The sequence below is a fragment of the Neolamprologus multifasciatus genome, chromosome 17, assembly GCF_963576455.1.
Source record: "Neolamprologus multifasciatus chromosome 17, fNeoMul1.2, whole genome shotgun sequence".
NCBI lineage: Eukaryota > Metazoa > Chordata > Actinopteri > Cichliformes > Cichlidae > Neolamprologus > Neolamprologus multifasciatus.
The window spans coordinates 33,958,613-34,246,970 of NC_140455.1; the positions used below are offsets into that span (position 1 = coordinate 33,958,613).

The window sequence follows — 288,358 nt, forward strand, 5'->3', positions numbered from 1 at the left end:
CACGACCGGGCGCCTTCCTGCGACCATTGTTGGTTTTAATGTATTTTTAATTTCCCATGAAGTGACTGAAGTCCTCGGTGACCGGCACTCCATAATTGGCTGCCTGTGTGAACATCAGTCAAACTAACGAGAGCAAGAGGGAGCTCCTACTGTGGGCTGCTCCCCCCCCACACACACACACTCGCACACACATGCACAGGTATGCTCTCCTGTTTGCAACTGAAAGCAGTCTGGCTGTTGTTTTGCGTGTCTTTGTGTGTCTTTCCTTCTCTTGAAACACACACAGGGAAGGGAAAAAGTCTCATTAACTGAGCTGCTGCTGCCATTTCCTCCACACAAGCAGTGTATGTGTGTACCTCTTAGATGTGTATGTGTGTGTAGGCAACCAATATGATTACATGCTGCACATTAGCACAGCTGTTAGCCACGGCCTTCTCGCGGCACTGGCTAATGTACTAGCATGCTCATTACACACATATAACAAACAGCAGCGGCGGCTTTGATTTAAAGCATCTGCATCATTTCTGTGTTTTCATCACAGCAAAGAGCTTCATTCCAGACTCGCCGGGAGACAGATTACACACACATCGCAGACGTGCTGCTCCAAGGAGGCAGCGGAGGCACGGCGCTCCGGAATACGGAAAACCCGTCGAGTTTAATTGACCGCGGTCGGGCGTGCGATATTCAGAAAAAGCGAGTCGATTTCTCTGCTCACGTGCGCACGCTCGAGGAAGAAACAGGCACATACGTACAGCGTGATGTCATATATATAGGATTTATTTACACTTTCTATTTACAGATTTTTGTTTCAAAATCTTCTCTGTACACATTTATTTTTTAAATTCAACACCTGCTACTCCTGTCACCCACATGCTCTAGTATTATTTGATTCTTTTTTTCTGGAGACAAAACACACGAGGGAGGATTTTTCTTTTTTTTTCCTTCAGTTTGGTTTTCATAGACAGATTTTACTCTAAGAGAAATAAAAGCAGCTGGAAATGTTACTTAAGGATGCACTCCTGAAGAGGCTCCAAAGAGTGTTTGAAGTTTGCCGTGTGTGTGTGTGTGTGTGTGTGTGTGGGCCAATAGAAAAAAGGGGTTTCAACCTGATGCCGCTGAGGCGTTCATCTCCATGGAGATATGTTTGTGTGTGTGTGTGTTGAGAGTCAAACTTCAGATTGCAAATGAATTTGCTCCTGTGTTTGTTTGTTAATTTCACCTCTCTTCGCAGAAGTATGTGTAGGCAGATGACTCTTATTAAAGGGAAAACACTGCATATAGCATAACAGCAGAAACAGAGGGGGGCTCAAACCTACCTACTCTCTACCTGTGACACACACACACACACAAATATATTGACAGACACTACAGCGGCTTTCGACCCCCACATTTGTTGTTATCTTGGAGCATCGGTGTTCACCACCAACATTGCTTTTACCCCCTACAGAGTTCATATCCATATGAATGTGTGCAATAAGGCAGTTTAATGTTGTGAGAAGTCAGGTTATGGGTAATAAATGGGACAAATATTGACTGCTCGCTCACCCCTGCCCAACCTTATTGACTGCTGCTGTGGCTGTCAAGCTTTGCATTCATGATTAAAAAATGTAACACTCAAACTCAGAAGTGGCTTCAGTGGCGTCAGTTTTCTAACTTAAATAACAACGGACAGATCACATAAGCAAATATCATCTCTACTAACTATGCTAAAAAAAAAGAAAAACACACCCTAAAACATTTGGTAGTGATGATGAGTGCAACTCGTCTGCAATGTGCATCGTTGCAATAGGGGACTTGTCTCAGTTGGTTGGCAACTGGTTGCATTCTGGTTGTAAAGTGGTAGCAGACTGATTCTTATTTTTTTTATCATGTTTTTGACAGACCAAGTTGTTTTGAACATGGCAACTAACTGCAGGTGGATGCAGACTTGGCCCCTGTCTTTGAAGCAACCATTTCAAAAGCCAAGAGACTGCAGGTTCATAACACATGGTTGGGATGATTTTGGTCTGTTTGACTGACTGGCGATCCTGGAGTGGCAATTCACCCACATTTCATAAAGCTGCTAACTGCGGACGCCAAACTGTTTAAATGCTGAGTAGCACTACAGCCACAGACCATTCACTGCATGTTCTTTCAGCATGTGCAGGAATGCAAAGCTTGACAAGCCTCTTAAGGGATGGGGAGGGTTTAGGGATGGGTTATTGGTTATTTTATTATGGCATAAATGCCCAGAGTGTAATTCAACAGCTGATGCTGGTGGTTTCTGTAGTCAAAATAATATTTCCTTTGATTTTATTACTAATTAAAAATGACTTCATATTGCTTGCACAAATTTAAAACCTAAAAACAAAACAAAACAACCAAACGAAACAAAAAAAAAAATCATCTGTGGTCAAAAAACACAATCAGGGTGTTTGTCTCGTGTCTCCAGAGTCAGGCACAACTTTACAGGCATGTAAACGTAAACATATGTAGGCATTTAAAAAAATAAAACCTAAATGAAAAAGACAAATATTTAAAATGCTGACTGAAAGAATAGATCTCATACAAAAAAAGGGAGAGGACTTTTTAGACTTTTAAATTAAGTGCAGTTTTTCCTTGTCAGCGAGCATGGGAGACGAGGGGCTTGTGAAACTGGTGCAGATTGGGTAAAAAAAAACAAACCTCAAAACCCTCAACATGTGATCAAAGACTGACAGCTCTCACTGAAAAAAGGGACTGAACTTCCAAAGAAGCACAACACCCTCCCTTCCCCTCTCTCCTTCCATCTTCCCTTCACACACCTACGCCTGCCGCCTTTTTCGGCTCGGGTGACAATAATGGATCCTGGCGGAGTTGCGACAGGAGGATCCAAACGTTAACAGCTTTGTGTTATGTCATGAATGTCTGATTACCCCACCACCACCGCCGCCGCCACCTAACATCACACCAATATGGTGCTACTGACTTTGCGTAAGACATCCCAAGTGCTCTATAAGAACAGAGCAACGTGTGAACGACTAATGTAAGGCGGAGGGTTGTGTGTGCAAAAACAAGAAGCAGGTTGTATAACTTATTTATGCAAACGCTTTTTAATTAAAGGGCGTGATGAATCGTTGTCACCTGCTAAGCTTGTCAACTTCCTATTATATTCACAGAGTTCAGTAAGCACCGTGCCGACGCCTGATTACAGGGTACTTACAAACAGCATTATAGAGGCAACGGGATGGATGGTCATAAGCAAAGAAACAGCTTTGTAATTATTTATTTACTTATTTATGTATCGGTACGTTTTTAGGATAATCCCGATGATCTGCGTGCAGAGCTTCTACATAAATAAATTACGAGAGCCGAAATAGATCAAGCGTGTGTAATTGCATTTTAAAATTGCAAGACTTCCATTAAGTTGGAGCCTCCAAATAAACCCTTCTAGTTTCACGTGTTTATATGGAAATACATCTTTTAAGCTCGGGCCCCGCCTTGCTGGTGATCTCTAAACAGTCCAATCCATATTTTATATATTCTGGGCGGAAAACTTGAAAACAAAAGGTGCCCAAAACGTGTCGATTGTGCTCTTTCGGAATTTAGCTTCAACTTCAGATCTGGCCTGTCACCAACCCAGGCCAATGTGAATCTGAGTGATTCTTTATGTCTGCTAACGCCTCATTATGTGTATAACTGTGTAATAACAATGCGTGTTCTGAGGTAGTCTTACATTCACAAAGAAGGAGAAGTTGATAATAAGATGTGGCCCTTCACATGCGGCAGGTCTGAGGAGCAAAAAAAGAAAAAAAAGCACCCTAACAAGTGGGACTAGGTAGCGTTCTCCCTCCTAATGACTTCTTCTGTTCTTTGATGTTGATCTGTGTATGTGGACTCCTGTTCTGCAGCCTCCTGCCACTGTTTGCGTTACATTCAAACAACGAGACTCTGCAGTGATGGGACTGGACAATGAAGGTTTAAAGCTGGTGTGTGATTGGTTTAATGGAAGGAAGTACACATGCCTCCTCTCACTGACTGACAAAGTGTCTTGCTTCAAAAGTCTTGGAAGGGTCACGAAGAAAAGCAATCTGTGGGGAGGGGGAGGGGCAAGTAAAGTATCTAGTGCAATGCCCTTTGACATCTTTCTTTGTCTTTGCAAACTGAAAAGGAAAAAGATCACATTTTGCCTCAGGGAACAAAAAAGATCAACTATGTATTACCATGGTTATGGAAATAAGTAGCAGAAAGAGGCATTTTTCAGAGCCAGACCGCAGGCGGTGCTGAGCAACAGCTCCTGGTTTTGCATCAGGCCTTAGGTTGATCTCCCAGCTGTCAACTTGCAGTGATAAAGAACAGGACTCTGCACTGCTCAGAGCTATTTAGAGAACACAATAATCATTAAAAAAAAAAGGCTCCACATCAACATGTTAGAATGCTACACCGCACATCCTCGCAGTCATTGGTTGATTCAAAAATCTCTTAGTAGCTGAAAGGCCCACCGGCCAATAAGGGAAAAGGAGGTTAAGAAAAGGGAGCTCCTTCCTGTGTGGGAATAGAGGCCTTTGAGTTCAGTAGACCACTTTGGGGGGAGTAAAGGAGGAACACAGGGAGCCCCCTCCCCCGCCCCTTGCTTATCATCTCTTGTAGTGGTTGGGCGCATCAGCGAAGGCAAACTTCAACCTGTAGGCTTCAGCCAGCAGTACGCTCACTTCCTCGTTGCCCCAGTGCATCGTGGGAAGGTTCTGTAAGAGGATCATCAGGCCCTGATGAAAGAAACAAAGACATTATTTAGACGCAAAGATACATGACGGCAGGATCTAATCAATCTAATCAGCTTCAGAGAGAAAAAAGATTTAAAAAGTAAAACTCAAACACTGGAGAGTGAGTGTAGGGCCAAAGGAAAATATTGATGCAAGAGGAAAGGCAAAGATAAATGTGTAGCTGATCAATATTAAAAGAGGCTAGAGGAGGACACGAGGAAAGAAAAAAAGGAAATCACAATCTGTGGGCAGCAGCTGATGAATTTTTATACTGTCGGCTATTATATCCACACAAAACTAGGGATTTTCAAGCTCGGCGGCGTGGTTTCAGGTCAGAATCACGCTCGTACATTGATTCCTCTGTACCTGACAAAGAACCAATTTGGGGGGTCGAGGTGCTGTACTTATTATAAATGAGAGTGGAAGCACTACTTCTGTCTCACAGTAATGTAAGACAAAGCTGGTACATGGTTAGGCAATCAATGAGAGAGAATAAGAGAGAAAAAGAGTCTGGGCTCTTTGCTTCACTTAAGGACAGAACTTTAAAATCCATCATCTTGTAATTATATTCAGAAAATAAAACTTTCTGTATCCCAATTTGGATTTATGCCTTTTCCAGAGATGGTAGGACCTCACCGTCATCTTATAGGACCTAAATAATAATAATAATAATAATAAAATGTTTGTTGAACAATATCCATCAGTCAAAACACTGAAATAAATCAAAAATGTGGCTTTCCTGGCTTTTAAACAACAAACAGGCAGAGAGACGAACAAGAGATGCTAATAAATGACCTTGTAAGGTGGCATAGTGTGAACATGTAGCCAGCTTATCCACCAGGGCAAAGCGGCAATTGCACTTTACCAAAAAAGCCAAAAATCACATTCTCTCTCACGCACATACACAAATGCCCTCACCAAGCAGAAGTGGATTTGGCCATCTGCTGATAGCCAAATATTCATCCCGTTGGCCAGCTCAAATGTGAACGTGGTCTGCTTTGTTCTCTGGCCAACTCTCAGTCAGTTGTAAATGTGCTTGCTCCAGTTTAGCTGCTCTCTGGGTCACCTTTTCATCTAGCAGGTGAAAAGGTGACCTAGTTGTACTTCCTCTCTGGAACTCAAGCAAGACCCAGCAAAGAACTCTAGACGAGCTCTTCCTTTGGCAAAGGAAAAACAAGCAGAGCCAATACAGCTGCACCACTTCCCTCGACCTGGTACGCACTGCGTTTGATAAAAGGTCTGCCAGGATTACGAGCTTTTAATTTGTGTAAATCTGGCTAATGTCAGAAGCTGGGTGCAATGTTTTAATTAAATGCCTTGGCTTGTTGTCTGCTTTTTATATATATATTCATATTTTTTTGGGGCATTTTCAGCCTTTTCTTGAAAGTCGAATACAGCGCAGACAGGAAAGCAGGGAGGGAGAGGAATCATACACAAAATGACCTGATGTGGACTTGAATCCGGGGTCCTGTAGTGGCCTTAAGCATATAAGATTCCCTCTCCACCAGGTAACTTATACATAGATGCCTCGTGTATGGTGTCTGCTCAGTTTGTTCCCCTTAATCGGATCCAAAGGACATAGGAAACACAATGATGTGCAAAGGCCACTGATCAGATGTGATAAACATAACCACATAAAGAATGCACAGAAAAGCTGGGAAGTACAAAGCTGTACTCCCAAAATCTTTGGGGTGCATGGACTCAGGAATCAGGGACTGGCTAAAAAGGAGAAAGACCATCAAAAACGCTCAAAATCCAGCATCTGTGGAAGTATGGATCTCTGCACATGGATGTGACTTGCACATCTATGAAGGCATCATTAATGCTTGATGATAAAAACATCCTCTGGTGCAACATAGACAGGGAAGCTCATCTTAAAGAGACAAAGCCAAACCATACACCACATATTCTGGCAGCATCGCTAGAGAGAATTGCCCTGTGTGTGCATCATGAACATTTATGTCCAGAATGCTGCTGCCAGATTACTGACAAAACAGTCCTGCACTGGCTCCCCATGCATTACAGAATACACTAAATGTGAAAGTGTTCGCATTTAGAGTCTTAAACAGTCTTACATCTGCATATGTGGTCAGTCCAGTCGTTAAGTCTGACGTCACTAGCCGTGTCTGGGCCTGAACTCCGCTGCAGGTCCATATATCAAATGATCACTATGGCATTACTGAGAGTTGAAAAACTGTCTAAAGTCTTTCATCTTTAATAAAATGATCAGCGTTCTGCTCTACCAGGTGTAACAATTGAGTTTAACATCCAGGCATCCATGAAGACGGAATTTATGACATTTAACGGAGTTAGAAGTTAGCAGGAAGTTAGCTCGCTAGCTTCTATCTAAATACAATATAGCATGTCCTGACTGCGGGGTTTTGGAAACAAATTAAAACGTACAGCTCTGTTATCACTTCCAACATAAATGAAGACAGAAAACTAAACAGCAGTGACGTTTGTAGGGTTACTGAAGTTTGGCTAGCTGGTATATAATGATGTGCTACGTGACCGCTAGCGACACAGCTATGTTAGCATAATATAAACAAGCTAACTTTTTTTCCACTCGATAAAAGTTAACGTGAGTGTTCTCGGTGGTCAGGAACAAATGTAATCGCATGGCAGGATGCTGTAAAAGGACCAAACTTCAGCCAGGAGGACAACTGAGATAATCCATCCACAATACGAGGTTAGTCATTCATATACTGCTGCATGGGCTGGGCTGTAGTTACATCCTAAGGTTTTAAAAACTGAGCTTAAATAAATGATTAGCGGTAATAAAAGCCGAGGGAGGTCAAAAGTGATCACTGACAGTTTTAGGAGCTTTTTGAGATTAAATAGAAGAAAATACAAAACATTAAACATGTTAACAACACAAAAGCCATATTAAACGCAGACTACTTTAGGCCCGGAAGTAGGATTTGTCACGTCATCCTTTCCTAATCCTGATTTCAAAATGGGGATGGCGGGTCACACCTATGCTGTCATCGTGCTATGACTCTGGAATGACCTCCAAATGACCTCAGGAAAGCGTCAGCTACGACTGTCTTTAAGACGTTTTAGAAATGTGCTAATCTGAACTGTTGTTGAAGGGCAGGCTGCTGTGTTATTTTATGTAAAGACTTTAAATGTGGGTAGAGAAAATTCTAAGAACCCATTTATTTTTATTGGAAACGACTTTGGTTTCTAACATAAAACTTATTTACTTACATAAATTTAAAAATCAGAGGTCTGCTCAGTTCAATTATTGATTGTTTCTTTGTTTAGCTTTTAATTATTAACACAGTTTCCATGATCATCTTTCACTTAAATCTTTATATTAAGTCTTTCTGTTCTGCTTTTCATTTTCATTTTACCAGCTTTAAAAAAAAGTGTACAGGTACACCAAACCCAGTATAATAATTAGTGTATTTAGACGGATAATACCAAGATGCACACTTGCAGTTCTGGTTTGCACAAGGTACTAGGGGTGGGGGAAAAAATCGATACTGTGTAGTATCGTGATATTTTGTTTGCTACTAATGTATCGATACAGGGACAGCAGAAATCGATATTTTGTTACAAAAAAAGTTTTCGTGGACTGGAACATGCTCTGACTTCAGAGCATGTTGATCCTTTTTCTGAGCAAGAATCCTGACATTCCTTCACTGTCCAAAAGTGTTTAACTTTTTTTATGGCAGCAATAAACATGACAGTTTACTTATTTTAATTAAGTTTAAAACTTTTTTATTTAATGTAAAATTATATTTTGTTTTAATTTACTTTCAAATTCTTCAGTTGCTGAAGGGGCTGCATAGTTTTCATAAATTTCATAGTTCAGAATAGCTATAATTGTACCAGATGGTAAGTTGGACTAGACTGTAACAGTAACAATAAAACTGACTGAAATGAGAGAAAGACTGAGTGTGAGACTTTGTTATTAGATAAAATGAATATTGATAAAGTTTATCTTTATGTACAGAATCTGAATATCGCAAAATATTTTTAAAAATTGCAATAATATCGTATCATGTGTTAAGTATTGTGAGAATATCGTATCGTGGGATGTATGGTGATTCCCACCTCTACAAGGTACTGTAGCAGACAGGCACAGTTACACTTGCTTTTGTGTGTGTGAGTGTGACACAGATGTTATTAACTCAGTCAAAGTGGTTTAATAACAGCTGTGAGACGGAAAAAAGGGGTCCAGTATGGTGTGAGAGGGAAAGAGGAAAAAAAAATCAGGAAAGAAAGAATAAAATGTCAAGTACAATTCAGTGGAGCTTGAGCCTTTCCCCAGATTCCTGTTTTGTACATTACTGGGTAAGTAAGAAGACAGACAACAGCGACACACACTCGCACACACACATGCAAAAGTTCAATCTCACCGACTAATGCCTCTCTCTCAAAGGGGAATGAGACTGGTTAGCAGTGAGACAGAGTGACTGTGTGTGTGTGTGTGTGTCTGCATGCTACGGATCAGTGTCCCATGAGCTTTCATCATCAGGGCTGAAATCATTGCCGTGACAACAGGGTTTACAACCAATCACGCTGCTGATAATCACATCGAAGGACAAATCACGTTGGGACTGTGGTGTCTACACTCATCTGAGTCCTAAGCAGTTCGCTGCTATCCGAGAGGATGTGACCCTGTTACAAAAAGGATTCGAAGACGCTTTCAAATACCGAAACCTAATCGCGTCGCAATCGTGGTTTTAATCGATCGATGTGCTCCTGCATCTTCATGCTGATCTTTCTACGACTACCAAGAAAGTCAAACTATACAAAACTTTAAGTGGGAATATTTACAGCAAGGCACTTTGTATTAGTTTACCCTCCTACGTACTAAATTGAAGGTGTTTGGCTCCATTAATTTTTTTCCCATCCTCGCTCGGTTTTAATGAGGCGGTGAGACGACCCCGGTGACTTTTCACCAAAAATCATTTGTATTCTGAGCGAGGGAGGGGGGTGGGGGGGAGGTAAAAAAGCACACGCTTTCTTCAACTAATTAAGCTCCAAGCTGCCATCTTGGCTAGATACTTTCAAAGATCAGGCTTTCGCTTCACCCCGGTCTTCTGAATAAGTTATAGGTGAAGTCAGCTGAATACCAGTTTTGACATTCAGCTGATGTAGACATGTGTTTTTCCAGGAGACTAGCTGCTGATTACTTTATTGACTGACTTTGATGAACCTGAGGCCCTTGGAATGCGTTAAAACCTTGCCGGAGTTTCTCAAAAGGGAAAAAAAAGATAATAATAATACAAATGTTCACAGGTAAAGAGCGAGCGCTGATAAAAATGTTAACAAATTCGGCCTCTAGTGTTGTCAAACATGAAACAGGATTTTCAGTTCAGGATCAGATTTCCTCTAAAGTACTGCTCCATATCTCTAACATCAAAATCCACACGCCTGTTAATTCTACAGGGACGGGGAGGGGGTGGACCTCACTGTAATAGCTGCTCCTTTGAGAAGAGGGCATGGACGTTGACTTTGAAAGGTTGACCTACTGACTTCCCCCTTGGTTCAGAAAGACACAGTCCTCTGAAGTATTTTCACTCAGAGGGATGGAGCGGGAGACAGAAAAAAGAGCGAGCGAGCGGAAGGAAGAGTGGAAGAAAGCCTGATCAGAATTCAGCTTGCCTCTCTCTCATCTGTATTCAACAGAGCATCACTATCAGCTCTCTCCTTTCATCGCTCATGCTCTCTCTCGAGTTCACGTTCACACACACAAGTTGGAAATCCGCAAAATGTGCTCACAGCCAGCAGAGTGTTATGCCTTCTTAGGACAAATCATATAAAATAAAAGAAAAATTTAATTAATTGCTTTGACCTGGAGATGTCCTGCTCAATATCTGTCTAATAAGTTAAGCTGACTGTATGTGACCAATAACAAGCTTTTTTTTTTAATATAAACAGGGCAAAAAAGAAGAGCAAATAACTAAACATTTATTTATTTTATTTAATACCACAGCCAATTCACTGTAGCTGGACTGCAAACGTACCTATAAGCACAGTTGTTTTGGAGGTGAGACACCACGCACCTCCCCTACTGCACCTCAAAGCCCCAGGCTCTTTTACAAAAGGAAAACACTCCCTGGGGACTTGCAACACTCTTGATGTTGTAGCCAAGATTTTTCCTGGATATTATTCAGCAAAAGCACAATCTGCAATCAGCTATGACTTACTGGTGGCCTCGGTGTCGCGAGGCTACCTATTGTTATTACCCCAGTTCAACCTGGAGAAATTCCCAAAGGCTGAAGTAACAAGGTTTATTGTCACAGAGGAAGTAAATTCATGACGGCTGAAAAGGACTCAACATCTTTACAGCAGAAATGAAGCGGGGAGAAAATCTGTCAAGGATGAAGAGCTTTAAAAAAAAAATGTCTTGAAGATGCTGTCAGTAAAAAAAAAAAAAATTAACCACTTCCAAGAGCCTTACAGGAGAGAGTGAGGATGTAACTGACAGACAAGCTAAACAAGCGTGGGCTTTACATATTATCGTATTTCATGCTTCAGTTATGAGAGAAAATTCATGATAAGCATGAGTCGTTCCAAATCTGGGCCAATATGCTATTATTGATAATGACAGGTTTGTAAATGGCCAACTTTCTTTTGAAGTCCTCCATTACTCAAAAATATGTTTTTATTATTTTCACTTTACTTGGACGTTGGACCTTCACTACGTCGAGTAATATACTGTATATGCAGACTCGGACACCAGGAGTCTGCTTAAACAATGAAGAGGAAAAGTTCACTGGGCTGCGTTGGTTTTAAAGTGTGTAGGTGTGGAATGATTCCAGGTCTAAAGGGATCCATGCTCCAAAGTAAGGAGTAAGGACCAGTTGTGGAAACTTGAAACGTCCATTGTACATAAACATGAAGTCATGTGGTTGTTTGATACTCATATACATGTACCAGTCACATTATTGGGTAATAATCAGCAGGTTTAACTGCTGGTTGACACCAATCAGCCAATCACATGGCAGTAGGGATGCAACAATACCAATTTTTTCAAACCGATATGATACCGATACTTGGATCTGAGTACTTGCCGATACAGAGTACAAAAATCGATACTTCTACCACACACACACACACACACACACACACACACAAATGCAATGAATTGGAAGACAGGTTTTATTTTATTCTCTGCCGATAAAAAATAATATCTTAATAAAAATGACCCCAAAAAAATTTCAAGTGAAAAATAAGCACTTCTGTTAAATTATTGCAGAGTCTCCACATTGTAATTTAACAAAATATCACTGAACTATTGGCACTGTCCTGAGCTTTCGGAATAATAAATAAACACTTCTGTTTGGAATAAAATAAATACAAATTAGGTTTGACAGTAAAATAAACTTTTAAATTATTGCAGAGTGTCCATATTGTAAACAAACAAACAAAATAACGAAAGTATTTGGCATTGACAAACAAACTCCTCATCTGCCCGTGGATCATCAGTCCACTGTGCCGTTAAACCGAGGACTGACATCGCACATACTGCTTGTCTTTACCTCTTCAGAAAGTTTTGGCACCATTATCTCCCTGATGTATGGGCGGTTGGGAATTTCATATCGCGGCTCGAGTATGCTGAGAAGACGGTGCAATCCTATGTTTTCCACGACCGGCATTGGCTGGTCATCCAGAGCGATAAAATGAGTCAGAGCCTCTGTTATTTTAACTGCCCGTGGATTTTCTCTTGACATTTTTCTTCGCTTTTCCAAAACCTGAGTTAAAGTTGGCTGTTCCGGTCCACACTGCTGACATTTTGTTTAGCCTAGCTACAGCAGCCTCCAGTTTCTCTTTTTTATCTGGAGCTGCCAGTCTCACTCGCCTAACCCTGTGCCTGTTTAGCGCGGGATGTCCCCCTAGTGGCCAATCTAAAAAACTACAACAGAAATGACAAGCCACCCTCTGATTAATGAAATAAGTTAGTATCTGTTCATGGTATCGGTTAACTTTTACGAGTATGAGTACACACACATTTTACAGTATCGGCCCCGATACCCGATACCAGTATCAGTATCGGTGCATCCCTACATGGCAGCAACTCATGCATGCATTTAGGCAAATAGACATTGATCAAGCAACCTGTTGAACTTCAGAGTGGGGAAGAAATGTGATTTAAGTGATTCTGAATGTGGAGTGGTTGTTGATACCAGACAGGCTGGTCTGAGTGGTTCAAAAGCTGTAGATATACTGGGATTTCCCCACACAACCACCTCTATAGTCTACAGAGAATGAGCTGACAAAAGAGACCATATCCAGTGAGAAGGTCTGCCTTACTGATGCCAAAGGCAAAATCAAAAGTCAAAATAATCACTTGTTGCATCCAAAGTATGAAGAAGAGCATCTACAAACACCACGTGTATCAAAAGACCACGCTGGACTCCACTCCTATTGGTTAAGAACATCAAACTAAGACTACAATTTGCACCGGCTCAACAGAAGATTGGAACAATGTTACCTGATCAACCAATTCTTGACTTCTGCTGTGACATTTGGAGGGTAGGCTCAGAACAACTAAAAGCACGGATCCATCCGGCCGTTTGTAATCGGTTCATGCTGGTGGGGGTTCAGTAATGGGGGGATATTTTATTGGCACATGGACACATGTTAATATGGACCAAGGAATGTTTCCCGCACCTTGTTTAATCTGTGCAGTGAAGAAAGTAGTTCTGCAGGCTAAAGGTTGTCCAGCCTGGTACTAGCAAGATCCAGCTAAGAAAATGTGCAATAAATGCAAATTCTTATCAAGGGCCTACTGATGTTAACAAAAAAGGTTTGTCAGTTTTCAGTGATGTTCATGATATAAAGCTTGTTTTTGATTGATTGATTGATTGATTGGTAATTTATTTCAACATGTGAACAATATACAAGTACATTTAGAAAAGAAAATGAGAGAGAAAAAAAAGTACTATACAAATTACATATAAAATAAAAAGAAGTTCTGATTAATTTACATGTTGAAAGGGAGTGGGAAGAAGTAAACACTTATTTAATCCCACCCCTTTGCCATAAATTATCAGTTAATATTTAGTCAGCTTCCTTACTGATATAATTTGTAATAAAAATAGTGAACAGATTTCTGATATACTATATACTATAATATCACATCATGTTTTTTTTTTTAAATAGAGACATTCACTTAATTTAAATATTTTAATTTTCTTTATAGTTCGAGAAGATCATATTTTTATAACTCTTTTTGAACAGTTTTATGTTTGAACATTGCTTTAATTCCATATTCAGACTGTTCCATAGTTTCACTCCATGAACAGAAACACAAAAGCCTTTTCTTGTAGTACGTACCTTCATTGTTTTGAAGTTACAAAAACCCCTTAAATTATAACTTCCTTCTTTCAAAAAAAAACATACTCTGAATATTACCTGGCAGTTCTTTATTTTTTGCTTTGAATAGAATTTGTGCTGTTTGGAATTTTACTAGATCGTCAATTTTCAATATTTCAGACTATAAAAATAGTGAGTTTGTATGTTCCCTGTAACCTGCATTGTGGATGATTCGAATTGCTTTTTTTTGAAGAGTAAAAAGTGAATGTAATGTGGTTTTATAGTTATTGCCCCAGACCTCTGCACAATAGCTTAAGTATGGTGAAACCAGTGAACAGTAGAGAATATGAAGTGATGTTCTGTCGAATACCTGTTTTGCCTTGTTTAGTATTGCAATGCTTTGTGATACTTTGGAATGAATATATCTTACGTGAGCTCTCCAGTTACGTTTTTCATCTATTATTACCCCCAGAAATTTTAAAGCTCTAAAACAATTCAAAATCCCTACAATGGCTAAAGACTCGTAGAAAACATCTTCGTCACACATTTTGACCTCCACAGAGATGAGGAAGTAGCATGAATGAAATTAACCATGTGCTACAGCATTTTTCTAAACAATCATGGGCACTAATGGTTATGCTAGAGGAGGACCAACCGCCGTCTAATCAAGTGCTGCTTTGAGCATTATAGCCAATAGACCATACACGCTACATACACATAAGTGCGCTCACGCGTGCTCAGCCAAACAAGCATACACCCATAGTGACTGAGGAGCTTCATTAAGAGCATATTTCTGCATGGTAACCATCTGCTGGCTATCACTTGTGTTGAGCTAATGACTCTAATACTGTTTAATTGCATACATCTCGCTGTCAGGGGGGAATACTGCACTCCCTCCACTCTACACAGGTGGTAACACTCCACACTGAGAGGCCACCAGTGTTAGTGTGAAGGAGTGAGTCTTTGCTGGAATCCATGAAATGCAGCATTCATGCTTTAAGTATATAAAAGAAAAATACATATCGATGAATGTGTATTTGTTACAGTCCGTGTAAAAAGGAATCAGCAAATGATAAACTAAATATATAAAATTTTACATTTTAGTTCGTTTACTTTGGCAAAGCTAATTTTCTCAACACTGCTTAACCTCTTAACAGAGGGCAGTAATGACAGTTTAAGCCCTTAGTTTTTGGGTAGAGTAAAATGGTTTAGAAACCATTTGATTATAGGATGTCCTCACAAATGTAGCCAAACAAACATTTGTGTGTATGTGTAGGTAGATATGCTGTTAATGTCGCTAGCGCTATGTGTGGGTGCATGTGGTTGTTCAGGCATGAATACCCATTTATCCCACAATACTAACAAAGACATTGATTCACCATTACAGTATACTGTATGCTACAAAAAAGGCAATTAGCTCTCCATCTCCTACGCTTGGCAAGGCTTAAAGTGGTTAATGGCTATTGATACTGAGGGGAAAGCAGCTTGTCAATAGAGCCGTGCTAAGGCTCTTTCTTTAAAAAGAGAATGGGATAACATAATGGTTGAACAGACAGCCAAGGCCACTGTCAAGTAAATTGTACTAGCTATGTGTATAGTCATTGTTTTGACCTGGATCTGACTGTGGGGAGATGAGTCCATCCATCCATCTAATTGAGTCCATCACAATCCTTATTCTCATCTAAAGAGCTGCACGTGTTTGATTTTAAGTCTTCTACCTTGAAAGGCACGAGCTGCCGACTCAGCCAATCTTCAACAACCTGCAAAGCTGGGCAGACAATCGTGAACACGAGCACCTAAATTATGTATACATGTGAGTCACATATGATTATTAGTTAAAAGAGCTGAGGCCTCAAACAGAGAGAAATATTATACTAGACACTATTTATCAGTGGTAGTTACACACATACATACATACTGACAAACATGCAATTAAATCACTTCCTGTGAACCAAATAGTCCATTTACAGGCAGAAGATGAGATGGTGGTAAATGAAGTGGATGCAATGGCTTCCCAAACTTGCAATCCTTTCTGTGTCAACTACAGTTGCCAGCAGCAAGCGGCTAAAGCGTGGAGAAATTAATGGAGGAGAGATGACAGGTGTGGTACGCACATACACATATCAATAGATGCGCATTTGAGGCTAAAAGCACCAATTTTTGGCTGTAACTGCTGTGTTTCTGTGACATGTATCAATCCACCTCCAACCAACACATCTACATGAACGTTACGGAGAAAGTGCAGTTGCACACACATCCTGTCACCTACATGCACAAACACTCCAGGTTGCTGTTGGTGGTAATGGTGTTTTGCAGCACCCTGAGGTGTAATAGGCCTAGGCAGTGCTCTGTCGGGGCCATTAGCTTGCTGTAGTTCATATAATTACACAAAATGGGCACTCTGGCAAACAGTGGGTACTAATGTAGGAGTGGGGCACCGTAGCATGCACAGGTAAGAGCCGACACAGGATGGCACAGCCAAGCTGCATGTAGCAGGATGTGATGTTGTCTCTATGGGTAATTTGGCCGTTTTGTTGCCATATTAAATGAACAAAGTAAATGTTGATGGGAGTTTTTTTTATGCACTGTCACCACTGATCAGCACAATGCCATAATTATCAAACAGGTGTATTTACTATTTATAGACTGGTGATCTGTTAAGACTGGTTCCTGAGCAAGAATGGCTAGGCTAACTGTTAACATGCACCAAAATCAATTCGCAAAAAAGACAAAAACCTGAAAGCTTGATCCTTCACAACATTCTCAGGTTCTATTTGATGTCAGTGCAGCAGAGCTCTTTAACTCAAACAGCTCTGAACAATAGGTAGGTGGGGCTTCCGTCATAATCAAACCTACTGTTTGCAAGGTGCAGCCAATCAGAAGAAAGCTGGCTTAAAGGAGGGGTGGTGGTGGGATTTTAATTTTGACCTGTTAATCACATCAGTCTTCTTTTTCATTAAGCAGAATGAAAATATAGACCTAGATAAGAGTGTAACAGATCCCCTTTAAACGGTCTATCTCAGGGGTCGGCAACCCTAGGCACGCGTGGCAGCTGATGGCACGACCATAGCTGGACTGGCCATCGGGCATACCGGGCATTTGCTCGGTGGGCTGATGATTCTTTTTTTTTTTTTTTTTTTTTGTAACGGTATAAACAATGGAAGGTGGTGGATTGGCCAGATGCTGGCCGGTGTGTAAAAATAAGTCAGTTGTTTGGTGGTGGCTATGGCGGAGCTTACACAGTTTCAGTAACATTAGCAAGTGGTGGAGGCCAGCAGGTGGATGAGGGAAAGGGGAGGCAAGAGGAGATACCCGAGGCGGCCGCCGGTCCGAGTGTCAGGTGAACTGAACTTCAGGTAAGAAGCTATGACCTGCACTCTATCTGGGTCAGATATAAACCAAGTTTAGGTGGAGTTTATTTTCGTTCCACTGACTTTTTGCAGTCAGTTACAATAACTCGTACTGCGTACTAGCTAGCATGACGGAGTTTCTATACAGCTGGGTGGGTGCTATGATGTTACTGATAGTGAACTTTATTTTATTCATAAGGTTAGTTAGTAGAGTTGCCAACCATCCTGTACAAACGGAATCGTCTCGTATTCAGAGAAAATATCACACGTTTCGTATTGAGGTGAAAAGGAACACAGTTTGTTCCGAACTTCAGCTACAATGAAAAAGACACAAAGCTGGAGTTAATTTGTCATTACGCTGCAGCTGCTGCTTCTTCTCTCATTCTCTCCCCCTCCCTCTCCTGTTGCTACTTCAATCATGAAACTGATCAATGATCAGCTGATCGTCTCACTTGTTTGTTTATCGCCCACTTTGCACCAGAAAGACGAAACCAGCTGATGTTGCGCTAAACAACAGCAGCACGTTTAAGCTTGATCAGCTGTTGTTAGAATTTATTTAATATTAATTTCTAGTATCAGCTGATGTTTGCTGGAGCCACAGCTGTAAAAGCTGCTGGTCATGATATCGGTTTGGTTATCTGGTGAGAGGGAAACATGAAGATGAAACCAGGAGATGTCCTTACTGAATCATCAGAGCTGAACAGGTGATGGAGAAACAGGTTTACCTTTTAGGTGACATGAATGAGTTGAAGGGAAGTTATGAACTGTTTCTGAGAAACAAATAACACCAGGATCCTTTTCTAAGTAGCTGCCAGCTGGTAACTGTGCAGGGGCGGGTCTAGGAAAGTTTTGCCAGGGGGGCCAGGTAGGGCATTAACAGGGAGAGGGGGGCACAAAGAAATACTTTCTTATTCTCATTTAAAATGTCTCACTTTTAATAAATAATTATCTGAAGCTTACAACCAAAGTTTTTATCTGATGTAAAATGTATAGAAATCATACATATACCAACAAGACAGTGTAATCAGTGTCACATTGCAGAGGCCTTGTTGACAGTATTTGGCTCTACATATCTGTGTGAGCAGATTTTCTCTCACACGAGTGTCCTCAGGTAGCCGTCTGAATGCTGGACACTCGGAGACCTGTGTCTCTGAGTGGGAGACCAGAGATCACATTAACATGTGTGTCTCTGTATTAACAAACATGCCATATTGGCTTAGTTTATTTTTCTTATCATTGTTGTGAGGAGACCATAAATAGCATTTGTATTTTCTGTTGTACAGTTCATTTGCTGTTATGGATAACAAGTGTCTGTTTTTTTGTTTCAAAATAGCTGATAACTATTCGCTGATAGCTGCCAACATCTGCGAACAAATATAATTCTATAAAGTGGTTCTATATAGTGTGTAACTGTTCATATAGAGCGTTACTAAATTTATTGCTAATGCAATCATATAGCACATTGACTTCTGAGGAAATTTTAGATGGCACTCATCATCAGAAAGGTTACCTACCCCTGGTCTATCTTAACCCTTTAAAGCCGGTCGGAGCGGGCACGCTCCGTTTTGCGTAACTATTTTTAAATCGCGGTAGAACTGCAACCACGTAAGCTAGCGCAATAATTTCTTTTGCATATGAAACCGGAGGAGTTGTACTTACATCTTATGCCATCAGCTTGATCTAGGTCACAGTTTCCTTCCACATATAGCTTTGCAAAAACTGCATAAAAATCACTTGCAGCAACAAAAACATAATATTCCAAAAACACGCTTTGCTGATCCGAGCAGCTGTTCGTAACACCGGAAGTGACGTCATTTTGCAGAAATGTAGTTTTTTTCCTTTTTTTTACCATCAGGGCCTTATGAGCCTAAAGTTGTGTTTTTAAAGGTTATGTTTGACTTTATGACTTTCTGTGTCGTTTCTGGGATGCTTAGAACTCATATTGTACTGCTGGAAATAGTTTATTTTGATGCATATGCTGCTTTTTTTTGCAAATTTGCATTATAATATTTATTTTCGTTTTTCCTGCAGTATATAAAAATTGGTGTATTTCAAAAAAAAAACTATGAAGACACTTAAAATAAATTTCCTGTGGTGGGAAACTATTTTGTGCAACTTTTTTGTATTTACAGTTTTGAGGGATAAACCTCAAAACTAAACAAAACAAAATATATGTTAAAAAAACAAAAACGATTTCAATTTTTTTTGTAGTTTTCTGCAATTTATGTAATTACTATACACTTAATGCATACATATTATTAAAATTTGGGCTATAATGGTTGTATTGATGTATATAAACTTGAAATGCTCCCAAAAATGGCACTACAGCATGTAAAAATATAATATAAGCTCTGGCGGACTTGGTTCTATGGTAGGTCTTAAAGGGTTAACAAACGTAAGAAATCTGCTTTGCTCAGTTATGCGCTTCTGGAGTCACAAAAGCCCAAAAAAATCTTTTGAAGAGGTTAAATATGCCAAGCTAATTCAACAATTACTAATATATCTGCTGAGCAGTAGATCAAAACTAAACCGAAAACAAAATAAACAAGCTCATAAAAGGTCTTTTTTAATGCATTATAAATAAAATACATACATTTATATCTCGAGGAGACAGTGGATCTGGCCAGCACCTTTGGTGATTTAAATACTGCGGGGGAGTGAATGGGATTAAAGAATGAGAAAATGGCAGACTGCTTGAAAGCTTTCAGTACACATGGAACTACAAGTGTGGGTGTTCTCATTTATCATTTGGATACTCCAACCTCACAATAAAGACCTGTTTTAATGGCTTTGATAAGTACAATAAAAAAGCGTGTATGGATACTCTGTTATGGGAAAAATGCCTTTGCTTTCCACAGTTAAGTTATAGGGAGCTAGCTTTGCATCCATTTGGTATCAGTCAATGCCAACCCAATGACAAGTTCATAACCTTTGGAACAATCCCGCCAGAAGCAATTTAAGCGGTGAAACAGTCGTCTCTCCTTTTGTGCATTGAAGCATTTACAGTGATATTTCCCCTCGATTTTCAGCGAGTGCAATATCAAAGTACATAAGCACTCAATATTTAACCATTTGGCCCTGCTCCATATCAACAATTATCAACTAAATTCTAGCAAAACTGTTTCGTTGTCACACTTTCAAACATGAAATGCATGAAACCATATCGCATATATGAGCCCAATATGTAACACGTGGATGCCCCGTGAACTCTACTACAATAAATCAAACAAAAGCAAAAATGGAGACTAAACAGTTTATCTCAAACCATCACCAAGTTCAGAAAGGTTAATGCCCTCCTAATCACGAGTTCGAGATCTATGATAAAAACCACAGAGCAGAAGTGCGTTGGTGATTGCTTTGACTGCATAGAAGGGTATTTGAATTTAAAACTCAATATTTATGTCTCAGTTCATGACCCAGAGCGTTCCTCAAAAACTCTTTTCTTCTCTCTTAAAAATCTATTTCTCCCTCTCCTGCTGCACTCTGTTTATTCCTCACGAGCAGGTCGATATAGCTGTTTATTTGGCATTTTTGTATCTTAACTGAGTTGAGAAGGGGGCATGCAGTTAGCTTACAGGCTGACAGAGCAACTCCTGTTTTTTATTATCTCAGGGAAAAAAGGGAAAAAGCTGTAAACTTCCCATTACTATTGTGCTCACTTGGGATGATGTATTTGCATTTGTGAACACGTCTTTCGCGCAAATACACACTTCCTTACTTCAAGTCTACTCAATACCATGCCGTGATTGATGACTGACTTTCCAAGCAGCTTCGGTCATCAAAATCGTACCGCAAATTAATTCACAGTACAAGCCGGCACGAGTTAGCCTGAAAGCAAACTTTGGCTGTCGATGATGGAAAGCGTGTAGGCGTAAGAAAAGCCATAAGAAAAGGATGTCACGGAGTAAACGGGAGGATGGGGTGGAGGGTTACACAATTACTTCCACCATATAAGCTCTGAGTTTTCCGGTCCTTTATTCCTCTCCTCTTGTTTTGGCACGAATAGATTCACATGCCAAATTGGACGCAGCACTTAATCAGCAAGGTGATTATTAAAAGCTGTTTACCGGAGGTGGCCTTGTCTCACTTTTGACACTATTGACTACAGTGTCATCAATCAGAGCAGCTACGAACCCCTGTGAGCGTTTGCTGACGCAAACCAAGTTTGGGAAGAAAGTTCAGAGAGAAAATGAGAAGGTCTTTGTTGTGATAAATGGGTGAAAAGTATGGAATTAATGATCAGAGGTGGGACCGGCTTCTGTACGCGAAATTGCAAGGTGTTGATCTTGACAGCGACTTGCTCGTGTACACATATGCAAGCAAAGACAAAAAAAGAAAAGTTAATCAGGACAACAAACTTTAAGCTTGAGAAAAGGGCAAGAAAAACAACGTTTTACCACATGGCACCTTATTTTCTTTCTAGTAGAGGACTCGTTGGATCACACTGTTCACAACATACTGCAGCGTTTATGTTGACAGGATAAAACATCTAGAGTGACCAGATGTCCTGATTAAATCATCAGAGCTCCAATTTGTCCTGGCGTCTCGACAGGGACACACTCTGTTCTGATAATTAGACTGAATGGATTTTTTGAGTTTTCTTCTTGCAAAGGAGACCTCTGTGAGTTGTGTCACAGAGTAAAATAATTGCATTATTATTTAGAAATGGGTGGTGCAGATAAGCACTCTAAATAGGGAAAATGCTTGTTTCTCTTCTCTTTTATAAAGACCAGCGGCAGGGTAAGCTTTTTGTCCTGACAACAGTCTATTTACATATATTCTATATTACAACACAAGAGTGGTGCACTTGCCCGTTTTTGCAATGCATTTATGTTATATTGGAATTTTTGCTTTCTGCTCATAGTCCAGGAAAAAAACCAAAAAGGATCTTATACAAGGTTTTGCTCCTTGCGCCCTGTGACAGTGATTGAAATAGCGCTGACATTTCCAGAACACTCTGGTTCCTTTGGAGTACCCCTTCTTTCCGTTATTGTCGAGGCTGGCTAACCCAAGGCGTTCTCCACACGTAACTGATCTGAGGACAGCAGCTGACATTTACAAAGGTCCACAGTTTTTTCACACACCATTAATTAAAGTGAGAACAAATCTTTTTCTCCCTCTTTGGCTCTTCCACCTCTCACTTCCGTCACGACCGATCACCTCGGTGCCTTGTTGAAAAAACTGTAATCGTTTACACAGAACTAAAAGCTTTGTACTCACACAAAACGCTTGGCCTCACATTAACAATCACAAGGATCGAGCATCCTCGGGATAGAGACTATTCAGCAGTCCTTACTAATACAAATCTCAAGGTAACAATATTAGATGGCCATGGTCAGTTTAGTTGCATACACTGTATAGAATGATGCCCTGATGCATGATTAACAGAAGTTGTTGAAAACACATAGAGCTGGAGATTGACGCTTTGCATGCACTGATCATAAATATGAATGTCACTGCCATCTTGAGCTTACAATAAAGTCTTTGAACTGTTATTTTAGGTGAAAGCATTGCACAACATACATCTTTAAGAAAAAAGAAACAAGGTGAGAAATGTACATACACCCTGTGAGATGATTAATTCTGCAGTGCTGAAAGTTACAAAATGTCTTTAACTTGTCAAGGCCAAGGGCAGTAAATTTTCTGTTAGTAATCATGACTGAGTATAGCCTGTAGCTTCTCTGCGTGCCACTGCAAACCTTTTTTGTAATGCCATATATGGATGTGCCATTCTGTAGTAGCTGGATTACCTGTGCTACCTGAATGGGCTGCAGGGACAGTCTCATCCTACCAGTAGTGAAAAGTAGAACAGGGCGATATGGCCAAAAAAATATATCACGATATATATTTGAAAATTTCAATTAAATGTAATAAACTCTGTTTTCATGGATGCCTGGATGTTAAACTTCATAGTTACATCCGGTAAAGCAGCAATGCTGATCGTTTTATTAAGGATGAAAGAATTCAGACGGCTTTTAACTCTCAGTGATGCTGCAGTGATCGTTTAACTTTGGGACCTGAAGGGACGGGGTTTAGGTCCCTGATTACACCCAGATTAACGAGCACCTTAGTCCGACAAATACGGCAATAACGAAGGCCTGCTTGCATGTTCTACAAAAAAATGTGCTTTTCTGTGTATCTGACGGACAAACACCACACAAGTGATATTGCACCATTTTTAAAAACCAGTTCTGGTTCATCCGTTTCACTCAACAATCCGCTTTACCCCCTTCTCATTCTCCGTTGCCTTTTTCGGCTTTTTCGGCCATGTGCGTACGAAAACTAAGGGACTGCGCATGCGCGTTTTACCCATATTCTATCGCGATATTTCATTTTCTTATCGTTGCCTAACATTGTACCGGTATTACTGTGAACGGTATAATATGGCCCCAGCCCCAGTGAAAAGGACACAAACTAAAGACCAAACTAGAGGAAAATCAGGCAAGAGCGAGAAAGCAGAAGGGAGCGAGTGATAGTGTGTGGCCGTTATCCACAAACCCATTCCTTTTTTGGGGGGGGGTTGCCTTTCCAGTGTACCTGCTGTCACTTTTATTTGCATCAAAGCAGGTGAACTGGATTCACAATGGTTTATGGTTCGTAACTGGACAGACAAATATCCCTAAAGTTGAACATACTTTGTGTTATATTGTGGTAATCAAGTGTTGGCTTAATTTTACAGAGGAGATAAAGCTTGGTTAATCCTGACTATGTGAAAAAAGGTGGGGGTGGGGGGTGGACTGGGAAAAAAAAGGTAAAGCTTCAGATGTTTAAACACAATTTCCAGAGGTATGTGGGAAATCAAGTCCAAGAACGCTGTATTAAACTGTTAAGCATGTCATCTTTCTCTAGTACTTGTTTTCTACCAGGGAAGGCGTAACATTGTAACATTGTAACATTGTAACATTGTAACATTGTTTGTAACAGTAAAGTTGGCAGACAATCTCAAAATTCTTTAGCATAATCTCCAATCATCAGTTGAAACTTGGACACAAGGAAGCACAATGTTAACAAAGTTTTGACCTCAAATCCATCAAAAAATATATTTAACAGTTAAAAGTCAGTTTTGCATCAGAAAGCAACCATTTTAACTAAAAAACTAATTGGAAGCAAGACCATAATATTCATGTTCATCACCAGAACATGTAAACATTTGACTGCAGGTGTACATTATGCAGTAGAAACAAAAACAGGAGTACATCATCAGTGAATATGAGTTGGTATTAAAATCCAAACAAGAAGCAGCATCAAACTGAATTTATGGCTAGTGGTCATTGCTCATTTTGAAAACATCACAAACAAAGCACGGTTATATGGTTCTTACATGTGAATCTTAAGGGACTTATGAATACTAGTCAAACTCGCAGGCCATAGTCAAGTCTTAGAAACCAAAGAGGAGACGCTTTTATTGTCACTTAGGAGTTCTGCAGTGGCAATGTTAGCGTCTGCAGGCATTACAGACTAATGGGAATGTGCTGACTGTGCTGGCCTTTCCTATAAACAGCAGTGCAAACACATACCTGCATTATATCCCCCTGCTTGCCCATTACTGTGCGTACAGTATGTGGCTGTGTGCTTCAAAGTGGTCGCATGCTAGTAGACTCACAAATGTGTGAATGAAATAGTATTGTGTGACAGAGAACAGCTTTTGTGCTTGTTTATGTTGTCATGTCTATGGACGTGTGACTCTGAGTGACAGAGGGAAAAAGAGTCCATGGAAATGTGGTGCACCGACTTATCCATGCAGCCCAGGCCGGCAGTTTGCGGTAGTGTGCTAGCTGAGGTGGAACGGTGAAAGGCAGATTGCTTAGGGAGTGCCATACTCCTGCTTTTCATTTTGCAGCTTAACCAATCCAATCCCACAACCAAGAGAGGAGATTCACAGCTACTCTCCCTACTATGTTTGATAACAATGCATGAATTATCCTTTTAAATTACTTTCTGCATGCGTTTTTTAATTAAAACTATTAAAGTGAATCAGTCATTCGCGGTCCCTCTGAGGACCCTGAGAATGTAACTCGCCAGCAGTTTGTCATACGCCGCTGCTCCTCACATTCTACGTTTAACATTAAAGTCAATTAGCTCACGTTTTTTTCCACAGCTAGTGACTACACTGCAGTGACTGGGCAGAATTAGAGAACTCGGTATATCACCAGAATAAACAGAAGAACGAGGTTGAGGCTTTTCGAGTATTCAATCTAGAACAAAAACGTTATCCATAGATTTTCAAGAGCATATCGTTTTCCACCTGAACAAAGCTCAAATCAATCAAAACAATTTAGAACTGTGAGCTGAACAAGCTGTTAATGTTGTACTGTTCTAACTAGCTGCTACAAGTGAACTTTCCCTCCAGGCCTGGGGAAATTGGAGAAGCAATTCAGTGTAATAATGAGCAGATTGATTGAAACTGGTTGGAAACCTTTATTATACCACTGCAAGCGTGTGTTACGTGTTTACATGCATGTTGTAGCAGATGATATAAGGAGGAGACGTCTCCCTTAAAGAATGTTAAATAGGAATGGAAAAGAGTTGAGTAATGCCAGAGATGCTGATCTGAGGCAAACAACATCCCCACTGGGACAAGCATGAAATAAACATGTTGTTGCACTGAGATGTGCTTATTAGAAGTTCTCAAAAGTTTGGTGACAGAGATATGTAAAGATGTGGATTTATTGTTTTCATTGGTTTAATGAATCTCTAACTGGAATTGCTGTGGTGCCATGAGCCAGAGATGTCAATTGGAAGAAGGGTATTAAGCCAGCACTCCTCGCAGACATGGAAAGAAACTCTGAAGACGACAGGCTTTATTTAAAAAACTTTTTAAGAATTTAATTGAGTTACATTTTACAAATTTTACAAATGAAAACCTCTTTGCCCCATTTTTGCTCAAGCTGAACAATAATTTGGGCTTTTAGGCAGCAGCAAACGTGTAACACTGCAAAAGGGGCTGCGCCGCATTCGAATCACAAGATAAAAAGGAAAACGTCTTTGTGAAAAAGAATACAGAACAATTTTGTCTCCAATATCTGGTTTTCATAATTGCTGAAAGCCAAAAATGAAACGGAAAACAAAATTTGATTAATCGCGCAGCACTACTAGAATCCTTCTACTATTTATGTTGTAAAAGATAAAGTTCAATGAAGCGAGAGAAAAAGGCGATAGCAAGAAAAAGAATAAATGCCAGAGAGATAAATGGCAAAAGAATGAAAGCCAGAATGAAATAAAGAGACCAGGAAAAAGAGAAATATAAAGCTGAGACTCAAAGAAATAAAAAGTGGCAAAAAAACCCCAGAGAAGTTAGGAATTAGTAAGAGAAAGAAAAGACTAATCGAGATTGTGAGAAAGATTGAAAGAGAAGGAAAAGCAGGCTTGAGAGGAGAGGGATGATGTGAGGGTTGCTGGATAAAGCATGTGGAGATAAGGTCTGTTCAACAGGCCCTTAAGAACCTGGCAGGTCCACGTTTAAACTCTAAGGCTCAGCGGATCAGAGGCAGAAATCTCTTGGAATTAAACCCCTAAAGCTGATAGAAGAAGAAATCTTTACTTTTCTTTCCACGCAGACACTAATCTGTATCAAAAAACTTGGTAAATTGAATTAGCAAATGAGAGAAAACAAACCATTTCCCCCCCCTTAAGGCAATATGCCTGTCAAAGGCAAACAAAAGTAAAGGTTTGTATATTTTCATGTAATACTTTCTGTAATTTTAACTCAAATCCACAATTTCAATATATTCGTGATATATAAATATATATATAAATAAATATGCATCCAGTCCGTAACATAAACAAACTGCTACACACAGAGGACATCTGTGTTCCATTACGTACAGACAACAACTTCCCGTGAAGACATAAACAAATAGATGATGAGAGCTCATTTGTTGTGCACCGGGTGGGGGAAAATGTCAGGATGACATTTGGCTGTAGCTATTTATGAGTATGTGTGTTGTTTCTCGTGTGTATCTGTGGGTGACTGAGTACCTACTGTGGCTATAAAATCAAAATATTTCAAGGAAAAGGAGGAAAATATAATCTAAAATATAGTTCAATCAATGTGGGATGTGCTGGACAAACAAGACAGATCTGTGGAGATCAACCCATTAATAACTTAGAGGATGTCATGCTAACAATCCCCTAATGACACAAAAGGTTAGCAAGGACTTTGTGTGTGGATAGTCTCAAACTGCAGAAACCCATTTAAAAAAATAAAATAAAAAAATTGAACCACCTTAAGTTCTGTCTGAATTGGACTCCAACAAGAAGTACCAGTTTATTTAAGCTCGATATGAAGAATACTAAAGGACAGACGAGTCAGTCAGTGTCTCATCTTCAGACTTTGATAGCCTCCAGTGTCTCGCTGAGTGGATGAACCATCTTTAATCAACTGGCCTCCACCTAAAACACACATTTTTCAGAACTGTAACCAATTCATGCGACTTTTGAAGACTTCTTCACATTTATTACCTGATGAAACAAGAGGCACAGAAAAGATGGTGTGAGGTCATGACCGTCAAATATCAAGAACACAAGTAAAGCCATTTGATTGCTGCTTGTATTCATTTCACTCTTTTCATTCTATATAACCGACTGAGGGGCTCTGAAGTCAAACGGACCTGTGTAGGACCTCTGAAGTACTACGAGTCACTTCTTTTAACAAATAAAAACTATGTTATTAGCTGATCAGCTGATATCCACTCAGTACCGAGCTGTGCTACATCAGTCATCCAATGAGATTAACCATAACTCAGAAATACGAGTAAAAATATACCTCTTTAACATAGGTAACGCAGTTTACATATCTTCCAACCATAAGGCAGCTGTGCTTTCAGTGTTTTTGCAAACCAGATACTGCAGTCCTTTTGTTTATTGGCTCCATTCTGAAATGTGGTTATTGCCTCAAGCCTCAAGTGCCTGCAAGCTGCAAACCAAAGCAGGCTCGGCTTTAATTAATCATCCGTAAGACTGGTCTAAATAAAACTGTCTCAGGAACAACAAGAGGAAAGTGTGCAACACGTATTTATGGTCTCGGTGCAAAAACTTTTCTCTCCTCCGTGGCACTAAAGTTGCATCTGTTCTTACTCTCCCATTAAGATTCTCTCGTTCCTCAAAACCTCACATTTCCTGTCATTTTCATGAGAACAAACTGTTTACCGCTGCATCGGCCGCATGCAAAACAGTCAGAAAGTCACACTTTAAACTCGGAAGTGTAAGTATGTGTCCTTGTGTATTGTGCACAATACAAAATCAAATCAAATACACACACATGCACTTAAAGCACATTTAAGACAAAAAGTTATAATGTAAACACTGTGCAAGCTTAAAAGAGTGTGTATTTTTGAGCTTCACATAGTGGTTAGAAGAGGAACTCACACCTAGCGACGGCACTTATGCAGGCACAAGCATTACAAAGTGTCCATCTGTCCAATCCTAACACTTGTGTTTAGCAAAGCAGATCTGCTCAGCTGTCTGGACAGTCAAAACATCTTGTGAGCATCTTATATCCTCCATGTCAATGTTATCTCAAGTATCACGTAAGATTACTTCTCAGTCTCATCCTCCTCCTTATGATGTTTTTTATATTTCTGACTTGTGAACACACAAGTGAGAAGACTCAAAGGACTACAAGATATCAACAATAAACAAGAGAGAAAGGTCAGAGATAAGATAAGGAAGGAGCAGAGAAAGTAGAGGGAAATGTTAAAAAGAAGAAAAATAGAGAACAGAGCACTGAGAAAAACCCAAACGGATAAGTTAGAAGAATACAACAAGACAGAATCAGAGAGAGCTGCCAAAGAGCAGAGATGAGGTTTATATGTGACGATGCTAGAATGTGTTGCTACCGTTAAGAAGGCGAGTCCCCCCAGTGAGCTGGCAACCAAAGTCACCTTCTGGCAGCTGTCTACTGTCATCTACTAATGCACTCACAACGACTTTTGAACCTCGCAGTTAATGACCAGGGAGGTAATGGAGAGGGATGTAGGCCATGAACAACTCCGCAGTCTGGCAGACTGTTTTAATATTGCTTTCGCACAACCGACAGATTCATCTGCATAGAGTAAATCACCACCAGCATCACCAACTGGACAGAAAAACCAGCACCGTGTGTAACTTCCTGCGTACATCTGTAGCGTTCGGACAGCCCACACAGGTTTGAACCTCTCAAGTATCATGACTTATAAATGTGAAGTGGAAATTCAACACACTGAGCAAGTTCTGCCTCGAAAACTATGGAACAACAATTATCTTGGGAAGTACTCAATCCATCTAGGACGTGCTGCGTGTGAAGAGTCTCCTGTTAGTTACTTCAAAAGGTTTATTCAATAACACTTCAGTCGACGCAGTTAAGGTTCTGCAGTTTTGCCGTCTACTGACCAAAATCTGAAGTATTTTGGTGCTCAGAGTGCAAATCGCTCTCTCTGCAGCCGAAAGGGTTTCGATTTTTCTGCCATCATTACTACACAGTTGCTGCAGAATTATTCCAAGCCTAAACTAATCCCCTGCTGGGACAAAGCAGCTGGGAATTTTATTTTTTAAGATCTTTTTTTTTATTCCTCCATATAGACACAAGCTACAACAATTACCCTAGTTAATTCACCGATCTGTGCAGAAGTCTTGAGCCACCCATCACTTTTTTAAATATTTTGCTTCCAGGGAGTCTGAATTTATTATTACTTTTTAAAAAGTGCTCCAGGTGTTCTGGCTACTTTTCCCCCTCATTTTCAGACCAGTCCTTGTATCTGACCATTTTGATTTTATTGTTTTTGTTTTATTGAACTTGGTTAACACTAACCTATGAATCATTCAAACACATATAATAGTAAATTTAGCAAAAAACCTGTTTTAAAATGTGTCTTTAGGTGCTTTGTAACAAGCAGCCTGTCTAACAAAGCCATAATTTGTTTCAGTTTCTGTTAACACAGTCTAACAGGAATGATTGCACTGGCAAGGTGACTCCCAAAACACTTGAGGCACCTCAACATGGTGTGCAGTGTGTGGATAAAAAAAATCTGAGGAAAGTGGACAAGTGGAAGATTAAAGAAGAAGTCCAATCCATCCATTTTTAACCGCTCCGTGGTAACAGCAGCCTAAGCATATAAACCAAGACCTCCCTCACTCTAGCCACCTCCTTGAGCTCACCCAGGAGAACACCAAGGAGTTTCCCATCAAGCCGAGAGATATAATCTCTCTGGTATGTCCTGGTCTCTTCCCAGTAGGACATTCCCAGAACATCTTGCCCAGGATGTGCCCAGAAGATGTTGAAACTACCTCAACCAGCTCCTTCCGATGTGGAGGAATAGCAAATCTACTTTGAGTGATTGGGGGTGCCGTTCAGGTGCATCCGCCTCCCCGGCAGCAGACCACGCCCCACCACAGCTGTGCAGTCAAAAACAGGCTCACTGCAGTCACTAAGGGTGAACAGTATTACATTCTCACTAAATGAGATTGAGATATATATATATATACATATATATATATATATATATATATATATATATATATATATATATATATATATAAAATCTCTGTTCACATGTTTCTGGATTTCTTTTTTGTAAGACTAAGACTGAACTTTATTTTTCCATGTTTGGCAATATTCACATTCTGTTTAACTTGATGCATTTTTGAAGAAGTGGTGCAGACTAATGAAGCAGTCTAGTTACAAAAGTTACAAATAGTTGTTTGAAATGAAAGTTGTTTGTTTAAATTTTTTTTTTTACCAAAGGCATTATTGTGAATGAGTTTATTATCTAAATAAAGGTAATGATGTAAAAAGCCTGAGAACCACTGCTTTAGAGAAAGCTCTTTCACACTTCTCGTATCTGCAATTTTGTCTTTTCGCTCACTATTGACCAGAAAATGAACAGCTTTGCTTTAATACTCAATTCTCTTGTCACCATGACAAACTGGTCCAGTGTCTACATCACTGGACTCGCCGCAATTCATCTGTCAATCTCCCACTGCCCTCTCCAAGCTCCCAAGACATTTGGGGCAGTAACTTGTCCATGACCTGCAGTGGGAACTCCCAACTTTTCCAGTTATGGACCATGACCTATTGCCATTCGCTCTTCTGAGACTGTTCAGTCTTTTAAATCTCGTTTAAAGACCCATCTTTTTACTCTGGCTTTGAGGTAAGATAGTTTGATTATCACTTGGTTGGTTTCTATGTTTGTCTCGTCGTGCGTTGTATTTGTCTTATTTTATTTTATTTTTATTTTTTTTTAATTTGTGAAGCACTTTGATCAAAACTGTTGTTTTTAAATGTGCTATATAAATAAATTTTGATTGATTGATTGATTGATGGTGTCAAACTTGGAGGATTGCTCCAGGGCAAGCTCGAGCCCACCATCTGATAAAGCCAACAGAACCACATCATCTGCAAAAAGCAACTTCTGAGCCACCAAAGGCTCAGAAAGCAAAAGAAGTAGCAGCTAAAATGGATCGAATCACACGATGAACAGTATCTGAAATTCACATCGTTATATTTCCACATATGCTTGCACATGTTTTCATAAATATCCATTTCTACTGTTCCAAGGCAAGCAAAAGAAATTTGCACAGTGCTGTATATGCACTACTCTGGACGGTCTGTGATTTAAAAACATAGGGTTTCTCATAGAAACCCAATTTTACATTCACCTCCAACCCTTATAACCCCAAAGTATGGCATTTATCTGTGTCCGTTACCTGAAAATCCCTCTCCTCCAGGATCTCTTTCCTCCACCTCACCAGGAAGGCCGCACACACATACAGGTGAAAATGGGAGAAGCCCTCTGGTTCAGCCTGGTGAGCGAGATAAAAAAAAAAAAACACATATGATGTTGATTTAGCACAAGTTTAACATTTCGCAGCATGAAAACAAACAACACCTCCATCTCAGATATGTTATATTGTTCAAACGGAAGCTCAAGAGTGCGAGCAAAGCATCTCGGAGCAGCTCAAACACTCCAGTCTTTCATCACAATTTCATTTTAGGGAAGATTTGGAAGCAGTTTTGCATGATGTATTTAGCCACGCATACGAAAAAGGAGACAGACGGGAAAAAAATAGAAAAAAATGGGAGAATATAAAACATTTTTTTCCTGTCAAAATCCAGAAATTTACATTTGCAGGGCGACAAAGAAAGATACAAATCCCCTTTTCCTCTGCACAGCTTTTTATTTCAGCTGCTCGTTATGTATGGTGGCTTACTTTTTATAACTCTGCAATGAGCAGAGGGAATTAAAAAGGGAGTAAGACAAAGGATAAGATGTTCCCTGTTCTATTCATTTTTCTCCGGAGCACCATCACAGAGAGGATAATTACCAAGGCCTTTTGAATGCAAGTGACTTAGAGTATACGGTCCCTTAAAGAAGGAACACAATATTCAAAGTACATCCTGGTATGAGGACTTTCCTGGAGGCATTTTGACAAGTTAGGTTACAACATGTGTTATTTTAGGGTACAGCGAGGTTTAACTGGACACCTAAAATTTTGCTGTTCCAAACAAATGTGCCGGTATTAAAGACAGCCAGACTGAGTCTCAAATAAAGCTCGGGGCAAGGCTTATTTGTGACAACAGCTGGGGAAGAAATAAAAATTCCTGTATAAATAGCTTGGAGTGACAACCAAACATTTGCATGAATCTGGAAGTCAAAAATCAACCAAAGGCAGGAAGACAGGAGCTGTGTAAGAGGACCCAGCTTCAGTCTGACGGCAAGAAAAGGCAACCAAAAGTGCAGAGAAAAGAGAGAGATGTAAACAGTATAGGAGTGACTGAGTGAGCGAGAGGCAGTCTGTATGCAAGTGCAGCAGGGCTATGTAACCTTATCTCCCCTGGACAGACACTTTTAATCATATTTTGTAGCAGAAAAAAAGCATTACTTTTTTTCCTGCTCTTGAGATTGACAGCAATACGTGAAATTTTTCTCTACATTTTTTTTTTTTGTAACTTGTCAGAAATTCAGGAAAAGAAAATCTCCTAGAGGACACTTGCAAAGCCCTTCCTGTTTTCCTGTTTCAATTCAACTTCTCGGAACTGAAACAGAGATCAAAACTGGACATTTTGCTACCAAGTGACCACTACATAAACAGGATAACAAACTGACACGTTTATTGACAAGCATGATTAACCAACAGTGTTGGGGAGTAACGGAATACATGTACCGCCGTTACGTATTTAAAATACAAAATATGAGTAACTGTATTCCGTTACAGTTACCGTTTAAAAAGGTGGTATTTAGAATACAGTTACTTTGTTGAAATAAATGGATTACACGGCGGTACTTCCCTGTTTCATATTGTCGCGGGTCAGGACTGTTTGGGTTTTGTTTGACAGCTACGTTCTGTCGTTCCAGGTGGCAGCGTTGCGGTTGCCATGGTTACAGGGTGACACGCTCTCTCTCTGCGTGTTTCCTGGGTGAGAGAGGCCTTTTTGTTGTTGTTGTGCTAAGCTAATAGGCAGAATGCTACAGGTATAGCTCTAAAGAATGTAGCATCATGGGCAGTGTAGTCCATGCTGCAGGGAGAATGGACTGCCATACACGTTATGTGTCTGGGAGCGAGGGAGGGAGAAAAAGGAAAAGTACGAGCTGTCATCGAGCAAAAACGGGAGCTGGAAGCATGTAAATATAATAATAACCACTGCAGCCAAGAAGAGTGCCTGACGAGCCCAGTTGTAAGTAAGCTATTAAGACTCGACTGTACACCGTGTTCGTGTTTTCCTCCGAAACAATAAGTTCCGTTGGAGCAGCCTTTCAACTCCTCTCTCTGTCTCTGCTAGCAAAGTTGACCCAGACAACAAAGTAAAGCTAGTTTTCGGCTACGAGCCCGACACAAAACCCACCGTATTAGCCAGTGGTCCCTTTACTACGGTTCGGAGCCGCGGACCTTCAGTAACAGTAATAAATCACAGCGATAGTACATTCACGTAGTTGTAAACAGCATGATAATATATTAAGTAATCCAAAGTATTCAGAATACGTTACTCTCATTGAGTAACGTAACGGAATACGTTACAAAATACATTTTGGGGCATGTATTCTGTAATGGAATACATTTTAAAAGTAACCTTCCCAACACTGTTAACCAATGCAATTTAAGTATGGAATTGCACCCATGAATTGCTATGTTCACTAGCAGGCTTTTCCTGGCTCAGAAATGTGGGAACATGAGTGGTCAGCGCACAGGGAAGGCAAGACTAGAACGGGAAAAACACTCCTAATAATCCCATAAATTAATGAGTATTCTGCAAGTGTGCATCTTGATGTGTCCACTTTAATAGTGCGTGGTATTAGAAAAAAAACAAAAAACAAATGGAGCACTGCAGTGCTCAAAATCATGAAACACACACACGTCCTATAATTTGATATTAAACTTTGCAGTCTCTTTGGCACAGGTGGATTAGTAAAATGCCAAAGGCTGTACATATGGCACTGTACATTCCAATAACTCGGCAATGTATCATCAGCAGTGCTTCCTCGACCGTATAACAGCGGCTATAACTCAGCAGCACACGATTTTCAGAGCCTAACTTCATTTCAAAGGCAGCAGAGGAAGTGCATTTACTGACAAACCGTCCATTATTCTCTCATACACAGTACAGAGAGTGGGTCAGAGGTCGGCGCAGTGGAGATCACCCGCCCCACAAAACAGTCAATCAGGGAGAAACACTGGTCAGTTAACTTAATGCATTTAAATAAAACAGACAGTGCCATGTTCCATATTTCGCCAGGTACTGTAATCAACTGTACGAGCTGATCTTTAATCACCATGCTCATTTACGCAGTGGATAACAGTGAGCCATAACTCTGCAGGAATTATCAGAAACTGCCTTTCCTCTGTGATAATTGAATTTCCCTCCAAGAAGGAAGGAACAAACAGATTAATAATGGATATACAGAAACAAACAGAGATTTGATGTTCGAAAAAACAGAAATTGTCTTCTTGCTCTCTCTTTCTGTCTTTTTTCTTGTTCCCCCCACAACATTGTTAGGTTTTTGCAGACAGATTGATTCTCCCCACGCCTCTGCGTACATATCCTGTCGCTCGATTTTCTTCTCGCTTTGCCTCCCACTTAGTTAAACCAGTTTTTACAATTGTGCAATTAACAGCGTCTGTGTGCACGCGCGTTTGTTTGTGTGCGTGAGAAACAATGATAAAGTGAATAATGGAGAGTGCAGGGAGTGGTGAGACAAAAAGAGGGGTGTCTGTGAACAGCGAAGCATGGCGCGATGGGAGTTGTAAACTGGCAGGTGAGTGGCTTGTTGGTCGGGCATTGCAGCCGAAGCAAACAACTGAAGCAAGCAAGCAAACATGCGAGCGCGCACACACAAAGGGACGAGTGAGTATATGAGTGGCATATGGGAGCACAATGTTTATCACTCTCCAAAGACTCACCAAGTTTTAATTTCCTTTCTTCTATGAGTTTGTTTGTGTGTGTTTGAGAGAGAGTTCATGGTTGAGGGCACCGGCGGGCCCGTGAAACACTGACTTCCGCTCTATTTCTCGCTCTGCACCCCGTCACTCCCTCTCTGTCGCCACTCCATCCTTACAATCTGTCACCTCCTTCAGTCTCGTTCAACAAATGTCTGCTACTCACTCTTCTCCCTCTTTCTCTGTAATCCCACTGTGAAGACTATTTCATAAATTAGAGAGTGATTTTTCTTGACATTTAATATAAAATTTGTCATCTATCATTTCCACGAGCAATCCAGCATTAACGTGAAATCTATTGCCTCCACCGACTGCATAGTTATTGGTGGTATATGACTCGTGTTCTTCTTCACTTTAATGCATTTAAGGCGCAGAAGTTGAAATTATTAAATGCCACTGGATCTGTAGGCCAGAATTATTCTGATGTTCCTGTGAAGTAATGCAGGCCACAGTATAAATGGCTCAATATTCAAAAAATGTGCATGTTTAATAGTTGTTTGCTATAAATACGATTTTAAAACTGTTCATAATTTGTTCTGTGCATGACTGACAGCCCTGTGAAGCATTTCTATGTAATGATTAAAACTGTTTTAAGTTCATTAGCTCTGAAAGGATCTGTGGATTCGCTGACTGACAGAAAATGAACAGTCAAGTCTGATAATTGGTTCATCATATGAGTCATTTAAATTTCAAATATTTGCTTGATGGAGCTTCTGATAGGTGAGGATTTAGTGCTTTTCTCTGCTTAACACAACTCCGGGTGAGAGGAACTGTGGTTCTTTGTCCATAGCTACAATTTACAGATGGCCCCTGAACTACACACATTAAGATAACGGGTAGGAGTGTGTGATAGTTTGGTATGGATCCAATACCAAGTAAATATAGGGCCATTACAGATACTTTTAACCTATAAAGGCAGCTTATGTGGGGGAGATCAGTGTGTCATGATTTATAAGATGAAATGTGCAAGCTAAACACATTCTAATGACCACTACATTTACTTTCCACAACAATTAGTTAACACAACAAAACAGACTTTTCATATATTATTCATGTATTCTCATGTAATGTGTGCTAAAGGCTAAAAATAAAATGGATATGACAGTCAACACAAAAACATTCAGACATTGCTCATTTCTATTTTCAAAGAATAATTTCTTTTTCAAAAATTCAGTGGGCTACATACTCAACTTAAGGGTTATAAACACAGTATTGATCGATCCACCCACCTGTAGGAACAGGCTGTTGTGAAAGCTTCTAGCCCCGCATATACATACCGTGCTTTCAAAAGAGGACAGATACAAAGATATATTCACTGTAAAAACCTCACTTCACACATTACGAACCTGTAAATTGTGACGGCCCAGGAGCCGAATTAGTTACTATGTTACACATATTCCGGTTAAATGACTGATTCAATTCAATTTTATTTATTCAGCACCAAATCACAACAGCAGTCATCTCAAGGCGCTTTATATTGTAAGGTAGACCCTACAATAATACATACAGAGAAAAAACCCAACAACCAAATGACCCCCTATGAGCAAGCACTTTGGCGACAGTGGGAAGGAAAAACTCCCTTTTAACAGGAAGAAACCTCCGGCAGAACCAGGCTCAGGGAGGGGCGGGGCCATCTGCTGCGACCGGTTGGGGTGAGAGAAAGAGTTCAGCTAAATTAAAAATAGATGTAGCCCCTTAAAGAGCTTGTGGGTTAGCCAGAGTATGTGGCAGAGCCAGGATACGTCATAATACAAGTTCCACCCATCTAAACAACTGATCTTAATTTTAATGACAAGAATTCCTGGTTCTAGTTCCAGTTGAAGCACAGACATAATAGCATCAATTTCCCATCTAAATCAGTTCTGAAGACAGAGAATACTGTCTTAGTTATTTTATATTGGTTTAGTTTTTAGTTGTATAGACTCTGGTAACTCAAATATCTGTAAATTGTATTTTGATTCCTCTCCTTTACCACCATCCGTTTATTTCATCGGCACACTGCTCTTTCTTGCTGCCCCATCCACAGCTATGTTATCTGCTGCCGCTGGTGCTCGAGGCTTACTCGTCATTATGATTTGCAAAACAAAGTTTGTCGTAGGAGTCAAGGTGACTCCGTCAAACTTGTCTCTACCTCTTCTCCTCCTCCATTGTTATGCCTGGTCCTCCACCCTCCTCGTGTCAGGGCAGCCATATTGGCTGAGACACGCGAGACTCTGACTGACAAGCGCCGCTGATCAAAGTACGGAGAAAACAGGGGGGCGAAGGACTCGGGGTGATAGGGGTATGCTGAGTGCAGTCGATTGGGAGAACAGGAGGAGTAAAAGGGAGGGGGGGTCACCAGAGACGTAAAGGGTAGGAGGCTAAGGGTGAACGGAGGAGAAAAGAGAGGGAATGAGGAATGCAGAGTGAGGAGTAGCGCAATGTCATAGCTTCTCTAAACTGCTGCGCTGGCTGTCTGACTAGTCTCATTGCTCCAAGACAAACCGGCCTGACGTGGGACAAACTCGATACTCTGACGAGTCGTCTCTAGACAAGGTGAAAAGGCGATGATGATGGAAGACGGTAATGGAGCAGATTCAAAGTGATGTAACAATTACACAGACTGAATATGATCAAGCTCCCTTCCTATCCTTTGTGTAGGAACATCGCAACATTAGTGATTGGCAAAAGTTGGCATTAACTGCTACAAGCTGTACAAGTATTCCTGTGTGGAATTGCACACTCGTAGCTGGATTTGATGTTGTGCACGATGAATTTAAACACCGAATATCAAGGCAGGGATATTTTGAATTGTAAATTAGGACGTGGGATCTCACAGAAAATAAAAAATAAAAACTGACGACAAGTGTCAACTCATGATGCAATCCTTTTAAAGAGAAATTGAGAAGGTTTTGCAGAGTTTTTCAGGGAAACGGCTTTGAATATAATTCCAGTCAAGTTCAGCGTAGTGTTTTTGTGCATGCTGCTCTAATGCGTTGCCCTGCTCTAGGCAAAATTTAAAATTACAAAGCACCAGAACTAATCAAAGGGGGAAAAGGAGGCAAAAATGATACAATCTGAATTCCCACTTTGCCATGGATTTAATTCATTTTGGAACCCTGCTGTTCCTGTTCACTCTCATTCTGTGTTTGTGAGCAGGCTGACTTTAAAAGAAAATGATTGCATTCAAAGCTAGCATGAGTGCCAATAACGCATGGTTAGGTTTTAAAGAACATAGGTGATAATGTGTGGGGAAACTATACATTGAAGTTTGTGGTAAATGCTGCCAGTGTGACACTTAAAATGCTGCTTCGATGTCAAGATGGGGTGAGGGAGAGCAAAACTTTTTTTTTTTTTTAAAAAATGAGAGAAATATTTCTCCTCATGACAGTGAGAACATGGCAGAGAGAAAACACAGTGGCCAGGGTCCTGTCTACAGAGGCCCATCTGATTGTTTGGAGTGATCGCAGGGCCAACAACGGCTATGGAGAGGACGCAGGAAGGCAGCCAAAGCGAGTAGGGACACTTCCTCAGGGATTGTCCCCCTTACTTAAGTGTCAGCTTTTATTTACATCCACAAAGAGAAAACTTTGGAAAAGTTGGTAGAAGAAATTTCAATTCTTTACTTCAGATACAACCATGTAAAAAAAGCATCGCTTTATTTGAAAAATGTCATTTGAACTAATTTGTAATTATTGTATATGAATATAAATGAATGAACATTTCAGCAGCATTTTAAGTCAATCGAGTGGGCTTTCTAACATCGTGCAGATTTAAGTTCTGCATTTGATCCATTTTCTTTCTTAGTATGAAGTAGTTAACAAATACATGATTGATAAAACTGCTAACAGCTAATTAGTTCAGCAGGTCTTATCTATCAATCAATCAAGGCTTTATTCGCCACGTGCAGGTTGCCCTGCAGTGAAATGGGACCCCGCCCCCCAACCTTACACACACAACACAGACATCACATGGGGATACAGGTCGGAGATCGGTAGTGTTACAGAAAAAAACACTGAAATATACACTACAATGGGAAAGTACAAGAGGAAAAAAAGAGACCTCTACTCATGCTGGGCTCCTGGGAGAAACAAAAAAACTCCTCTGCACAAAAAGCACATAAATGTCCACAGCACAACATTATGGAACACGTGACAAGCCACAGGGTTGGGTGGGGGGTGAGGAGTAATCCGAAGCAAACACAGCAGCCATCCTGCCCAGCACTACCATTCCAGCGCGGGCTCAGACCCGCCGTGTTCCCCAGGAGGGAACAAGCATCGAAGGCGTTTGGAAAGGGAGGGGGGATGAGTGTGTGCATATCAGTGTATATGTATGTGTGTGCGTGTCCAGAGTTCAGCTGAGACAGTGTCCTTCACCCTGCTAGGCTAAGTAAACCATCTTGTTACTAAACAAGATGGCGGCGCGTGAACAACGCGAGGCTCAGTGTCTCTCCAGAATCTGCTATTTAGCGGTTTTTTATCTACTTTTGACCGGATTATTCATCCAGAATTGCTGTGCGTTGCTGACCTACAGCAGACAAGAGCTTCTGGACATCTGGACTCATAACTCCAACAGTTTTATCGCCTATCTCCGACTCATCCCAGAGATCTCCAGAACACCGGAGGCTGCCCACTCTCCCCAGCCGGGCGGAAGTGCACGCAGACGGCGCCGAGATCGTAAACAAAGGCGAGGTAGGCGCGGAGGGCTACGGGCTAAGCTAAAGCTAACACCACACCGGCTGCCTTTACCCAGTATCTTCCTCGCCAATGTCCGTTCTCTGGCAAACAAAATGGATGAGATACGGCTCTCCATCACTAACAACAGACGAATTATGGACTCAAATGTCATGTTTTTCACCGAAACATGGTTGAACAACAGCTGCCCGGACAATGCTATCGAGTTAGCAGGACGCCACACACACCGAGCCGACAGGCTAGCAGATGACTCCGGCAAGACCAGAGGTGGAGGTTTGTGCATTTATATTAACAATGCTTGGTGCATGAACTCCACTACTACTGAGAGTCACTGCTCACCTAATGCGGAGTTTTTAATGGTCAAATGCAGACCTTATTATCTCCCCAGAGAACTCACTTCGATCATACTCACTGCAGTGTATATACCCCCCGACGCTAATGCTAGGTTGGCCATGAAAGAACTTTCTGCAGCCATTAACAAACACCAGAATAAACACCCCGAGGCTGCTTTTATTGTTGCTGGCGACTTCAACCACACCAACTTAAAGACAGTCCTCCCCAGATTCCACCAACATGTCTCCTGCCACACCAGAGGAGACAAGACTTTAGACCATGTGTATTCCAACCTGGCTGGAGCCTACAAAGCAACACCCCTCCCCCACATTGGACAATCGGACCATCTCTCCCTGTTCCTCACACCTCGGTATTCACCACTCATCCAACGTGTGAAACCTGCTGTGAGGACAATTAAAGTGTGGCCAGAGGGGACAGACGCAGTGCTCCAGGACAGATTTAAAAACACAGACTGGAATATGTTCACCCACACAGACCTGGACCAGTACGCCTCATCTGTACTGGATTACATCTCCGAAACCACAGACAGTGTCACCACCCAGAAACGGATCACCATGTACCCCAACCAGAAGCCTTGGATGAACCGGGATGTTCGTCTCCTCCTGAAGGCCCGCAACACTGCCTTTAGGTCAGGAGATGCACACGCCTACAGTACAGCCAGGGCTAATCTAAAAAACGGCATCAAAAAAGCCAAACACCACTACAAAAAGAAGGTAGAAGAACACTTCTCCAACTCCAACCCCCAACGCATGTGGCAAGGACTCCAGACCATTACAGACTACAGGACCACCAAACCCTCCCCCGCATCCTCTGATGTCTCCTTCCTCAACGAGCTCAACAACTTTTATGCTCGTTTTGAGCGAGGGAATCCAACAACCACAACCAAAACAGACATGACGCCAGACCACCAACCTCTGACTCTCTCCCCCCGGTGAGAGCGGTGCTGAGCAGGATCAATGTCCACAAGGCTGCAGGTCCTGATGGCATCCCCGGGCGTGTTCTCAGAGCGTGTTCTGGGGAGCTTGCAGGAGTGCTCACAGACATATTCAACCTGTCCTTGGCCCACGCTGTGGTACCAGCCTGCTTCAAATCCACCTCCATCGTCCCGATACCCAAAAACTCCAACCCATCTTGCCTCAATGACTACCGCCCAGTAGCACTCACCCCCATCATCACTAAGTGCTTAGAGCAGCTGGTCCTAGCACACTTCAAATCCTGTCTCCCCCCCACCCTGGACCCCCACCAATTCGCATACCGCCAGAACAGGAGCACAGAGGATGCAGTCTCCATCGCACTGCACTCTGTCCTCTCACACCTGGACAACAACAACACATACGCCAGAATGCTGTTTATAGACTTCAGTTCAGCATTCAATACAATCCACCCCTCACAACTCATCAGAAAACTGACAGACCTGGGCATCAGTTCCCTCATCTGCAAATGGTTACTGGACTTCCTGACCAACCGCCCCCAACATGTCCAGCTGGATAACCGCTGCTCATCTACAATCACAATGAACACCGGTGTACCACAAGGCTGTGTGATGAGCCCTTTCCTCTACTCCCTCTTCACCCACGACTGCAGACCTGCTGATGGTTCCAACACCATCATTAAGTTTGCAGATGACACCACGGTGATTGGCCTCATCAGTGACAACGATGAGGCCGCCTACAGGGAGGAGGTGGATCGTCTGGCTGAGTGGTGCGACAGAAACAACCTGCTGCTTAACACAGAGAAGACCAAGGAGCTCATCGTGGACTACAGGAGGAATGCTGACCCACATCCACCCATCCACATTAAGGGGACGGCTGTGGAGCGTGTGAGCAGCTTCAAGTTCCTGGGAGTCCACATCTCCGAGGATCTCATTTGGACGACCAACTGCTCCAAGCTGGTCAAGAAGGCTCACTAGCGCCTCTTCTTCTTGAGGACTCTGAGGAAGAACCACCTGTCCTCAGACATCCTGGTGAACTTCTATCGCTGTACCATCGAGAGCATCCTGACCAACTGTATAACAGTCTGGTATGGGAACTGCTCTGCCTCGGACCGGAAGGCGTTGCAGAGGGTTGTGAAAACTGCCCAGCGCATCGCCGGAGCACCACTTCCTGCCATAAAGGACATCTACAGGAAGCGGTGTCTGAAAAGGGCTGGGAAAATCATCAAAGACCCCAGTCACCCATCACATAGACTCTTCACCCTCCTGCCCTCTGGGAGGCGCTACAGGAGCCTCCGGACTAAGACCACCAGGTACCGGAACAGCTTCTTCCCCACAGCTGTCAGACTCCTGAACTCTGCCTCCTGACATCTGACCCACGTTAAACTCATGGACTGGACATACACACACCCACAACCACCTACACACACACACAATGGACAACCGTACCCTCAAACACACAATAATAACATGGACTGAACCACCATTCACAATCACTAGCACTTTATATACCTCTGTAGAAATTATCCACATATCTCACTTATCTTAACTGCACTACTGTATAGCTCTGTGTAAATAATCATTCTGTACATACGATAATTTCTAATCCTACAACTGTTTATAACTTGCATAGTTCACATTTCTGTATAACTGTATATCTCAGATTTCTGTATAGTTTTTTTATTTCATATTTATATCCTGTTCATAGCCTGTACATAGCTTGTACTCACTACAGCCTGTACATACTTATAGTTATAGAATATTCCTAACATACTTCATACCGTGTACATTATAACATACCATAATAGACCCATTTCTGTAACATACTTACATATCTATATTATTGCTAATATATATTGTAATATATCTATATCACTAAAGCACTTCTGGATGGATGCAAACTGCATTTCGTTGCCCTGTACCTGTGCATGTGCAATGACAATAAAGTTGAATTCTAATTCTAATTCTAATTCTAAACAGTCTTGCAGAAAACCCAGGTGGCCTTGCATGGAATGGGAAGGAGCAGTCTAAACACAGTCGTTATCAGGGAGTTTTTGTTCGGTTTGAACAGCCGGTTCCGCTTTCTTAATTCTCCGATAAGCCAGGGCCAAGCCAGCTGTGAACAGCAAGAACCCTGTTATTCCAAATAGGTAGATATCTTCAGCGTCCTCAATCGACAGTCCCGCCAGGCACACGATCCTCCGTGTCTGCCACCCGTCCATCGTGTATCCGGCAGGGAAAGTATCTCCAGGACACTCGGGCTCTCCCGAGCCCAGACTTCTCGTTGAGAAAAGGGTGTCAATAGCATTCAGAGACCAGTTGATCAAATCCATAATTCTCTTTTAGGTTTTAGAAACAGACTGTGAGAGAGTGAGAGAGTGTCTTAATGCAACATCACGCGCGTCATAGGTTGGAAAACACCGGTTTAAAGCTTAAAGTGGCTTATTCAGGTCACTCACAGCTGCACATTTGTATTTTCAGTTTTTACTAGAGTAGCCTTGGATGATCCACAGCTCAAAATAATCAAAAAACAAATTGCTTTACAGGGAAATGCAAAAACATGAAAATTACAATAATAATCATACAGTTTCAGCTCTTCACCTCTTCAGCTAACTTTCTTCTGATTGGCTGGCATTGACAAATGGAAGGACTGAAATGAGACAGCCATCCATTTTTTGTTTATGTTTGTCTGACATCATCTAACATGGCAATAATGTCAAAAAAAAAAAGAAAGAAGAAGAAGAAGAAACTATTTAAAAACAAACATTATGTCTGTGTGTGTAACTGATGTATTACAAAATGAATAAACTTATCAGTGGAATAAAAAAAAAGTACTAGGTCTGCAACGTTTAGCATTGTTTACTAGTTGCTGTCAATTAAATGAAATTTAATTTCCTCAAAATTATCAGAAAGTGATGTAGTACATCCATCCAAATCTCCTAGTTTATCTTTTTTTTAAAATATATTTTCTGTTGTGTTATTTATCAATCAATCACTTTAGCTCTTAAAAAAAGTAAACTTTCCATGAAATGTAGTGAAGTGAAACTATAAAGCAGCTAAAATTAAAAACTGTGCCTCACTACTTCAATAATAGTCGGCTACTTAGTTCCTTCGACCGCTAATGAATGTAAAAGCTGTATTAAAAAGGAGATCAAAGCAAAAAAATTCAACATCTGTGAAGAAGCCGACTACTCCTGTGTGCATTTGACTAATTTGGTCTGTGGTTTTAACCTTAATCTAAGCTAATGTTCTGACCTATGTTGCAGTAAATTACCACATTTATTTCCACTAGCAATCCATACAATTGGTTAGATCTTACCCAGTGGTTTTAAACAAAGGTAAACAGCTCCGTGCTTGGTAAATTCAACCATTCATATGGAAAAAGCGCCATGTTTCAGAAACCCAAAATGTCATGGTATCCCTTTAACAGCCATGCTAATGCTGCCACACTGAGCTACTTGCTAATTTCATGCTCCACGCAACAGGGATAATTTGGTCCCTGTCTGTCTGTCTGTTTGCCCGTTTTTCGGCCAAGGGAAGAGCAGTCTGTGCATGTGAGCGTGTTTCGCTCTATATCTTGTGTCCTTCTCTTGGTTTGTGCCTTTCTCCCTCTTTCAAAGATCAATAGAGACAAATGAGGGGGAAAAACAAGTCTCGGAGAGAAAAAGAGGAAAAGCAGGCTGAGGGCAAAATAGACAAAAAGAAGAAGAGAAGAGAACAAACGAGTGCTGAGAAGAGTCTGCAGACAGAGAGATGACACGAGACGCAAAGAAAGAGGAAGCGCTGTGTTGTGTTGGATCACACTACTGAACAGATGGCCACACCGCAGAGAGAAGACTACAACAGAGATATTACAACACTCAGGTTAAAATCTCCCCTGGAAGACACCCACACAGGCGCGCATACACACATATACTGAGGCTCAGTGGCAAAGGGTAAGGTCTTTCTGTTTAATATCAGCATTTGGGAGAAACCCAAACACACTAGTTTTTTTGTTATAAGTCAAGAACATGAATTAAGGAGCCTTTTTACAAAACAATCTTCTAGACATTACTAAATAATGCATGTGGTTGTGCTGTAAAGGGGTTTATACAACCACTAAACTATCAGCTGTCTGTTAGGCAAACAGGAAAAGGTCAAAACTACATGTAAAGGTAAACACACCGAAAAATAGTTTGAGGGCAAGTGTGATGAAGAAGAGCAAGAGTAAACTGGAAGATGAGAAGAGAGATGACAAGAAGAAAGGGCATAAGGGACGCGTGAAAGAAAAGCAATGCAATGAAAAAGTTTTAAAAAGGACAACAGAGACTAGCAGAGTCGAACAGATAAGAAGAGCTCTGTGCTTTGCTGTCAGCTCCTCTGAAAGTTTCATGAGTGGAAATGGCCTAATTCCCCTACCAGGTCAGGACTGGAGGTGAGGGACTGTGACCGAGCCTGCCAAGACGAGGTGGATGTGAGTTTGTGTGCTTCATCAAAAGGTAGTGTGCCTTGTGTGTCGAGGGTGCCGTCCAAACGACATTGTAAAACATCAAATATTTAGAGGATGCATTACAAGTACAATGTGTACCAGCGTTGCTGTCAAATCACGACAAAGCAACAACACTGTTTAATCATTCACTTCTCGACTTGAGGTGGACCAAACACGTGCAGTCATATAAAAAAAAGAAATATTTCATAGCACTCAACGGTAAATGGACTTATATTGCACTTTTCTACTCTCCCGGAGTACACAAAGCGCTCTATACAACATGCTAGATTCACCCATTCACCATCTTCTATGCTTTTAAGTGCTTACTGATGGATGCATCGCTGAGCAACTTGCCCAAGGATACTTGGGATGCAGATGAGAGGAAGCCCGGGATCGAACCACCAACTTTCCAATCAGCAGATGACCTGCTCTACCTCCTGAGCTACAGTGTATGCATTCCTGCGAAACACAAAGTACATTCTCATTGCTTCCATAAGAATTAATAGGGTAAGTCGAAGCCAGATACTGCTCATCAAATGAACCCATAATTAGAATTATCACTGGTGAGCACCTCTAGAAAAGCGTCTGCTAGACGCCTTAGCAATGCAGACTCGTCAATCAGACAATCAGACTTGTGGAATGATGTCCTTTGGGCAGTCAAAACCAAAGTGCAGATGACCATAATGCACAGTTCCATGATTGGCAAAAACCAAACACAGAATATCATCACAAACATTTTTGTGCTGCCACAGGACCTGGGCACCTTCTCCTCAGGGAGTTGACCATGTACACCAAAATATTCAAGAAGCCAAATGTGAGGCCATCTGTCCGACAGCTAAAGCTTGGCTGAAATGGGGTCATGCAACAGGACAATGATGCCAAGCACAGCAGCAAATCTACAACAGAATGACTGAAAAAGCAAAGAATCAAAGTGTTGCAATGGTTGAGTCGAAGTCCAGACCACAACCTGAGTGAAATGCTGTGGCAGGACTTTAAGAGAGTTGTGTACAGACAAAAGCCAGGAAAAACAACAACGAGGTGGTTCTACAAGCTATTGACTCGATGGCTCTTTGTAGTCCTCTTTTGTTTCAAGGTCAGAGGGTCACTTAAGAGTTTCTATATTTCAATCTTCTATTTCGCAAAAATTATTTGAATTTTATTACAACTTATGGTTATGCCTTCTACTTAGCATTGTTTTACACTTGTATGTTTCTATCCTGCATGTGGGTTTTGCCTTTATTTTAACACCGTTGTATAGTCTGCCACAGGTGTTGGTAGACTGCTACACACAGCTGATATTTAATTCCGATGTGTATGCCAGACCTCGATGTAGATTTCAGGTTGAACTATTATAGTGTGTTTTTGCCAACTGTCTGAGGTATAAACTAAAAATATAATTTTTGTTTTGTTTTTTAGGGGTTCTAGTTGCACTACATAATGTCTCACTAAACTTCCTGGTTTTTGTGCTTTTTTTGTTTTGTTTTTTAAACTCAAGCTATAATGAATCCTGCCTGTTCTCTATGGTTCAGTGCTGCAACAGCAGTCTAAGCAAAGTGGCCTGCACACCCTTCTCCCTAGCTGCAGGTACATCCTCCAGCTCCTTTCAGGGAAAAACAAAGGTCTCCCACCACTACAGTGAAGTGACCAAGAGCCATCCGTGTCAGACGCTCACACCATCTGAACTGACTCTGGGTTTTGGTGAAGACGACATTCCCAAACTGTCAAGTTTGAAACAAGTGACATTACCAGACCTCTGGAGCCCAGTCCTAGCCCCGGCTTTAGGCTCGATGCTCAGGTCCACAATAGCTGCCACCAACGCTCTTGAATATCAGATCAAACTTGTAGTGGTACACTATGACTGTATGTAGTGTAGGAAAAGTAATTATATGAAATACAGTTATACATCTACTTCATTGATATTTGATTAAAGGTTAAAGGGACTGCTAAAGCAACTGAGTGCTTTCATTTGGCTGTATGGCTACTAAACAAACACTGCAGATACAAGTTAACTCATAGATTTTTGTTTTCATAGAGTTTTAAATGTTATGTAAGGCTTGTGGAAGCATTGTCTTCCATTTGGTATGTGCGACAGATAATTTGTAACAAAGAATATCAAAACCTAAACTGAGGCTGCCCTGTGGTGCTAACTATCAGCGTAGTCACTATTGTGACATCACTGTGTAAACAGCATTCAGGACATGAGACATGAGTTATGACTAAATGCCAGGGCAATTTTTCTGTGGGTAGGTTTCATTTCCCCGCAAGCATAATGTTGCCTTCCACTTCTATGTGGACAACACACAAACATACCTCTTTATGAAGATAATTTTTGAGGAATTACATAAATCTTCAGGTCCCTCAAGTAATCTGAAATACTCAATTTCCAAAAACATTCTTCAGTTAAATACAAATAGTGATTGGTTTGGGTTCCCAACCAGACCAGTGAGTATAATGAGATGCTTAAGCCCAATGACATTAACCCTTCATGACAGTGCTAAGAATCAGGGATTCATTTTGGATTCAATGCTAAAATGCAACATGTTAGCTTTGTATTGAAATGCTGCTTTTTTCCATATGAGGAATACTGCCAAATTGCAGTTATTCTTTTCACCTAATGACATGATAAATGTTTCAAGAACACCTGTTACTGGATTGGATTTGGGTGTTGTCCATTTAATAATTTCCCGTCTATATTTATTTATATATTTAACTTCTACACTTCACAATCTCTTTTCTGACTTCACATGTTTTCATGACCATATGACTCCAGTTTTAACCAAGTTACACTGATTTTAAAATTCTTTTATTCACTTATAAAATCTTAAATAACACTGTCCCTAGCTATTTAACAGATCTTCTTCATTTGTATAACCCTATAAAAGCACTAAGATCTTCTAACCAGATGCTCTTAATGCAACCTAAGTCTAGGTTGAAAACCAGAGGCGACCGTGCCTTTGCTATTGTAGCTCCTAGACTGTGGAACAACCTCCCTATTGCCATTCGCTCTTCTGAGACTGTTCAGTCTTTTAAATCTCGTTTAAAGACCCATCTTTTTACTCAGGCTTTGATGTAAGATAGTTTGATTATCATTTGGTTGGTTTCTATGTTTGTCTCGTCTTGCGTTGTATTTGTCTTATTTTATTTTTACTTTATTTTTTTTAATTTGTGAAGCACTTTGATCAAAACTGTTGTTTTTAAATGTGCTATATAAATAAATTTTGATTTTGAATTTTGATTTCATGTTTTGTTGATGTTACCATTTCTATAACGATACAAAAATTTGGCTTTTGCATAGACTGCATAGGCTTTTGCAGCATTCTGGGTTCTTATTTATTGTTATGAAATTTGTTTGGTTTGATTTTGTTCTGATTCTACACACATAATGTTTGATTATTGTTAGGTCGAGGTTGTATTTTCTTTAGATTCTAGTAACTTATGTTTATGGAGGACTTATTAGTGTCCCTATTGGTTGTCTTATGGGCTATTTGCTGTTTTACTTTGGTAGTTGTGACTTGCTTTACTTTACTGTTTAGACTTTGTCACATTCCGACATGTATCCACTAATCCATATCCTTATAATGTGCATGTATAGAAATATCGCTCCCTTTCCTTTGTTAATCTGTAGCTCCACCGGTTCGCCCCTTCCTTGGATTACTTTTAGCTTATTGTTTCTCTACTACGTTACAGTTTGGACTCATTAGCTATTACTTCTATCACAATTCCTCTTTCACACATGAAACTGTGAGTGATTAAAATATATAACTAGACATTCATTGGAGAAACAACAACACAGACTTTTTTCATGGAAAGGACAAATCTGATTCACTGTGGACCTCAAATACCCTGAAGGTGTTTTAATTCAAGCACAGCACAAACATGCTTCTGCCATGTCCCTTTTGTGTGCCAGCTGCGATCTATGTTATACTCCCCAAAGTCAGAGCTCATACAGATTTTGACCATATTTGTTTACTACTAGCTATGGCTTGTTGGCAGTGAACTATGTACTTCAGCTGCAACATGCCCACGTTTAACTTTTCTGTTTTAGTTCCCTAATTATTCTGTTCTTGTACGCTTCTATTTTTACTGCAGTCGATCTGAATCTTTCTGCAGACTTTACTCCTTCACTTTCCCTTCTAAATTTGCTTTCTCTCTCCTTTCTACGTACTTTCCTTTTAAGTGAAATCGTTAGTTGATCAAGTTCATATTTTGGCTCAGTCACAAACATTAGAAGTGAATTTCATTCACTTTACTACATTCTACATTTCACACAGCAAAATACTTCAGATTTATGAAAAATGTCTGATTTAGACTCGCAAGACTTGCAGTCTGTTTTTCAGTGACGCAAACACAAATGACATGAGCTAAAGGTTATGTGACGAGAAACATCAGCATTTTCAGCAGTAACGGAAGATAAGAACAATACGTAAGGAAAAGAGAGACAGAAACTCTGAGTCGTGGTGACGCTGAGAACAGGCAGCAGGAATAACAACAGGCCAGACGCTGTGACTGCAAGACGACAGCAACAAAGATGCGTATATGTGTTTTTGTAAAGGCCTGGCACGGAGCCATCACTGGGAGAAGTTTATTTCAAACTTGGTTTTCATTCCTTTTCCCTCGACACTTCTCATGTAACCTAACAGGTATTACACTCTCTCAGGGAGTCTACGGGTATGAAGACGTTCAATTTAATTTTAAGACTTTAAAATGATATTTTAAATTAAATTCAGTATCTAAATGGCAATGGTAAAAAAAAAAAAAATGTGTTATGCCCATGTAAGTAAACTGGTACCAGTTATAATAATAGTAAAGGTCAAATGTACATATTTATTTGGGTTTAAGAACATTTTCTACATGTATTTATATAATGTAGAAAGATTATTAGACTTAAAGTGCAGTTTGCTTTTGAAACATTTCATAATTTTTCACAAGGTTGATCTTGTATCTTTCCATTTTCACAGACTAACGACTGAAGGCCGACTAGTAAAGCCTTTCTCTTCTTTAAGATCTTTGGAGTTTCCATCTGTGCACTGCAAGCCTCTTCATTTGATCCCATGCTAGGTATAAATGTTGGGAAGTCTACATTATATTAAACCTACACAGCAAATTCAAAAGTGTTAAATGTTTTGGTGTTAGTAGTCTTAGAGTCACATTCTTTTAATGTAACTGAGGTGTAAAATGATAGTAGTTAAAATCGAGTGTTAAAAATGAGTGTTTCTATTTCAAATCTGGAGGTGTTACAATGGAAACATTAACTCTTGACCTCTTTACTCTGAACTCCTACAGGGGCTATGACACTAATAGAGTAAATTCCCAGACTCCGCCCCCAGCACGGCTCCAATCGAAGCTGAAGTGAAGCCGTTTCAGAACATTTTGCTCTACATATTTGAGTTGTTTGCCATGCTTGGTAAGTCATTTTTTCAAAGATTGTTTCAATTATTATTATTAGCTTTTACTTCTGTGGCTCTTTGGAGTTGAGACAAAGCTGTGTGAAAGGCATTAGCCATGTTGCTCGCTGATAGCATAATATTCGGTTTTAGCTAGCTGAAAGGTATTGTTTGCGGGCAAATACCACAGCCTTGAAAAAAAGCTTGCATGTGAATTTTCAGTCAAACCTTTGGTCAAATACACCTAAAACAATGTCTAGAATGTGAAATGTTGGTATAATGGTGCTACTTGAAGCCTGAAAACGATCTCCCATAAAAAAAAACGAGCAAACAGCAGTAGCAGACGTCCCGAGTCCCGACTGAGTTCTACGTTAGCATTTAGATCCCTCCAGAGTTTTGTGCACACGGTTTAGGTAAAAATGAAAAAGGTTGAGGTTTTACATTTAGTTCAGTATTACCTGTTGCCTGTGTCCTTGTCTTTTGGGAAAATACTTTACACAAGTAATGGCTCAAAAAGGATTCCTTTTTTTTACTGTGCTGCAATTGATTTGTGCCATTAATTAGTGTCAACTAATTTTTATTCAATCTCCACATAGGATATGCTTGTGAAGATGGAATATGGGGGAGAGCAGAAGTGCGTTGAAGTTCCACAAAGTGATGAATGAAGGACATGCATATTGTATTGAAGAAATAAGTGATGAGAATGCTGTTATTTGCATTTACCAGCTCACCTATGTCAGACCTTTTGATAAACAAAATTCTAATGAAAGTGAGAACATGTACACTGTTACATCTTTAGAAAATGTTTTGAAATTGTGGTGCACAGTTCAGAATAAATGTTTTTCAAAAACCATTGCGTCTTTTTAGTAAATGTTTATTTCCAAAAGAAATTTCTAGAAGTTCAGAACAGTAAAATTCCCGCTTTTTAGAATTAATTAGAAGATAACTCTTACGTAGTTAAACTAAAATACTCTTTCAGAGTTAATGTATAAACTCTTAACACCAAGTGTTAAATTATCAACTCCAGAGAGATTTGGTGTTTAACACTAAATCAGAGTTAACGTACCAACTCTCCAAAAAGAGTTCAATTAACACTCTCTGGTGTGGACCCATATAGACACTTTAATAGTGTTGAAATCAAATCTGACAGTGTTAATTTGGACATGCTGGATTTGCTGTGTACATTAGCTAATGTAGGTTTAATATTTTTTTCACATATAAAAGCAGTAGTGGAATCTATAAAGAAGCAAATGTTACAACTTAAAAACCAAACAAACAAACATTGTTTTTTTTTCCTTCTTTTATATTAAATATCCAAACAGTTATATTCAATATGCTGAATCCTTAATCGCTGTATGTGGGGTCGAGGTTAACTGTTACTGGCTGCTCTCCTTCTATAGCCTTCTAAATTATACTGTGGATGCAAAAACATTACGGCTATAATATTGAGATCACACATAACTCCTGCTATATAAGATATAGTAACAATAGTCTGGTGATTGTGAAAATTTTACAAATCTTATGTAAATTTAAGCCAATTTTAGACTTTTTAAGGCCTTTCTTTAATAAATGTGCATTGTGCTAATTTACATCTGTGGATTCGAAATACATATAGATGTACATACACATATAAGGAGGTATTATGGGGGTTTTCAACCATTCCGATCAAGGTTAAAAATGTGTCTCTGACTCTACAAGCTGCCTTATAAGCTCAGTGTAAATGTCACAAAAAAAAGTCAAGATTTGTTTGAAGGAGATTAAGATTGTCTCTCACAGTCTGACATCAAGCTTTAACTGTGGCACTCATGCATAAAATAAAAATTGAGCCATAAGTTAACTCAGGTAAAACTTTTGTCTCACACATGGAGATTTCTTCGCCAGATGCTTCAGGAATGTTTATTATTCCCACTTTTAAACATTTCTATGTCACGAACAAATAACACCCCTCTGTCAAACTGAAGTGTAAACTTTTACTAGCAAGACTGTGCGGTGGGCCCGAGCAGCAAAGTAAAGCTGTACAACCAGCCCTGTATAATCAAGAACACCATGGAGAAAATCTGTAATGTTAAAAGAAGAACGTCGATATAATGGTGCATCATACTGCTCTGGCTGAGATGTAATTGATATCAAAACAGTAAGAGATTATCAAGTTTTTGAAAACTTGCAAACCAAACGCATACAAATAAAGTGAAAACAAAAAGAAAGCAGAATAACAGTAACTTTGTTGTGCGTGCGGTTGTACCTGGTAGGTGTCCCACAGTCTGATTGTGCATCGTAATGGCAACTCTCTCATCAGGAGGTTGTTCATCCAGCGAAAGGCAAACTGCAGGTACTCCACCTCGTACTGCTGCATGTGGCGGTGCACAGATTCTGACAAAATAATAAAAATAAAAAAATATATTTGAACTTTTTCCATCAGTTTTCTGTGTAAAGACAAAAGCAAAACAGCAGAGATCCTGGATGGAGCGGCAAAGAAAAAAAATACTCTAGCTATGGTAAAGGTGACAGTAACAAGTATGTAGCTAGACAGATTCCTTCAGAACTCCCTTCTCTGTTAATTACTGCTGCAGTCACTATCACACGCACAGCCTTTCCCTCATAACAGAGATGTAATTACAGAGCTATCAAAACTGTCTCAGAAAAGCTAAACCAGGATGAAAAATGGAAGTATAATTGTATTGTTAAACAACCCTCTAAAGCAATTGCAGGCCGCTGCGCCGAGGAATGAAATGCATATAAAGTAGGTCAATGGCATCCAGAGGTGAGGAGCCGAGGCATGGATGTATGTAACGTATAGGGCGTGTAGTAATTATTTCTTTGACACGACTGCTTTGAGCAGGAACTGATTAAAAATGTATTATGCTGACTTCTAACCCAAGTCAATCTGAATAACGCAAATGTCAAATGTGACCTTAACCTTGTCGAAAGACACTTTGTCCTCAAAAATGTTTCATTTCAGTGGATTTCTATAGATGGGGTTCAACTTCCTGTTGAGCTTTATACCATCAGATTGACCTCTGCATCAGTGGTGTTTATTTTACTGCAGAGATAGAAAATTACAGAAATGGTCAAAGCTTTTGAATCAGTGTTTGTGTTTTGTTTTCCCAGAGATTTAAATAGTGACTGCAGTGATGTCTAGCACAATTAGAGAGTTAACTCAGTATATTTCTATGTGCATATAGATGTGCAGATACAGTATCTGTAGGCAGGAGGCAAAACTCTTTGCTCGCGTTTCCGTCTGTAATCTGCAATTCCGCTAAGTTCCACCGACCAATCGTGTTTGAGCAGAGTTTGGCTGCATGCAGGTAAATACAGTGAAAGAGGCACCGAGTTAGCAATGATGCAAAATCATGAAAACATAGGAACCGTCTGACAACATCTCAGCTTTTTATTCCCTTTTTGGTTGCTGCCCTGAGGCCAAGGCTTTAAAAGATTTTTACTCCTGCATTAAATCCCCACAGAGCGCACGCTGTAGTGGGCAAAGTTGTGTTTTTGTGGGTTTTTTGCATTTAAACTTGTGTGCCAGTGTGTCTGAATTGCATCATCCTTGCCCCAATCAATAAACTGTGCTTACACGGTACATTGCTACCAAACGGACCTATCGTAGTAGCTGCTGCTTACGCCGTATTTCTGTGAAGGAGCACAGCAGGCGACGTACTATAAAGCAATCTCAAAGCAGCAGAAACTTCCAAGTCCGCTGTAATGAAGAAACAGACCTGTATTTTAGGTAAGCTGGATTCTAATTTCCTCCATTATTTTAACTCTTGTGGCATCACTGCTGCTCAGTTCCCATCGACAAACAGCTGAACAACAGGCACCAACTCGGAGACTCCTCGTACCCTTAAAACAGTGTTTTCTTTCTTTCTTCCTACAATTGGTTCAGCTCATGTCTCCAACCACCAAACAAAAAAACAGACCATATGTTGCATCTGGCATCTCAACACGTTCTCAATATGCAGTTGTGGTGTCAGTGTCATGGCGCCGCACGCTGGCACCGACGCTCACAGGGAAAAATGGATGAGACACGGAAACGTCTGTTTAAAAAAAAAAAAAAAAAGCTTGCCGTGCGTGAGGGAGTGACTGTGAGAATGGCTGCCTTTGTTCCTTCCTCTGCTCTTGATAAATGTTTGTTTAATGCGCCTTTACATAACAAAAGATTAAAAATACCACTCAATATTCAGCGACTCCCTGTTCCAGTCATCAAACCCATGACACTCATTCTCCTAGACACACACACTTCATAATAGAGCTGTAATTACAGAGCTGTCAGGGAATCTATGAAGGAAAAAAAACAGTTAGCAAGGAACTATCCCATCCTTTTCCCTGACACTCTGGGCTCTTAATCAGGGCTGACTGGCATGCACAAGCACACAAACACACACACACACACAAATTCATCTTTTAACCTTTAATTGGCAAAACCTTATAGACAAGATACCACATACGTTGTTGATTTCCAGCACTTGATTGGCACATGTCTTCCTCTGCTTACGTACATGTCTAACAGAAATGCACATACTCCACCACACGAGCAAAGGCGCAAAGTAAACACAAAGCTATTATTTCACACTCCTCTCTGCAGTTTAATTATCACATGCTGCTGTAAAAGCATAAACAAGGCTAGCTCATTAACGGCAAATGCATCATGGTGGCAGATCTGAGCTAGCTGCCAAACAGAAAGGGAGAGAGTGGAACAACTTTAGACAATGTTAAATTACACTAATGAACTTGCTCTGCCTAATATTAGCGGCTTCACCAAACACAAAGGGGAAGAGGTGCGCGGTGGGGGTGGGGGAGTGGTGGAAAGGAGGAGTCGTTTGTCATGAAATGATATCGTGGTGGGGTGGGACTGTAAATGATAGAGGGGAAAAAACCTCAGAAGTGAGACGCTTAAACTCGTGACTTTTTAGCCGTCTGGCTGGCACACAGCGCTCAGCATACTGGGCAGGGTTGTTAGAAGGGCTCGGGGAGGTTGAGCATGACATGTCTCATAGACACTGATTGACTGATGAGTCTTGTCTTCCCTCCAACTGCTGGTTAAAGTTTAGGACGGAGGCCACAGAGCAGGCTGGTCTGCTCTCCACGGCAGACCGTAGCCTGTGGCTGTCGGACAGTAGAAGGTCAGTAGAAGGTCAGAGGTCGTACAGTAACTAGTGAGAAGCTCCTCGGATTCTGCTGATGAGGCCAATTCTGCCTTGCTTAGTATATCCTCTCCTCCTCCCCCTTTCATTTCTTTCTTTTAGCTTCTTGCCGTCTTCATTTTTTCTAAAACAGCCGTTTTATTTTGAATTTGCTCGTCTTTTGTTTGATGCGTACCTAGCGTATTTACAGTGTAGCTTTTCATTTTTCATAACCGCGATCCTGCCGACTAGTCAGCATTTGTCACTGTCTGTACCTGCCAAGCAGCAGGGATGGATGCATGAATTTTTTATGTTTATAAGCCTTTATAAGGCTGCCAAGTACTTTGTGACAAATAAATAACTTAGCAATCTAATTAGCTGCCTCTCCAGTGAGTCTCTCATCCTGTGGATTAACTCCAACTCCACCATCTTGGACTGCAGCTGCCAAAAGTAGTCCCTGCTCCACTCTGTAGCCTCAGTGGGCTTGGCATAGCTGTACATGACCCACTCTTTACCTGCTGCAAGTTCTGGTTAGAGTATCCCTGAGCTACTGTTGCCAACTGCGGACCCAGGATAGAGAGATAGAAAGCGAGAGAGATAACTGAATCATATGAGGAACTGCCAGAATAGCAACCTGCCCAGACAGTGAGGAAAACACAAAGAGGACTGAAAGGCATCAACTGAACTTTCAAATTAAGAGCGACGGGCTTCTCACTAGTAAACTCTGCTCGGGTGGCATCATTCGCTCAAACAGATGCAAACAAAAAAGCTGGGAAAGAAAACAGTTAAGCAAATGCTGCGGACTGGGTCTGCTGTGGGGAGCAGCATTGGAGCAGGTGACACTGGCACACTTAAAGCTGCGGTGGAGAGGAGGTCACTGAAACGACTGTTATCCATCACAGATAATCCTGACCACTCTCTGGCCCACTTCCTCTAGCAGACTGATTCAGCTCTGCTGCCAGAAGGACAGATGAATATTTTTTTTAAAAATATTACTTTAACTGCTGTAACAGAATTAAAAAATGTAAAATAGTTGCCCAAATATGGCTTGAAGTATCTCATATCTTATCTCATCTTAAAATGGCATGCAGTGAAGTTGTACCTAAGTATAAAGGAGTTAAGATTTATTTACTTCCGACGCAGGCTTGGTTCCTTCTGCAGGGAGTAAACTAATTAGACGGACATGCTGTGTGTACACATCTCGACTGTTGTGTGTGTCTCTAGCTTCCCCAAATCCCACTTTATTTGTTTAACTGTTACACAGACACACTGACGCTCTCCTGCACGACGCGGCTCTATAAAATGAAAAAGTTCAATCAGCACAAAGCACAGCGAGAGCAGACTTTTATTTTCCCTTTTATTTGACATAAAAGAAAGGCCACGTAATATGAAAAAATTCCACCTTGTGCCCTCAAAAGTTGAAAACACAAGGGACCAATGAGATAGCAGATTTGCACCGTGGCGGTAAGGCTTTGGATAAGAAGGGTCTGAAACGACTGCGGTGAAGAAATCTGTGAATTGCTTGAAAAAGAAAATGTTAGAAAACTTGCAAATGATAGTATCTGGGGGTTGTGGAGGACTGTGTGGGAAGATATGAAACAAACAAGCAAACAAAAAGAAAAAAATCAGGTTAAATGGCATCACAGTTGGCCTGAACATAAGGCGTAAAAAAAAATAAATAAACGGGAGGTGGGGGCCTTTGGTTGACGACGGGGAAAACAAAAGGAAGCCAAACATACTGCTGCAGTTAAAAAAACAAAACACTTAAATCTTGGGAACATAAAATACTAAAACAAAACTACCGCACAAGAAAGCCAAATTAGCTAAAGATTTTTTTCCCCAAACATATGAGAACAGCTTTCCTCGCTTATCATTATGCAATACAGTCTCACAGTGCAGCTACCAGCCTTTCTACTAAAGTCAGGCACGCATGCTGCAAGTACATCCCCTCATTTGCATAAATAAATTCACCTTTTAGCAATTTGCATGTTGATGAACTCGCGCTAATGCACTTGCATGTAACAAATACACAGACGGAGATAAGGGAGCGATAAAGAGATCAGAAAAACATTACATGCTGACAGACTGGCTGTTCTTTTGAGGAGGAACATGTGCTAGCGTTAAGCAAGGCTAATGGGAGTTAGCGTCACTTATTAAAAGTAGGATAATTACAGAGGAGGAGCGACCGAGGGACGGGCAGGCAGAGGGAGAAATGAAGGCGTCTCGAAGTAAAAGATTACAAACGATGTCAACAGCTCTTTCAACTCCACGAATCAAAGTAAAGAAGAAATGCTTGCAGTTTGTTTTTGGTCTCCCTACTTCAAGTTCAATATGAGCTTATACTGTACTGAGTGAGAAATAAAGTGCATGGAGAACAAAAAAGATTATTTGAGTGGTTTTAATATCCATGTCTGTCCAGGTCTGTAATATACTGAATGCAGTCATGATGTTGAAATAACATTTTTGGGGATTTCTTTGGGTGAACACCAAAGATTAGCGTAGCTAAATCGACCAAATGTTGAGGACAGGCCGGGGCTTCCTGGCACAAATCCAGAACCATTTGTTCCTCTCTGGGATTAAATTTGTGTCACTGTAATTAAACACAAACCTCACAGGAATAGAGTACGCACACACACACACACACACAAAAAGTCGTTTGATCACAGTATTCTTGCCTCTCCTTCAGCGACTGCCAGTTCACTTTTTTTGGTCACTTCACCACCTTCTTCTGCTTAGAAGAGAAGGTAATTTTATTCCGACATACCGTTTACTCAGTTTGTCTTATGAAAGTCATGAAACACTGTTCTCTCTGTAACTAATTATTCTTGCCCTCACTAGTTAACTGTTTGACCTCAGATGTTTCTGAAGCCAAAGCAATTAGTTTTAAAATTAGCAAGACACACAATAAGAAAGAATGGCAGACAGTTATGTGAGAGCAAACTGACATAACCCCACGCAAAGGGAGCAGTGCAGCTGCATTTAGCATAGGCTCCTGGTGAGGAACTAGCTAATGTTAGCAGCTACTAGAGTTAGCCACATACAGCAAATTCCTCTAAATGTCAATACATGGTTTTTCAAACACTTTGAGTAGTAAAAATGTGAATTATTAACTGAAATTGTTTTTCAAATATGTCTGAAATATAGTTATGAACAATATCTAACCTCCATTGGACCCACTAAGATATTAGTTCACAGTAGCATTAATAGTGAACATTATAGTTGCAAGATCCATATCCGCTAAAACTTTCAATCATCTCCATCACTAAAATGAATCTTTTTCTTAGAGGTGTTGCTTTAAAGTTATTCTTACCTGACATTAATACAAATTATTTCATTTTAATTAACATAAGGAGAAGTGAGAGAAAAAGGATGGATGGATAGCTGTGCTCCTCTTTGTGCAAAAGATTAAAAAAGGAGGTCTGGCTGATTAAGTCGATAACAGTGCTGCATACAAATGTAGGCTTGTCTTCTTCTAATGAACTATGAAGGTTTGTTTCTTTTGTTTTAGAGAACTCTGCTTTGTGTTTCTAACCTTTTTCTAATTGCAGAAATATTCTAAAATATTTATATTAATATTTATTCAATACATGAACAACAAACTTGTTCCTTCTTGAATTGAAATGAAAAATACATTTTCCATTTTCAGATCTAATGAAATCAAAGAAACGATATTTTGTTTTAAATCTGACATGAATTACTTCAACATATTTGTGTAAGATGTTCTTCAGTTGCGTATTAACTAAGTTCCCTTTCCCTCTTCTGGAGGACAGCAAACAAACTATGTAGCAATCTGAGGCTTTTATTCTGAAAGGCAGGGACAAAAAAAGCCCTTTTTGCACATGGGAACATTTTTCTTGTAAAACAAAGGGGGGCCTAGCAAAAAAAGTTTGGGAACCACTGGGCTAGGATAAGACAAGACCCCACCCCACTATCAAAATACACACCACTCTGGATAAACCTGCATCTGATAAGCGCTGATAGGTCATTTTGGAAACGATGAGAGGCTATTGTTCCCAAAACAGATGGTATGTCAACAGCAGGGCGAAAAACAATCCCGTAACACAAGATAAAAGCTATCTGTGATCTCATTAGAGCTGGTAATGTCAACCTAGCGAGGTATAAAATTTCTCTGCCCCCACTATGATGACAGGGCACTTATGGAAAAAGATACAGTAAAGATGTCGAGTCATTTTTTTTATGTCGTCGCTGTTGTGGGGTGGTGGTGGGGTGAAGCGGACTGCGGATGAGGTGGAGGACTTTTCTTCTTTTTTTTTCCCTTCCCGTGTGTGTGTCTGTGTATTTCACTCAAACGCACACACAAACACAAGTGTAAGCACAATTTTTTTTTAAACACACGCCAACCGTCGTACGTGCATGCTCTTCAACGGACCTCTTCTGTCACAACCACACATGCAAACAGACAGGCCTGCATTTGCTCGCTAACTTTTTCTGACATTCACATTCCCGCGCACACACAAACACGTGCGCACAAACACACACTCTCCATCCATTTGGATGCAGAGGATGAGTCCTCCCCTCCCTGTGGCTGACAGAGCGGGTGACAGGGCGGTGGGACGGCACCAAGGTTAGCCGGGAACATGACCATTGTACAAAAGCCTGCTTTGATAAGCCCTTGTTTTGCACAATGTGACAAAGTGACAAAGTTTGGATGGAAAACTATTTCAAACCAGGTGACATGTGTACTGTTTGGACAAAATGGAAAAGACAATGGGACCAGAGAGGGAAAAGTAGCTTTGCTAATTAACACGGAGTTGAGAGCGTGTGTGAAATGTCACTGAGCTGCGTATGAGTACACTCGGTGTGCATACATTAACTTCCAGGCCTCAGCAGGCCTCTAGTTTGTGCTATTAGTCACTAGCACGTACGCGTTTCCAGACTGCCGAGTGGAATGAAAATTAGCGAGAGATAATTCTCATGTCATGTCATTAGAAAGTGACGATAAGCCTGGAAGAATTAAGGTGTGAAAGCAAATGTAACTGGCTGGTGTGTAATATATACAGTTCTAACACATACATTTTTTTTAAAAACAAAGAGTTTAAGTGTTAACTCGAAGTTGGGGGGTGGGCTCATTAAGGGCATGCTGAGTTATTTTTGCTTTCTCTCTTTATTCATTTTACATTTGCGGTGCCTTGCAGAGTGTCAAATCAGTCCAATTACTCCCACTTCCACCTCCTCTCTGCAACAAGCAGATATTTATATGCATACAGTAAAGTCCTACTAGGGTACTTGAAGTTAATGACTTGGTTAATGTTATTAGAGGGGGAATGCAGAAGCCAATATACTCAATAGGCTTAATATATAAAATGTACATAAATATACAAAGTTAGGATTTCCCTGGCTGGACTGGAAACGGCTTCTAGATAAGAACAATACATTTCCAAAAGCAAACAAACAAGAAAAACAGATGAAAACACATAATAAACAACATTTTCTTCATATTCTCCCTCCATTTTCCCCAAGCAGAAACTTCTGGAGCTGAACAATGAAGCCAACACTTGAATGCAAGAAACTGCAGTTCCTCCAATGGCCCCTCGAGGCTGGTTCCTAATGTTAAAAGGCTGGCCTCGAGCTTGAAAACAGGATGTTTACAAGCTTGGTACCAGAATAAAGATGGCTTACTGTGAGGTCCAGATGGTCCCATAAGTTTGTGCTTTGGTGTTGGTGAATTCAATTATCATAATGTATGTTTTGTTTTTGTTTTTTTTAATTAGCAGGTGTTTATGTCCAGTCTGTGGCTGTAACTTGCTAACTGAGATAACATCTTACCCTCACTCTGAAAAATGATCAGGTCCAGGCTATAATGCTAATGATAAGGCTTCAAAAATGTCATTGTGGCGCGCTCGATCAGTCCTTTATATGCTGACTTTTACAAAGAAAAATAGAATGATTGTGGAACACACACTCTATGTATTTTTTGTGTTTTACATGAAAATGTTAAATATAAAAAAGGTGGGTAATATAGGAAGCAATGGAAAGGAAAAGAACTTAAGAAAATCAAGACCAGGTAAGTAGAAATTAAATCGGAACAGAAGAGCAGTGAACAGAAAGTACTTTATGGATGGGTGAGTGAATGAATGGACGGATGGAAGCCAGGCAGATGACTCACCATCAATCCTGCTGACTAGCTCCTCTAGGGCCTTGACTTTTTTCTGGATGCCTGGCTGAGCAAATGTATAGTTGTCCTGAGGAATAGAAGAAAAAGCACACAGTCAAAATGGCCCAAGGCTCATAAAGCAACAGTAAAAGTACCTTTAAGTAGTTGGTCTTTAATACGTTTGTTGGTACTTATGCATTTCGCTTACTCCCCAAGAAAATGAATGCAAGAACAAAACAGCCTTCAAACACTATGTATAAATCATCACAAGGAACCGGGAAAAAGGAGTGCGAAGGTCAGACTGGCAAGTGGATAAAAGTCCTGTGAACCTGAAGTGACTAGATAACAACAAAGTACAGGGGAAAGGGAATAAAAGCACAAGATAAGGAGATCAAGCAGATATTTTATTACAGGAATATTTGTCATATTTCGCTGTAATTTGCTCGACAAGCCGTGAAATTGATCCCTCATTGAGAAAACTAATGCCGTTTGATTCACATTGATGTTTCGCAGCTATTTGGCCCGAGCATCTGTGTATCACAGCGCACAGTGAAAGGGTCTGAAATTTTCCGTTTAGTCTTTCAGAATATTTTTTTATAAAGTGCTGCAGCTTTTAGCAATTTTGAGTGTTTGCCAGAGCCTATTTCACAGCTCACACAAAGCCTAAGTCATTTTTAAACTGTAAATAAAGAAATGGGCAACCCAACTAATATTGCCATAACAAAACTTTTGCAGCTCCAACCTTGCAGGCAAAGTAAAAGGCTGATTACAAATGAGGTTCTTAGAAAGGGAGATCAGGCTTGAATGGGTCAAATTTGTTGTGCACGTACTTATCACCAAGGTCTTCATGTCATGTATTATATCCTTTAAAGATTTCCTGTGCCACATCTCAACTAAATAAATCCAGTTTTAAAATTCGATGATAGAAAAGGTGGTTTTATAAAGCTGCAAGTAAAACCAAAACTCAAGAGATCCATAAGCCTGCAAAGCTCTAAATGGACTTTCAAATATTGTCATGTGCTCAAAAAAAGGCTACATAATAAGAAGTGATTATTTTACTGTTTCCATTGACGTTCTGACTCATAACATTGATCTTATTTTATTAATTTCGGCTAATGGTCAAAAGCTATGGTGTCATAAGGAAACCCTAACCCCTTCTTTAAGTAGCTAGCTCTTAATGTGACAAAAATAACAGAGTTATTATATAAAATTTTATTCATTATATGTTCCTTTGTAGTCAATCAGCTCTAGCAAAGAACAGGCACTGAGGAGAGTTCAAGTTCATATTACATATAGGTGTAGCATAACCATGGTAGCTAGTAAAAGGTAGCTGCGCTATATAGTTTAAAAGGTGTAGCCTAATCATGCTAGCTAGCAAAAAGTAGCCTCAGTGTGCAGCTGGAGGTGTAACACAACCATGCTCGATACAATGATAAAAAGTAGCTGCATATATAGTTTTGGAAATGCAGCATAACCACGCAGGTTAATAAAAAGTAGCATTGCTATATAGTTTTAAAAATGTAACATAATCATGCTAGCTAGCAAAGGTAGCCTCACTGCGTAATGTTGCAGAGAGGCCAACTTAGGCGGAATAAATAAATAAATAAATAAATAAATCTTTTTGGGTTGTTAAATAAAGTAGGCAAGTGTTTAAAAAATAAAAATTAAAAAATACATGCTGCCTTTAAACATAAGCCATATTTGCCCGTCAAACATTCTCTTTACAAGGTGCAGCAAGTCACTAGCTGGTTGCTGATAGATTAGATGAGTGTGTGTGTGTGTATATTATGGCTTTTATTATAAAGTTGAATAAAATGACAACAGAGGGCAGTGTAAGTTGAACTTGCAGAATACAATCCATGTGTGAAACAGCACATAAGCATTTTGCGTGTGTGCGCGTGTACGTCCAAACACACACACACAAAACGAGGATTACATTTCCTTGAGGGGTCATTTCAGTGTGGTCTGAGAACAGCTGATGTGGCAAACCATCCCACAGAAAGAGAGAGGGAGAGAGAAAATGAGACGGAGAAAGGGGGATAAAGGTGGGCAAGAGAAGTCATTTAGCAATAAACAGCTTCAGTTGTCCTTCAGGCACAGCAGAACTGAGGCACTCGTGTCCTCCTGAGTCCATCAGTGGCAGGCAGAGTAAAAACTGCATTCCTTCCTCCTACAGTTTATTTTTCTCTTTATCCCTTAGTCGCCATCCTACCACCCTTTCACCACTTTATAGTCCCCGAATGCAACTTTTACTATTCTTAGCATACCACTACACAAATGTTTTTAGTCCACTGCTTTATTCCTTAGCTGTAAAAAACATTAAATATATGCTCCCATATTTCTCAAAACCCAAGCTCCCAGTTCACCAGAGCCCAACTGATATTGACACCAATATTTAGTGATTTAAAAAAATAAATTAAAAAAATCCCATTTTTTCTTTCAGATGCATAAAGAATAAACAGATTCACCTAACATTTGCTATGCATAGGGATTTATGAACCTTATGGAGTTCAAATGCAACAATGTGACATTTCATTTTTAAAAAATAATCACGTTTTATTGTCACAACAAATTGCAGATGACTTGTTTACTCTCAGTTCCTCTGTAGGACAAACTGTGTAACATCATCACCTATCTCTTAACTTTCTTAATACGCCCTTATGAATGGTGATAGAATATACTGACAAATATCCAATATTGGCCGACTTATCAGCCCCACCGACAAACCAGTCGAGCTCTATAGTTCAGTGTTTTATTTCCTATGAACATGAGTATAGTAACGCATTTTTTTCCCCCATTTGTACTCAACTATGAAACATAGTGGTGTATGCACTTTTGGTCAGAAAATCCAGTTTGCATGTTCTCTTGGCATCTGCGTGGGTTCTCTACGGGTACTCCAGCTTCCTCCTCCCACAGTCCAAAAACATGGGGTTAGGTTAATTGGCAATTCTAAATTGCACGCAGGTGTGAAAGTGAGCGTGAATGGTTGTCTGTCTGTACGTGTTAGCCCTGTGACAGACTGGTGACCTGTCCAGGCTGACTCTCACCTTCTGGGATCCACCCCCATAACTCTGAATTTAATAAGCAGAAGAAAATGGATGGATGGATGGAAAGTAAATTCATTTAGTAGTTTTGGAAACAGCTACATTAAAGCACAGCTGCCAGCAGTGTCCCTGATTATCCCTGATAATTAACTGTATTTCTCACAGTTACGATATCCCGACACTTGGTATCATCTCACCTTCCTGCTCTTCCTTCTACACTCTCTCTAAAATGTTGTCCAACGTCCTCTATTCTGCTTTTCTATTCACTATCTAAACCACCTTTCAACTTTGCTTTATTTTTTCCTCATTTACATTTGTTCATTGCCTCCATTTTCTGTCCTGAGTCTCTCCGGCTCTCTTTTTCTACCACCCCAGTGTTAATGCGGTTACGTGCTAAGCAAGTGTGAGGGCCAGTACAAGTAATTACATTTGCATTATTGAAGCTGCTGGCTTTAATCAACTCCCTGTGCCTTGTCCCCTCTCTTGCTCTCCATTTCTCCCTCTTCTTCTTTGTTTTAAAGTCCTATTGTCACACCACCAGTTCTTTTTTCCAGTGTTGTTTCAACCTCATCAGACTTCTATGTTTGAAAATTTTTTTCCTATTTCATGTGTCTGACTGGCTTTACTTTTTTGCTCATCCACACCGTCTTCACCATGTTTGTCGGTCCCAATCTTCGAATGGCAACTTTGAAAATGATTGCTTGTGCTGAACACTAAATCTGCTTGTGTTAAAGGTATGACTCATTTAAGTGCATCGGGCGCACTCAGGTATTTCTGATTGTTTCCCTTTACATTTTCATGCCCGTCTCCTTTCTTTCATTCTTTTTTTAAAAAAAAAACATTTCCAGAGGTAAATTATTTGTCATACATAAGGCACTTTTCTCTCCGGCTGAACAGACAAACCTGGGGCAACAGGCAATTTTAACTCAATTACATTTCTTCTATTTTTCTTGTGCAAATGACTTGAATATATTTCCTTTCTCATAAAACATTGAGCGAACTACATTTTTCTTCCCTCCACTTTCTATCACATACTCTTTATGTCTGTGTTTGCTAGCTTGCAGTTTTCTTGTAGCTTACTCTTGGTGTTGGAGCACTGCTGCAGTTCTGCCTGACTGCACACAATAGAATAAAAAAGGCAGCAGAAAGGATATGTGTTTTTCTTATTCTCAATATTTTAATCTTTCATAGTTTTATCAAAATTGACCTTTGAATGAGTTTTTTTTTTAAATAATGTCACATTATCAGTGACCTAAGACCCTTTCTTTAATGTATCCCTCCCTCTACTGTTTCCTTTGTTCTCATTTGTTAGTCCCTGTTTTTTCTTTTTACCTCCAAATCTTTTTTTTTGTTTTGGCTACTCGAATATGGCAAAAATAATAATTGTAATTACAATTACTTTAAATTACTATTATTACTATTACTATTATTACTATTACTATTAATTATTACACTAATCAGAACATCAGTTAAGTTCATCTGGCTCACAATCCATCACAATTCATAGAGTTTTGCAAAAAACAACCAAAAAAACCAAACACAAACACACACACACACACGACCTTGACCTGAGCACAGTTTGTATGAGGACCCATTAGGTGATCATTTTATGAGGACTAGCAACATGAACTGTGAACAGATGGAAAGACGACAGATGCCTCTGCATGGCATGAGATCGTCGGACCTTCAGCCAAATGAGCTGAAAAACAAACAAATAAGTGGAGAAAGTGGGTTCTTTTTATTGGTTTGTTGGTTGGGGTTTTTTGAGGGGGGAGGGTCATAAAACAGACAGAGGTCTTGCCTTACCCAAACTTACGAAACCTTCACTTTCAGTTTTTACTTCCTCTTGTCCAGGATTCTCATAGTGCGGCCTGGGGGAAAGTAACACTTACTAAAAAGTAAATCATAAACTGGCTTCTTAATGTGACACTTGACCTTTAAACTTGGCTGTAGAGACACAAAAAAAAAAAGACGCCTGTTCTTACATCTTAGTTCGATCTATGCTAAATGGGCGACCGTGGCTCGGGGGTTGGGACGCGCATCTGTAACCGGAAGGTCGCTGGTTCGATCCCCAGGCTCTCTGTCCTGGTCGTTGTGTCCTTGGGCAAGACATTTTACCCTACCGCCTACTGGTGTTGGCCAGAGGGGCCGATGGCGCGTTATGGCAGCCTCGCTTCTGTCAGTCTGCCCCAGGGCAGCTGTGGCTACAACTGTAGCTACCTCCACCAGTGTGTGAATGTGAGAGTGAATGAATAGTGGCATTGTTAAGCGCTTTGGGTGCCTTGAAAAGCGCTATATAAATCCAATCCATTATTATTATTATTATTATAAACAATGAATATGAGCTGTACGGGAGGAAAAAAAGCGCACCGGTTTAAAGAATGCACTAGATTGATAGCACAATGCAAAAAGTTGAATGTCATTTTGAAAACAAATGCAGCGCAATAATGGTTTCATCTCGATTGTCCCGTTTTCATAAGCGATTGACGCTGAAATCATAATTGAAAATACAATTCGATTAATCGCCCACCACTACTAGAAGTCATTTCCTCTCCCGCCTTATGTTCTCCATTTCGCCGTCTATTTTCATCACTTTGGTGGTGTTAATGAGGCTAGACTTGACTAAGTGTTCTGAATAACCTATTATGTCTCTTCTGCTTTGCTTGTTCCCTGGTGTTTCATTTTGTTCCATGCTGTTCTGCATTTTACTTTGTGACTAATTGTACTGGAGTCAGATCTATCTTTTTCTTCCCTCAAACATATCTGTGATGAGAATAAGATACTTTTTTACAATATGCTCGCATTTTCTTCTCTTTCACTTCTTCTCCTCTTTTCCTATAGCTTGTTGCCTCACCTCCTCCCAGTTTCAATCCCTCTCCAATTCTCGACTTCACTTAAATCTTTTTTTATATTTGTCCCCTTTGCTACTTTCTTTCTTTTTATTCCCATCCTTCTTCCACTCACTTCCTGTCTTTGTCAAATCCAATATGTCAGATGTTTGATCAGCTGAGGCAACACGAGGAAATCAACTCTCACCCTTTTATTATTCATGCATTCTCTTCCTCCCTCTCCATCTGTCCATTCACCACATCTGACCCGGCAACTTAGCGGAACTGCTCCGGTCTGCCCCTCATAAACGGACGGACGCGCATCACACAAACATAAAGTGTCTTGTTTTTCTCTTTCTCGGGTGTCAACAGCCTCCCGTTCTCTCTTCCTTTGTTCACTGTGTTGCTCGCTCTCAGTCAGCCGAATCAATAGCTCCCCTTCACCTCACAGTCCATTCTATTAGACTCAACAATGGCTCCATGCTGGACTAAGATTGCCTCCTTTTGTGGCACCGGATGTCTATCAGCAAGTTGGACAGAACCAACGTTGCAAAGGTGAGGAGGAGGAGGAGGAGGAAAAGAGAGAGATGACAGGTCAAGATAAAGGGTGGAAAATAATGGACACAATGTCGCAGAGAAGACTGAAGGACAAGCCAATGATCCATCATTCTGGTACCAGAACGAGAAAGGAGAGAGAGAGAGAAATGATGATTGTAGTAAGGTGGAGACCGCAGCTGTTTAAAGTTACAGGAGGACTGCGCTGATTTTATTCTGCTGATTTTTTACGCTGCCTTCATCTTGGCCTTGATTGTGAGAGCGGTAAGCTCAGACGTGTACTGGCAGTGCAACAAGGAAGGTCATCTAAAAATCTGAGGTGCAGCAGTGAAGTTCAATAAAGTTAAATTATTTTGAGAATTTCCTGCGATGGTTAATGAGCATCAAATGCTCATTAACCATATTACTGTGCTAGTCACAGAGCCACTGTGCAGCACCTGCACATCACTAAAAACACCCAAAAGACATGCCACGCTAAAAGAGCAGCTTTGATGGCTCAGAGTGTGAGTGAGACTGTCTTCAAACTGAGAGACTACGTGTTTTGAGTAACTTTTTAATGCAGGATATAAGATGGGAACTGATTCCTAAGGAGGGCTGTGATTGCATCAAGCCCTCTACGTCCACTTCAAGGTTTTTGGATTAGAGCAATGGCCCACTTATATTAATGTTTGTCACCTTAAAGTATATACATAAACATTGGCAATCAGAATTAATGACACACCCTTTCACACACTACAATAGGATACAGTCATTTGTAATGAGCCTCTCTATAAAAGTAGATGCAGAAATACTTTGTCAAAAAAAAAAAGCCTAAGTGTGCAAACGTTCACCGTTTCTGGCGTCTTAGATTTGATAGCTTCTAGCAAATCTTGCTAGCATTTGCTCATTAACACTAAAGGAGCTGTGATTAATAGCAGGGGTTTCATGTTAATGGATAACTTGTCATATATGACCAATTTTTACACAAATGAGATGGTTATGAATCCCTATAGAGAAGGATTTATTATCTGGGAAGCACAGATTTTCATACCAAGCTTTGCTGTGCCAATCCATTCAGGACTTGTTTTAGACCTGCTGCCGTTGCTGCAAGAAAAGTCATGAAAATTTCAGTAAAAACCAAATGTGAACCCAGGCTCACAGTAAAGAGGAAGTCTGGGATTCCTCCTCCCAGCATCATGGATATTTATACTAAAATGAATGGCAGTCCACCAGACAGTTTAAGATGTTTTAGACTTGACTGAGATCCATCTTTAATGTCATACTTTATGCTGGCTCTGAACATTTTCTTTGATTTTTTTATTCGTCTGAATTTAGTCTTTGATCAAATGGTTTTGGATAATTGCCAGCTGCCAATTTTAAACTTCTTGTAGAAGTTCCTTCTTTTTAGTCAATACTTAGAGTTTCAGAAGTCTGGATGTCTAATGACTAAAGGAAAATATCAATTTATACAGTTCTGAAATCAAAGTATAAAGAGATATATGGGCAGAACCCCCCACCCACCCCACCCAACAACACAGGTTATATAAAAACAACATTTCATCTTCTTTTATATTGTGTTAGTCTGAAGTACAAATCTGCTTATTCTACATCTTATAAATCTGTATCTGGTAACAGACAAAGAAATGAGAGACAATTACAAACCTTGTGAACTTAAATGACCAGCATCTACATCTGAACCTGTTTCATTCATTACCTAAAACTATTAACAGAAACCACATTTCTCACTTATGTAACTTCTAAGAAATAAGGTCATTGAAGAAAGTAGACCGTAACCTGGTCTGTCCATGTCTCTTGCACAATTCAGCTCAACATAGAAGCGAACAATAACAGCTATTGCAACAAAAAGTGTTACTTAAAATACCTGTACTTGATCCTGGTGATTTAGCTAATTGCAGACTCATTCATAGCCTTCCTTTAACACAAAAACCCACAAAAAAAGTTGTTGCAAATCACTTATGTGATCGTTTACAGATGAATGGTTTATTTAGAGAGTTTGAGTAAGGATTAAAAGTTTATTGTAGCATAGAGACAGCACTACTGAAGGTTACTAATGATCTTTTAATAGCTTCAAACAAACTGTCCTGTGCTTGTCTGGCTAGACCTCAGAGAAACATTAGATACTACTGATTGCAAAGGTTTAATACAGAAGCTATAAAACATGAGTGGGATTAAAGGATATGCACAGTGCTGTGTGTGCTATATTAGAAAGTTACGAATGGTGTTCCACAGGGCTGTGTGCTAGGACCACTTCTATTTATGTTATTTAAAAACAAACAAACAAAAAACAAACCACACTGCATACATTTCCGCTGCTATCCAGACGATACCAAGCTGCATTTATCAATAAAGCTGGTAGGCAAACATCAATAGCCTGACAGCAAGGAATATCCATATCTGATTCATCCTGTTGGTCACTTAGCACCTGTCTTTGTTTGGCATTTCTCTAAGCCTTTCTTTCCTCTATTTTTCTTTGCCCACTAACCAGCTGCAGCATATGAATGCCCCTTCATTGTTCTGCCAGAAATGTTTTCCTGTTAATCAGGAGTTCTTCTTCCACTTCCACACTTTCAAAGTTCTAAGTCATATGGTCATAAGTCATATTATTTTGGAATATAATGTGCAAAATAATATGACTGTTGCTGCAAACGATTGCTATATAATCACTTCTATTACTTCAATTGAGTCTAAAAATAGGACATTAAATAGAATGCAAACTCATTCCTTTGTTCAACAACTTTGCAAGAGTTTAATAAGTTAACACTCTTCTATATAAAAGTAAATGTCAGTTAAGTTATGTACACTGACCAGACCACATTACGACCACACAGAGGCAAAGAATAAAAACTATCTTGTAACAACTGAGCTGAAATATATTTAGCTGTAAATAAACAATTGTTGTAGAAAAGGACAGGATGCAGGGATGGTGGGCAAAAACCAGCATGTGCTGGATCAGGTCTGATCTGTGGTGGCCTGAACCCGTCACTTACAAGACCTAAAGAGTTCACAGCTAATGTCTTAGCTCCAGATACCACAGGACATGTGGCTTAGAAGTCTTGTAGATTCCAAGGTTCAGCAGGTCAGAGCTGTTTTGGCAGCACAAGAAGAACCAGCAGCATGTTAGGCAGGGGTGGTTATAAGGTTCTCGCTTATCAGTGAACTCTGACCCTGCCTCAGTGTAGGAGCTGGCTTTACATGCCCCCTAATATGATCAACACTGCTCGTCTCCCTGCTAACAAGGTTCTCATCCAGCATCCACCATCCTTATTACATAATTTTCATCCATCCACTCTTTCTGTGTCTGATTTTTCAGTTGCAGTCTGTCTCCTCACCCCTTCTCCTCAGCAGCTGTTACCACCTCCTTTTCCACTGACCCATCACATAAACAAGTTCAGCTAATTTGATACTACTTAATCTGTCAAAGAATAACAGATGAAGCAGGACAAGAACGTATAACTGAAAATTATTTAAAAAAATAAAAGCAGGTGAATGTGTTCAATCGAAGTTGTCCTCCAACAGTGGCTACATACACAGGCTCATTAAAAAAGCTTAGGAAACACACAACACACAAACATTCTGTCAAGCATCACACACACACAAACACACCAGCTGGCGGATCACTCCTTGTGTGTGTGTGTGTAGGTGTTGCACTGAGTGACAGCCCAGGTTGACGGTAGGAGACCCTTGGGGAAACCAGAACAGGACATGGCGTCTGGTTTGGTCTGGCTACCGTCTGCTACACGTCATTCCTCGGACCCCTGTTCTCACTCTGGGGAGACCCCCATCTTTACTGCGACCGTGGAAACAGATGGTTGCCTTGACAATGAACGAACACATTACGATTGGATCGTGCACCAAAGGATGAGTTGGAGGCAGCTCATGCACAGTAGTAAGCGAGGGAGCGTTTGACCGTTTAATATTTTTGTATTTCATACCATTTCATTACTCTTTATTTGGTCGTAACTTAACTGCAGAAGCATTCATGGGACCAGCGCTTGACAATATATAGTTTCCTCTGGAAATAATCAACTTCGGCATACAGTGCACGGTGTGTATATAAAATCCTGAAAGTGCTGAAAAAGCTGCCCAATATTATTCCTGCTGAGACTTTTAATAAAACTTTAATAAACTTTAATAAACCATTCACGACTCCACAAGAAGGAGAAGTTAAATTTAAAGCACCAATGCTGTGCTTGATGGGGGGGAATAAATCTACACTTCCAAAGTCTGCATCATAGCACAAAGTAGCATGTCCAAGCATGGCACTTTAACCTAAAAGGGGTCAGAGACATTTCCATGCAGGACCTCCATTTGTCAAGACAACCGCTGAAGTATTAACAAGTTCACATCCCAAGGCGAAATTAAATATCTCAAAGTTAGGTCCTGTGCTGGGAAAATACATTTAAGAGCCTGTGCTGCAAAAGGCATATCTGCAGAATTAGCATAAAAGGCAGGTTTTCATCTGCTGGCTTTAAAACTGAGAGCCCTCAGGGGTGTGCTGGCGGAATAATGGACTTTTTAAACTTTTTGACTTCATTTCCCTCGCTGGGCATGGCAGGTAAGACACAGGCTCCCTGGCTGTGCGGGGAAGCCACATACTGTGGCTGCTAGACAGCAAGAGATGCAGGTGGGAGCTATCTGTGCCGTAAAATGACAAATATTAAATTACTCAGGCTTTGACTGACCGTTTTTATTGCAACATTAATAATATATTATGGCCCAGGATTAAGAAGACATGTTTAAATCAACAATGCAATATTAGCAGAGATGACCGTTTCATTTAGATTCATGGAAACAGGAGATATGGAACAATTTTAACAAGTTAAATTAGTAAAGTTAGCCAGAGGCGCTGTCCAATTTAGAACAGTGTAAGACTAATTGGCTGCTAGAGAGAGTGGGCCAACAGGCGGGCAGTCTAACAGAGTTGTGTGTCAACTAGTGAAATGTAGCCATTTGTAGAACCTATTTTTTTTCCAAGGAATACATAAATTCATTGTAATTCTTACAGTATTGTGATAGTTCATGTATCAACTTAGAGTTTCAGGCAGGCTTAAAAACACTTGACTCGTATGACTAGAAAATCAAAAAGCAACAAATTTAGTCCTATTTGAACAATTTCTTCTAGGTAAGTAACTCAGTTAATTGTGTCATGTTTTGTTCATTATGTCAGAAAAGTGTTAGCTGTCTTTTCTTAATTGCTTTTCAGTGGAGATGAACTCAAAGAAAGATGTGAAGGATAATATCAAAAAAACTATTAGATTCTTCAGTCCATATATTTAATACCATTCTGTTTAATGCAGTATACATGAATATCACTTTATGATCAAGGTTGATCATAAATGAGAATAAAGTATAAAAATTCACAGCAGCTAAATGAGCATGAGCGCCATCCACTTGTATTTCCCGTTCCTGCTAAAGAGATGATCCCTCTTTAACTCCTGCCTCTATTAAGCTTTTCAGTGCATCTTAATATTAAAGACCATCATAGAAACTGACAACACAGCAAAGCCTAAATTGAAGGCACAACCAGAGCAAACTGAAAGAAACTAAAACCTTGACTTAACTTTATTTTAAAAGAGCAAATCATTAAAGTGCTTCTGAGAAACACTTTGTGAGAAGCAGATTTTAGTAAAGTAGCATAACAGGTTTAACACGAGAGCTCAAAATGTAACATACAGGGAGGTTATAAGCAGAGATGGGCAGTAACGCGTTACTTGTAACGCTTTACTGTAATCCGATTACTTTTTTCAAGTAACGAGTAAAGTAAGGGATTACTATTGCAAAAACGCTAATTAGATTACCGTTACTTTCCCGTAGGAACGCTGCGTTACTGTGTTACTAAAACCGTGATTTTTTTGCGAGAATGTCTCATGACAGTGACGTAAGCGAGTGCGACGTTTGTGACAACAGCTGTGTGCAGATCAACAATGGATCATATATCGAGTGGGGAGAGAGTATGAGCATGCAGCGTTTAAAGCGTGGAAGCACTGACCTTACTTTGAGTTTGATTCCATAAAAAGTGACAAAAACATTAGTGTCCGTTGTGCGTGGGAAGAAAATTTCTTTTTATAGCGAAAAAAACCCCTAAACTTCCGAGCAAGCACCGAGTAGCTACGACGTAATGGGAAACTCACAGAGAAACTCGCGGATTCTTCCACTGACCACTGCGGCACACCTGCACCAGGGTAAACCTCCGCCTGCCCCACTCCTGCTTTACAGGTGAAAATAGAGCAACAGGACCGCTAGTCTTTGACTTTATTTATTTTCTCCTGTGTTTTACTTGCATCTATTTAAAAGACTGAGTGTAAACACAAAAAATATTTTATTTTATGTGCTGGAATGTGCAGAAAATAGGTTTAAATGTTAAACTAATTTCTTCCAGTCAGAGAATGTTGCATATAATTTAATTTTTGCTTGATGCATAAAGTTAAAAGATTAAAACTAATAAAACAAGTTTTAAAAAGAGACTTTTCCATTTGATTACATTTTGTATGATGATTATGTAGAAAAAGTAGAATTGGGCTGAAAGATCTATCGCTTTATCACCTATTCAGGTTGTAAATCGTGTTTTTAAAAAGTAACTAAGTAACTAAGTGATTAATTACTTTTGAAAATAAGTAATCAGTAAAGTTACGGGATTACGTTTTTGGGGAAGTAATTAGTAATTAGTTACTGATTACTTTTTTCAAGTAACTTGACCAACACTGGTTATAAGTTTACTCATATATTAGTGGGGCAGATATATCCGCCGTTATGAGCTATTTGCCATATTGGTATGGTATTTATAACAGCTGGTGAATGAAAAGTAGAAACACCGATCAACTATGGTATGATTGATGTTGATGTTGCATAATCTGTCCACCAGATGGCAACTTCCCTACTGGCAGAAGACCAGAAACACAACCAGCTGATCAAAGCAAAGTCAGGAAAAGAGCAAATGAGGAAACAAGGACTTGTTGTGAACATAAAACAAAATATATATTTTTTTTAATTGCACTGACGCATTATCTTAGTAAGTAACAGTAACAGGATTTTTAAATCAAATATCGGTATTGGTCTAAAAAATCCGATATCAGTCGGCCCGTAGTTTAAGCTGGAAAACATAGCAGGCTTTTACATGATGTCTGTCACATTGATGTTTGCTTTTGTGAACCATCAGCTCTTATCTGTGCGATGGTATTACTTCCTTTCCTTAAATTAAAGAGTGGGCCAGCGTATCAAAACCGTAGGAGACAATAAAAGAGGCACCGGAGAAGCACGGTGGACTGTGTGCCGTTATATGGTTGAGGCAGTTGTAAATGCACACAAGTACACAAGTGCGCATCCACTTAACAGCACTTAATAGGTCACACCAAGACTGATAAATATCAATCCTCAATCATTTAACCATCAAACTGCCATTCACTGTCCAGTAGAGCAGCGTGTGTGTGGTAGTGCACACATCAAGAGCACATGCTCTTAACATGAGCAATGTTCCTTTTAAAATCCCAAGCGGTTAAAGAAGGCATCTGTCGACATTTTTATGAACTGTGAAGACTAACAAGAGCGGTCATGTTTCCTCACAAAATAAATTGTCCATCTGATTTTGTAAAACTTAAAAATTAGAATAGCCTGGATCTCTCTAACCTATCTTTCATCCCAGCATGCTCTTTAGAGGCGGGGGCTGCACTGCTGCCAATTAAAACTGCAGCTCATTAGAGAAGCCGCTTAAGTGAATTGACAGCCAAAAATACTCTGTTCACTTTTAGGTGAGAGAGAAGCGTGGTGGTGAAGCACTAAAACCAGAGCTAATGGCCAATTTACAGTTTTAAAAAAGTATTTCCACTGTACACCAGGTAATTACATAAAATAGCAAGAAAAGCACAGCAGCTGTGGTTCATGGATGGATGGAAGAAGACACATTTCTCTTCATAAAATTTCCCAACCATTTAGTGGTTTTCAAACATCCCCATTTAAAAGTTTATTCTGCATTGTTATGCAATTAAACTTTAAACACTTTGCACCAGTTGGTTCAAAACAAGTTGACACCAGTGTGGCGCAGGCTCCACACAAAACACTGGAAATATAAGGTGCTTAGAAGGCAGCTCGCAAATGTAATTGCACAGACAAACTCTGCCACCCGCCAACCCTGGACCCCCACCTTCATGGCCGCAGTTAAGGCTAATAGTGTATAGTGGATGTGAGAGGGTCTAAGACGAGGTCAGAGCAAGGATCACCAACTAATTATGGCGCGGAGGCACTCAGCCTCCGTCAGATTGTTTAGAAAGCATTAGGGGGGAAGCATGGGCTTCCCTGGTGCATTGCACATAATTAGTTTGGAGCCAAGGTCACAAACAAACACAAGCGTGGGGACAGCCATTCACATACCAACAAATACACAAAGACACACACTCTATTCTTCTCTCTTACTTCCTCTGCTCTGCAGCTCTCTGTCTTTCTCTCTCAGGGGCAACAAGGCCCAGCGTCTATTAATTTCCTGAATGAATAGCCTACCAACTGATAGTTATTTATGGTCTTTGGATTTAAATATGCTCCTTAATACGAATTACCTTTGGTATTTGATTAACACTATTTTCAATGCACAGATGTATCTATTAAACAGCATGGATAAACATCTGTTAAGATATTGCAGCCTTTTCTTTTTCTGCCTCAGAATGAGCCTCTGGAGGGTGACGGAGCAGAGCAGTAAGCATGATCGGCATGCCTAAAGGCAATGAGTCTGTGGTGTCTCATTTGACAGAAATCTATGCCTTTTCTTGTTATTTGTGATAGATCACAAACAAATTCGGCATCACAAAAGACAGTGATGTGTGATTCATAAGCTGCAGTGATAATAATAAATGACTACACAAAAAATACAAAACGAGATGTGCGAAAGAGGCAGGGTCCATAAAGTAGTCCTAAATGGGGGGGGGGGGGGAAGACTATCTTTATAACTGTATTTAAAGAGAAAACAGTTGCTAATAAATTGAGAAGTTGTGCTTTTTCTGACTTTGATGGTCAAATATCATTAATGAATCAACTGCTTTAGCCGCACAGAGGCTCAGTTTAAGTGCAGCTTTTTCAGTCGTCTGGCAGCGCACATCGTTCTGTGTACAAGTGTGATATCAGGCGGCATGTACAATAGTTTACAAATGAAACACTTCTGTTAATCTGGATGTATCCAGTTAACCTATTATCCATGTTAGTGATACTAAGGTGCGTGTTGCCACTGTAGCTACACAGAGACGCCAGAGGAGACGGCTAACAGGGCTAAGCCGCCCATAGAGCGGGACGCCTTACTCTGATACTCCAATTAAATATTAAAACCACCAGCAGACTGTGGATAGTAAAACTACATCCCCATCCCAACCTCAGGTGGTGACACAGATTAAACACTGGTGTTAAAACCACTGGTACAGCAACAAACTGGAGAAACTGTGTTTGTGTGCACTTTGTTTTGCAGGTCAAAACAGAGCAGATTAGCTGCCTTATGCACTACCTATGTAAAACGTAGTGGTTCTGATGAGAGGATAGATACTGAAGTGTCTCTTAAACAGCTGTTTGGATATTAAACACATCACGGGGTTGAAACTTTTATTCATTTGTATTCTTATTTTGCTTTCCCCTACTTTTTGCTACATGTGTGTACTGTTCCAATGCTGGGTGCTTATATATATTATATTAAACATGCCTATTAATGGCCAATGTTGAGGGCAGCATCTGTAAAGGTAATCCAATCAAGCTCAGGCTTCCGACTGCTCTAAATGCTCAGTTTCCGGCACTTTTTTCTATTCTCGAGAGTTGAAAACAAAATATGGTCATCGCCAACACACAGCTCAGAGGGGTAGCCAATCACAAGAAGGGAGAATGGCCTTTAAAGGAAATGAGCCACAGGAAGAGCTGAAAAACTGCATAAATAAGGCAAATAAATAGGGCATGAATATCCAAGATTAAAATAGGCAACTGGAAATAAGCCTAATATTGATTTCACTTTGGTGAAAATTTACTACCAAGATTCAGGGTGTTGTCCTTTACCCTTAAAACACATACAACAAAAAGCATATTGCCTGGTAAATATACTTTAACACTTACTGCAGTGGCAATTCTCCTAAGTGTTACTTTATACTACAGTCATCATTCCCACTGCTAAGACTTGGCAGATGTTTCTTTTACTTTGCCAGTAAGTAACAATTACAGCTGCCACGGCTAACAGTAACATCTGACTTTGATATCATTAGCATCTCAAAAGGAGCTAAAATGCTGCTGCTTTAAGATGAAGGGAAGTGGGCTGGCTACTTTTTTTTTGATAGCACAAATGACTTTTCAAAGAATTTAATTTTACAACACAGCAAGAAATAATAAAACATATATAATATATATTTCAAAATGGATGCAGAATTGGGGATGCTAAGCAACAATGTTGCTATTGAGGGCAAATGTACCGCCAGCCCAGGCAAGCACATTTGGAATTGACAGGTGGCTCAACCATGACCGGTGGGCAAGACGGTTTGGGAAGAAATGATGAAACAAAATGAATTTTGGTGATGTGGACTGTATGCAATTATCTGCCCTCCAGACACTCGGGCACGCTTTAGAATATGCAAGACAATCACATTTCTGAAACCCACACAGAAAGACTGTATGTAATGCTTACACAAGAAGTCCTGCCAGCTTTGCAACAGAGAGGAATACCAGCCCACCAAAACGCTGGAACATTCCACACAGTCTGTACAGCTGATTATCTCAGCTGTTATTTTATGCACGCACACAAAGCGGAAGAAAATTATGCTGAAGAAAGAGTTATGGTGTAAAACTCGCCCTATGTAGTTGAAAGATGCAATTATTTTTCAAATTAATGGTCTATAACCAAGGAAAACAGAGGAAAGGTGCCGTTAGGTGGGATTTATGGTCTGTCCAAACTGCGTGTTGGATGGTCAGATAGTGTTGCAAATCCCCGCTCCATCCACATTGCTCTAATGTCAGGTAGCTACTGGCTGAGTCGTCCATTATGTGCAACCCTCCGAAACCAAAAATTCACAAGCAACTACCACGCTGTATGGAGATTAAAAAGAAGCTGAGCATTGTCATTCTCTTTGAAGGCTGTTTTGGACTTGTTAATCAAATGTTCAACCAAAGCATAATTAGTGTTATATTTTACTGATGCCATGTCGAGCCACTCCTTCATGAGAGCTGGGCTTTCAGTTCAACTCTCAGCAGGACTATCTGGGAGTGACCAGAAGAAGTAATATAATCCAGTCCAGAAGTTACATTAATAAGAAATGAGGCAACAAAACTTTATATTATTAAAAAAAAAATGGTAAAAACAGTATATAACTGTAATGAACTACTGGCTTATTTTAATATTGTTGATCTTAATTAACATTTTTATTTATTATGTTTACTAATTGGTTAAGAATAAGCTTTTATTACTTTGAACATTGTCTGGATGGTTTCTGTGACGTTATAATACAACTTACAAAACACATCTACGAACAGCTTTTATGAGTTATAAAGTTATTTATAAAGCCACTAAAAAACAGCTAATTTTAGGCACTAAAATAATGGTTAATTAAAACAATTATGGCTTGGTTTAAAACTTACTGCTTTAAAACCATCAAAAGTCACACAGGTGTGTGACATCTTGGAATGAGGATGTTATGTTTGCTGATGTCATCAGTATATAACCCTGAGCATCTCTTGTAAGCTCTACATAACTCAAGTACAACATGCAATCAAGAATGAATTACCTTTCATTAAACAAAGTTATGATGAAAATAAACAGATGGTTTGACATTACTTTTGATTAGTGAACGTTATTAAAGATCATTTCATTGATTTGATTCATTAACACTAACTATATAAATTAACTATCAACTGATCGCTTATCAATGTAGTTGTTGGTAAAAAAGAAAAAGAAAAAGAAGACTTTTCACCACAATTTAAGCTCTTTTTGTGTGTTGACAAATTTCTGATTGCAAGATACAAAACTGTGGAAGAAGAGTGGACTTAAATGTTAAACAACAGGTTAAACAACAGGTAGCTAGCTAACAAAAGCTAGCCAGCTGACAGATATCTGATGTCTGATGTCTTGTCAAGAGATTAATATGTGAACACCCTTTCAGTTCTTCCATCTCTGCTTAGAGTGATGACTAAAGAGGATCAGTAATATGGTAAAGCATCTGTTACTGGAAGTTCATGTAGTGGCTTTAAGACCTATTATTGAAAATGTTGTGAGGCAACCTGCACAGGCTGAACACACAGCTTACCTGGATCCCGTCCAGCAGTTTGCTCATGCACCAGAAGCTGTCAGCCTCGATATTCCTCAGAGCCTCTTCCTGGAGACTGGACACGTCAAAGTTTTCCACTTCCTCCTCTGGAGAAAACAAAATGAGAACGACGACAGAGCGTAAAGAATTTGCTGCTTATGGGAAAGAGACTGACAGATAAAAAGACAGTGAGACGGGCCAAAGAAAAAGAAGGGAAGTTTAAAAAACGACAACAGGAGAAAACGGGAGAATTCAGGGGAGAGATATGGCGAGCAATGCCAGGTTCCCAGCACAGCATGGGCTCTGGCATAAGCCTGTCACCATAAACCCTGACAGGGGAACAATACAGCCATAGGTGCACGGGGAGGACTAATTCAATAGGGAGAGTAGGAGCAGGAAAGAGGTAAGTGGGTGGGTTATGAAAGTTGTAAGGAAATGAACGAAGACGATGACAAATTGGAGCAAAGGTATAAAAGGGGGGATGAAGCAGTGAAGACGGTGTGGAAGGATGTAGGAAGACACTAAAAAGAGGCCTATTAGAGCAGCCTAATGATGATCATCTTTGAACAGCGGTTCAACCTTTCCCGTGGCTTCTTTGAACATTTCAAAAACATTACAGAGTTTGTGCACAAAGGACAATTTGTGCTTTTCATGTTGCAGACAGCATGAATGTATTTAACATATTTTTTCCGGAAAAAATACCCGAAAATTATCCAATTGAAGTTTTACTAGTCAAATTCATGCCAATAACTTTGTATTTGAAAGGAGTTAGACTTTCAATCTTTTATCTTAGCTGTACGTCTATCCTAAATGTACCATTTTTAAACAGTTCAGTATTTATTGATGAATGCAGGGTTTTCACACGACCTTTGATGTAAACTCCTACTGCAGTGAGTTCAAAGGCAGCTGTGAAAAGCAAGGTGAAGGAGGTCAGGCGAGCTGAAACGCAAACAGTCTGCTCATAAGTAAAGCAGAATTATGTTTGGGGATATATATTTTTAAACACACTGCAGGGCTGAACAAAAGAAACGATTCCTAAGCTGCGAGCACGCCGAGTCCCCAGTCATCTCCAGTGGGTGACTGCAACGATGGGTGTCATCAGATGTCATTAACGGCAGTAGTGTGTGACGGACTGCAGGGGCTCTGACGGGCTTCTGACAAGCCACTGACAGCCAGTGGAGAGGAGATGGGACGAGACTGATTAACAATGATCTACAGAGAGAAAGGAATGAGCGAGAGAGGGAGACAGAGAGAGGGGGAGAGAGAGAGAAAAAGAGCAAAGGCAAAGAGAGAGAGTGTGTGTGTGCGTGTGGTCATATAACCAAAACACTGGTCTACGTATTTGTGCGAGTTCCTATTAAACACTCAAATACACATACACGCAGGTCCTGCCAGCTCTGCCTCGTATCCTTGGCAACCTCAGTGGAATGTTGTCAAGGTTGTAATGAGCATGCTCCGTCTGACAGACAGACAGACAGACGGACAGGGAGCTGGCTTTGGGCCAGGGCTACAAAGCTGCTAACAACTACGCTGCATGCGCGTGTGGGTGTGTGTGTGCTGTCTCATTTGTCTTGTCTGCTTAAAGTCAGGTAAGGATGGACAGAATGTAGAGCGAGAGGCTATGCTTCCTTCATTTCAGTGAGGTCTTTCATCCCATTACATCAGGACATGTCAACGTGTCCAGTAGCACAGAAATCTAATTTTGTTCACACGGCTACCAGATCTTTAATACCAGATATGAAAGTCGTCAGAGGCTTTTTTTTTTTCTGATTAGATGACAGTACAGTTTATTTTACCCCAATACTTATAATGCAAAAAGAAAAAGAAAAGAAAGAAAAGAGAGAGGAGACGTACTACAGCCAGAGGGCAGACATATCAGTCATTATTTGTGCAAACATACAGAGATATAATCTCATAAAATCCCATTTTTGGCAAGAGATCAAAATAAAAAAAGAAAGAAAGACAGAAAGTAAATCAGCAATGAGAAGTATAAACATATCGAGAGAGGAAGAGGTCACCCACTGAGGAAATGTTACCACTCTGAGACATCTGATGAGATGAGAACTCAACATTTTTTCTCAGCTTAAATTGAGGCCACGGCAGAAGTCAACTACAATCAACCGGACCTAAACACAGTGTATGAGCAGCTATTATAACAGAGCAAAAGTACGCAATTTTACATCTACAGCGATGCAAGAAACAATAACTTTAACACAAACTCTGTAAAGAGGGAACACTGCACAGACAGATGTTACTTACGGCTGGTTAATATGGCTAAGTGCCACTAATCCTAAAGTAAGTAATTTAAACAAATACATCAGAAACTTCACCTTTCTTGTGATATTTGGTTTTAAATTCCACAGAAAGAAAATCAGCGAACCTAAATGAACCAAACCTGATGACGGGGAGCCACAGAGGTGAGGATAATATATGCTGGTAGATCATCAGGGACCGCGGTTTGTAGACTAGTTTAATTTTATCAACGGAAATTATTCATGCATTGGCACTGCTTTTCAGCAGCAACAGATGGAACACCAACCATTAAAAAAGTTTGCCAGTCATTTAGCAACCGCTGTTTTTTTGTGTGTTTTTTTTGTCAAAGACACAAATCTATAACCAGATGACACACAACACAACACAACACAACACAACTACAACTGCTGCTTTAAACTGCAATTTCCAGCTTAATTATTCAAGACGCTGAATTCTGAAGAAGACAGACTCTTAAATTAGGTAGCAAAGCAACCGAGACAAAGGCAAACAGACGAGACAAACACCCAGCGATAAGACTAAGGTGATATATCCCCTCATATTTCCAACATCAAACCTTATGTGTCACATTTGTTATGACTCTCAGAATTCTAAGTGCAGACCTGTTATGTAAAAATTACACAACTGGGGAAAGCGTTATGCTGGTTTTGTGCAGCTGGGAGAGCACGGGGAGTGATCTCAGAACAGCAAAAATGTGCAATCTTTGTGTAAAAATGGCTGACGACGTTACAGCACAGGCATCTCCTTGGGCTGCAGCAGTTCTGAGCAGCGACGATATTAAACCTGTAGCTGAAAAGATTAATTTTGTACAGGCTCACCGGTACTTGCATGGTGCCACTGCTGATTATAACAAGTTGATGAAAGTGCCACTGCTTTAGTATTCTGAGAGTCCCTGAGTATCCCAAAGCCTCAAATCAGTCTTTGTCGTGGCTAAGGTCTATTTGTTCTGTCACAGATCCAAAAGTAGACCTCGACTCTATGAGGGGCAGCTTCAGGTAGTGTGGTGGTTGTACTGGAACTGGGCATAGTTCATCAGAATAGCAAGAACACAGAAAAGTGCAGGCGAAGAGGAAAGAGGAGCAGTGCAGCGGGAGTACACTGAGGACTCTATCACAGGGCTACACTGCCCCACATGGATGAATGCTGAACAGCAGCCAAACCTCAGGTCATTTAATCAGTTTTATTGTCAGGTAGTCCAGACAGCTCTTTTTGTTCAGTGTTGAAAAGATAAAAGAATCAAAGCTGTGAGCTAAATGTCAGATTATTTAAAAATCTGTAGCTGCCTCACTTGATCTGCCTTCACAGTAGCAGCAGTATGTTTTGCTAACACTGGAAATACAACACAGATGGGGGGGAAAAGTGAAGAGGGGGACCATTAGGCCACCTTTAACAACTAACAGACTGTAACAGTTGACCTGTCATCAAAAGACGGTTTTGCTAATCACTTTCATAGGATCCGTGCCTCAGTGGAAATTCCTTTAAGAAACTCTCTTGGTGATTATTCCGGGAGCTTTTCCTTCACACCAAGGACCAGCTGACAATACATGTCTGGGACATGATCCGTGTCTCTGAAGAAATGCTTCACAAATAAGAGCCAGGGGAATTTTTGGAAGTTCAGGCCTCAGTGAACTTCACATCAGTGACTGAGGGTTTTGGCTGCTTTAGTCCTGTGTGAGTCCTGCCTGCACAATAATCTTTTGCCAAATAGTATTCTCAAGTTCTTCAGAGGCAGAGTGTCAGCTGGTAAAAGAGCAGGTCTGACATTCACCTTGGTAGGAGATTAGAACTAGTTTGATACAGCCAAGTCAATGAAACACAGTGGCAGTGTACACAGAGAAAACTGGCATTTTGTGATCAGACTGGCAGAGCAGCACAGCGCACACAGACTGCAGACTTGGCGGCCCGGCCAAGGAGCCGGCACACAAAACTGCACACGCACAAAACAAACTTACACGACAATAAAAGTGATTACAGAGCAGTAATTGCTCTACAACTGGAGACCGTTTTGTGAGGGGATAACACAAGCCACGACGGGGAGTTATTAATCCATAAAGCTGAATTACTACCTTGATGTACAAAATAACCACCTGATGGTTTTATAATATTAAGAAATTTAAGTGAAACTGTATCCTAACGAGACTCAGTTATTGCAGGTGTTTTGTGAGGTCAGAGTAGCTTCAGTCTCAAAACACACTGACTAATGTCAATGTCAGCGATAACAGCAGAGCTTCTGGGGGAAGGCCTGGGGTGTAGGCCAGTAGATAATTGGGCCAGGATTCCCTCTGGTTATCTGACCTGCAGGTAAGCAACTACTTGTGCACCTGTCAGAAGGACTAAAATCAGACTACAAATGGAAACCAGACAGCTTCAAGTGCTAAAAAGTAATCTCTACCTACAGATTCTGAATATTCATATGGTAGAAGGTCTACCATTGCTAGCTGCGGCCCAATAAAATGCTGTTTAAGCCTTCTTTGGTAAAGTCTTCCACAGCAGGAACGTGGTTTGTCAGTCAGTTGAGAAGACAAAAGGCTGGAAGTAGGGCTGGGCGATATATCGAGTTTTTAAAAAATATCAATATATTTTCATACGAGATATAAGATGTGACAATATCCTTTATATCGATATAGTCCATGTTACGTTATAATAATACTTGTGGAGCCACAAGTTTGCCTCTCTTTCGTCCACTTTTGTCTCTGCGCAACGTTACTCGGCCTCACCTCTCTTTCACTGAACACAACTCCCCCTCCTCCCCCATAGCTTCACCTGCAGGCAGCGACAAGATGGACACGGCAAATCTCCGTTAGCGAGTTGTGGGGCTGGACGGCGTCAACGTGTTAGCGAGCTAACCGCGCTAGCGAGCTAACCTAGCGCGAGCTAACCGCGCTAGCGAGCTAACCGCGCTAACGACATGCAGCCCACAGGGGCTGCACGGCCTAAAATCCCTTCATTTTCTCAAAAGTTGACAGCGCGCCTTATGTATGAATTCTGATTGTGCTTACTGACCGCGAACCGATTTTAGGTGGTACACGGCGCTCAGCAATCTGTCAAAAAATGTTTTAGTACGACTTTGGTAAGCTACGGAGCTGCAGCGCTTGATGCATTGTCGGAGCATTACGGCTACCGTAGTCTGGAGACTCGCGGAGTGATACGTACTGTGCTTCAACGTAATATTACCGTATTGTATGTGTATAAGGGCCATAAAGAGGATTTCAAACTCAAGGCTGTCAGTCACGCAGTAGAAGTTGGGAACAGAGCAGCTGGGAAATCTTTGTTATTATGCTCAGCGTCTGTTAGTTTACATTTTGACTGCACAATTATGAGCTTTTTGTTATGGACAAAAACAACATTGTTTTCTTTTATTTATGGAGCATTATTATTTAATAAATGCTGATAATTTATTTTTGAGTAATTTCTTCATGTAAATTATGCTGTATGTAAATAAAAATGCCTGTGTGACATCTGGGACACAGTGTGACTAAGAACTCTCTTTTTGTTCTTAACTTACGGCTTTAAAACAATATCGAGATATATATCTTATATCGCCACCCAGCTAAAAAATATCGAGATATGAATTTTAGGTCATATCGCCCAGCCCTAGCTGGAAGTATTGGGGGCTAAGTAGCAAACAACAACCAAACCTTTGTAGACTCTAGTAGACAAAAGAGAAACTAATCAAAAATCCTAAATGAGCGCCCAGATATGCTGAAATATGGTCATTATTAATCCAGTGTGGGCCACTCAGGCAAAGCCTGGCTTCAACAGCACATTTTGTACCAATTCCCCTCGAGGCTTTTATGAAATGTCACATTAGCGACGCTGACAGCTGACTATCAAAACCCGATCGCTCGGTCCCAGTGAACAGCTGTGTCAAATTTCAAGGAATTCCTTAAAAAGGTGTTATGTACATAAAACACTGTCTTTTATGTGCTGACCGTTTGTTGACAGTCAACACATAAAACATAATGTGTCGGGCCCTGGCTTTCAGCGAGACAGAGACATAATGTTTGAAAGGAATGTGATACTCGAGCATAAAGACGCAGTTATGGCCGGACATGTTTTATTTAGTATTCTAAACTGAATGACACCCATCAACCCAAAGCTGGGCCGATACCCACGCACATAAATCCTCTCACACAGCCTCCTAAACTCGTGCTTCAGTTTCTTTTTTCTCTACTCTCCCTCGTTCTCTGAACCTCTCGTAGCACAGACGTTTGACACCTCTTCTGTTGCTTCCCTTCCTCTCCGAGCTGTCGCCCCGACTCGCTCTTTCACCCCCTCCCAACTCTCCACCACTACTGGCCCAACAGCCAGTTTCCTGCCAGGCCCCAGGGCTCATTTCCTGTTTGTCCTGGCGCAGGGGGCAACTTGTCCAGAGAGACCAACTGCTTGGTTGCTGCCAGCTGTGAGCACTTGGCACAGCTTGGCATGCCGAGCTGGGTTACACCTCCAGAGACTGAGTGCAGGCACCTACATACGCGAACGCGTGCACGCGCGCAAGCACACACGACGCGCTCGCTCGCGCCGGTGCTGCCATCTGCCCTCTACAACTACGGGCCACAAGGTAACGTGATGTAAGATGATAAACGAGCCAGTTTAGCCTGATGTAATCACAAAGACAGTGTGTGTGCCGAGTGAGAGAGCGGCTACGTGTCCATGTAGACAGCAATTGGCAATAAAAAACAGTCCCGTTTGACAACCTTCTGCTGGTTCAGATTAATTACAAGCAAACCTGAGTTTTGTTCGGCCAAAGAGAGATAAAACCCAATTGGCTTTAATAAGATTTCAACACCCAAAGCTTACAATATCACATAAAGTGCTGCAGTCATTATTTATCATTTACAGCACTGGTTTGAGGTTCAATCTAATGAACCTAATGGTTTACAATTTGGATGCTGAATCCAAACATGTCACAATCCACTTTTCACCCTCAGAATGACACCCCAGTGACACCAACGAAAGGCTTCGAACTAAAAAAGCCACACCTCAGCTGCAAGTTAGACTGATGATTGTTCAAAGTCCCTGCCTGTCACTGACACCCCCCCCCCTCCCAAACTGTCACTTTGGCTCTAGCAACAACAAAAAACCCCAAAAAAACAACCTGTGACTTCTTCTCTGTGGCACAATTAGTCTGATAACAATGTTGTTAACGAGAAGAGAACATTTTACAGAGGTGCGATTCATACTGCTAGATAATTAAGAAGAGTGTCACCCCGGAAAACCTGATAGTCTCACCTTAGTGTGAGCAAACGCACATACAGACACGCACAAAATCACCGGAGATAATAAAATTATGGCAGTGTGTGATGAGAGGATATGAAAACAGACAGCTGGAGGTGAAGGAAGAGTGAACAGGTCGAGGTGATATGAGCTGAGGTAAACAGAGGAGAGATTAATTGAATAAATTAAGTAATTTATTATAAAAAATTTAACAAACTATGATTTTCGGGGGGTTTAGGAGGCATAGAAACTTATCTGAAGTCAATACGAAGTCATCCACTGGCTTAATTTTTTGGGTTCTTAGAAGGTACAATATTTTTTCTTCAAAGTACACTACTAAGCTTAGTGAAAGCGCTGAACTTCAGCCTCACCAATGATAAGATGAATCTATACAATCACTTAACAATGTTCTCATCTTCCCACTATCTGCACTGTAAGCCCTGTGTCCATATATCAACCAGCAGCCCCCAAAGCTCTTGGCAAGATAATCTAAGTCCTTGACATCAAATGGAATACAGCTATTAATACCATATCTGCCTATGTGTGCACACATAATGATCCACTTTGCCGGGGGCAAGACGGTGTCTTGTATGAGGAAGCTTAAAGTGTTTAACGTTGAGCAAGCGTCACATTAACTGTTTCTACTGCCGTCTCTGTACACGCTACAAACCTACAAGCCCTGCCCAATACCAGCGCTCCGCCAGCCCTGTGGCGCATTTCTATAGCACAGATGTGTGTGAGAGTCAACAGGCGCGCAGCTGGCGACATATTCCACAGTCGTGTAACCATGGTAATGCCAGAGAGATGCAACATTGGCTGGGGTGAGGTTTGTGCTTTCCGCCACAGTGTTCTAATTCCACAATAATAGCATATGGTTGGTGGTGGTGGTGTAGGTGGAGGGGTGGTGGTAGTAACGGGGACACGCGATCAATAGCACAAATCATAGCTGAGGCGACACAATGGCTCCTGGTAGGGAACAATTCACACACTCTGCAAGCGTTGTTACGTGGCAGGAAATTTTATTAAGAAAGCAAAGAAAGGTTTGCCAAACAATACACATCAATTTGTCACTTAAATCACCCAGATTTGCTTTGTTTTAGTGAGTTCTAGCAAAATTACTGGTTGGATAATTACTGTTGTTGCTGCTTAGAGGTGTAATCAACAAATTTGCACATGAAAAGTCCAATTCAGCTTGTAAAGTCAGCTTCTATTAAAGGGAAAAATATCCTGATCATTTCCCAAGGGTGACGTTTTTTGGATTTTTTGTTTTTAATTCAGGAAGACTTTTTTGTGTCGTGTGGGTTTTTTAAAGGGGTAAGACACAGCCTAATTAAAGGCAATTTTAAGATGCACAAGACAAATTTTCACCATTTTTTTTTAATTTCTTACATGACTCGTTGAACTGCAATATTAGAATCTCTTGTACGTCATGCAGTAGTTTTCTTTTAAAAAAGGACTTAAAAAGTTGTCCTACTTTTCTCTTTGTTTGTTTATTCATATGTGCACAAAACCCATTAATAACATAAAAGGAAATGATGTCTTGTACCAGATTTAGCTATGAGGTCATTTCCATCTGCAGTTTCTGGGCAGAAAAAAAAAGGTAAAATACTGTTAAAATTGATCAGCAAAAGCACAAGATAACAGACTACAATATCAAATTGCAAACTTCTAGGATTTACAGTTGTTGCTGTTTCAGACATAAGTAAAACATAAACTGGTTAATCATATTTATGTCACACCAATCAGAAAAATTAAATGCTGCCCTTCCCTGAGCCACACTGAGCAGTAATTAGAGATGAGAATAATGCAACTAAAGCATTACTATATTTATACTTCATATTTATAATTATTATATTTATTATAAATTGCATGTACATTTTGGATTTGAACACATTTCAAAAGATGCAACAAGGGTATAATTACCACTGTGTTGCATCACCTGGCCTTTAACAACAGTCTGTAAGATTTTGGCAACTGAGGAGAGCTTCTGAAAGCAAAAGGTTTTTGCATTCTTGTTTGATAAAGGAATTTTAAACGCTCAACAGTTTGGGGCCAAATGTTATGTGCCAAATGTTTTTAATGGGTGCCGGTTTAGCACACAGACACTTTTCTTCTGAGGCATCCTGTTGCAGTAAGTGCAGAGCGTGGCTTGGCGCTGTCTTGCTTCATCTGGGTGGCAGCATATGTTGCTCCAAAAGGAGAATATATATTATTCAGCTTTAATGCTGCCTTCACAGATGTAGAATTCGCCAATACAATGTGCACTAATGCACTCTCACACCATCAGGGATGCCGGCTATGAACCTCGCACTAAAACAACCCTAATGGTCCCTTTACTCTTTAACCCATAGCCCATTTTAAGCATTTCTATTTTTTTCTTTGCATAACAGATTTTTAATCACACTGATTTTATTACAACTTTGCTATTTGTCATGCCTTTATACCCTTGTGTTTTTTATGTTTTCAATGATGTCACACCATTTTTATTTGACCAGCTATTAACATTTTTTTTTATTATTATTATTTTTACATAATGTACTTTTATAACCACTGCCCTGTATCTATAAGCAGGGTACATGTAATAAGTCATACTTTTATCCAATCCAATCCAATTTTATTTATAAAGCACTTTAAAATACCCAGCACAGGAACAAAGTGCTGTACAGAAAATAAGTTAAAACAATAGAATAACAGAAAACAGCAAAATAAATAAATAAAACACATAAAACATAAAATTAAAACAGCCCTATATTAAAACAAAAACAAGATAAAACAGCATCGAATCACCTAAAAACAACTAAAATAAAAAATAAAAATAAAAATAAAAACCAACATCTCACATGGTGTCAAAGGCCAGGGTAAAGAGGTGGGTTTTCAAGAGTGACTTAAAAACAGATAAAGAACTGGCCTGTCTGATCTCTAAAGGAAGCTCGTTCCACAATTTTGGAGCTGCTACAGCAAAAGCACGATCACCTCTAAGTTTACGCCCAGTCCTGGGTACATGCAGGAGCAGCTGATCAGCTGACCTGAGAGAGCGGGTGGGTGTATAAGGCTGTAGCAGCTCAGACAGATAAGATGGAGTGAGGCCATGGAGAGCTTTAAAAGCAAATAAAAGAATTTTAAAATGAATCCTAAAAGAAACGGGCAGCCAGTGAAGTGAAGCTAAAACAGGGGAAATGTGCTCAAACTTTCGAGTGCCAGTTAAAAGACGAGCTGCGGCATTTTGCACCCTCTGTAGATGACTAATATATGACGCGCTGACCCCAATATAAAGTGCATTACAGTAATCCAGCCGAGTGCTAACAAAGGCGTGGATCACTGTCTCAAAGTGTAAAAAAAAAAAAAAAAAAAAAGAGTCTTTAATGTAACCAACAGGTGCAGAGAAAAAAAAAAAAGAATCTCTACTTCTGCTTAATTTAGGCTGCCTGCTTTTACAAACACATGAACATTACTTGATTGGATAAAATGTCCAATCCACTCAAGGCGTAGTAAATGTGCCTGCCTAATGTGTGATTTGGGAAAGTTTCATGACATGTAATTGAAGGATCAGTCCATTAAGTCATTAGTGTGTGTAATCTGTGGCCTTAGTTTAGGGGGAAAACAGAAGAGAAACAGTCTTTCTGAGGGGCAGCAGACACAATTAAACACACAGCAACAGACACAAAGCAAAAACACCCAAAATATGTAAATGCCCTGCGCTGCATAGACAAACATCTGTGCTGATACACACAAGTAGGATTTAACTTAACACCATTTTGGGGGGGGGGTTGCCTCTGCACACTGCCACACTGGATTTTAAAACAAAATCTGTCTCGTATAATATTCACAGTGTCTTTCACTTGTATTCACATGTCTTCAGACCTCACATTGATATTTGCACTAGGATTCAACTCCAGATCTTGTGATTGGACAGTTCACTGTTGATTTTAAATCCTCTGTATTGATGAGTAAAGGAAAAAATATCCCCAATAAGCGGTGCCATTTCCAAACACTTACATCCCAATCCTTTATGTGTGCACGGGTTAGTGTGCGCATGTTAAAATGCAACTGTGTGTGCATGTTTGCCTGTATGCGTCTCCACACATGGTCATGATGCAATCGAAAACACCACGCACCACCAGCAGCAGCAGCATGGTAAGACGACTGTTTCAATTGCCTCCAATTGCATCAGGTCAAGCAGAATGCGTCTTTGCTGGTGACAGAATGATAAAACAGATTTTCTTTTCTTTGTCCCCCTATCACACAGCTGACACGAGAAATAGAGACTCGGCAAGATCTAAAGATTCTCAGCTAGGAGAACTTCAATTTATGGCTTTTTATAGTCAAGTAATTAAGTTAATCTAAAAATATTCAATAACCCCTGCGATTATTCACAGAAGATAAATCATTTTTTGACAGAACTATTTCTCTGGATCATTTAGGAGCTCTATTGCTTTTTATCTGGAGCGATGAGAGAATCTCTGATTATAAAGGGAAGTAAGATGAGGCCGGATGCAGATGAAAGCGCAGCTATTGATTTTCAGCTTTATATATCCTACTGTTGAACGACGACGATGGCCTGTCTGATCGCGCTGATCATTTCCAAACAGCAGGTCAAAACGTGTCACTCTCACAACATTTAGAAACATCAAATGTGGCTATTATAGAGCTTGACGAGTAACTCCCGGATACTCTTCATTCATTTCATCCATATTATATTTATATTTCTCGTCTCTACCTGCTGACTTTTTTGTGGAACAGACACAATTATCCCATTTTTTTCCTGTTGTAATAATATCCCTTTAGGAAATAACTCTATTAAAAAACCCATCCTCTGGTAATGAATTCAGTTTTAGGCGTGCACGTACTGTTCACAAAACAAAACAAAGAGAAAAAAAAGATCCAGGTCGTCCTTCAAACACAAATACTGAAAAAAAAACCCAAAACAAAACAACAAACAAACTGTAAGAGAAATTACTCATCATGCTAATGATATACTTACACCCCACCTCAATAAGCAAGAACCAGAGTTAAATTATCTGAAGACATCTGTAAAGCTATGCCGTTTACATTTACGCATACAGAACTTTGGCTATGCCTTGTGCTGGTCGCACGTATATTCAAACATATCTAAACAGGTGTCTGGTTGTTCAGAAGTTTATACCTGACATCCTGTAGTTTGGTTTAGACAGATTTAAAATTTTATAGAGATTTATGTGACTGGAAAACGGAACTATATCGAAACATTTTAGGCATTCCTGATTCAAGTTCCTGGACATGTGAATACTCACTTTTTAAATATATATTCTTTTTATCTTTTTAGGTCTTGACAGGGGGCTTTAGTCTGTAGTTTGTCTGCAAACACTTGCCCACTACTCTCCAGGCAGTAGTGAAACTGTGAAAAGTGTCACACCAAATGGAAACAGAGACAGTTTGTCCTTAAAATTATGTTGTTTTTGCTTTGAAGGAGAACATTTCCTATTTGCTTCGCTCTTTTCAAAGTTTTACTCCGACTTGGAGAGTGGTTGGAAAGTGTTCCCAGACTATTCAGCAACTTCCAAGTAGGCAACTGGCAACTGCAATCACAAAGAGATTTTTGCAGCTAACTTTCAGCAACTACTCACCAACAAGCTGGGGAATACAAATCTTCCCCTAGTGAGCGCACATTGCCAAGTTTTCTGACTGGTCTCTAGGCCTGATACTGGGCAAGAGAAAAGGTACACTCTGGACAGGTTGATGATCAGTGAAAATCCTACTAGTCCTCCTTAAAAAAACAACAACAACAACAACAACTCAAAAACCCTTTCTTTAGCTGACACATTGACGCACACAAATAACCACCTGGGCACTTCAATTTACGGCTTATATGAAAGTTCTGTATGACAACTTTAAGGGTATAGAAGTAGAAAATAAATGCAAAGTGGCAGCTATTGCCACAATCAAGTGTGGTCTTGTCTGCTAGACAAGACCACACTTGATTGAGAATGAAAGAGAGACATTTAATCAGACAGAGAAAGAGATAGAGCACCAAAAACAAATGGTTGATTCTATTTCTGCCAGTCCAAATGCTATTACCAAACCCTAGAAACATGGAGATTGTGCCCTAAACCAAATAGAGCAGTGAATACCAGGGCGATGCTCAGGCCAACAAAGCCACAAAGAGAGACAGCTTCAAGGAAAACTAAAGAGAAAGTCTCAAACCGCCCGAAGGAAAACAATGCTTATACCAAGTCAATAATCTCACCCAATGATTAAAGCAGAAGAAATTAGAGAAAGCAAAAGTAGATAAGGAACACAGCAGAAAAGACAGTGTTCCTCCTGGATGTCAGCAGCTGTACCCAGGCAATCACTAAGCAGCTCATTAGAGCTAATAACAGACGTTAATCAGAGGGAGACTTAGAACAGAAGACTCTGCCAACAGTGGCTAAACCACGGGGAGAAAGACGCCGATATTAGTTAACCGCCTACTGGCCAAGATCTACTCCACAGATTGCTCAATCTATAGACAGAAAAACAGGCAGATGGATGGATACAAAGACCGAGAGGAAGGAAGAGAAGGGGTAGGATGGAGAGGAGATATCACTATGCTCAGTTGCCAAGACCTTTTGTTTATAGTTACAAAAGGTACGAATCCAACGTAGCTTTGCTTAGCTGAGTGGGAAAAACAGAAATAGGAACAATTTCTGATGGTTAAAGACAGAAGTAGAACCATCCACAACTTAAGTTATATAAACAGCTCTGCACAATAGTGAAAAAGTTGGCGAACTAATGGGACAATATGGCATGTAGCTGTAGTGTTTCAGGATTTTAGGACAAATGAATGAATGAAGGCCATAATAAGCTCCGGTTATACATTTAAATCCAATTACATTAAGGAAGAAAATCAATAAGTATACAGATAAGTATCAATAGCAAAAAGCTGTGCTGGTGTCAATACCATTATTGAATAACACCAGGCCCTAATTAACAGTGTGTTAACCAAACAACAAATCATGTTCCAGTTTCAAATAAGTAAATGTGAGCCTCCCATTGCTTTAAGGGATTGAAGATGTCAAACATGAACTGCCAGCTTCCCGCGTTCGACGCTGATGCACCGTTGTTGCATTTCTCTCAGAGATGTAAAAGCACAAAAATGTACTGGTGCATCTCAAAAAACATATTTAGAAAGAGCAAAAAGTGAAACTTTTTTCCCAAAAGATGAGCTTTCATACATTCATCAATAATAAACTGAAATACTTCAAGCTTTTTTTTCCCATTTTGCCAAATACAAGTTTATGATCATCAAAAATCAATGTTGAATTAAAAAAAATCCCAAATTATTAAAATGTTTAATGTATAGTTTGAGTAAATTACTATTCGGACAATAAAAATACTGTGTATTGCCCGGGGTAATAAAGTAGATGTAACCACATACCCAGAGAAGACTGCTGACTTGACAGTTGCCTAGATGACGCCCTCCAGGAGGAGGGTAAGTCACAGAAGGTCACTGCTGAAAAGGCTGGCTGCTCACAGAGTGCTGTATGGAACCATATTAATGGAAAGTTGACTGCAGGGAAAATTGTGCAAGTAAAAAGGTGTAAAACACACAGGAATGGCCGAAGCCTTAGAAAGCTTGTCAGGCAACTTTGATCAAGACTTTCACAGAACTTCACAAGAAGTAGACTGAGGCTGGTGTCAGTCAAGAGCCACCATGCATTAGGAAAAGAGCTACAACTGTTACAGTCAAAAATATCAAGTCAATTGTGAAGCAGACACTGTCAAGGCCACCTTACTTAGGCTGTGGAGAAAAAAATTGGACTGCTGATCAGTTCTCCTATGTCCTCTTGTCAGATAAAACAAAAGTTTGTTCTTCATTTGCAAATCAAGGTCCTAGAGTCTGAAGAGTGGAGAGGGCACAGCGTGTCTTTTGTCCTTTCGTCCTCCCCTCACTCCCAACCGGTTGCGGTAGATGACCGCACCTCTCTGAGCCTGGTTCTGGAGGTTTTTTCCTGTTAAAAGGGAGTTTTTCCTTCCCACTGTCACCAAAATGCTTGCTTTTTGTTTGGTGCTACATAAATAAAATCGAATTGAAATTGAATTGAATAGAATCAAGGTCCAGTCTGTGATGACTCGGGTGCCATGTCATTTGCTAGTTTGGGTGGTCAGCTGCAGAAAAGCTTTATAGAGTTCCTTGTCCTTTACCAGGACACTGTGGGCAGCCAAAACTGCCACCAAATGGTTTGATAACTATGTCACGGTTGTGGCCGATTGGGTAGCTACGTTCATCCAATCTTAATCCCACTGAGTATTTGTAAGGTACTGTAAGGAAGAAGATGAGAAACACTTGACCGAAAAAGATGAGCTGAAGGCCACTAACAAAGCAACCTCCACAATGCTAATGGTCACCTCTGTGACACTAAAGTAGCCTCAAAAACAGTAACACGTGTATAAATAAACACACACTTCAGAAGAAAGATATTCCCGTGCTGTAAATCCTTTGTTGATTCATATTAGATACTGGATTTCCATGATTTATAAGCCACAATTATCAAAATTAAAATTAAAAAAAGACTTGAATATTTCTCTTCACGTGTAATGAATGCAGAATATACAAATAACAAAAACTTTTTAAGATGCACCTGTAAATGTGTATTTCGGACGTTTTCTTTCTAATTAAATAGGAAAAAGAAAAACAAGCAAAAACATGAACTTGTATTTAACTAGATTCTTAAAAGAAATATAAACTATTTGGTGACAGTATATTCATATTGCATCCAAAGAAGCAGCGATCCAGCATCAGCATTTGGCCCTCTAATGAAAACTAATAATTATCTAATTTGTGCAAATTCGTACTCTGACAAAACGAACTGCTGCAGCACTAAATACAAATGACTCATGGCCACACAAGCGAGTGACAAAACTGGTGACAACTGAACAAATCCTCTAAACTGGCACTTTACTTCTATGACTGCACATGTTGAGCCATTAATTATATAAACACTGTGCAGCACAGCATGTCCGGGTACACTGTGTCACGGCTAAAGCTACATCCACAAATAACAGATCAGAGAAGAGATATGAGGGAAGATGTGAAGAAGCAGAAGGACAAACACATGAATGAGATGCGAGATCAGGCTGAAAAGGCCAGAAAGGAACCGCTTAGCAAAAGCAACAGTAAATACTACCAGGACATATAACCTCCCAGCCTTGTAATTCGAAGACAACATAACATCTCAATATGACTCTGGAAAGAAGATATGCTCATTTGCAGACATAATTGCTTGTTTGATTCAGTTTAAGTTTCCTTCCAGTCAGACAAGCTCTTATATGTGCGGTGCTGTGTGGGTTTGTATTTAAGCCAGCTCACCTCGTCAGTCTGTGCTCTGTGTTTGTGTGTGGCGTTAGACGCCTGCAGGCATTTTATCACAGCTGACTGACAGTATGTTTCCATCTTCCCAGCTTTGTCCCTGAGTGCTCCACCTAGGCAGTCCATCTGCGTGCACACACACACCCTCCACAGTGGTAGGGCTGAGGCTGTATAGGGTTTCCAGCCACATATGGACAGCAGAGCTCAGTATATAATATACTTTTAATAATAACCCACTTGTTCATTAGAAGCATTTAGCTTGCGGATAATATGCTGTGCTACCCCAACCTTGAGCCAAGAGCTAAACTGCTGAATGCGGAACACTACTTTTCTTTGCTTGGTGAAAGCTGCAGTTTACTATGGCAAACCACAGAAAACACAATGCGAAATAAGGCATGTTGCAGGTTAATCTCTCGCTTTTCTCCCTTTTTATCCTTTGTGTTTATGGGAACTACGGCTGCCACGATTAGTCAACTAGTCACAATTACGTCGACTATCAAAATCGTCGACGACTAATTTAATAGTCGAGGCGTCGTTTGAAGCTTTGTAAGATCACAAAAGATGCAGGAATAAGTAGTAGTATTTAAGAGTGTAATAACAGACTGAAACAGAAGATGGCAGCACTGCATGTACAAGGATGCCAGCTGCCGTTAAACCCCGAAGAAGAAGAAGTAGCTCTGTCCCAGAATTCATAGCGCAGCCCAGCTCAGTTTCCAACAATGGCGGCAGCTAGTTAGTTTTAATATTACTCTTATTATTCTTTCTGGGTCACAAAATAAAGTTTAACATATTTTCAGGCAAGAATGTAGCTGTGTAAACCTCAAATATCTGCTCAGTTTATCAAGACACCACATATTTTCAAAAGCGCTCTGACGTTTTCGGAGACGTCTGTTACCCACTAGCTTGATAGCTAACCGGGAGCAAGGCTCACTAGAGCCCGTGAGAACACCGGACTCCCGGCAAATCGTTTTCAAACCCACCGCCGTCTTTCGCTACTCAGGTTAAAGATGATATATAAGTCACTTAGATAACTTAAAAATGTTATTGTTTGGCTTTTTTAGTATTTTATTTGTTCCTGAGTAAATCGGTTTGGCTGAGATTAAAGTTATAGTTTTTACACAGCTGAATAAACATCAAGCAGACAACTGATTATCAGAAGTGTGAGATGCTCGAGAATATACTCCGGTGTCCCGTTATATTTTAGATAGCAAGGAGTTTATTAAACTTCACCAAAACAATCTGCAAATTTCATTAAAATTTAATAAACTATCATCTTGTCTTTATTTTTAGTTAGCACATAAACACTTAAAGCTGTAAGCTAATGATAGTTATATAAGAGCACATGCTTCTGGTGCAATAAGCTGTACGTTTTACGTCCAATGGATGCATGATCTGATTAGCCGACTAATCGCAAAAATAATCGGTGACTAGTCGACTATCAAAATAATCGTTTGTGGCAGCCCTAATGGGAACTTTATTCACATCATAAAGCAATGCCAAATGTCAAAGAAAATATGTCTGACATAAAACGATCAGACTAAATATTCAGTATATAATTCAGTAATGTCCCACCGGCAGACACCAGCTGCTCTGCATAAAAAGTCATAAACAGTATATTGTGGAATAAAGCACACATTTCTCTCCATTTGCTTGACGCTTCGAGCTCGAAGTAGCTTCTCAGAATAAAGTGTGTATCTAGGGATCTGAGTAATCTTGATTTCTTCAAAAAAGCTGTTAAAAACACTCGTACACACTTCAGCAGGTCCTTTAGTATACAAGCATATTCCCCCTCCTCCTGTCCATTTACTTCTCAGTGGTCCTCTCTAAGTGATCATCATCATCTGTGCTGTGTAAATGTCTGCGCATTCTCTCTCTAACCCTTTATCTTAAGTAATTCACATTGCCATTTGGAGAAGAGCTCCAGCTTCTGTTGCAATAAAATGTATTCAAATATTAAAATATGCTCAACCAGTAACATTTTCGGTCTATCCTCACCATTCATTTCCTCAAGGGCCAATGCTCTCTAAAGTGCACCATCCTACTTCTACAAGGACAACAATGTACAAAATGGTGAAAGGGCATCTTTAAGATCAGAACTGAAACAACTTTCTTCTGCAAAACAAAACTAGAAAAAAAAACTGTAAAAGTTCTGCTTCTTTTTTTAAAATTGCATTGTAAGAGGTGATAGCTCCAAGAGCAAATTAACCAAGCACAATGTCAATTTGTCATTTGGAAAAAAAACTTCAATTAACTGTACTGGGCGATAGCTGATAAAATCTGCTTCCAGTAGCTGTCACTTCAGCAGGCAAAACTGTGGCAGTCAGCAGCTCAAAATAGGAAACCTTCTCTAACTAGTTACGTTTACACTTTCACTGAACAATTAATATTTATATCACATCCTGATGTTGGAGATCACAAACACGGACTACATCTCCCTGAGTACACTGTATATAAACTGTATATAAAAGATGGACAGTCACTATTACCCCCCCCCCCTCCCCTCCATGTTGTTATTGTTGTTTTCTACCTTGTGCTAAGTGGCTAATTGCCAATAAAACACAAGAATTTCCCTAAAAATGAGATCCAAACTTCTTTATTTGCCAGATAATTCCATTAAAAATGCTCCAACACCATAAACACAGTGAAGATCTCCAGTGCAGGTACTTAAATTTCCTCATCCTTTGTAAATCCAAGTAGCTGCACCCATTACAACTGAAAAAGGTAAAACTTCTCTAGGATCTAAACCTTTCTTATTCTAAAACAGGAAGCATTTTGAGTTCATGGCAGTTGGCTTCTTTTGAAGCTACCCTCAAGTGGTTCCTCCAAGAATTCAGCTTTAAGCTTTTACATGTTGGACCAGTCTTCTGCTTGGACACTGCACAGTTATACCATGTCATTTTCAACATGAATTGAAACTAGTCATTAAGACCCATTAATAAAGTGTTTAGAAATTATCTACTAATGAGTTTAGTAAGAGTCAATGAAAAACAAGCATAAGGCTCATATTTCATAGACTTCTATATAATCAACCCTATTTTTGGAACTAAAGGATGTGCCCGAGGGTGGCCATTAAAAAGAATGTAAACTTAAGGGTTTTAGTTTTAAAACCAAAAGGTGCATCCATTTTTTTTATATACAGTATATGGTAAATGGTAAATGGCCTGTATTTGTATAGCGCTTTTACTAGTCCCCCTAAGGACCCCAAAGCGCTTTACACACCCAGTCATCCACACATTCACACACTGGTGGAGGCAGCTACAGTTGTAGCCACAGCTGCCCTGCGGCAGACTGACAGAAGCGAGGCTGCCATATCGCGCCATCGGCCCTTCTGGCCAACACCAGTAGGCGGTAGGTGAAGTGTCTTGCCCAAGGGCACAACGACCGAGACTGTCCCAGCTGGGGCTCAAACCGGCAACCTTCCGATTACAAGGCGAACTCCCAACTCTTGAGCCACGATCGATGTATATAAAATTCCATATTCCATAAATTCCATATAAATTTGTAAATTGTTCAGTGAAAGCTGCTGTATACAAGCATACAATGAATACTCAGTACAGAGCTAATAGCTGAATTCTTTGTGAATTCCTTGCAAGTGTAAAGCACTTCCTTGCCATTTTGTGCCTGCTATGACAAGTACAGTTTCAAAGCAGAGAATGGTGATGGGGTACACCAGGCCATTCATCTCTGTTGATACAAGGAAGGACTGCCCGGCTCGGCTGCTTCCTGACAGCATGGGGGCACTTTCTCAGTCGGTGATTTTTCCCTTTATGAAAATCTTGTTTTCTTGTTCTGTTGTTCATCCCTCTCTGTCATTCTCCATGTCCTCACTCTTTCTTACTCTTAAGCCTGCCAAGACACTCAGGCTGCTGTTATTTTCTACCACTTTGCCTCTATTCTAGTTCTGCTTCCTTTTCACTCACAGTTGTCAAATCCTCACCTCCCAGAATTTTAAAACACTCTACCGTTTTCTGTCTCCACGTTGCTTTCTTGGTTTCATATTTCTTTAGAGAAAATCCATACTTAGATATTGGCAGGCAGAATACATTATGGATCCACTGGTCAATCATAGCCTCTGCTCATTAGAAGAGGACCGGTCGAGCTCCTTGCTCCTGTCATGGCCCATCCTGGCCTTAATTAGATAGCTTTTATAGTCGGCAAATGGGAGAGGTGCTACTCCAGAGCAAATGGAAACGCCAAAAGCAAAGTAATGCTTGGAGAAGGAGACACTATAGACATTCCAGATCAATTTCTTTGATTGAAAAGGGGGATCTCCTAACAGTCCAATACAAAACAACTTAAGTGTGTTTTTTCCCCTCCCACTGCATCAATAATGTAACAATTGGAACTTTTCAATTTGGATTAACGGGCAGGTGTTAATGAAAGTCGGTGACACGAAGAAAGGGAGGAGTGCTGCGAAGTTGGAGTGGTTAAGAAGTGGAGCCATAACTCCGCATTGCATCATCAAAAGGTAAATAGAGTGTATGGCAGATGAACAAGCACTGCAGTGCCAGACCAAGGCAGATGTGTGACTGGAGACACAAAAACAAAAAAACAAAAAAAATATCCAGAAAAATACAAACGAGAATGAGCTAAAATGAAAAACAAAGAGACAGTAGAACAAAAGGAAGACAAACGAACTAAACGAACATATGTGGGGGCATTGTGTGAGTGGTACAGGGTGTAACGTTGGTCTTTTTTGCTTACCTCATCCTATTACTGTAGGTTTTTGCCCAGTAGCCTACCTACACTGTGGCAGCAATCAAAGAAGACATTCCAGACAAAGACAGAAAAAGACAATGGCAATAAAATGATGTGAAAACAGGAAAGAGAACACCTCTAAAAGACTTGTTTAGAGGACAGATTATGCAGCTCGAAACAGGTCAAAGTCTTAATTACGCCCCCATCGGTGAACTGACTCACATTTGCAGATACTGGCTGTCACTCAAACTCACTCAAGGCTTTAAATGGTCGAGACGCAGACAAACACATTTGGAGTAAGGATTCAAAAATTCAATCTGATGAAGATTTCAGGGTTTTTAGAGCGAAAACTCTGTGTAAAGTAGTCCACACTGGCATTTTGCTTCAAGGTGATCAAAGTGACTTTTTCAGTGTACTCCACATTCTGTTTACAGCTTTTAGTCGTACTAATTAGGCCATCATACCATAATCAGAACTGCCAAACGACCAACACTGTGCCACTTAAACAGACGGGAGTCATAAACGGACAGAGCTTTTCGGCGTAGATTGGATAATGCAGACACATAAAAAACACATACGTTAAGCTGTTGTTACTGCAAAATCATCATCGGGAACAGTCACTGGATAAATGCAGCACTCTGCTGCACAACTGAGCCAAAGTACAAACCCAGTTGGTCAGAAAATGTAAGGAGTGCTGTGCAGAATAAATGTCTTCTACAATTATACAATGCATGTGGGACAGACATGAAACCAAATGGGTATCATTTCTGAACTTAAAATTGTATAACTGATCACCGTTGTGGTCACTGGCTTATTTTTTCTGCCCGAAAATGCTTGTTATTCGAGATTCGAACATGCTTACCAGCTGCACTGAGTCTGCGAAGTTTAAACTGAAATCTAGCAACCTGTGACACTGTTACTTAACTTATGGCAATATTTTTAAAACCTATCTTTTGAATGGAAGGGCAAGTGAAACATGAAAGATTAGTTAAAAATTTCAGCACGCTGATAGATTGCTGCAGGAAGTTATGTCTGCCCAGTGGAACATTGAGTTTACATCCCGGACTAGCCCCCAATATATTATGCTCTGAATCAAAGCCAACATTTAATACAAAATAAAACTGAAAAAGAAATAATCAAAGCAAATAAATATGACGGGCAGCATAAAAAAAGGCAGCACGGTGGCACGGTGGTTAGCACTGTTGCTGCACAGAAAGAAGGTCCTGAGTTTAATCCCACCATCAGGCCGGGGTCTTTCTGTGTGGAGTGTGCATGTTCTCCCCGTGTTTGCGTGGGTTCCCTCCGGGTACTCCGGCTTCCTCCCACCGTCATGCAGCTTGTGTGGACAAGTTAATTGATTAATCCAAATTGCCCATAGGTGTGAATGCGCGAGTGAATGTGAGCGCGAATGGTTGTCTGTCTCTTTATGTTAGCCCTGCGACAGACTGGCGACCTGTCAAGGATGTACCCCGCCTCCCGCCCTATGACAGCTGGGATAGGCTCCAGCACCCCCCGCGACCTTGAAAAGGATAAGCGGAAGCGAATGGATGTTTCTAGAGATTAGTTAACTGAAAAAGTCCACAGGAAAGAACACAAAAGCCAACATTTCTTGAAAATTAAATGTGTATTTGCTCTAATTTTAAGAAAAAGAAAGCTTTCCTTATAAGTTCATATAAATGTCAATTAATTATTTGCACATAAAATATTGTTAATAATAAATAATACAAAATAATTACAACTTAAGAGAAGGAAGTTTCTGCCTTCAGCATGAATTCATGACTTCAATTGCATGGAAAGGACGGAGAGAGAGGAAGGGGTAAAGCAGCATAAAAGAAAACAGAAGAAGAGATGGCAAAAGGAGACGACAGCCAGAGAGTGCAAGAGCACAGACAGCATGAGAGAATCTCACTTTCTACCCCTTCACAAAAGGAGCAAAATTAGGCCCACTGCATGAAAGAGCCAAACCTCTCTCTTCTTTGTCTATCCCTCTCCCTCTCTCTGCGTCAGAAAACAAGAGCACCTAACAACAACAACACAGCGCATCAACCCATCATGTAAGATGCCAGCCAGGCACGTTTGAAGGTTTGTTGGCTGTGTATGTTATTCAAGGCTCATCAGCGCATGGAGATACACAGGAACAAAGCATGGGGTTATGCTTTGAAGATCTGACAACAGTCTGAATCGCCCAAAGAGAAGAGGAGAGAGGAAAAACATGCAGAAAGAAGTAGGGATAGAGGAATAAAGAAGAAGAAAATGACAGCGAAAGAAAAGGTAGAGGAAACAAACAAAAAAACAGGTGAAAAACTTTATAAAGAACAGTGGAAAAAGTAAAAGAGAAGAGAGGCTACGTCAAAGAAAGTAGCTCATTTGCATAACAGCATTGGCACAAGCCGTAAGAAGGGATGGCAAATATGTAGATGCAGTTTCATAGTGAGTTCTTCTAAATATGTCTTATTTGTAAGATATCTCAACTGTTTTCAGCTTCAATATAGCAATAAAGCTTTATTTTAATGACGCTTATGCTTTATAGATATGTGACTTCAACATTCGTGTCATTTTGGAGGTTGTAGTAAAAGCACTAGACGCACTCCAGCACTGGAAGTTGTTATATTGTTGTTACTTTTGTTAAAAATGGTGTTTCTAGCAGATTTTAAAATGACAGTAAATTTGCTGTGTGTAGTGTTGTGTCCAAAGTAGTACACAGAAGCAATTGGGTTTTGTGGGATGTATGGATTCTAGGAAGCAGCAAGAACTGCACACATAAGGGGAAGGATTTCTCTTTGTAGGAGTCTCTCGACAAACTAGTACGTAGAGCTTATTATAAATGTAAAACAAACTAGAACACAAAAGAAAAGGAGGCAAGATGGTTTTTAAAAATTGGTCACGTTTCTCAATAAAGAAAAAAAAAAAAAAACTCTCAGCAGGTGGTTGAAGGTGGCTTGGCCTCCTTTCTTTTTTTCTTTCCTCTCCCATGTTCTGTTCACCTGATGTGTGTGCAAAACATCTGTTTTAAATTCAGAATGTTCAGCTTGAATAAAAAGAGCTGCAGAATGAGGAAGAAAGGTGACTTAAGTAATTTTGAAATACTCACACCAAACCACCTGCCACCAACAGCCATGCCGTTCAGAAACTGATTATCTAAAGGGATTTTACCAAAGAATCATCAATTGGATTTATACAGAGAATGTTCCAACAAAGAGGGCGAGCAGCAATTCTTCGGGTGAAAATCTTGTCCATGTCAGAGGACAATGGCCAGATTGCTTTAAACTGACACGAAGGCAACAGTGAGCATCTCTGCATGCACAACACAGAAGACCACACCACAAGCTGAGGATTACAGTTCATGTAGGCTCACCAGAATTTGACAACAAATGATTGGAAAAATGCTGCCTATCCTAATGATTCTTGTTTTCTCCTGCAAAATTCAGATGGTAGCGACAATATTTGATGTAAACAACATGAAAGCATGGATCAATCATGCCTTGCATTAATGGTTCAGGCTGATCGTCATATTTCATTGGCACATTTTAGATCCCTTAGTCCCATCTCTCAACGCCACAGAGCTTAGTCTAGCCTGAGTACTGAGTGACGATCGTGTGCATCCCTTTATGAACACAGTGTACCCATCATCTAATGGCTGCTGCCAAAAGGATAAAACACCATGTCAAAAAGCTCAAATGATCTCAAACTGCTTTCTTGATCATTACAATGAGTTCACTGTGCTCAAGTGGTCTCCTCAGTCACCAGATCTCAATCCAACAGAACATCTTTGGGATGTGGTGGCATAGCAGGTTTGCATCAGAGATGTGCAGCCAGCAAATCTGCAGCAACTATGTGATGCTGTCATGCCAACATGGACCCAAAATGTTTCGAGCAGGGGTGCAAGCCAGAAATGGCGAGCTTTATCTAATAAAGTGGTTGGTTGGTAAATTGCAGAAAATGAATGGGAAATGTAAAATAAAGCATCATTCCTCATAAATACTGTCAAATGCTCTAAATGTAGATGGATTTGCTTGAATTCACTCATAATTAATCTCACAAAAATCATGCTGCAACTCTAACTGATTCATTTAACATCGCCACATTCAACATAAAGAAGGTACGAGCAACGTATTTCTGCAACCCAAGGAGGAGCTCACTCAATGAAAGGAACCCTCCATGATGGTGATATCAAAGATATTATACTGTAAACTGTAAATTATGCTGTCTATAGCAGATTTCAGGTTAACCAAATACTTTAGAACACAGTAAATCTGTGACCACTACAAGGTCATATGTGGAGCTTCTCTCTCGTCCAGAGGGAGTGCATACTGCAGGATTTCCTCTCAGCAAAGGAAGTGCATTCAGGATCGGAAAATCCAAATTAAAGAGATTTTTGAGCACTCTTCTTGGGGAGAAATGTCCCCCTAACTACAGCTGAAAGGAAGCAATTTTAGTATCCACTATAGGAGCAGGGTTCAGCCTTCAGAGTAAAATCTAATCGGATATGGAAAGTTCTCTGTCTGAAGAAAAGATGGAAAACAGGAAAAAAATATCACCTCTGCAGCAACCTCCCTTGATGCATTTCATTACGCTCAGGCAAGCACCAAGCTTAATTCCACTTAGTTCGAATTTGCCTGTTTAGGCATAATCATTGCAGTCTTTTAGTGTCTCTGCTGAAACTGCAGGAAAAAAAATGTGTTTCTTAGGATGTTAACAAGGTCGCCGTACATATAAAAACATTCTCTTTTCAGAATGGTTTTTCTTTCTGAAAATATAACGCTATTAAACCTGCCTCATTATTATGTAAGATTAAAATGACAGGTAAAATTACAATATGATGGACATTTTAAGACCCTTTCCATCAAAATAACAACAAGAACGTCTGCAGTGCTGGTGGGATGTAAACTGTTGTTGTATATTATATTAGCTTCCCTGTAACATATCAGTAAGTATTGTTTTACAACTGTAGCTGCCAACACTTTCTTGCAATTTAACAATAACTTGTTAAATTGCACGGTGGTTAGCACTGTTGCCGCACAGCAAGTAGGTCCTGAGTTCAATTCCACCATCAGGCCGGGGTCTTTCTCTCCCCCGTGTTTCCTCCGGCTACTCCGGCTTCCTCCCACAGTTCAAAGACATGCAGTTTGTGGGGATAATCCAAATTGCCCATAGGTGTGAATTTGCTAGTGAATGTGAGCGCGAATGGTTGTCTGACTCTGTGTGTTAGCCCTGTGACAGACTGGCGACCTGTCCAGGGTGTACCCCGCCTCCCGCCCTATGACAGCTGGGATAGGCTCCAGCAACCCCCGCAACCCTGAAAAGGATAAGCGGAAGCGAATGGATGGATGGTTTGTTAAATTGTTAGCTACCCCTCACCCAAACCCACAGGATGGTCCTGCTGGGGTTTTTACTGTTAAAAGGGAGTTTTTCCTTCCCAATGTCTCCAAGTCCTCCAAGTCCTAATGGTTCTAATTGTCAAGGGTCAAGGATTTATCCTTGCAGGGTCTTTGCCTTACAATATAATGCGACTATATGCAACTCTGGTTATGAATTGGTGCTATATAAATAAATATATTTATATATATATAAATAAATGATTTGAGTTAAATTCACAGTGTACATACAGTGCAGTGCAATTTTCAAGTAGTTCAAACATTTAAAAAATAAATCAATAAATAAAAAATAAAACTATATCGCACTTATACCGGCAATGAAATTTCTTGCAACTGCTTCCACCCTTCTCATGTTGAGGATCTGAAGCAGTGTTTATACTGTCAGAAGAGTTAAGTGTGAAAGTAAAATAAAGCCTTCATCTACACAAATGTGGCACAACTTAAACGCTCACAGCGGGAGGGCCCTGGGAAAAACAGCGCGGTGCGCACACACACACACACACACATATACACGCCTACACGTGTCGTGCTCTCTCACACACATACTGTACTGTCTAATTCCTAAGTGTTAACCAGAATGCTTTGATAGCTGGAGCTTAAAAGCACATTCGAAACACAAGCTGTAACCAAGTGTGTGTCTGGATGAAAGCAGAAAAGAAAGAGGGATTGAAAAGAGGGGCGAGAAGAGAGCACACAGGTGCAGGAGGAGCTCTTTGGACACAGAGTTGTGAAAAGAGAAACGGCCTCAAGGGTCCCGGGGTTGATTTCCTGTGACCTGTGGTGATGAACCGGCGAGTAACCCCTGAGTCTCGCCAGCTACATAAGGTGCCACTCTGCACTGTGGAGAGTGGCACTTTCAGCACCAGGGTACCAGAAAGAGATGAGTGATCCTTACTTCAAAAGAATATCACACAAAAGATTAGGGAGTGAAAGTTAAAAGAAAAAGGGGGAGGGGGTGGGGGGTTTGCCACTCACCAATATATTCAAAGACGAAAACGACGAAGAATGGTGTGACCAGGTCGTTGATGCCTTGCACGTAGCCGCTAGCGGGATGCCGGATGGCCCAGATAAACAGGATCCGCTCAAAAATCTTAAGACATACAAACATACACAGAGAGAGTACCAATGCCATGAAAAGAGAAGAAAAAGATTCAATCCAACACTCTAATAACAACACAGTCGTAGATATTTTTAACACTATGATTGACAACATTTCAGACATTAAGCTGGTTGGAATTAGAGATTTAAATCATTAAAGCATACATGTCAGAAAGCGAGTGAGGTGTGGAAAAAAAAGCATAGGAATCATTTCAGGCGTGCTAAGCTGGTAAAGAAGAAAAGTTGGGCTCATGTCATGGGAAGCAGGTTTCAACTCTGCCACATTAGCTGATCATCTACTTGGAATACTATTTAAACCCATCTCTTGAAAAACTAAAGGTAGCCTGGGGACTTTTGATCACTTGTAGCATATTTTTTTTCCTTTTTTAAGAGGGCTTTGTTTGGTTTCTTTTACAAAAGCATAATCCAGCAGATCTACAGGTGGTCATGCACATACACTCCATATTAATTATGAATGTAGCATCCAGTTCTGAAAAGTGAATCAGACTCATAATTGTCAACCTAAATTCTTTCCAATGCCCAGCAAAGGGGGTTGGGGGGTGGGGGTGGGGGGTGACACGTTCCTGATGAGTTTATGATCTGGATCATTAGTTTCTAGTCTCATCTGATACAAAACGATGTTCATTTTGTAGCTAATGGTCCAATTTAGAAAAAGACAATAACGCGATGTCTGCTTTAAGATGCATTCAGTTCAATTCAATTTTATTTATACAGCACCAAATCACAACAACAGTCGCTTCAAGGCACTTTATATTGCAAGGTAGACCTACAATAACACATATAGAGAATATCCCATCATATGACCTCCTATGAGCAAGCACTTTGGCGACAGTGGGAAGGAAAAACTCCCTTTTAACAGGAAGAAACCTCCAGCAGAACCAGGTTCAGAGAGGGGCGGAACCCAGCAGATTACGGTCATCTGTTTTTCAGTCACATCCGCCCCTCCCTCGTTCAGGTGCACCAAAAGTCAGTCAACCTCAGCTGTCAGCTGGTCAGTTTTTGGCTAAATGATTTAATTTAATTTTATTTAGAAAGAGGGACAATATTAATTATATTAATGAACATTTTAACAAATGTAAATATGCCAGATTGTAGCCTTGGGCTAATTTCCATCTGCAGTGTTCGGCTTTAGGCCCCAGTTATTTTGTTTGCTACCTAATTAGCGAAAGGACAAAAGATGCACCTCATTAGCCAAGCTAGTTAGATAGCACTATAGTCAGCTGACACAGTCACATAGTTTAACGTAGAGCTTGAGCGATACTGAATTTTTGAGGCCGATACCAATAACAACACTTGGAGATGTCCACCTGAATCTGCTTAGATCAATTGGTTACGTTTTTGGCAATTGAAAAACAAACGTGTTGCTGACAGTGAAAACACCAACACTGCTTTGGCGGACAAACTATGTGACATCAAAACTCATAAAATGGCCATAGGGTGTTTCTACCCCCTCTTCTCTACTGCCAATGCCGATACATCTACAATTAGCAATTATATAATATCGGCCTGCCAATACATCCACAGTTAATATGAACCATTTCTTTGGCTCTCCATCATCACTGAGCAACACCTCAGTCTTTAGCTCCTCAGCTGTATTTCTTGTTCTTTAAAAAAAACTCACTTTGAACTTTGTTCTTTAATTCTGGTGCTGGTCTCCTCCCTCCTCACTTTGTCTCTGTCTCTTCTTCTTCCCCTTTGAGTCAGTCTCCTCCATCTCCTTCTCTTTCCCTTCTTTTCAACTTTTTTTTTTTTGCAAGGCAAACACTTCCATCTTTGTTATGGGTGGCAGTTTAATACTGTCAGCCCCAGTGAATTAGAAGAGGCTTGATGTTTAGCTTGGTTTTTTTCTGTTGTGCAAATGGATTTCCCTCCAAAATACGAAGACAGAAACACATTTTTCTTACACCTTGATGTACCGCACCCATCAAGCCCTTATGTTTTGGTGACCATGTCAGGTTTCTGTCACTTTCTAAATAACCTCATACCTCATTGTTTTATGGTATATAACATGGTCATGGTAATGGGTTTTTTGTTTGTGTTTTTACTGAGAAGTGTCTCCACAAAACCCTCACCTTTTTATTTAAAGTAATTCCATCATTGCTAAGACAGTGGAGGAGAATGGTAAGCTCTCCCTGGCTTTCTCCTCCACACCTCACACCACCCCTTTCCCTATCAAAGCTGCATCCATCAAACACAGGAGAGGTGCTGGTGAGAGCAAGGGGAGTGGGTAATGGGACTTTCTTTTCATGCAGCCTCAAAAGCCGACATGCATATTTCACATTGGCAACCGCTTTGAGTGAACTCATGCACACAAAAACTACCCGGTCCACACCCGTTTTACTGTGAGGACAAAGACTCTAAACTCTGTATGTTTGTCTGTGGCATCATTTGGATATGAAAGCGAGAGAAAGCGCAGCTGCAACTGAATATTTTCTTCAGGAGAAGATAACATTAACTTCATTTGGAGAAGTCCAGTTTAACTTCAGATTCTCCTAATAATAGAGGCTATTTTTTTGGGGGGGGGGGGGGGGGGGGTCACAAAATCCGCTTTTCTGTCTCCTTTGTCAAAAAACTATTGTTCAATTCCATTAGCTCCAGTCCCCCAAGACCCAGATAAGGATAATCTCTAGAGATAAAAAAGAAATTGTTACAAGAAAGGTGTCAACTCAAGAAAATGTTCATTGATGTCTTGTCCAGATTTTGGGAAAAAAGACCCGTCCTACATTCAAAATATTAGTCTATTAAATATCCTACAATAACTATACGAGTTGCTTACATCATACCTATTTGTTATGCAAAGACTAAAATTAAAAAAAGCTTGTGGTATAAGGCCCATACTGTGCTGAGTGATAAATCCTGCTCTTTTAGCCTGTAATCACAAATTGTATGCAAAACAACACATTCGGATCTTGTAATTGCTGATTATCAACATCTCCTGAAGACAATATTGTACTCCAAAACAAGAAAAACTCCAACGCTTTAGATACCACTTAGGAAATCACTGCAGAATTGCTTCAATATCCCTCTCTCCCTGAAATGGAACAGACTGTTGACTGCCTTCCATCTTGACTAAATCTCCGGAGCCCCAGAGACAAACAAGTGAATGAAATGAAGCAGAGGTGATTTTCAGGTGGCACCGCAGCAAGCATAACCATATAAAAAAAAGGGAGGGGGGCCTTGGGAGTCTGTTGCATACCAAAATATATGAGGAGCACACTGCTTGAATATTTCAGTGTGTGCTGGTGGCTTTTATTTAGCACGTAAGCGGGAAGAGCTGATGTGTGGGGATGAGAGGGAGAAAAACATGGGATGTGGGAGAGGGGAAATGGAGGTAAAGGGAAAAATACAAACATCAGATGAAGTAATAGTGCATACTGTAGATAAGATACTTGGTAGAAAACAAGCACCCAGCCTCCTTGTCTGATCTCATTTCCATGCTAAGCTCCCTGCTTACAGCCTCGACATGTATCCTGTACAAAACAGGGGCAATGGGAGGTGGCACTGCCTGGGACAACGTGCGTATGTATTCAAGTGTTTGCACATATTATAGGTCTGTGCACTCCTGAATGACAGCAACCCTCGTCATTTTCTTTCACTTACAGGTACAAGAGAAAGTTTGGAATTAACATAAGTTTTCATGTAAGTCACAGCAGTCTGACTAAACAAAATACACAATCTGATTTTTGCATTAGCAGTCACGTGCAGTGGAGGCCAGATAGGAGAAGCACCTCGTGCAACCTCTTTCAGCAGTAAACAAATGCAACAGGAGGATTTTAGAAACGCTTTTTCCTGCAGGAGTGTTTCAGTGCATCCACCTTTCTTTGGATAACCGAGCAGCCTTCTTGATTTGACCATTCCAAGACATTACCTTTCGTCTTTTCTAAGTTTAATATACTTATCTACTATGTAAAGCCTGAAAAAATTCTGAATTCATTATTCCCCTACTGACTGCAAAGCATCCAGATCTCGAGGCAGGACAGCAGACCCAAACCATGATGCTCCCTCCACCATGTTTCACTGTGTGGATAAAAGTTTTGGTATTGGTGTGAAATATTTTGACTTATTTTTGGCGTTTTGTTCTATTTTTTAACACAACATTGCACATTGTCGCATAAGATCATTGTTCTACGTCTGTCCTATAGGTATGAAGAAGTTAATTACCTCTCAAAATTTGTTTAGCTCCAGACTTCAGAATTGTGAAAAAGTGAAAATACACTCTTTGTAAGTATTCTGGCATCAGTCACCATGATAATTAAAGCAAAGGTATTTGGCTGAGGTAGAGAAAAATGAGGCATAACCATTGGGGAATTTGGGATTTTAAACGTTTTACAGACATAAGTAACCATAAGTTGCTAAAGTATATTATTGGCATGATTACTGTTTTTACTACACATATGGTGGTAAATGGTAAAAAGTTAATTAACCATATGAGTGTTGATGTTGCACGGTTTATCCACCAGAGGGCACTCTGCAATTTCCCTGTTGGCAACATCCCTGTTAAGAATGCCACAATTATAACAACCAGATGATCCCCGCACTGTCGGGTAGATCGTAAATGAGGAAATGAGAAACTACTCTTAACAAATGTTAGGAAAATCTGCTTATGTTTGTGTCTGAAAGAACAAAAATTTGGCTGAGATATCGGACTTTTAAATCAAAATATCAATCCTATCAGTTGGATTGATACAACAACAACAAAAAAGAAAACAACCTACACATGACACGATTTCTTTTCTCGTAACCTTGTATGTTATTCTGCTGATAACTGTCCCTTTATGTTCCCCAGCTATAGCAACAGCTGAATTTAGCGTGTTACCAAAATATTATGACCTCAGCAGTTTAGTCATATGAGGTGCTGAAATGCAGAAAACAGAGTTTCAAACACTTTAATACATACTAAGACTTATTTTTAACAAAACTTAAGACATTACTAGACTCTTTAATGACGTGCGGCCAACTTGACTCTTGTGAAACATCAAGTGGTCTTTTGCAAAATAAAAATAAATAAATAATAATAATAATAAACATTGTGACCCATCATTTCTTTCTTGAAGATCCGTGTTTTCCTTTGTACTACTTTTCCATGAACACATTCTTATTGGGTGGGTTTTTGTTTAAGTGAACAAAGGTTTTAGTAACTTACAGAGATTTCTGCTTGCATTTTGCTGTTACCTTTGGATCCTTATGTTTTCTTTAAATTTACAGACTTTGTTCTTGGTGTGATTCCAAGCTTTAGGACAGAGGTTCTGTTAATTTTTTCTAGTCTGCATTGTGATTGATTACTTCATGTGTTCAATGAAGATCAACCACATTTTCACCTAAATGCAGAAATCCCACTATGTTGTATGGATGTCTGAGTGTGTATGTGCGTGCTTCCTCGCACCTTTGTGCAGGTATACACACAAAGCAGCTCGGAGCCCTGGGCACCTCATTAGCTTCCACCTCATTATGGAGTTTTCTATCTGTGTTTTCACTTCTCTGCTTCTCAAGCCAGTGGTTCTACTCATGACAGGCCATCCCTGAAGCACTAGAATAATAAGATAAGCTTAACCCAATATAAATGAATGGAATCAGGTTAATGTCCATGTTAAGTTGCACTGGGATGCTGCACTGATAGTCCCTCAGACCAGTGGAGTAACTTCTTACAAGAATTTCATAGCTAAAAGACCACTAACCATACAATGAGTAGGTAGTTAAAAGTTTCAAGCCATAACCTGTCTTATAGTTTCTCACACAGCCCCGACCCTATTCTGGCTTTACACTTCATGTTTATTGAAGTGTGACATTCTGACAATCAGATTTTAAATGTCTTCATTGATATAACTATTAAATTACATGTGAAATCACTACTGTCAAGAAAAAACACTGATTTGTGGTTACGACAACTTTGTCACTTTGTGTAACTTATGTGTGTTAACACATTACTTCTGAGCCAACTAAACCATCTGCACACATTTAATACAAATTACCTAGTAAGCCAAAAATCTATTAATTAAAACTGTATTTTTTAAGGTAAAATCAGTATTGATTATTGTAGGTTCTTCGAAAGCATCTCAAGGTGACTATTGTTGTGATTTGTGGCTATATAAACATAACTCAATTCAAGTGAATTGAACTAATAGAGTAATGACAGGTTGGAAAAGTTGTTTTTTAATGAACATTACAAAAAAAAATCCAATACACAGTATATGTAGACTTAAAGTGATACTAAGTAGCTACAATCTGCATTTACCCATCAACAGAGAAACTGAGCAAACCTGATCTGAGTGAAATCAGCTGATATTAACTTTATACGTATGATAAAATATGCAAAAGCGCAGCAGCTCTGTGTGAGAAACAAATGCCTTTAAAGTATTTTTTAAGCATTTCTACTGATCACCATGAGAAAAAAAAGGTACTTATGAGTTTTCCTAGCTTTTAACCATATTGTCCAATGTGCACAACTGTGACTAATAGCTCAATGTTTCAAACATAATGCTCAAGATGTTTTGAAGAAAATGACTTCTTATATCGGCCATAACAGAGCACCCAACTGTAATAAGAAATGCTTCAGTAGAACTAACGAAGCACAACAAAAAGATATGAAACTGCCAACCATGCAGAGTGAAAGTTAAAAGGGATCTAATCCCATGCATGTAATTATTAAAATCACGTGTGTTCTTCGCTTGAGCAGCTGTGTATGTGCCCCATGCCAAATCATGCAGTGCTTAAGCAAAGGTCTTCCTGTTTTACACTCGCAGGCAGATAGAAAAACATTAAGTAAATAAATCAAGATACTGAGACTTGAGTTGAGATTTTTACTCTAACACTCAACTACTCTTAACAGTTTGTGCCCCATTTTTTCGACCTATATCGTTTTAATTATTGTGATGTTTTTCCCCTCTTTGTAAGCTATCTCACATGTTCTGTTTTTAAGGTGTCCAACATCATCAGTGCCTCTGATTCCAGGACCAAATCTGCCTAAAAGCAGAAAAGGGAAAACCCTGCTAGGTGAGGTGGTGTGTGTGCAGCTGGAGGGGTCTCACCTCTTGAACAGAAGCTTGTTGAAAGAGAGGAATAAGAGGATTAGTTCTCGGTATGTCAATGTGAATCTGCAGAGAGAAGGAGAGAAAAAAAAAAGACAAACACTGAAGCAACGGGCAGGTTAGCACAGATTTGGCCATTACAGACAGTGACAGTGACAGGAACGGAGAGCGAGAGGAACAGTTAGTGGATTGGTGTCTTTGATTGAAGTCGGACTGGGGTTTCAGTTTTCTGAAATGGATAGCAGCTGTGGTCTTGAATGCAGCACTGCATACGAGTGCCCTTGCATGCTGAGATGCCTCTATGATAATATGTGCTTGCATCAATGTGTGTGTGTGTGCGTTTATGCATGTACGAGACCACATTTACACCATTTCAGAGTGTTTACCCCGCAGACGACCGATACGACAGGCGGACAGATTCATCAGAAGGGAGCCAGGCGGATGCAGGGCGGCAGCTGGAGCCAAGCCAACTGAAATAGCCCGGTCTGTTTGTAAGAGTGCGCGGCTGGTTACGGGACTGGCCATTGGGCCTACATCCAGTCCACCTTACCTCTGTCACCTTTGGCTGCAGCACCAAAGATTCAGGACTCATCCTAGGAATGTCTATGTGGATCTGATAGCAACATGGGAGAGAATGTGTTAGACACACACGGACACACACACATAAACACAATCACACACAATATAAACGTCCTCCACATGTACTGCATTTTCAGACTTTTTCAGGCGTTTTAAAGAAATGACAAAGGACATAAAGTGGAGTTATTACACTCACACCCAATTCTATATTATATGTTGGAATGTATAGGGTAGCTTTGCATGATTACTTATAATCCTTATTTGTCTTATAGTGTACCGTGATGTAGCTCGTCAGTTCATCCACTGTTTTCAACAAGCCACTCTAGCTAGTGGCTAGTGCAGGGGTGGGCAACTCCAGGCCTCGAGGGCCGGTGTCCCTGCAGGTTTTAGATGTTTCCTTGAACCAACACAGCTGATTTAAATGGCTAAATTAGCTCCTCGACATGTCTTGAAGTTCTCCAGAGGCCTAGTAATAAACTGATCATGTGATTCGGGTGTGTTGACCCAAGGTGAGATCTAAAACCTGCAGGACACCAGCCCTCGAGGCCTGGAATTGCCCACCCCTGGGCTAGTGGCTGCCCCTCACAAACAGAAGGTTTGAGCAAAAGATGGGTGGGGCCTCAGACGCCAAATAATTTACACATCTTCTGTCTTGATAGCATACATAGTCAAAAGCAGTAATAGGAAGAACTTTGAGCATTTGACTCACAGGGATGACTTCCACATATAGTGATGTTTCTACATCGCGCGAGGACGTTTTTAGAGGTCTGGCTTGTCTCTTTGTTGGTACGTTTCCAGATTTACTTAATGTAATAAACAGATTTGCATTAAAAATATCTAATGTGGAGCGTGGCCCATCTGGATCTGAATCCAGATGGACTGGCACATGCATGCGTCCCTCTGCAACAAAGCCACACTACTAACCACAGAGCCACCAAAACTTACTACAAACCAATACTAAATCCTCCTGGATTTAATGACTCAGTTGAAACAAGGTATGGAAGGAATTCTCATCTCTTGTTTGAAGCTTTGGTCATGTTTAATATGAGCGTGCACCATTTTCATAGAATATATGACAGAAAATAAGCTAAAAGTATATCAAGGTCACTTTAAAATGGGAAGTTGTGGTATTTCCTCGTCGTGCTTCATGGTCATATTCATGGTCTCTTTGAGAATATAATAATTCTCTATGTAAGTTCCAGTAGCATTCAGCTCACTGTTTTAAAATTATATTTTGACATTTGACATTTGACATTTTGTAATTGATAAGGCCATCGTAAATGAAGGGTCGGTATTTTCATCCTCTAGTGGTCCAAATATTTTTAATGCACCAGAAATAAACCAACAAAATGCCATCTCCACACAACACTCTTCTCTGCTTGCTTGAAAAATAACAAAAAAAGACCAAAGCTAGATTTTTTTTTAGATCACTTTCTCCTGGGGAAGAATGAAACTGCTGCAGTACATCAAAAGGGTTCAAGCTGGGACATCCGTATGCACACGTACACACACACACACACACTGTGTGGGCAAGTTACAAGGAACATAAACAAAAATATAAAAGAGACAAAAGAACAACCTCGAAACAGACGGACATTCAGAATGGATGATGGACACACAAACACAAGGATGACATGTAAAAGAATTGAGTGGAGCCCTGTGTGATATCCCTTAAAATTAATGACATACTTGAACAGTAGACCCACTTTCTCTTTACAAAATAAAGACTACACAGACTTACTATATTAATAATTGCAGGCCACAGAGTAGAAACTCAGTGAAGCAAATGAACCTCCTAGTGTTCCTTCTTCTTGTGTTTTTGGCAGCGTGATTTGGATCGCCATCACGCTGCAGTATTTCTCATGTTGTCAGCCAGTATTTTGGTAAATTCACAGGCATTGATGGTCCCATCTATAAATGTCATCTCCCTTTTGCACTCAACTAGCTCCAAATCATCACACCCCTGCGCTCTCTGTGCTTCACTGTCGGGACGATGCATTCACTGTAGTGGTCCTGCTGAACCGCGCGTGAGCCAAAATTAATTTCCTCTTTGTGCTTCTTTTTTAAAGTCTACACCGTTTTGTTTTTTTTTCTTTTCTTTTTTAAGTTCTTCAAACAGGCTGACATTACGAACTGTCCTTTACACTGTCTGAGCTACCACAGAAACACTCTTTCCATGGATAAACCCTGAGCCAAATCTGAAGTACTTGCCCAAACTTAAGGTCCGAGCCCCTTCACAGCTATGTATCTAACCCACATTCGGTGCTCGAATTCTGGCCTGCCTACATGCAAATACATCTGCACAGTGACGCGGTGCCCACCTCATAACAAACCGTTGAAAACCTTTAGAAATATTTCAAAAAACAAATTAAATATGGATAATTAAATATGATGTCTTTTCCTATGCCCGATACTTTCAGTAGCTGTCTTATTTCTGCAAAGTTTACCGACTGCAGTTTATTGCAGTATTTTGCTACATTAAACACTAACAGCTGGGAAACTTGCAGATGTTTTGTTGAAGCCTTTATGTGGACCAAATTGCATGTAAGACAGACTTTTGGGATATACAACATTACCTGGGATGTTATTTTGTGGATTAAATTAAACCATGTCATTAAACTGCATATGCCTGACCCTTGGTGTGATCCCCATTTCCTGGCGTGAACCTTAGTAAAATTGAGTCTGACACTCGTGCTATACCTTTTGATTACTTCTGCAGCCGTCTCATTTCGACTCATTTATGGTTGGTCATTGATATTCCTGTATCCTTTACATGTGGGAGAATTCTCACAATAAATGCATTTCTAGCTCCTCGGGCAGTTCTTCTCCACGTGGAGCTACGATGCAGACACGTAGATTCAACATGAAGAAAGTTCTTGATCACTTCAGTTTATTTGAAGTCTTTGCTTTTTTAGCAAAACTGTGATTAACATGGGTATTTAATTTTGCTGAACTGAGTTTCTACTTTGTTTTCACTGTATTGTTTTTAAAGTCTTTGTTTTTGACTCTTCATAAGAGGAAATGATCTACTTAAAAAATGCAGTTATTTAGAGATCGCACAGTTTCAAATGATGTCAAATGAACACGTCTGTGCAGCAGAGAATATGCATTCTCATCTCAAACACTGCACTTTACACACTGTGCATATAGCACCACTTTGTTTTCTATTACATACAGTAAGCTACTTTTTATCTCATTTTATTTTACTTCTGTACTTATTTCATCCAGTCTTATTTACAGTAAGCAAAACCGCACAGGGACGTCTTCCAATCTGTTGAGTACTGTATGTAAACACACATACAACCACGTAAATATGTGTAAACAAAAAAAAAATCAAAAAAGAAAAGAAAGAAAAATACAGAAACCCAATACAAACCCACCATCCTGCGCAACATGAATGCCAAAGTAACATATGTACAAACACACATAATCAGGCACACAGCAAAAATAAACAAACAAACAAACAAACAAACTAGAAATCACTGCAGCACAAGTAGAATCTGGCAGAAAAAGGAGGCTTCAAGACAATCCAAACAATCATCAAAACAAAGTATGCCAGCTTCCTGGCACGGTGCAGAGGAGATCAATGGGAAATTGGACAGAATGTGAGAAATGTGTGTTTTTGCTATCGACAGTTCACTTTGATGTTCCTTATCGGCTCAAAATGAATGGGAAGTAGTCGAGTGTAAGAACGAGGGGATGGTGGGTGTGTGTGTGTGTGTGGTGGTGGGGGGTAAAAACAGATATTTTCAGAACCAAACAGAATACTGTTAATTTCAGTATCTCTCTGAAGCCGCTCATCTCTGGTCTGTGACACAGACACACACAGACGAACAAACAATCAGACGAGTACATGAGGGAGATGGACGAGAGAACAAAAGAACACAAGCAAGGGGGGAAAAATGCAATAAAGATCACATTTTTGCCAAATAACTAGTGGCAGTAATCCTGACTGCAGGGCCAAATTCTGTAAAAAGGCACTCTACACACACACGCAGACATATACACAAACAAACAAACGTTTACACTGTTTGTGTCCTAAATTCATGCTGAGCTAATACATTGGCAACAGGAGGATGCTCTTGTAATTGGAAAGAGGACTCTTTCTGGAGACTTTCATTCATTCTGTCCCTCGAGTTGGGGGATTCAGAAAGCTATAGGCATACGAGATGTGTGCGCTCGTGTATATGCATGTACCTGTCTGTATGTGTCTTGATGATGCTCATCATTGCGAGAGTCGTAGTATTGCTGGATGAAGCCGAAATATTCTTGCCTCTTCCTCTGTAGAACACTCTCCCTCCTCTCTGCGTTGGCTGGCAGGTAACCCTGATAGACAGAGTGAGAAACATAGAACATCACCCATTTAAATGTTGATGTAAGTCACACTGTAGACAGTTCTTCATATAGTCTTGTTTTTGGATCCGAGTCAATTCAGTAAGAGTTCAGTTTTGAAGTAAAGTTACAGCTGAAAAAAATGCTGTATTTTAATTCACTTTCTTGCAGACAGCTCAAAGAGAAGATTGATACTACTTTCATGCCTGTGTATTATTGATGAAGCTGAGGCCTGGAGCTGGTTAGCTTAGCTTGAAAAGAACCTATTTGGCTCATTTTCAACTCCAAACTTTTAACTTTGACTTGACTTGAGTGGCTTTGCATAATTCACACTTCAAGATAATCCCAATTTTTCTTATTCTGGGTTTCGGTTCAGCTACCTTTTAGAGCTGCTCTCGCTTTGAGTCATGTTCTTCTCATTGGCTGTCACTCACAAACAGTAGGTTTGAACAGCAGGTTGGCGGGCCTGTTGTACAGCAAGGATAGTCTATGCCTGAGAACATATATTACAGATATCAACTGTTTATTAACGCATAAAGATCCAGGAGTAGAAAAACAACCCATGTGACAGTACGCTTTATTAGGTACACCAGCTCAAATGCTCATTAATATCTAATAAGCTAATTACAAGTAATGCTCTTCTGCCAAAGTATGCAGAGGAAATGAAAATTTAAGCAGCAGAAGACCACACTGGATGCCACTGCTGTCAACTGACAACAGGAAACTGAAGCTACCGTCCACACGGGCTCAACAAAATTGGACAACAGAAGAGAAAAACACTGAGTGGTAAGTCGATACTCTTATTCCCAAAATATTAACAAACAGAGGATTGGCTTTAAATGTTAAGGCTGGCCAGAGCTTCACATTTGCCAGATACTCATCTAACTAATACTATGGGCGTGAATTCTACTATTAGCTCAAAATGCTAACTCATTTTGACGCTCACCATGCCTCTTGTTGGGTTAGTAGTGAGTAACCAATTCACCTGTCTTTTTCTAATACATGCAAATAGGGCTGGGCTATATCATACCGTTCACGGTAATACCGGTGTAATTTTGGGCAACGATAGGAAAAAAAACATATCGCGATAGAATATGAGTAAAACGCGCATGCACAGTGCCTTTGTTTACATACGCACATGGCGGCTACGCAGAATGAGAAGAGCGAAAGTGGATCGTTAAATGAAACGGATGAACCAGAATTGGTTAGTAAAAATGCTGCAACTTCAGTGGTGTGGTACTGGTTTAGCTTTCGTCCGTCAGATAAACAACAAAGCACTATTTTTGGTAGCGCATGCTAGCGGGCCGTCGTTATTACCATGTTGTTTGGAAAATACGGCACAATTAAAATCAATCCTTTGATTTTTCTGAAAATCGACAGTGCCCCTTATAATCCCGTGTGCCTTATGTATGAATTCTGGTTGTGTTTACTGACCTTGAAACGATGTTATGTACACGGCGCTCCAAAATCTGTCAAATGTTTTAGTGCGACTTTGCTAAGCTACAAAGCCCCACCGCGCCTCGCGGAGTGATACGTGCTGTGCTTCAACATAATATTACCGTATTGTGTGTGTATAACCTCTTTTTTAGTTTTGTGGATATTATATATGGTTATGCTGAGGATATGTCGGCCAGTTTCCACTGGAAATGCCTTTTGGTTAAACTGTCAGCAAGGAATTTGCATTTCCACTGTTACATTTTTATATAACTTTAATGCATATAAAAAACAGCTGCTTGTTTAAGTGAAAATACATTGATGGGTTTTTTTGCACTAATAAATTTGCGGAGTTGTAAAATATTTTGTCTAGTGTCATTTATATCGTCAGTTATATCGTTATTGCAAATTTTCAAATGTATATCGTGATAAATATTTTTGGTCATATCGCCCTGCTCTACATGCAAACATGCTTGTCGATTCCACATGGGATTCATTAATTGAGCATATATTCAGGGAGGCCATCTTTCCAGTGTTTAAAAACACACAATGGTTTTAGGTTTCCCATCTCAGTACTATTTGTTTCTGTTTGTACCATTTAATGAGCTTTTCTTTTAAAACTTGCTCTCAAAAAAACTTGCTTTGAGGTTTTTTTTAGCCAAGTTCAATCACAAACCAGACTCCACCACCTGGGACTACATGGTTTGTAAATGATATACTTCACTTTGCAAAGAAAACTTTCTGCTTCCTGCCCAAATGCTTTCTGCTTCTTCAGGGAGTTACCTTTAAATGGGTATTTGTGCGCGTGTGGAGGGGGGTGTTTGTCAGACGGCATATGTGAGCATGCATTTGTGAAAGACTGTATCCTGGTTATGTGGTCAGGCTTATGCAATGAGGAGAAAGTCAGCCCTAAAACGAACAAAAAAAAAATACATCTATTAAAAGTGAGAGCTGGGGCTAGGCGTTCTGAAATATTCAGAGAGTTACAATCTTCAAAACTGAACTCAAACATGACTTCAGGCCCTGAAAACTACTTCCCGTGAGAAAAAGCTGGTTCATCTAGCTGTGAAACATTCAAAGGGTCCCTTTTTATTTTAAAATGACATCTATGAATGAACCATTTTTGCCATTTTTCCTCTGAAGAGCTTTGATTATGACAACGGACAAAACGACTGCCTGTTATCAACCGCCTGTTAGATGACAACCAAGCAATCTCAGAGACTGAATAACGTCCATCCGCTGCAGGTAAAAGCCCTGTAAGAAATATAATAAATGCGCCTTCAGGTTTTATATTGTGCTTCTTTTGTTGTGTCTGCCTGTTCTTTCTGTGCCTTTGTGGGTTCATGCAAGCTATGTTAGGTTAACTGGTGACTGTTAGTGTGAATGTGAGCGTGAATGGTTGGTCTGTCTCTATATGTTAGCCCCGTGACAGACTGGTGTACTGGCTACGGGATATACTCCGCCTCTACCTCTATGGCTACGTTCACACTGCAGGTTTTAATGCTCAATTCCGATTTTTTGATCAAATCCGATTTTTTTGTCTACTCGTTCACACTACAAATAAAATGCGACAGCAAACGCGCAAACACGCATTTGCGCTTTGAGCGTTCTAGTGTGAACGCTCAAAGCGCAAATGAAAACGTCACACACAACGCGCTCTGTTTAGACCCAGAGCAACAGTATTGTTTGACTGATGGCCCTTAATATAAAGACTTCGGACTTTACGTTTCCCAATTTTTGCTTTAAGTTATTTTGTTATTTACATAATAATGTAAATAACCTAATAATTATCCTTATTGCTGTTTTAGAGGAGCGGTGCTTCAAAGGATAGTTGCAGATTTCTGTCAGAATCGGTAGATTATACAGTACAAATAAAATGTTCACGTTTCTCCAACGTTGTCTTCCCAACACTTTCAGTAACATCGACACTGGATGGCCAGGAAGCGTTCGCGATGTCTTCTCCGGCGCTGATAATTAGCGTCTGTCTTGTGTCAGTGATGTAAAAGATGGATTTAATGCGACATGACCGTTCAAACAGCAGTCGCTTTCTAAAACATCGGATATGTATCGGATTCAGTACCACATACGAAAGTAACCCAGATCGGATTTGTGCCGTTCACACTGTCATACCATGATCGGATATGGGTCGCATAGGGTCAAAAAAAATCGGATTTGATGCGCTTTCGCCTGCAGTGTGAACGTAGCCTTAGACATCCAGGCTCCAGCCGAACCTTGACCCTGAATTAGACAAACGGTCAAGAAAATGAATGAATGAATGAAATCTTGACTGTAACTCCGATGTCGTCACTGCAGTGTTGCCCACCAGTTTCTTCCATGTTCCTATCAGTCTGAATGAGTCTTTGCAAAGAGCACAACTGGAGGGGACTCAACTCAGCTGACAGCCAGAGGTGATTGTATTTTGGTTATATTCCTATAGAATAAGGAAAGCAGCTCAGTGCAGAAGTAATAATTGAATGTGAATTTCCACCTATGTAGACAACAACAGATTTATCAGAGTCAACTGTTGAATAATCAGAAACCAATCGTATCTAATTGCCAATTCGACCCCATTCCATCACAGACCCACTCAGTCTTATGGCAACATTTAAGGCAGGATTTAGAGCTGTTGTTATGCTTGACAATCTCATTTTGCAGCAAATAAATACATAAAATGACTGGCCAGGCTGTTAGTACAGTTAAAACTATAATATTTGTCACATAAATAACAAAGGCAAGGGCTTCCAGACAGCCATGCTCCTAATAATGCAGAACTTTGTTAGCGTTTAACCAAAAATCCTGCTCAGCTACAGACTGAAACTGTTCTTACAGCAGGCTGTAAACATGATTATTTCTACTGTAGAGTTGGGCACTCTAACATCAGGTCTGTGGGGGCTGAGTCTCAGTGGGCCACTAGAAGCACTCAAGTTTTCTGTGAGTGATGAGTTTGTTTCTTCGTGACCACTAAGTCAGCATATCTCACTAAAGAAGACCACGATGTGTTACTAAATGATCCTGAAAGCTAGCAAGTGGATTTTTGCCCTTATATTGTTACACCGACGCGGCTGCGGCTCAGGTGGTCGAGTGAATGGATGAATGAGTGAATTAGCGACCCACTGTAAAGCCCTTTGTGGAACAGATAAGGTTAAAAGGTTCCATACGAGTGCAGAGCACTTAGCATTTAAGTACAGACCATATGCTGCTCCCATAGGTCAGGACTAAAACTCCCTACATAAATCTTACAAAGATGTCTTTCCTGTAAATATTTCAGCAAACAGCTGCTCTCGTGCACGGATTTGTCATCACTTCCAATTAAAATGAGCATATTTGGCTGCTGATCACACACAAGTTAGAGCAACCGTGTCTTGGACTGGCTTTAGTGGAATCCCCATCAAATTAAATTCATCTACCTGCTCCAAGAGAGTCGGAAAATCAGAACAGGCGTTAAAACGCGGGTGTTCACTGTGTGTTCGTCATCAATGTGTGTCTGTCTGTGATGCTGCTGCCATTCGTTTCAGGAAGCGGGAAGCCATTTTTTGGAAATATGCAGGCAAGCAGACAGAAACCATCAATTTTGAGCAACTGTCTACAAGACAGTCAATAAGTGTAGTGACAAAAGTTTCTCTTTCATTTGTTTTCTGTTCAATCCCACAAAGACAAGGCCCCGAGAGAAGTCTGCAGAGTCTAGAGGATTGTCTGCAGCACAATAACAACTTTGCCTGCAGAAAGCTGAACACACACACCTGGCAAGCACAAACACTGAGAACAGTTAAACTTAGTTGTAAAATATATTATAGAACAGTTATATTATAATGTGAACATATATATGCGCACACACTCTTAAATCAGAAACATTCTTCTCACGTGTTTCTCATGACCTGTGACATTTTAAATTCCCTGCAGCAACATAAATCCAGTGAAGTACTGCCCTGCTTCTTACTCATCCACCCGACTGTCAATGCTCAGTCGGTGCTGCCACTCATCCAGACAGTCACATTTGTGCCAACATGACCCAACCCAGATCCCTGACAACACACACACATGGTCTCTGCCAGCATGTCCATGCGTCACATGTTGAAACTGCTCCACATGCAAACGCACACACTTGTATACACACAGATCAGTACAGGGCAGCTACAAAGCAATGGACTCAGACATTAGGTGCGTTCTGCCAAATGAGGGACAGCGTGTGTGTCTGTGTGTGTGTGTGTGTGTGTGTGTGTGTTGAAGGTTAATGGACAGCTTAGTGGAGGTCAATCACACTGCAGCTGTATTACTGCTCGATAGGAGAGCAGGACACACACATGGGAGGATTTGACAAATATAGAGGAGACCCAAACACGACCACACACGTATTGTAAAATTAAATCACAGTGACAATTACTAATTCACATGACCAGTTAAAAGATATCTGCCATCTGACCTAAATGATAAGCATCTCCGTCTCCAATTACGAAGGCACTGTGCAAAAAAGAAACAAAACAAAACACAGTGCTAACACAGCGGTCCCCAAGCCGCGGGCCACAGACCCGTACCTGTCCGTGGGTCATTTGGCACTGGGCAGCGAGTTGAGGCTCGGGTGTGATATTTATGGTTTTTAGAGTCCATCCATTCGCTTCCGCGTATCCGCTTCAGGGTCGTGGGGAGCGCTGGAGCCTATCCCAGCTGTCATAGGGCAAGAGGCAGGGTACACCCTGGACAGGCTGCCAGTCTGTCGCAGGGCTGACACATAGAGATTCACTCCCGCATTCGCACCTATGGGCAATTTAGATTAATCAATTAACCTATCCTCACAAGCTGCATGTCTTTGGACGGTGGGAGGAAGCCGGAGTACCCGGAGGGAACCCACGCAAACACGGGGAGAACATGCAAACTCCACAGCAGTGCTAACCACCGTGTCACCGTGCTGCCCTTTCAAACTTATTGTTTTTTTTTCTCCCTGGGTCTTTTCCTGTGTTATGAATAAATCTTGTATTTATCTATGAAAATATTGTTGGACATAAACTGGTCCGTGGCGCAAAAAAGGTTGAGGACCGCTGTTATAGACTGATGACAATTTTAGTTAAATTGCCATCAATATGTACGGAGAAGAGGTCCAATAAGTGCTCAGACTCAGCTGTCCATCTGCATCTTAAGGATAAAGGACACTCTTTCGAGGATGCCAATGTTCACATTTTGGACAGAGAGGACAGATGGTTTGAAAGAGGAGTGAAAGAAGCCATCTATGTCCACTGTGAGCGACCATCTTTGAACAGAGGCGGTGGTTTATGACACCAACTCTCTGCCATCTATAATCCAGTTTTGAGATCCCTTCCCAGACGCCTTAACGCCCACTCACATCCTGGGCCATCTGACCTCAGGAATTCGCATGATAAGGTGGGGCCAGGTTTCACAATGAACTCACCCGAAACTCTGGTTGATTGGGACCCACACCCAGTTCCACACCTTGGCTCAGGCGATTAGAGGATCATCAGGGGGTCCTTTTGTCCCTCTGTGGGGGGAAACTCCCACTAGGTTTATATCTGGGACTCTCCACCATTTGACCTTAGAACTGAAGAAGCTTCTCGGATGAGAGGTGAAACGTCTTCAAGTAACTTAAAGAAGTCCAGACGCTTTTCTTTGCAAGCTCCTTTGACTCCAATAAGTGCGTTTCTAGAGCCATCTGTCAAACATGGTGGATCTGTGATGGTTTGGGACTGCATTTCAGCCAGTGGTGGTGGGGATCTTATCAAAATTGACAAAATTATGAACATAGGAACATACAGAAAAAACACACAGTGGAACACCATCAGTCATGGATTGGCCTCCCCAGAGCCTGCACCTCGACACTGTTAAAGCAATGTGGGATCATGTTGACAGAGAACAGAACAAAAGGCAGAAACATCCTTTGAATCTCCTTCAAGAAGCCCGGAGAACAAGAAAGCTTGTCTGAGAGTTCCGGCTGCGTATTTCCATTTATGTCTGCAAAATTAATCACTGCACCAATTTGTAATTTCCCCAAAGTAAAGAAACAAATAAATGACCAAAGCCTTTTGCACCATCCTGTAAATGTTTTAGAGTTAGTTGAAGGAAAGGGATGCAGACAGCACAAGCAGCTCGCCTTCTTTTAGAAAGCAGAAAACTCAAGAGCACTTATGCTCGAGTCTGACAAATATTTTATTTAATTTGTGATCTACTTGTTGTTTTTTCTTGTTTGTTTGTTTGTTTTTAAAGGAGATTTTAAGAAGACAGAAGGGAGACTGACAGCGAGGCATAAATGCACGAGAGCTCTACGTGTCCTGCCAGTGGTGCAAAATGTAGCTCCTGCCTCTGTTAATCAGTGTACATAAACCTCATCTCTTCCTCTCTTCATTCTTAATGCATCAATCTACTCTTCCTCCCGTGGATCCTCCACTTCAGTAAACTCTGTCTTCCAAAAAAAAAAAAAACACCAGGGGAAATATGCTTGGGGAATCCATTTGGGGAATTTAAATGAAATTGTTGGAGGGTTTTTTACACCAAGTCTCCTCTCTAAATTGATTTCTACTTAAAATGAGCACATTATTCTAGAAGGAGACCAAAATAAACTGTCCCACTGCAGGCATGGCAGAAGTTGAACAAACAAAACTTTACTTTCGGTGTTTAAATACTTGTTTTTCTGCATGTCTACATTTTTCTATAAACACAATGTGAGTTTTTCAGTGCTTCGTGGCAACATCTGAGGAATTTGGAAACCTCCAACTGAAAAATCAGTGTAATACACTGACTCACTGCCTATCAACTACAGATATCAAACCCTTCAATCATCAGGGATTCAATATTCTACTGATCCAAAATTCTGCTGCATGATATTCATTATTAATTACCTACAAAATCCTTTCCTCACATCTCTTTATTAACCTCTGACCGATGGAAGATTTGCTGTTGGAGGACAAATGCAATTGAGTTTGTCGTGATACTACGCTACGTGAGCACCAATAGTGCATTATAGTGTAATGAGGACAAGTACTGGTGTACATTCCCTGCAAACACAAACGCAGACAGCACAGGGCAAAAAAAACCTTTGCTATATAACCGTTGAGCCACAGCCTGATGTTTTACAGGGCTTGTACTGCAGCTCCAGCAGACATGTGCTCCACTCTTTCAGTGACAGGAAGTTCTAAACAAGCAACATGGAAGGTAAGACTGATGACAGCCCAGCAGGTTCTGCAGGACTTTGACCTAAAAAAAATGGATGGCAGTATGTAGGCTGTGTCACAGTCAGCTGGCATTTAACCATTTATGCCGTGTAAACACAAATGCAAAATTTATGGGTAATATTAACATCGTCCCATAGATTTATAGCATGTTATAACATGTTATAAAGGAAATTAGTCCCCAAGAACATTGCTGCCACAGATGTGGTACTTCTGCTACTGAACCAGAACCAGAGGTTAGATCTTCGAGCCACATCCAAGCAGTTTTTGTAGACCATAAGTCCATAATGCCATTGCAAATAGGGCACATGATCGGTTTGTAACAACGCTTAGGTGGGTCACACGTGACCAAGTACCAGCCACACATATGCCAGGACACAAATGTGTCTACTAGTACCTACTCGGCTCGGTTAGCTTCAGTTTTAGCTGTTTTCCATAACATTTGAGTACCACCTTAATGTGGGTGGGGTTGTTGTAGCAACGTGGCATGAAGGTTCCTTGACATCATTTGTATGTGACACACACACACACAACACAAGAGCCAAGCCACCATGGTATGGTGTTTCATGGCATGAAAACGTCTGCACCTCATGGTTGATTTGTATGTGCATGTTTTCCTTGTTGCCAGGTTTCTCATGACTTATCCAGCAACGTCACTCCCTGACCAATCAGAAGCATGCAGTCTGTTGATGTCACATTTTTGGCTAGACTCCACTTGCTAGGAGCCCCAAGTCAAATAGGTACTAAAACTGGTACCAGGTCCTACCACCTAATGGAAAATCCTAAAAACCGAGTGGAGTTGAGTCAATTCGAGTAGGTGCTAGTGGAAAAGAGGCAAAAGATTTCCTGCATTATAGTAAGATGAGATCAGTGATGTTTAGGGCGGTTCGATATAACGATATATATCAGATGATGATATAAAAACATCTATTGTTTACGTTATTGTCTGTTTTGTCACAAAATAAACCGTTTACGGCAATATTTTTTTCATTGTTTTGATGGTCACTGTAGAATTAATTTGTTAAAGTGCTCTCTTTCTCTTATATTTAAAATAACCACACTACAGACAGACAAGCGACTGTTTTTATGCGTTGTCGTTAGCAACAACGATCGCGTGGCTCCACCGTCCGCTTGTTTATTTTCCACATGCAACTTTCTCAATAAAACTGAAGATCTTGTTGAGATTTTTCAAAATAAAATGAATTACATGAAATAGTATTCAGAGTGTTTACGGATGAGAGGCCAAAAAGAGCCATCAGCTTCGTCCATCAGTCAGAACACCTGACACCAGGTACATGACGACCAGCTGAAAACACTTCATGCAAGTCGAGATGCCCGAGATTCACAGAATTTACAGAAAATGCAACATTTTTTTGATATATATCGTTGTCGGGATGATAAATGTCTTATATCGGGATATGAAATATTGCACAGCCCTCGTGATGTTGACTTCACCCCTCAGTAGTTTTAATATTGTGATCGAATGGTGCAATCCATAACTGGAAAAGACGCAAAACGGCAGATTAGCAAATAGCACTGCGTTTTATTCATGACTAATGAGAGCACATCTTTCACAGGACATTTTTCATGTCCTGGTCATGGATCTATTAACTAAAAGCAACTCGCCCCTGTCTCGTTAGTTAATATTAGTATGGCTCTCACCTTTGAATGAGGCAGAATGGAACAAAATGTTCTAGCGAGCTGAAGTGCCCGTAAGGTTGATCGTAAGTTAGCCCCAAATGAAGAAAGGCACTGCTTTCTCCTTCTTTTAGGCACTATAATCACATGTAGTGTAGTAAAGTTTAACATAACCTCTAAATCTGTCCCCTCTCCCACTGCCTTGATATATCTCATATAACCCTTTAGCCTTATCAATATTTCCACAGCCAGTTAGTTTTCTCCTCTCCCGCCACTTCACATTTAACAGCCACACTCCATTAACAAATGTACATATTGCCACAGGCTGACATTCTTTCACAAAGCAGGAAAGCCATTTAATTTCTTTCTCCTTCAGGCTCGGACACCAAATGCTCTTTAAACAAATGAAATAAGACGGTATTATTTCTGAAACAATAGGAAGTTTAACTGGATGCCACAGGCAACCTGTGGAGCCTCTTGCAAATAGCGAAGGGAGGCAGAGGGAGCTATTCAGTGAGGCTAGAAATTGGCCCTCTCTTTTGTAGCCTGGTTTCAAGATTTTGTTTGCCTGATTCTTCATTTCCACTGCGGTTAATAACAGGGAAGACAGTTATGGACGATTTCTGTGATGTGGTGGTAAATGCAGCCCGTTGGGGGAGCATTAGCGAGCTCTGACTGCAGTGGGGAAACTTGTTTCTCGCTTTTGTCAAGTAAAGAAGAGTGCAGCTCAAGCATGCCTGCTGGAGGGGAAGAGGAAAAAAAAATCAAATAAGTTAGTGCACGCTGGTGAGCAGGAGAAGGGCACAAGGGACACCACTGGAGTGAAGTTTTATTAGGTGCCTCAGCCAAGTTTATGGAATACAGCGTGGGCTGTGAGTCTCACTGTGTGTGTGTGTGTGTGTGTACCAGACAGAGAATAGATTTTTTGAGGCTGATCCCTCCTATCTATTTCTTCATTGGATCATACCACAGGCAGGACAGAAAAAGCAGTCAAGTGTTATGACACCTCAGACGATATTAGTGCTTCTGACACTTTGCACACTTTTTTACTTTCATCCAAACCTTAGATTTAACCCTGGGACAGTTCATCCCTCAAGAGGCTGCAAGATCTGGTTTTCTACAAGACCTTGAGAGGTGAAGTAGAAATCCATTCATATGTGTAAACAGTTTGGGGGTGTTGTTTTGCTTTGAGTCTAATGTCGACATCCTTTGCTCACACCGACATCTATTTGAGCAACAAATGGAAAAACTTAAGAAATAATAAGCATGTGAAGATTAAAGGAAACTTCCTGGTGTACGATTGTTTTTTATTACAAATTCTTCCACTACTAGGTAATTGTCAATCTGATTGTTTGTTAGAACTATTGCAAATGAATATGAGTAAGTTTGCTGAGATATAACAAGCTACAACCTATGGTGCTGAAAATGATGCTAAAAACAATAAGTGCAGTTTCTTCAATGACCATTTGAGGCAGACTGATACCATAGACTAGCATGGTAAAATGCACAACAGGCACAAAACTCACATTTATGTGCTGTTAAATAAAGCAGTTCTGGCCACTGTAGTTAATTTCTCCATTTATAAAGACTATTCGGTGCTTATTTTTTGAATAAGTCACAAATTTGGATTTAGCAAGAATAATTTTGAGGGAAACAGGTTATCTGGGGTGATTTGTGACTGAAGGATAGCAGCAAAAGTGAAAACATGGTAGGAATACCTGCCACGGTTATAGGGTTTGGACACAGTGACACAGACAAAAATGGAGGCTGAGCTGATGATTTTCATTGGCGGTGAGCAGAATGGAAAGGACTAAAAAAATGAGTAGATCAGAGGGATAGCTCAGGTTACGTAGTTTGGCGACACACTAAGAGAGGCAAGGGGGAGATTGTTTTATACATGTGCAGTGGAGGGGTCTACTGGACAAAGGATGTTGAAGATGGAGCTGCCAGACAGAAGGAAAAGAGGAAAAACCTCAGAGAAGATTCATGGATGAAATGAAGGAGAGGGTTGGTGTGATAGCAGATAGGGACAGGGTGAGGTGGAGGCAGATGATCTGCTATGGAAACCCCTAAAGGGAGGAGCCAAAAGAAGAAGCCAAAGAAAGTTAGGGGTGCGCTCACTTTGACAAGTGTTGCAACACTGGAGGCTGTAACTGGCAGCAGGCTGCTTGGCCTGGCTTCTGTTCGTTTTGAGCCTCTGCTTTGGACCTCTCTATCGTGTTTCTGGAGCTGGTGCATTTTGGAGCAGTTTGATGGAATTACCAAACAAATAAAACAACACTAATTAGCACTACGTATGTGTGAGCAGCTCCACATACACTCATCTCACTTTGATTTTAAGTGGGCTGGATAAGTGAAGCTCTCCTTTCTGTCAGTGGAAAGAACTTTACCTACACACTTAATCCCTTGTGCTTATATGATAATGTAAGAAAAAGAAATGCGATTTTAACATTGCAGCGGTTTTTCCACATGACAAAGAAATGGTGCTGTGGTAAATGAAAGAAATCTTTCAGCATCTGAGCTTAAATTGTAAGAAATAAATATGTAAAATTACAGAAAAACAAAATCCTGTTAGCCCATTGTCCAGATGTTCCTGTAATTATAAAAACAGAAAGTTTCTGTTAAGGGGGACCCACTGTAAAAAACAAAGTCAACTGTGGAATAAAATTAAACTTTTTCTGTTATTTAATTGTTTATAACACAGAATTATTTTGGTGTAGAATAAACGGCCATGGGAGAGGTCTACATTAGCAAGAAAAGTTGCAAAACCTATTAAAATACAGTGATAAAATGAACGCCTTCTTTCACATCTTTCAAAGTATCCTGTGGGCTAGATTGAAGTCTTTGTCCTTGGACATCATGTTTGACAACATGAGGACTAGCAGTCAACACATTTTGCCTAACTTATAAAGGATCAACTGTTGGAGACCAGCTGGAGACACAATCTCTGGGAATATTGCATCATTAAAGACATCCAATGTAAAAACCTTGGCCAAAGCAAAATGTAGTGCATTAAACTTTATGGTTCATATTGCTGATGACTTAACACTTTCTTCATCCTTCAAAACAAAAACCAGGAGGTTACAAAAATCAATGCCAAGTCCAGAGATGTATGAGTAATCTTACTTTACTAATAACCATCTTTTATATAGAGCCCATGAGAAAAGATACTGACTGTGACCAAGTGAGAACCTGCTTTTCTTCAGTGTCACAGCAATCCAAACACAGTCATATATATTTTAGCAGGAAGAACCTGATGTAGCAATTTGGTGCCAATTTGAAAAAATGTAATTAGATTTTTCTGCTACAGCTGTCAAACCATAAGGCACTGAGTGCTGTGTAACAGGGGCGGGAGAACTTGTGGAGGAGGGATCATTTCTATAGCATCCAGCAACAGTTTCTCTTTTCCATTTAATTTCTCCAACTCTTCAACCTTTTCAGTTTTGAATCCTTCATGTTCTGTTTTTTTATAATATATTTCCTTGCCATCCACACAATCCCCACCTCTGCTAGCTCTATCTTTTTCTCCCCAGGGAAGCAGAGGTGGTGCAATCATTGTTTAAACACACCACAGGGCAGTTGTTCTTTGCACGCCCAAACTTTGCTGCAGTCTTCACTTTACATATATATATTTATACACATATACAGATTGTATGCATGCATGTTTACACTGTGCATGGAGACACAGAAAGATGCTAAATCAATAAATTAACTCTTATCTGCGGTACCTTAGTACACTAAAAGTCCTGAGATGCCCCCCTCCTCTCTTCTGTCTGACTGCCTGCATTACAGTCAGTGCTGTGCAACTTCATACAGTGTTATGAGCCTTTACTTCAGTTGAGTACCAAACAAAGCGGCCATTAATGGTTAAAGCACCCAGTTGGTAACCTCCCACTACCAAAAAAAACCCAACTCACAAACAGGCACAATCACACACATATACACGCACGCGTGCGCACACACACACCTTTAATGACATCTTTTCTGCGGCACATTAACTATTGTGCGGTAATTAATGGGAAAGTCATGGTGTTCAAAAAGCCAGTCTTCTCTCTGCAGACTAGAAGCTGTTCACCACAACAATGGCTTAATGAGTAAACACACCGTGCGTCTCATGAATAAATTATTTGTGCCTTGCAATTAATTTTCCCTATTGAAGCTTGGAGGAAAAAAAAGCAGGACTGCTACCAGTCTTCATAAATCAAAAAAAGGGAGGGGTTAGGGAGAAAGAACATGACAGGAACTTTGAGCGTGTGTGTGTGTGTGATCATCTGTAATGCGTTGATCTGTGTGTTGCATCTGTGTGTGCACACTGGCTCATATTTGATTAATCTTTTTCCTCCTCTGCTTGGTTATGAGGCTACGCATGTCTGAGTGCGTTTGTAGTATTTGTGTAAATGTGTTTTTATGTTTTACAGAAATTTGTGTTTTAAAGCTAAATATAATATTTAATATTTAATGTAATAAACGTAGACCACTTGTGTGTATAGCCAAAAAATAAATAACTTACTGAGAGAAGTTTCCATGCTATCGGTCGGACCTGTCGAGGGATTCCGGACCAGCTGAGTTTCCGCAGCTCATCTGGAAAACAAACACACAAGAGGCTCTTTTTACACACCATTGCCTGAAATATGATATACACCATCCTGGCATGTATACTACTTAATGTCTAAGGTTTAGGCATTAAAACATATTAACAGTGCATTCCAAACTGAAGTCACTGCTGGATTTTATTAAATAATTAACCTCATACAATGAGCAGTTAATAGAAAAGCTAATCTCTTCTTGTTATTTGACCCAACGTGTCATCAGGCTTGTCAACATGTTGACATTCCAACCACTGCAACTTGTTACGTTATGAGACAATGTTACCTAATGGGAAGGCTAACTTGTCAGGGTACTTTTTCATTACCAAAAATAAACACCGCTTTGCATTTAGCTTCCAATGGAAGTTTATATTTACTGCTTCAGGGGGCAGAGCAGATCATCAACTAATCAGAGGGTTGGTGGTTCGATTTCTGGCTGCTCCAACCTACTAGATACTGATACTGAACCCCAAGTTGCTCCCACTGGGTTCATCGGCATGTGAATGCTAGATAGAAAGCCCAGAGGCGTTAAAGCCCACTCACATCCTGGGCCTTCTGACCTCAGGAAATCACATGATAGGGTGGGGCTAGGTTTCACAATGAGTTCAGCTGAAACCTTGGCTGATTGGGATCTACACCCATTTTGGGCGATCGTGGCTCAAGAGTTGGCAGTTCGTCTTGTAATCGGAAGGTTGCCGGTTCGAGCCCTGGCTCCGACAGTCTCGGTCGTTGTGTCCTTGGGCAAGACACTTCACCCGTTGCCTACTGGTGGTGGTCAGAGGGCCCGGTGGCACCAGTGTCCGGCAGCCTCGCCTCTGTCAGTGCGCCCCAGGGTGGCTGTGGTTACATTGTAGCTTGCCATCACCAGTGTGTGAATGTGTGTGTGTATGGGTGGATGACTGAATGTGTAAAGTGCTTTGGGGTCCTTAGGGACTAGTAAAGCGCTACACAAATACACGCCATTTACCATTTACCATTTCACACGTGGTAAATGCTCACGTGATTAGGTAGAGGATCATTAGGGGGTCCATTGTCCCTCTTGGGGGACACTCCCATAGGGCTTAAATCTGGGACTCTGCACCATTTCATCTTAGAACTGAAGAAGCTTCTCGGATGAGAAGTGAAACAACTTCAAGCAACTTAAAGAAGTCCAGATGCTTTTCTATCAAACCGTCTTAGACTACATAGAAAACACTCAGAAGTATGAAAAGAGGCTTGTGTGAATGATATAAAGCACTTTGAGTACTCAAGTAGAGTTGAAAAGGCGCTAAATAAAAATCACTTAATTACACAGTGAGCTGAGTTTAGTGGTTCTCTTCCTCAGTGGGCCTCACCATCAGTGTGCTTAGCTTGCAGGCGTTTCTTCAAAATGTAAAGCAGAGCTCCTTAGCCACACATTTTCTATCACTCTTGCCAGAAATAATAAAACAGCATAAGCTAGCTGGCATTAACATGCACAAAGACACAGCTCTGGCCCTGGATGGGTGTGTATTCCACTAGTATACAGCTGCATGCCAAGAAGTCAGAGACAAACATTGTATAATGTCTCAAAAAAGGAACTGTGGTAATACTGTCACTCTGACAGATTGGTCATTTGAAAAAAGTAAGTAAATAAGTGATTACTGGTATTGTAAATTAAACGCCTTCGATTATTCACTACAGGAAAAAAGTACTCAGTGCTTACGTTTAATGTGTTACAACCAGCACTGGTTCCAACTCATACTCGATCATCTGTACGTGAATGGTAAGACTAAACATATCTTTGAACATGGTGTTTATTTTGATCTCAGCTACATGCCTGTGAAGCATCATGGCTCTATCTTGAATAGTTTAACTGAACTGACAAAATATTTCACAGAAAATAAGGCTTAGTGCTAAGTGTTAGCCAGGCCGGACCTTCTTTTTCCCTCTGTGACACAACCACAGTCACAGTGTGAGAGGATGTGTGAGTGTGGGAATCAGCTATGACTCGAGAGAAAGCACTTTGTCGTGTGGTATTTAGAAACCACTGTCTTCTGGCGGGCAAAGTGTCACTTTGAATTTCCCTGAACCAAAAAGAGGTCATGTTCATAAACAGAACTAAAGCTATTGTTTGGAGTGCCACTTTTGTGTTCGAGGCACAAACTTAATCCTACTCGTGCCATAAGGTCTCCACCCAGTACAATAGAAAACGTGTCATTAGTCACCTAATTCTGACCCATATCGGGCATCCTTTTGTCCTCTGATGTAACTGTCATGTCAAAAACATTCATCTAATATTTCAGTAGAATTCTTTGTAAAATATTCAATTTCCTCACAACAATGTAATACAGTGAAAAGCTTTAACACAGTTTATATTTTGGAATCTGTGCACCATAAAGAAGGTGTCTGGATGGTCTCAGATTCGTTTTGCAGCACAAAAACGAGCCCAAACAGAGAGTCACAAAGAACCGTCTTCAGCAGCAGGAAGAATTCCTGCAACAGATGGTGAGAGGCTGACAGAGCCCTGATCTCAACGTTATTGAGCCAGAAATACCAGCGAGAAACAGAAACGACTGAGACAGGCTAAGTCCACAGAATCCTCCAAGAGTTCTCCAATGCCTTTAAAAACTGTGGAGAAATGCAGGAGGCAAAGGATGCTCACAACAAACAGTGAGGTGATTTTACTGGTTACTAGACTGTAAACTAAAACTAACTATGGCATCGTTTGAAAGGGTCCTGACTGATTTAATGTTAAAGCAGTAAAAGCAGTAAAAGGTTGGTCTTAGCAGAGGAATCATAATCAGACGAAAGACAGTCTAAAAAAAAGAAATAAATCTGGCAAATATGAAAGTTCCCTGCCCCGAAGAGCTAATCACCAACTAAACCAGCAAACATGTTGGTTAATTGTGATGCTACTATTTCAGCTGTGTAGTAACAGGCTTATGCATACACTACCACATCAAAGATTAGGTAGATCTCCCTGTTTTTCTGGGCTAATGAAAGGTTCAAGTGATGGCACACGCACGGTACAAGAATCACTGTTGGAAGGAGGCTTTTGAAACCTTATTTTAAGGCAAACTTTATTTACTTGTTTGTTTTGCTTTGTTAGGGTTTGCTTTTTTAAAAATTTTAACTAGTGATTTTATGCAGTTTTCATGACCCAGTGTCTAGTGAAAACACAAAATTATAGCTTCATCCCAATTCATTTAGCAAAGGCATAACGTCTCATAAAACGGGTTCCTCTTAAGGAGGAAATTCAAGATGATGCGGACTTCCAACTCATCCAGAGCTGGGCAATAAAATAATAAAAATAATAAAAAAAGAACATTTTTGGTTGATAATAAAAAGGATTATCAACCAAAAATGTTTCTATAATATGAGACATGGTCAATATAAAGTTGACAGAACTCATTCAATCCGTGTTATGAGACACAATACAAAAGGCCAATGACAATGAGAAGCGCTAATATTTGAGAAGCTACAAACCAGCATGGTGAGCGAAAACTCAAGCAACAGTGATATCGAACACGTGACACCCCAACGGCACAACCCCAGACTCAAAACACGAGGACGTTGTTAAGGAAATCGGGAGCGTGGAGATAATCTGGCTATTTAACCTCCGCCAAACAAGCAGAGCAGAGCCCACACTGTTGCAAAAGCATGTTTCCACAAAGGCAGCTAACACCATTACAATACGAAACGCCGGTAACCACAGTTGAAAATGTCCGATTTAAGCAGCTGATTAAAGTAGCTGAGCCTCGTTACCAACTCCAAGGCCGTAAACATCCCGAGCGTAAACAGAGGGATGAACTTCTGTGTTCGGATTGCTGCTCATGAACGAGTCACACATCTGATCCATATATGAGCCTCACTGCCCACTTCATTGAGACTGCACTTCATGTCCCCTTTGTTCCTCCTGGAGCATAAGCAGACCGCAACCGAGTGTCAGTTTTGTTTATGTTCACCTTCATTTTATTTGAAAGGTTTTTTCCTTTGTATTATCGCAGGGTTTTTACCTTACGATATAAAGCACCTTAAGGCAACAATTGTGGTGATACGGCGCTATATAAATAAAAGTGAAATGGAATTTTTGAATTTGTACTGAGGATATATACAAAATCATTTCAGTGTTCCTTTTTTTTTCTATTTATGGGGACATTTCTCAACAATTGGAAACAGTTTGTTTCTATACAAAAAAGAAAAAAACAGTATAGAAGTAGTTAGGGCTGCACGATTTTGCATAAAATGAGAATCACGATTTTTTTGCTTAGAATTGAGATCACGATTCTCTCACGATTTTCTTTCCCAATATAAATATTTATTGCACTTATTAACTGCACATCAACTTCTTAACAGTTGAGACTGAACATAAAAACAATAAATAAACATAAAAACAATAAATGTCTCAAGTTTTGTGGTTGCCGCAAAATGTTGTTCTGCTTGAAATTGCGTCTCCACCGTTGCTCGACACTGCGTGTATAGAGCAGGTAGTGCAACAATAGAAAAATAGTTGCAGGACGGCACTGTGTAGCGTTTGTCTAGGGTGTTGATCATTCTCCTAAATCCCTCGTTTTGCACAGTGTTGATGGAGCCATATCTTTGGTCAGGTGATAAGTAACAGCCTCCATAATTTCTTTGTGCCTGCGGGAGTTCGACGGGTATAGGGAAGCGCTGTATAAGGTTCCCGTTATTGATGTTTGGGTGGTTGACCGGGACGGATTTTCTCCAGTCACTTTCTCGTCATCCCTAACGTGCTCTCCATTGTTTTTTCCCTGCCAATTTTAGCAGCCAGCTTCTGTATCACGTGGTATAAGGCTCCGCCCTTGTCATTTGTTGAGCAGAAAGAGTGAGCGCTTGTTTTCATGCAGATTACGTCCCGGATCAAAATGTGGTACAATCGTCGTCGTCTTTTCTTTCTTTTTTTTTTTTCTTTTTTTTTAAATCGTTGTCATTTGGAAATGAGATCACACATAAGTATGAATCGAGATCGCGATTTTCTAACGATTAATCGTGCAGCCCTAGAAGTACAGCTACTACAGCTACTTTGTTTCTTTGGAACTGACCAAAGAATTTAGTTTACCAGTTCACCTGTGTTCTTCTGTAGCTCTTGAACCTTTTCCCTAGTCAGATTTAAGATTTTACTTTAAGATATATATAAAAATGTTATTCATTTAAAATATAGCTCTACAATGTTAAACTTCTGACAGAAAATAAATAGCATTTAAACCAAGCTTAATCCTTTTCAAACCTCTAAAGTAAAAATAAACCTTTGAGCTTGAAGTAAACACTGATATCGACTAAAAGAAATATTAGTAAATATACATGACGCCACACAGCTGGACGTGCCTGAAATCCGTATGGTGGTATACTGCATTAGGGTTCGTTGATATGAAGCTCTACATGAGAGGTACGTGAGATGACTGGATGACCCTGCCAATCAGAATCACACAGTCCAGGAAACCAAAGATAAGAAATTATATGTATTTCTTCTGAGGAGTGGGTTCCAGGATGGGTTCTCGCTAACATTAACTCATCCATTATTCACAGATGGGCCTCGCTCTGCCCGTGCCCTGCAAATCTACAAGCCCCCATTAGCATTCACCAAACTGAGGGAAACATAAAAAAGGAATGGAAATCTCTTCACTTGTAATTGCACTGCCACTGTTTTACCTGCATTCTCCGAGTGAAAGAAAGAGAAAGGATTGATTTTTGAGCAAAGGAAATGCCACCACCTTAACATACTTTCTTCTGTGAGAAAAAAAAGACAAAAAAAACAAAAAACAAATGTACCTAATAAATAAGCCAAGTTCCTCCTCTGCTCCTATTCATGGAACCGGCTGGAAATTGATAAGGTCTTTGCACAGAGTGAACAGTATTGATTAGCGCTGCCAAATGACTCTGCCTTGCCTGTTCTTCAAGGCAAATGCAACGCAGAGCCAGTGACAGATAGCAGAATAGGAAATAGCAATCAGCTAAACAGCAATGGGCTAAGTCCATTGGCTAAATTGAGTGAAACGCATTAGAGCTTGTTCAGCTGATGGGAGCAGCTATTTATTCTCTTTAGTTCCTGCGCATCTTCCACTTAAAATTTCTCTCTTACCTTACCCCCAGTGACTTTAATTATATAGAAATTCAATACAGTGATCTAGTGCACAGCATGGGTCTGCTGGTTCAGAGACAGTCAGAGCGCCGTGATGTGGGAAGGTGTCGATTACCCCAAGGCAGCGTGTGCAGCAGCAGGTCGCAGTTTTAAAAAAAAAACTCCTTCAGACATCACACAGACCATAATAAACGCAAAGCAAAAGAATGGACTCCTTCCCTTTTTGCTCCACAACACTACAACAAGTTGAAGACGACACTTGGGAGGCTGCTTTTCCTTTATTGCTACAATTTTATGGTGAGGACATTTAAATCACAGCAGCACCAAAGTTGTCCAATCAAACCCAACGTGGATATCAGTGCCGTTGCATTCATTCCCATATTCTATGTGTACTATCATTCAACATACTTCTGCATGAATAGCGGTAATATGTACCTATTCAGGCACACTACTTAGCTTCTAACACAGTATAGCATCCTTTGAAAAGTTAATGCATTCATTCTTTCTAAAGAAACACCACCTCTGGTTAAAAATCAGTGAGTTGTGTCATCAGTTCTGTTGCGCTGTGATCCCAGCAAACACTTTACTGATGATATTATGAGCTCAGCTGCTAGTTTCAGGTCATAGTGAACAAAACACAAGGTTGATTCTGCAAAACGACTGTCCTGATTAAAGGCAGAGAGGGGGACATCACGTTGACATGTTTACCGTTTAAACTGCATTGTGGATTATTAATGACAATGTAGTTTGATACATAAGAATCCTGTATATTATTTCAGAGAACTAAAGAATACATTAATATGTAATTTCAGCTGCAGGACTGGTTTCAGAACTACATTCTGAAAAAGGCAAACAACAATCTAAAAAGAATAGCAGGAAGTATTAAAAACAAAATGATTCCCTGCACCCTGGTATTTTACATTAGATAGACATATTACTTTGTATTTATGGTTTTGTTTGTGTGGGTTTTATTGCATTCGTGTTTCATGTGCCTTTCAACTCATCTTAAAACTTTTTGGGGGGAGTTTGTGTAATCACGACACAAACTGGACCAGACATTACAAAAGATAAATAAATGCATTTAGAAAAGAGAGAAAAAAATACAATGCAACTGCTGGAATCTTTAAAAAAGCAGCATGATACAAATATTTGGAGATACAACCCCAAAAATTATGGGTTTTCACAAGTAAAAAGAACGGATGGAAATGAAAAAAATATCTATATCTTTAGCAAAAACATCAATTTGAGGCATTTATGTTTCCAAGCCATTCATCTTGTGCCTGACACTGTGCCAGGAAACAAACTTCTGTCCTATTCAAAAGTATTTTTTCCTCCACAGTTCGCATTCTGTTTGGGGAATAACTCATAATGCGATACTTCATGTTACTTCCAACGCATAACGCTATCCCGATGCCACAGAAGCTGCGATCGATCTGCACAGCGGCCGCTCTGTTTGCGCTCGAATCGCCCCGCTCCTGTGCTTGTCCTCGGGGAACATCCTGTTTTGCAGGCTGGAGAAGTACTCCGCATATTGATTGCCACGACTGCACGTCAGAGGGACCGGAGCATATTATTCTTATATTATTTTAACGCCTCCCCATTATAGGATGAACTTTTACATCTTTACCACTGGTGGTTGATCATATATCTGAATCTAGCACGAGGCTGCTTGCCACGGCATCTACCTTTCAGACATGCAGAGTAGAATACCTGCACTGAGGTTATGCAGAAATCATCTGCAACGGTCCTTAAGGGTGAAATAGTTATCCTATGTGTACCTCCACATTCATTATGCTCCTAACAGCCTGTCAAAAGGTATCTCTCCTCTTGCCTTGCACCCTTTGAACCTTCATTTGCACTGTCAGACAAAGAAATAGGTCCATGAATCTTGGTGATTCGAGCTTAATTAAACTATGTTATAGCTCACCTACCTGGCATTAATCTCTCCATAGGCTGCACAGAGGAGGGGAGTGAAGGGGCATGGGGCAGAAGTTGGCTAATGGTCTTTACATCCTGATTTTGCAGTGATTTTCAAAACGCCTCTGTCCTTTGTGGTCAAATATTCTGCAGGAACAGCTTGTGGGAGAAGGACTGCATTGCTTGTGTATGTAGATACGCAGCGGTGCGTCCAAAGGGCAAGGTGCAAATATTTACTTACACCATGCAGCTAGCAGAACAAGGAAAGGTGCCCTACATCCTATAGAGAAAACGACCTCTATTCCTGCAATTCACCGTCTTCCAAACATTCCCCAGCAGAGAGCCGGACGACTACAGAATCCAAATTAGTTACCCTGATGGTTCTAGACCCACAGCTTGACTGTAAGGAGGACGTATGCACCACAATGGTTCTGTACATGAAAATACAATGGACCAACCTTCCAGTATCACACATTCTAACTACTCCTGGCTTAAAAGGCTTCCTTGAGCTGAGAACTGCATGAGGAAATATATAAATCTATAATCCATCTGTAAAATCTACTCCAAGGTGACGCACTATTCTTCCACAAGAGTCTTTAAATACTGATTTATTTATTTATTTTAAATTACCATTTCCTAAATGAATGCTACACAACCATACTGCAATTCCCAAGAACTCATTGCTAAGGAATAAAACTCAATTTCCCACAGTGGGCAGAGATAGAGAGGGCAAAATGAGCATAGCTGACATACAGGCTAAATTGCAGATGTCGTTTCATTAGTGCGAGGCTAGCTCATCTCTCAAAAAACATATAACTCTCTAGGGCATCTCTTGTGCATTATGAATGAGACAGCCGAACCCAAACTCCACTGGAATAAATTAAAGGCATTTCGTGACATTTCGAAAATTAATCTGTTGTTTTTGCTCAGCGGGCACTTGTCAAAATGAAGGGCGGAGAAGTTTCTGCAACTGTCCCGGAGGTGACGAGGGACTAGCTGTCGGCGTCACTTTCACTGAACAAAGTTAGCAATGCAAACAAGACACTTTTAGCTGACAAATTTGTCACTCCTCGCTATACATCATAATATCTAGAAGAGAAAAAAAACTATAAGGACATTTCTTTTAAAGAGGTCTCTGGAGACAGACAAAATTAAAGCAAAACCTCTATTTAAAGTCAATTCACCCCACAGGCAGTTATTCCAAAGCACATATAGAGAAGTGAAAGAGGGGACCCTGTGGAGACCAATAAAACTTCTCATTATGTTATAAGGTTCTTTTGACTTAACATGATCAGCATCGTGGGTGTTTTTCATGTTGGACACAGATCTCAACGGATTATTATGGAGGGACAGACCTGACCTTGGAGGAAGCTTTATTTATTACCACCATTAAAAAAAACAAACAAAAAAACAAACACCTGTAACAACTCAAGGGCAAGTGCTGCGAGTCTGTGGCTACTGTATTCCATTATGCATGAACTTACAGGAGTTCACTTTGTCTTGGCTGGAGTTAAGCCGGGACCACAGGGGGTGATTAGGACACCATGTACCTTATGTTGAACACCCACAACAGCTCCTCTGACGGGGTGGACGCTCGGAGGGAGCGAATGCTCAGTGACTCTTAAAACATTCAAAGGGCGCAATATGTTTTATCAGGTTTATATTTCATTAAAACTTATTTAACCAGCCAAGATAACTCAAAGTGTTACACAACCAAACTCTGAGAGCAGTATCAAGGGGACATAAAGGTCACGTCAAATGAGCGCAAGGCGGAGTTTTCCGGTGCATTCACTCATGTACCGTCGCAGACGGCGGCTTCACTGAGCAGACGGGGCTGGCTGCCTTGATAAAGGCCACCTCAACTGTGCTTATTAAAGCAGGAGAGAATGTGTCTTTGTCACCTCTCTGACCCAGATTCTCTCTGGCACATACATGTGGGTCACAGGATCACTTCCTTAACATTTAGCTAGTTCAGACATTGTTAAAGACAGAGGCCTTTCTCAATAAATCCCAGGGTTTGCAGCACTGTAAAGACAAGTTAATCCTACTTCTAAATTATTAAGAAACCTGCATTAGAACAAGCCTAAAGTATTTTCCTCATGAAGTGTTTTTGAACAAGACAAAGCCACTGGCCACAGCGATTCTAAAAACAGTAAACTGAGGAATTAACTACCAGGTAAAGATGAGAAAAATAAATAATTCTATTAGAAAAAAAATCAGTATTTTTAAATCTAACATTTATTTTGTGACCTTATGACCTTCCTGTTTGAGTCCACTGGCTGCATCAGCTGAGGCAGGTGAAGCGACATTGTTTTCTCCATAAATCCAGTGTACTTTACTTTTAGTTATAGTTTCCTGAAGTTTCTGAAGACCTTCTAGATGAAGAGCTGACAGCACCTATGCACATGAAACTGAACCTTATATCCATGAAGTGTGTGAGAACAGTCTGTACTCTGACATACGGCTGTGGGCGGGGTTCACACATATCCACCTGCTCTCAGAGCAACAAGCTGGCTTGAATGTGGAGGACAATCTCACTGACAACTTGTATTTCTTCTTTTTGGAATTATGCAAACGATCTGTTTGAGTGTTTTTGGTCATTTGTTGGTTATAACAATTTATAATCGGACTCTCGTACAGCTGTAAACTTGAAACCCAGTTCTGGTTTGTTCTTCTAGCAGTGTTGTGGCTGCGTGTTTCATTGTTTTTCTCCTTCCTCTGGGTTTCTGAACTCTGAAAAGGTCTGAATCTGGTTATATTTACTACTGGTACCTCAATATCTTTTAATTATATCACATACTAATTCCAAAAAGGATATACAGATAGTCCACAGATTGAGATACTTTAGCTCAAAAAGCAAACAGTACTATCTGTTTCTGACTATATAATTTTAACAGATTTAACAACATATCACCCAGTCTGTTTTATTTTAACTAAAACCATGCTCTTTTTTTGAACAATGCCCAATCACATCAATGTGATTTATTTTTTAACACTGATTTACAGCAATTTTAGAAGGCGCAGACAAACCATATCAGCAAATACCTGCAAATAGGAACATGAGATCATAAACCACAAAGGGCTTTAACAAATGATACATTTCCTCCACTAAGGCAAAAGGCCGAGTAGAGCCCCATCAGAGGTGCTGCTTGTCTCTGTTTATCAGCAGGACTGTGCAAAACACTACCAATTTAATGAAACTTGGCAGAGAGGCAGAGCACAGGCATAGAAAGAACCCATTAGATTATGATGCTGATCCAGATCACTTTCTTAAAAACTGTGAGAGCGCAGTGCATTGGCAAAGAGCGTACTCTGCAAGTGTGCCATTCCAGTTTGTCTCTTAATTTGCAGGACTTGTTGAGCATTGCTCAACAGATAAGTTTCTCTTCTTTTGTTTTAGCTTGTTAGACCTTAAACAATTAGGAGACGAGCAGCATTCATTAACAAACAAGGTGAGACCAATGTTCAGTTTCAATATTAGATGAATTTTTGGATGTAAGCACACTAGTAATGCTCACTGAACCCTTAGGTTTTTGAATGCTAATTAAACATAATTTACCTCAATTTAAAAAGGATTTCAGCTTCTAATGAAAATGGTTGCGTAACCCAAGATGTTAAATAAGAAAACAAATCCTGAGGAAAACACTTTATTGTGTTCAGAAAGCCTAATGTAAGAAACAGCACATGTGAGAAGATGCTCTGGTCCCTCGTTTTTGTCTGGACCATTGATCGGGGACCATTCTTAATTTCGTTGTACCTGTGACAATGACAATAAAGTTTCTGATTCTGATTCTGATAATTCTGATTCTGGACTGACAACCTAAACACGGGTTTTGTTCAGGGCTAGGCGGTTGGACGGCAATTTTCTTGGATGATTTGTATTGTTTTAAATTACGTTTTTAAGTGAAACTGCTACATAATTGCAAGTTTTTCATAGACGACAACAGAGATCAAAAATGTTACCTTTCTAGGTAAGCTAGCTGCATGTTGCTAGTTTTTTCCACCAGCATTGCCACATGTTACAGGTTGTGCATCCAAATGATTTAACAGCATATGTTACCTCCATTTGCTCATTTAGATGCTGCAAGAAATCCTGGATCTGTCAGCTTCACGTACGTTTCTGGGCTTCCGAGTCTTGCTTCGTTCAAAACAAAAATAATATCAAAGCGGAATTTTTGTTGCATTTTCCACAAAGAGCGGGTTATTTGTTGGGTTATCACCTATTGGGATCTTGAGTGTGCACAAAGTATATAGTCAAGTGCCACCAATACAATCATCCAAGCATGACAAAGGACTGAAATAGTGAAACAACAGAGCTCAGAAGCTCCTCTCAGCAAGGGAGGACTCACTATAAACAACCAAGTAATGAAAAAAAAATCAAATGGAGCTCCTATGAGGAAGTGTGCACACATGTGTGATTGTAAATGTGCATGTCAGAGTGTGTACCTGCACCCCTTCCATGTCTGCCTGTCTACCTGCCTGTCAGTCAGTCTACCTGCCTGTGTGCACAGTTCTGTGAAGGCCAGGAAGAAGAATAGAAGACAGCGGGAGAGGGAAGAAGTGCTGTCAGTCAGTGTTGGATGAGCAGGGAGCTGATGGGAGCAGGAGGGAAGACGGTTGGCGGGCCGGAGCCATGCACTATTCAGGCGTCATTCAATCGGAGCGCGACCACTGGGGCAAAACACAACACACATATTCACGCACGTGAATACCACACACACACACCTGGCCAAAGAGTTGTGTTCTGCAACAGAAGCTTCCAGAAGCTTCTTCAGCAAATCCGAACTCAATCCTGCGAACACTTAGCTTTCCACATACATCAGCTTAAGATAAAGTCAACCTACAAACACCAATTTGATGAAACTTTAAGCATCAGCTCCATCTTAAAGGCACAGTATGTCATTTCTGAAGTTATTAAATAAGCAAAAATAATGTTGTACTCATAAATATAAAGTGATTAATATATAATTAGTTCTTCCAACTAACTGATGTGCTCTCATAAACGTAGACTTAATCCATTAAGAATTATGCAGGAGCGGGCTTCAATCTGCTGAAGCCACATTGTTGCACCACCATTTTGAATACACTGGCCAAGATGGACATCATCACCATTCTGCTTAATTATCTATGTGACTAGAGACAAGCCACATATGTACCACACCAAAGGCAGAGGAGAGAATCCGTAGGTGTTCGTGTGTAGTAGAGGTAAATTTCCACTCATACGCTGCATCTTCACATTCAAAATATGATGTTTTATCATCTGAGAAAGAGTCCCGTTTACGAATGAAGTGAAAACAGGAAGAAAAGACACCACGCCACTGGCATCTGGATAAAACGTCATCCTCTTCCCCCTCACCTCTTACTCACCACTTCCTGAACTAGCGTCATGCTACTGACACACGAAAATGTGAAAACGTGTTGTTTTTTTCTTGATACTGTCACAATTACTTATTGTCAGCAGATTAGACGTGCAAATCGCTGACAACTAGCCAGCTAAAAAACAACAACAGTTATAAGCTAATTTTATGCTAGCTAATGTCAGACTCCAGTTTCCTACTAAAAAAGAAAAAGAAATCACATGGCAGTGATGGCAGTGTCCGAGTGCAACAGTGCTAGAAAGTTTCGCTAACATTGCCTAACAGCGGCTAATGACAGCTAACAGTGGCTAATGACCGCTAACAGCGGCTAATGACAGCTAACAGTGGCTAATGACAGCTAACAGCGGCTAATGACAGTTAATAGCGGCTAATGACAGCTAACAGCAGAGCAGAAAAGTTCAGGATATCCTTTACACCTCACCTCAGTATTGTTGTCATTGGACAGAAGTGAGCATCACTGACTAATTGATTCCGTATCGACTCATTTAACAAAAGTTTTACAGCCTCTTCCAAAGTAAACAGAGTAAATGATGCATGGCAGTTGAGGTGATCACCCACACTCACTACAGATGAACGTTGGCAACCACTGTTTATCCTACAGTGGCCACTGTAGCTAGGGATATACACTTGAACTGGGAGGTGTAAGGAAACACAATCTAAAAATCTACTGACCTATAGTGGTGAGATTTACACGCAATAAGTACCAGTACAATTTATTTCTTAAATCTTTCCTTCATGTGTGCAGTATTAAACGTAAAGCTTATAAAGCACATTTTACAACGGTGTTTCCCAAAGTACCTGTTTTGGGAAATACCTCAGTGATAAAGTCAGTGAATGCAATATCTTCTCGAGCTTATTATTCAAGTCATCTGAAGATATTTAGTCACTGAGGTCAGAAAAACAATACAATCAGGACAGACACCTTTATCACAGAGTATATTAAAAAGTTAAGCTCTCCTCCTATAAACCTTGAATGCTGTGAGAGAGTCCTGAATGGTCTAACTCATCTAAAGGACAAAGCGATAGCGCCAGGGAGCAGACGGCTCGTAAACTAATGGGACTCTTGTAAAAAGATACTCCCTCCCTGGATTATACCTGCTCAGGAGACCTGATGGATGGCCCAGATGGCTGGGAGAGGACACGGAACACAGATGAGCATACAGGTGTGACTGTGTGTGTGAGTGTGAGTGTGTGTGTGTGTGTGAGAGAGAGAGAGAGAAGGAGAGAGAGTGTGATCTTTTGCATGAACACAGAGAATTTGTATAGTTAATTCCCCGAGGTTTGCCTTGCCTTTAACTGGTTTGGGTGAAACACTTTCAAAAATATCTGGCCTGGTGACACCTTTTCTGCAGTCGTATTAAATTGCAGGTAAGTTAGTGTTGCAGGCAACATTTCTATTGACTGAAAGAGCTGCTGTCCACAAATATTTATATATTTTAGATTATATATAAACTACCAAACTGCAATAGTTAACAGTGAATACTCCTCATTAAAGTGCTTCAAAACAAAATCTGAAACACACGCTGACCACTGCAGAGGAAGGCTTTGTTTTCTTTTGGCCTAGAGCAAAGGAGGTGAAACTGATCCTGTAAAAGGGGACCTATTATGCTGATGTCCAGCTCCACATTTTTATTCTCGAATTCTCGAGAAGCTCAGGCTGATTTACAGTACAGAATAATTCGCCTTTGGTCAGGCTGCTCAGTTTATCCTCAATCTGAAACAGGTCAGCACAGCATATGTCACTTCCTATATGAGTTGACCATTCTAAGGATATTCATATCAAGCATATATGACAGATTATAGAGCCAAGAGCAGAACAAACAGTGGGGAAACAGCTTTTGACTCACAGGGATTACTTGCATTTGCTGACCTCATTAATTAAAATTGTGTCCATGTTTAATGTCAGCCACCACCACCGGGGCTGTCAAACACAATAAGCATCGATTCTGAATCCAGAAATCCACTTTTTCCTTTACTGCAGTATAAATGATTAATTAAAAATATACTGAAAGTTTCTGCAATAGTAAAAGGTTATCAATCTGCCTTATAACTTCCTGGTTTTTATTCACTGTATATGGTTTTTGAAATTAAACCTGACACTTAATGGGAATCTTTTTTTCTCGATTTAGCCTTAAGGAAGTAAAAGAAAGCCTGCTAAGGAACGCTGTGTTATTAATCATGAATAAAATTACTACACAACTAGGCTGTGGGCAGAGCTATAATGGAGAATTGTCACGATTTTAAATGTAAGTTAGTAAACGGATTAATTTAGATACTAAATTGAAGGGCAAAGCTGATGGCTGCAGATGTGTACGTCTGCCCGGCGTGCAGATAAAGCAGAAATTTCTCAGCAGCTGGGAGAGAACTGTAAGAGCTGAGGTCTGTTCAGTCAAGCTTCCTAAAAAGAAAGAAAGGGAGGATGGAAAACTCACCTGGAAGACCACATGGTGTAACATATGAATAAACTAAGCCAGACAATCTGTGAGGATACTGACACAGGAGACAGCTGGTGGTTGGATCAACCTTATCAAGTCAGGTGTTACGCCTGGGGACATGCTAGGAGGCAGCGCGCACAAACGAATGTTCGTTCACTGACTGACACAGCATACAATTTTAAAGCAAAAAGGGGAAATAAGAAAACACAGAGTCTTAAAAATGCAGTATTTCTCACAATATCTCTCCCAGCTTTTAAATAAAAGAAATAAAAGGAAAAAGTTGCTCCTTTAAATAGATTTTATTGGCGTCTCATCAGAATGAACATGGAGTCCCCTCTCTTTGCAGGATGGCCAGTCTGAAGCTACATCATCTCTTTTTTTTTAATTGCCGAGCTCGTGACACACACCTCTGGAATCGTCACACATGATCAGTGCTTTTAGGCAAAGCTTTAAGACCGAGCTGAATTGAATTACATCGCCAATTCACACTTTGATAGCGTCTATTAACTTTGCAGACGGTCCTGATGGTAAGCCTATCATATGGTGACTGCTGTGTAACGGGATTGCAGATTGTAGCACTACAAAGTGTGCAGCGAGCAAAGCGTGGCAGAAAGTAGCAGGCCTCCAAACCACCGCTGCTGCAATGAGGCTGATGGTAGTCGGGCGCTGAAATGCTGCAAGAGTAACAAAGAGCTGCAGCACCCCCAACAGAGGGTAGAGACACACCGACAGGCAGCGAGGTAATGGAAGCAAGTGTGTTCCTGGGCACTGAGCAGCCGTTTGGTTTGGTTTGTTCCTCTTTCTTAATGTTAGATATCGGTTTGTGTGTGTTGTATGTGTTTCTGTAAGTTATTTACAGAGTTGCTGACCCACAGATCTCCGGCTCGTGCCGGAGCACGTGTGTTAAGTGACCACATATACTGACCAAATACTGAGCAAACAAAAATAAGAAAGAAAAAAAAAAGACTCAGAGAAAGAAAAAGAAATGATGAAAAGGTGGAAGTGAAAGGATAAACTGCCAAAAAAGAAAAAGAGGAGAAACGACCATTGCCATAGCAACAGCAGTATTTCTGCCATCCAGCAATAACTGCTTGATGTCAGATGCCAGCTCTTGGTCTTAAAATGTATTAAAAGAGAAAGATATGCATAAAGTCTGTAAAATTGTGGCTTATAGTCTCTCCTAGAGAGTGACTTAGAGAGACTTTACAATATTAAATACAGTCTCTAAACACATCACACATGCACAAATGTTCAACAACGCAACGTACCATATAGCGGTGCATTTGTCAAGATGTTTACCCGCATCATAAACAGCTGGATGTTTCATGGACTGTTACTAATCACCAATCAACAGCTATTAGAGCTCTGTGAGCAAAAAGTTTGATGAACTGTGGAGCCGTGGTAATGAACGAAGAACTTAAAGTTCCTGTGGCCCACGTGGCTCAAAGAGACTTGTTCCGGCGAGTCATCAGTTCTCAGAGTTTGCCGCTGCCGGAGATGCTCAGCCGGCTCCTCTACGTGCACCCACAGCAAAGCAGCTAAGGTGGAGCTAACGTGCTATTGTGGGCTAACAGGCACCTTTCACAAACAGCTGCCAGTACTACTCAGCCTTCTATTAGGCGCAGCTATGGTATGAATTTGAAAATCCTCATAGGGGGTCATATGATTGTTGGGTTTTTCTCTGTACATATTATTGTACGATCTACTGTACAATATAAAGCGCCTTGAGGCGACTGTTGTTGTGATTTGGCACTATATAAATAAAATTGAACTGAACTGAATTTTCAGAAAAGCTGACCTTTGACCTTGACCTTGAGGTCGAGATCACTGCAATTCGTTGTGGTCCGAGATTTTTAGTAGATACACCTATGGCAACTATTTCAAAATCCCACGTCACCTTGTTCTCAAGTTATCACAATTACAAAGCTAAGTGTCCAGACTGCCCCCACGCACGCTGACAAATGAATAAAAGCCGTAAAGATGGTGAAACAATTTAGCTTTTATCACAACAATAAAATGTTTATTCTAAGCACTCCGGACAGTATATTAAGCCAACATAAGTCTACATAAAGGCCAAACAAGCAATAATAACAACAGTAATAAGAGTAATAATAATGCCACCATGAAAACTGCTAGAACTTTTCCGAAGCACTGTGATAATAGTAATAGTAATAATAATGGATTGGATTTATATAGCGCTTTTCAAGGCACCCAAAGCGCTTTACAATGCCACTATTCATTCAATCTCGCATTCACACACTGGTGGAGGCAAGCTACGGTTGTAGCCACAGCTGCCCTGGGGCAGACTGACAGAAGCGAGGCTGCCATATCGCGCCATCGGCCCCTCTGGCCAACACCAGTAGGCGGTAGGGTAAAGTGTCTTGCCCAAGGACACAACGACCAGGACAGAGAGCCCGGGGATCGAACCGGCCGAACACGGTCGCCCCATAGTCATACCTCCAAGCATGAACTGAACTGCAATGCCACCTGTCAAGCAAATTAAAAATCATTTAGGCTAAGTGTTGGTCCAAACATCTAATAAATGTAATAAATAAATCTGTTAATTTGACGGTGACTAATTTTAATCATTCCCATTAAAGCTTTAATTGAAGCAGTCTGAGGTGATCCCAACAATGAATCCATCAGTGCTTATAAATAGCCATAGTAATGGTTTCTGAAGCACTTCTGAAGCATTTGTAGAAGAAACAAGATCATTTAATAAGCTGTATGGAGATGTTTCAATATTTTCTGATATAATGAATAATTTGTATCACTGGATTTTGGGCTATTCAGCACCATGGGGTCCAAGTATTTAATTTTTCAGTATTAGCTTACACTTGATTGATTAATCATGAAAATAATTAATGGTTGAATCTTATTCCATTTCTTTAAAACAAATGGAAAAAATAAGTACATTTTGGGTTCATTGAGATGCGATTTGCGTTGAATCTGAAGTACAGCTCCCCCAAAAAAAAAAAAAAAAAAAAAAACCTCTATTAACTCGCTAAATATATTTTTTCACTGTGGAAAAAATTCAGTGTTTCACTTGTAACATGGAATTTGAAACTGAAAAAGTTCTACTCTGTAGTAGACGGGGCTCATTTCTTTCCCCTTTCCCCCTCAGTTCTGTCTAAAATAGCTTCCCCCTCACTGTGCATACAGTGGGTGCTGTGTTCAGGTTCACTCAACAGACCGGCTCGCCTCAGGACATCAGGAATAATTAGCAGAGATCAACCTGACATCAATCACCCTACTCTTACAAGCGTACAGGTCATCACCTTCTACATGACCTTACATGCTAAACAGACTGCTGTCACAACCTGTCGCAAGGTTCAATGAAGAGAGAGAGACAGTTAAGAGAGAAACTGACAGCGGTGTTAAAGTTCTGAATGCAAAGGAGATCCTGAAGCAAGTTGATCAAGAAAAAGAAATAATGTACTGACAGGTGAAATATTTATATAATGCACCTAAACTATTTTTTGGCCAAATACCAGTAGTACATAACTAAGTATTAAATTGTGGGACCAATGGTGCTGGGTTGTGCACCAAGTCACACACATCTCTACGTTTGGTCTCTAGAGGCTGGCAGACCAACCATGTCCGGTGGCTTGGCCCCAAAACATGGCTGCCTCTGCAATTAATTACACCATTCAAGCGAGCAACCAGCCAATGGATCATCCCAACCCTCGTCCTTTGAGCTCAAGGACAGTCGGTCAAATTTCCCTTTCACACCAGGGGGTGTCATCCCCGCTGACACAGTCTGCTGGTATGTATGTGCGAATTGTATAAGCATTAATGCGTCCCAGGCAGCAGCAGAAATAATGGCCTGCCCTTAAAGGACAAGGAGTGGTATGTGTCTGGTCATCTTACTTTCAAATGAAAACTTCTTAAATTGTAAAAGTCTTTGAAAATAATCTAAGTAACGGCAAAAGCAAAGCATCCAACTGTGAGCACACAGTGATATTATTTACCTTTTTGTTTACAAGAGGGTTAAATTCCATCAGATGTTGGCAATTTATTTTTTTCCTTTTGTATTTTCATCTATATCCCATTCTTTGGAGCTGCAATGACCCAATTTCCCCACGGGGATCATTAAAGTTTCATCTTATCTTATCTTATCTGCCCCATCCTTCTCCCCTTCCCTATCACCTCTCAGCACCCCCTTCTCCTCCAATCCTTCACTTAATTATGTCCTGTGAATGAAGTTCATCTTTCATGCTGCCAGCAGCCGGCAGCGTGGCTCGCCCGTTCTGGGGTATCTAATCATGGTGCAGGGACTAAACTAAATTTAGACAGTCAGCATGTGATGCCTGGCAGGCCTTAATGGGGGCTGACATCTCAAGACACTCTGCTGATGTGCAAGATACACTTTTCCCGAGCCGGCCGCAACCACTGTTGACTAACACTGATGACTTGTGAACCAGTTTGTTAGAAAAGTTTTCAAGGGGTGAAGAAGTGTGCTGACGAAGGCTATTCAAGCCTAATGAAATCCTACATTTACATTTTAGGATCGTAGCTAATGCCCACTGTGTGTGTATGTGTGTGTGTACACATTAAAACAGTCTACATGTGCAAAGTTAAGCATCCGCAAAGTCATCCAAGGGACACTAATTTGCACACTTTGATTCAAACTGCAAGTAAACCAGCACCATGTATTAAGCCATTAGGTGATGAGAATGCAGATTAATGTAACAATTAAGATGTGATTGCAAACAATAATGATGGCAATAGCACAAATTAAAATTAAGTAAACTGGATAAAACACTGCTGCAAATTAAAGCCTGAATAACTACACAACAAGTATGTGTGCCCACTGTAACCATAGACTGTATATAAACGACGGTTGTAGGCACTATGATGTCACTATTTTGCATACTAATATTTTTGACCAAACTTGCAAATGACTTTTTGCTCGTTAGATTTTGAAGCCAGAAGCAAAATATTTGGATGCAAGGGTGTAGTGCTAGGTTATTAGCTAATGCTAGCTAGCTTGATGCATTGACATGATTTATGGATACATCTCACAGGATATTCGATATGTTATCATTAGTGCTAACATATTAATTAAATATACCCAAAGGCACCAGTACAACATAGAAGGGCTTAAACCTAATAATGCACATCTTAAAGCATAAATAAAATTTAAAGGGATATAAAATTAATTGAATTTATAGTTATTATAAGGAGGGATATTAGAGGGATATTTTTTGGCCACAGCATTAGGGCTGCACGATTTTGCATAAAATGAGAATCACGATTTTTTTTGCTTAGAATTGAGATCACGATTCTCTCACAATTTTCTTTTCCAGTATAAATATTTATTGCACTTATTAACTGCACATCAACTTCGTAACAGTTGAGACTGAACGTAAAAACAATAAATGTCTCACGTTTTGTGGTTGCCGCAAAATGTTGTTCTGCTTGAAATTCCGTCTCCACCGTTGCTCGACACTGCGTGTATAGAGCAGGCAGTGCAACAATAGAAAAATAGTTGCGGGACGGCACTGTGTAGCGTTTGTCTAGGGTGTTGATCATTTTCTTAAATCCCTCGTTTTGCACAGTGTTGATGGAGCCATATCTTTGGTCAGGTGATAAGTAATAGCCTCCGTAATTTCTTTGTGCCTGCGGGAGTTCGACGGGTATAGGGAAGCGCTGTATAAGGTTCCCGTTATTGATGTTTGGGTGGTTGACCGGGATGGATTTTCTCCTGTCACTTTCTCGTCATCCCTGACGTGCTCTCCGTTGTTTTTTCCCTGCTAATTTTAGCATCACACGGCACAGCTTCTGTATCACGTGGTATAAGACTCCGCCATTGTCATTTGTTGAGCAGGAAGAGTGAGCACTTGTTTTCATGCAGATTACGTCCCGGATCAAAATGCGGCACAATCGTCGCCTTTTTTTTTTTTTTTTTTTAAATCGTTGTCATTTGGAAATGAGATCGCACATAAGTATGAATTGAGATCGCGATTTTCTAACAATTAATCGTGCAGCCCTACACAGCATGTTTATTTTTGTTGTAAAATATATATGGACGTTTGTAGATATTGATTTGCTTTTGGAGCCAGGTTAGCTAAGCTGCTGCCTTTTTAGCTCCCTCAACCTGTTATTATTCAACAACTGTTTTGAAAATTACTTTCCTTATTTTCTTTCAAGCAGCTTCAAAATTCCAGTATCAGTTGGCCTGAAATTCAAATGTTTCCAAGAAAGATAATATGAATGCAGGATACAGTTTAATGTGAAACAGATCGAGAAAGCATTGATTTTGCACCAAGAGCAAAACAGTAAATCACCAAGGCACAAACAGTAGATGAGAAAAACAACAAGGAAATTACTTAAATGTGATCAGGTAAAGAAAAACCTGAAGAAAATGTTTGTCTCTAATAATACACCGTCTCAAATACACGTTGAAAGCTTTTCGGTTGCGGTAAATTAAGACCACAGTCGTCATTTGAAAATGGAAGGCACGGCATTTATCACTGTATCACAGGCACTGTATCACTTCTGCGCTGAAATACGTCTGACACAGCTTTTTGCATTTAGCATATTTAGTGTATTTAGACAGGCACATAACCAATTCTCCTCATAAGCCTTGCAGTTTGGGGTTTTGTTTTGTTTGTTTGGGTTTTTTCTTTCTCAAATTCACCACAGTGGCCTCGCTATGTTTTGTCAGCCACATTCAACAAACACATACACACAGCTTAAATACACAAAAACAACCCAAGGACATCAGGTGTACGTCTTTAATCTCAACGAGGGTCTAAAAGCAAAAGGGCTTTTAAAAGACATTCGACTTTTACAGTTCATCCTGCACCAATAATCCACACGAACTCAGCCGCTTTTAAAAGTCTCTGCTCTGACCAAAGGTAACCTCAGGTCAAACTAACGAGGAAGGAGACAAACATCTACAATTTTTGGTCATCGGTCTCAGGTTTACTGTTCAAAGGTCAATATGTGATTTTTTAGTATATACTATGTTGGTCTCTATAGGTTTTCCGTGTGATAAAACAACTGTATTGTGGGTGCTATTTTTACTACTTGTTTCTTAACAACTCACTGACTTGGATTTTGTCAAAGGTAACTGACAGACGTATATATGCTGAGACAAGCAGCTCTAAGCCTCTTTTCACAGTTCCACACTTAACTTTTTTTTGTCAAACAATGTTTATGGTCCAGTGTTTTGTTCTTCATGAAGGACTGACACACTATGTCAGAAGGACTATAAATACCTTGGAGTACTGGACTGGACTGGGCTAAAAACACCACAGCACTTTACAGGAAGGGCCAGAGTCGTCTCTATTTTTTGAGGCGACTGAGGTCCTTCAACATCTGCCAGAAAATGCTGAGGATTTTCTACGAGTCTGTTGTGGCCAGTGCGATCATCTATGCTGTTGCATGCTGGGGGAGCAGGCTGAGGGTCGCAGATGCCAACAGAGTCAATAAACTACTCCGTAAGGCCAGTAATGTTGTGGGGATGGAGCTGGACTCCCTCAAGGTGGTGTCATCCACTTAACACACTGGTTACTGCTACAACTACACGTTTCTTTTCCAGCTATTTATTAATGACTGACTTATATATATATATATATATATATATATATATATATATATATATATATATATATGTATATATTGTACTATTCTTAGTTAGCGTATTGTCTGTCTTGTTAATGTTTGTTTATAATGGAGCACTGTAACAAAAAAATAATTTCCCCCAGGGATCAATAAAGTATTCTGATTCTGATTCTGATATAACTGCAGACACCTCAGTAAAATGTGGGATTTTTCCCACCTTGCTGTGATTTAAACCATTACTATAACAACTGCAATAATTCCACAAATTCAGAAGCAATGTTCTCCAGCCAAAATCACAGATATTTCATCACATAACATGCTGCAAATTGCAGACTAGTCACTGGAGGGATTTCAGAACTCAGCATTCTGCACTCAGATAACTCGTTTGATGACTACTTCGATGTAACCTAATTACCTGAAACAAGGGAATCGATGCAACAAGCTAATGCGCACAAGTTGCCAAAAGTTAGTTACAAAGGACACAAAGTCAAATGCAAAGAGTTCACAAGGATTTCACGGCCACTGGGGTAAGCAGTGGTAGCAAACAACATCTCTTGGGTTGGATAAACAATAAAGGCCTGTCGTTTGGTTAGAACAAAGGCCTGTCATTGGCTTTTGTTGTTGGGGTATTTTTCCCCCCTTGTAATCTGCATGTCCAGATGGCTGGATGACTTTCTCCCTCGCAGCATTGTTAAAAGCACGACACAGCTGGCAGACAGAGTGGGAAGCAAAAGAGTGCAAGGAAATGAAAACGTGAAAGGCAACGCTAGAGAGACAAAGTAATAGCGAGACAAGTGAACTAAGTAACAGAACACATTGTAACACTGACAGACGGAGACTGGTGGGTGAATTTCTCTTACCCAGATCTGTGTTGGGTCCTGCCAACAACTGTTTGAACTTATCTAGGCGGGACGCTTCCCTCTCGGTCATGGCTGGAGTGCCAGATGTGTTCTGGTCAGCCATGCGAGCCACTAGAGGGATGACAGGAGGCCGATGGGGCAGAGACCGCTGTCTGTGGAGGGCTGCATGCTCACCTGCTGCATCTGGTGGAAGGAGGGAGATGAGAGAAATTAGGGCTGCATAAACACACAAACACACATCCAAAGGATTGAGACGATGCAGCTCTACATCATGCAGACAAGACGGAATATGTGATGAAGGTCTACGGCTTGCTGCTACATTAAAGAAAACATACATCCACATGTAAAAAGGGACAGATGGCTTTTATCTTCATCAAACTCCTAGAGAAAAATTTCAACTGCAAAAATTGTGTCTACTCAAAGATCACTTTTTGCAATTTAAAAATGCTCTGCCTCCAGAATGTGCAGGGCATTCGCTGCACTTTAATTTGAGCTGTGGTGAGTTGACACCGTGCCTGGCAGCAATAGGTAGCTGTACGGTGATAACAAGTTAAACAGCAGCCGAGATAACGTGAGGTTGCTGTGAACAGCAGACAAAGTTAAATTGAAGAGCGGCTTTTTCAAGCTAATTGAGTTGATATCAAATTACAGAACCATTTACTCGCACGCACTGCAGCCTGAGAACCTTCTGCCTGCTGCATCAATCGACTACATGTGAGAAAAGTCCATGCGGTCCAATCAGATGTCTACTGTGCGCTTCCTGTCCTGTCACCTCCATCTAAACTAAACTAAATATTTACAGCAACGATAACAAGGGTTGTCATGGCAACAGATTTTCATGCAGGATTAGTGTGGCCAAAAGACAAGGATAATAGTGTGACACCTCAATCTGTCATATCATCCATAACTTTCCTTTTTTCTTTTAGTAATTTCATGTTTTAATTGTAAAAACAGCAACGCAGCGCAGCGACTCTCTCAGGCCAAACTGTGAGCCCATCTGCGAGTGAAGTCAGTTTAACCGTGCAGCTAGCTTTAGCTCGAAGCACTCTGCAAGAGATGAGCAGAAAAGCCACGTGAAGAGGAGACAGAAAATATGTCATTAAACTAGAAATCAAGTCCTCGATGGTTCGTTCGTCTCCAGCTCTAATGTTTGTAACAGCAAAGCTGCATCGAGCTGCACTGGTCAGGGATTCAGTTCTAACAGAGCTGATTTACTGTGGGAAGTCAGTCTGTCAGTATGTGAGAGGAACAGCGGCAGTAACATGAAAGCAACATTAGCCTGGCCAGCAAGTCTAAACATTACAGTTATTGCCCATTGCAGACTTCAGGTTTATTTCACAGGGTTTTCCAAAAAATGTGAGCATTAACTGTTCAGAAATTACAGCCACTTTTATACATAGTGGCCATATTTTCTTAAAAGACTCAAAAAAATCCTAAAAATCCTAAGGTTTTTTTGAAAGTTTAGAACACATGGACATTGCCAAATGTTGCGTTTCCCCCCTTGAGCTGCTCTGCTAGGCTTTTACAGCAGCCACCTTCTGTTGCTGCTTTCAGTGCTGTCTCAACTGAAACGCATGCTCTATTGAGTTGAGATTAGGTCGCTAACTTTATCCCATTTCTTTGCCTTTAGAAACTCTTTGATTGCTTTTGCGGTATGCTTTGGGTCATTATCCATTTGAACTGTGAAGCGCTGTCTGATCTATCTGGCTGAAGCTGTCAGAGAGTATAGTCCTGTACACTACAATATTCATCTTGCTTATCCTATCAGCAGTCCCATTATCAATAAACACTGGTTTCCCGCTTCCAATGGCAGTCATGCATGCCTTCATCGTAACACTGCCTCAAAAGCCGCTTTTTTCCTTCTCTTCCCATCATTCTGGTGCAGGTTAATGTTTGTTTTATCTGGCTTTGAATAAGAGATGGTATCTTATTTATCTAGTCTGTCCTTCCTGTTCTTCTGTGTAACCTGGGGGTAAACTGTCTGTATTTCCATTAATGAAGGAACCTCTTAATTTGAGACTTTGACAATGATTCACCTACCTCTCTAGAGTGCTTTTGATTAAAGTTCTGCAATCTCTTCACTTCACTCCTTCGCATCAGTTTTGCTTGGACCTCACTCAAAGGTTCCAGTCAAAAGACACCAAATTCAAGTTCAACACTTTTTAGCTTTACTAATAACGGACTAACAAGGCCACAAATCTCACCTGGCCATGAAATTGCTTGTCAATCAGCTGCCCAATTAACTGTGAAAATGGGAGACTTTGTATAAAAATGGCTGTAACTCCTAAACTGGTAAACCGAAACTTCTGTTGAATTAAAGCTAAAGGTTCACCGTGGTGGTATACTGAGGCAAAATTACAAAACTTGTCTCGCTGTCTACATAGTCCAATCAGATGTACTGTGTGCTTCCTGTCCTGTCACCTTCATCTAAACCAAACAAAGGATTTTCAGTAATGATTACAAAGTCTGTCATGGCAACAGAGCTGTATACGGGATTAGCGTGAACAATAGATAAGGACAGTCATGCCCCTAATGTCGATCATACTACTAGTAAGAAAGAGCAACTTCTGGCATAAACTTCTACCACAATTCATGTGTGAGAATCACTTTATGCACATCATTTTAGAGCCCAAAGAGAGTACTTAGATATAACATTATTGTATTGTTTGTATGCAGGTGTTAACAAATGTAGTTACGGCTGGTGGCTTGTTCTGAAATGAGCTTCCAGTAAAGCGGCAGTTGTGGTTTTATAACCGTGAAGGCTCTATAATGGATAGACAAACACATTAATTCAGTATTGAGGGCCACATGTTCTACCAGATGTGCAGAAGAAACAACAGAAAGAGTCCCACAAAACCAAGCAGAGACAGCACGCAGACAAGTGTGTGAGATCAGGACCGCAATGTGAAGACGAACACTGCTCCTATCACACTGGGCAAGTTCATAAAAACATTTTTTTAAACGCCCTGTCGTCCACACTGCCAACATTTCCTAAAGCAAAACCAGAATCACACAAGCATTTGGCAGCAATTAAGAAAACTGGAATGCTGCCGATTTTAATATCCTTTTCACTTTTTACAAGAACAAATAAAAGGCTACAAATCTGTTCTCAAGTGCTTTATTTGCACTTAGAAAAATTAAAAAAGATTATTCAAGCTGGCAGCAGCTTCTCTCTAGTGGAGCCCTTTGTGTCATTTTAACAATAAGCCCTTTTTTATAGTTCATTTAATAACTTTCCTTTTAAAAGGCTGTTAAGAGCAAAGCTAAGTTGAGAAAGCTACATTTCGGGGTGCACTGATTGTGAAATTTTGCACCAACACCAGGGAAAGAAAGAAATCTTACACAGTTTTAAATTGCATTTACAAACATGCAGCCAGCATTCAACAACACCAGTATCCGTCCTTACTGAAGGAAAGCCAAAAATACATCTGTATAATGTTCAATCATCATGACTTCTGCTTTGTGCTGGCTAAACATGTAAAAGACAATATGATTTTTATCCATCCATCCATCTTCATCCGCTTTATCCGAGGCCGGGTCGCGGGGGCAGCAGCCTAAGCAAAGAGGCCCAGACCTCCCTCTCCCCAGCCACCTCCTCCAGCTTATCCGGGGGAACGCCAAGGCGTTCCCAGGCCAGCCGAGAGATATAATCTCTCCAGCGTGTCCTGGGTCTGCCCCGGGGCCTCCTCCCAGTGGGACATGCCCGGAACACCTCACCCAGGAGGCGCCCAGGAGGCATCCTTGTCAGATGCCCGAACCACCTCAGCTGGCTCCTTTCGATGTGGAGCAGCAGCGGCTCTACTCTGAGCCCCTCCCGGATGGCCGAACTTCTCACCCTATCTCTAAGGGAGAGGCCAGCCACCCTTCGGAGGAAGCTCATTTCTGCCTCTTGTGTCCGCGATCTCGTTCTTTCGGTCACTACCCACAGCTCGTGGCCATAGGGCCATATATGATTTTTAACTGAAAGAAATTAAATTAGACAAATCTTTATTAAAAATATTATGTAAGTATCAATAAAGGCTTAAAATTGATGACTATGTAAGCCACGGTAAGACATCAAATATTACATTTAAGGAAGGATTCAAAATAAATATGAGCAAGTGTACAAACGTTTATAAAGAGCACTTTTCCCAAAGATGACAGGCAGTTACAAAAGCAGAGTATGTGTTTTAGAAGACAAGCAGAACAGAAAAAAAGCCCAAAACAGAAGACAAAATAAGAGAAGACAAGAGAAGACTTGTATACCCCTGTCCCAACAGATGATGTAGCCGTACATGGAGGCCAGATAAGAGGAACTGCCTGAAGGCGAAGGTCTGTTCGTGTTATCTGTATCTAAACACAGCAACAGGCAGTGGAGCAGACAGCCAGGCAGACAGACAGATGACCTGCCAGGCAGGACAACAGTCGGCTACACGGCTCACCATGTACAGCTTCAGCATCTGCTACTGCTGCTGGTGCTGTGGTCTACAGACATACCCGGTTGCTATACAGCGCTACACAGTGTCGCGTCAGTGTTAAACATGAACACTGACGTGACCTGTGGAGCAGGCTTCGTACAGTGACGCATCTATAAAAGGGAGCCATGATGCAGAACAGTTGTTGTGTATTATGAGGTCATGGCAGGTCGCTCAGAGAAGCTGTGCAGGAGGTGGGAAGGTGTTTCTTTCAGCTCCCGTGTTCATATATAAGAGGAAAGGGACTTGAGGCGAAGGGGGGAGAAACACATGTTACTATGAAAAAAAATTGCTCTACACTGAAACATTTTTCCTTTTATCTTTGAATATTTTTATCTTACAGTGGAAAAACAGTGTTGACAGTCAGACCTCTGATTAAGTCTGACTCATTAAGTCTGCTTGTTTCCTCTATTGCCCTAAAATGTGTTAACAAACTTATTAATGAATAATGAGTTCTAATGTAAAACTAATCATCAGGTTTGCTGATTCGGAGACTTCAGTGTCAATATTATGTGTAGCTATCAGCTACATAAAATGCAGTCTTGAGATCCCTTCTCAGACACTTCCCCTATCAACCTCAGGTGACCTTGATAGGCCACACGATAGGGTGGGGCAAGTGGTTTCCCCCTTAACCCCCGGTGATCACAGGTAATGACCCACATCTGTTTTTGGGGGAGTTTTTGCACCCTGGCTCGCATGATGACTCACATGATCAACAGTGGGTCAACATTCACTTCGAAAGCGGACGACACTCACTACGGTTTTAATACCTGAAACTAAAACATTTTTGACAGATTTTTTAACCGTGTATCACATAAAATCCGTTGGAGGTCAGTAAACACAACCAGAATTCATACATAAGGCGCACCAGATTATAAGGGGCACTGTTGATTTTTCTGAAAATCAAAGGATTGATTTTAATTGTGCCTTATTTTCTGAAAAACATGGTAATAATGACGGCCTGCTTGCATGCTCTACCAAAAATAGTGCTTTGTTGTGTATCTGACGGACGAAAGCTAAACCAGTTCCACACCACTGAAGTTGCAGCATTTTTACAAACCAATTCTGGTTCATCTGTTTCATTCAACGATCCGCTTTCGCCCTTCTCTTTCTCCGTCGCCAGCATGCTTTTTCTGCCATGTGCATATGAAAACAAAGGCACTGCGCATGTGCGTTTTTTATATTCTATTGCAATATTTCATTTTCTTATCGTTGCCTAATATTATACTGGTATTATCGTGAACAGTATGATATGGCCCAGCCCTACTCACAAACTAACCCCAGAGCATGAGAGAAACTGAAGTTTTACACAAACTGAAAGCTGAGAATATTCATCAAGCACCTTTACTGCTCAGAGCAACACATTTCCAAAAATGCAACTCTTACTGTGAAGTCAAACAGACAGTATCTGGTTTGCATTGTGCTCTTCATAGTTTTACTACTGCTTAGCAAGCGGTTGGAGAGTGTTTGCAGACAAGTCAGCAACTCCCATGCAAATTACCGGCAACCGTGGCATCTGCTAGCAGCAATCACGTTTTTGGTACAGCATTGCTCTCTCTTTCTCTTTCTTACCAATTTCACCGACTGACAGCAAGCAAACCTGCGACAACTGGTCAGGGAATACTCATTTTTCCATAGCAACCAGCCTGGTGGTTGCCAACCAGGCACTAGGCCCGTGTGGCTGAGGTTTAATGTGATATTGCAGCTACTCTTTTTACCATTTGACAGTTAAAAAAATGCGTGTGTAGTGACTGAACAACATAGAAAAGAACTGTTCTCAATAATATGAAAAGAAGCAGTAATAGCTTAACTTTCCATCTCCTACTTATTCTTTTTGAATTAAATTTCAGCAATATAATTCAACTAATTTCAAGACTTTAAATTAGTGGAACTCAGGTGAATTACTGTTTTATTTATTTTCTTATTCCTGAAGTGATGTTAAATTCTACAATTTTTCACTGAATTAAATTTAAAGTAATTTTCATGCTGAGCACTACACAACACGTCTGCTCAAAGTACAACATTAGCAGTCTTAGCAGATGTTCTCACTGCAGAATGACAACATCTGCCAAGTCTCAAAGCAGCTGTGAGGCACAGTAAATAAACCCCACTAAAAATACTGGCGCCACAAACACTCCAACTTTCTGAGCTTATAAAAAGTGCATCATCACTAAAAACCTAACTATGTCGATCATTTTTAATTGTGTTTAATGGGTTTTTCGCAAAGCAACAAACCTATTTATCGCGTTGCATTAGAAGTTACAGCGGTGACATTTTCTAAGAGATGCCCTATTCACCTTTCATGTTTTGCCCTCCTCACAAACTCATTTACGGATTTAAGTGCATCTTTGCAGAAATGTCTCTTAGTGAGCACTTGGGCTTAAAAAAAGAAAAAACCACGCAGAACACTGAGTAATGGTGCTCACTAACCTTTAGGTGACCCAATTGGAGCTTCGCTGTGGGACTTCACTAGGCGGCCATCAGTGTAAGGGCTGCTCTGGGATCCAAATAATACCTCAGGGCTGGTCGCGTCTCCCTCTTCCACCCTGTCCTCCTCCTCCTCTTCTTCATTGTCCTCGTCGTCCTCTGCCACCTCCTCCTGTGTGTCGTCTTCTCTTCGATCCAGCTCTGATGTCTCATCCTGCCTCTGTTTCTCCTGTTGCTTGCTGTGATTCTCAATCACCTGTTCAGCAGAAAGAAAAACAAGGTGAAACCTTGGTAAGCTTAAGGCTGGTAACCTCCCCAGAACACATAAGGCGTACAACTCGCTTAGATGAGTAAACTAAAGTTTTTTTGCAGCGGCTACGTGCTTGAGAGAAATACAAACTGTGCAACTTTGCAAAATTTGCCCTCTTAAAGTTAAAATGCTTAATAACTCTATGAAGAAAAAAATCTTAAAATTTGTTAAAAGTTGTCCTTATCTCAGTTAATGAACACACTATTCTTTGTTAGTAAATCTCCAATATTTTAATTTCAGCAAATGCAGCAAAATCTGAAATAGTCTTTAAAAGACTCTTTGAGCGATCGTGGCTCAAAGAGTTGGCAGTTTGTCTTGTAACCGGAAGGTTGCCGGTTCGAGCCCTGGCTCAGACAGTCTCGGTTGCTGTGTCCTTCCTTGGGCAAGACGCTTCACCTGCCACCTACTGGTGATGGCCAGAGGGGCCGATGGCGCGATATGGCAGCCTAACTTCTGTCAGTCTGCCCCAGGGCAGCTGTGGCTACAACTGTAGCTGCCTCCACCAGTGTGTGAATGTGTGTGTGAATGAATAGTGGAATTGTATAGCGCTTTGAGGGCCCAGAAAAGCGCTATATAAATGCAATCCATTATTATCATCATCATTATTATTATTATTATTATTAAAAAAGCCATCAAATTGTCTGTGCTTAAGGCCACAACTTGTACCATTTCTTTCAAGGCAGGTGGCATAGTTTAGAGAGGAATCTATTTCAACAGGAAGTTTATTTTATGTCTGCAGCATGTATGTTGTATGTATGAATGTATGTCATTTTTAATGATAATTAATCATGTATTTCAAATGATATGTATGTTAAAACAATAGAAATGACGTGTTTGTGTTGTGAGCTTCCCTACCAACACCTCCAGCCTTCAAATATGAACCTATTTGCCCTTTAAAAGTTGCTACATATTATTTATGGACACAAATAAGAACATGTAAAATAGCAGAGATGAAAAACTGTGTTCAGGAATATGAATAAACGCCAGCAAATGAATACCCAGAACAAAAGAATCATTAATATTTCACAAAATACACTGAAGCTGTGTTGATTCGTGATGAGTGCTTCCTTCTACACAGACACAGGAAAATGTGCTACTGCAGTCAGTGGAAAGACATCAATCAGGCAAAACTGCTTTACAGTAGTTTACCTTATTGGCCGTTTCCATGACCACCTCGATGTTGAGGTTCTGCGCAGCCATGGCCAGCAGTTCGTCGTCGTCATCCCCGACATCCCAGGCGTCGCTCGTGATGCTCTCAAACTCCTGGAAGGTGGTCGCCTTCTTGGGCTTGCCTGGAGTGGCTGGAGGAGGCTTGTTGCCTGCTTTGATCAGACTGAAGGACAGAGAGAAAAACATCATGATGGGGAAAAAAAGAAGATAAAAGGGATGGGTGCAGAGGGTGAGAGAAGGAAAGAAAACAAGAGGAAAGAGAATGTGAGATGAATAATTAATTAAAAATGGGAATTAATAAATGAGCTACCATTTGTTGTTCACATATTGTAAAATATTTCAATTTTACACAAAAACACTCATCTTAGCTTTATTTTAGTAAAGCTAATCCCAGTACCAATCAAAAGGACAGCTTTTAGGTAAAATCAATAAGTAAATCAATATGAGCCATTCTTCAATTATTAATGACTGCTACCTTTTTATTTTACAAACCAAATAAACAGTTCTTCTTAGAGACAACATTTTGGCTGCTTTGACAGACACAACAGCTTAAAAGAGTGCTGCAGACAGCTGTGTGTCTGTCAATTCACTATGTAATTTTAACTTCAACCTTGATCCATGTTTAGACTGTCTTGTACGCACAGTATGATTTTACCGCTTTCTACTTTCTGTTTCCTGAGGTAGCTCGTGGTGTATTTTGAAGCATGTTTTGGATCAGTTTCACTTCCTTGACTGACTTCTTCATAATTGTATCCACAATCTGCAGCGATTTAGCGCAATCCCTTCGTCTCTTTCTATCCGTGTAACGCCTGCCTGTGCAACAGCATGCACACAGTCCCGAAGCGGAATAATTCCACCCCCATGCTGAACACTTTGCAAGGTGTTCTTTTCATCTAACGCTGCTCTTTATTTTACAGGTTTAAGGATTACTTCAGATCACCCTTGTGTGCAGACCCAGTTCATGAATCAACCCAGTGTGCGAATTACCACATGTACAAAAGCACACACACATGTGCACAGAGACACATTAACTGAAGTACATCATTAGCTTAAAAGTTTCTTTGAGTTACTTTATTGAGGCTGCAAGGATACAGTTTAATTTATCTCCATTTTCATCTATAACACAATTGTTTGCTATTTGCCTACAAAATCCTAACTGCACGCTGCTTGATCATGCGGCATGTCTGTCAAATGCTGATTGGCTGACAAGTGGGCTGGAACAGGGAAGTGAGCGACAGCGGTGTTTACCAGGAATGGGAAAAGCATAAAAATAACATGAAGGACCGACAGCAGCACAAGCAAGAAGTGTACAACAGACCGGTTGCACCACATTTTTGACACTGCCCTCATCTGACAACAGACGCTCTCTGCAGTCTGAAGATGCACACGGTCTGCCAAAGCACTACCACCCCCGAACTGTAATTTCCCTATTACAAAGACGGTTATTACCATAAGAAAGAACCAGGAGACGTGTACACGTTAGCCAACTTCCATCCTAACTCAAAAGAAAGGGAAAGTTTGAAAACACGCAAATTAATTTCAACCCTCTGTGGAAATCTACATGAGTAAACATTAATCAGAAGAAAGAAAAGGGTTATTACTGAAGAGGAGACTGTGTTCCCCTCTATTTGAGTCTGTGTATGAGAGAAATCCAGAGAGAAAAAGAACTCTACACTGTGTCCTGCTCAGAAGTGAGTTTACTAAAGTAAATAGCCAATGTGAGTGTAAGTGACAAACCTAAACCTCAAGTGAAATTATAAAATGAATGGACAGACACATTGCTGACTGCAAAACTCTTAAGCTGTTAAGTTTGTCAGAGGAGAGCTTTTAACTGTATTCTCATCAGCTCTGAAGTCATTACCTATGGTCTGGCATACTACACCAAACCAATTAAGTTAAAGATAAACCAGTAAATGACTGAAGTAGATGTGTTTCGCTTTGTTGGTATTCTATTAAAAAGAGAGAAAAGCTCTAGCCATTTCTTGTTTTCTACAAAGTTTTCTTTTTCTTAAAACAAACAAACAAAAACAGTGAGCTCACGCTAAAAAGAAAAATCTTTTTTTTTGCAAATTCACAGAAAATTATTGTTTTTGAAATAAAAATAGTCTGAGTTTTTGTGATTTTACTCATTTAATTCTTACAGTTGCAAGTCCACAGCCCATAGAGCTGTGCTGACAGGCGTTATTTGTTACACTAGCACTTCTTTGAATGCTACTCTGAAAGAAAGGGGCACAAGTTGTAAGTGTTTTTGAATAGTTTACAGGACACTAGTATTAACGGTCCAGTTCAGGCCACTTAAAATTAAGCTGTGCTGTACTGTATGCATCCCATGAAAGCTATCATTTTAAACAACATTATTGGTATCTGCCTAGACTTTCATAAATGCTGCACCTCTACTAATGTTAGAGACGCTGCTATACTATGCCACTATATGCTATGCTATTCTACAACACACTGGACATCTGTTCAGGCCCTTCAAGGCCCCACTTTTATTCTTTCATAATGTGAAACTTTCTTTTGTCCACACGGAACGATGTTTCTCAAATTACTTTAAAGTAATTATTGATATTAATCCAATACCAAAAAAATAAGAAGTCAATATTTCCGACACCAATATTGAGACTTTCAGCTTATAGACAGCCTACATTTTTTAATGAACACTAAATCATTGTGATTTTTATTTTCCACAATAATTAGCTAACATCAAAACAGACCTTTCAGCTTTTCATGTATTTTGAAGTTGGATTTTGTTTTAGACCTGGAATTTGAATGTGTCTTCCTTTAAAGGACTTTGGGTCAAATTCTGTTTAAAGATATATTTTTATAGTGCTTTTTAGTGCTGGTGCGATATGGAAAAAATATTTATCACGATATGAATTATTTTATATCACGATAACAATATATATCATGATATACCACCTGACCTGTGGTCATCTAGAAAGTACGCAGTCTGTAAACAGCAAGTGCCGAGGGTGCAGTCTTTGTTTTGAGTTACTGTAAAGTATGTCGCAAATCCGGGTGCACGTACAGCAGCACCAGCTTGCAAACCACGAGACGGAGTTTCTTTGCGAAAAATATCATTTTTTTTACTTTATTTTTTCTTGCATAAAGTTAAGAGCATGTATAGTGAGAAGACAACACTAATATATTTGCCACAGGCTATTTAACCCTTTAAGACCTACCATAGAACCAAGTCCGCCAGAGCTTATCTTGTAAGATGCAAGTTCAACTCCTCCGGTTTCACATGCAAAAAAAATTATTGCACTACCTTACGTGGCTCCAGTTCTACAGGGATTTAAAAATAGTTCGGTAAAACGGAGTGTGCCTGCTCCCACCGGTTGTAAAGGGTTACTTATATATTTTATGTAATAATTTCTAAAATTTGGGTTAGAAACGATAGAAGACAAATGTCATAATAGACCACATGATATATATCGTCATATCGCCCAGCACTAGTGCTTTTTGAGATATATTTTCCCCCATATCCAATAAAAAAAAATATTTTTCAAAACAGTTCAGTGGGATACATACTGAACCTTGAGGACAGAAACAAGGTATCTCAGCAGTATTGATCCAATACCAATACCAGCTTTGGTACCAATACTACTTATATTAGAATCAACCGTTTCATCACTATTGATTATACTCTATTGCAGACATGGACACGGAGAGCTGCTATGCTCCAACCACACATGAGCATGTATATTTGGAGCACTGTAATGACAACTCTCCGCGGAAAATCACAATTAACAGAGAGGCACGCAGACGTGCACACAGACCCTTGTGCCCACCATCTACTGATGAAATTTACATCACTTGGAGCCTTAGTGGACATGCAGACACAGAAAGTATAATCAAGGCTTAGAATTGCTCAACTTTGTTCAACTTGTTTACCCAGTCACAAAATGACTGGATTTTCCTGTAGAGTCACTGCCTCTGTGATCATTCCAGTTCTGCAGTTTCAAAGTGCAAAACAGAAGATTACCAGAATTATAACTGAAAGACTCAACAAATGACATTACACACATTGAAGTAACTGTAAGTAATAATAGGCTCAACCCAGCCCATGATGTCACAAATGGTCGTCAGTTGTGTACTGGAAAAACATATACGTCCACATTCTTCACTGGGATGTGGCAAAAAATACAGCAACCGTTCAGCCACACCTGAGCGTTTTGTGCCGTACAAACTGAGGTAGAAGAAAACTATCTCAGCACCAATACATTGGATAAAACAGGCTTACCTTTAAATAAGCTGAAATTAGCCGCCTTTTTAAGTGTACATAAATTATTTTCCCCACAAAAAACATTGCTGCTCACAGGATTGCGTTTTCACAAGGTCTGATAAACTGAAGGTGCAATAATGAACATTTCAAATTGGTCAAATTGCTCAAGTAGCCTACTTATAGCATTTGAGCCATTTATCAGTTTTCTCACAAGCATGCTCACAAAAACTGATAAAAAACAAACAAAATAATCTGCTTATGACATAAAGCAGAAAGTGCTGGTTACTGTGGGAGAAGGCAATGATGGTCCGTGGTGTTTGCAGGGGGGCATTAACCAAAACAAAGAAGTAAACTAGAGAAATAAATTAATCCCCACAGTAATTTTGTGTTATCACACAAACAGAGCCACACCTCCATGTAATCCTTCAGGAAGGTGCCAGACAACCAGATTTGATGTGAATGTAACCTAACAGCAGGGTTCACCCCGTCTGCCGTGTGTATCGTCCACCAAACAGACACACTGACTGACAGCTGGAGTATAGACAGAGTGAACAGAGCAGAGACAGCAAAGGCAGAATCTTTTTTCTCTTTTTATGTCAAATTAATTTTGTGCTGGCAAAATGTTTAAAAGTAGTGTGAAAAAGAGCTGAAAGACATATAGGTATTTTTTCATGATTTCATGAAGTAAACCCCCCCCCAAAGTGGTAAGCATCAATAAAACACTGGTTTCAGCATCTGATACAGATGGAACAACTGAGACAGATCATTGATTTTAAACCTTCAGCATAAGGCAAATGATTTCTGCTAGTGACAACAACACAACTCAAGCAAAAAAAAAAACAAGTATACAGTTACATCCCATTCAAAGAGAATGACCTAATATAAATGGATAATAACTTTTTTCCAAAACCAACCATTATTAACACAAAACAATAATAATTTCCCATGGTAGGGACAGTTTTTTTTCTCCACTCAACAGTTTCACTTTTTTTAATCTGAAGCAAAGTACCGGGTCGACATCAATTGGGCTTTGAAGTCTAGTTTATCACATGACACAAAAACTGACATTGGGCCAGAGAACTCCACCAAGATCACATGGTATTTATTTTTACAACAAGGAAGTCAGTTTAACTTACTTTGCATGAAGGAGCGGGTCGAAGGGTGGATGCTGTGCACCGTACACATGCTGAATGCTGAGGAAGTGAAAAAGATAGAATGGAAATGAATGAACTAATCGATCACTGGCTGGCAAGCTAGCATGTTAGCTTTAAGCTATTTAAAACAATACCAGTTTAAACTGCAGGAGTGAGACTCCATGTGACCCCAAGCGCAATAATTTGCCGTGAGACCTTGACTACTCGTGTTGTGAAATAGTTACTGTGTCATTAGTTACAACTCTGCGACGGAGTACTGATGAACTATTAGCCACTGTTAGCAGCCTAGCTCTTAGCCTAGCTAACAGTTGCAAGGGGTAAAATGCGTCTACGAGACGTTTTTACCACAGACGTTAGCCAGTGACAAGAATGGGAACTTTGACCAACCGCAAAGCCCCACCAATCAAAGTGAAAGTTGGCGTTTGAAGAGCAGCAGCGCAGCGTCAGCTGAGTGAAGCTAGCTACGCTAAGCTAACAAGCAGGAGGGAACACGTCACTCACCTGCCAGGAACCTTCGCTGCATTCCTTTTCCAGAACTGTTTTTTGTTTCCGTCGCTCGACATCTTCCCGCAGCGGTCCACTCAGTCCTAAACTCAAACACCCCGACGCTGTCGCTATCTCAAAAATGTTAAATGTCTGTTTATTTACACCAGCTCTCCTCCTCCAAAACTCAGAAAGCTGCCATGTTGATACTGCCTAATCGGCAAGTAAACGCGACTGTGATTGGCTGGGGTGACACTTCCTCACTGTAAGCCAATCACAAGTGAGATCTGGTTGTCGGTAGGAGCATTTTTTTAATTGGACGCTGACGTCATGCTCCACGGCCTTTGCTGTGTTGACAGAAACTCAGACTGTGAATCAAAGAGACCCTCCAGCATCAGGACCAGAGGGCAGGCATACAGCATCACCAACGAAAATACATGGACAGGATCATAGGACGGTTTTTTGGATATTTAGAAATGTTCATATAATATGTATACATTGTTTTTCAGGCAGAATCTTTAAATAGATCGGTTCTCATACAATTTTTGTAATATAAATCTGTAGTTTGTGTGATGCTATATATTGAATGTTGGTTCTCACTATGTATAAAATAAAGTCAGGTTTATTTTAGGCTTTTCAAACTTATTTTATGAACTTGGTGAACTGACAGGTGATTCTATTAATACAGGTTTTATGTGCTTGGGAATTTGGAAATTAAACTTGAATGATGCTTTTTTGATGCTATAATAAACTGTCCTGGAAGCCACATATCAACTAAACGTTTAATAAACTGGCTGTATAAAGTAATAGTTAATATTACAGTATTACAGCAAATGGATTATCATTGTGGAGTAGCTATGTGAATATGAGGATGACTTGACTCGGTAAACAACACGTTTGGCCTTTCTGTTCTGCTAAGTTCTAGCTCCACTCATCAGAAAAATAACCCACTATTATTGTTATGTGTACATATCTACAGCTAGTGCCAATGAAGGCAACCTGCATAAAGTTTAGTTTGTATTTGCTGTTTGTTTCTATCTATCTATCTATCTAGTGGTGAGACTTGCTTCTAGAGTGTGTTTTGTTAAAAGGCAAATGCTTTAAGTCAGAGTCAGTGTGCTCATATGTAAATGTTCTTTTGTTTTTTATTTTCACAATTCTGAGTAAAAAGTCAGAATTCTAACATTAATCAATTTTTCTCCGAAATTAGACTTTTTTTCTCGGAAGTCAGACCTTTTTATTCTCAGAATTCAGACCTGTTTTTATTTTTCCAGTGGCCCTGATCTTCCGTACACACGCTTACCCTTGTAGATACTTTGTTTGGAAATTGGTAGCCTTAAAGGTAAGAGGTCTCACTCTGCCCTGATTTTCCTTTTATTTTATTTACATTGTGAGTCTTAATCAGTGGTGGATCATTAAAATTTTACATGGGGGCAAAGGAGGGGCATGAGGTCTAGGCAGGGTGGCACATACCTCTTTAGAGAAGAATGTGAAAATCCCCTACATGTGAATGGAGTCAACAAAGTTTTCCCAAAAAGGCTCTAAATTTATTTTTTTCATATTATGGTCATATTTTTGTATTTCTATTATCTTCCTTTTATTCTCTATGTTACTTGTTAAGCACCTTGGTATACCCTTGGTTTTAAGTGTGCTTTATAAATAAAGTTTATTATTATTATTAGACCAGGTTGATTGTTATTACTGAGTGAGTCATCTTTATCATACACGATCTTCATCCTAAGTTCCCCCCTCCCTTTCCCTGACGGCTCGGGCCGACCGGCGTAACCACTGCAAACAGCGCGGACACTTGGCACGCGCGGGCGATAATAAAGTTGCAATGAGGAGCATCCAGCGGCGTAACGAGTGACACCTAGGATCGGTAATATGGAGAAACAAGTCACGTTACTGTCATCGCAGCTCTTTCAGAAGCACTGGCAGGTAGAAGTAGTTCTCGGTCGCAGTGTTTTGGCGTGGAAACCGGTTGAGAAAAGTAGAAAACCATGCTCGGGGACTTGTGACTCAGGTAAGTGTGACATCAGTGTAGGTTTCATGGGGGAAACTAAAGAAATAGACACCGGCTAAACACATCAGTATTCATTTAACATGACAAAGTGGAAAACGTGAATGTGAATGGTATTTTAGAGTGCAGCATATTTGCCTATATGTTCATCCACTATTTGCCTTCAGGACATGAAACCATTGTTATATATGCAAAAAGAAAAAAACTGCAGCAGCTGTTTGGGCTCCTGATCAGAGCAGGCACATGTTGAGAAAGGACATGAAGCTGTGGTAGTTCAGCTCCGTTCACTGACAGGTGCAGGTCACACAGGTGTGGGGGGTTTATTGTTCTTGCTGTTTTTTTAAGTCGCAGGTCGTTAGCAGCCGGTGTTTCTAATGTGCAGCCTGCAGGGTTCACTGTTATGGGTTCACTGTTATTTGACATGCCCCCTCCAGGAAGTACTTCATTCATTTATTCAGTCATGAAATGGTCCGGTGAGTTCTTTGAAAACGTTCACAGTGTCAGCTCGTTTAGAAAACACATTAAGCTTGGTCAGTATAACCTGGCGAGTTTGAGCAGGCAAGAGGAAAAGAAGAAGTCAGGATTGAGATTGAGTTCTACCCTGACTATATCCACTTTACTGTAACTCCAGGCTGTCCAAACCAGAGGTCTGCTGCTTGTTTACAAGTTTAACCCAAGCATTTTTCTATTAAGTACTGCAGTTGTAAGCAGATCTACATAACCACATACTGCTGTTTCAGCTGTATGCATGCCATAAAAAGATGGCCTTCCTCCCACAGCAACCTCACCTAAAGCTTGCGTGAATACCTTGAAGAAGACTACAGTTTGGCATTTTAAACTCAAAGACCAAATTTATTTTTATGTACAAGCTGTTGGGGTTTTTAATAAGGAGCTTTATGGGAATCGACTCGCTGTCTTGGAGTCCAAGTGGCCACTAGTAGAACTGCAGGTTTTATCACTTTCAGGATGTGTTGCTGCTTGCAATACACACATGATATGAACAGTTCAGTAAATGAGAAAACTAAAAATCTTTGTTTTCAAAACTTTGAACTGGTTTCACCATTTAAAAAAAAACAAACAAAAAAAACATTTGCTGCGTACTTGACAATTTCACACACTTCCTGACAAATAGTTGTAGTTGCAGTGATGTTTTTTGCAACCTAGAAGCGTCTGTTTCTTTTCTAGCTTACGACTGTCCGTCCATACTTCCTTGCTTTTGCCTGGATGGCTTTCTCATTGCAATTGGTTTACATGTAACTTCAGTTTTGATTACCTAACATATTTATCTTTTATGGTTTTACACCCAGCTGGTGTACTGTGGTCGAGATTAATTCACTGGATTAATGGCATGTGCATTCACTTCTCGTTGCTGTGGTTATCAAGCAGGGCTCCCAATTTTATTTTACTTTTTCCGCCCTTTCCCATCGTCGCATCAGACAACTTCCACTTAATCCGGACACTCTGATAACCTCCAGAGGCTAATGTTTGTTCATCGAGATGAGCTCCCTGGTCTGCAATTACTGTACCACGATCGAGTAGAGTGATTACAGCTGGCTCCGCACACTTTAAATTTAAACCTGCCCATTGACCTTCCTCAAAGTGGTATCAAGCGCCCTATAATAACCTGCCATAAAGACTTCCATTTATTGAGTCTATGCTCAGTGTAACTACATCAAAATCCCTCTCCCACCCCCTAGTGATCTCTGTGACAAGAGCAGGTCAGCTTTATTGTGGAGTTGGGAAGCAAGCAAGGACACTTTGCCAGTGGGTTCAACATATAACACTTCTGTGGAGTGCGATTATCACAAGTACAGCCAGTACGGTGTGGTTAATCAGTGACTTTAATGAAGTAAAGGATGGCGGCTGGGATTTTCCCCCACGTAAACAAGTGCTCAGTTTCTGTGCTATCGCCAGTGACCTAACTGTCATAAACATTCCACACTTTTCCCTATCGCACTTGTGGTTGTCTTTCACAGTAGGCATATTCCAGATGAACTCAATCAGGTCACAGTAGCAGCATTTTTCTTCATCACCGTCAATTTAGCTTTTGTAACTCCTAACTGGAACAAAGCTAGGCATTTCTGGGAATCATCATAGTCAAAAATGATTCAGCATGACTCAAGTTTGACAGATCCTCCCCAGCTTGTATATTCCATCTCCGCCCATAGAAGCTTTTCCAGAAGATGAAGTTGACACCCGAAACTATAAATTGTGTTAACATGATAATAATGATGTTACCACTTGACCTTTTATGTGAATTTGTTTAAAACGGAGCTTCCAGATGTAAACTGCACACAGACACAGACGCACACAAGCAGACAAACAAAAGCCAGTCACTGAGATGGCCTCTGAGCCTTGGAGTAAATGCTCTGTCCACATAATGGTTGAGTCACTGCTCTGATGCAATTCAGATCAGAGTAAAGTCGTGAATAAATCATGGAATATGCTTTAGAGACTGCTTCCCCTTCCCTCCAAATCACTATGCTTAGCGAGCAATACTTCCTCAGGCCCTCTAAGCCTGAATGTCTCTCCCTGCCAGAGGGGGAGGTTTAGATTTTTGCTTTCCCATATGTCAGCGCTGCATAGACACCCGGCGTGCAGGGCTTCACTTTTATCAATATTGAAAGTATCGTAAATCGGCCTAAAACAAAGTTAAGAGACAAAGCAAACCTAGGCTGATTTTTGTCCATTAGTCAGACAGGACTACAACTCGGTCGCAAAGGGTTGTGAAAAGACAGAAATAGTGATATAGTGCCTTGTCATGCAATCAGCAGAGCCCTGCACTTTTCTAGACATTGCGCAACAAAGGTGCACATTAGGACGTAAGCCTGACATGTTCAGATCAGACAGTAAACTGTGTTTAACCTGCCAGTACAAAGTCCACGTAATGCAGGGATGCACAGAGGTGAGAAAAGCTCAGGTAATAGTCTGTCTTCCATAGTCACTGGTGTCTCCGACCTGCTCCTGATCTACATAGGCAGCTTCCTCAGCTCAGCTAACCAAATTATTATTTTTTTATCCCAGTAGTGAGGTGGAGGAGTGGATGTTGTGCGCTACTTGGGAGAAACATCTTAACATTGTGCAGAATGTGGATGAAATGGCTTATGACAAGGGTACCATGTTATCATTGAGATAATGTTTACCATCGTCACAATCTGTTGGTTCAGAACATTGACGAGCAAAGTCGGTGTGTGTATATCTGTTGGTATTTGGTCAAAAGTAGAAATTTTGTACTTTAGTTATTATAGTCCATCCTGTGGGTGACATAAATGGTGATTCAAAAGTGTCTGGATTTATAAATTAAGGCTTTCAAAGCCCAACCATGCTTTTTACCCTATCCAGGGAACATCCTGGATAGATCACCAACCTGCGGCAGGGCTAACACAGAGGCCATTCACAGGAACATTCACGGTTTTTAGAATTTACAAATGAACCTAACCCTGCTAATTCCACGTCTTTGGACTGTGGGAGGAAGCCGGAGTATCCGGGGAGAACCACTGCAGATATGAGGAGAACGTGAAAAACCTACACAGAAAAGACTCCAGGCTGGACTCAATTTCAATTTTACAATAATACATATGGAGAAAAACTCAACAATCATTTGACCCCCTATGAGCAAGCACGTTGGTGACAGTGGGAAGGAAAAACTCCCTTTTAACAGGAAGAAACCTCCGGCAGAACCAGGCTCAGGGAGGGGCGGTCATCAGCTGCAACCCTTTGGGGTGAGAGAAGGAAGACGAGATAAAAGACACGCTGTGATTAATAACAAGTATGATTCAATGCAGAGAGGTCTATATGGTGAATGAGAAAGATGACTGAAGAAGAAATACTCGATGCATCATGGGAATCCCCCAGCAGCCTACACCTATTGCTGCTAAGTAAGGGAGGATTCAGGGTCACCTGATCCAGCCCTAATTCTATGCTTTAACAAAAAGGAAAGTTTTAAGCCACATCTTAAAAGTGAGATAGTGTCTGTTTCCCGAATCCAAACTGGAAGCTGGTTCCACAGAAGAGGGGCCTGAAAACTGAAACTGACTCGTACCCAGGACCTTCTTACTGTGATGCAGCTGTGCCGTCTGGGGTGCCAAACTATAAACCTGTTCAAAATCTGGTACCAATCCATCTAATAAACAATTATGGATGGATTTACACCTGTTGGTTACACTAGATAACAAGGTGAGGCGGAGACTTTTAGGTGTCAATCTTTTTGTAATATGAATGTCCATAAGTATATCATTCCACCTGGCCAAAGTGGGGGGTGCGACCTGATTAGCAGTGCCGTACGCATGTCTCCAAAAGCAGCAACCGGAGCTGCAGCGAACATAAATATTGAAATCATAGACTGTGACTTTTTAGCACCACTCTTCTCCTGTTACATCTTCCACCTTGGTTGTCCTTTCCTCTCCATCTGTTTACCTAAGCGTTGGCTTAACAAACCCATTGTGCCTGGGAGAAATCCACATGTCTTGTTTGACAGCTCACTGCCATGTGTACCCAGGCAGATCTGCGCTTTGTAATCTAAAGCTGGTGCTCAATGCACAGCCCTGTCTGTATGCTGAGAGACGGCTGCAGAGGGAGGGAGGGGGAGAGATACAGAGAAATAAACACTGCCAGAAAGCGACAGCTGGAGATTGGGTAAACTGCGCAGGTTTACACTGCATCACTGACAGCAGCAATGCAGGATCTGTCATTACAGTGATTGCTCTGTTCACCTGAGCTTTGGGTCAACAGGAGGAAAAGCTAATCACGCAGTAAAGCTGCATGATGATGTGGCACTGATAGCACCTTTGTAATATCAGCAACAGTTTTGGTAACTTTCACACGCTCAGCTAAATCTTGTCTCATCTTTTGCAAACACATGTGACTAGGAAGACTTGTAGAAACAATACAAACAGGAGGGAACACCTAAGCATTTCCTTAAGCTTGCACGGGCTTGTCCTCTAACACGCTGTCAGTGCCACACCACAGTATAAATAAAGGGACTACATAGTGAACCAATGTGTAAAGGGAGGTGTGCCGAGAACAGCAGCAGAATATGAATATGACGACAGCTCATTGTTGTCAGAGGACTGAAAGGAGGCAAGGCCACGCGCCGTATTCTCGGAGATATCATAAACACAAGCGAAGTCTCCCGTGGACGTGCACGAACGCATAGGGTTTGCCAACTCAAGATCAAAATTCAGAGGAGCCGTGTCTAAATCTGTCGTGTATTTCACAACTCGGATTGAGGGGGGCTGAGGAGAAAATGTCCGGGGTGGCGTCGCTTCAACGCCCGAGTGAAAAACAGCTGGGGTGTGACAAGGATTTCAGACGTTGCGTTGACGGTGTAGGAGACCGGTGTGTTCAGCGGAATCCAGTCGAGCAGGATGCCATCTTGCTTTAGGGAAGCAGGATGAGCTGGATGGATCACGAGCCTCACACGTGCACCTGTAGAGACGCAGCTCCTTGCTGATCGAACTGGTTTTTATCAGTTCGATCTGAATTAAAGGTGCTGCTGCTGCTAAAGTAGCTGCAAGTCTCGGGAGAAAAAGGATTATGTCGCGCCACAGGAATGCCTATTAAAGCCCAGCAGCAGTGCTTCACACTAACATTTAATACACCTCACTGTATCGCATGTGTGTCAGGCTTATTACCAGAAGTGTCTGGCCTGCTGGATGGCTTTGCAAATTGTGGAAGTGAGAGATTAGGACTGGTTTGTGCATTTCACTGTATTTCACACTTTGTGTTGTTACACACTGATCAAATCTTAAGAGTTGTTGTCCAAACTTTAGCAGGGGTTTGAATTGTCACATTTGCAGCCATGTTACTAAGAGACCACACCAAATTAAGGCAGCACGACCTTATGCTGACCTTCTTTGATCAGGGATTATAGTATTTCTTTGCAATCAGGATAAATGAGACATAATATTGAGAAACTGCACTCACCTTACTTCAGACTGTCCTGGCTGTTTAGCATCTGTTTTATAAATGGTGGGTATATTAAATGTGGACTATAAAACACTGACTTTTGTGAGCTATAATACTTTTTTTTAGGGGATTTTAAAGTTTTCTAGGCAAAATATTTTCAGTTGTAGCCTACTCCGATAAACTAAAGCAGTGTTTAGCCCATGAATTAAAATGTAATTGGGTACCTAAGTAAGTAAACATTTTTTTTCATAGTTTGGAACATTTGGAGGAAATCCCGAACTATTATTTTTGCTCCTACATCAAGGTCGGTAATTTCGAATACAAGAGGAACATAGCAGTGAGACCAGTATATGGTGACTAGTGCAGTGGAAATACAGTGGGGCAAAAAAGTATTTAGTCAGCCACCGATTGTGCAAGTTCCCCCACTTAAAATGATGACAGAGGTCAGTAATTTGCACCAGAGGTACACTTCAACTGTGAGAGACAGAATGTGAAAAAAAAATCCATGAATTCACATGGTAGGATTTGTAAAGAATTTATTTGTAAATCAGGGTGGAAAATAAGTATTTGGTCACCTCAAACAAGGAAAATCCCTGGCTCTCACAGACCTGTAACGTCTTCTGTAAGAAGCTTTTCTGTCCCCCACTCGTTACCTGTATGAATGGCACCTGTTTGACCTCATCATCTGTATAAAAGACACCTGTCCACAGCCTCAACCAGTCAGACTCCAAACTCCTCCATGGCCAAGACCAAAGAGCTTTCGAAGGACACCAGGAAAAGAATTGTAGACCTGCACCAGACTGGGAAGAGTGAATCTACAATAGGCAAGCAGCTTGGTGTGAAAAAATCAACTGTGGGAGCAATCATCAGAAAATGGAAGACATACAAGACCACTGATAATCTCCCTCGATCTGGGGCTCCACGCAAGATCTCATCCCGTGGGGTCAAAATGATCATGAGAACGGTGAGCAAAGATCCCAGAACCACACGGGGGGACCTGGTGAATGACCTGCAGAGAGCTGGGACCAAAGTAACAAAGGTCACCATCAGTAACACACTACAACGGCAGGGAATCAAATCCCGCAGTGCCAGACGTGTTCCGCTGCTGAAGCCAGTGCATGTCCAGGCCCGTCTGAAGTTTGCCAGAGAGCACATGGATGATACAGCAGAGGATTGGGAGAATGTCATGTGGTCAGATGAAACCAAAGTAGAACTTTTTGGTATAAACTTTGTTTGGAGGAAGAAGAATACTGAGTTGCATCCCAAGAACACCATACCTACTGTGAAGCATGGGGGTGGAAACATCATGCTATGGGGCTGTTTTTCTGCCAAGGGGACAGGACGACTGATCCGTGTTAAGGACAGAATGAATGGGGCCAAGTATGGTGAGATTTTGAGCCAAAACCTCCTTCCATCAGTGAGAACTTTGAAGATGAAATGAGGCTGGGTCTTCCAACATGACAATGATCCAAAACACACCGCCCGGGCAACAAAGGAGTGGCTCCGTAAGAAGCATTTGAAAGTCCTGGAGTGGCCTAGCCAGTCTCCAGACCTCAACCCCATAGAAAATCTGTGGCGGGAGTTGAAAGTCCGTGTTGCTCGGCGACAGCCCCAAAACATCACTGCTCTTGAGAAGATCTGCATGGAGGAATGGGCCAAAATACCAGCTACTGTGTGTGCAAACCTGGTAAAGACCTATAGTAAACGTTTGACCTCTGTTATTGCCAACAAAGGTTATGTTACAAAGTATTGAGTTGTATTTTTGTTATTGACCAAATACTTATTTTCCACCCTGATTTACGAATAAATTCTTTACAAATCCTACCATGTGAATTCATGGATTTTTTTTTTTTCACATTCTGTCTCTCACAGTTGAAGTGTACCTCTGGTGCAAATTACTGACCTCTGTCATCATTTTAAGTGGGGGAACTTGCACAATCGGTGGCTGACTAAATACTTTTTTGCCCCACTGTATAAGCAGAGATGTCACAGAAGGGATTTCACATTAGCTGTGTAAACCACAGACAGCCGCAAGAAGTGATAAAACAGACAGAAATGGACTGAGAGTAAAGTCCAGGCTTTATTGCACTTCCCTTCAAAAGAGGAATTGCATGTTTGATTCAGGAGCATCAGAGTGACATAAATTTTGCAAGAATATCTGTCAACTTGCTTTGGCAAGTGAAATATGAATACAAGGACGTAAGATCACTGCTGTCAAAGGGGATCTGAATGGGTTTGGTTCATTGGTTTCCCACATTTGGACCAGCACATTTTGGCAATGGAGGCACAAAGGATGCAATAGTTGAGCCGTTGGAGGCAATCACTACCAGCACAGAGAGCTGCAGTCTGTCCAAGATGGCCCATATAAAGTTAGTGGCTCTTGTATACATAGGCTGTTGCTGTATTTATGTGTTACGATCAAAAATGGCTACCGGCAAAGGAAGGTTATTTAATTTAAGAAAAACAAAAAGGCCATTTTCAGCCACTAGCCTAAATTCATGTGGCTCCTTTTGCAACTCTGTTATTCTAGAGTCCAACCTGTTTATGAGTGTGATAATATTATCAGCTTATAACTATTTTCCCACTGTAAAGGCATTTACAACAGCCAATAAGTGGAAGTTAAATAAAGAAGAGATAAGAGAAACACTCTTTAACCATGTTAATCATTTGTTGTATAGTTTGTCAGGGAGCACTTTGTTTGGGATTGTGAGGGACCAAGCAGCCAAAGCAAAGAGGACACAGGCAAAAAAGTGTCTTCAAAAAGGGTTTTCTTTATTTTAACCCTCAAAAAGTCCAAAATTAACAAACTTCAAAAACATACTTAGCAGGCTCATAAAAGAGGTCAACTAAATATAACTCTACAAAAAAGAATTTCCAGAAACTTAAACAAAACAAAGTGAGACACAACTTAACTCACAAACTGACCTAAGGGTAGCTTTTATAATGATTTGGCCAAACCATTTGAACACAATAGGGGGGAAAACAAAAACACACTAATATTAACTAAGCACAGACTGTCGCTACCCGATCCGTACCGGAAACCCGATCGGTACCCCGCATGCGCAAATCTTACGTCACTTCCTCTCTTTGCCAACATTGCGACACTCAATATATTTGAATGATACGGTTAGCGCCCAGTTAGCTCCTAGCATTTCTCAACAGCTCTGCCTCCTTTTCGACTGCCCGGGACATTTAAACAATGGATAATCCCTATACAAACAAATTCATGCTTTTCTCCTCAACAGAGAGCGTTCCCCGATTGAACAACAGCGCCGTAAAATAAGAAGAATGGCGCCTAATTACAGACTTAATAATATTGACTTAGCAATGTGTCACGTGAAGATTCAGCAGCCAGATTGTGTTTACTGACAACTGACAGTGATAGCGGACATCATCATCACTATTCCAATCAATTCTCTCCACACAGACAAGCATAAACACACTCGACTGTCACTAAATCAAATTTAACACACGTTTGTAATGACGCTAATTCAGTTTACAATAGGGTTCATTCGCTCGGTCAGCAGGTGGCAGTATCCTCGTACACTGGGGAGTAAACTGCCATTAAACGAACAGAAGAAGAAGAAACCATCCGCACATGCGCGGTACGGATCGGGTAGACCCGATTTGTACGGTCGGACTTTGCACATGCGCAGTAAGGATCGGGGAGTCCCGATCCGTAACTATCTTTTTATTTTTCGTTTTTGTCTACATTGTACTGAAATGCTTCATTATTGCAAACATTTTAAGATATACTTATTATTCTTAACATTTTAACAGATACTCTGACCCATAACTATCGTAAAACGCTACGACCGGAAGTAGACACCTTTCGCGCATGCGGGGTACCGATTGGGTTTCCGGTACGGATCGGGTAGTGACACAGACTAGCCTAACTAAACCTCGGGACTCCCCGATCCTTACTGCGCATGTGCAAAGTCGGACCGTACAAATCGGGTCTACCCGATCCGTACCGCGCATGTGCGGATGTTTTCTTCTTCTTCTATTCGTTTAATGGCAGTGTACTCCCCAGTGTACGAGGATACTGCCACCTGCTGACCGAGCGAATGAACCCTATTGTAAACTGAATTGGCGTCATTACAAACGTGTGTTAAATTTGATTTAGTGATAGTCGAGTGTGTTTATGCTTGTCTGTGAGGAGAGGATTGACTGGAATAGTGATGATGATGTCCACTATCACTGTCAATTGTCAGTAAACACTTAATCTGGCTGATGAATCTTCACGTGACACATTGCTAAATCAATATTATTAAGTCTGTAATTAGGCGCCATTCTTCTTATTTTACGGCGCTGTTGTTCAATCGGGGAAGGCTCTCTGTTGAGGAGAAAAGCATGACTTTGTTTGTATACGGATTATCCATTGTTTAAATGTCCCGGGCAGTCGAAAAGGAGGCAGAGCTGTTGAGAAATGCTAGGAGCTAACTGGGCGCTAACTGTATCATTCAAATATATTGACTGTCGCAATGTTGGCAAAGAGAGGAAGTGACGTAAGATTTGCGCATGCGGGGTACCGATCGGGTTTCCGGTACGGATCGGGTAGTGACACACCCCTGCTCCTGGTAAGCCCATGGTTGGTCCTGCTGAGCAGGCATTTTGTTCCCAGAGTCCTCAGCCACGCCTTTTGCCAGGCAAAAGACAGGAAACAGCCACCGCCCAAACCCAGGTAACTCAAAGAAAGAGAAACATAATTAATATAATAAGAAAAACCACACAATGTTACTATGTGCGCGCCTCATAATACCAGTGTTAGGTTTAACCAAATGATTAATGAAGAAAACTGCAAAGCAAACTAATAAAGTAAAAAATGGACTAATTTACCCATGTGTGGCTGATGCCATCACAGGGACGCTAAAACACAGCAACCAGCTGATCATATCAGAGGTGGGCGGAGCTTAAATAAGTAAATAATTAATTATATATAGAGCAGATGTTAGCGACGTCTTTATTATTAGTATTGCGCTTAAAAATCCCGAGTGCAGCGCTCCAATTATCACACCCTCCAGCTTGTTATGGAGCTGTGTTAGCTAGCTCACGTGCTTCGTCACTGTTGAATGCTAGCAGCAAAAATAAAAGGTGTATAGTTCTCAGAGTAACACAGCAGTGGCTGCAAGCTTAAGGAAGTCTCTGTAACTGTTTGGTCAGAAAGCGTCTTTGACACCCGGCTCTACCCCTGGGCTTGGAGAACTTGTGACTTTTCCCAACAGGAAGTAGTCTTGTCTTGACCTTTGTGAGCAAAGAGATTCTCAAAGAGGAAGCCATCATAGCCTTGTCTATAAAGTGTGTAGGACTGAAACTTGCAGCGGTTTTCATTATGGATTAAAGTACCAAAATGTCTTAATTAAACATTTTACCTGTGAAATTCGATTGACTGGACATCAGTCTTAAATCAAAAATGCTATCCTTTATGACAAATCAAATCCTGACAATAAAGACAGCAGGACCATAGAATCTGACATTCATTGACTGATTTGTTGCAGCTCATTTTGGGGCCTTTTTTCCAGGCAAGATGGCCAAATGACTTGCATGAGTAGTTGTCATATTGTACTGTTCAGAATTCCAAAAAGAAAAAGCCAAAAGGCACAATTCTGCCTTAACTTTTTCAAAGTGTGCCAAAATGAACAATAGCTTTTCTTCAGAACTGTGCTCTTGAGTTAAATGGTTGAAAGTATTTACCAAAAGAATGAAGTTTAACTGACCTCCTAAACTCCATTAAATTTACAAAAGAGCCTTTTTGTTCCATTACCAAAGGAAATTAGTATTGCTAAGACCTGTGGCTCTCAATCCTCGTCAAGTGCTGCGGAAAATCTACCTTTCAAGGTACCTGAAGGGCCACTTCATTGACTTTGCACTTCATTGCCGTGTTCTTCTTCAAATATGACACACTTAAAGAAATGACTGCACTAATCCGTGCTCTCTTTGACAAACACGCTAACAAAATCCTGCACCTGGGCGATAGTCGTGGGTGGAAAAGACACTATTTTACCCACACTTGGGCCTATTTATATAGTAATCCATCTTACTATTAAGGAAGTGGAGAGTCTAATAAAATAAGTCACGGATTTAAGTGCATAAGTGCATTCACAGTATCAAATTTGTATACATGAAGTCACAAAGTTTGGGGTGTCGTACACATTACTACATAACGAAGGGGAAAGAGAGGGACTACCAAGCACTTTTCAGCTGGTAGAGAGACGGGAGCAGTCGAGTGAGGATGATCTACCAATTGCAAGGTCAGTCGATTGATCCTGTCCTACCGGTCCATACTATGTGCAAGATACTAAATCGCAGGTTGCTCCTGATCCATCTAGAAAAAAAACCAATGCATGTGTGTGTGACTTAGTGAGACTTGTAATAGGAAGTGTTTTGAGCACTCAGCTTGAGTAGAAAAAGCGCTGTGCAAATACCTGTCCATTTACCATACGTCATCAGCCAGTTCTTGCAACTACCTAGATTTTTCTAGGCATGGGAATTAAAACCATAGCTTATGAATGCAACAGTTACACAAGCAATGTTCGTGCTTGTGTAATTGTTGTCTTCACTGCAGAAGGGTGTGGACAGAAGCATGAGAAACCTGCCTTGTCCGATTTGAAAGTGTATTAAAAGAAGTGTCTGGATTAAGAGTTTCACTTCCTGGTGGGAAAAAAAGCCTAAATAATTGGAGCGAGCATGAGAGAGACTGTAGGGTGATGGTGTTGACCAAAGTGGTTTCCATTCGGGGAATCCGGACTGAGTCACATGAAAAATCTGTTTTTGTTTTTGAACTTTTTTTCAGAGTGAATAATCGCTCTTTGGGTAAACTGATCAAATCTGTTAGAAGTCTTATAACAGAGTTCCAAGTTCAAAAAATCCACATAACATTTAGTATACAATCCTGTCTGACAACTTCAGGGATGGTGTAAAAAGTCTTCAGACTGGTCTTGCCTTTTAATAGTGTTTTCTTTCACACCACAGGTGTTAATTCATCTCACGTGGGTTGAGTGGAAACTGGTGGCAGCCGAGGCCCTGAGGATATGACTGTTTCTGGCTCAGTAGAGAAAGGCACTAACGGTGCCTGAGCCGGGGATTACACGCACACTTGGGGCAAAGCAGCGCACTGCCATTGCCAGGGTTTGAGGTTCAGAGTTAGATGGCAGGGTTGGAGGACTGCTCATTATGTTTCTCCTGATCCACATTGCATGCGAGTGTGTCTTTGAACTTGGCCTTATTCCCATGCCAGTTAAGCTGCCTGCTCCCTTGTTGGGTAAAAGAAGCCTGAGCAAATACCTAAGAGCTTATTTACAGTTGGCTAGCAAAATGCACATAGTACAAAATTATGATCATGTCGATTTCTCGGTGGAAGGAAGACTAAACCAAGTTAAAACCAAATAGAAACAGACAGAGCTCCGTCAATAGATACATCAAGTTAAGTTTGTGTATTTGATCAGGTTCTAACAGCAGAAATTCGTTAGAACTCGTGCTTCTTTGTTCCTTATTGTTTTAGCATTCTTCCTCTTTTTCTAGATGAATCTGCTTTTCTACCAATCAGCATTCAACCTGTATACACTGTGTCACGATATACTGTCTAGCTTTTAGGAGTTCAATAGAAACTCGAACAGGTCAAGACCTTTAACATGTGATCAGGGACAAACAATTCTGCCACTGGGCAGGTTTTTTAAAAAATGGGCAAAAGGTCAAGGAAACTCCAAGAGTCTCTTAACGACCATCCAAGCGTGGCAAAAGTAACTGAAAGATGTCAGTAATTAGCTTCACAAATGGTCAAAGTGATTAAATAAAAGGCTGCAGGAACATTAATATTCCCTTTCAGAGTTCTTAGGTATCCGTGTAGCAATGAAAACAAACATCTGAATGCATGTGCAGGATTTCTAGTTATTGGGCAAAAAAAAAGACCCTTTTCCCTCCAGTTCCTGAAAAGCTGAGTTTTTGCAGATAGCAGACCTCTTCGGTTTGCTGTAGCACACTGAGCCCTGTGGTATGAATAGGCAGCACACACATGGCTGACTTACCAGTGCCAAGATTCTTTTCAAGCACAAAGAAAAGTATGTCAGAGCAGAGCAGAGAGGATCTGCCTTGTATGGCCGAGGGCTTAGCATGTAGCTTAGGGACCGCACTGAGCTAAAAAGTGGAGAATTTATGTGGGGGTATGTGCTCTGTGTGTGCGAAGCGATTATTGTGTCCTTGTGTATGCATATCTGAGATGTGTGTATGTGCCAGGGTTATTAGAGCAACGTTAGAATTCGGGAATGCTAGCCATTGTTTCCAGTTTCTTCCCCAACTAGGTTCACTGGGGTGTCGGTTTTGTTTGTTTCTTGTGTTAATTTGACCAAGTGGTTCAGAGGAACACCCTGACTGTTTTGTGTGGCAACGGCTGTGAATGCTCGTGTATATGTTGTATTTTTGTTTTGTATTTTAAATAAATTTGCAAGGATTTCAGCGAACCTTTTTTCTTTCCCTTTTCCCTCTCGTTCTGGGGTATTGTGTGTAGAATTTTTAGGGTGAAAATGAATTTGATCCAATGAATCTGGAATACGGTGGCAACATGACAAAATGTGGAACAAGTAAAACACTGAATATTTTACGGATGCACTGTGAAAAGATAGTGTCATGAGTTTGGTTGTTGGGGGGTTTTGGCGGGGGGTGCCTTTGGGGGAATTGATTTGCCTACTTCTTTGAAGATATCATACGTTTAATGTTTTGTTTTGGATTTTGGATTCAGGCCTGGGAGCTTAGGATGATACGTATGTAAATGTGTAAAATACAAGATAAGATTTTCTGATTATATTTCTCAGAGTTTTAGACACAATTCAGACACAAGATTGGTGCTGAGATATAAAACAAAGTGCAAATTCAGAATTTCACAATGAATTATCTGGAACCTGTTACAGCTGTTTATCTTTGCCTTATGTTATTGTCACTCTCATCATCACCAGTCACAGAGTGTGGCCGCTGAGGTACATGGTGCTTAAACCAATGCTCTGCTGGCTCAATAACTGCAGAGTCCCAAACCACCTCCGACATTCAGATCAGCACAAAAACTGCGCTGGGACCATCATGGTATAGCAGCTCCTAAAACTGTAGCGTGTCGGTGGTGTTGCGAAATCAGTTTCACCCCGGTTCTTTTATTCGTCGAAACTTCCAGAGACGGCACCGGAACTCAGTAGTCATTTCACAAAACCTTTATTCATCTTTATTCATCTTCATTTAAGCATGCACTTCTAGAAGGGAAGACGAGGCCGATGTCCCTCTGCAAAATCTTCACCCCTTTGTTAGTTACAGCCAGCTTTATAGAGGCGACCCCATCATAAACCCCCCCTACGGTGTGCTGCAAACTCTGCGTCTGTGTCTATGTGCACGAGCACATGAGTGCCTACATGTGCGCGTTCCCGCGTGTCTATGTGAGTGCTCGTGAGTGACTGTGTACGCTTACCTGTATGTATGTGTGTGCACGTGAGTGAGTGTGTGTGACAGTTAAAACACTGTGGGTGTAGGTGACTCCCTAGAGGTCATAAATAGGGCTGGGTATCGTCACTGATTTCTGGAATCGATTCAATTCCGATTCACAAGGTCCCGAATCGATTCGATCCACGATTCGATTTAATTCGATTCGATTCGATTCACTTCGATTTGAATCTGGGAAATTTTGACAGTCAGAAATATTATAATTCAGATCAGTACATTTACATATTTTTGTATCTATAAAAAGGAAGCTGACACACGCAAGACTTTATCAAAGGTGTGAGCATCACAGCAGATGCCTTTGTCAAAGTAGCTGAAGATAAAACACAGAAAAACATGAATGCGATTTTCCTGGCCTGGGATTTTATAAAAATATTCTGCAGTACATCAAAAACGAAAGAAAACCATTAATCAACACATGAAAATTACCTCTGAAGTTACAGCAGTAAGCGTTTTGCATTTTGCATAATTTTAAAAAAGTTTAAATTTGTTCAGTATTGAATGGCAGAAATTAGGTTTTCTTTTCGGAAGTATATAAAACGGGAAAAAAAACATCGGCCGACAGCGCTGTAAACAACGGTAGTCTTGTGTGTAACAAGCAACCGAATAATGCAGAAAACAGTACAGAGAGAGAGAGAGAGAGAGAGAGAGCTGTGGTCGAAGCAAAACAGTAAAAGTAAGAGTGAATACATGACAATGTTTATGTGAAGCGTAGTTTGGATCTTCTTTTGCTGCTGGTTCGGTCAATATTGTTTGGAGAGACATCAAACTAACAGCTTCAGAATCAGTGCATTAAGGGCGTGAACACAAAGCGCTGAACCGCCGACAGATCAGAATCAGCGAGCTGTCGGCTTTCAGCCCCGACCGTGAGAAAGGCGACATCTAACTGATTCTGATCCGCGGGCTGCGCTGTGTGTTTAAGTCTTTGTGCAGAATCCGTGTTCCTGCTCTCATTTACTGTCTTAGCTGTTTGGTGGTTGTTGAAATTTTGTGAGATTTCACCAGAGATTCTGGCATTTCGGGCAAAATAAATTTATATTAAAAAATCGATTCAGGATTTTAATGAATCGATTTTACGTTATCCAAGCCAGAATCGATTTTAATCGATAAATCGATTATAAAAACCCACCCCTAGTCATAAAACCCATCTCCCTTCCAGACCACAGTTATCCAGTTACAAATGTTGAGACCTTTCACAGTTCAACTGGGGGAGGGGTCTCCTACAATCTACTACTACTAAGTTCATGACTAGGGATGGGCACCGGTATCCGGTGCCATGATGGCACCGGTTCTGACATAAACGGTAGTAACCAGACCGAAAAGCAGCGCACATTTCGGTGCTTTATTTCGGTGCTTTTTTTCCTGAGCTGTGATACACTTTCTTCTTCCTTACATTTGTATTGGCGGTTGGCAAACAACTGAAAGGTGCATTACCGCCACCAACTGGTATGGAATGATACGCTTTAGATTCTAGCCAATCATTTTACGTTCCGAGGATAGTAGGCGGGTCCAGGTACGTACGTTCTTTTAGAGCAAAGCTACAGATTAAAAATGCCCAAGGCGAAGCGGTCAAAAGTCTTGCTGTACTTCTCAGCAAAATATGCAAACTCAGCAGTCTGCAACAAGTGCTTTAAGCTGATACTGTGATACTGTCAAAGGAGGTAACACCTCAAATCTGATGAAACACCTGGCGCCGCATAGCGTTCTTTTCTAAAGCCGAGAAATGCGCCGTATTTGATAGCTTGTTGCGAGACCTCACACCGTGCACATCTACTGCTTGTGGGTTGCCTGTTATCGGACCTGGAGGTAGCAACATCCCCCAAAAACCCGAAGAGGAGAGTCCTGGCCCCTAGCCCTGCCAGTGTAGCAGAAATGGTGAGGATGATGATGCAGCAGCAGCCGTTCTTCTCTGCGTGAGTAGCTTAATGTTGTTCGTGTGTAATTTACATTGAGTAGGCTAACCACGTTATTACATTAATGCATGTAAGGTGAACTAGCAAACACCATCATAGCTACATGTGGCTGTCTTCTTGTTTGATGGCAGATACTCCCTTCACCCTGGACAAAAAGGCTAAAATGACCGAAGAAAAAGTGGAAAACAGCTAAACATAAGAGGATTTTGGACAAAGTTTGTGTTTTTTCCATTGTTTAAGCACTGCTTCCAGCCAAGAGTGATACCATATATGCCCTATAGCTGCAGAAAAGGCTAACATTGTTATCTTTTTACAAAAAAACAGCTGAACATGAGACGTTTTTGGACCAATTTTGTGTTTTCCATTCTTTAAGCACCGGTTTGAGCACCGTTTAAGCACCGGCACCGTTTCAAAAGTACCGGTTTGGCACCGGTATCGGATAAAACCTAAACGATACCCATCCCTATTCATGACACAGTCAGGCCTTTATCACATTGAGGACAGTGTCAGTGTCTCTACAATAATTCTACATTCTGTGTTAACACATTTCTAAACTCTAAAATAAGCTAAACATTCCTACAGTGGCCAATTACTTTTGTCCATATAGTGTATGTAAAAACATCCAAATTTTCTAGCACGTTCTGATCTGAATATATTGTGTTGACATTTCTGCTTATGTGAACTGAAAACTTTGAATTGAAAATTGTAAATCTAGTGGTTGATTTGTATGATACATGGACAACCAAACGAATTTTGGCATACAGACCAGAGCTCCAGTTTAACAGTTTAAAAATGGAATATAAAACTTTTAGAAATTCATTATGTATTTTAATTCAATACCAACAATCAGTTTGGCAGGAGAACTAGGTGCTATTTTTCAAATAGTTTTTTTTTCCCTGAAATAAAGCCATTACCCACATGGCCATAACTCTTCTTCCTATTTGTCAAAGTGTGAATATCGATGGCCATAAAGTTATTCATGCCTGCATGGCGTATCATCTTTATTTGAAAAAGAAATGAAATCCTATTCCCTCAGACTCCCAGGGGAGAAATAATATGTCATGCTTCCCTCCCATCCATTTCACCATATCAGCTGAATAAATTTGTAGGAGAGACTGGGATGCCTGTATGTGACGCAGTTGAACAGGTCACTTAAAACTCAATGCAAGCAATATTGTCCTTCCATAGTACAAAAGTGCACAGCTGAATTTGTTCTGTTAGTAGCCATGCTTGGGATTTGAATATTTAAATAATGAAATGGTTCAAAGGGAAATTTGTCTCGTCAGGCCTGGAAATATTTAGGCATCAAATTCCCAGCACCGGGTTCCACCTTCTTAAAATGATTTTTAAGGATTATATTGCATTGTCTGTCACATAAGTGTTCATATTAGTAAGGATGTGAGGATGGATGAATGCATTACCGACAAATCCTTTAACACCACTTTTCAACGCAGGGTTCTTTAATGTCACTTAGGAGCCCTTCAAGTCAGCTGAGCTGCCCCGTCTTGTTACTGCCAGGAGGTACCAGGTCACACCGTGCTCAGAAAATTTTGTTAAACCTCATTCTCACGCTTATGGGACACATTAACAAAGGGATGTATTTCCTTCCCAAACACTCACAACCTCTCTTGGGACATGACAGTGTTATTCCCATTCATTTTTTGCTCCTTGTGAAATGAATTGTTGGATACAGTATCCAACAGTTTTGACATTTTAGAGGGAAATCTAAGCTTGCTGATTTATTTGTTTGTTTATTTTTGCAGTGGGAAATGAAAACAACTCACTGATGTACGATTACAAGTTATCAGGCTTACATCTGAAAACATTTCTGTACTTGAAATTATTGCAGTGCTTGGAAATAAAGAGAAAAATTAGCAAGTATACAGAGTGATTTATCCAGCATGCTTATTCACTCCCGTCTGTTTTAGTCTCCACCAGTTTATAGAGAGGATAAAAGATGACTCGGGTTATTGACTCAAGCACTTTGTTCATTTCCACAGTGGAATAAGACGAGTTGAATGGCAGTATTATCAGCTAATGCTGGCAATGGATAATGAACCTGCTTTGCAAGGTGTATCCATGATGTAGCTGGAGATTGAATGGAATGCTAATGTGGTTACCAAAAATTAGTCTTCTGACAAAATGTAACTCGAACCCAGGATGCACAACCTCAAGTCTTACTGCCTGAGGTAATTTAAATGAGTGAGTAATATAAAAGTGCATTTTTCATAAATGATGCAATTTGCTATAGATACCAAATGCGCTGATGTGTTTGTTTCTCCTCTAAATTTGAGTATTTAAACATGTGAATATACAGGACATTTACATCAAACAAACTAGAATTTCTTCGAGGAGACAGAAACGGTTACATTCTTTGTTTTTAATTTTTAAAAAAATTTTTTTTTTTTTTTGCCTGTCCCGTTTGGCTCTTTTGCCATCAGCATTATTGTCTAAAGGCGAAGAAAGATGCCCAACGGATTTACTTTACCAAATTGACCATCCCGGCCTTGCCGTAATGGTCCATTTGATTCACCTTTTATTGTTTATTTTATTTTCACTTGCTGAATACGGGACAGACTTGACTGGGGGAAAGAAAGGGGAGAAAGAAAGAGGGAAAGAAAAACAGCTGAGAAGAGGGATGGGGGAGAAGGGCAAAAAACCAAAACCAACAGAATAAGCAGACAAAAAAAAAAATACATCTTTGTTTTAATTTCTGATCATCAGAGGACAGACGTGGCCCCTGTGGCATTCTCGTTGCTTGGTGGGGTCCTGTTATGGATGTTCAAATAATAATAATAATGGATTGCATTTATATAGCGCTTTTCGGGACCCCTCAAAGCGCTTTACAGTACCACTATTCATTCACTCTCACATTCATACACTGGTGAAGGCAAGCTACAGTTGTAGCCACAGCTGCCCTGGGGCAGACTGACAAGCTGAGGCTGTTGTTGTTTTGTCCATCTTTGTTTTATTTTTTTTATATATAATGAGAAACAACATGAGGCTGCATGCTTGTTGACTTCTTGTCAGTGACAAGTTGCTGAACGATGAGGTCTTCGTTTGCGACTCACATGGGGACCACGGTTTGCAGGGTGGACTTCATGCTATGTTTCAGTGCAGACTGGGATTGGCCACCTGAGGCTTGGTGAGACAGCCTCAAGAAGCCAGTAAGGGAAATGCTGCTGTTTCCAGATATTCCCAGTTAGCCATTTGGATACATCCGGCTGTTTAGCTGCTAAATGCTCTAATTTCTTAACCAGCTACTAACTTCAGTTGCTTGGTGCTGGGCAGGGAGCATACAATAGGCTTATCAGGGCTTTCTGACAAAACACCTGCACGTTACATCGGCAAACGGGGCTGATAAGAGCAACAATAAAGGGAGTGGACAATAAAACTAAAATATCGATGTGCCACATTCTCAACGGTGTAGAGGGGAATTGCAGTTGAATGATTATTCGTTGTCAGCTTGGCTCAGAGTGACCCTTTCCACAGACCACTTAGTTTCAGGATCCATTGTCCATATGAAGAAAAACAAAAGATACTGATTACTGGAGATTTATAGATTACAGCATGCATCACGAATGCTTTTGTGTATGTTTTGTGTGCTTTGGTCATTGTGGAATGGAGTGAACTAAAAGAGCCATTTCATGTCATTTCAGTTCACAGCTATTCTGTTGAGGTGTGTGAAATTGTTGCTGTCCGCAAGACCGAAGACGACGACCAAGACGCTGCACAGACTGGGAAACATCAAAAAAAGACAAAACAGCTGTATCCCTTTGCATTCACAGGTATGACATTTACAGAAGCACTTCATTATCACTAGTTTTATAAACGTTATGCAAAGCCCAAAGTAAAAAAATGTAGCATTTTTGTTTCTATCCTATGTCTCAGTCTTATTAACCCTTTAAAGCCGGTCGGAGCGGGCACGCTCCATTTTGTGTAACTATTTTTAAATCCTGGTAGCTCTGCAACCACGTAAGCTAGCGCAATAATTTTTTTTTGCATATGAAACCGGAGGAGTTGTACTTACATCTTATGCCATCAGCTTGTCCTCGGTCACAGTTTCCTTCCACATATAGTTTTGCAAAAACTGCATAAAAAGCGCTTGCAGCAACAAAAACATAATATTCCAGAAACACGCTTTGTCGATCCGATCAGCTGTTCATAACACTTCCTACGTCCATCAGCGCAAACTATCGCATGTCCGCCATGACCTGCCCGAAACCGGAAGTGACGTCCTTTTGCGGAAATGTAGTTTTTACCATCGGGGCCTTATGAGCCTAAACTGGTGTTTTTAAAAGTTATGTTTGACTTTATGACTTTCTGTGTCGTTTCTAGGATGCTTAGGACTCAAATTGCACTGCTGGAAATAGTTTATTTTGATGCATATGCTGATTTTTGCAAATTTGCACTATAATATTTATTTTCGTTTTTCCTGCAGTATATAAAAATTGTGTATTTCAAAAATAAAACTATGAAGGCACTTAAAATAAATTTCCTGTGGTGGGAAACTATTTTGTGTAACTTTTTTGTATTTACAGTTTTGAGGGATAAGCCTCTTAAATTTCTCTAACTAGAAATATATGTTAAAAAAACAAAAACGATTTTAAATTTTTTTGTAGTTTATTGCACTTTTTTGCAATTTATGTAATTACTATGCACTTAATGCATACATATTATTAAAATCTGGGCTATAATGGTTGTATTGATGTATGCCACAGCATGTAAAAATATAATATAAGCTCTGGCGAACTTGGTTCTATGGTAGGTCTTAAAGGGTTAAAGTAAAAACTAAACTGATAAAGTAGCCACTTTAACCTCTGTTGCTTCTTCCAGCAACAGAACCTGAGGCCAGTCTCTATCAATGTCGCCTTGAATTTCCTATAGTATGTTAATGCCACATTACAGTTGCACTTTGGTTAAGTGTGCCAAGAGGCTGTGTTTAGTGCCACAAGTCGCAAGTGATGTGACACTGGGAATAAGCCTGTAGACAGCTCCATAGTCAGAAAGTAATGCATTAACAAGAGAGTCCCTCACAGCTTAGCAGACTAGGTCTAAGATGGCAGCATGCCAGCGACTTTGGGGCTAATGCTTGATTTGGAGCCATTAGATTATATCCAAACAAGATCGGATTTACATTATGTATCGCAGCCAAATGTTAAAAATTACCTCACTAATGTGAGCGTTTACTGGCAATGAAGTGCGTCGAGTCTGACACGACTGCATTTCCACAGTCTGTGGAAACTTGGCTTCAAAGACGCACCCCATCACTTACATCCTGATTATGTAACATATTAAAGGATAATTTTGCACCCACTCTGAGCGTCTCTTTGCATACCCCATGGTGAGTACGAGGTACGGTTAGCGATTTGGACAGCACAACTTTCCTGAAAAGTTAACTTTTCTATCTGATGAAGAAAATGCTTAGTGTGATAATTTCACTTTGAAATGCTTAGCGAGTGAATCTGCTGTCAAAGTGCTTAGTGAGTGAATTTTGGCTTCTTAATGTAAATATTTCAGTAATGTTCCTAGCAGGATATTATGGGACTCTGTCTCTACTTTTGTGTGTGTGTGTCTGATTATGAGCACAGCCCTGTTTCATTTAGGAAACTAATTTCTTCATGCTTTCATTTCTGACATAAGCGCATATCTGAATAATCTGTGTGTTAAGGATAAAGCCCAGGTTTATTCTCAGGGCAAGCCCCCACTGTGCCAAAGCCAGGTAATATGGTAAACGACAAAAGTAGGAATTGGCAAAAATGCCTAAATAAACTATAGGTCACAAGCGATCAGGGTATTTTATGATTATGACTTTAAGCAAGGCAAAACGATGTGAAAAGAAGACATTATCAGAGGATTTGTTTAGCACATTTGGAGGCATTTGTCTGATAAGATGCTCTATGGGAATGATAAAAGCATCTTTCGTCTCTGATTTTTGTTGATAAGTGGTCTCTGGAGTGTTCTGTTTTGTTTCTTTACAGTTTCCTATGTGCGAAGGACACAACAGCACCAGTGGCGGTGTAGTGAGGTCACCTTTCACTGTGACAACCAGGCACTCTGCGAGGAGTGGGTCCAAGTTACAAATGAGCAGCTATCACTACTCAGTATGTGTCTTCTGATGTTCTGTAAAAGATATGGGTTTGTCCTTTGTACTTGATGTACTGACCCGACGCACCATAAAAGTTGTATTTTAGCCAAGTGCACGCGGTCATTAAGGTCCACTCTTACAGGAGACGGTGTATTAGAAGATTGGCACGGTGGTTAGCACTGTTGCCTCACAGCAAGAAGGTCCTGAGTTCAGTTCCACCATCAGGGGTCTTTCTGCGTGGAGTTCTTCTCCCCATGTTTGAGTGGGTTCTCTCCGGGTACTCCGGCTTCCTCACATAGTCCAAAGACATGCAGTTAGTTATGATAGGTTAACTGGAAACTCTAAATTCCCTATAGGTGTGAGTGTGAATGGTTGTCTGTCTGTAAGTGTTAGCCTCTGACTAACGATTTTTGAATTTTAATTTAGAAATAGCGCTGCCACAAATGATTATTTTGATAGCCGACTAGTCACCGATTATTTTTGCGATTAGTCGACTAATCAGATCATCATCCATTGGACGTAAAACGTACAGCTTATTGCACCAGCAGCATCTGCTCTTATATAACTATCATTAGCTTACAGCTTTAAGTGTTTAAGGTATGTGCTAACTAAAAATAAAGACAAGATGAGAGTTTATTAAATTATAATGACATTTGCAGATTGTTTCAATGGAGTTTAATCTGCTTGATGTTTATTCAGCTGTATAAAAACTATAACTTTAATCTCAGCCAAACCGATTTAATCAGGAACAAATAAAATACTGAAAAAAGCCAAACAATAAGATTTTTAAGTTATCTAAGTGACTTGTATATCATGTTTAACCTGAGTAGCGAAAGACGGCGGTGGGTTTGAAAACGATTTGCCGGGAGTCCGGTGTTTTCACGGGCTCTAGTTAGCCTTGCCCCCGGTTAGCTATCGAGCTAGTGGGTAACAGACGTCTCCGAAAACGTTGGAGCGCTTTTGAAAATATGTGGTGTTTTGATAAACTGAGCAGATATTTGAGGTTTACACAGCTACATTCTCGGCTGAAAATATGTTAAACGTTTATTTTGTGACCCAGAAAGAATAATAAGAGTAATATTAAAACTAACTAGCTGCCGCCATTGTTGACAACTGCGCTGGGCCGCGCTATGAATTCTGGGACACAGCTTCTTCTTCTTCGGGGTTTAACGGCAGCTGGCATCCTTGTACATGCAGTGCTGCCATCTTCTGTTTCAGTCCGTTATTACACTCTTAAATCCTACTACTTATTCCTGCGTCTTTTGGGATCTTACAAAGCGTCAAACGACACGTCGACTATTAAATCAGTCGTCCACGATTTTAATAGTCGACGTAATCGTGACTAGTCGACTAATCGTGGCAGCCCTATTTAGAAATATTAAATAAAAAAAATAATAATAATAATTAGGATAGCTAATGGGCAGTCCTACAATAAAAGAGAATGGCATATACAGTATATAACTAAAAACGAACATAGCAGCACATTATCCATCAACATGTTTACAAAATAATTAGCTTGCTAAATGTAATGTTTTTTGTGTACTAACAGATTACATGGTGATACAAAGTTATTCGACTATTATTCAAGCATATTGAGTTTGCATTTTATTTTTCACCTGAGTGCAAAATGCTCTCTTATGCTCTGGGTTTAATAAGCATCACATGATTAGGCTGTACAGAATTTAGTGTTTAACTAACATGCTGAAATAAGAGTGGAAGGTGGGTTTAAGCCATTTAAAATGGTCCTCTTAGTCCCATTTCACTTGGCAGGATGAATCAATTAAAGGTAATTAACCACATTCATTTTGAAGAAGTCGCTGCATCTTCAATAGTATTAGTCACACACCTTTACATCGCCCATTTACAATCCATTTATGTAATCTAATGGAACTTTTGTCTTATTGCCAAACAATATGGCACTCTATATTTCTTTGTACTCATTTAACACTTGATCCAAATCCATTCATTTTCACTTTGAGCATCCCATGTATCTTAGTTTGTTGTCCTAAATGCACTCCTCCACAACAGCCATAAACAAGCCATTTAGTATTCTCCATCGCAGCTCTTTGTAGGTTTATCACCGAATGATGTAGTGCCTCGCACTCCTCCTACAGTCAGTAGACACACCATTTATTTCTTGAGCGGCGTGTTTTGGGGACAAGTCAGGTTGACTGAGCATTTTGAGAAAGGTCTCTGGTTAATGAAAACTTCATCAAGCTTTTGTCAGCTGGACGTTTGTTTCAAAAAAAAAAAAAGAAAGGTAAACTCTACACATTTTAAAAGATGATCTCATGCCCCTCCCTCTTTTTGCAGCCAATCGACCAAAGAGCCTTCTGGTATACATCAATCCATTCGGTGGAAAGCGTCGTGGGAAACGTATTTACGAGCAGAAGGTGGCCCCAATGTTTCGCCTTGCCGGCATTGCGACCACTGTGATTGGTGAGTCCCTATCAGTAGCATTCCTCAACATTTAAATAAAAAATGAGTCTTGATGGTTGCCATATAGATCTCCACTGCCACTGTGGCCTCTCGTGGGGACTGGAGAGGCTTGCAAGGATATGATTTGGCTTATAGTGTCATTAATCATGCCACCACCTTAATGGAAGCTGTGATAGTTGATAAGCTCGGGTATCCAAACACATCTATTATTCAATAAGTGTTTGTTACAGCTACACATAGTCTGGAGTATTGATGGTCCATCAGAGGGACCGCTATTCACCTTGGGCTTCCTACAGATGCTGTAGGTTACAGGATTGTGTGTGTGTTGCTATTATATGCCTGGTAAACAGAATTACTGTTGAAATATTGTTTTTGTTTCTATAGGCTCATTTTGCTGGCTAGTATACAGTAGCTGAATTAGGTTGAGGGGTTTTTTGGGGGGTTTTTTTTTTTTGGGGGGGGGGGGGGGCAGCACACTTATGCCTCTTCTAACCATTAATCTGCTCGATAGGTTCCAGTGAATGTTTCAAAAGTGAAGTACTTTCCTTGTCTTGTATTTCAAAATGCCTGTAATAGAGTGCTTGTTCTACCAGTCAAGCCACAAAGTGCCTAGTTATTTTGTCAGTATATTCCCTTTCATTGAATGCCTACTAATGCTTGCCATTTGATTTGTTTCCATAGTTACAGAGCATGCCAATCATGCTGAAGACCACTTGAAAACAGAAGCCAATCTAGATAGATATGACGGGTAGGTACTTAAGCTAGGTAGCTCTTGCTTTTAGGCTTTGAAAACTGGTTCTTCACCGTGACATGAACTTGACACTTCTTTGTTTGCTCGTACTTTAATAAAGCTACCGAGAAACTCGGCCATAGTTTGTATTAACCTCTGTTGTATTGCAGTCTGTGTTGTGACAGATTACGGATACAAAGTTCTTTGTGTTTCTCATATTTAACAACGTGAAAATATTCTGATCATCTTAATCACTAATCTGCTTTGTCAGGACATTTCTTAAATCTCATGCGTGGTCTCTCTATGTCACAAGTAATAAATGCTTACAAAGAAAATTTATTGGTTTATAATAATAAAAAAAAGTAAGTGCTCTAAAAAGCACTCCAATGTAAGATTAAGGGTTTGTAGCCATGTTAACTCTTTGAGATATAAAGCTTAAAAACACATCAGTCTGGTGGTTTATATTGGTAGCTGTTGATGCTGTTTCTTTTGTAGAATGGGGGTTGTTATGCTGCCAGCATATCTATTGTTGTTGGGAAAGTTCAGTTTAGTTTGGTGTTATGATAAGACTTGAAATTGTAGGGGAATGTTCAAAAGGTTTGGTGCTGTTTTATCATAGCGTGACAGGAAATGATAAAAATGAAAGGTTCCTTCCTTTCGTGTTTTCAATACTGGCCCGTTTCAAGTTTATTCTAGATAACTAAAATTAAACTGAAAACTAAATATAAGTGTGAAAAATCTCCTTTTTCTTTTTGCAAAGAAAAAGGAGATTGAGACATATCCATTAATTCAAAACTCGTTTGTGGTAATGATCCATAACTCAGTTTTAATGTTCAAAGCTTGGGTCATACACTGGTAGGTAGGGTCTAAAAACTCCAACAAGCCAATCTTAAAGGTTGCTTTTAAACAGTGAGGCAGGGAACAAAGGGGAGGATGGCTGTATATATGCTAGGTGGCTAATTAGCTGGTAGGAAATGTATCTGGCTGAAATATTCACAGGAAAATGGGAACAAAGAAAGGAGGTGGAACAAGCAACATTAAAAGCAGGTGATTAATTTCAAAATAAAAGTGATTAAATGGATGTATGTGGTCACAAGATGAACATTCATCATGTGGGCACCAACCTCTTGTCTGATCTAATTTCACAGTCATGAAAGTTGAGCTTTTTTGCAAGTGCAGTAACACATTTTCTGCAATTACTGACAAATAGGGCTGCCACAAACGATTATTTTGATAGTCGACTAGTCAGATCATGCATCCATTGGACGTAAAACGTACAGCTTATTGCACCAGCAGCATCTGCTCTTATATAACTATCACTAACTTACAGCTTGAAGTGTTTAAGGTATGTGCTAACTAAAAATAAAGACAAGATGAGTTTATTAAATTTTAATGACATTTGCAGATTGTTTCGATGGAGTTTAATCTGCTTGACGTTTATTCAGCTGTGTAAAAACTATAACTTTAATCTCAGCCAAACCGATTTAATCAGAAACCAATAAAATACTAAAAAAAGCCAAACAATATCATTTTTAAGTTATCTAAGTGACTTATATCATGTTTAACCTGAGTAGTGAAAGACAGAGGTGGGTTTGAAAACGATTTGCTGGGAGTCCGGTGTTCTCAATGGCTCTAGTTAGCCTTGCCCCCGGCTAGCTATCGAGCTAGTGGGTAACAGACGTCTCCGAAAATGTCGGAGCGCTTTTGAAAATATGTGGTGTCTTGATAAACTGAGCAGATATTTGAGGTTTATACAGTTACATTCTCGCCTGAAAATATGTTAAACGTTTATTTTGTGACCCAGAAAGAATAATAAGAGTAATATTAAAACTAACTAGCTGCTGCCATTGTTGGAAACTGAGCTGGGCTGCGCTATGAATTCTGGGACAGAGCTTGTTCTTCTTCAGGGTTTAACGGCAGCTGGCATCCTTGTACATGCAGTGCTGCCATCTTCTGTTTCAGTCCGTTATTACACTCTTAAATACTACTACTTATTCCTGCCTCTTTTGTAATCTTACAACGAGTCAAACGACGCGTCAACTATTAAATTAGTCGACAACAATTTCAATAGTCGACGTAATCGTGACTAGTCGACTAATCGTGGCAGCCCTACTGACAAGCCTCAACATCTGTGACCAATGGAAGTTTTTCTCTAAGAAAAACCTGCAATTTTATTAGCAGCACTATTAATTATGAAGGGGAAATGGAGCTGCAAATCATCTGGATACAAATTTGACCCGAAGGTAACTTGTAGATGGAGAATAATAAAGGACCCATGACTAATCCCTGGGACACTCTACAGGATTAAAGGAGCACATGCTGTGTATAAAACAATACTCGTGATCCAGAGTCTATGATGATGTTAATGTAAAATGAAGTGGTCAAAAGTCACAATGAAGCAATATCACTAGGAAGTTTTACTGAAATTTCAACATTTTCTATAGTTTTTTTTAAAAATATATTTTTCTGTTTCTATATCTAATCTTGACAATAAATGAAGGTTTTCAGCTCAAACTGTACATGAAGCTGCTCAGGTCTGTGATCCAAAGGTGGAATTCAATGGCAAAATACAGTTTATCATGGAATATAAAGGGTCTCCTACTTTCCAGGTGAGTTTCCTGTTGTTTCCAGCTCCTATTCATCAGCTATTCATTCTCCCAGAGCAGGGTTAGAGTCCATTATGGTTTTACTCTGCAGCTCATATGATTTATAGATGTATAGATGAGTTGGACTTGAGAAGCTGTTATGCCTGATAGCACAGTGTGATATTCTTATTTACTGGCCTTGCACAGTTGGGCCTCCTCTTCAGTGATGTTTTTGTCAGTTCTCCAGCTGTGTAGTTATTTTCCCTCTAGCATGTGTGTGTCATTTCAAGCACATGTACATGTAACACAAGTCATTACGTGACATCCAGTCGATCTTCCCGGATGACCAGGAATCTGTGTATTAGAAGAGTCATGACACAAACTCTTACTGAATTGTTGATTTCATTTTTCTACCAAGGGTGGTGTGTGTTGGTGGAGATGGGATGTTCAGTGAAGTCCTTCACGGGCTGGTTGCCAGGACGCAAAATGACCACGGTGTTGACCAGAACCAACCGGATGCTGAATTGGTGTCATGTTCTTTACGGATAGGAATCATTCCTGCAGGTGAGCTTTGGGAATCATGGCATTATGAAAAATGCGTGGGAAATCTGCTCTATATGTATTGTACAGACAGAGTGGCATCAGTCTCTTCAGTGTCTTGTTTTTTACAAAATAAATATTTGAAATGAAATTAGACTTTTCTAGTGAAGTTTATGTAATAAAAAAAAAGTTAAACTTTAATTTAAAAAAATGCAAATATTGACAGAAGACATTTTTACTAACTCATCACAAACTTATGCTCCATTGAAGTTTGAGCTACATTTTGATAAAATAATGTCGCCTTTATTATTTAGAAATGTATTAAAATCAGTGGAGCAGCGGTTAGCACTGTCACCTCACGGCAAGAAGGCTGGGATAGAATCCACTGACTGGGGCCTCTGATACGTGACTTCTTCCCACAGTCCAAAGACATGCATGTTGGGTCAACTGGTGATTCAAACTGGTTATAGGTAGCCAACTTTTTGTACGTTTTAGTACTAGCAACCTATTCAGGATGTGTCCTGCCTCTTCCCCACCATTGCTAAGATGGGCTCGATCCACTCTGTAACCCTGGATTGAATAAGATGTTTTTAAAAAGAACGGATGGATGTCACTTTCTAGTCTGTTTTTTCTGGGGGTTTTCTTCTGTTTTTTTTGTTTTTCTTTTCGATGGAAAAACTACAAAATCCCAGGTAAACACCAACTTCTGAAGTCAAGGTCTTCTTTTTAAAACCTGCAACTTTACAATCTTTGCAGCACAAACCTTTGTAGAACATAACAACCCGAGACATCGTGATTAGCCTACACAATTTTTATTTTTTGTTCTCAAATGAAAAATCCATGTTTTTTTTTTATGTTCTGTCTACACATGACACAATCCACAGTTGAATGAACTGAGGTCACACTTGTTTTTTCTCTGCTGTCAGAAATCAATTGTGACTCTTTCATAAGGTCCTGCAGTCTCAAATAACTGAGTTACAGCAAGTTGGATGATGGATGGTTATGATTTTTTTTTTTTTTTAATAAAATTGGACTGAAGTAGTCCTACAGTTGAAAGAAAAGTCTTAAATGCATTAAAATCGCACCAGAACATGATTTAGAGTCTAATTGCGATAACTTCACACTCTCTCATCCCAGGTTTCTGAGTTACAAGCAATGATCTCTATGGCAACAGGGTAGGGGCTCCCAACAGGGGCCTGCAGAGGGTCAATCGGTCCAAGTGCCATAAATGGAAACGTGCTGAGTGACATTTTGAAATCTTTAATTTTCATGAGGATAGAGATACAGTGCAAGACCAATATGAGGCTATCCTGTGCACAGCTTGATGTTAATGACATGGGTTTTTAAAAAACTGCTGGGCACACAGTAAGTGATTTTTAGGCCAGTTACAAGCACAATTTGGACTTTTGTCATTTTACACAAGCAGATAAATTAAAATTTTAGGTGTGTAATTTCCACTTTTTTCTAAAATTTCTGGTATATATTGAATGAATGTCTGTCACTGGCTGAGATAACACAATGGTGTTGGGGCCCATGGCTACCTGGTGAAAGTATTTGTTTACATGTTTGAACCATTACTGAGTGGGTAGTTGACCCGTGGGCAGGAATTGGTTGTAAAGTCATTTGTGGAATTATCACTGAACTTTCAATCAAATGTTCTTTTTTTAACACATCTGCTGGACAGTTGTTGTTTTTTTGTTTGTTTTTGTTTCATTTTTTATGAAGAAAACATGCATCATACTTTAAAAATCACACCCATTGCTACACATACATGTTTTGCATACTGAGTATCACCTTCCTACCCACTCATCCTGCACATTTTATTGCACTACTTTTCTATCAATGTTTCTTTTTTCTTTTCTTTTTTTGCTAGCAGATGGAACTCACAAGGTCATTCAATACAAAGTCAGAGCTATAAACTGCTTTTCCTCTGGTGTGGGTGAAACTCAGCTGTACTCTGTTTCCACGCCTGAATTAATTTATTAATGTGGTCATATGTAACACCCTATATGCACAGGAAAGGTAGTCTCCTAACACCAGTGAAGATGCTGTATAGATTGCAGCGTTGAGCCGTGGCTTTCTAATACTTCCTCTAGAGTCGAACGTTAGATTTTTGGGGAGTAAACAAAAAGTTATCATAAAATCCAATAAAAGGAACAGACTTGATTGCAGTGGTGCAGGGTGACTTATACAGAAAAGCAAAGAGAGATGATGAATATCCAAAAAGAATAATAGATCTTAAACCACTAAAATATAGCGTTTCATGATTTAGTTCAGCCTCTCTTTTATTCTTTTATTTATGCTGCACACTGCATGGAAACTTTGAGCTTTCTGCATGGCTTCCTGGTTGAAGAATTAAAAAAATATTATTACTATTATACTTAAAATATTTACCATTAGCTGACAAGGATGATTGAAGAAGAAATGTATTAAAACCATTCCTTTAGTAGCGATACCGCACACCTTAGTACACATAAAACTGTAAAGTACTGAACATAACCATTGTTATACTGCAGAAAAATGTTCCTCATGACTGTTATATGGATTTTATTATTGCTGCAGGTGTGTAAGGTTAAGTTCAGCGTAATGCTTTACATACTGTTTAATGGTAGTAATGCATTATATTCTATAAAAAGTGTTTGTAGTGGCTTCCTGTGAGGACCTCATATCTCTAATAAGAATCAGAATACTTTAATAATCCCCAAGGATGTTATGTGTAATAAGTTCAGAAAAACACAACTGCTGTTAAAGTATATTGAAATAAATAAATAACAAAACAGCTAAAGAAAAAAAGGCTTGAGCATTGGGTGACATGGTTAACTGTCAGTATCTACTGAACGATTAAAAATATTAATGAAAAATTTGTTAAACAGCTGGTTACACTTAACTGTTGTTCAGTCAGCTGATTTCAGAGTTACTAAATCTAAAAGTGTACTTGAAGCCTGCAGCTGGTCAACCTGCCTATTAATAAAAAAAGTTTTCTAAATCCTCTACATCAAACATGTCAGTGGTTAATGAGAGGAAACTTGTTTGTTACTGTAATAAATGCATAGATCATAACTGATCTCAGCCCGGGGGGACCAGAGACGAGCAGTTTGTCTTGCTAGTCTCAGATAATTCTCCCATCACAGACTAGAGCAGACCTTCCCAAAGTGTGGTGCCCGCCCCCTAGGGGGGGCGCAGAGCCATTGCGGGGGGGGGGGGGGGGGGGCGCGGTATGAAATTGGGGGGGGGGGACTAAACGCTTGGACACTGCTAGCACGGGGCGCCCACACAAACGCAAAGCAGGAGATGAAGCATAGCTGAATATGTTTCCAAACCAACTACAGTGGGGCAAAAAAGTATTTAGTCAGCCACCGATTGTGCAAGTTCCCCCACTTAAAATGATGACAGAGGTCAGTAATTTGCACCAGAGGTACACTTCAACTGTGAGAGACAGAATGTGAAAAAAAAATCCATGAATTCACATGGTAGGATTTGTAAAGAATTTATTTGTAAATCAGGGTGGAAAATAAGTATTTGGTCACCTCAAACAAGGAAAATCCCTGGCTCTCACAGACCTGTAACGTCTTCTGTAAGAAGCTTTTCTGTCCCCCACTCGTTACCTGTATGAATGGCACCTGTTTGACCTCATCATCTGTATAAAAGACACCTGTCCACAGCCTCAACCAGTCAGACTCCAAACTCCGCCATGGCCAAGACCAAAGAGCTTTTGAAGGACACCAGGAAAAGAATTGTAGACCTGCACCAGACTGGGAAGAGTGAATCTACAATAGGCAAGCAGCTTGGTGTGAAAAAATCAACTGTGGGAGCAATCATCAGAAAATGGAAGACATACAAGACCACTGATAATCTCCCTCGATCTGGGGCTCCACGCAAGATCTCATCCCGTGGGGTCAAAATGATCATGAGAACGGTGAGCAAAGATCCCAGAACCACACGGGGGACCTGGTGAATGACCTGCAGAGAGCTGGGACCAAAGTAACAAAGGTCACCATCAGTAACACACTACAACGGCAGGGAATCAAATCCCGCAGTGCCAGACGTGTTCCGCTGCTGAAGCCAGTGCATGTCCAGGCCCGTCTGAAGTTTGCCAGAGAGCACATGGATGATACAGCAGAGGATTGGGAGAATGTCATGTGGTCAGATGAAACCAAAGTAGAACTTTTTGGTATAAACTCAACTCGTCGTGTTTGGAGGAAGAAGAATACTGAGTTGCATCCCAAGAACACCATACCTACTGTGAAGCATGGGGGTGGAAACATCATGCTATGGGGCTGTTTTTCTGCCAAGGGGACAGGACCACTGATCCGTGTTAAGGACAGAATGAATGGGGCCAAGTATCGTGAGATTTTGAGCCAAAACCTCCTTCCATCAGTGAGAACTTTGAAGATGAAACGAGGCTGGGTCTTCCAACATGACAATGATCCAAAACACACCGCCCGGGCGACAAAGGAGTGGCTCCGTAAGAAGCATTTGAAAGTCCTGGAGTGGCCTAGCCAGTCTCCAGACCTCAACCCCATAGAAAATCTGTGGCGGGAGTTGAAAGTCCGTGTTGCTCGGCGACAGCCCCAAAACATCACTGCTCTTGAGAAGATCTGCATGGAGGAATGGGCCAAAATACCAGCTACTGTGTGTGCAAACCTGGTAAAGACCTATAGTAAACATTTGACCTCTGTTATTGCCAACAAAGGTTATGTTACAAAGTATTGAGTTGTATTTTTGTTATTGACCAAATACTTATTTTCCACCCTGATTTACAAATAAATTCTTTACAAATCCTACCATGTGAATTCATGGATTTTTTTTTCACATTCTGTCTCTCACAGTTGAAGTGTACCTCTGGTGCAAATTACTGACCTCTGTCATCATTTTAAGTGGGGGAACTTGCACAATCGGTAGCTGACTAAATACTTTTTTGCCCCACTGTAACTACTCCTGACATTTTGGAGATGTTGGCTCTTTATACAGTAAAGTTACAGCGGGATACAAATAATATCAGGCTGATCCTGCCACGATTTGTTCCCCCTGTTCAAATCACAAACTAACAGCTGTTTATGTTTTTAAACCCATTTTGCACAGAGGCATTTTTTTGAAAAATGTATTGATAGCAATGTTGAATATTATTAAACAGGAAAAAAACAACTACACGTAAAATAATTTCATCGTGACACCTCTGCCTTTGTAAATGGAGGGACAGTAACTGTGTGTTTATATGTAAGCGTGTAAAACCTGAAGATAGTCAGATTAACAGTATTTTGTCTCTATCTGCCATTCTGCAATTCATCTCAGGTAAACAATAACGTGGCGCACAGCGTGACGTGAAAAAAGGCACATACCTTTGCGTGACGAACTCTCTATTCTTCATCCACACGTAAACGCAAAAAAGGAGTTTTAAAAAAATCTCTGTTTTCGGTGATTCCAAACGCCGTTTACGTGTGGACGAAACAGCTGCGTTTTCAAAAATACCCGTGTAGGTGTGGACGTAGCGTAAAAGAGTTAGTAGTTTATTTTATTACTACTTGTAATTTATTGCAGATTACTTGTATTTGCTTAATTGTTTACTAAATGTTTGAGGTGTGAAATAAACTGCAATGGAGCAAAATATGGGTGTGCGTGGTTGGAGGATGTTTGTGCGCGTGCGTGCGTGCGCGAACATTTTTCTTGTAAAACAAAGGGGGGCCTAGCAAAAAAAAGTTTGGTAACCACTGGACTAGAGGTTTATCCTTAATGTGCAACAGAACAACCAGAAAAAGTTGCTGGTCTCTCAGCCTGCTCAGCTCCAGCCCTTTAACACCAGGTAGTGGACACACCCATGAAATGTACATATAATACAGATTCAAGTGAAATCAGAATTAAGCAGAGTTAATCCTGCTTCCTGAGACAAAAGCCCAACAACATGGCAGTAATTTAAACAGTGGATGCAAAAGGGCAAACTTATGAGACAGAACACTGTTTGAGATGAAAGAATAGAGATTGAATTTACTTGAGTTTTAACTGATGACTATTTATAGATTTCACTGGACAAGCAGTCCTTCCCTTGCTTGCCCTGATGGGACACTGCTGCTTTATTGTTATAACTGTAGTATGAACTGATTAACTACAGTTGGGTGTCACCATCTATCTCAACTAGGGCTGCCACAATTAGTCGACTAGTCACGATTACGTCGACTATCAAAATCGTCGACGACTGATTTAATAGTCGACGCTTCGTTTGAAGCTTTGTAAGATCCCAAAAGACGCAGGAATAAGTAGTAGGATTTAAGAGTGTAATAACGGACTGAAACAGAAGATGGCAGCACTGCATGTACAAGGATGCCAGCTGCCGTTAAACCCCGAGGAAGAAGAAGAAACTGTGTCCCAGAATTCATAGCGCAGCCCAGCTCAGTTTCCAACAATGGCGGCAGCTAGTTAGTTTTAATATTACTCTTATTATTCTTTCTGGGTCACAAAATAAACGTTTAACATATTTTCAGGCGAGAATGTAGCTGTGTAAACCACATATTTTCAAAAGCGCTCCGACGTTTTTGGAGACGTCTGTTACCCACTAGCTCGATAGCTAACCGGGAGCAAGGCTCACTAGAGCCGTGAGAACACCGGACTCCCGTTTTCAAACCCACCGCCGTCTTTCGCTACTCAGGTTAAACATATATAAGTCACTTAGATAACTTAAAAATGTTATTGTTTGGCTTTTTTCAGTATTTTATTTGTTCCTGAGTAAATCGGTTTGGCTGAGATTAAAGTTATCGTTTTTACACAGCTGAATAAACGTCAAGCAGACAACTGATTATCACAGTGGTTCCCAAACTTTTTTTGCTGGGCCCCCCTTTGTTTACAAGAAAAATGTTCGCGCCCCCCCTCCCCGCACGCACGCACGCACACACACGCACGCACACGCACGCACAAATCCTCCAACCACACACACCCATATTTTGCTCCATTGCGGTTTATTTCACACCTCAAACATTTAGTAAAAAATTAAGCAAATACAAGTAATCTGCAATAAATTACAGGTAGTAAGAAAATAAACTACTAACTCTTTTTCGCTACATCCACACCTACACGGGGATTTTTGGAAACGCAGCTGTTTCGTAAACGGCGTCTCGAATCACCGAAAACGGAGATCTTTTAAAACTCCTTTTTTGTGTTTATGCGTGGACGAGGAATACAGAGTTTGTTGCGGGACGTCAAAGGTATGTGCCGTTTTTCACGTCACGCTGTGCGCCACGTTATTGTTTACATGAGATGAATTGCAGAATGGCAGATAGAGACAAAATACTGTTAATCTGACTGTCTGCAGGTTTTACACGCTTACATACACAGGCAGTTACTGTCCCTCCATTTACAAAGGCAGAGGCGTCATGGTGTGATTATTTTACGTGTAGTTGTTTTTTTCATGTGTAATAATATTCAACATTGTTATCAATAAATTTTTCAAAATGGGTTCAAAAACATAAACAGCTGTGGGATCCTGTTTGTCCCTGATTTGAACAGCCCAGCGCTGCTCCCGACACAGGGAAAACCAATTCTGCAGGGGAGACCTACCTCGGCACTTGTGCAGGTGAACCCAAAGGGAAGATTTTCTTCACCATATTTTCTAGTCTTTGGCTTAGAATGAAGTTGATTTGGAAACATATTCAGCTATGCTTCATCTCCTGCTTTGCGTTTCTGTGGCCGCCCAGTGCTAGCAGTGTCCAAGCGTTTTGTTTCCCCCCCCTCTTTCATGCCGCGCCCCCCTGCAATGGCTCTGCGCCCCCCCTAGGGGGCGGGCCCCACACTTTGGGAAGGTCTGGATTATCAGAAGTGTGAGATGCTCGAGAATATACTCCGGTGTCCTGTTATATTTTAGATAGCAAGGAACAGACGGCTGAGTTTATTAAACGTCACTGAAACAATCTGCAAATTTCATTAAAATTTAATAAACTCTCATCTTGTCTTTATTTTTAGTTAGCACATACCTTAAACACTTAAAGCTGTAAGCTAATGATAGTTATATAAGAGCAGATGCTGCTGGTGCAATAAACTGTAGTTGTATGTCCAATGGATGATGATCTGATTAGTCGACTAATCGCAAAAATAATCGGTGACTAGTCGACTATCAAAATAATCGTTTGTGGCAGCCCTAATCTCAACTGAACACTTAATTTGTTCATTTAGTTTTCTTTGCTACTGGAAACATTTTCAGGTAACACAAATTAGACAATTTTGATTAAAAAAACAAATATTTTAAATCAAAGGTCTGCTTTTTTTGGTTTGAGGCTGTTTTTAGGATACTGCCAGTGCAGCCATGAATATATTCATGTACTGAGGATTGAAACGGCTAAAATATCCTTTTTGGAGCAGCTCTTAAAAGCATCTAGCGTCCATTGTTTTCCCAGAGACAAAGATGATCTAACTGCTGAGATGATTTTACTGGCAAGACAGTTTTAGGGGAAACACAGATAAAAAATGGAGCATCTCCACTGAGGATTTGCCTTGTGACAGTTTATGCTCTCTCCTCAGAATATGCCAGCAAGCTATTGTGGTTGAGCAACTTAAGAGGAATAAAACATTGAAGATCTGAGCACTAAACATCACTGAAGATCTGTGTGCAGCAGTTATATTCATTCAAAGTCAGCTGGCTTTTACGGAGTAGCTTTAGAAGACTGAAATGGCACATGTCACCTTTTTTTATGCTCAGCAAAATAGCAGGCAGTGCAGGGCTGTCAGGAGCAATCGGAAAGTGTTTCGGATGTGATTATGAAGCTCGGAGGGGAAGAAGCAAAGGCCAGATAAGTGATATTCATAGAAAGTCAGAAAAAGCAAGAGAGGGAGCTCATCTTCATACTCATCTGTGTGTCCGCTACTGAATGACAGGCCTGATCTTCCCTGTCACGCTTCTGTGAGCCAGCTCGAAACATCACTGGTTAGATTTCACTCTCCTCTCTTTGCTCTCTTGCTCGCGCTCTCTGTCTTTCATCAGTGGCAGTAGGTCTATATTACCACTTGAGGATGATCAAAGTAGGGCAGATAGGTCTGAAATTACACCATGTGGTGCAGAAAGAGAGATACTGGCTGATTACCTCTCAAGTTGAAAGATTTAATGTCAAACTCAACATTTCTCACAAAGCGGGGATGCCTCTTATCCCTCATTTGTTGCTTGAAGAGAGCTGATGATAGTCTGGAGCCTGGAGCTATCTGATCAGTTAACTTTATGACTACGATGTCTCCTTGCTTCCGTCTAGTGAAATTATTCAACTAAATTCCCTTCACTCGGTCAAAGATTTGAGAGACGTGACCCTGCTTATGATGTGTAAGGACTGATTTAATTTATGAGAGTATGTTTTACACACACTATCAGCATCTTGGAAAACTTAAGTGCCAACAGTGTCTGCTAAGCTGCTACACAGTCTCTTCTGATTAGCTGGAAGGCGTTCACGACAGAGTACCCATCACATATCCTAAGTGTATATTGCAAGCTTTAGATTTACTGAGAGTTGAAGACAGGAAAATATCATGTATCTGCTCCACTTCCTGTCTTAAGGAGGAAGACATGGATTTAAAAGGAAAAAGGCTTTTCAGTATGTACCTGTGAATACATGGTGACAGTTACTGAGATGCAGTGTTGGTCAAGTTACTTGAAAAAAGTAATCAGTAACTAATTACTGATTACTTCCCCCAAAAAGTAATCCCGTTACTTTACTGATTACTTATTTTCAAAAGTAATTAATTACTTAGTTACTTAGTTACTTTTTAAAAACACGATTTACAACCTGAATAGGTGATAAAGCGATAGATCTTTCAGCCCAATTCTACTTTTTCTGCATAATCCATCATACAAAATGTAATCAGATGGAAAAGTCTCTTTTTAAAACTTGTTTTATTCGTTTTAATCTTTTAACTTTATGCATCAAGCAAAAATTTAATTATATGCACCATTCTCTGACTGGAAGAAATTTGTTTAATATTTAAACCTATTTTCTGCATATTCCAGCACATAAAATAATTATTTTTTTGTGTGTGTTTACACTCACTCTTTCAAAAAGTTCAAGTAAAACACAGCAGAAAATAAATAAAGTCAAAGACTCAGCGGTCCTTTTGCTCTATTTTCACCTGTAAAGCAGGAGTGGGTAGGCGGAGGTTTACCCTGGTGCAGGTGTGCGCAGCGGTCAGTGGAAGAATCCGCGAGTTTCTCTGTGAGTTTCCCATTATGTCGTAGCTACTCGGTGCTTGCTCAGAAGTTTAGGGTTTTTTTCGCTGTAAAAAGAAGTTTTCTTCCCACGCACAACGGACGCTAATGTTTTTGACACTTTTTATGGAGTCAAACTCAAAGTAAGGTCAGTACTTCCACGCTTTAAACGCTGCACGCTCATACTCTCTCCCGCACTCGATATATTATCCATTGTTGATCTGCACACAGCTGTTGTCACGAACGTCGCACTCGCTTACGTCACTGTCATGAGACATTCTTGCAAAAAAATCACGGTTTTAGTAACGCAGTAACGCAGCGTTCCTACGGTAAAGTAACAGTAATCTAATTACCGTTTTTGCAATAGTAATCCCTTACTTTACTCGTTACTTGAAAAAAGTAACACGTTACTGCCCATCTCTGCTGAGATGCATCAAACAGCCAAACCAATGCTGGCACATTAAAAAAACAAACAAAGCAGAAAGAATAAGATGTGCTTTTTTCATCATTAAATATAAGCATAATTAGCAGGAAAGGGACCGTTGACTTATTAGCTGATTGTATAAACCACTACACTCCAGAGCCACTGATTAGATGTATCCACATTTTTAAAAACCCAGACTAACAAAGAGAGGATATAACCTTCTGGTAAATTAAAGAAGTATGTCATTTTTATTTCTTTAACCGGAGCATATCTTTGTTTCCGTAACCCAACAGGGTCTACTGACTGTATCTGCTTTGCTACAGTGGGAACCAACGATCCAGTTACTTCTGCTTTACACATCGTTGTGGGTGAGTGGAAATTGCTGAAAGAATATGAAAATCTTACAAGAACCAACAGCCTTTGAAAGATTAGACTAATTTTAGTTTTATATTCATGTTATTTTTTGTGCTTTTTTGTTTGTTTGACTATCTCCACAGGTGATTCGCAGCCAATGGATGTGTGTTCAGTTCATCACAATGACGTCTTTCTCAGATACTCTGTCTCATTGCTTGGCTACGGCTTCTATGGAGATGTGCTTTCAGACAGTGAGAGGAACAGATGGCTTGGCCCTGCCAGATACGACCTGGCAGGTATGCGGGCCATCATTTTTCTAAAATCTGCCTACATCATTTAACCTTTTATTTTTAACTCTTGGCTCACTGTTCTTAATTAATTGTGAGATTGATAGCATTTGTTTTAAAAAAAGATTTAACCTGGAGTTCATCCCAGGGCTTGCTGGCTTTGTAAAGGGTCCAGACATCAGCAGCAGCATCAACAGTTTTCCTAACACCACGATTAGATGAGATGCTCTGCAGAAACCTCTACATATTATTGTTACTTTTTTCTTTTTGTCTACGCTTCAACGCTATGATGACAGATGGGAAACTAAACTAGAGCCAGCTGAGCAGAAATAAGCAATTTTCATCCACAAAAATTGAGCTCCACTTATCCAAAATAGAAATCCATAAATTTAAACTCATCTTTTTACTTTAATTTACACTTCCTGGTTACAGGTAGGCACAAAAAAATGAGGTGTGATCAAAATGTTCTCTAGTCATGTTACGTCCCGGTGTACTTGGTGCCTGTGATGTGTGCTGTGTGTCAGAATGGTCATTGATTTTCAATTTCAAGGAGTGGAAGGACTCACATGGAAGTGATTCGGGCTACCTTTGGGCTTGGAAACTGTGGACCATTCCACTGTGAACTGCTGAAAAGTGCTTAGATGTAGCTGTAGGCAGCACAAGTGGACAGAAGAAGGCTAAGATAGCATCCAAACTTGACCAAAGTTAAATCACTTATGTTTAGCCCTGTTTAAAAATAACAATAACACCTTTATTGTGTTCACGTTTAACACAGCATCCTTACAGGTGTAATGTGATCATTTGTAGGAGGAGTATATAATAAACTGTAACTATTGACACAACTCTGCATGCGGTAGCAGCAAAGACCAAACAACATCCTTTGCATATTTGCTCGCACACAGTGCCAGCATTTGATATGGTGATGCAATAAGAGACAGACGGGTGGATGAATGGGTGGACAGGTAGTTAGTATAGGTAGACAACTGAACCCACAAGGGAAATAATAGCAGGATAAAGAATAAAAGGTAGCGCAGCCTACAATAAATAAACAGCATAGTTAAAGTAAAAGTGCCACAGGAGCACTGTGAGTAGGGATGGGCACCGGTATCCGGTGCCATGATGGCACCGGTTCTGACATAAACGGTAGTAACCAGACCGAAAAGCAGCGCACATTTCGGTGCTTTATTTCGGTGCTTTTTTTCCTGAGCTGTGGTACACTTTCTTCTTCCTTACATTTGTATTGGCGGTTGGCAAACAACTGAAAGGTGCATTACCGCCACCAACTGGTATGGAATGATACGCTTTAGATTCTAGCCAATCATTTTACGTTCCGAGGATAGTAGGCGGGTCCAGGTACGTACGTTCTTTTAGAGCAAAGCTACAGATTAAAAATGCCCAAGGCGAAGCGGTCAAAAGTCTTGCTGTACTTCTCAGCAAAATATGCAAACTCATCAGTCTGCAACAAGTGCTTTAAGCTGATACTGTGATACTGTCAAAGGAGGTAACACCTCAAATCTGATGAAACACCTGGCGCCGCATAGCGTTCTTTTCTAAAGCCGAGAAATGCGCCGTATTTGATAGCTTGTTGCGAGACCTCACACCGTGCACATCTACTGCTTGTGGGTTGCCTGTTATCGGACCTGGAGGTAGCAACATCCCCCAAAAACCCGAAGAGGAGAGTCCTGGCCCCTAGCCCTGCCAGTGTAGCAGAAATGGTGAGGATGATGATGCAGCAGCAGCCGTTCTTCTCTGCGTGAGTAGCTTAATGTTGTTCGTGTGTAATTTACATTGAGTAGGCTAACCACGTTATTACATTAATGCATGTAAGGTGAACTAGCAAACACCATCATAGCTACATGTGGCTGTCTTCTTGTTTGATGGCAGATACTCCCTTCACCCTGGACAAAAAGGCTAAAATGACCGAAGAAAAAGTGGAAAACAGCTAAACATAAGAGGATTTTGGACAAAGTTTGTGTTTTTTCCATTGTTTAAGCACTGCTTCCAGCCAAGAGTGATACCATATATGCCCTATAGCTGCAGAAAAGGCTAACATTGTTATCTTTTTACAAAAAAACAGCTGAACATGAGACGTTTTTGGACCAATTTTGTGTTTTCCATTCTTTAAGCACCGGTTTGAGCACCGTTTAAGCACCGGCACCATTTCAAAAGTACCGGTTTGGCACCGGTATCGGATAAAACCTAAACGATACCCATCCCTAACTGTGAGTGCCTGATGCTGTGAGGGAGTGCAAAAACTTTACAACTACAGAAAATCAAAATGAAGTTAAAGAAGAAAGGACATTGTGCAATTAATAAATAATATGAATGCAATAAGCTAGAAAGGTTTTTTCTGCGTTCTGCGGGGTAGGGGGTTACATACTTGCCTAACAAGTGAAAGCTGGTTTGATCCCAGGGAAGAAGAACAAATCCACTTGGGGTTGTGTCATCCAGCAGAGGAATCTGGATGATTGTGTGGAAGTTTCACAAACTTGAAATTCATAAACCATGTGTGATCAACACATTCCTGTGACCTCTGAACTAGGTTTCATGTACCAACGGGGCGGGGTTTTAGTTTTCTGCAGAGCATCTCATGTTTTCCAAGCGTTGCGGCAATCTCCCTGTGGGAGACAAATCTGACAAACTGCCTACTGATGTGTGCAGATGTGTTGTGTTTTCTTTTCTTTTTTTTCTAGTAAAACCTTAAAAAAAAAGAGTTCAGGTTGAAATTAAGCACAACAAAATAAAACACGGGTACATTTGGATTCTGCACTCACACTGACTGTGTTTCCTTTCCAGGTGTGAAAACCTTTCTGAGCCACAACTACTACGAGGGCACCGTCTCTTTCCTCCCCGCCGAGGACGACGTGGGGAATCCGAGGGACAAGCTGCAGTGTCGATCCGGGTAAATAAAAAGCTTTATCGCTTTATTTTTGGGTTTTCAGGAAAGTTTCATCCTTTTCCAAAAAGTGCCATCACCGTGTAACTCGACAACTTATTGTAGCATAAAATGTGACATGACCGAGCTACAAAAGGCTTTAGACTCATAAGCCGAGCCGGGTTTCAGATGGACCGAATGCATTCCTGTCAAATGCACCATTTAGGCTTGTTAAAGTTTGAAATGTCAGCAGGGAGACTGATGTTTTAATCAAAGTCTCACTGATATTTCAGGTGCAGCATCTGTCAGCACAACCGCTCATCAAAAGACACGCACAGCGACGTGTCGGAGGAGAAGGAAAAGCCAGGCAAAGGTACGGGTTCAGGTTTATTACTAGAAATGCGCCTTAATCACACAGGAAAAAAGTGCATTTCTCATTTCTCTACCGCGTTATCTGCTTGTTTGTCTAGTTTGAAACCATTGCCAGGCTTCTGATACATGTGAAAATGAGTATTTTTACAGGCTGTAGTTTTAAGAATAGAGACGGGAGAAGAAGGGGGTAAAGGAGAGGAGACGATCCCACGCTGGCTGTCTTTTTCCTTGAAGTCGTACACATAAAACAGGGGAAGATTTGCATTTTTCTCTCTTTTTCTGCGAAAGATTAAGTACCTGAGGTGGACTGAGTGTAAATAACCGCATCATCTTCTCCCTCGCAACATTTCGCTCCTGGGTTTTCTGTTGGGTTGATTTTTTTTTTTCTTCTCCTTTTTCTTCTTCCTCTTTCTCTCCCGCAGCACGGCAAAATTCTTGATGAGATTCTTGATGAGTTATTGATGAGAAAACGTAAAGTGATTTTTAGTGACAGTGCATAGCTCCCCTGTTATGCCCCCCCTGGAGCCGCCGCCTTTTTTTCTTTTTTTTTCCCTTTTTAACCTATTGATTTACCGAATCTCCAGCAACCAGCCCTCGCGCCTACTTTGCAAGGTTACATGTTACCAGTGTTGGGGAGTAACGGAATACATGTACCGCCGTTACGTATTTAAAATACAAAATATGAGTAACTGTATTCCGTTACAGTTACCGTTTAAAAAGGTGGTATTTAGAATACAGTTACTTTGTTGAAATAAATGGATTACACGGCGGTACTGTTTGGGTTTTGTTTGACAGCTACGTTCTGTTGTTCCAGGTGGCAGCGTTACGGTTGCCATGGTTACAGGGCGACGCTCTCTCTGCGTGTTTCCTGGGTGAGAGAGGCCTTTTTGTTGTTGTTGTGCTAAGCTAATAGGCAGAATGCTACAGGTATAGCTCTAAAGAATGTAGCATCATGGGCAGTGTAGTCCGTGCTGCAGGGAGAATGGACCATACCCGTTATGTGTCTGTGAGCGAGGGAGGGAGAAAAAGCAAAAGTACGAGGAAAAGGAAAAAACGGGAGCTGGAAGCATGTAAATATAATAATAACCACTGCAGCCAAGAATAGTGCCTGACGAGCCCAGTTGTAAGTAAGCTATTAAGACTCGACTGTACACCGTGTTCGTGTTTTCCTCTGAAACAATAAGGTCTGTTGGAGCAGCCTTTCAACGCCTCTCTCTGTCTCTCGCAAGCAAAGTTGACCCAGACAACAAAGTAAAGCTAGTTTTCGGCTACGAGCCCGACACAGAACCCACCGTATCAGCCAGAGGTCCCTTTACTACGGTTCGGAGCCGCGGACCTTCAGTAACAGTAATAAATCACAGCAATAGTACATTCATGTAGTTGTAAACAGCATGATAATATATTAAGTAATCCAAAGTATTCAGAATACGTTACTCTCATTGAGTAACGTAACGGAATATGTTACAGAATACATTTTGGGGCATGTATTCTGTAATCTGTAATGGAATACATTTTAAAAGTAACCTTCCCAACACTGCATGTTCCCAGTCGGACTCTTTCTGTCTGCACAGGACCGAGGACGACAGCCACCTCCTGCTCTCCCTCTGACCATTTGCACACGTACACACACACTTTATTACCTCCACCCCTCTCAAAACCGCGACACCGCAGCAGAAGCCCTCTGGAGCCAGATGAAATACCGACTCCTGTGTTAGTGTGTGTTAGTGTGTACTCTGAGCTGCAGATGATCTGTGCGTTCTCTAATTAGTGTCAGGATGTTAAATTCAGCAGTATCTTCTCTTGGCTATCTGGCACTCAGGGCTCCTCTGGAGTGTTTGTGTTTATATTTTGTTATTTTTCGCCTGTTTTAAATATAAAAGCAAGCGCAACCTGTTTGTGTATCTGTGCGGGCCGTGGGACCAGTTTCCACTAATCAGAGCGAAATTTGGCTCTGGCAGCACTGACGGGGGGCTTATGCCTCACGCCACTGCTGCTGTTTGTTTTGTGCTTTTTTTCCTTCTTCCTGTCTTCTTCTCTGGTGAGGGAAATCTCAGACAACTGCTAAATCAATGAGGCAAGACACACTCCCTCACTGCAAATGAGCCAGCCTCTCCTGCAAAAGCAAACACTCATTTGGAAACATTCTCCAAACGCAGAGCCTACAGTCCACCGTTGGATGTCTTGTTGTTGTTGTTCTTTAACTTTTACATCACTGCTTTCCAATTAGAATACTGTTGTTTTAAAGTAGCCTCGGTGGGCTTGTTATCATTGGTTCGCGTTATCACCTCTGTAAGTTTGCTTTTGCAACGTGTGTGTGTGTGTGTGTGTGTGTGTGTGTGTCTGTGTGTGTTGGGGGGGTGGGTAATGAATCGTTTTGCTTTCCGAGATCACATAATTTTCCCTCTGAGGTGCTCGCGGAGCAGTCAGATGCTAATTTGGATGTCTGTGATCACTTTTTTCCAGCTTGCTGCAGCGACTATCACCCTGGTGACAGACACCGGCGGTCCCGTGGGTGATAGCACTGTGTCTTTGATACGCCATCGCACAAGTAAACAGCCACTAATCTCGGAGGAACAGAGTGGTGATTTGTGAAGTGCAACCATCGCGTCTGTCATTCGCGGTTTGGGAGGCCACGCGCGCCATTTAATCATAACGAGCAAACTCGCGGTTAACCCGTCAGCCTTCCACCTTTGTACGACTTCCTCTTTCTTTTGTTGACCCTTACCTCGTCGTGCTTAATTGCGTTTCGTAGCGTTGGACTCGCAGGCTTGGTAGATTGGTGTCGGCGGGGAAGTTTCTATCTTGGCTCAGTCAGCGGGGTAGCTGCACTGAGAACGGCTGCCAAGACATCTGGATCTTAATGGACCTTCATCAGCATCACTATTGCTCTGTGACAAGCTTGGAGCTTAACCCCAGGACTCATAAAGACTTAGCAAAATGCAGAAAATATTTCTAAACCCACATACCTGATGGTGCACAGATTATTCATTTCAGCTTGATAATGGACCCTTCTGGACGAGCCAAACATCAAGCTCAATGAGGGTTGTTTTTTTCATCTCTTATCTCAGTTGTACAAGTACATAGCTTGAGGTTTTCAGAATTCTCCAAAACGAAATAAAATGTGGAGTTTTTTGCAAATGTTGCAGAGCTGCATCCGAATTGCAGGTAAAGTTTCAGTGAACTTAAAATCTCTTCAGCTCAAGGTTTGCTCGTTTAAGAGTCTCAATGTCACACGGAGGAGTTTGAATATTGCAGGGACAGCAGAAGAAGTTAAGTAAAAGCACAAATGGACAAAAGCAAACGGATAACCTCACACTTTTAAAAGATTACCTTCGACCGCTTGAGGCGGGGTTGTGAAAAAGTCTTTTTTTTTTCTCATTCACCACCAGTTTTTTGCTGCTAACTCACCATTCCACTCCATCAACATGACACATTTAATTCCAAGTGGAGTGCACTTAAATAAAAGTGAGTGTGGTTATTTGGAGCATATAACACCGGCAGCTTGGAGCTCTGTAGTGTGGTTCAGCAGTGCAATGGATTACTACACATTTGGCAACCTAATATGGAATACTGGAAACCAAGTCAAGTTTTTAAAGGTTTTAAGAAGAAAGATGCTGACATTCAGCAATCAAAAGTTAGAAATGTGCAACTGAAGGAAACTCGCTGAACTCGCTGTTGACCTTGGTAGCAAAGATTCTTTTCAAACACAACAAATGTCAGCTTCCTAGTGTGTAAACCTATTTGATGTCCAGTTGCGCTTGTGTGGAAATGGAGCAGGTGTGTCAGGTGAGGAGCTGGAGAGGAGAAGTGGCCCATCTCCTGCACGCTCTACCACAGTAATTCCAGGAGTAATTCTGGAAATTTGGAATTTGGACGAATTTATGTTTAGGTGTCCAAACGTCATTGGAGAAGACTGCCATGCGTAAAGTTCACGTAACTCTGAGTATATCTCTCCGCTGCATTGATATGAAACTGAACTCTTCTGCAAAGGTGTGTTTAAAGTGAAAAGTACTATTTGGGTTGCGCGCCTCTTATGATCACAAAAGGGTAATTGTGGTTGTTTTGCATTACAGGTAATGCAAAACAACAGTAATCGCACAATTTAATAGTGTTTACATGTAAGTTTACTTTGTAAGTGCCACAGAACAATTTGCAGCTTAAGCTGTTTTGTGCCCACAGTTTTGAAATCAGACTGCACGTAACACCTAACACACTTATATATAACACATGCATCAACTGTAACCTTTGATTTCTTAACTGCACAAGTTTAAGCTGGAAAGCACCATATTTGCTGACTTCCAAGTTGGCTTGCAAACTGCAACCATAAACTGCATAGGTGCACTTCGCAGACGCACATATCTTTTAGTTAGCGCTGAGCAACAGACTGCTGAAACAGTTTAATCTTCTGTTGACACACGTGACGGTCAAAGTGGCTACACCCCAAACTAAATCCAAACCAAAATACACTGCCTTAAAGATGTTAAGAAGGGGAAAAGTGTATGTAAACAAGCTGCAAAGACGTTCTTTTTATAGCTAAAGTCGTGCACTTTAACATCAGTCTGTGTGGATTGACTCACCTTTGGAGCCAGCCTCAAGTGGCCATCAGAGGAACTGCAGCTTGTGGAGTAACATCTGTGTATGAATGACTTCACCTCATCTAGTCTGTTCTTACTTGTAAACCTAAATGTATTGATGTTGGTTTCAGATGACAGCAGTGACTGGAATGAGATCCATGGAAAGTTTATTGCCATTAACGCAGCCAACATGAGCTGCGCTTGTCCTCGAAGTCCAAAAGGCCTGTCACCCTTCGCCCACCTCGCTGACGGCAATGCAGACCTGATCCTGGTGAGGAACTGCTCCCGCCTGGACTTCTTCAAACACCTTCTTCGACACACCAACAAAGACGATCAGGTAGGCGTACGCAGCTGCGCTGTGTGCAATCAAATCTCAACGCACTTGCTATTACCTAATAGGCATGCAGCAGTTAAGATGCTTTTCCCCTAATATGCCTAAACTGTCGATAAATGTAAAGCGCGGGGCATGCTGTGTGTAATCTTACTGAATGGAAAAGCATGCAATTCGGATCCAGCAGGGATAACAGAAGGAATCTTCAGATAACAGTGAAGCAGTCCTCTGTCAATCATCGCGTTAAACACTACGCACAGCATCGAGTTCAACATGATGACTTTCCAGTCTGTGCACAGATGGATTGAGTGTGTTGAGCCTGTAATCGAGTAAGCAGAAGGAAGAGTTTGCCCACTTGCTGTGCTAGCACCTCCCTTTGCTGACTCTGCTCAATTTCTCAACTCTGGTTCACTTTAGTTCAAATGCCTGAGCCCTTATGCCTTCCCACGTATCATAAATAACCTCCACCCTAGTCCAGAGAGGCACCGGTAATCGCTGCATCAGGGATACACTGTATGGGAGAGCAGGCTCATACCAGACTAATGCCCTCACAGGATAGTACAAGTATTACCAGGGGTAGTCTAGTGATTAGTAATTATTACCTCAGGAAGGACCACAGGAAGTTTATCCCATTCAGAGGGATCTCAAGTATCTGCACCAGCTGCCTTGGTAAAAGTGTGAATTTCCAGTGTTTTTAGCCCAAGCCGGCATCCTGAGGCGATTTCTAAATGTCAGATTTTCCTTTTCAGTTGTGCCCCGATATTTAAATCACAAAGGTAAAATATTATCTCCGTGATGCGGTTTGATTTGACGATTTGATAGATTTTCAGTTTTAAAGTTGACATTATACAGCGGCACAGAAAGGCAAACATTTCGATGATGATAAAGTAAAGAAAATGGTATTCAGAGCAGAGCGCAGAGGCGGGTGCTGTTACAGTGAAATTATCAAGCAAAGGGAAAGATTTCGCTGCTCCGAGTGACACGAAGCGTGTCTCCAGTCCCAATTAAATATTTTAGCATCTAGATGACTCAGAGAAATGTGCATGCACAACATAAAATTACCAGCCTTCACTGGCAATGCTGCTGAATGTAGGCATTAAAATGACTTTGACTGCTGAGGATTTCCCCTGAATGCTATAATCCAAACGCTGAGAGTCAAAAGCAAGATATTAGCAATGGGACACAGTTTGGTTCTGTTTATCTATTACCTCCGATTTGTCTGGGTCTAATTAGCAAACGGTAGCGCGATCCTCGATTGGCCCAATTTCCCAAATGGGGAAGTCGCTCTTTGCTTCTGTTTTCAACAGCAAACAATGTAACTAATGAATATTTATTTGTCAATCAGCAACTTTTCCAAACAATCAGCAACTATCAATTATAATCAAATACCACTATTACCAAGAGTACCACAGTGTCTTAATTTAAAAAAATAATTATCATTAAAAACATTGAATATATGGTACTAATAAGATGGAGCTGGGGAATTCACAGTTTGAATGACTGTGCAACTAATGCTGCTCCGTTTTTATTCACGGATCATTAAATCACTTTTACAAAGTAAAGGTACAAAACAAACAGAATTTCCCTCCCTTTTAATGTTTGCAAATCAAGCAACTGGTTTGTTTTACATGATTACACAGAATGTTTTAAATTCTGTGTTTAATGATAACTCGAACTAAATTCGAGTGTGTTGCATACGGGCAACACACATTGAATGGCACATAAGGGAAATTTTAAAAACACAGAGACTAGGGATGCAACGATACCAATTTTTTCAAACCGATACGATACCGATACTTGGATCTGAGTACTTGCCGATACAGAGTACAAAAACCGATACTTCTACCACACACACACACACACACAAATGCAATGATTTGGAAGACAGGTTTTATTTTATTCTCTGCCGATAAAAAATAAAATCTTAATAAAAATGACCACAAAAAAAATTCAAGTGAAAAATAAGCACTTGTCTTAAATTATTGCAGAGTCTCCACATTGTAATTTAACAAAATATCACTGAACTATTGGCACTGTCCCGAGCTTCTGTTTATTTATTATATTTCATATCGCGGCTCGAGTATGCTGAGAAGACGGTGCAATCCTATGTTTTCCACGACCGGCATTGGCTGGTCATCCAGAGCGATAAAATGAGTCAGAGCCTCTGTTATTTTAACTGCCCGTGGATTTTCTCTTGACATTTTTCATCGCTTTTCCAAAACCTGAGTTAAAGTTGGCTGTTCCACACTGCTGACATTTTGTTTAGCCTAGCTACAGCAGCCTCCAGTTTCTCTTTTTTATCTGGAGCCGCCAGTCTCACTCGCCTAACCCTGTGCCTGTTTAGCACGGGATGTCCCCCTAGTGACCAATCTAAAAAACTACAACAGAAATGACAAGCCACCCTCTGATTAATGAAATAAGTTGGTATCGGTTCATGGTATCGGTTAACTTTTACGAGTATGAGGACACACACATTTTACAGTATCGGCCCCGATACCAGTATCGGTGCATCCCTAATAGAGACATTAATAACTGCTGTGTGTGTGATGGAGTTTGCACATTTTTTCTGGGGGGTTAGTTTGTTTGCCCGTCTGTTAAGGAGGTACGGGTACATACAGGTTCATATATATATACACACACACATGCTACGATCATCATAGTAAGTAGATGTTGACATAGAAGTATGTTTCAGAGATATTTTAGTAATATACATGTTCTTTTTCACCATTTCACAGCAAATGACAGTAAAACTAAATTAAAGATCCTACATGAAGCTGGAAATTATTCCTTCTAAATATTAGCATGTTAGCCCTGGCTATTTGAGCTCAATAAGCTAGCATTGCTGTTTAAAGCTTGTTTTATATTACACACTCACTTGTCACAGGAAAAGAAAAGAAGTCTCTTTAACCACCTTCCAGGAATCGCAGATGTCTGAATGTGATAATGGCAATGAAAAATGATGACATGCTGCATCTCTAGGCTGTCTTTGCCGCTTTACTTGCGGCACAGAACAGGAGACGAGTATGAGTAGGGTGATCGGGACTTTGCGTCAGAGTTCAGCTAATATCAGCATCACTGTCCAGCCAAGCAGAGAGAAACAAGGAGTGAGAAGCCACTAAGCGTATTCATGGCCTTGTCAGAAAGCCTTTTAGGCAGACCATCCAGCATGAATGCAAAGCGGCTGCAGTCATAAAGCGGGTCTGATGTGAAATAAATGGCTTTCACTCCACTTTCAGGATGAGAGAGGGTCAGAAAGAGAGGGGAGGAAGGTACAGAAAGAAAGCAAGACAAAACAGAGAGGAGTTTAGAGAGAAAGTGGCACCCTGTGAAGTTTAAGAAAATAGGTTCAGCTCTGTCCGTGCGCTTTCTGCAACACTGACGGAGATGAAAGGGGATTTTTGACAAAATAATTTCTTTTCATCTTTCTTTTTTCTTTTCCTTCACTCCTCCAGCGTTCACAGTTTTCATGCACTTGCATGTTATCTGACCCGCATCTCTCCCTTTTGCCTGTTTACATCTGTCACTGGAAAAAGAAGGAAAAAACGCCCACGTGTTGATATAAGGACGTTCCTTAAGAAGACAGTAGGAAAAATACAATGTTTACTCTACACACAAGGAGCCTGTAAACTAAATTTAAGTGTAATTTTTCAGGAAAATGGGATTCTCTGATCACTGGATGGGGCTGTGCCCCAGGTGGTAGAATAATAATAATGTGTACTTTATTGATCCCCGTGGGGAAATTCCTCTCTGCATTTAACCCATTCACTCAGTGAAGCAGTGGGCAGCCATTAAGCGTCCGGGGAGCAGGGGAACTCTACCCACTGAGCTATCCCTGCCCTGAATGGGGCACCTACCAATCAGAATGTCAGTGGTTTGATCCCCAGCTCCTCCAGTATGCATGTTGAACTAGATGGGGAACTCCAAGTTTCTCCTGATGGGTCCATCAGTTTGAGAAATCTTCAGGAAACAAGAGGTTTTGGCTTGGGGCAGTGTAGACAGAGATCAACGAGGACCTCGACAAAGTCATGGGACCCGTCTGCGTTCCCACTACCACACTTGCCCGGGTTCCTGCAGTGATGGGCACCTGCTGGGCTTTGAAAGATCACAGGGGTATTTTAGAAAAGTGAAACAGTATAAAGGGCCTTTTAATGGGTTTTTATACAGAAACGAATCCTGTTTCTCATTCGCAGGTCGTAAGATCAGTGTACAATCCACTGTTTTGTCTGCACTTGATTACGGTGATATTGTTTGTATGCATGCTTCTTATCCACCTGGAAGCCTCGATTCTGTGTGTCACAGTCCTCTCTATCATGTTTATTTACAAGGCCCTGCTGCAAAGACTGCCTGTTTGCCTCTGCTCCTTAATCAAATTTAAAGACGGTGCTTAGAATATCGGGTCACAGGACACTTTAACTTGAGCTGTGCGTGTTATTCATGCCGAACTTGAAAAAACTGGATTTAAATACTTCGCTATAATTGAGGAAAACAAAGCAGTCTCTGGAATATTTCAACGTTGTTCTTAATTTGTGATCACTCATAAAGTACAGTTTTTGATTGCAATATCAGTGAGACTGTTCAAATAAAGGATTTAATAATAATGACAATGATAATGTACAACACAACAGCGGCATTGTTTCCTGGGGTTTGTGTTGCATATGAGTGGTTTGTACATTTGCACAGCAAATGGAAATGAAGAATGACAGGGAGCGTGTGTCTTATAGTACGCATAAAGAAATGAGCAGGCGGGGAAAAAATGACAGCACAACACAAATCTAACAGTCAGTGAAGTGCAAACAGCTTCCTGTATGACTGGGGAAATATGGTGCACAAAATGAGGTCATGCAGAGGTCAGAAGATGCCTTACTGCTACAAGAGGTGTGCCTGTAAGCACAAGAACCTGACTAAACTGTCCAAAACGTGAACTAGTTGCCGTTATTTTGAGCAAACTGAGATTAAAACGACGATCATACGCATGATTGGCACATCCATAATATTATAACAGCACCTGAGCTGCAGTGGATGTGGGGAAAAGTGTGGATGTCCCACATATGCAAGGTCTCTACAACCTCTTTGAACGACCAGGCTAATGTGTCATAAGCATTTCTTTGTCTGTTTAGTGTTCTGTTAATGAATGTTGAATAAATTTTGATCACTGTAGACAGGAGTTATGAGGATTTTTTTATGATGTACTGTAACAGTGTTTAACAGTTGTTATGGTTACAGATGGTTGTGTAGTAAAACAGCTTAAGATTGTTCATGGCATTGTTTTTTAACTTCCAATATAATGTCAGTAAATCATTATGGCTATAATGTTATCATGTGTTAGGAAAAACGGGACATGTGATAGTAGATGTGCTTGCTCTGTGAAACTTTAACAACAACAACAGCAACAGTAATAACAGTAGTAGTAATAATAGTAGTAGTAATAATAGTAATAATAGTAATAATAGTAGTAGTAATAACAGTAATAATGTAGTAGTAATAACAGTAATAGTGTAGTAATAACAGTAATAGTGTAGTAATAACAGTAATAATAGTAGTAGTAATAACAGTAATAACAGTAGTAGTAATAATAGTAATAACAGTAATAATAGTAATAACAGTAATAATAGTAATAACAGTAATAATAGTAGTAGTAATAATAGTAATAACAGTAATAATAGTAGTAGTAATAACAGTAATAATAGTAGTAGTAATAACAGTAATAATAGTAGTAGTAATAGTAATACATATTATTTGAGGTCACCTTTCAAAAACCCAAAATTAATAAAAGGAGCAATAGTCATAAAATACATAAAATAAGTTAAAATTGCAAAACAGAACTTGACAACAGACAAAATCAGCACTAAAGCGAATAAGCCAGTTTGAACAGATGTGTGTGACTTAAATGCGGGAAGAGAGTTTATATTTCTTATTGCTGGAGGAAGAGATTTCCAGAGCCAAGGAGCAGAGCGACTGAAGGCTCCGTTCCCCATAATCAAGGGTTAATCATTCATTTATTGTTGTTAGACAAGCATTTATACATTATATATTGAGCTGTAGTTCAAAATTTGGTGGAGACACTTATTATGAGGAAATTCTAATTAGAAATTCTTTTCTAAAATGCTGTTTTCCATCCTCGCTGTTCAGTACGTCTTATTTCCTTGTGACTCTGAATGAAGAAACGTTGATTTAGTCGAGCACTAAAACAAAGATGAGCTCTTGTGTCGGCTCTCAAGCTGCTCACTTTGAAACCTTTTCAGGTGAGCATAACATCTGCAGCATCTGTGAGAACATCTGTTCCTTTATCCATCTTATCTGTCCGTCTTCTCCCCTTTCATCATTTCTCATATGTCTCTGCCTTTCTACCCCAGTTCGACCACCCTTTTGTAGAGGTCCACCGGGTGAGGAAGTTTCGCTTCGAGCCAGAGCGCCACATACTGGTTTCACTGGAAGACCTGAGCGAGCCTGCAACAAAGACTGGCTACAGCACTCCCCTTGGCAGCTGGAGCTGCGATGGGGAGATCCTGCCCGAGGTTGCCATTCAAGTCAGGTAAATGACAACAGAATCATGTGTGACTGCACAGACAATTGTGCGACGTACACTACGAGGCATCATAAGAGATTCAACCAAGGTCTGACTTGTAGAAATACTGCATTTGGCACCTATAATGTTGACACCCCTTCCGAGACTCAAATGATTACAAGGTGGGTCAGTAACTCTGAGGACCACCTCCAAGGGGAAAATCCCACTAGGGGTTAAATACCTGGGAATATCCGGACCAAAGAAACCTCTGTGGTAAGAGGTTAAACCCCAAAAGGAAGACTTTCGGTACAGTTACATGGTCTACTTAGATGCATATTTGCATACTCGTATAAGATCCTCTGGGTGATTTATAGAAACGCTTGGTGACTGCAGTGAACATGTGAAATTGCCTGGAATAGACTAAGGTGTTTAAAAAAATGAAAAAAGAAAAGAAATCTCTCAAACTTGGGGAAACCAACACTAGAAAAACAATAAAATGCATTTTTATTTATAAGTTGTGATGAATGTTTTGCTCATATATTAGACATTTTAATGCTTTTAAACTCTACTTTGCCTGGTAAAGAGGAGCAAACGTCGATAACTTCTTTTTACCGTCTTATGAAGCTTGTCACTAAAGATGAACTCTGTGCGGCGGAGCGGTAAAGACGGGCCTGCATCACTCGGCATAGATGACGACTGGCAAATGGTTCTGAATTGAAGCACATAATATTGTAGGAGCAGTATAATGTAAGAAGTATTGAAATACGTGCAGGGCTCATACCTATTGCATCATCATGGCTGGATATTTGTGGTAAAGACTTTCCTTTTGGGTATTAAGCTGTAATCTTGGCTTAAATTGCCCCAAATGTTCCTGAGTATTATGTCTTAAAGCGTAAGTAGAAACAGATTATGTTCTGTATGCCTGACAACTCTGTATTCACAGTGCACTGAAGTAAAACTCAGATGTACAACTTTTAGCCGCTGCTTTGATCCAAACTGAAATCGTAGGAAAAAGCCTGTGGACTTGGGTGACTGTGACTTTTCGCCTTGGTTGTTTATGGCTTTGAAACACCTATAGGTACTGGGTAGATGGCTGTGAAAAGCTGTTCAGATGTGCATGTTCCTTGATCCCAATGACTTCGGTGAATCCTGGATTTTAGCCATCAAAGATCGAGACATTCAGATCAGCCTTAGATAACTGTTTTTAGTGAGAATTGTTAAACATTAGCATGGTTACATGCCAGAACAGGTCAGCAGACTGATGACCAGAGACCTAGAAGCAAGCAAAGAATACCTTAGACTGGCATATTACAGAGTGGGCAATATACAAAAGGGTTACCTATCTAACGAGATCCTGAAATGTCCTCTAAAGAGCAGCTGCCACTGACAAAGTGATGACAGCTTAAGTGGAGTTTTAGGATGCTGAACATGGACCTTAGGTTCTAGTCACACAGGCATGGAGACCAGTTAGCAACCATCAGTCGTGAGAGTTTTCCTCAACTGTTTGCAAGTGGTTTCTGGAGTTTGCTGCAGTCACTTTAGTTAACATGGAAGATACCAAACTACTCGACAAGTAGAAAACTGGTTGGAGAATGCACATCCGATAACACCTAGTTAGCGGAGATTGCCAGGACTTACCAACTGGGCTCCAGGCTTAAGTCAGCGGCCCCCGACCTTTTTTGCGCCACAATATTTTCACGAGCTGGCCTTTAAGGAGTTGCGGATAAATACAACAAAGTAAAACCAGTACCGGTACCAAAAGAAAGAAAATGTATTCATAGCATAAGGGAAAAAACCCAGGGAAACTGAGTTAACGATAAAAACGATCAAAAATAACGAAAAACCCTGAAAACCATAAATTTCATACCTGAGCCTCAACTCTCGTGGCCCGGGACCAAACGACTCATGGACCAGTACCGGTCCATGGCCCGCTGGCCTAAGTGACCGAAGCCTTATTAGGCTGATAACATGTTCGCATGGCAATGCTAGCTTGGCTACAAGCTATCCAAACTTTTAATATCTATCAGTGACCCATCTTTACTATTTGGCTAAAAAAAAAAAGAGGATTCGAGTGGTGTGCTACATGCTAAGGAGTTATATTAGAAAACTTGAATTTGGAAAGAAAAAGCAGGAAAAAACATGTAGAGGATTTAAAGATCTAACAACAACAATGCTCTGTGTGTAGCTAAATTGTCAATATAAAAGAAGGGCTGGTGATAAAGATGTCCTCCTGTGTGGCGAGACAGAAGCGAGAGCAGCAGTGCCATTAGCACCACTAGTGTCCATTAGTTTCTGGTCAGGAGAGTCTTTCACTGTTCCCCGCTGTACAATCTTGGCAACTCAATGGAATTAGCCCCCCTCATTATTCTGGCCCTGTCCACACTTCAGCTTTCCCCACTATCAGATCTCTATACAGCCGGCGTGGCACCGCTTGACGCATCATTTATTTCATGCTCCATTGTACTTTGCCAATGATGCATGGCGCTGTAATGTTGCTAATTTAACGGCCCTCCCCATGTTAAAAGGCTACTCCCCTTTAATTAAAGCAGAAGTCCGTCCTTTTATTGCCTCTTCCTCGCCACTAATCGTTCTCAGAGTGAGCCAGCCAGAGTGCTGCTTGGATAATAAATGGTAATAGCCCGGGTGCGACGGAAGGAAAGTTGGAGGGGGGAAAAAAAAGAGTGCAATGTAGGAAGTAGATCTTTAGCAAAAGTTAAACTCAAGGCACAACTGTGATAAAGACAAATACTTACAAACAAGCTAAGATACCTTTTTATGTAATTACAACCTGAAGATGCCTCTGCTTGATTTTGTGTTTTCATTTCATGTATAAATAGAATCTAGAGATAAACCATTATATTAACTGCTGCTTACGCCTCCAAGAAAACAGCAGGTGTTCTGACATAAATATAGGTGTCATTTAGGAGAAAAAGGCACAGGTAGTAATTAAGACTGTACAACACACCGGTCATTTTACAGCTTTTCTTCTGTGCATATACTCCATCTGTTATAGGCGGCACTTTAAAGGTTTCTGCGTCTCAAACTGTCACTTTCAAGTTTGCGTGTTGAGTCCTAACACAGGGGGGCCGTTCCGTTGCTTCTGCGGCCACATGGGCAGTAAAGTCTCACAGAAAAGAACATAGTCGTTAAGTTGATGGTTTGTTATTCAGGCTAAATGGTGCATTTTGTGTGTGTCTTTATCTCTGCAGTGTCCAGTGCCAGTTGATCAGGCTGTTTGCCCGTGGTATTGAGGAACAGCAGCAGCAGTGTGTGTCGGACGACCCGTGTACCCTCAGTGCCTTGGAGCCAATCACAGACTAGTCAGTGGATTGAGAGCTGAACAGGACATTTAGCTGTTCAAAAACAACTTAGTTGAACTTGGCAAAGTTTCCTGGAAAAACGCATTCGTCATATCAGTTTAAATTCTAAATGCTGATGTCTCCTTGCCTCCTATCCTTGCAAAAAAAAAAAGGAATGAAATTTAAAGGTGTTATTTGAAAAATGCAAAGCTAAAAAGCACTTCAGCATCCCATTAAGAGGATGGAAAAGTTTCATTCATTTCATTTCATGTTTTCAAGTCCACAAGTCATTTTCCCTTTGACATTTGGGGCTTTTCAGGTACAAAATTGCCTCATAGAGCTTGAAGTAAGCAGAGATATGATGTGCCTACTGCTGCCACATTGAAACCCAAAATGTCAGGTTTTGTATTTGTACTTTTTGGAAAATTAAGATGTCCAAGCTCAAAGGATCTGAAGCAGGGGAGTCCACACACACACAGACACACGCACAAACAGATGAAACTGGACTTAACTATCCCAGAAGGTCTTTACCCTGCCATGAAGGAGAATATAAATGGGATTTCTCCCTACAAAGCATGGACAGAGAGCCAAGGAGATGCAGCTCTGTAAGAAGGATGAAGAATAATCCCTGTGAAGTACACTGATAAACTGAAAAGAGTAGAGAAAAAAGTAGCAAAAAAAACAAATCTCTCCTTTTAGGGGGAAAAGGGGAAAAAAATCATTTCATCTGTGACCCAGGTGGAAGCAGATATGAGCCAGGGGCACTAATGAAAAGGACTGAGTACTCTGCTAATACACTAACAGGACCCTGGTGACTGCTGGGTGATAAGGCAAAGTGGTTGCTAAGTGATTTGGTGTGTCTGAGCACCGCTGCGCTGCACCTGTGGCTCTGAGTTCTGCTCGTCTCTGGCTAAACTACCAACAGTTTAATCATCGCCTGGGATTAGCTAAAATTATCCATTGTTAACATCATTAGAGATAATGTATTGCTTTGCTTTGAAATTGGTCTTGTTCAGCTTTTTCCTTTTTTTTTTTTTTCTTTCTTTTTTTTTTTGTTTGAGGTCAAGCTGGTCTTGATATCTCAGGAGAACGGTCGCCAGCAAATAAGAAGAAGCTTCTATTTTTACAGTGATTATATAAAACTGTGTGTATGGTAATAATACATGAGGGTCCATGTATATGTGATTAAAGTAAAAGTGGGTTTTCTGCAGGTCCTTTGGGATTCGTGCGTGCGTGAAGATGCCAGTGATAATGATAATTTAGATTTTATTACTTAGAGGCTCATAGCTGCCATTTTACAGATGGTGTCTCACCATAGTTGAGATGCTTCAGATTGGAGTTTGTTTGTTTGTTTGTTTGTCCCCCATTTTGGATGTGTGACAATTATGGTTACAACATAGGGTCAAGTGAATAAAGCCTTAGTCACACAGACCTAGAGATCAGTTAGTGACTCAATGGAAACCACCAGTCACTAGGGAAGATATGTAATCCCTGACCAGCTGGACAAAACCTCCTTAGCAGTGCTTTGATAGGTAGAAGATTGCCTCGTTCACCGGTAATTTGCATGGATTATGCAAGTTTGCCAACTACTCTCCAAGCGGTAGTAAGGCCGTTAAAAGTATGATACGAACTGAAATTGAAGCTGTTGACCTTGTAAAGAAAATCTGCACTTAGTTGTGTTTGCTATAGCACTGAGGCACTTTTACTATGAAGGCAAATATTTTGTTTTGCATTTTTGCGAGTTTTGCTGCTTGGCTAGCAGTGAGTTAATATTTATTAAAAAAAGCTGGCATCCTCCATGAAAAGTACAGGCTTGCAACCAAAGAAAATCACAGCTAAAAAGCTCTTGGTTGCCCTCTTTACAAACCAGTTACAAACTATAGCAACTATACGCTAAACTTTTTACTTGATTGATGGTTGTATCAGGTCCAATATTTTAGACCACAGAGAAATATGTGCAGGATGTCTTGTGAGAAATTTTTATAGATGACCAAACGCACAAATGTAACTAATGCAATAACCTGTACCTTTTTTCTGTCAGACATCTTAAAACACATAAACATTTTAGCTTTTAAAAAGCTTGATTTAATGTTATTTTTCATTAACGAGCATTAATTTTGTGTATGTAATGTTCATACAGTATAATTTCAAGAAGATAATATAAAACAAAATTAAATCCCTTTTAATTTTGTGATGTAATCTAAAAAGGTAACAAGCCATGGAAGTTAAATCCAAGTTAAACTTTTTAAACCTTTATTTACATTTTTCCACCAATGCTTTTCCTGGTGTTTGGTCCAATTTCTGTGCGCTTACAATTGTATTTTGATTAACTGTCATATCCGGAGTCAAAGGTTAACGCTCGCTATCTTTTCAGATTATCAATCTGATGCTAAATGAATTAACTCGCCATCTTAGCTGCTGATGTCACGTAGAAACTTAAGCACTCTTTATGCAAAGAAAGAGTCAAGCGTCAACTTTGAAACAGACCAAAACAGACCAAAATCTTGTAAAACCATAAATGATGCTACTTTCCAACAGTTATAAAGTAGTTGTTGTGAGAACAAGCGCTCTTTCATGTTGGCTCTATGCAGCTGGCTGCTCAAGTGCACAACTAAAAACAAAGAGATGGTAACGTCACACATTACTGGCTACTTGTTGGTGAAACTATTAAATGTAGTTTTTAAAAAAAGGTTTTTGCAACTTTGTCTGGGAATTTTATTGGGATAAAACCACCACTGTGCACTTACTGGGATATGTGCTATTGTATGTTATCACATCAGGGCTTCTTTCTATTGCCTTGCGTAGCTGCCTTCTTTTCATGGGTCCAGTTAGGCGACGGCTGTTTATCAGACTATTGCACTGTGTGCATTACTGTCTGCAGGCACGGATACTGTTTTTTAGTGTATGATAAAGTATAAAGTTAATTTAATTTTGACTCTTCATACTTTAGTGCACACTGTACACAAAACAATCTGTGATGTAACTAGATGTGTTTTATATAACGAAGACCTGCAATAAAGTGGTTTTGAAATCAGATTTTTTTTTCTGGCTTGAACTCATGGTGTGTCTGATGCCAGTGGTGTTTTATTCCCTTCTTTTTCTACTTCTTAAAGACACACTCTCTCCCACGCATGCACATAAAGGTCAGCGGTCTCCTGATCTGGCTTTCTTACTCTCACTCTTTACCTGTCTCCCTGTATGAGTGGGATTTAATAGGGTGCTGTGATGTGAGTGAGATGTTTCATTAAAGAACATCAGACATCAAAGGTCTCTGCTGAGATGGAGTGGTATTTCAAGCTGTGCTCATTCTGCCCACAGACTGGATCTTGTTTCTTTTTTGACACTGAGATAGGCAAGTATGGAAATCTAAATTTGGAAAGTAATGTCAGTTAAGATTTCTCACCCTGGGTATGAGTGCAAGTCCACAAATCAACTTGTCTCAGGTAAAACAGGTTGTAGCAATAGAAAAAAATGTATTATTACTTTGATGTGCAACACCGATTACTTATTGACAGATCAAAAGTACCTCTACAGTAGTATTTCTTAACTACAAATTACTTCAGAGTCAAACAAAACACCTGAGATTTTTTTTTCTTTTCTCCACATGTAATGGATTTATCCGTATTGGGCCCTAGTTTGCTGCTTTTTAAAGCTATTCAGGCCGTGCACCGGCTGAATGTGCTACACCAAAGGTCGAAGGTGCTTGTGCCAATCAGCAGTTATTTTAATGGTGTGAAACAGCACAAAGTAAAGTAGATATTATATGGAATCTGGAGGGATATACAGTTTACTACTGTCAGTGTTGGGGAGTAACGGAATACATGTACCGCCGTTACGTATTTAAAATACAAAATATGAGTAACTGTATTCCATTACAGTTACCGTTTAAAAAGGTGGTATTTAGAATACAGTTACTTTGTTGAAATAAATGGATTACACAGCGGTACTTCCCTGTTTCATATTGTGGCGGGTCAGGACTGTTTGGGTTTGTTTGACAGCTACGTTATGTTGTTCCAGGCGGCAGCGTTACGGTTGCCATGGTTACAGCGCTACGCTCTCTCTGCGTGTTTCCTGGGTGAGAGAGGCCTTGTTGTTGTTGTTGTGCTAAGCTAATAGGCAGAATGCTACCGGTATAGCTCTAAAGAATGTAGCATCATAGGCAGTGTAGTCCGTGCTGCAGGGAGAATGGACTGCCATACACGTTATGTGTCTGTGAGCGAGGGAGGGAGAAAAAGGAAAGGTACGAGCTGTCATCGAGCAAAAACGGGAGCTGGAAGCATGTAAATATAATAACAACCACTGCAGCCAAGAAGAGTGCCTGACGAGCCCAGTTGTAAGTAAGCTATTAAGACTCGACTGTACACCGTGTTCGTGTTTTCCTCCAAAAACAATAAGTTCTGTTGGAGCAGCCTTTCAACGCCTCTCTCTGTCCCTCACAAGCAAAGTTGACCCAGACAACAAAGTAAAGCTAGTTTTCGGCTACGAGCCCAACACGAACCCGACGTGTTAGCCAGAGGTCCCTTTACTATGGTTCGGAGCCGCGGACCTTCAGTAACAGTAATAAATCACACAGCAATAGTACATTCATGTAGTTGTAAACAGCATGATAATATATTAAGTAATCCAAAGTATTCAGAATACGTTACTCTCATTGAGTAACGTAACGGAATATGTTACAGAATACATTTTGGGGCATGTATTCTGTATTCTGTAATGGGATACATTTTAAAAGTAACCTTCCCAACACTGACTACTGTGCTTGCAAAGTACTCACAACAGTTGGATAAAGAAGCCATATTGGTGTGGCAGTGGCTGAGATATGAGATGTGACCTTTAGTTCCCTATATCTGTCAAGCTTTAAAGGCACCACTTCCCATGATACAAATTGTTATTGTCTTTGGTGAAACCCTCCATGACAAGTAAACAAAGCTTTCAAATTCCATCATTGATTTTATAATGCCGACTCCAAACCCATTGACATTATCAGGGTTTTCTTCTTGTCGACCTAAAACTCACACCAGGGCACAAAAAACAACTTTTGGCTAAAGTTTTAAAGTTAAAAGTAAACATCACGCTGAGTAAACACATCTTAATGGGATAAAGCCCCTTTTAAATTAAAGCTCTGATAATCAATTAACCCCTTCTAATTTGGTGATTACCAAAATGGAGCAACATGGTAACTACTACTGTGCAAACGTTTCAAGCCACACCTCATTTCTTTATACTTTGCTTGGAAAATGGGAAATGGGTGCAGCGATTTATAGGAACATGCAAAACACTATTTAAATGTAAAAAGAGTTTTTGCAATTCTAATAAGTCTGAAAGTCAATAATTGGTAAAACGAACTTTATTCTTCAACACAGATAGCCTTAGCTGTCTTAGGCAATCTTGACATGTCTCTAAGTAGTCTTCAGGAATAGTTCTCTGGGCTTCTGGAAGGACATTCAAAGCTTCTTGTTTGGTTGTGCCCTGCCTTTTCATCTACCACACACCTTTCTCCGTTTCCCTACCTTAAAAAAATTCTTCTTGACTGCCACCCTTCAACCGGGACCATTTCAGCAGATTAAGGTCCAGATGCATCTCTCATGTCCTTTGCTGAATTTCCCCTCTTCTTATTGCTTCTTATGACTTGCAGATACTGTTCATCTGCTCTAGATATTATTTTGGGGGCCTAACACTTGTCACTTTTTCCCTCTGCTTGTCCAGTTTCCTCAAATTTTTTAAGACCACACTGCACCTGACACTGAAAAGACCCAGGCAATTGGATAATAGGAATCACATCGTTGGTGCACAGTAACCATTTTATGCCTGTCAACATGATTTGGCATTTTTCATAGATTCAAGCAAAGACAGTCAAACAAATGTGTTTTTGCGACAGGCTGCTAGTAATAAAATTGCCTAAAGATACAATTTAAAACTGGTTCTTTGCAAAGTGTAGACGCAGCACTGGTTCATTCCTTGAGTTAGCTCCCTTTTTAATCCCTGAACAAGTGGCTTACCAAAAATATTCCTCTGAAAATGGTCAACTACAAGGACTGGATCAAAAATGTGTGGAAAAAGTAGCCAATGTCCAAAGAAAACTTTCAGGAAGACTTTCAGGAAGCCTGGAGAAATATTGCTGAAGACTACTTTAAAACATGACCAGAAGGTCTTGTAAGGAAGCAAAATCTAAAGAAATGAAGGATTTATTTTTTCTTACTGTCAGTAGGTGCCATTTCTGACAGTATCTCTTCTGAAACTGCACTCAAAATGACATAAAACAAACTGTCTAACTTAGAGGAAATTCATTTGTCTGTGTTCAAGTGTTCAAACATATTAGCTTATTAACTTTTTTATACAATAAAAAAGTTACAAGTCCCTGAAGTTTTCACACTGTTATTCAAGTCCATGTAAATTTCCTGGGTTTGTGTGCAGGATTACATCCAAAACCTTGCTTTGTCACCAGGGAGCAGAAAGCCAGAGTGTAAAAGACTGCAGTGTGGTGTACTGCGGTGCAGTCTTGGCGGTACACCTTCCACATGGGAAAACTAAAAGGTCACCAGTGTTACTTGTGTTCCTTTCATCCATGAAATTTTAAAAGTTATCTCCTGCTAACACCTCTGCCAACATGTTACTTTGCCAAGCTGCTCGTCTAAGCAGGTATTGTGGAATGTGACTATCTGACAGGCTGGCTTCAAAATGACTGTACATTACTCTAATACAAGAGCTAGCATGGCACTAAGACGAGACGGATTTTCCAGCCTGTCTTTTCCGCAGTGGCAACCAAATTGTTTTCCATCCTCCCGTCTGTCTTCCCTCATTTTCTTGCTTTGCTACTTCCTCATTGATTTATTCTCTATCTGCTTGTCCGCAGCCCACCGTGAGCCACTCTCTTGTTCCCGCATCCCACCTGAGACGCAAGGTGAGACAAAACAGCCGCATAAACACCCTCTCTGCCACACAACAAATGCACACGCACATAAAAGGCAGCCTGCTCTCCTCAATTTTCAGCAGTGTCCTTACCCAAAGTGGCCCCCTAAAACACCTCCCCCAGTGCTCTCATTCACACTCTGTGCCTCTCTCACCTTCACACACATGTCCACGCCCACCCTTGCATCAACAAGTCTCCCCTTTTCTCCCTCCACACTTATAGTGGCACAAAAGGGAACAGGAAAGCACATGCTTACCTCTTTTCTTTCATCCCCTGCCTCGGGACACCTAAAAAGGATGCTTTGGGCCTACATCAAGACAATTCCCTTTAATCGAGCCCTTTTCAACCTATTTGTCCAAGTATGACAGATTTCTGCATCTTAAAACATATATAAATACTTTTTTTTGCAACCTTTGTCTTTGTTTCTTATGCACACAACAGAAACATCCAGTGTGCCAATGCAAACAGTTATGTGATCAAGGGAAGCAGAAAAGGTGACGCGGTGGCAGACAGTGCGACCTCCACTAAAGGTTCTGTCACAGTAATAAATACAGCATCAAAATCTTGATTAAAAAAAATCTTCTCACAGCAGGTCGTCTAACAAGAGACAAACAAAAGCGGAAATATTTGCTTGTGTGATAGCCTGAGGAGAATTAGGTGGGTGGTATGAAAGCGGCGTGAGTGAGAAAAAGAGTTAGAAGGACAGACGGAGCAGATACTGCAGGGGCGGTGGTCCAAAACAGCAGCAGTACCGTTCCCCACTTCTCTCTGTATTGATTGGAATGAGCTCCCTGTGAGAGATCTAGATCAATGAGGCCATAACAGTCCATCTTCTCAGTCAGGAGCCACTACCGGCCTCTTATCTCAAACTCTGTGTCTCTGACCCACACACAAACATGCACACCGACACACAACCAGGCCTTTCCTTCCACATTTCATCTCACTGATGCAGTCACCCACGTTAGAGGGTAGACCTTTAAGCTGAAGACTACATTTTATTTCATTATTTAAAACAAATCTGTTTATGCGATAAAGGACAATTTGACAATTCCAATCCAATTTGACCTTTTTTACTCTACAAAAAAGGTGGGGAAGTAACATTTCATATTCAATACTTACCAATGCTTTATGGGTCATTTAAGTCAGCGATCCCCAACCCCTGGGCCACGGAGTGGTACCGGTCCGTGAGTCGTTTGGTACTGGGCCATGAGAGTTGAGGCTTGGGTGTGAAATTTATGGTTTTCAGGGTTTTTATTGTTACTTTTTTATTGTTAACTTGGTTTCCCTGGGTCTTTTCCCGTGTGTTATTAACAGTGTTGGGAAGGTTATCTGTAATGTATTCCATTACAGATTACAGAATACATGCCCCAAAAAGTATTCTGTAACGTATTCCGTTACGTTACTCAATGAGAGTAACGTATTCTGAATACTTTGGATTACTTAATATATTATCATGCTGCTTACAACTACATGAATGTACTATTGCTGTGATTTATTACTGTTACTGAAGGTCCGCGGCTCCGAACCGTAGTAAAGGGACCTCTGGCTAATATGGTGGGTTCTGTGTCGGGCTCGTAGCCGAAAACTAGCTTTACTTTGTTGTCTGGGTCAACTTGCTTTCGAGAGACAGAGAGAGGCGTTGAAAAGCTGCTCCAACAGAACTTATTGTTTTTGGAGGAAAACACGAACACGGTGTACAGTCGAGTCTTAATAGCTTACTTACAACTGGGCTCGTCAGGCACTCTTCTTGGCTGCAGTGGTTATTATTATATTTACATGCTTCCAGCTCCCGTTTTTGCTCGATGACAGGTCGTACTTTTCCTTTTTCTCCCTCCCTCGCTCACAGACACATAACGGGTATGGCGGTCCATTCTCCCTGCAGCAGGACTACACAGCCTATGATGCTACATTCTTTAGAGCTATACCTGTAGCATTCTGCCTATTAGCTTAGCACAACAACAACAGGCGCTCTCTCACCCAGGAAACACGCAGAGAGAGAGAGTCACCCTGTAACCATGGCAACCATAACGCTGCCGCCTGGAACAACAGAATGTAGCTGTCAAACAAACCCAAACAATCCTGACCCGCGACAATATGAAACAGGGAAGTACCGCCGTGTAATCCATTTATTTCAACAAAGTAACTGTATTCTAAATACCACCTTTTTAAACGGTAACTGTAACGGAATACAGTTACTCATATTTTGTATTTTAAATACGTAACGGTGGTACATGTATTCCGTTACTCCCCAACACTGTTTATTAATAAATCTTCTTTTTTTGGGTACCGGTACTGGTTTTATTTTGTTGTATTTATCCGCGACACCTTAAAGGCCGGTCTGTGAAAATATTGTCTGACATAAACCAGTCCGTGGCGCAAAAAAGGTTGGGGGCCGCTGATTTAAGTAAAACACAGAAATTTGTGTTAAGAAATACTCTGGCAAAAGTTAAACTCCTGATTTAACTTCTTTACCCAAGTAAAAGTGTAAAAGTAAAAATTAGCCCTTTGGAGGATATTTACCAGCTAGTTTTTTTCCCCTAAGCTTACCGAACCTCATATCACGTTATTATAAAAATGTAATTATAAGATTTTTATAAAGTAATAATTATAGAGTAATATTAATACAGAAGAATACAAACTTTATTTCAACAAAGTTTTAATTTGAATGAATTCATAGAACACATAACACGTTTCCTGTATTATAAATGAGTGACTTTTTCTCCACACCTAAACAAAAAATGTGTTTAGTTGGGGGTTAAACTGGGATTTGGGAAGTGGGGGAACTTAATTCAACAAGATAAAAGCAGATATTACATAAAGTATCATGGCTCATTTCCCACCTCCAGACAGGATAACTCTGTTATAAAGCTGGAATTTATTGAATAAATCCAATCAGCTTAAATTCAATTTGATGTCTGCTTACCGTGACGTGACCATGAACACCACAGCTGCTCTGCACCAACAGAATGCATTACAGAGAGCATTTGAATTTCCAGTTTATCAAACGAGCAGTACTTCCATTCAAAGCTGATGTCTCTTCCTTCTCTCCTGACATCCTTTTCATACATTTTTCTAACAGTTACCTTGCATTCTTTTCTCTCCCTGGAAGATGCAGTGAAATCCTTGTACTTTTAGCTAATTAAAACACTGTTTGGCTGACTGCACACAGTTCGTACACTCTGCCTCTTTCATGTATTTGTGTATAGTAAGCACCAGTGACGCACAACTAGAAACTTCTTTGTGTTCCCTCCACTTAGGTTCAAATCCGTTTGATATTTGAAGGTGTGCAGGGATGTGAAATAACACTCCTGAAATGTGCTAAACCTAAAGTAAAAAGTTTGTTTTGAAAATGTAAGTAGTAGAAAATATAGATATTTGTGTTACAACCCATATGGAAAAGATATACATAAATCTTATAAAGTTTGTATCTGTCTTGTGTGAAACTTGTATGAAAAGCATACAAGAGTGAAAACAGATATAAGATCCCTTTAAAAATTATATAAATGAAACTTGTTTTGGATACTTACTAAAACAATATATGAAAGTGGCCACTTTCATGAGTAAATCATATAAGCCTTGTATGATTCACTATATGAAGTAGGCCACATCTGATGCAAGTCTTTTATAAGTTTTTTCTATTTCTTTTCCATATGGGAATTTAGAGAGTAATTGTAAAAAGCTGCCATTGGCATTAATCCACCTCCATCCTAACACTTCAGTTCATCAGGAATTAAATGCAGGTGAAGCAGATTACATAAGTGAGTGGTTATTACACAAACGTAACATCTGAAAAAAAAGAACATAGTGAGTAATGGAGTGGAAAACGTCCCGCTGATTAAACAGCTGTGACGAGCAGCCTACCATGATGACTGGACTCATTCTTTGTTTTTCTTTTTTAGATCACTAACTTCTTTTGTATCTGCAGTCAGCTTATCTTTTATTAGCTATGCAGCAAGCCATTCGTCCTCATTATGTAAATTCTGAGTAAAAGCCAACACTCAAAGTGAGAGGTCCTTGAATCATCATTATTACAGCAATTAACAAGGCCACACACCGAGCATCTTTTTAATCCTGCAAATTGTAATAATCCTCTCAAAGCAATGCCGTGATATGTAATTTACTCCACAATGCATTCCTTCTTTTAAGGAGAGGAAAAACTTTTTTTTGAGTTTTTTTAAGTGAATTGAGTTTTCATTTGAACATGATGACAGTTTCCTGTATTTTGTAGTAACTACTGCATTTACAAAGATGAAAATGATTCTGTTTCTTATTGAGGCTTTATCACAATCCTTGCTTTGTCTCTTGTCAGGCTATAATCATATAAAAAATGGATCATATTAAACATAACATGTCAAAAAAAAGAAAAAAACTGCCTCTACTACTTAACTGATAGAGAAAATTAGGCAATTGAAAACTAATGACACCCATTTCAACTGTCATTAAATAGCTGTTATCATGTTGTTATTACTCCCATAAATATCACCAGTACCCAGCTTCCTGTCTCATAAACATGTCAGTATGGCAAAATATGATGAAAGGAAGACAAACCAACAAGAAAGCTGCTCCTGAGTCTGACTCTATTGCTGCTGTCAGTATGTGACCTAACCACAGCTAATTGTTTTATAATGGAAAACATTGTCTGGGAACAGAAAAAATATTTTAAAAACTGGTAATTGCTCAAAAAGGTTAATTACGGTATTAGAAAAATAATCAGCGACAAAATCTAATTGAAATAAACATGAAAGCAAAACATATTCTAATACAGAGTTTCCTGTTAGTGCCAACAGACGGGTTGAGCACAGTGAGAATATAAAGATTCTTCCTGCCATATACAGCAGCGGTCCCCAACCCACCAGCCACAGACTGGTACCGGTCCATGAGTCATTTGTTACTGGGCCGCGAGAGTTGAGGCTCGGGTGTGAAATTTATGGGTTTTAGGGTTTTTATCTGGATTTTTTTTTAAATCGTTTTCCTTGGGTCTTTTCACGTGTCTTATTAATAAATCTTCTTTTCAAATAAGGTTGGGGACCACTTGTAGCATTCCAGCCAGACTTAATTCAGACTATGCACTCAATGATCATTACGGATGGACCATGGTGGGGTATTCCAACCCATTTATTCACAAATTACCATAGACACATCGTAAGAGCTGTAATCATGACATAAAACAAAATAAACATTCACTTGATAGATTGATTCACGTTTCCGTTATGCTAATTAATTCACAGAAAAGGCACAGGAGGTGCTAGCATCAGCCTGCTAGATCACTCATAAACTTATTAACAATCAAATAATACATTTACAAATTGTCCGAAATGTAAACAACAAGTACAACAAACAAACATACCTGTTCGCCTTCCAGCTAGATGCTAATTTAAAGATGGATGGAAAACGGTAACTTTCTCATTAACCGTTTCTATGGCAAGCAGTAGCAGTACGATCTTCCTTCCCGGAAGTTGCCCGTTCCAAATTTCAAAATAAGAGTCGAATCTATATTATAAGGTATAATTCGTTCAGGGATTTAACTGTTTAAAAAATATCAATAAGATAAATAATCTGGGTCATTTACACCACTGATATGCAGTACATTTAGCTTCGGTCCTGCTGAATAGTAGTTTGGTCATTTTCACACAATAACTGATGTTATACATGATCAGCATACAAAACTACATTTCTGGTAATAAAGGGTAAATTACTTTAAAACATTTCTAGGAGGCACAGCCAGCACCCGAACAAAGGTCCACGTGAGGCTGGCTCCAAAAGCAAGCGCCCATGTAGAAATGTCCAGCTTTATGGCATTAAAGAAAGCAGATTTACAGCTTTGTACAAAGAACAGTTTTGCCCTTTGTGGATAGGATCCCCACGCTGCAGTATAAATTCACCGACAGTTATTGTATACAGTGTAGCTGAAGTGTTTATTAAAGAGCTCTCCCTATCTGTTTGGGGTAGAACAGCAAACTCAATCTCTGTGTGGGTGCTTTGTTGTTAATGTTCCTCAGCTTGCAACAGTATTGTTAGAAATGCATGATCTAACCTACCTACCCTACCCTATCCTAAGATTCATTGCACAGTGGCAGTGGTGGATAACTTTTTCCAAAACTGGTGAAGTGAAACAGCTGAGAAACAACATTAAGTACTGGGTTTTATCTCAATTAGTTATTTAGCGGTACATTTGTTAAAATAACTAAAAAAACAAAGCCAGAATGACTGCAGGTGTCCATAAGTTGCGGTACTTCAGCATCTAGCTAGCCTTACAGAAGAAGAGCAAACATAAAGCGAGTGACTTTTTAAAATATCAGGTCATTTTAAATTCGACATTTCTATCAGCTCAACAAACATCAGCAAACACACAAATTAATGGTGTGCAGTTTGTGGCACGGTGTGTTGCTAGCTGAAAGTCCAGCTGCTGTATTTGACAGGGAGAGAAAAGAAAGAGCGCTAACTTCAGAGAGAGATGGAGAAAGGTAAGAAATACAGGAAAGGAGAGGAAGAAGAGAGGTTAGATTTAAAGGTAAGTACTGCTCAGTGGTGTTTGATAAACTGGAAATTGAAAGCTTACATGTAAGTCCTTTTTTTTTAAATCAAATATTGGGCCTGTATGTGACATTATGTTTTTTCATATTGTGAAACAAGCTGCAAGCTGAGGTAGACTCCCTTTGTTATTTAAAGGTTGCATGAAAAATCTCTGCAGGTTAGTGCAGGATAAATACGTTAGTTTGCTGTTCTGTGATGGATTTAAAGTAAAGAACCGTGTGTGACTGGTGCACAGTGGCTGTGGTTTCATGGTCACAGTAAGGTTACATCAAGCGTAGCAGAGATTCATATGAATTTTAGCTGATGATGCTGAGATCCACTGACTGGATTCCACCTTCATAAAGACAGCATAAAGAGTGTACTGTCAGTGTAGAGGATGGAAAGCTCATGAAACATCTGCTCACATCTGGTTGAATTAAGTTGTATACATCCACAAAGAGCAGCAGGTCAGCTGATCACAGCCTGTACACTAAGAAAATCTACTGAGGCTCTCAAAATAGAAATTATTGTGAGTTATGATTCATTTCCTCACACTGAGCCATTACAACCAATTTTAGCCGCTCGTTGCTGAATCCCATTTTAACTCTTGTGTTACGTGTCTGCAGGCTGTCTGTTTTTTGGTTTTTTTGGGGGGTTTTTTGTCCTGCACATTTACACATTTTCCTGTTTAGAGTTAAAATCACCCTCTACAATGTGGGCAACAGAAAATACATATATATTTTTAATTTTCCTACTTTTTCCTCAGATTCCAGCTGAGTATAATTAGAATGGAAAAAAGTTTGTAAACCCATCTACTGATATTATTTTACAGTTCAGTTAGCTTTGCACAAAAATAGCTACTTTTACCTTCTTACTTTAAGTAAATTAAAACAATTCTGGCTTTGTTTAGATAGATGCAGTTAAGAGTGACAGGAAAGCAGAGGAAGAGAGAACAGGGAAGACATGCGGCAAAGGGCTGCGCGTCAGATTTGAACCAGGTGGATGTTGGGATCTTGGAAGGACCGTATGGCTGAGAGCGGGCCTGCTCATCCCAGTGAGCTAAACTGCCGCCCCCACTTGCTTTTAAAGCATTTACTTTATATGCCGGTCAGTACTTGAATTTAATTTTCCTTGACTTTGTGAAAAATTAATACCAGAACTGGGACAAAGCTATTGCTTACACCACTACAGTTAAAGAAGACATCTTGCTAACCAAGCTTGCTAGGTTAGCTAATAATTTAGCTAACCTAGCAATTAGCTAGCATTCCAATATAGCTCTCTCTAAATATGGTAGCTTCTGGCTCCAAAAAACTAACATTAAAAGACAAAAGATTAATGTTGAGGCTTCAAAATTTAGAGTCCAAAAGCAATGGATGACTTTACTGTGGCTACATCCGTATTTTATACTGTCGGTGCAGAATATCACCTAATTTTTACTGAGGTAATGCTTCTTTCAAGTACAAGCTCAGTCTGAAAGAGATACATTTTTAAATAGACTGAATAAAAATGGTTCCCCGCACTGAACTTTTTACAGACCTAAAAGTCTCACTGAAAAATGGCATGAAGCCTCCAAGACATTTCAGGCAAAAAAAGTCGAGCTGGTCATGTACACTAACATCCCTATCTGTCCTATACTAAACACACAACCCTGCATCGCTGTCTGCTGTCTTAGCCCCTCCATCACCCAGCATCCACCTGTAGTTATATAATAAATCAATTTCACATGTGGCTTGTCTGCCAAAACTGTATCGAGAGGAATGATTCACCCGCTATGCTAACATGATGGAGCTGCTTGGGTTGTGACACGACTGATCCGCAAGTAATAAAATTCAAGTTCAGTGTTTTGTTTCCTTCTATATACAGACTGTTTTGGGCACTTTAGTTTATGCTCTGTCTGATGCTGTCTGTGCAGCATCAGTTTCAGGAAGAATCTTTTATTCTTTTGGTAACTCCAGACAATTTTGTTCCTTTCACTCACTGGAGGAGTTCACAAAATTCACAAATTTCTTTTCAAAGTAACTTGTGAAGTTGGGTTATGAACTAAAGAGTGGACAGAGTCCTTCCTGCTGAATCCACAGTGGCACTTTGGCCTCTGCCAGCGGGCTATTGCAGAGTGCTTTGTAGTGACAAGTCATTACCTCAGCTGGCACTTTGTTAGCAAACAGGGAATCTGTTGCTGGAGCAATCTACTCATTACTTGCTAATCACTTGAATAGGAGGACCTGTTTGTGCAGACACACATAAAGCAAGCTGCACAAGCACAAACACATTTAGTGAGCATGCTGGACTGGGCTTTTCTGCAAAGCACAGACGTTATTGCGTTCCTAATGGTGCCTGAAGTAATTACACCCTGTAATGTTACTCGCTGTCTAGTCCTCTCCAGCAAGCCTCAGCATGGAAGCTCAGAAGTACTATACACAATCCACCATTCTCCACTAAATGACTCCATTAGCCAGAAGGCATCTGCAGTCACTTCTTCTTGTGTGAGAATATGAGGCATGCTTCAATAAAAGCCCAACTGACTGCATACAAAGGGTAGTTGGTCATTGAGAGGAAACAAACAAATTATTAGTCATATTTGTTATTGGATGAGGATGCTGAAGACTTTATCGAGCAATACACAACCTTTCATTACATGTCCAGGACAAAGAAAAATGCATTACACTTTTATTGTGCAAATAGTTGATGAATAAGGGAGACGGTAATTGAATACGTTTGAGAAACCGCTGATGCAATCTTCAGCAATCTTTCTCTTCATTTGCAGTTTTGACCAAAAGGCACACTAATGCACTGCGTTTAGAAATAGTGGAGTCAGTATTTGAATGTAATAATTTGCACAATGTTAAACTGGTTTGTTGAATTGGCTAAATGAGTGTAATGTAGTGTTCACTTGCTGGGCCCACGTCCTCATTTAGGTTTGACAGCGTTTTAATGGCTTAAGCATGAATTGAGCTGCGGTTTGGGGAAGGCCTCGAAAGGGACTGGTGGCGGCTCCCGGGCCTGGCAGATCCCCATGCAATACATAGAAGTAAAGAAGTGAAAAGGGGAGGAAGAGTGGGGCACAAAAAACAAGAACAAACAACTTATAGAACTGGGAGATCACACATCGATAAGAAGCAGAAGGAGCGTGTTTGGAGGCGTGGTCCCGCTCCTGAAATTCAGATACTTTATCTCTAATAATATCGGACAAATAAACAGCTTGCACACTGTGATGGCCAAACCCATGGCCACACCCTAGTGTCGGTAACTCATGTGTATTTTTATTTCTCCATTTGAACACAATAACACACTTTGGTTTCCAGTAAGTTTATTGATTGGTTTAAGTATATTTGTTCTATTTGTAAGCGCACACATTTAGTTTACTTATGTATGCATACCAGTTCATTACTTTGTTTGCTTTTTGACTACCTTTGTTTCTTTTACCTGTTTCTTACCTGCCATGATCCCTGAGAGTTGCCAGACAAAAGGTGGTGGGCAGGGTTTTAAGCAGTTAAATACAAGAGGGATGATTGGTCTGCACCACCACTTTCTATGGAAGCCCGTTTCCGCCACTAAATAAAAACAAAAAAACTAGTATCCATAACTCGAAATTTTGAGTTATTTTCTCGAAATTTTGACTTATTAACCCAAATTTTCTAGAAAATTTTGAGTTAATAAATCAAAAATTTTGAGTTAATATGTCAAAATTTCGAGAAAATAACTCGAAATTTTGAGTTATGGATCCTTTTTTTTTTTTTTTTTTTAGTGGCGGAAACGGGCTTCCATAACTTCCTGTATTTTCTTTCATTAAAAAGCTTTTGTACTTAATTAAATATGCGAGTTTAGGGTTTAGTAGGTTTTGATTTTCTTCTTTGGTGTTTAGTTTATTAATAAACTAGACTGTACTGCATCGTTTTTGTGGTTTATGATTGTGTTTTGTTTAGTTACCCCTGTTGTGTCGTAGTGGTCGGATCAGCCATTATATATAACCCTGTCTGTCATTTCCTGTTTAGGTCAGTTATGTTTGTTTGGGCAGTCGTTTGGTTTGTGGTGTTCGCAGTTTTTTTCACCTGAGTTTAGTTTTGTTTCTTTGACCGCTTTTATGAGCTCAACATTTATTACTTTTGTAAATATAATTTTTTGGTTAAATAAATGAAAACCCTATTTTTCTAATAATTCCTGTGACTCCTGCTTTTTCAACTTGGTCCATCACACACACAGTGGGTCCAGTTTCACCCATTTATTTCACCACAGTGATGTCATTTTTTGTGGTATATCAGTTTATGAGTATTTAATGTCACTATGCATTACACAGTCATGTGAAAAACAGGGCAGTCCTGTTAAAAAGTAAGTGCACCTTTATTGCTTCCATAGGAATTAAGAAGGTAAGTAGTAATCAAATGCAGTTGATCGTCACCAAGTGAGACCATCTCTATAAAAGCAGGAGTTTTGGCATATTGATGCTGGAGCCTTCAGGTGGCACAATCTTTCCAGGAGTGGATGTCTCGTCAAAATACCCCAAAGTCAGACTGTGCAATGATCAGAGAAACTGTAAAAAAAATGAATAAATAGATAAAATCGACATCCTAGACTCTACAGGCCTTGGTTAGGATTTTAAATGTTAATAGAGCTATTAGAAAAAGACTGAACAACTATGGCTCTTTTAGAAGGCCTGTCAGCAGAAACCCTCTTTCCTGTAACAAAAAAACAACAACAAAAAAACATGGCAGCACAGTTTTGGTTTGCAAAGTTGCATCTGAACAACCCAAAAGATTTCCGGAACACTCTTTTATATATCAAAGTATTCTAGAGCTACAGCTAAAGTTCGGACGAAATTGGGTCAAGCAACAGAACAACAAACACAAGCATGGCAGTAAATTTGAATCGATTGAAAAAGAAACGAATCAAGACTTTGGACAATCGCAACAGTCCAAAGTCCAGGCCTCAGCCCAACTGACAAACTGTGGCAAGACCTTAACAAAGCTTTGAATGAATCCGTTGCAAACCTCATGAACTCAGGCAACGTTGTGAAGAAGAGTCCTCCACAATGAGAGACTGAATAAATCAAACAGAAAACAATTCGATGAGTTTATTGCCGCTAAAAATGGTTCACACAGAGCTTGCAAAGCTCCAATTTCTTACTGAAGTTTAAATTATTTGTTATGCTATTTGTAGGGGCTGAAGTGGCTCAGGAGGTAGAACAGGATATGTACAAACTGTACAGTCGGCAGATAGGTAGGTGAGGAGATCCCCAGCTATTTGATTTGGCAGATCTTTTTTGGGCTGGATACCCTTCTTGACAAAACCCCACAACCTCTCCTCCCTGGATGAAACCAGAGATCTTTTGCATGTAAGGCAGTGCATAAACCTTTAATAGTATGAAACTTTACTGAATGGCTGAATGAGATTCCATTTTTAAGTATGTCACTATAGCAAGAAGAAGACTACCACTGACAGATCTATGGGTTGCAAGTAAAACTAAATAACAACTTCTTGAAAATAAGCTCGGTGGTGATGCCATTTCAGATTTACAAAATGTGCACTACATTTAAAACACATTTGCTTCATTGATACATTTATGCATAAAGGGTACTCAAGAGAACACAGAGCTCACCCAAGGTCAGTGACCTATGTTGCAGTTTTAAAGAAACTGATCTGGATGCGCACCAAAATGTAATGGGTTCTTTCTTTGCCAGCTCTCCGTGTCTGCACTAAGTTGCATGAAATTCGGATGTAATCTTGCAGACAGGCAAGCAAACAAACAGATGGTCTCCTTGGAGGGTTGAATAGGCTCCTTAAAAAATTAAGGAAGGGTTTGTTTTATTAACACAAGAATGGTTAGCTCCCTCATTAGTAACTTTAAATAAATAACTAAAAATGAGTTTCCCAAACTTCGACCTTGATTGCTGTTTAGTCCGTCATGAATATTCAGTGTTGCAGAGAGTTTTTTCAAGTCTGGCACAAAGTTTTCACTTGCCTCAAGTAAACTGGAGGACTCCTGCCCCGTGACCTCTACTACCGTCTTACTTGACCTGCAAACTGGCCTTCAACATACCAGAGTTTGTATATGTTGGCTGCTCACAGCTCAGTGTAGAAAAGCTTCTTCTCTCTGGGAGTCTTGGTCTGTGTCAAGCATGAATATCGCACAATCCAATATTAATGCACCTCCATCAGTGTGACTGAAATGACTAAAGCATTGTGCCCTCCAGAAAACTCGAAGTGATACCTCCCCTCCGCAGCCTCCAATCACCCTCATGACCCAAGTCTTCAAACCCCTGCGGGGTATTTTGTTTAAGTCACTTTCTCCTCTGTCTGTGCCTCTCCTCCTTCCTCTCCACTTCGTCTTCCTTATCCATTTGATGTCTCAGACTTGTTTTCTGTTTATGACTGTGGATGATTGAGGTGCATTGCTCCGGTGTCAGCTCTGCTCCAGGGGAGAACTCAGCAGGACACGGACAAACAAAAACTATCACCTTCTAAGAGGGGTTCGACTGACATTGGATGGGATGAGTGTCTGGGTGTGTGTTTCTGTTTGTGAGTGTGTGTACAGTCCTCTCCCTCAGGGTAGACATCTTATCTGAGCGGCGTCTGGGGGGTAAAAAAAAATGGCTATATGTCAGTGCAAAGATGTGCTGTGGGTGAGAACAGCTATGAGACCCTCTGATTTACCCAGTGACAGGACCATAGGGCGTCCTAGTTTACTGTGCAACCAGACATCTCTGTCCATCTCCACGAGACATCGAAATTGTGACTTAATGGAGGGAAAGACAGCCAAAATATTGAAACATGTCATGTCTGTCTGTGACGGCGAGAGAAAGTAAGTTGTCATGACTGAGACGATATAAAGTGTGTGGAGAAAGTGGTGAAACCCAACACGGGTGACTCACAGTTCAGGCTTCATGCAGTACAGTCAAATCTGTTCCTTTGATTTCATTGCATGATAAATTGCTGGTTGAAGCATTTAGATCCAGAAAGTCCCAAATTCAAACCCAGCATCTAGAGGAAATGTTGAAAAGCTGTGGCTTAATGTAACAATCAGCTCACCGCTTTGACTGGAGTAACTAGCTCACCAAAGATGGGAGGTTACATTCTGCAGCATGAATTCGTTTAATATGGGAATAGTGCTTTCATTTCTTTTCATTCTTTTTTTTTTTTTTTTACAATATTAAGGTTATTTGACACTTTTTTTTGCTTTCAACAAATGTATTCATCATGTTTTTTAAGCTGCTGATTGGAAAACCTCAATTTGCAGAAGACAAAAGTGAACACACATGATTTGTAGTAGACCTATTGTTTGTGTACATTCAATTTGCTCAACAATTTTTTGTAGGATATGGAAAATTCATATCGCTGTATTTATCCTTGTTATATTTATAAGTGCATTAGTTAATTAGAGTGCAACCTTCTAATAGCTAGAAACAGTTTCTAGAAACTAGAAACAATTCCCTTAAACCTCAGAATCTAATGCAGGGGTAGGCAACTCCAGGCCTCGAGTGCTGGTGTCCTGCAGGTTTTAGATGCATCCTTGATCCAACACAGCTGATTCAGATGGCTAAATTACCTCCTCAACATATCTTGAAGTTCTCCAGAGGCCTGCTAATGAACTAATCATTTGATTCAGGTGTGTTGACCCAGGGTGATATCTAAAACCTGCAGGGCACCAGCCCTTGAAGCCTGGAGTTGCCCACCCCTAATCTAATGTAATGCTAGATTAAAGGTATTTTGTCTACATTTCAGCTCTCACCATGCAGTACACGGGGGGATGTCCAGGGAAGAAAAATAAATCCAACATAGAAGTGCTAAAAAGTGCAGTTCCTGGACAACTGAAGCTCGTTTTATTCTCTATAACTAATTTCTCTATATGTGGAATTGTAGATGGTGTAAATTTATTATTATTATGATTACTATTTTTCACCCCTTGGAAATTTAAGATACTTGGTCAATATCGACATAGGCAGCTGTAGTTGATAGCTGTCCGCTAAACCTCACCCCTGCCAATTTCCAGCCATTGAATTGGGCCTCTTAATCATGGGTGCGGTCAGGGGTGATTTTAGCCCATTTTGGGGGGTGCTTCAGCACCCTAAAGATTTCTTACTTTTTTTGACAATATTTGCTGTTTGTGGGACACACTAATAAAAATATAAAAAGCATACAGTACTTAATTGAGATGAAACATTTTAACAACAAAAGTATAGATAACCCCTACCCCCCCTCCCAAAATGGTTTGTTCCAGCTCGGCTCTCCCCTGCTCTGGCTCTAGCGTCGTTGCTGCCAGAGCGATAGTGGCTGAGATGCAGTGGAGCGGAGGTGTTAGTGCCTGGCTTAAAACAGGACATATTAGCTGTATTTAACCTTCAGTTACTCTTTATATAGTTAGGTAGGAGTCAGACCATGTTTCTTTTTAGCTGAAAAACATTACACCAGGTAACCTGCTGTGTTGAAAACGTGTGTTTGCTACCCTACAATCCGTCCTGCTCTGTAGTAAAATCAGCGATATTTGACGGTCCTGTTGCTCCCATTAAAATTTATATAGCCTATTTAAAATCTAAAACTTAACATTGTCCGTAGCCTGCTGTTGTTACCACTGTCCTGTTTGAAATCTAATGAGAGAAACTGGTTATTTTGTCATATGTGTATGTGCCGGTATTGAACCCAAGGTACTAACTAGCTAACTGACTGGATGCTCATTAACCTTATAACTCCTGTTGTGTGTGTGTGTGTGTACGCAGAGAGACAGCCAGGTTCATAATGGATATGAGGAAGTGTTTTCAAAAAAAGGAGCCACATTCAGTTAAAAGTGTAAGATCAAATGAGCCATCAATAAAGGATAATGTTGGATCAGTGTTTCAATATTTATATCTTTTATTAGATGTGCATGTGGTTTGGTTATTTGCCTTTTGGTTGAAAGTACACTGAGAGAGGACTTTTTTATTAGTGATCTTAATAGTTTTTTTTTTTTTTATCTAATTGAATACAATCTATTTTTGTATGATTGTCAGTCCAAAGATGGAGAGAGGAAAGAGGGGAACATGAGGAGAAAGTACAAGGTCAGGAAGAACCAGTTAAGAAAACAGGCAGGGAGTACTAACAGGCAAAACAGAAACTGTTAAACTGGCAAAGAAAAAACCCAACTAATTTTACTCGTACAATCTGGAAGTTGTGTTCTCCCTATATTAAAGCTGCTATACAGAATCTGCTAAACAAACTGGGTTGTCAGCCCTGGCACTGCATTACCATATTGAGCTTCAGTCAGAGGAAGTCACGGTTGCCAAAAACGTTTTGAAGCTCAAGAGTGAGGCTGGTGCCATTCCAGATATGTTAACATTGTACAATCTTCTGGATAATCAGCTCTTCCCCACACTGAAAACTGTTATTCGGGTTGCCCTAACAAACCCAGTTAGCAGCTGTAGCTGTGAGAGGTGTTTTAGTGTCTTGAGTCAGCTCCATACCTGGCTGAGAAGGACCATGGGTCAAAGCAGACTCCAGCACCTGGCTGTGATGTCAGTTGAGAAAGAGATGCTTGAGAAACTTGACCACCAAAATGTGATAGACAGATTTACCAACCTCAGGTTAAAAGAAAAGAAAAAAATCTGCAGAGCCATAGTAGTATCTGCAGTAAAGATCTTTTCATACATTGTACCAAAGGCCAAGGTGTCTCCATTTTTCTAATTTTTTTAATAGTATTTTGTACATTTGTACATTTCAAGGACTCTTCTATTTTTGGATTGTATTTTTATGTATCTGTATTGTATTATAAATACACATTAAAAGTGAATCTCTGTCCAGAAATGCACTCAGTTTACTTTTTACTCACTGTGAGCATCATTCATTATTCTCCCGCAGTAATTAAGGTTAGGATATGTATATATTTTTTTCAAATTCCAATCCATTCTTCTTTAGCAGCATTTAAATAACCTTTATCAGATTTGATGGTTTTGTTACAGACTTTTCAAAAAAGTGTTTTGCTTTTCTTTCACAAATGTGGGGATTAAATTGTGTTAAAATGCACAAAACAGTGATGTCATGTTTTGTGACGAGGACCCAGGCACAGAGAGACTTGATGAATTTAAGAATCTTATGATTTAATAAAGAAATTTGCAGACTTGCACAGAGATGGTAAAATTATGATGACTGATAATGGAGATGAAGACAACAAACGATGAGGACAGGGAGGAACAGGGGTTTAAATGCACCAAGGAGACAGTCAGAGGGAACTCGGGACAACTGGAGACATTTAAGGATGCAGGGACTGACAGAGACAGGGAAGAAGTCTCATCGTGACGAGTAAAGTTTATCTTGCCTGGATGGGCAGCTCTCTGGGTGCTCAGCACCCCCAAAGCTCTGATTCTAGAATCGCCCCTGTTTGCAGTGTTAGTGCTTTTGGACCATTTTAATGGAACTATCTGGAATGTAATGTGACCTGCTGTGTGGTAAAGCACACCTAAGAAGCTTGTGATTTCGTTTTTATAAGTGGAATTAAAGCTTTTTATTAGCTTGTTATTTACTACAAATGAGCAGATCTCTTCTGATGTGTGATTCACTCTTACGGATGGATGCAGCTTTTCACTTGGCCACTTTTGGCTGAAGAAACCCTTTCAAAGCGTTACATTAAATCTTTAATGCAGCGGTCCCCAACCCCCAACCCCCAGGCCAGTCGTTTGGTACCGGGCCGCGAGAGTTGAAGCTCGGGTGTGAAATCTTTGGTTTTCAGGGGTTTTATCATTTTTTAGCGTAATTTTTAAAATCATTTTTATCATTAACTCGGTTTCCCTGTGTCTTTTCCCGTGTGTTATGAGTAAATTTTTCTTTTTTTTTTGGTACCGGTACTGGTTTTACTTTGTTGTATTCATCCGCGACACCATAAAGGCTGGTCCATAAAAATTTTGTCATACATAAACCGATTCGTGACACAAAAAAGATTGGGGACCGCTGCTCTAATGTAATGCCAATTGATGTTGCCACGATGGCTATATCCTTCTTTTATATACAGTCTGTAGATGCATATTGTGTTAGCAAGTGTTTTGACCTCCAGTGTTTGTGGTTTTCAGCACATGGAAAGTGTTCTCCCCTAACTAGACCATGTAGAGTATCTTCCCTCCAAATCACAGATACAAACACGGCAGAAGCGTTTGCCACACTCGGAAGTGACGCGAAAAGCGCCTTAGCAACAGGTGATGCACTTGGATGTGCATACTAAGACAGACCCACAGAGGAAAAGCTTGCTTTCATTCCCATTTTTTGCATACTTGGAAACTGCTTTTGTGAAGAGGTTGTGCTTGGTGGGTTGTAATTTTAAAAAAAGAAAAGAAAGTCATAAATATCGATTGTCCCAGTATCACAGAAGTGTGAGGGGAGGCACATTTCAGGCACCTTAACAATTCAGCAGCTGCTTCGTTTGAAGCATGCTGACAACCTCAGTCCCATGAGTGCAATGATGGGGTGATGAGTTCGAGGCCTCCAGCAGTATTACTAGAACTTTGATTTTCTTTCTCTTTTTTTTTTTTAACAAAGGTTTCATCCCTTAACAGTATTATATTGGTTTAGTGTTAGTCTTAAAATACTCTTTATGCAGTCACTTAAGGTAGGTGTGCATGTCTGTGCATCTACAGTGGGCACTACATGCTTGTTTAACATTTCCTTCTTCTATCACCATAACTGCAGCCTGGTTTTTTGCCTTTTCCAACCCACACTCAGAAGCAGACATCCAACTTGTGCATGCGGTCTCTTATCTGTGGTTTTTACTCTCATACTGTATCCTCCCAGAGCATATTCGTCATGCAGGTGGTCATTATTTCTGAAAGCGAAATTGTGCATCTCGGAGGAGCGATGCGTGCGGGGCATCACTTTCACTCTGTAAACTGTATTCACTCCATAGTAGGTGTTTGTAAGACCAACAACAGCAACCTGCCGCCATGCAGAATGGATTTAATTTGTATTTTTCCATAAACTCAGTCATCCCACGGAGTTCTCGCAAATAGATCTTTTGAGCATTTCAGACGGTGCCGTGTCCTCTGCTTTCAAAACCCGAGCACTCTGGGGAAATTAAATCATAGCAGGTCCTTCAGTGCCCCCATCAGGATCTCTCTGGCACCTCCATCCACCTCTTTTCATCTCTTTCATCTTCAAAAATCTCATGCTTATTCAATTTGATTCTGGCTTCTCCACCACAACATCCTTTTTTCCCCCTCTTACTCTCTCCCCCGCTCGCTGTTGTTAAACTCCCAGAGTATTGCCGCCGGGCGAAGCCATTAAGAAACGGCAAACAGCTATGTCGAGTCGGCAAACACTGGTGTGCATACAGGTGGTGCAGAGCTAACAGACAGGAATCATTACACTGCTCTACTCTGATCGCTGCTATTCCTCTGGGACTGAGCGCGCTCGGCATATGTACAGATGGGAACACACACACAGACACACACACTGGTAGAGATTAAATCACATGTGGGTAACAGGTACGTGAAAATATGTCAATACATGTACAAAGGTACACACAGGAAGTGAGAATCAAATTGTTTTGTCCAAGAACAAATGAAAGAAGGATAAGAAGCCACAGTAGGGGAAAAACAAGAAGAGAGCAAGCCAAGAAGAAAGGCAAACCTAAATCTCCACTTGTTATTGTACCTGAGGCCAGAGAGTCGGCTCGCTCGGCAGGCTGGCTAATGGTGCGACATTCTCCAGCATATTTCACTGGACACATTTAAATTTGCTGCTGCTCTGACCTAGTCATAGCACATCTCTTCCTCATTTGTCCTCTACGTGTGTGTGTGTGTGTGTGTGTGTGTGTGTGTGTGCAGAAAGGATAATGACTGCATTGATCAGAGACGTCCCCAATGGGTGGTCTTGTTCCGTCAAGGCTGAGAGAAAACGAGAGGGAGAGCGAAAAGAGAAAGGGAGAGCGGGCGAGCGAGCGGGGCCAGAACGGGATGCCCTCTGTGGCAACCCGCCTCGACGCATTAGCCAATCAAATATCCATCTTGGCTGTCGCCTCCCTGCTCCACGCACACTATCAAAAAGTAATCTGCGGCGCTGTTTTTAATCGCCCGTCATGTCTCTGTTCCTTCCTTCCTACATCATTTCCTCGCTACTTCTTAAAATAATCGTCTTTATGTGCAGGATAACACAAAGAACAGCACGGGGTGAGTGCGGATGTGTCCACGCAAGGGCCCGATAGATCTCTGAAAGTATGAAAAGCATGTGATTCGGATACTCTGGCCTTGACAGGTCAACAGATCTCAACATGGTTGCCATGATAAGCAATGTTTTCCATCTGCATCAAACAGTTCATGAGGGGATATTTTCATTATGGTTCCTGAAACGATGGGTATAGGGATGCAACGATACCAATTTTTTCAAACCGATACGATACCGATACTTGGATCTGAGTACTTGCCGATACAGAGTACAAAAAACGATACTTCTACCACACACACACACACACACACACACACACACACACACAAATACAATTAATTGGAAGACAGGTTTTATTATATTCCCTTTGATAAAAAATAAAATCTTAATAAAAATGACCACAAAAAAATTTCAAGTGAAAAATAAGCACTTCTGTTAAATTATTGCAGAGTCTCCACATTGTAATTTTACAAAATATCACTGAACTATTGGCACTGTCTCGAGCTTTCAGAATAATAAATAAACACTTCTGTTTGGAATAAAATAAATACAAATTAGGTTTGCGAATAAAATAAACTTTTAAATTATTGCAGAGTGTCCATATTGTAAACAAACAAACAAAATAATAATTATTAAATAAATAATAAATAAAATAATAATTGGCTCCCTAGTGGCCAATCTAAAAAACTACAACAGAAATGACAAGCCACCCTCTGATTAATGAAATAAGTTGGTATCGGTTAACTTTTACAAGTATGAGTACACACACATTTTACAGTATCGGCCCCGATACCCGATACCAGTATCGGTATCGGTGCATCCCTAGATGGGTATTTTGGGTATTTCAGCCACTGGTATGAGCATATCTTGAAAGACCAACTAACCAACTGACCAATTAGGAACACCAAGAACAGTCACTGCTTGAAAATTCCACATCCTATCAAAAACAAATAAAAGTTTACTGTGAGCAGACAAAAAACTTTTTTGGGGGTTTCTAGAGAATTCTTGTACATCCATCCAGCCGTCATTTTCTTCATCATTTTCCTCCTCTTGTAGGGAGCTGGAGCCTATCCCGGCTGTCCTAGTTGCGTGCCTTTTAGTTTAAGGTGTGCCCTGCCTGTCATGAAGGCTTGGTTAGGTTCCATCCTGCAAAAATTCTTGTAGTGAGCTTATTTCTGCTGGGAGCGATCGTTATTCGTACTGACTTCCTTACTTGAAGGACTGTTGATGAACAGATGGACACACTTGATCAGACGATCTTCTTCACAGAGAAGAGAATAGAGTGTAAAGAAGGAGTATTATTTTATTTTTGTACGTACTTATTTTTAATAATGAAGTTGGCATGTTCTCCCTGTGCCTGGGTGGGTTTCCTCCCACAGTCCACACAAATACATACTAGGCAATTCTACATTAGTTGTAAGTGTGTAGTGGATTGAGCGGTGAAGCGGTGAACTGACTGAAAAGCTGACAGCAAACAATACTACTAACTCAAAGACACCGACCTACCTAAATAAGACAAAGGGGAAACATAAATAGTGGCTGATCAGCCCACAAAAACACATAAAGGGGTAGAACACCCAACTGAAACTAACATAACAAATTCCATTCCCCCCCATGATCCAGAGTGTTGGTATGACCCAATTTGCAGTTCTCCATATAGGCTTGCTCCGCCCCTTTTCCACCTCTTAGCTCATCAACCAAGGCACTGGAGCAGCTGCCACTGAGGTAACTCAGAAAACAAAAAGATTAAATCATACATAACACTGTAAACTAAAATGTGAGCACTTATTTTTGAATACGGTATTATGTATTGTATAAATGAATTAATTCTAAACCAAAACCAGTTCTTTATTATCCTGTAAATTAAATCCTATATCTAAAGAAAGAAAAATTCTCCAAACCTTTGCAACTGTGAAATGAATAAGCAGTTAATTAAATGAATGGATGGAGTTATAGATAATTACAGATTCTGATGTTTAATCTGAATTGTTTATTTATTACTTTTGAAATGAGTTTTTATGCCAATTGATCATTCATCACAATAAGCTTCCTATGTCATCATTTTTATTTATTCTATTGTGCACAGTATCTTATTCTTATTCTCATCATCTTATCCTATTCCAGTATTGTTGTTTTTTATTTTTGCTATGTAACTTTGCACTGTCCACTTTCTGCTATAACAAAACAAATTTCCCACGTGTGGGACTAATAAAGGTTATCTTATCAGATTTTAAGATGGGGCAATTCATCAGCTTACACTCTGAGCACCAGTGACCCAGTGCACTCATGGTGTCATAGCTTTGCTGTTCTAATAGAAGGCAACATTGGCAACTGCTCGGTCACACTAGGGCAGGGGTGTCCAACTCCAGGCCTCAAGGGCCGGTGTCCTGCAGGTTTTGGATAACATTCTGGGTCAACACACCTGAATCTAATGATTAGTTCATTACCAGCAATCTGGAAAACTTGAAGACATGTTGAGGAGGTCATTTAACCATTTAAATCAGCTGTGTTGGATCTAAACCTGCAGGACACTGGCCCTTGAGGCCTGGAGTTGGACACCCCTGTCCTAGGATAAAAATAAGACAGCAACCCCCACGCAACTAAAACACTAGTGATTGTGTTCAATTGTTTCACATTGTGGGACTGATTGCAAGTATCTGTGATCTTTCACCAAATGTGGGGGACATCCAGAAGTTTAGCATGCAACACCCTCAGCTTTGGGTGCCCACTTTTGATTGCAAAGCAACCCGTCTACAAACAACTGCAGTCCAAGTCTGACTGGCGAAGGTTTGCAAATGACTGCCATGCAAATTTATAAACATGGATTGCACAAGTCTGTTTGCGGTTATCATTTGTGACTTGTTTCTTTGCTATTGGGGATTCGACTCAGCTGGCTGCCAACTGGTTGCATTCTAGTTATATTCAAACATAAAAGCAAGGTTGCTGTCCTGAAGCAGCTGCGTCACTATTTGTAGAGAAATGTCTGAATTTGTATTTCAGATCTACGAGGTTCTTGCTGAACTTTCTTTGTATGAACAACAACAGGTTTGCGATTTTCACCAGTTTATCACAATCAACTTTTGTATTAGCACGATATAATATGCAGCTTCACCCTATTCATTCAGACTGATAGCAGACTGCTTCTTATTGCCGTATTATTGCTATCTTGACGCACCAAATTCACTTGGAAGATGGAGAACTGACTGCAAGTGGTCCCCATCTTTGATGCAACCATTTCTTATCCTGACAGTTCTCATATAAAGCTGTTTTCCCATTACTCTTCTCTACAAGCACTTAAAAATTGTTACTGATCACACACATTAATGCTGAAACAACAGAATTAAGTCCAATGAAGTTATGCTTTTAAGTAGTTTATTTAATCAAAAACGATCAATAACTCAAAAAGTCAGAAAATGGAAAAAAGAACAATATTTTCAAATTTAAATAGATTAAGTTGCATCACTTAATCTATTTAATTATTGGGCGCTTACTGATGGTTAAAGAGTATAAGACTAACAAACTATGGGCTATTTTCCCACCTCCCATTGCAGTTTACAGCAGAATTTATTCAGCAAAAACGCATTTGTTTAAAAGCACTGTGGTATTTTTTCCCACAACACATATGCATTAACTGATGTCCTCTTCTGACTTTCAGAATCAGGTTGTATACGGAGGATCTAGTCATCGCTCTTTTCATCGGGGGGAAAAAAAGGTACAACACTTTGAGGCCCGACAGCTCTGGAGTTCCATTAAGAATTCTTCTAAATTTACAGTGAGAGCAAACCGCCACAGCTTGCCGCCCACAGAAACAAGGCAATCACTCACCTCAGCCCCTCTATGCAGCCAGACAGGATTCGCGAACACACAAAGATTCAAAGAGAAATGTTCACGAATGCACACACACAGATTCACAATATATACACACTCACGCAAAACCAGCGGAGAGTGCAGATGATGGTGCACACGAGTACAGCTTCTCCAAGTCCCGCATGTCTGTGTCGATGTATGTCTATGTGTTAGGGCGTGTGTGGATAAGGATCTGTCACGGAAAAAGGTTGTGCTTGCTGCCACTGCAAACAAGAAGTGTTGAATCTAGGCCTCAAACCACCAACCAATCTGAAACATGCTCCACCTTTGAGACACTGAGGAGAAGCCTCATTGTTGCACTCAAACGAACGCCCGCCATTTCTCCCTTTCTAGCGTAAAACGCATTGGTACCTCTTCAACATTCACAGCTGCTTCTGTTGGGCTTGACATACATTCCTTTTTCTTTTTTCTTTACATTTATTTTAAAGACCTTAAAGGATTTTGCTGTTTAGTTTTGATGACATTCAGAAATATCGGATTTTCTTTGGATTCCAGTCTGTTCCCCGTGCGCTCCCCTGAAGGAGCGGGCAGGTCATTAAAAGTCAGGGCATGTGTCACGACGCCTACCGGAGCGGTAGAAGGACCCCATCTCATCATCAGCGATATGTTTCTGTACTTGTGGCTCAGAAAAGCTTCAGATAACACACAGGAAGGGAAAACAGAACCTGAAAGGCAGAAATAGATGTAAGCAGAGAGAGAGAGAGACGAAAATAAAAGAATGAAAAACGGAGATTGAGTTGCGAATGACGACCGTATCGGAATCAGATGAAACAAGTTTACGTTTCCACAATTCCATCACAAATAGACACGAGCAAGAAATGGCAAAAAAAAAAAAAAGCCAGTAAATCTCCAGCTGTCTTTCTAGAGCTTGTCTGATGTCTCCCGGGCACGTATGAATATTAAATGGCCTCTTGTAAATCAAACAATGGTGTGTTAGTGAGCACTGAAATAGAATTAGTTGGGAAAGGGCAGATAATAAATTGACTCTCTTTTCACAGCCAAAGCCACAAAAGCTTCTCCCCACGTGAAAAAGATACAGCCAGAGTACTACAGGGTAAAGTGTTGGAGAGGCCTAATGGCTTCGATTTTTTCCCCCTTTCGTCTCAGGCTTTCCATCTCCCCCCTACACACACTCGCTCTTATCAAAAGGTTTAATAATGATAGCAAGCAGAGCATTACTGCTGGTTTGATCTCATCATTTCACGCATGCACACATTCCTTCGCTCTACCGCGAAAAAAGGTTACGCACTAGAACAGATAAAGCGTATACACTCGGATGCAGGTGTCTTTGCATGCATGCACCTGGCGGAAAAAAAATGCTATAGCTGGATTGTGTGTATTTCTGGATGATTGTGGGCTGATTTTCCTCTCAGGTGCAACCTTGGATTGTGATGCAGTGAGGAGAAAGAAGAGAGAAAGCAACAGACATGAAGGGAGGAGAGAGAGAGGGAGGTAGGTGATACAGGTGAGAGAGAAAATCAACGAGCTCTCACACAGAGACAATCAATAAGCTCTCTTCTCAGTCTATTTCCTATGGGCTGGCCTCAGTAATAGCATTGTGCCAAAGCCGTGTGAGTGCAGCCTGGGAATAGGTTCAGGGTGATGTGATAGCAAAGTATGAAGGCAGCACTGCTGACTGGGACTCACACTAATTGTTACCTTTGTCATAAAAAGGGCAGAGAAATCACTGGGAGGACTGTGGTAGAGATTTATGGAGGCCTACCGGCACATGGAGATAAGGAGAGAAGTACTGTTATCCACGGCTTGGTTTTCTTTGATGTGAATGCAATATTTTTGTGTTGGGTTTATTAGATTTAGCCAGTTCATCATACACCATCAGGATTTTTAATCAATAATATGGTAAAATTTTGCTGTGTGAGACAGAGCACAGCGACAGAAGATAGAAATCGGATGCTAATGCAATGGGAGCTGTTTGTGTTAAACTTTATGAAACTATAACATTTTCTAACTTTATTATCGATCTCATTCATCTCCACTCATTCCTCGCAGGACTATCTAAATATTGATTATTTATCCCTTAGAAAGGGAAATGAAAGGTAGCCTAAATATAAAGCAATGTCTGAAGCTAGCATGAGCCAAAAACAAAGCTAGCTTCTTTTTTGCTGTGCTCAGTGTTTGAACAAGTCATTTAAAGATGTGCTATTGAATATTTTTAGAGTAGCAATACACAAAATAACGTGTATTATCATCTAATAAATGCACTGAGACTTTACAGTTACCCTCAGGTAAAACATTTAGTAGCTTTTAGCTTTTAACAGCCTGTTGTTTTAGATACAGCACAGATGAAGTCCATAGCAGGGCTAGAGTGAGTATGTGTTAGCAACCGGCAGCCTAGCTAATGGTGCGACATTAGCATGATTGTTAGCGTGACTGTTTTAAAGTTCATATGATATTTTCAGTCATAAGTTGCCTTTCACCTGGTTAATTTTAGCTCAAATACTGGATTCTTGTTTAATTGAGTGATCTAGTGACTAGCCACCCAGTTTGTTCACAGCTGCTAGCAAAGATTAAGGTCTATCTATACCCAGTGTTGCCAACTCCTCAGTAAGGAAAATCGCTATTGGTTGTCCTAAAAGTCGCTAGAAGTCGCAAAATGACGTCATCACCTAATTTGCATAATTGGTCATGCTAATGTAATTGTAACCTACGCTGCTGGAGAGAGAAATAACATCGTGGACAAGACATAAAGTGAGCAAAAAACGTCCTAAATGCATTTAGAATTTATTTAGAACTACAAATTAAATTTCTTTTAGCAATTATTGTTTTTTGTAATGTCACAATTCCAACCCTGCTCCTTTACCCGGACTTGGACCGGCAAAAGTGACCCGAAATAGGCACTCTGGTGGAGTTACTTAGTGTGTGTGTGTTTATAAGTAGTTTTAAACCTGATCCACAAAACAGCATAAGAGTAAAAGAAGAACTGACTGCGTTACAGCACCCGCTGCTTGTTGAGAGTAAAAGCGATATGCGCTTTCACGTCTTTTTTTAGCGACTTTTTTTTTTTTAGAAAAAAAGTCGCTAGGGGGTCTGAAAACTCGCTAAATATAGCGACAAAGTCGCTATTGGCTGGCTAGAAGTCACTAAATGGTGTCATTGCCTAATTTGCATAATTGGTCATGCTAATGTAATTGTAACCTAGTTGTAGGAGAGAGAAATAACATCTTGGAAGGGACGTAAAGACAGTAAAAAACACCCTAAATGCATTTAGAATATATTTAGAACTACAAATTTAATTTCTTTTAGCAATTATTAGGTTTTTTTAATGTCACAACTCCAGCCCGCCTCCTTTATTTGGGATTGGGACCTGCAAAAGTGACCCCAAAAAAGCACTTTGGCAGAGTTACTTTTGTGTGTGTGTATTTTTTAGTTTTAAACCTTGTGCTCCACAAAAAGAAGCAGTAAAAACTGACTGTGTTACAGTCAGGGCAGGAGCAGCGGCTTCACACATGTGCGATCCATTTGCAATTTGGACGCATAGGTATGAACATCTGCTCTAACACTGCTGCATAAGGACTATATCCGCACCTTGGCACGGGCGAGTTGCCCATGGCAGCACCCGCTGCCTGTTAAGAGTAAGAGCAATACGTGCTTTTACGTCAAAAAGTCGTCATAAGTCTCCAATAACACCAGCAAAGGTTTGCCAGATTAGTCGCTTTTTAGAAAAAAAAGTCGCTAAGGGGGTCTGAAAACCTGCTGAATATAGCGAGAAAGTTGCTAAGTCGGCAACACCGCATACAATTCCTCCACAGCAACCCAAGCTGTCCATTTTTGGATCGCTTAATTATGTTAAACTCATTAGATATTCAGTAAAACTATTGGTGTTAATAAATCAATGTTAGGTAGTTAATAATATTAACTTATTAGCATTTACCTTTACTTTGATATAGTATTTATTCTCCATCACTTCCCAAACAGCAGCGTTATTGACCTGTCCAGATCAAACCTGCTTCTAGGCCTTTCATCCTTGCAGCAGTATAGCGAGAGAGATTTTCTAAAACACATATGTAAGCATTACGAAAGCTGAGCTCTGGCAGGGACTTTGCAATCTACAGTAGCTATATATAGCACCGTGTGCAGTCTTTTAATCCAAAGTTTGTTCATCTTTTTTTCTTTACTTTTGAGAGTCAATATATATCCTTAGCTCTGAAACAGATTAAAATTGTTTGGCTTGAATAGAGGAAGTGTCAAGAGTTGGCCTTAATTTGCTATAGCATATTCGAAGGTAAAGTGAAGATGTTTCTGATGATGTGGTCACCTTCCAGTCATTGAGTCAAAGATTAATTCCTCTGTTAACCAACATATTATAAAGTTCAATGTGAAACTATCTTTCCAACACCGAAGGCTCGAGTGAAATTAGGTCACGCAGCAGGACGATGATCCTAAAGCCCACTAGCAAATTTATAACAGAATGGCTGAATCAAGATGTTGCAATGGCCCAGCCAGTGTTCAGACCTTAACCCGAAATGCTGATATCAATCTATGCATAAACGCATGAACGCCTGCAAGCCACAAAAAGAGTGGGAGAAAATTTCTTCTCAACAATGTGAGAGACTGATAAAGATAAACAGAAAATAATTGTTGCAAGTTATTGCAGCTAGTGGTGGCTGTACAAGCTACTGACCCACGGGATGTACTTTTTCACAGCATTGCACAGTCCTGTGAAAACTTTCTTTTTCACATGACTGTATTGCCATCCACACTAACCTAAGCCTTAATAATAAGAAGTATTTTTGTAGGCACAGAATAAAGTTTGCATGAGGACAGTACAACCTTTACAGAAAATATAAATAAGTTTTGTTCATCGCCGTTTAATTCGCCATTAAAAAGCACTGGTTTTTCCCTTTAGTTGATAATAATAAACAAATAACTGTTTTTGTAATTACTAGTGCTGTCAGCGTTAATGACGTTAATGCCATAACCGCATTAACGCGGCAAATCTCCGTTAGCGCACCTTAACTGCGCTAACGCATTGACGCCGTGCAGCCCCATGCACGGTGCGAACCGCGTTAATGCGGTTATGGCGTTAACGTCATTTTAACGAGATTAACACTGACAGCACTACTATTAGTAATGTCTAGTAAAAAGGTCTTCTTGAACAACTTTATTTTTTCAATAAAGAGATAAAAAGTATATACTTTAAGATCTACTTCATGAGAAAAGCTAACGTAGTAGTTGCTGTTAAGAACTGTGGTTCAGTGGGTCAGCAGTGTTGCTGGGCCAGCATTCTTTAAAAAGAAATCTAAATTGACAGCTTTTTAAAAATCTTTGAAACTCTATTCTCCCCTACATTATCATTTGTTAAAGCAACACCCGCACTTCAGCAGGGGAATGATGAAAATCTCATGTCATCTAATAGTTTCCATGCATCACGCACCTGCCTGTCCCTCTAAATCTCCACGAGGAGCAGGAAATAAAATCCAGTGTGACACATGGGGGATGACGAGGGTGGAATTTCCACTCTGGTGCAGGTGAACCCAATGATTCATTAAAAAGAATGAGCAAGTCAGCAGGAGCGCTACTGCAAGGAGGAATACTTGGGCAGGTGGGGAGCGTGGCGAGAGGCAGGCTGGGCGGGGCTGAAGAGGCGAAAAGAAGGAGCGAGAGCCGAGAGGAGGGCAGTAGTTTCTATCCATATGGTCGGCCAGTTGGTTGGCGAGCCAGTAGTCAGGTCTCAACGATCCCTAGCTTCACCACGCATGACCGCCAAATCATCACACACAAACACACCCTGAGTGTGCGCTCTCTGAAGCGGGAGTTGTGAGAGCTGTGGAGTCTGTATGAGTGTGTGCTGGACAGGTGCACCAGATGTCCACTTTCCACTCCTGTGGCCATTGTCACTAACATGCTCGGGTATCGTGGGAGGGGATGGAGGCCAAATGGCAGACGCAGAAACCAGCGTTCATGCGGGGGGGCGGCCGTGGAGACCGAGAGGGCGCCGTCTGCATCCTTCTGGCAAGCGATGTAGGTAAACGGCTCACATGGCAGCAGCCCATGTAATATTTCACAACATTTAAAAAGGCCAAACTAACTCAGTCACTCAGTTCATTCCAAACTTGATCTCCTGAATATATTCGAATAATAAAAATAATTATTTGGATACATTCAGCACAGGTAGAAAAAAAATTTACGTTAAGATGACGTTACAAAGAAAATAGAAATTCACTTTTACAATTTTAGGAAACACCCAGATTAATAATTTGATTTCTGTCGGGTTATCTTGTGATCTCCAATTTTTTGAATTAGACACTAGAAAACATAAGTTGTGTTATTGTTGCTAATTAGAGGATTCAAACCTGAGCTTCTGTAATAGCCTCATCCCATGTGGGTTACATGAAACTAATACTGGTGCTCCAACCAGTGTTTTGTCTCCTTTTTTTCTCATCTTTTCACATCATTTATCCATGATGATGCTGATCCAATTCAGAGCTGTGGAAGAGTTAGAGCCTATTTTCATAGGAATATGGAAAGGCAATGTATTGCCCAAAGTATTCACTCACCCATTCAAATGATTGAATTCAGGTGTTCCAATCACTTCCGTGATTGGAAAATCAGCACATAGGCATGCAGACTGCTTCTACAAACATTTGCGAAAGAATAGTTTGCTCAGTGCACCTGAAGAAGAAACAGCGGCGTGATCAAAATATTCCCAAATGTACGTGTTTGTCGTTCCTTGAGTGAGGCTTACATTGTTTTGGCAGAGCACCCAGCTGGTGTATAGGAAGTGTGGGGTAGCGCATCTGCTATCCATCTCAGCTTCAGCCTGACCTCTCTGAGGGAGGCTGACACACAAACACACATCATGGGAGGCCACCATCCCACGCAGGGCAGCCGAGTGAGCGAGCTAACAGCCCGTGACCACGCTGTAATTATGAGCCGTTTTCTAATTATGAAGCACTTCGCCGGTTCTGCTTCGACTGCTGAAACTTTTATTTTATTTTTTATGTTCTTTTATAACACACGGGATTAGCGGCAGAAACTCGGGATGGAGGAAGAGGAGAGAGGAAAACGCGGGGTGAAGGAGTTAAAGCCGTGAGAAAAGTGTTACACAGATTTAGAAGTTAGAGAAAGGAAAAGTGGGAGAAAGAAACAGGCCCTCGGTCCCTCAAGCTGTAGCCTTCTTAGCGTGGCTTTTCACTGAGAGAAGTGCCAGCAGGCTGCCTGTAAAACAGAATCATTACACCATTAACCCTCAATCAATCTTCATTTGACCATGCTGTAAGAAACCATATCAGTAGAGAAGCCGTGGACCTTCTGGAAGTTGACTGTGGAAATGGGGTGGAGCGAGGGCTACTAAACGCCCCCAGCCCGCAAGCCTGAGTCTGGGCATGGCCAAGTCTAAATGCAACCTCTCCCCCCTCTACCTTCTCTCGCTCCCCCCCTCTCCTCCTGTGGATCTGCGGTTGGCTGCTGCAATGAGAGGTGACTCGTGGCCAATTGTGATTTATGTGGTGGTGGGTTTGGCTGTGCGGGACGTGGGCCGGTGGAGGCGAAAAGATGGATCCGAGGCAGGACCGAAGGAGACAATCTGATTACAGCCTTCTACCTCCTTTCATCTTCATCTTCAACACTCGCTGGTTCACTCGCTCCTTCACCCACGTCGTGTCACTATGGTAACCCGGAGCCTTGTAAGAAGACAAGTGCGACCGTCGGGACGGAGCGGCGACCCGACGGTTAGCGCAGAGACGGACACATGTTCAGCGTGTGTAGAAATAAAAACCGATGACAGATTGATGCTGATGACAGAGGCTGGTGCAGCGAAGCATCACGTCGTCTGATCAATAAAAGGAAGAGCCAACTGTCCAAACAAATAGTTGTCTAACATGCTAAAAGCCATAAGCTGTTAACAGTGTCCTTGTTTCCTTCGATTCTGGTTTCTACACTTCAAGTCCTTTCCAGGTCTTACATTCTAGCTGACACTGACCCAGCCAGACATTTAGATTTGAATTAAAGACAAAGCTCCTGACATCTTCTGCTTTTAGTGTACACTCCATTCAGTCTTCACTGGATTGAACACATGCCATTTGGGACTCTTTTCAGCATTTTCTCACTATAAACAGATGTGTTTTGGCAGGTATGTCTTTAGAATTACCCTCCTATGGCTCTCAAACCCTTTCAGGTCTCAAGTCCCTCAAACATCATTAACGCACGTTCTAGTTTTCTTGGTCACGCATCTTATATTAATTGCAAAATTAGCATCTTTCAGTTTTTAACCCTTCAATTATGTTAATTACGCTCAGCGCTTCCATTATTACCCGACCTTCTCTGAGCTATTCACTTCAGCACTTCAGTGTTTCATATTCTTTCAGTGCTTGAACTTCAACTTCACTGAGCGCCTTTTTCAGCAGTGCAGTGTTTCAAAGTGTTCGGCTGCACAATGACAAGTTAACAGCCAGAGCCGAAATATGTTCTTTGAAAACAAAATGTAGTTTTGTAGATCATAGTCGGGTCAAGGTGAATCTTTCTGGATTCGATTCATGAATGTGACACCAACTTGATGCTGCATTATGCATGCACTGTAAGAGCAAATGTGTTTCAGAATATGTAGTAGATGTTTAAAAGAAGGGGGGATTAAAGAGTTCATTACTTCCACTTTTAGCCAGAATTGTTCATATATTAATGAGCCAGTGGACAGATCGCCTGCATGACTGATACTACAGGCACTTGTAAGAAGTGCAAATACAAATATGCAGTGCATATACAGTATTCTGGCACACGCGAGGCTAACCAGGTCCTGCTGTGTTCTGAGACTGCCATCAAGTGGCAATAAGAGGTAGTGATTGTAATTCAAATCCACTGGACAAATGATATTAGCTTAAAGGAATATATAACTTAAACATTATACTTATGTTGAAGTAGTTAATCCTGTTTTAGAGCTGCTGAGGATGAGGTGTGTAGGTGAGGAAGATGGATTTCGCTGCATAAAAAGAAGATGAATAACTCTTTCAAAAATAGCAGTGGCTCCCTATTATACATATTTACACTGGCACAGACAAATGCTTACTATCCAATAGAGACATAATGATGAAGGTAAGCAGTTCCAAGTGAGCAGCATGCTCTTCACTAAATCACAGTACAGACGTAAATATGACGGGTTGATTGTCTCATCTGGCACCCACGGGGACAAGACAAATGTTGGTCTTCTCAGGATTCGATAATTTATCACTATCACGACGAGTACAGTGTGTATTAAAGTGCTGCTGAGACGGGTGAAATTAGCTGACCATTTTGTGCAGTTTAGCCCTGACTAAGGTTTTATTTGTGACACAAAGGAACAAAAAATCTGCTCAAAAGGTGCAGAGAGAAGCAGTTTTAACATCAATAAATCATTATCCCAATAATTTAAGACGTTGCAGGAACTTTTTAAAAGGAAAGTTACTTCCTAACCAAAGCAATGAAAGAGAATGAGCAATAAGGGATCATTGATCGTAACAAACACTGTGGCAAAAAGTTCACAGGAGGAAGTGGAATCAAAACAAATTAAAACCAAAGATGATGAAAAGGTTCTGCAATGACAAACAAGAGGTGATTTTAAAGTTTAACTTGAACACCTCAATAAAGTTGTTTCAAGGCTGCACGTAGTGGAGCTCAAAAGACCTTTTAGGCTAGAGCCTGAAAACAGGAATAATGAAGATGATCACACTTGAGAATCTGAAGAGTTCAGGGCCATGCCACTACATTAAAAAAGGAAACTTTAATAATGGAGAAGAACGCAGGGGAGAGATGCTACAATAGTAGAGACGGTCGTAATCTGACTTAAAGTTTGGCAGAGAAGTAAGACTACAATGTTTTTAATAAAATGAGCACTTGTGCCTGATATGGCACTCAAATCAGACCCACTGACTAGGTATCATTATCAGTTATAAGTCACATACATTACCAGTTGGTACCATGCTGTTATCTTCCACGTCACATAAACAAGTGCGCGCAGAACCTCCTGCGCTAAAGTTAGCATGCATCAAGCATTGTGCAAAGCAATGCTTGATGCATGCTAACTTTAAATAATAAATGATATGTCTTGCACAAAAGGCAACATCCAGGCATGTTTGGCCCCAACCATAAGCTCAATACTTAGATAACCTCTGCAAACTAATGAACACAGAGTCCAACAAGCTAGTCTTTGACTTGTCACAGATCAAAGTCAAGTGTATTAAGCCACCTTGAGCAAACATTAGGTTTAAATGGTGAAGATGTACATTCCCGACAAGTAGAGTAGTTTAAACAGAGTGTTCAGGGGCAAAACTGCATGCAGACATCAAAATGCTTGATGCGTGGTTTGGTGGAAGCTTGCAGAAGTCACGTCACTCGCTCCATTCGCCTTTTCCTTTAGAGACAAACCGATGGCAGTTTGAAAGCTCTGGAAAGTTATTTTCCTCAAACTTGAAGAACTTCAGGACAAAGAGGTAATTTCCAAATGGGAACACAGTTATAAAATGATCAATACCTATTTCTTTGTTGCTGAAAGGCTTGCACACAGACGATCTGGGGACACTATGCAGGCATGTTCAAATTGACTTAAGTTTGGAAGGCTTTTATTTTTGCAGTTTATATTCTAACTTAGTTGAAGGTTTGTGTTTAGGGATGCCCTTTGGTGGTTTAATATTTCTGTGTTCACTGCACTGCCTTAAGGAGGTAACTCCTTTGTTGCCATGTGCAGTATCCTCCACTTGGATTACAGCTTTATAGGTAAAACCGGGAGTGTTTTGTATGATCTCTAGTTTTAGATTGACAAGGAGACATCCCAGAATCATTTGAATGTAGAGAACATTACTGGTGCACATGGGTAATTAGTATAAGTATTCTGGCGATTAGCAACATAGCAAAACAAAGGAATGAAATAGGACAGGACCCAGGAGTTTAGATAATACTAGTTGGCGGTGGAGCAGAATCCCGGAACATCCAGGATGAGGTGGAGGAGGGTTGCACGAATGACGACTTGAAAGACAGAGTGACAGAATAGCAATAAGGCTTAAAGAGTGCGGATCAGAAACTGATCGACTCGGAGGAGGCAGGTAAGAAGATCACTGGATCAAAGTAGCGTGATGATGAAACTGAGAATGAAGGTGTGACAAAAAGAAGAGAGCAACAGGAATACCCCAGAAATGCATGCAGGTGAAAAAACACAGATTTCCCTTATTAAAGCTACATGCAGAAACTGCTTTTCCATACCCACATATTCCATTTATCATTAGCAGCAATGGCCAGGTGGATTCTCAGAGGTATGAACTTAACTTGAGTATGTTTTCTAACTTTTTTTTTTTTTACGTTTCTTCCTCACATTTTAATATAAATATCTCGCCCAGTCAATCTGCTTGTGTCACATGAAGAAGTAATTGTCTGCCAAAAAGTGATTTCTGGTATTTGCTGCAAAATGATTGATGGTATATAAACTGCTGTAAATGACTTGTTAGCCTATAATCTGTCAAATATATCTCTCGTGAATTATATCAAGGTGTTTTGACCCAGAAAGAACACTACTTTGACAAGGTGGAAGTTGCAGTCAGTTGGTGGCAAAGTCACTTCTATATGTTCTTTATTTATCCAGGCAGAAAAAAAAGTCACTGACATCTCTTTCAAGAGAGCAGCGGAAATTGCAACAAATGTAACCCCACCGTTCTCTAAAGATATTTTAAGTTGCCAAAACATACTAGATTGATTATAATGTAATCATAAAGACCCATGAAAAACAGGTAAGTTCTTTTATATATATATATATATATAACCATGTGGACTGTAGTCTAGTTACCAATATAAGCAAAGATATTAGAAAAATACACACAGAAACATCGGATATCACTTTTTGGCACATAATTGGTCTCAAGCCTCGATAGATGGGTGCGGTACTGTTAGCTGAAAAGAAAGAAAGAAAAAAGGGGGATGTCAGGGAGAAGACAGTCGTTTTGGTGTGTCCACTGCAAGTTCTTTTTTTCACATGAAGAGATGAAAGAGGCAAAGAAAAGGAGGCTGTGACAATCTAAAGTGGCACTTTGTTGCAGATGTCAAGTTGTGGTGGTGGTACTTTCTCTTCCGTAGTGCTTCAGAAGAGGCACGAACATAATAAAGGGAGCCACTTAAAGACAGTGTTAAAGAACAAGGCAACACAGGCTGTGCTGTTCATGGTCAGTGTGAGTTTGCATCAAAGGTAGCAGACAGTTTACATTTAAACTGATGATGCTGATTAGATTCACTCACTGGATTCTATCTTAATACTGTCTGGGGTGGGAACTCAGCCACGATAGCTCTTGCAACATCTGCTTCTCTTGTTGAATCCAGTACACTAAAACCACAAAGGGCAGCAGCACAGGTCAGCTGAATACAGCCCATATTTAAAATGTACTTGCCCTCAAAATAAAAATGAATGTGACTTTTTAAGGGTTTTTTGACTAAACTCACTTTTCTATTTAGGTGCAAACAGTGTTGGGAAGGTTACTTTTAAAATGTATTCCATTACAGAATACATGCCCCAAAATGTATTCTGTAACGTATTCAACTACGTGAATGTACTATTGCTGTGATTTATTACTGTTACTGAAGGTCCGCGGCTCCGAACCGTAGTAAAGGGACCTCTGGCTAATACAGTGGGTTCTGGCTCGTAGCCGAAAACTAGCTATACTTTGTTGTCTGGGTCAACAATGCCTCTCTCTGGCTCAACAGAGAGAGGCATTGAAAGGCTGCTCCAACATAACTTATTGTTTTTGGAGGAAAACACGAACACGGTGTACAGTCTTAACAGCGTACTTACAACTGGGCTCGTCAGGCTCTCTTCTTGGCTGCAGTGGTTATTATTATATTTACATGCTTCCAGCTCCCGTTTTTGCTTGATGACAGCTCGTACTTTTCGACTCTCCTTTTTCTCCCTCCCTCGCTCACAGACACATAACGTGTATGGCAGTCCATTCTCCCTGCAGCACGGACTACACTGCCTATGATGCTACATTCTTTAGAGCTATACCGTTAGCATTCTGCCTATTAGCTTAGCACAACTACAAGAAAGCCTCTCTCACCCAGGAAACACGCAGAGAGAGAGAGCGTCACCCTGTAACCATGGCAACCGTAACGCTGCCACCTGGAACAACAGAACGTAGCTGTCAAACAAAACCCAAACAGGCCTGACCCGCCACAATATGAAACAGGAAAGTACCACCGTTATTTCAACAAAGTAACTGTATTCTAAATACCACCTTTTTAAACGGTAACTGTAACGGAATACAGTTACTCATATTTTGTATTTTAAATACATAACGGCGGTACATGTATTCCGTTACTCCCCAACACTGGGTGCAAAGTTGTGGTTGTTTTTTCCCCCTTTGGTTTTTCTTTGCTTGTCTTCTACAGAAAAAATGTTCAAGCTGAGCACATTCATTAGAATTTAAATCTAAGCTGAAATAAAGTTTGTATTTCCACTTATTTCTATTAATATTATTTTATGATGATATTAATATGACCTGAGGTCCAGTTAGCTTTTTTTTGTATCTGTACTTCCACTAAATTCACAGATGTTTGTACTTTTGCCACCTCTGTTCATACTCAGCAGCTGTATGCCATTTAATCAATTCTAAAACAATAATTATCTGGGGCTCATGAGGAGCTTTTATTGGTGTTAATTACTAAGGATTGGTCTGTTACAATTTTTAGCACATAATTAGCATAACAAGTGTACAAAAAAATCTACTTTTTCTGTTGATGTGTCCAGTTGAAGCATATTTTGCAAGCCTTCACAGTTTACAAAAGCCCTGCACACAGCATCTTTAATTCCTTCTGCAATCACCGTGATAGACAAGTAAACAAACAAGCGGATGGACAGACTGATAAACATCCAAACAAAGCCTCCACCACACTCACGCTCATTACTCTCTGGCAGTAGCAGAGGTGCTTGCATCTGCCACGGACTCAATTACTTCCACCTTTCCCTTTCCTTCCTTTAGATGTGACATGAATAACCACATTATGATTACCTCAACCTCGGACGCACCGCAACCCTCCCACTCAAAAGAGTTTGTAATTAAAAATCAAGACAGCAAAAAGCTTGGGAAATAACTCTGAGTGTCTGGACGGAAGAAAGAAAATGAGACGATGGGAGAAGATGAAGTGAGATGGGGGCTGAGGAGCCTCTGAGAGATGAGAGGAAAAACAAGATGGACAAAGTGGAATTGGAACTAAAAGTTGCCTGTGCCTGCCACAAACGGCAGGGGGGAAATAGCTTTAATTTGTCAATCGAGTGCACAGGAATCATATAATGCAGAGTCTGCTCTGGAGTTCTGCTGCAGAGCCACTCAGGAGATGTTTGCCTGACATTTGCTGTCCTTCCCGACTGTTTTTTTTCCTTTACTGCACCATTGGATCAACTTCACATGTCTTTCACCTTTTTTAAAAACATTTTTGATCCATTTTCTGCCTGTGGCCACACCAGCATTGGGAATTAAACTAAAGCAAATATTTAAAATAACTTAAGTGAAACAAAACAGGTGGAAAGTGTGGGAACACTGAGGTTGTTGGAGATTTCCTACAGACTAAGATAAATGATTTTTCTTAGTACCAGTTTAAAATAAAGACAAAGGAAAAATGACTCAGTCATGCACAGTGTTGGGGAGTAACGGAATACATGTCCCGCCGTTACGTATTTAAAGTACAAAATATGAGTAACTGTATTCCGTTACAGTTACCGTTTAAAAAGGTGGTATTTAGAATACAGTTACTTTGTTGAAATAAACGGATTACACGGCGGTACTTTCCTGTTTCATATTGTGGCGGGTCAGGACTGTTTGGGTTTTGTTTGACAGCTACGTTCTGTTGTTCCAGGTGGCAGCGTTACGGTTGCCATGGTTACAGGGTGATGCTCTCTCTCTGCGTGTCTCCTGGGTGAGAGAGGCCTTTTTGTTGTTGTTGTGCTAAGCTAATAGGCAGAATGCTACCGGTATAGCTCTAAAGAATGTAGCATCATGGGCAGTGTAGTCCGTGCTGCAGGGAGAATGGACTGCCATACACGTTATGTGTCTGTGAGCGAGGGAGGGAGAAAAAGGAAAAGTACGAGCTGTCATCGAGCAGAAACGGGAGCTGGAAGCATGTAAATATAATAATAACCACTGCAGCCAAGAAGAGTGCCTGACGAGCCCAGTTGTAAGTAAGCTATTAAGACTCGACTGTACACAGTGTTCGTGTTTTCCTCCAAAAACAATAAGTTCTGTTTGAGCAGCCTTTCAATGCCTCTCTCTATCTCTCGCTAGCAAAGTTGACCCAGACAACAAAGTAAAGCTAGTTTTCGGCTACGAGCCAGAATCCACCGTATTAGTCAGAGGTCCCTTTACTACAGTTCGGAGCCGCGGACCTTCAGTAACAGTAATAAATCACAGCAATAGTACATTCATGTAGTTGTAAACAGCATGATAATATATTAAGTAATCCAAAGTATTCAGAATACGTTACTCTCATTGAGTAACGTAACGGAATACGTTACAGAATACATTTTGGTGCATGTATTCTGTATTCTGTAATGGAATACATTTTAAAAGTAACCTTCCCAACACTGGTCACGCAGAGAAAATTAACAGCAACCATAAATTCCAGCTCATCTTCGCTAATTGTGGCATAAAATGAAGAAACAGACTACCAGGCTCAGGTGTTCTTTTATCTCAATCATCTGGCTTCCTTAGTTCAAAGAGGCCAGTATGAAAAAAAGCAGCTAAATTAGCTCATACTTTAAGAGGAAACAGGTGCACCGCTTCTCCTGCAAACTAATGAACTGCCATGTGTTTGTTTTCCCAGAAATATATGTAGAGAAACGTCTGCTGTGCCAATTAAAAAGGCATGTCATTGTTTCATAATGACAAAATAATACCATTTACTTATTAGACCCTCACAAACACCTGCAGAAGTAATGATGAAAAGGAGCTGTTTTAATAAAACGTGCTTCTATCCTGCTCATCAGTGTGTTCACATTATAAGTTAAATGCACAAATGAAGGATTTGGAAACTAGAATCTTAGAAGAGGATTGGAAATGTCCTGGGAGTTTGAGGGTCTCGGATGTTGTTCCTGGGGATCCACGAGGTATTTCTTGAGCTTCTTGTGAAAAACAAGAAGTTGCAATAGCTACATCTATCACTACAGCCTTCATCCTCTAGTCGTTCACTGCTACTATGTCCGATTGAGTTAGCCTGTATCTGGATGTCCTACATGATCTTATCTTGGCCATTCTCGAACAGCCTGGAGGGCGTGTCACATTGTGACCTCGGGACTTCCAGGCCATACTGAGCACAGATATTTCTGTATACTATGCGGGTGCCTTTCAGTGTTACCCTTCCTGCTAGCATCTTGCACCCTGCTGTTATGTGCTGGATCTTGGCTGGTCTGGTAGACTCCAGCATCTATGGAACTTGTGCTCATAGATCTTAGGCTTGTTCCTGTGCTGCTACGATTAGTGCCTCTGTGCTGTCTTTCAGCCCAGCTTTGTCCAGTGATGTGATTATAACCACTTCCTCTTTCTGCTGGTGGTACATGCCGTGCAGGAGTCTGTCCTTTCATGTTTCCTGTACTTGCTACTCTTCTACTTGGTGTTACTGTTTATTTCTAACATGACAGCTGCACATTAGAGCTCAGAAACAATTGTAATACATTCATGTGTGACTCTCTGACTGTATGGATATATTTGGTGACAAATAGTCTGCAATTGCAACTGATCCATTTATGCATCTGTGTTCTACTAGCTGTAACTCCAGCAGTCTAAAAGAAGACCTGCCTAATCGAATGACTGATTTAAATTAAAAAAGAAATTGTATTGGGCCTTTAAATGGTGTTGTAAATGTGATCACATTTAAACTGATTATTATCTCTCGCACTCAGCAGAGTCACATCTGTTGACATCAACCATCTATAGTCTGTCAGAGCACACATACACACACACAAACACCCTCACAAAGAGATTCCCTATCAGGTTTCTATGATGCAATGTGCAAAAAGATGCTCTACTCTCCAAGGCACTGACTGTTTCTTATAGAAAAGTTTTGGACTACAAAATTATCTGCTCATCAGGCATATATGCTCACCTGCCTATTCTCATGTTTTCACACAATCAGCAAATCATGCAGCAGCAATGCAACGCACAAATTCTCTCAGACACGGTTCAAAAGCTGTACTCAGTGTTCACATCAAATATCAGCATGGAGGAAAAATAGGACGTGAGTGACTTCCAACAAACAGCAGCTTTGCTGACTGAAAAGACGAGAGAGAGCTGAGGGTGGTTGGAGTTAAATAAAAAGCGTACGGTGACTTGGAAAACAAGTCTGTACAACTTCAGTGAGCAGGAAAGCTTTTTTTGAGCAGATTGCACAACTGTGAAATACATGGCTTAGATGGGCTACAGCAACTTAGGTTCACATAGGCTGCTGGTGGGGAAATAGTGCGGAGACCTTTTTCATGGCACTCTTTGGCCCAATCAGTCACAGTTTGTGAATTCCACAGCTTACTGCATCTGATGAGTGTTGCTGATATGAGCATCCCTTTATGGCTACAGCTTATCATCATCTAATGGCTAACTTCAAAGTATGAAAATTGCCAAAATCATTTCAAATGATTTTACGAACCCATTAATTTTTTCTGTCTCAATAAATCATGTTCAGTTCTTCCAAGTGATCTCTCCATACTGAAATTATGTAAGGTAAAGACCCTACAATAATACAGAGAAAGCACCAATAATGAGACAACCAATCAGCGAATACTTGGCGAGAGTGGGAATGAAAAACTCCCTTTTACCAGGAAGAAACCTCTGGCAGAACCAGGTTCAGGGAGGGGCAGCGACTGAGGGTTAGCGGAAAGAGAAGAGAACAGAGAGAGACAGGACTAGAGACTGTGAGGTCTTGAAGATAAGATAGGGCCAGATTATTCAAGACCATTCGGCCTTTTTAAGTCTGACGTCATTAGCCGTGCCTGGGCCCAAACTCCGCTGCAGGCCCCTAAGTCACACGATCACTGCGGCATCACTGAGAGTTAAAAACTGTCTAAATTCTTTCATCTGTAATAAATTGATCAGCGTTGCTGCTTTATCAGGTGTAACAATTATGTTTAACATCCAGGCATCCATGAAAACCGAATTTATGAAATGTAACGGAGTTAGCTCGCTATTTACCATCTAAATATAATATACCATGTTCTGACTGATTTCTGAAACAAATTCAAACGTACAGCTCTGCTTTCACTTCCGATATAAATGAAGACGGGAAACTAAACAGCACTGATGTTTGTAGGGTTACTGAAGTTGGGCTAGCTGGTATTTAATGATGTGCTACGTGACCGCTAGCAACACAGCTATGTTAGCATAATATAAACAAGCTAACTTTTTTTCCACTCGATAAAAGTTAACGTGAGGGTTCCCGATGGTTAGGGACAAATGCAATCGCATTGCAGGATGCTGTAAACGGACCAAACTTCAGTCAGGAGAACAACTGAGATAATCCATCCACAACATGAGGTTAGTCATTCATATACCGCTGCATGGGCTGGGCTGTAGTTACATCCTAAGGTTTTAAAAACTGAGCTTTAAAATGAACAGCGGTAATAAAAACTGAGAGAGGCCGACACTGACTGTTTTTAGGGGCTTGTTGAGATTAATTAGAACAAGATACAAAGCATTAAAACATGTTAAATACACAACAGCCTTATTAAACGCGAAGCAGGATTCATCACATCATCACTTAAAGACCGGATAGGTATGTCTAGGGTGTACCCCGCCGCTTGGCTGGTAGCAACTGGGATAAGCTCTAGCTAGTTTTATCAGGTAACTGTATCTGTGTGATGCACCATATTAACCACGCTACCTATTTTTTGCTAATAACTTATGACTCTGCTTTTTCCTCAAAATATGATCTTTTCTGGCTCTGAAAAAATCAAGATAGTGAGAGCCAATATGTCATACTAGAAGTTTTGTAGTCTACAAATCATTTAGTGGCAAAAGTATGTTTCTGATCATCTTTTATACACTCACTGGCTCCCGCACTGTGAGAAACACCTTGTTGGTACGTTGTTGACCCTTTCGCTGCTTTAATTCTTCATGGCAGAGATTTTCCGAGGTGCTGGAAACATTGCTCAGAGATTTTGGTCCACTTCACAGAAACATTAATGCAAGTTGAAGCCTGCCCTTTTGATAACCTAACAAATCTGTTTCTGTTCAAAAGAGTCAAACACGCTTCAGCAATCAGCAAGACAAGAGAATAACAATTAGAGCATGCCAGTGAAAAACCCAAACAGCACAGACACAAAGTGCCACTCGTGTTTCCTCATTCGAACGCTGGGTCGTGACATTTTCAGTTATCTGCCGGAGATATCTGCTGGATGAGTTCCCTCCTTCATCTTAAACATCTGCCAGTCAGTTACACACACACACACACACCCCTCATCCCCTTCGTTCACTCCTCAAACGTGTGCCAAATAAACATCATTAAAAACAGGCAGTGATGCCCCCATGCGACACCCACCATGCGTGTCGGGTAAACACCACAACAGCTCATTAGCATCTAAAGTCATCAAATTACAGTGTGTGTGTTAGCGTGTGATATCTGTGTGTAGGCATGTGTACCTGTACTTACAGTGCAGGAGAACTACCGCAGTGAGAGGAAATGTAGTTTTGCATGTTCGTGTGTGTGCAAGTGTGCGTATGCTCGCTTGGCTTCATGCATGAGCGCCTGCGTGTATGTGGCTCCAAGCAGTGGGGAAAACAGTTCATTGTGCAATAAGCAAACTTCTGTTAAAATATTCATGAGTGGCCTCCTCAGTGGGGTGCAGCAGGTTGAGTCAGGTCGAGCTCATTTGAACAGCGCAGTCAGTTAAAATGGGACCAGAAAGTTCAGGAGAGCGCTGGTTAGTCGAGGTCAGTGGTTTAAAACCTTCACAGTAGTGATGCAAAAGTTGAAATAACAGTTGATGATTTGAAAGGGTTACACGAAGCCTTGAAAACCTTTAATATATGTGGCAACGCTTATTCTGTTTACTAGTATAAACATTAAAGGCTGAGGCTCATTCTAGAGTTTTGTGAATTTACAGTGAAACACCAAAGTGCTCAATACATTCAGTCTATTTTAATCAATATGATTCAATGAATATACTGTTAATGCTAATGAACCTAGCTGTGAATGTTAAGTCCATAAACTTAACCATAATTTGTGATTTCATAAAATGCTTTACACACGTTTTAACCCTGCTAAGACTACAGCAGCATAGACTGTATATAAAAAAGGGATGTAGGCGACTGTGAGGTCATCCACCTCCTATTTTAAAGCCTTTAGCTTGCGTAGTTTAAGCTAAAAGTGTGCATATAGTGGAGTTCTTAGTTATCAGCTAACACTAGCAAGCTAGCCCTGATATTTACGGCGGCCTTGAGAAGTCTGATGTACTGTAACTTAAGAAAACATCAGCTCCATTTCACAGGACACATCCTTTCTTGTCACATCCATTTTTAGCAACTATGATGGAAACAAGCAATAAAATAAAATAAAATATAAAGTTAAAAATGAAATAACTGTACAACACAAATTAGAATGAAGGGTAAATTTAACTGGGAAAGAATAAGATAAAATATATAAATTAAAGTTGAAAATAAAATAACTGTACAACAAAATACACAATACACAGTATAGAAATATATAAGAATGTATGAAGAAATATAAATATAAATATATATATACACAATAACAGCAGTTGTACAAGTATTAACTGGAAATGAAGAATATAATGTCCAGTGTTGTGCAATCCACATTATATAGTGTCTTGTGCAGTGCAAATATGCTTAAAGTGATTTAAGTGATGAAGTGAAAACAATGTCCAGAGTGTCCAGTGTGTGTGTAAGAACTATATGTGTGGGTCAGTACTGTGTAGTGGTGTGATTGAGAGACCGTATCGCCTGCGGGAAGAAGCTCCTCCTCAGTCTCTCTGTGTTGGTCTTCAGGGAGCGGAATCGCTTTCCTGACCTCAGCAGAGAGAACAGTCCGTTGTTGGGATGGCTGAGGTCCTTCACGATCTTCCTGGCCTTGGTCCAGCACTGCCTGCTGTAGATTGAGTGCAGGTCAGGGAGCTCTGAGCGGATGGTGCGCCCAGCTGATCGCACAACCCTCTGTAGAGCTCGTCTGTCCTGCATGGTGCTGTTCCCGAACCAGGTTAAGATGTTTCCCGTCAGGATGCTCTCTATGGTGCAGGAGTAAAAGTTCCTGAGCACCTTGGAGGGCAGTTGGAAGTCTCTCAAGCGTCTGAGGTGGTAGAGACGCTGTTGGGCCTTTTTCACCACGGTGTTGATGTGACAGGACCATGACAGGTCCTGCGTGATGTGAACTCCGAGGTATTTGAAGCTGTCCACTCTCTCCACTGGGCACTCGTTGATGACGGGGGTCTGGTAGTTCCTCTCCTGCCTAGTGCTGAAGTCCACTATCAACTCCTTTGTCTTACTGACGTTTAGAAGGAGGTTGTTCCTCTGGCACCAGTTCTCCAGATTCCTAATCTCCTTCAGGTAGGCCGTCTCGTTGTTATCAGAGATCAGGCCCACCACGACGGTGTCGTCAGCAAACTTGATGATGGTGGTGGAGCTGGTAGTGGCCACACAGTCATATGTGTACAAAGAGTACAGCAGGGGGCTCAGAACACACCCCTGGGGGGCTCCAGTGCTGAGAGTGGTGGAGGCTGAGACATGTCCGCCCATCCTTACTGCCTGTGGTCTGCCAGTTAGGAAGTTGGAGATCCACTGACACATAGATGAGCTGAGTCCCAGATGCTCCAGCTTGGTGGTGAGTGTGGAGGGAATTATGGTATTAAATGCAGAGCTGTAGTCTATGAAGAGCATTTTAACATAATTCCCCCTTCTAGTGTCCAAGTGAGTAAGAGATGTGTGGAGGAGATGAGAGATGGCATCGTCTGTGGAATGATGAAGTCTCTGACCAGGCGTTCAAAGCACTTCATCACTACTGAGGTGAGGGCTACAGGGCGAGTCATTGAGAGAAGCAGGGTGGGGTTTCTTCAGGACAGGAACAATGATGGACTCCTTGAAGCATGTGGGGATCACCAACTGAGATAAAGAGATGTTTTGGGTAACTAATGTTACCCAAAAAGCTCAAGTCCTGATGTGCTGTTTATAGTATAAAAAAAATCTAAACTGAATGTTAAAGTCTGGGCAGACATGGATTCAAGTGAAGGTTTACAAGTAAGATTCTAGTAATTCTAGTTTCCTAAGTTTTAGTCCATCCATCCATCCATTCGCTTCCGCTTATCCTTTTCAGGGTCGCGGGGGGCGCTGGAGCCTATCCCAGCTGTCATAGAGCGAGAGGCGGGGTACACCCTGGACAGGTCGCCAGTCTGTCGCAGGGCTAACACACAGGGACAGACAACCATTCGCAC

The 288,358-nt window shown here is 40.5% G+C and overlaps 2 protein-coding genes and 4 long non-coding RNA genes across 8 annotated transcripts; 3 read left to right on the forward strand and 3 right to left on the reverse strand.

Moving 5' to 3' along the window:
• Positions 1-756: 756 nt before the first annotated feature.
• On the reverse strand, positions 757-174,938 carry tbc1d22a (TBC1 domain family, member 22a). 3 transcript variants are annotated; one of them, XM_085137752.1, is made up of 15 exons: positions 174,708-174,938; positions 174,189-174,245; positions 168,807-168,990; positions 167,351-167,603; positions 160,467-160,649; positions 136,168-136,238; positions 121,279-121,407; positions 117,053-117,115; positions 116,503-116,568; positions 109,334-109,448; positions 81,473-81,579; positions 62,813-62,888; positions 53,808-53,935; positions 32,030-32,125; positions 757-4,724 (listed from the first exon to the last, which is right to left on the reverse strand). In XM_085137752.1, the coding sequence occupies exons 1-15, from the start codon at positions 174,767-174,769 to the stop codon at positions 4,596-4,598; spliced, it is 1,719 nt and encodes a 572-aa protein (XP_084993878.1). In that variant the 5' UTR covers positions 174,770-174,938; the 3' UTR covers positions 757-4,595. The 3 variants fall into 3 exon arrangements, with proteins under 3 accessions (XP_084993878.1, XP_084993877.1, XP_084993876.1); XM_085137751.1 differs by lacking the exon at positions 116,503-116,568; XM_085137750.1 differs by lacking the exon at positions 117,053-117,115 and having other exon boundaries at positions 174,708-174,937.
• On the reverse strand, positions 12,528-30,803 carry LOC146499719 (uncharacterized). Its single transcript, XR_014870160.1, has 2 exons — positions 18,815-30,803; positions 12,528-18,776 (listed from the first exon to the last, which is right to left on the reverse strand). It is a non-coding gene; the product is annotated as an uncharacterized LOC146499719 (long non-coding RNA).
• LOC146499720 (uncharacterized) lies at positions 51,272-52,347 on the forward strand. The gene is made up of 2 exons (XR_014870164.1): positions 51,272-51,585; positions 52,162-52,347. It is a non-coding gene; the product is annotated as an uncharacterized LOC146499720 (long non-coding RNA).
• LOC146499721 (uncharacterized) lies at positions 140,663-160,460 on the reverse strand. Its single transcript, XR_014870161.1, has 2 exons — positions 148,042-160,460; positions 140,663-147,938 (listed from the first exon to the last, which is right to left on the reverse strand). It is a non-coding gene; the product is annotated as an uncharacterized LOC146499721 (long non-coding RNA).
• Positions 174,939-176,325: 1,387 nt separating the features above from the next.
• cerk (ceramide kinase) lies at positions 176,326-239,917 on the forward strand. Its single transcript, XM_085137753.1, has 13 exons — positions 176,326-176,712; positions 197,663-197,791; positions 199,985-200,107; positions 202,405-202,530; positions 203,212-203,278; positions 206,264-206,409; positions 217,271-217,345; positions 217,475-217,627; positions 220,415-220,520; positions 220,787-220,866; positions 225,571-225,776; positions 232,124-232,302; positions 235,485-239,917. The coding sequence occupies exons 1-13, from the start codon at positions 176,574-176,576 to the stop codon at positions 235,594-235,596; spliced, it is 1,641 nt and encodes a 546-aa protein (XP_084993879.1). The 5' UTR covers positions 176,326-176,573; the 3' UTR covers positions 235,597-239,917.
• A 22,375-nt stretch (positions 239,918-262,292) lies between these two features.
• LOC146499723 (uncharacterized) lies at positions 262,293-270,540 on the forward strand. Its single transcript, XR_014870162.1, has 3 exons — positions 262,293-263,832; positions 265,763-265,819; positions 267,348-270,540. It is a non-coding gene; the product is annotated as an uncharacterized LOC146499723 (long non-coding RNA).
• The last annotated feature ends 17,818 nt before the right edge of the window (positions 270,541-288,358 follow it).

Bases quoted from the DNA above. Each gene is read 5' to 3' on its own strand.
- cerk (XM_085137753.1), top strand. From the start codon at position 176,574: ATGGAGAAACAAGTCACGTTACTGTCATCGCAGCTCTTTCAGAAGCAC. The intron at 200,108-202,404 runs GTATGTGTCTTC...CTCTTTTTGCAG, and splicing joins TGAGCAGCTATCACTACTCA to CCAATCGACCAAAGAGCCTT. The intron at 203,279-206,263 runs GTAGGTACTTAA...TTTTCTACCAAG, and splicing joins AATCTAGATAGATATGACGG to GGTGGTGTGTGTTGGTGGAG.
- tbc1d22a (XM_085137752.1), bottom strand. From the start codon at position 174,769: ATGTCGAGCGACGGAAACAAAAAACAGTTCTGGAAAAGGAATGCAGCG. The intron at 167,604-168,806 runs GTAAACTACTGT...TCTGCTGAACAG, and splicing joins TCATGGAAACGGCCAATAAG to GTGATTGAGAATCACAGCAA. The intron at 4,725-32,029 runs GTAACGGACACA...TTCTTTCATCAG, and splicing joins TGGAGGAGAGGGATTTTCAG to GGCCTGATGATCCTCTTACA.